Below are 259,964 nucleotides of genomic sequence, written 5' to 3' on the forward strand. Positions count from 1 at the left end.
GGGCGCCTGTAGTCCCAGCTACTCGGGAGGCTGAGGCAGGAGAATCGCGTAAGCCCAAGAGTTAGAGGTTGCTGTGAGCTGTGTGATGTCATGGCACTCTACCTACCCGAGGGCGGTACAGTGAGACTCTGTCTCTACAAAAAAAAAAAAAATCAGTTCCCACATCTCCTGGGCAATTTACAGTGAAACACTCTTGAGAACTTACCTTAGTAGATGCCATTGTTTTTATTGCTCCCATTTTGTGGATTTGGATGCTGAAGCCAGTTGAATTACTGTCATCTTGCCTCAAATGAAATAGCTGGCAAATGGTCTGATGATTCTACCATCTCAGGCTGCTGGTGAAATGAGACACTTCCTTAAAAGAGGACTGTCCAAGGCCCTCCTGCATGGTGGCTCACTCTGGATTCAAGACCAGGCTGAGCCAGAGTGAGACCCCAACTCTAAAAATAGCTGGCTGAGGCAAGGGGATCACTTGAGTCCAAGAGTTTGAGGTGCCGTGAGCTATGATGCTATAGCACTTTACTGAAGGCAACAAAGTGAGACTCTGTTTAAAAAAAAAGAGGACTGTCCAGGTGGGTGCAGTGTCTTACGCCTGTAATCCTAGCACTTGGGGAGGCTCAGGTGGGCAGATTGATTGAGCTCAAGAGTTTGAGACCAGCCTGAGCAAATGTGAGACCCTGTCTCTACTAAAAATAGAAAAACTAGCCTGGGGTGGCGCCTGTGGCTCAAGGAGTAGGGCGCCAGTCCCATATGCCGGAGGTGGTGGGTTCAAACCCAGCCCCAGCCAAAAAAAAAAAAGAAAAACTAGCCTGGTGTGGTGGCATACATCTATAGTCCCAGCTCCTGGAGAAGCTGAGGCAAGAGGATTGCTTGAGCCCAAGAGTTTGAGGTTGCTATGAACTGGACCACCACTGCACTCAGGCTGTGTGTGGTGGCTCATGTCTGTAATTCTAGCACTCTGGGAGGCCAAGGAGGGTGGATTGCTTGAGTTCACAAGTTTGAGACTACCCTGTGCAAGAGCAAGACCCCATCTTACTAAAAATAGAAAAACCGAGGCAAGAGGATTGCTTGAGCCCAAGAGTTGGAGGTTGCTATGACACCACTTTACCAGGGCACTTTTTTTTTAAAAAAAAGTGAGGTGACTTAAAAAAAGACCGTGAGTCTAGAGGTTAAGACAGGCTAGCCATCAGACAACTATAATGCAACTAGCAAAATGCAGGCCCTAAAACATGGTCACATTTGTCCCAATGTGTCAGAAAAATGTTTGAACATACAAAATGTTGAAAGAACTGCACTATGAACACCCACATGCCCTAGATTATTCTACCATTATTAACATTTTGCTGTATTTGCTTTATTACATATTCATCTATTCATCAATCCCCATAACATTTTTGTTTTAAAAAAAAAGTAATTTTTAACTTTTCTTTTTTATGCTCTTTTGCATTTTGTACTAATTTAAACAGATTACTGTCAGTTTTTATTTTAAAAAACATGAAACAAATGCATTATTAAAACAGAAGATAGGGCTGGGCGAGGTGGCTCATGCCTGTCTTCCAAGCCCTCTGGAAGGCTAAGGTGGGTGGGTTACTTCAGCTCTGTAGTTTGAGACCAACCTGAGCCAGAGCGAGACCTCGCCTCTAAAAATAGCTGGGCGTTGTGGCAGGTGCCTGTAGTCCCAGCTGCTTGGGAGGCTGAGGCAGAAGGATTGCTTGAGCCCAAGAGTTGGAGGTTGCTGTGAGCTATGATGCCACGACACTCAACCCCAGGGCAACTGAGAATCTGCAAAAAAACCTCCCCAAAAAACACAGAAGATAACTTGCTAAAAAACATTTGGTATCAGAAAACCCTCCATAGACGTTAGGGACAGCAGAATTTATGCTCCTGTGTGAACACCATCCTTTCCTACCTCTGGGTTTCTCAGAGCTGGAACAGTGCCCATTTCAACATAGATGTTTGATAACTATTTGTGGAGTGAATTAATTATTTTAATTATGTTTATTTCTCAAGATTAAGAAAAACATGAGGAGCCATTGGCTCAAATCCCCAGGGGGATTCGGTTTGTGTGTCTTTCCCAGAAGATGTAGCCGCCCTTCCCACCAGGGGAGAGGGGCCTGAAGTAGGCTCACTTGCCATGTGGTGTTCCCACTGCCATGCAGGTGGGCCCACCTACCACTCTCCAGGGCCACAAGGCCAGCACCCAGTGGGGTCTAGGGAATCTCCCTCCACATTCCTCACGTGCCTGGCATACTTCAGCCATTTGTTTTTGATCAGACTAAATGGCAAGTCAGCAGCATTGGTAGTTTTTCAGGAAACCAGGATAAATATTGTTATTTATTCTATCTACAATTGGCAATTAAGTTTGCTTTCAGGCACTAGGATGGAATTTAAAACACTCAGTTAAGTAAACCAAACTAATCAGAGGCAGCCTGTTTTTGTCTTCAAAACATTCTTTAAAAAAAAAAAAAATGCTGCACAGCAGAGTAAAGACATTCTGGAACACTCTCCCTGTCCGTGTTCCCTCATACTCACCTCATCGTGATTTGTGATTTGTTCTGTGTGTGTGTGTTGAAAGGACCTCAGAGATCTGTCCGCCACTGTCTCCTGTCTAAATCATGGTTTAATTTGGGCAGGTTACTGGATCTCTCAGGACCACAGTTCTTCACCTGTTGAAATGAGGAAAGTGGTGGCCTAGGAGGGCCACCTGTCAAAGGCTGTGATTCTACCTCTTGGGCCAGGCAGCTCCCAGGGCATGCCTTGAAAGAGAGAAAGCTGTGGGCGAGGAGAAGATGACAAGTGAGTTACTTGGAAGCAGTGATGATTCTCATTCCTCTGACTCACTGTGCACCCTTGGGCAAACCCTTTTCTCCATTCTAAACCTGTCTCCCCATTTGTAAAGGGATTTAAGATGGAATCTAGATACAGAGCACATGTAGTAAGAATAAGATGGAGTCAGCCGGCCTAGGGCTATGTTAAAGTATTAGGTGTATAGCAAGGGACCTCTAAGACTCTCTTAGGGACAAAGTGGCTGCCTTGTCTTGGTGCTACCTCAAGCAATTGCCCTACCTGGGTAGGACAAGGGCAGGCCCCATCCGGTGCTGCTGCACCTTAATCCTATCCTGAGGAACTGCCACATCTGGGAGATGGAGGGACACCCCACAGGGCAGGCAGCCTCCCCAGTTACTGGGACAACAGACATCCCCACCCCTGGTCCCGCACATGATGCCTGGCTAGTTTTTCTATTTTTAGTAGAGACTAGGTTTCACTCTTTCTCAGGCTGGTCTCAAACTCCTAAGATCAAGAAAGCCACTGGTCTTGGCTTCCCAGACTGCTAGGATTATGGGTGTGAGCCACCACCCTGGCAGGCACAACAGGATTTGAAAAGTGACCTAGAAAATCAAAGGCTAATTGTCATGTCATTAACTATCCATCAAAGTGGTTCCATGGTGATGTCTGAATGACAAGGGAGACCTAATCCACAGTGTTAAACAGATCCCAGACCATAACCAAGGCCTTTCTGGTTGCAACAAGGGAGCCCATTCATCATTTATGGCAAACGTATCTTGCTCTGTAAATCCATATCTTGCTTTTGCTCTGTAAACCTATCTTTCTCTTCCTCAGTAAACTTTGTTTCGTACTTGCCTTGCTTTTGGGGGATTTGCGCATTCTTCAGCCAAGAGCACACCAACAACACACATAACAAAAGTATCTGGAACACCTGAATTGTTTAACTGTGAATTGTAGGCAAAGCAAAAGTGTTAGTAGGCTGAGAGAGGTACCTCTGAAAAAGAAGCCTGCATGTGTTAACAGTGATAATCTCTGAGTGTCTGAGTTTAGGGTGATGTTTACTTTTCTCTTTACCCTATTCTATATTGGTTCAAGTGTTTATAATTAACAAATTGTGATAAATACAGTAGAACCTCCTTAAGTTGACCTAATTTTCATAGACTGGACATGCACACATGTACGTATCAGTACAGTAGGCCTGGTTTGTTATATTGACCACCTCCATATGACCAGTTTGCTACAGTCCTTTGGGTGGTCAACTTAGAGAGGTTCTGCTATATAATGGTTAAAAAGCTCTTTGTAAAAAAAAAGTAAGCAGCACGCTGCTTGAGCCTATGAATTTGAGGACAGCCTGGGAAACATAGAAGACCCCCCCTTTTTTTCTTTTAGAGACAGAGTCTTGTTCTTTCACGCCAGCTAGAGTGTAGTGGTATCATCATAGCTGATAGCAACCTCAAACTCTTGAGCTCAAACAATTCTCCTGCCTCAGCCTTCTGAGTAGCTGGACCACAGGTGCCTGCCACCATGGCCAGCTAATTTCTTTCTTTTTTTTTTTTTCTTTTGGCCGGGGCTGGGTTTGAACCCGCCACCTCCGGCATATGGGACCGGCGCCCTACTCCTTGAGCCACAGGCGCCACCCAATTTCTTTCTTTTTGTTGTTCTTGTTGAGATAGGGCCTCACTCTTGCTCTTTAAAAATTTTTTAAAATTTTTGGTCATGGGCTGAAGTGATCTTCACACCTTATCCTTCTGGAGTGCTAGGATTATAGGTGTGAGGGATCGCATCCAACCAAAACCCTATCTTTTTTGAAAAAAAGAAAAGAAAAGATATCTGCATGTGTGTGTGTGTGTTTGAGACAGGGCCTTACTCTGTTGCACAGGCTGGCGTTAAATTTTGTTAACTGTCTCTATGTTGTCCTTTGTAGCAATCATCACACCCACCCAGAATTGGATCCAGAATCACCTATTACACTTAGTTGTTTTTTTAATTAATTAATTAGATTTTTCTTTTTTTAGAGACAGAGTTCTCACTTTGTCCCCCTCAGTAGAGGGCTGTGGGCATCACAGCTCACAGCAACCTCCAGCTTTTGGGCTTAGGCAATTCTCTTGCCTCAGCTTCCTGAGTAGCTGGGACCATAGGCACCTGCCACAATGCCCGGCTATTTTTTGTTGCAGTTTGGCCATGGTGGGGCTTGAACCTGCCACCCTCGGTATATGGGGCCGGCACCCTACTCACTGAGCCATAGGTGCTGCCCTAGATTTATTTATTTATTTATTTATTTGAGACAGAGTCTCACTTGGTTGCCCTGGGTAGAGTGCCCCGATGTCACAGCTCAAGGAACTTCAAATTCTTGGGCTTAAGCAATTATCTGCCTGGCTATTTTTTGGTTGTAGTTGTCATTGTTGTTTGGCAGACCCGGGCTGGATTCGAACCCAGTGTATGTGGCTGGAGCCCTAGCTGCTGAGCTACAGGTGCCGAGCCTAATTAGATTTGTTTTGAGATAGAGTCACACTCTGGCACAGAGTAGAGTTCTCTGGTGTCATAGCTCACAGCGACTTCAAGCTCTTAGGTTCAAGTGATCATCTTGCCTCAGTTTTTCTTTTTTTTCTTTGTAGAGACAGAGTCTCACTGTACCGCCCTCAGGTAGAGTGCCGTGGCGTCACACGGCTCACAGCAACCTCTAACTCTTGGGCTTACGCGATTCTCTTGCCTCAGCCTTCCGAGCAGCTGGGACTACAGGCACACCACAACGCCCGGCTATTTTTTTTTTTTTGTTGTTGTTGCAGTTTGGCTGGGGCTGGGTTTGAACCCGCCACCCTTGGCATATGGGGCCGGTGCCCTACTCACTGAGCCACAGGCGCTGCCCCTTGCCTCAGTTTTTCTATTAGTAGAAACAGGTTCTCGATATTGCTCAAGTTGGTTTCGAACTCCTGAGCTCAAGCAATCCACCTGCCTTGACCTCCCAGAGTTCTGGGATTACAGGCTGAGCCACCGAGCCCGCCCCTTGTCTTTTTAATTTAATTTAATTTAAAATTTTAAAGACAGGGTCACATTCTATTATCCCGGGTAGAGTGCAGGGGCTTAATCATATCTCACAGCAACCACTAACTCCTGGTCTCAAGTGATCCTCCTGATACAGACTCCCAGGCAGCTGGGACTACAGGTGCGTGATACTACGCCCAGCTGATTTTTTATAATTTTTGTAGAGATGAGGTGGGGAGGGTTGCTCTTGCTTAGGCTGGTCTCTGAACTTCTAATCTCAAATGATCCTCCCACCTCCGCCTCCCAAACTGCTAGGATTTCGAGGTGTGAGCCACCACCACTGGCCTGTCTTGTCTTCTTCTATTTCTTTGACATTTCCTCAGCTTTTCTTGGAAGGGCAGAAACCAGTTATTTTGTACCTAAGTATGTCTCTTAGCCTTAGCTTGGGTTTCTCTGCTTTTCCTCGGGATTGATTTTATGCATTGTTGACAGACGGTGACGCTGTGTCCTTCAGAAGGCGTTGTGCAATGGATGTGTGTCCTGTCACTGATGTTAGCTGGATCTCAAAGTTAAGCTGCCTTCCGCAGAGTTTGTCTACGATGGAGTTACTATTTCTCTTTTTTTGATTATCACAGTAATTTGAGGATATGTATGTGGAAGCCTTTCAATTTCACGGGACACAGAAAGGGAGTCTTTTCCTTTCAGGAAACGGGTGCCTATTTCTCGCCGCCCAGTTCCAGCCGCGCCCTGGCTCGCAGCCTCGGGAAGGGCCGGGCCGCGGGCCGGCGCAGTGCACCCGGGGAGTCGTAGTCCCCGCGGCGCGGGCGGCGAGAAAGAGCCAGAAGCGGAAAAGGGAGGGCGAGCCAGGCGGTGGCGGCGCCGCGACGCGGGGCGCGCTGGGACCGGTAGTCCGCGAGCGCGCCCCCCCGCGGCCCGCGCCGGGCACTGGACTACCACACCCGACAGGCCGCGCGCGCGGGCGGTGCCGGCCCGCCCGGGCCTCCGACAAATCAAATGCGAGGAAAGAAACTGCCGGCTTTCAAAATCCTCCTCCTCCGCCATCATCCGCCGCCGTGCGGAGAGCAGGTGGTGGCAGAGACGCGGTGACGAGCAGCCCCGGCAGGGCGGGTAGACTGGAGGGCCGGGCGTCGGGGCCGCTGGACCTGGAGGTGGCGACCCCGACCTGACCTGACCCGGACCCTAAATTGCTCCCCGCCCGGCCGAGCAGACGCGCGCGCTCGGGTCGCCCCACGCGGCGGTGCCGCCTATTCACGGTAGGGTCAGGGTCCTTCTCGCTTCCCCTGTCATCCTGTCCTCTGGGATGGGGGTGGGGGCGCGGAGCGGCTCTGCACCTGGACCAGGAAGGTGTGCGCCCCCTCGGCCTTCTCCGTTGCGCCTCGGACGGCCGAGCTCAGCGGGGGTGTTGGAGTAAGTGGGGGCGCTGAGCGGCGGTGGCCCCTTCCACAAGTGGGGAAACTGAGGCCTGGAGAAGGCGTCTGACTCGCCAGGGCCGCCCAGCCCGAAGCTGCCAGCAGTGGCGTCTCGTGTTAGCGTCGGTGTCAGCTGGAGGCAGTGCGAGTCCGCCGGGCAGCCCGGATGGGGCTCCCGCGCTGCCGGCTTGTCAATGACCGCTTGCGTTCGCGTGTTGCCGCGGTCCGCCGCCTCCCAATAGGCCCCCGCCCGCGGGGGAACCAGGCCCGCGTCGCTGTTCCTGGGATCGGTGTGAGTCAGCGCTGACTCTGTGCACGAGCGTGGATGTGCACCTTAGGGAGCCTCCGAGGTTGCTGCGGAGAAGGGAGGGGACGTTTCCATATTAACCGTTTGTCTTTAGACAAATCAACTCCTATCTCTGTGCTCCATTTTCTTAGTCTTTAAAGTAGCCAGGTGTTGGGGAGTGCATGTGCATCCAGGGCTGGGGCATGGGACCCCTTCCAGCTGAGAAGTTCTCTGTCCCTAGTCCATACCCACCACCACTATTGTAGCCTCAAATCATGCCATCCCAGCACTGCAAGAGGTAGTGGGGTAAACCTCTGGTGAGGTTTTATTCAGTTTCATCCCATCATTGTGTTGAGCACCTTCTTCACATGCCAAGCCCTATGTAGATAGAGTGATTCTGTCAAAACATGTAGGTCAGATCATGCCTCTTTGCTAGAAACTCTCCAGTGGTCACTTGGAGTGAAAGCCACAGTACTTCAAATGGCCTTTGTGAATTGGGCCCCTCTTTAACTCTCTTTTTTCTTCTCCTACCTCAATTTTTCTTCCCTGTCTGGGCTCCAGCCTCGTTTCCCCCACAAGAGCCTTTGCATTTGCTGTTCCCTTTGCAGGAACACTGTTCCCCCAGATGTCTGCAAGGCCAATCCCTCATACCCTTCAGGTCTTTATTTAATTATTCTTCTAAGCATTCCACTTTAAATTGCAGCCTCCTCCCGAAAGAAAACTGCTGACCCCCTTCTCTAGTCTTATCACTAACATACGAAATATCTTGTTTATAAAACAGGCTTCAGGAGGGCAGGATTTTTGTTTTCTTTACTGCTGTACTTCTGTCTAGCACATAGAATTACCCAATAAATGTGTTGTCACATGAATGAGTGGAGGCCTCAATAATAATTCATGCTTATTGATAAACAGATATAGACAAACCAGGGTGATAAGGGATAAAATGAGAAGGGATGGGAAACTGGCTGTTTGAGTCCAGAGGAAGCCTGGGAGGTGTGAGAGGATGAGGGGGCCTACCCTGCCACAACTGTGTCCTCAGGTGAGGAGGTTGGAGGCAGTACATTCTGTTTGTCCCCCCATACTACTTTTCCTTGGTTTCCCTTTATTCCCTTCCCTTCCCCCAAGGGGAGATGGAGTTACCCATTCTGTCAGCCTGCTCAGCCCCAGGCTGGAAGCTCTTTTTTCTCCTCAACTTTGTCCCTGGCCTATTGTGATGATGGCTGTTGTGATGTAGATGCCTTTGGTCTCCTAGGAACTCTGAGGGCCACCATGGCCTGCTCAGTCTCCTGGCCAGGGTTAAAATCAGAAGTGAGGTGGGCTGACCCCTGTGCCCCACCCCTAGAGTCATGCCAGAGTGGATGGTGGGGCATTCCTTGGGATGGATGACCTGGATCCCATAGCCATCTATGTCCTGTTTGAGGAGTGGGAACCTCAAACAGAGAGTAGCCAAGATGATCAGACAGGTGTGTTCTTGGGGCAGACTCTTGGTAGCCATTGGTTTAGGATTTGACTGCCATTCATGGGGCAATCTGGAAAATGGGCGATTCACATGGTTTTGCTGGGTGTTCCGGCTGGGGCCGTTTGGTAGAGGGGGATTTATAGCGAGGAGGTAAATCTTCCCAGGCTAAAACCTGATTTTTCTGCTCTTTTACTTTCTCTTCCACCTTTCTAGAATTGTTCTTTCCCTAATGCTATTTGCATTTCTCCCAGTGGTTTAGATCTTAGCATCTTCATAGCAGGAGAGGGAGTCAGGCCCCTGACAATAGCTGGCATCCTACCCTGCCTTCACCACCAGGGCCCCCAGGAGAGTCCTCTTTCTTTCTTTCTTTCTTTTTTTTGACAGTCTGGAGCTGTCGCCTTGCCGTGTGACTGCTCACAGCAACCTCAAACTCTTGGGCTTAAGCGATCCTCTTGCCTCAGCCTACCAAGTAGCTGGGACTACAGGCACCTGCCACAACGCCCAGCAATTTTTTGGTTATAGTTGTCATTGTTGTTTGGTGGGCCTGGGCTGGATTCGAACCTGCCAGCTCTGGTGTATGTGGCTGGTGCCTTAGCTGCTTGACCTACAGGCGTGGAGCCTAGAGATTCCTCTTTCTTTTTTTTTTTTTTTTTTGTAGAGACAGAGTCTCACTTTTTATGGCCCTCGGTAGAGTGCCGTGGCCTCACACAGCTCACAGCAACCTCCAACTCCTGGGCTTAAGCGATTCTCTTGCCTCAGCCTCCCGAGTAGCTGGGACCACAGGCGCCCGCCACAACACCCGGCTATTTTTTGGTTGCAGTTCGGCCGGGGCTGGGTTTGAACCCGCCACCCTCGGTATATGGGGCCGGCGCCTTACCGACTGAGCTACAGGCGCCGCCCGAGATTCCTCTTTCTTAATAAAGCTTTAGCCTCCTCAGTTTGCAGATCTCCAGGGGAGCCCACCGTTGTGACCAACATGGCCTCTGAAGACATTGCCAAGTTGGCAGAGACACTGGCCAAAACCCAGGTGGCTGGGGGACAACTGAGTTTCAAGGGCAAGAGCCTCAAACTCAACACTGCAGAAGATGGTGAGTTCTTGTAGAGGGCAAGGAAGGGAGTGCAGTGAACACTCAATAGTTGTTAGGCTCTTTTAGCTACGTTGTTTCCATTATATTAGCAGATCTGAGAGGTATCACTGGGCCTATTCTAACAGTGAGGCTAAAAGATCATTCACCCAGAAGCACATGCAGGCTCCCCTGCTGCTCCTTGGGTCTGCAGTGGGCATCCCTTTGTGTAGGATGCCTTTATCTCTCAGAAGAAGGGGAGGTAATGAGGAGCCACAGTTAGCAGCAGACTCAGGGGTCTAGCCCCTGACTTCTGACTTCAGACCTGGTGTACCCTCCCTTTACCTCCATCATCCCAGGTGAGTCGGGGAATATTTGCTGCTGCCTCCAGTGCTGAGGCCCTTGTGGAGCTGTGGTAAAGCAGCAATCGGGGGCCCTCCTGGGAGGTGCTGGTTCATGCAACCAGATGCCCCTGGGAGAGGGACGGATGTGCCTGTGTGTGTACAGGCACAAGGACCACCAAGAACTAGGGACCAGAAAACAGACCCTGTCTTTTCATGCCTGGCCAATGGTCAGCTGGCACTGAGCAATCCGGAATCCTCCAGCATCTAAGAGTTCAGGTACTTACATCAGTCCTCAGGGTTGTGGCCCAACAAGGGAAACTGGTCTGGACTTGCCTGGTTGTCACTTTGTGTAGACAGCCTTGCTCCCTTTGCCCAAATCAGAGATTGCTGAGTCCTATGTTGCTGGGAATGTGGTGATAGACAGTCCTAAGATCTCTGCAGGGCCCGAAGATATATAAAGGTCCTCAGTGTGCTTTTACCTCTTGATCCTCACATCATTCTTGTGGGTGGGAATGTTATTGTTTTATAAATGAGGAAAATAGACTTAAGAGACTTAAGTAATTTGCCCAAAGCCACACATCTGGTAAGTAGCAGAGCTGGAATTTTTTTTTCTTGGAGACAGTGTCTCGCTCTGTTGCCCTGGGTAGAGTGCTGTGGCATCAGCCTAGCTCATAGCAACCTCAGGCTCCTGGGCTCAAGGGATCGTCCTGCCTCAGCCTCCTGAGTAGCTCGAACTACAGGTGCTGGCCATAACACCTGGCTAGTTTTTCTTTTCTTTTTTTTTTTTTTTTTTTTGGAGACAGAGTCTCACTATGTCGCCCTAGGCAGAGTGCCGTGGAATCACAGCTCACAGTAACCTCAAACTCTTGGGCTTAAGCGATTCTCTTGCCTCAGCCTCCCAAGTAGCCACCACTATAGGCATCCGCCACAACACCCAGCAATTTTTTTCATTGTTGTTATCACTGTTGTTTAGCAGGCCCAGGTCGGCCCAGGCTCAAACCCTGCAGCCTTGTGCATGTGGCTGGCGCCCTAACCACTGAGCTACAGGCACTGAGCCTAGTTTTTCTATTTTTAATGGAGACATGGTCTTCCTCTTGCTCAGGCTGGTCTTGAACTCATGAACTTAGGCAGTCCACCTGCCTAGGCCTCTTAGAGTGTAAGGATTACAGGTGTGAGCCACCGTGCCTGGCTCCTTTTTCTTTTTCTTTTCTTTTTTTTTTTTTTGTAGAGACAGTCTCACTTTATGGCCCTCGGTAGAGTGCTGTGGCATCACACAGCTCACAGCAGCCTCCAACTCCTGGGCTTAAGCGATTCTCTTGCCTCAGCCTCCTGAGTAGCTGGGACTACAGGCGCCCGCCACAACACCCAGCTATTTTTTTTGTTGCAGTTCGGCCGGGGCTGGGTTTGAACCTGCCACCCTCGGTATATGGGGCCGGCGCCTTACTGACTGAGCCACAAGTGCGCCCAACCTGTCTCCTTTTTCTTTTTCTGTTTTTTTTTTTTTTTTCTGAGACAGCCTCATTTTGTTGCCCTTGGTAGAGTGTTGTGATATCATATAGCTCACAGCAACCTCAAAATCCTGGGCTTAAGTGATTCTCTTGCCTCAGCCTCCCCAGTTGCTGGGACTGTAGGCGCCAGGTACAACGCCTAGCTATTTTTAGAGATAGGGTCTCGCTTCTTGCTCAGGCTGGTCTTGAACCCGTGAGCTCAAGCCATCCACATGCCTCGGCCTCCCAGAGTGCTAGCATTACAAGTGTGAGCCACCATACCCGGCCCCTCCTTTTTGTTTTTGTTTTTGTTTTAACCTACATTGGATACTCCTAATCAAATACAGGTGCCCATTGGTAAGAACTTCTGAGTTAATAAAAAAAATTTTTTTAAACCCCCAAAGTGAAATATACATGCTTTGTTTTAGCACTCATTACAGAGGAATTGTTTGCGTAGCTCTGTCCCCTTCTCGACTGTGAGCCATTCTGTCTCCTGTGTATGCCACAGCTCAGCACGGGGTAGGTGCACTGTATGTAACTGTTGAGTGGCATGGTGGTTGCTAAGTTCTCTCCTGCCTTAGCTGTTTATGGCTCCAAAAGTTTAAGGTTCTTTTCATCCCTGGCAGCTAAAGATGTGATTAAAGAGATTGAAGACTTTGATGGCTTAGAGGCTCTACGTCTGGAGGGCAACACAGTGGGCGTCGAAGCAGCCAGGGTCATTGCCAAGGCCTTAGAGAAGAAGTCGGAGTTGAAGGTGAGATCTGCAGGGGGTGCAAGCCCAGGCTGGTTTGGACAAGCTTCTCCTGACACCACCACACCCCCAACCTGTGTCCAAACCTTCAAGGTGCCTCTGTGCTAGGGTTACAAGCATAAGCCTCTATGCCAGCCCCTGATACTTTTCTTTAAATCAGCTAACTTTTTAAGTGATTTCAAAGCAAACATTACTTCTATAAATGGAAAACTGCCCTCCCTTACAATAAGGGAAATAAAATAGTGTTACTGAGTTCTAATTTGATGCCGTTGCCGCTTTAAAGGCTCTGAGTCTGAGGCCTGCTCTTCCTTTGTTAAAAAGGCAAATGGGCTGGAGGTAGAGAGGTGGGCAAGCCCCTCAGCCTCAGACTGGCCATCTGCTAAAGGTGGTCAGAGTGATTGAAAGACACCTGAAAAAGAATAATGTCCCTGATGCTGAAACCCATGTTGGTTTTGGTTTCTTTAGTTTTTATTTTGTTTTTGTTTGCTTGTTTGTTTTGAGACAATCTTACTCTGTCACTCTGAAATGCTGTGATTTCAGAGCTCACAACAACTACAAACTCTTGGGCTCAAGCCATTCCCTTGTCTCAGCCCTGAGTAGCTGGGACTAAAGGTGCCCAGCTAGTTTTCCTATTTTTTTTTTAGTAGAGACGGGCTGGTCAGACTGGTCTCCTGAGCTCAGGCAGTCCACCTGCCTCGGCTTCCCAGAGTGCTGGGATTACAGGTGTGAGCTATCATACCTGGCCCAATTTTTATTTTGTTTTAGAGACAGGGTCTTGTTCTGTTGCCCAGGATGAAGTGGCATTAATGCTGGGCTCACGTGATCCTCCCACCTTAGCGTCCTGAGTAGCTGGGACTACAGTCTCTGCCACTGCGCCTGACCAGCTGGCATGTCATTTACTTTCTTGTTCTTCTGTCACCCCAAATGACATCACGTGTCCATCCAAAAGATTCGGCAGATAGAGATTTTCCTAGCACTACTGTTTAGCCCCTCGTGGCTCTTGGGGACAGCTTGACTTGAGGAAGGGCCTCCAGGTCCTCTAGCAGCTTCAGTCAGAATGGGTCTAGCTTTTTGCTGACAAGGCCCGAATTGAGGGGCCCGTCTCCGGCTAACCCTTCTCTCCCTCCTTCTGCTGCAGCGGTGCCACTGGAGTGACATGTTCACGGGGAGGCTGCGCTCCGAGATCCCAGCAGCTCTGGTAAGTGAACAAGCTGCTTGCCCCCTCCAGGCACAGGGAGCCCTTTGCAATTCCTACGACCTTTTCTCACACCTTGTTCTTTCTAGATACTCAGGTAACCCTGTGGGTGACTGAGATGCTGCAGTGGAAGCCAGGGAAGCCTGGCATGTGCCCTGCATCACGCCAGGGGATGTGGGTGGGAGCACAGAGATAACAGGGAGGGGGCACCAGGGTGAGGACTTGGATTGGGGGACGGAGAGCCAAGGCAAGGACCCTGGGGTTTGGCTAGCTGTGGATTTCACCCCCAACATGGCTTGATTGCTCTTGCTTTCCTGGTGCCACATCCCTGCCCCCTGCAGTCCTGTTCCTCATGACCTCCCATCTGTACAGCCTGCGTGGCCATCCCTATTCTTCTTTGGCCCTTTTCTTTCTCTATACTATTCTTTTTGCTTTGGTTCTTTTTTTTTTTGTAGAGACAGAGTTTCACTTTATTGCCCTCAGTAGAGTGCCGTGGCGTCACACAGCTCACAGCAACCTCCAACTCCTGGGCTTAGGCGATTCTCCTGCCTCAGCCTCCCGAGCAGCTGGGACTACAGGCGCCCGCCACAACGCCCAGCTATTTTTTTTGTTGCAGTTTGGCCGGGGCTGGGTTTGAACCCGCCACCCTCACTGAGCCACAGGCGCCACCCTTTGCTTTGGTTCTCGTCACAGTGGTTTTCCTCTCTCTCCATGTCCCATTCCCCCCTCCTGGGGCTCAGACTTGCTTGGGTCACGTTCCTACCCTGAGTGCACGTGTGCATGTACATGTGTGGAGGGGGCATCGCACAGAACAGAACACAGTTTGGGACTCCAGGGAAGGGGGCAGGCTGGCAAGAGGCAGCCTCTCAGTACCTCCTGGCCCAGGGCCTGGCATCTGTGTGATGCTTAGTGTGCTTGCTCACCAATGTCATCGCATCCCTCACCTTAGCCATGCTGGGCTCCATCTCAGGCCTTCATTCTTCTGGCCAGCATGGAGGTCTGGGGTTGTCTATGCACCAGCCTCACTTGTAAAGAGCTTCATGCAGCAGACACCTCGGGGTCATCGGCTGTGAGGTCCACACTGGTCCTAAGAGAGGCTCCCTGTCAGGGACTGAGAAAGCCCTTGGAGGACTTGGTGGAGTTAGTGCCAGCTTGGAAGGGCAGGCCATTCCACCTGAGGCTACAGTTTAGAGTGTGGGTTAAGTAAAATTCACCTGAGTGGTTGTGAGTAAAAGATTCCCAGTTGGAGAAAAGTATAAAGAACACTCCCCTTTGCATATTTCTGTGGGACTTTCACAGAAATATGCATTTAATTTATTTATAAATTAATTTATTTAATTAAATTTTAGCGTTTAATGTCCTCGAGCCTTGAGGAGGTATCCTTATCTCTGTATTCTTAGCATGAGAATGAATCATTAGAGGGGGGGTAAGAACTTGAGGTCAGCAGATGGTGTGAAATATGGGAAAGGTGGAGGGGTCCACAACAGGTGAACAGCTTTGGGTGCTGGAACCTGGTCTGGGCCAGGTGGCACAGGGTGCGGTGGGAGAACAGTACACATTGCCTTGGTGACCGTTCTGTGCCCTGGGTGGGGTGGGGTGCGGTGGTGGGCACAGTATCTCCCCTCCTGTATTCCTATGTCCAGGAACCACCTGCCTAGCCCTGTTTCTGTTCCCAGTCTCTGGCAGAGCTTCTTTCCTCTACCCATTTCTCTTGGTGGGGGGTCAGAAGGCCTAAGTCTCTGCAGCCCTCCTGCCATATCTGATCCATAGCTGTGGACATGGCCACCTCCATCCTCTGAGTCACCACAGAGAGCTCTGCAGGCGTTTGTGGTGCCCCACCCCACACATACCCAGGACCCCCAGCTTCTGCACGTTACCCCTCTGACCAGGCTCAGTTTATTCTCCTGTACCTGTCACAGCACCAGCTGGGAGGCCTCTTCCCCGTTGCCTGTGTTGCTACCTCACATGGCCCGCAGCCTTCTCCAAGCCTGTGTTCTCACGTTCGGCTTTACAGTCAGTTCCTAGCCCAGTGGTTAAGGTTCTTGGCTGAGCTGATGCTTCACTTGCCTTCTAGCCTCAGCCTCTTCTGGAGTCCTTCCCTGCTTGTCCCCAGGCACACAGTCTGCTATGTCAAGCTTATGTCTCTCTGCTCATTGTTTTCAGTTCAGCTGCCTGGAATCTTTTTAGGTTGACTGGCTGATTCTCATCCAGACTGAACTCAGTTGCCACTTCCTACAGGGAGTCTTCCCAGTCCAGCCCAGTGGGCACGTATAAGCCCCACTCCCTGGCTGAGAGTGGAGCCTCTGCAGGATTTCTAGTCTTGGGTGTATAATATGGAAAACGCTACACTGAAATGGTCTGTCTGTGCCAGTTCCCCACTAGCCTGGTGGCTTCTGAAGGCAGAGCTGGGCCTGGTACAGAAACAGCAGCTGCCGGTTATCTGTGGATCTGACATGAGCTCTGTCTATGCCTAGATCTCTCTAGGGGAGGGACTCATCACAGCAGGAGCCCAGTTGGTGGAGCTGGACCTGAGTGACAATGCGTTTGGGCCTGATGGTGTGCAAGGCTTCGAGGCCCTGCTCAAGAGCTCAGCCTGCTTCACCCTGCATGAGCTCAAGCTCAACAACTGCGGCATGGGCATCGGCGGTGGCAAGGTGAGTGCAGTGGCCCTCTCTGCCCTCCCTGTTGAGTCCCCAGCTACATCCACATCATTTGAAGCATGTGTTCTAGCCCAACTATCACCATCTGGGATGGTTGGCCCATCATTTTCAAAAGAGAAAGGCCTCAAAGGCAGCAGCTGTGGCCAGTGGGAGAAGAGTCCATGGGGGTGGGGTTGCTAAGCAACCATCCCACGTCCTTGTGTTGGCTTGGCAACGTGGAGGCGGTGCTGCTGCGTACCTGCTCCAGCCTGCTGGCTCTGCAGAACACAGGGCTCAGGGCATCCTACACCTATTGTCCCTCGCAGCAGCTGGCAGGGCCAGGGGGAGGCCTGGCACACAGGCAGAGGAGGCAGCCCCAAAAGGGAGGGGAGGCACAGTCGGACCTCACCATTATTCCTGGACAGGTTCTTGCCTGGGGTGCTGTCCCTGTCCTGCTAGTAAGTCAGGCTGGTCAGTGAAGGAGGGAGCTTCTTTGCTTTTCAGAACCTGGCACTGAGGGACACTTGCCCTGGTCTGTCTCATCCTAAGTCGGTCCTGACTCTTGAGCCCCAGGGCTGAGAAACACTGGACTGCACCCTTCCCTCTATACAGTCTCACCAAGGGGAGGAGGGGAGTAGCAAGTGGGGCATCTTTCTGGAGATGTGTCATATGCATGGCCTTAAGTACTCCACTACTTTAATTTCATTTTCCCACCACACTGAAAGGTAGGTGGTGCCTTCCTCCCCTTCCGCGTGAGTAAACTTGGTCTTAGATGGAGTTGGGTGGATCACAGAGCTAGCATGGGACAGGATGGTTCTGAGCCAGAGGGTGCGAGCAGGGACAGTCAAATTGGGCAGTAAGCTGTCCCTGTGTTCAGATGCATAAAAATGTTAGCATTAGTGCAGAAACTAGGCACAGCCAGCTTAGAGTAGAAGGGAGGTGCCGGGAGAGCCGGAGATGCCTCCCATGGCCTCACCTCTGCCATCTAGTGGTGCCAGGAACCAGCTTAGTGAGCTGCCCCAGCCAGCCGGTGTTGGGCTGGCCTGTCCCATACTTGCAGTGAGATGACGTGGGGAGTCCAAGTTTGGAAGCCCACAGCTACGGTGCCTCCCTGGCAGACCTGCTCACCCAGAGTTTGCCTTTTCAGGCCCTGCTGCCTCTTCACCCCTGATGGGGTTGGACCTAAGGGTTCCTTACTGACCCACACCTCTTAGACACCCCAGGTACCAGGGTCTGGGTATGCGACCAAGGCCTGCAGGTGCTCTGGAACATATTCCTTCCAGGCAGTGTGTATTAAGCGTGGTCTACGTGCCATGCACCATGGGAATAGAAGGAGCGAGGGGATCCAGAGGGAATGGAATGTGGCCCTGTGCTTGGGAACTCTCCAGACCTGGAATCTCCTCCACATTGGACTCCTACCACAGTCAAGGCCCTCACTGCAGGGGCTTCAGAGAGAAGCTGGGGAGAGTGGGAGAGAACTAGCACAGTTGGTTGCCCCTCTGAGAAAATTCCTCAGAGGCTGGTTTACAGCAGAACATTGAAGCCTTTACCTTGAGCACACGTGTGACCCACGGTTGCCACCACTGTGGAGCTGGGTGGGTCTTACCCTGATCTGAGTCTTCCTTGAGGCCAGCTGTGAATACTCTCAGGCCCTTATGCCATGAGTCAGATCAACTCACCTGCCATTCACATTTCTGCTGAGCATCTGCTGTGTGACTTGGGCTGATTTACTCTCAACATCCTTGTTTGTAAAGTAAGGATGACACCCCTTAGTCTGGTTTTGATGCTGGCACCCAGTGGGTGCTCTTTAAATGCTATTTCTCGCCTACATGCACTAGCTTGTAAGTCCTTTATGTCACGTTTACTGTGGGCTGATTCCCACTGACCAGTCAGCATTTTTAAATGCCTATTTGGGGTAACCAGGGTACGAGTTACCTCTTGCACCAGACCAAGGCCAGGCCAATCTGGGTTTAGGTTTTTACACCCAGCAGGTGAGCCCTGCTGTGCCCAGGCACCGGTGTGTAGCGGATGGGTGCCCTGGGGCTGCAGTCTCAGTGTCCACTTCCCTTGGATGTTGTGGAGTGTGGAGGAGAAGCTGGAAGATGTAGTTTCTTTCTTTTTCTTTCCTTTCTTTTTTTTTTTTGAGATAGAGTCTCACTGTATCACCCGTAGTAGAGTGCTATGACATCACAGCTCACAGAAACCTCAAACTCTTGGGCTTAAGCGAGTCTCTTCCCTCAGCCTCCCAAGTAGCTGGGACCACAGGTGCACTCCACAATGCCTGGCTATTTTTTGTTGTTGTTGCAGTTGTTGTTTAGCTGGCCTGGGCCAGGTTGAGCCTGCCAGCCTCAGTGCATGTGGCTGGCACTGTAACCACTATGCTACGGGCGCCAAGCCTAGCAGGGAGCTTTTGACAGTGCAGTGAGCTGAGCAGGGAACTCTCCACTTTACCTGGCTTCATGTCCAGTCAGTATGGAGTCTCCCTGCTCTTGGTCCTCCCCACAGGCAGTGTGACACACAGAGAAAGTGCTAGATATAAAAGCCTTTTGTAACGTATTTGGCACATGTAAGGTGTGACCTTAGTGCTGTTAGCGGTTCTGTAACCCCACATCCTGCACCGGGGAGTGGCGTGGAATGTTGATCAGTTCAAAGGCAGTGGCTGCCCTGCCCATGGCCTGGACCCCTCATCCTTTCCCCATAGATCCTGGCTGCAGCTCTGATCGAGTGTTACCGGAAATCCAGTGCCCAAGGTAAGCCACTGACCCTGAAGGTCTTTGTGGCTGGCAGAAATCGGCTGGAAAACGATGGAGCCACTGCCTTGGCAGAAGCTTTTGGGGTAAGTGGTTTCTGTCCATCCTGCCCCACCAGGCCCTGAGGCACACTTGGCTTAAGGCACCGACAGCAGTCCTTAGCCAAGTGCTCCGGGGAGAGTTGCATCCCCCCTGAGCCTGTTGGTTCATTCAAAGTAGGCCTGAGTTCCCATCATGCAACTGCCTTGAGGCTTTGGCAGGGCAGGTCGCTCTGATCAGTTGGGGCTGTGTGCCCAGCGCACAGGAGGTGGGGTGAGAGGGTGGGAGTGCTCAGGGCAGCTGGGCACAGCCCCTGGTGTGGGCATGGAGAAGGAACATTTCACACCTCTGGAGACAGGGAGCCAGGATGGAGCATCCTCAGGCCCAAACAAGGTTCTCTCAGATGACCTCATCTCCTGCCCCCATGTCATTCATTCATCCCTCTAGGACACTGCTGAGTCCCCGAAGATGAGTGCCAGGAGAAGGCCACACTTTTCCCTCATGAGACTGGGAACTTTGGGGTCTGGCATCCTCTTAATTTAAGTGTTTTCTTCAGCAATAAGCATTGATGCAGCCCTGACTGCTCAACCCAGAGCTGCGCCCTGCGTTCCTGTGTGTGGAGCGGCTGCAAAACTGCCTTTGCAGGCACTTCCTTCACTGCAGTGGGGACTGGATATAGCAGATGTCTGCCTTGTGCCTCACTGGCCCCTTGCCTGTGGGGCAGTTCCTGCTGTCTGGGAGATAGAGGGGGCCGGTTGCTCTCCTTGGATCCCCTCTTCTCTTGGCCTGCTGGCCCCAGTACACTGGTCATGTTCCAGTGTGAGGTTTCCTCTGGGTGCTTCAAATGGGGTTCTTAACCTGGGGTCTATGGGATTCCTCAGTCTGTGCATAAAATTTAGGGGGTCTGTGAACATGGATGGGGAAAATTGCATATTGTTATCCCTGAGGTAGCTAAAATACATGGTGTGACCTTCGATTGTGAGTGTAGACAATGAACCTCAGCAGCATTAGAAATCCCATAGCCGGGCGTTGTGTTGGGCGCCTGTAGTCCCAGCTGCTCGGGAGGCTGAGGCAAGAGAATCGCGTAAGCCTAAGAGCTGGAGGTTGCTGTGAGTCCTGTGACGTCATGGCACTCTACTGAGGGCGGTACAGTGAGACTCTGTCTCTACAAAAAAAAAAAAAAGAAAAAGAAATCCCTGCGACTTTGTCACCAGTGGCAGATGATATCTGCCCTCTGATTTACAGCAAGGTATACTTGTTGCAGATTACAGATACAATAGCCAGGGGCAGGGCGAATTCAAACCCAGCCCCGGCCAGCTAAAACAACAATAACAACTGCAACAACAACAACAAAAAAAACTGACCCATAACCTGCCTGGGTTGTCCTTCTTGTATTATCTTTAACCTCTCCCATCCCCAACGCTGTGCAGAGCACCCGGGGACAGCAGAAGGCACCTAGGCCGGGCTTATCACCCAGGTAGCAGTGGAGCCTGGGATGCGTCCTCTCTTTGAGAGCTCAGGCTGGTGCCGACAAGAACATGCTTCCATACTCCAAGATGAGGGTCACTGTGATAAGGAGGGACTGGGTGCTGTGAGGTTGTACAGAGGACCTCCTGCAGCCATGCCCGAGAGCGTGCTGGGAGGTGCATGCCGAGGCACCGCAGACAAGCCCCTCCCTGTGCTGAATGGCAGCCATTCCCCGTGTGCGCTGTGTGGCATTGCTGTCCTGCCTGCTGGAGGTCAACTGGTACTCGGGGCCATGTCTGTCCTTTCTCCCTCCTGCCCATGCAGATCATCGGGACTCTGGAGGAGGTCCACATGCCACAGAATGGGATTAATCACCCTGGTGTCACTGCCCTGGCCCAGGCTTTTGCCATCAACCCCTTGCTGCGAGTTATCAACCTGAATGACAACACCTTCACTGAGAAGGGTGCGGTGGCCATGGCAGAGGTGAGGGGAATGTGGTGGGGCTGCACCAGGACACCCGTAGGCAGCGTCTGGGTGCTCTGCCCGCCTGGTATGTGTCCCAGGATCCAGCTCATTTGAACATGTCCTGTCCAGGGTCCCATGTCATGAGGTAATGTGTGCCCTTCTTTTTTTTTTTTTTTTTTGTAGAGACAGAGTCTCACTTTATGGCCCTCGGTAGAGTGCCGTGGCCTCACACAGCTCACAGCAACCTCCAACTCCTGGGCTTAAGCGATTCTCTCGCCTCAGCCTCCCGAGTAGCTGGGACTACAGGTGCCCGCCACAACGCCCGGCTATTTTTTTTTTGGTTGCAGTTTGGCCGGGGTCGAGTTTGAACCCGCCACCCTCGGCATATGGGGCCGGCGCCCTACAGACTGAGCCACAGGTGCCGCCCCATGTGTGCCCTTCTTAAGTGACAGAGTGTTCATGCTGCCTTTATCCTGAGATGCCTCTCCTGGATGCATGTCGCCCCTCGTGCTTGGTGCTGGTTTTCATCTCAGGCTGCACGGGAGAAGGCTGCTCCTCCGTCTGTTTTCCTCATGGATTTGCTCAGCAGCAGTGTTTTGTTTATCTACTTTTTCTAGATATGGAGTCTCACTATGTTGTCTAGGTTGGTCTTGAACTCTTGGCCTCAAACAGTCCTTTTGCCTTAGCCTCCCTAGTAGCTGGACTAAGGTGGGAACCACTGCCTGGCCCAGGAGCTGTGTTTTGAGGCCCAGTGTCCAGTTGGTAGCAAGCACAGACCCACCGAGTTGCCAAAGACTCTGCCTAGCACATTGGGAGGCTGAGGCAAGAGGATAACTTGAACCCAAGAGTTTGAGGTTGCTGTGAGCTATGATGATGCCACAGCATTCTACCTAGGGTGACAGAGTGAGGCTCTGTTTCAAAGTATACAAACAAAAAAACTCTGCCTCTGAGGAGACCCTAATTCAAGAAGGGAAGGAAGCCACTGATCAGTGACGGAGCACTGAACGCAGTGGCTGCTGTGCCGCTGTGTTCTGGGGCAACGTGGCCCAACAGAAGGCTGGTCCTGCCACTGTAGGTGTTAGCAGAGGTGGGTGTAGGTTCTTAGAAGGGGTCACATTTTGGCTAAGTTGTACAGACAAGTGGATTTTGTGTACAAAGAGCGTTGGGGTGTTTTGGGTGAAGTGGTTAATGGTAGGTGGGGGACTCAGAGACTTGGGACAGGAGCTTTGCTTGGTTGGTCCTTGTTCGACAGGACCAGGGTTCAGGGTGTGTTCAGTGGTTGAAGGAGAGGAAGAGGGAGGCGAGGCTAACTCCTTGAGACATGCTCTCACGAGTAATTGGGAGCCTGGGGGTGTGAAACAGCGTGTGCTAGGACTAGATTTGCACTTTAGGAAGTGTTCTGGCTGTAATGTGAGGAATCAGATCAGCTGGAGGGAGTTTAGCTGGGGGTCTAGATAGCTGAGGTGACAGGGTAGCTGAGCAGGGGAGGAGGGCTACAGAAGAGGACTGTGTGGAGGGACTGGTATGGGTGTGATGTTGCCAGGGCCCCCAGGACCTGCTGGGGTGAGGCCTGCGCCCTCACTCTGGACCCTTGCTTCCTCTTTGCAGACCCTGAAGACCTTGAGGCAGGTGGAGGTGATCAATTTTGGGGACTGCCTGGTGCGCTCCAAGGGTGCCGTTGCCATTGCAGATGCCATCCGTGGGGGCCTACCCAAGCTGAAGGTACCAGCCTGGATGCCTGACTCCCTCCTTCTGGGGTCTAGGCTTTTCCTTCTGTGGTTACTGCTCATGGGTGGTGGGGTTTGGGGGAGGCCGGGGTCTACACCCCAGCTCTACCACTTTGCACCTGAGATTTCCCTGCCATCCACGGTTTCTTTGTAAAATGGAAGGCTGTGGTGAATGTTATTAAGGTGTAGTTTAAGTGAACAGAAAGAGAGGTGTTCATTATTAAAGGGGATGTACTCAGCCCATCATCGGTTGCGTGCTGTTGTATTTATTGTTGGAGTTACTCATCTGGAGGACAGAGCTTGCCTCATTCTCACTTGGGAAGCCCTTGCTTGAGAGTAGGTCGGACCTGCTCTCCTGGCCTGGGTGTCTGCCCACCTCCCCACTTCTTCTTGCTTTTAGGAGCTGAACCTGTCATTCTGTGAGATCAAGAGGGATGCTGCACTGGCGGTTGCTGAGGCCATGGCAGACAAGACCAAGCTGGAGAAGCTGGACCTCAACGGTAGTCAGGGCGGTGTGGCCCCAGCACAGATCTGCTGGACTGGCCCTGCCACCCTGTCCTGACTGCTCTGCCCTCCCCTCGAGTAGGCAACACCCTTGGAGAAGAAGGCTGTGAGCAGCTTCAGGAGGTGCTGGATGGTTTCCACATGGCCAAGGTGCTGGCATCCCTCAGGTAGGGAACTCCAGGTGGCAAGGCCCAAGGGGAAAGGGCAGGCCATCCTTCATCTGTTTCTACATTGGTTTATTCAAGAACGTTGCTTGAGCTCCTGTAGTGTTCCAGGACTGTCCTAGACATTAGGACTATAAGGATAAGACAGTTGAGGATTCTGGCCCATGGGAATAAGGCAGATTAATTAAGTTGTTATTTGTTCAACAAGGGGCGCACAGGAGACTGCACTGTGGCCGCCCTCTAGAGCAGGTGAGTCGGGGAGGCCGCTGGAGGGGAGATGCTAGATCTGATCCTGGGGTGGTGAGGGCTGCAAGTACAGGGGACGGTGAGCACAGGGAGGGTGGGGGTCAGAGACGCAGGCACCTAGAAGAGGATGTTCTTAAGACTGTTCTTAAGAATCTAACTGTTGGCTGGTATCCGTAGCTCAGTGGATAGGGTACTGGCCACATATACCCAGGCTGGCTGGTTTGAACCCAGCCCCAGCCAGCTGGAAAACAATCTGCAACAAAAAAATAGCCGGGTGTTGTGGTAGACGCCTGTAGTCCCAGCTACTCCGGAGGCTGAGGCAAGAGAATTGCTCAAGCCCAAGAGTTTGAGGTTGCTGGGCGGCGCCTGTGGCTCAGTCGGTAAGGCGCCGGCCCCATATACTGAGGGTGGCGGGTTCAAACCCGGCCTCGGCCAAACTGCAACCAAAAAATAGCCGGGCGTTGTGGCGGGCACCTGTAGTCCCAGCTGCTCGGGAGGCTGAGGCAAGAGAATCGCTTACGCCCAGGAGTTGGAGGTTGCTGTGAGCTGTGTGAGGCCACGGCACTCTACCGAGGGCCATAAAGTGAGACTGTCTCTACAAAAAAAAAAAAAAATAACAATGTTAGAAAAAAAGAGTTTGAGGTTGCTGTGAGCTGTGATGCCCTGGCACTCTGCTGAGGGGAACAAAGTGAGACTCAGTCTCAAAAAAAAAAAAAAAAAGGGTGGCGCTTGTGGTTCAGTGAGTAGAGCACTGGCCCCATATACCGAGGGTGGCGGGTTCAAACCTGGCCCCTGCCAAACTGCAACAAAAAAATAGCCGGGCGTTGTGGCAAGAGAATCGCCTAAGCCCAAGAGCTGGAGGTTGCTGTGAGCTGTGATGCCACGCACTGTACTGTGGGCGATAAAGTGAGACCCTGTCTCCAAAAAAAAAAAAAGAATCTGATGGTTGGTTGGGCACCATGGCTCAGCCTATAATCCTATCACTCTTGGAGGCTGAGGTGGGAGGATTGCTTAAGCTCAGGAGTTTGAGACCAGCCTGAGTAAGAGAGAGATTCTGTGTCTACTAAAAATAGAAAAACTAGCTGAGTGTTGTAGTGGATGCCCGTAGTCCCCGCTACTCAGGAGGCTGAGGCAAGAGAATCACTTAAGCCCAAGAGTTTGAAGTTGTAAGCTATGAGGCCACGGCACTGTAGCCTGGGTGACAGTGAGACTCTATCTCAAAGATAAAGAGTCTGACTCCTAGGAAGGAAGAGATAGTTGCAGAGAATATGGATTGCAAGGTTTGCAAAGCCTGTTAGAGGTAGGGGAGCTATCATCACCTTCTGGATCAGTTGGTTTGGGCCTCCAGCACCTGGCTGCCTCTGTCCTTCTGATCACCAAGTCTTCATTCCTGTCAGATGCCTGGTCACACCTCCTAATGCCCAGCCCTGTCCTGCTGCTAGGAACTGAGGGCTCAAAGGGCCATGGACCAAGGAAATGGGGACCCCTTACTCCACCATCTGCCGCACCTGTAGCTCCCTGTGGTCAGCAGGTTATGGTGGCCCTGCCCTGGCATCTCAACCTGGGCAGCACTCCTGAGAGCTCTCTAGAGGGCTTTCTTCCTTTTCTCTGCCTCCTCTGGGATTGGGGCAGCCTGTGGAACAGGACAAGATTTGATTTTTCTGTGTCCATATCATGGGCTTCTCTGGGTGACAACAAGTGGGGGACGTGTTCCCTGGGAGCAGGGGCTACTCCGAGTCTCCCCCCACCCTGGCTGGGGTCACCAGGCTTACAAAGCCAGGCCTCTAGCCAGTGGCTGCAGGTGGGGAAGGTCTGCTTTAGCCAGCTTCCCTCTGCAGTGATGATGAGGACGAGGATGAAGAGGAAGCAGAGGAGGAAGAGGAAGGAGATGAAGAGGAGGAGGAGGAGGAAGAAGAGGAGGAGGAGGAGGAGGAGGAAGAACCACAGCAGAGAGGGCAGGGAGAGGAGTCAACCACACCCTCAAGGAAGATTCTGGACCCTAACAGCGGGGTGAGTGCCTGGCCATCTGCCAGCGTCACAGCCCTGGTCCCCTGATTGGATCTGGAGGCATCTTCATGGGGAGCTGGTCCACCTGGGTATAGCAGCTGCAGATGGTCTTTGATTGTAGGTTGTTAAGTAAAAAGCAAATCACCCCAAGGCAGTGATGCTCACCCAGTGTAGATATGTGTGTGTTCGGTTGTAAATTGTGAGATGGTTATAACCCTGTGTGCATGTATCTTAAAACATATGTAAATATTTCTAGGGTGGCGCCTGTGGCTCAGTGAGTAGGGCGCTGGCCCCATATACCGAGGGTGGCGGGTTCAAACCCGGCCCCGGCTAAACTGCAACCAAAAAATAGCCGGACGTTGTGGCGGGCGCCTGTAGTCCCAGCTGCTCGGGAGGCTGAGGCAGGAGAATCGCTGAAGCCCAAGAGCTAGAGGTTGCTGTGAGTCCTGTGACATCATGGCACTCTACTGAAGGCGGTAAAGTGAGACTCTGTCTCTACAAAAAAATAAAAAATAAAAAAATATTTCTAAAATAATTGAGTAAAAAATAGCCAAAATTGAAATTCTGAATGTTTTATCTACCCACAAGGGGATTATCTTGCTGACCCTTGGAGACAGCCCCCCATTCCTGAGACTGTGGCTAGGACTATGGTGTTCCTTGCCTGGCCAGGGGCTGGTGGCGTCAGGCTGCCACGCCTCCCATTCATTCCCTCTCAGGTTCCTAAATATAGCTCCAGGAGAACTTGGGTTTGGACGAGGGTCCCCACACTCTTCTCTGGTTTATGGAGCAGTTAAACAAATTGATCAATGTCTCAGCACCTCAGAGGCTCGCGAGTAGCACTCACCTCTGTGTGGTGGGTACACCTTAGGCACGCGTGTCTCTCGGGTCATTCCTGGGGCAATGGGGCGTCACGTGTCATGGCCAAGATCTACCTGGCCATAATGAGTCCCCCACCCCAGAATCTCCTGGACCAGGAGCAGCACATGAGGGTGACCCAAAGAGATGGAGAACTGAGGCTGAGTGGAAGAGAGAATTCTAGACTCTGATCCTGGGCTGAACATGTTGGGTGTGGGATGGACATAGCCAGGCCAAGGGGTCTGAGGTCTGGAATTGTACAAAGCTCCTGTGCTACCCTTCTCAGGAGCCAGCTCCTGTGCTGACCTCCCCACCTCCTGCAGACGTCTCTACCTTCCTGGCCTTCCCCTCCCCAGAGAAGCTGCTACGCCTTGGGCCCAAGAGCTCCACATTGATAGCCCAGCAGGTAAGAGCAGCACTTCCTGGCTCCCCCCCTAGATCACTAGAGAAGAGGGTGACCTGAACTCAGGATTGGGAGGTGACACTGGCAGCTGGGGTCAGGTTGGCTCAGCCTGCCTCAGTGTTGTTTTTTAACATAAACCCACAAACGAGGGTTGCCAACATCTGGGGGTTGTGGAGGTCTGCGCCCCAGTGGGAGCATGCATGGCTTCCAGGCAGCCTGGCCACTTCCCGTGAGGACAGGGTCAGAGAATTCTCTCAAGACTCTAGCCTGTGCATGCCCACTGCTTGCTTTTCTCTGTATGTTCTGTCCACCTAGCTGCTTCTAGAACAACTCTGCTGACCAGAGCCCTTGTAAAGGTCACCCGCTTATTACTGGAAGGCTACCCTCTCCCCAGCCTCACTTGTTTGGTTCTTTCATACAGAGGTGATTATCAAGTGCCTGCTTTCTGCCAGCACCTGTACTTGGCAACCTGAAATGTAGACCCCATTAGTCTTATAGATGACAAAATGGAGGCTCAGGTGACTCTCAAGATTCAGCTTGGCATTTGGGCTGATTTTCTTACGTCATTATAGTTCACAGCGACCTCAAACTCCTAGGTTCAAGCAGTCCTCTGCCTCAGCTTCCTGAGTAGCTGGGACTAGAGACACCCACCACCATGCCCAATTTGTTTTATTATTATTATTTTTTTTTTTTGTAGAGACAGGGTCTCACTTTATGGCCCTCGGTAGAGTGCCGTGGCCTCACACAGCTCACAGCAACCTCCAACTCTTGGGCTTAAGCAATTCTCAGCCTCCCAAGCAGCTGGGACTACAGGCGCCCGCCACAACGCCCGGCTATTTTTTGGTTGCAGTTTGGCCGGGGCCGGGTCTGAACCCGTCACCCTCGGTATATGGGGCCGGTGCCTTACTGACTGAGCCACAGGCGCCACCCTGTTTTATTATTTTTTTGTAGAGATGAGGTCTCACTATATTTCCCAGGATGGTCTTGAACTCCTGGCCTCTGCAAGCGCAGTGACTCACACCTATAATCCCAGCACTCAGGAAGGCCAAGTGGGGTGGATTGCCTGAGCTCACAGGTTTGAGACCAACCTGAGCCACAGCAAGACCCTATCTCTAAAAATAGCTGAACGTTATAGTAGGTGCCTATAGTCCCAACTGCCTGGGAGGCTGAGGCAAGAGAATTGCTTGAGCTGAAGAGTTTGAGGTTGCTGTGACCTGTGATGCCACGGCACTCAACAAAGTCAGACTCTGTCTCAAAAAAGAACTCCTGGCCTCAAGTGATCCTCCTTACCTGTATTTTAACTTGATAAATGAGATTATATGAGCCTTTTTGTGTCCTCCTATTTCCATTTAACACTGTTCATCATTTGCCTGAGTCAGTAAAACTCTTCTCATGCTCTTGTTCCAATGAGTGGATATGGCACTTAAAATGCCCACAGTTTCTGGGCATTGACTTTTTTCTCCACTTTACCCTGTCGTCCATGAAGTTGAGGTATTCCTTGCGTATGAATACTGTGTGTGTTCTGGATTTTTCTTCACATTATGGGATGTGCACCATGGTGTCCCAGGGAAGATTTTCACTACTCCTTTATCCTGCCATGCTCCCAGACCCAACCCAGCTTTTAGGGGACAGCATGGAGTAAGGTGGGGCCCATCCTCACATGTCATGGGCCCAAAGCCTCTTCTGTCTCACTGTGTGCCGAAACCCTGGGGCTCTGGCCTCTTGTAACCCACTCTTGTCTCATATCCTTAGACTGACACATCTGACCCAGAAAAGGTGGTCTCTGCCTTCCTAAAGGTGTCATCTGTGTTCAAGGACGAAGCCACAGTGAGGACGGCAGTGCAGGATGCAGTCGGTAACGTAGGCTAGTTGGGGCACGCCCCCTAGACGCTAGAAATACACGTGGTGCTTTCTCCTGGACTGGTGCTCAATGGGTGGCATCAAAGCAGGAAGTGGGGGACAGTTAAATGGGAAGCAAGACTAGGAATGGGGGTCTCCCTTGAAAGCCTACCTGTGGCACCTGCAGGAATGGGTTGCCTGAGTTCCTTTTCTCAGAACAGCCTAGCACAATCTGTTCAGGTCCCCTCAACTCCCTAAGTTACCTGAAACCTCCCCAGTGCTGGTCTGCCTTACCATGTCTCAGTCTGCTGTGTGAGGTGGGCACAGTGGGTGTCATCCCTACGCCCATTTTATATGTTAGGCCTGGATGGAGAAGGGCCAGAGTGTCAGAGCCAGTAAATGGACTGAGTCCATCCCCTGGTGCCCTCCCACGTTCACTCTGTACTCAGGGCAGGATGGCAGGAGGGAAGGAGGCTCTGAAGGCCCCATGGCCCAGGCTGGCATCCGGCCCCACTGCTGTCTCTGCCCTGCAGATGCCCTGATGAAGAAGGCCTTCAGCTCACCCTCCTTCAACTCCAACGCCTTCCTTACCAGGCTCCTCGTGCACATGGGTCTGCTCAAGGTGAGACCAGAGGGGTTGCAGGCCCAGGAGGGCTACAGGCAGGAGTGTACCAGACGTTGCTTCAGGCATATGGCCAACACCTCCCTACTCAGGTCTCAATCCCATCACTCCCCTGTGTCCCTTAGGCCTGAGTCTGCCCCAGCTGTCTTGATCTTCTTGATAGGATCTCAGCTGGACCTCAGTCATGGGGCACCGTCAGCAGAGTCTAGATAGTGGAGATCTAGAGCCCCCAGGTGACCTGGAAGCTCACCCGCCTTTTGCTGTGTTCCCCTCATAGAGTGAAGACAAGATCAAGGCCATCGCCAACCTGTATGGCCCCCTGATGGTGCTGAACCATATGGTGCAGCAGGACTACTTTCCCAAGGCCCTTGCACCCCTGCTGCTGGCGTTCATGACCAAGTGAGTGTGGCTTTGTCATTTCACCCAGGCGGCCCTCTCAGGCTTCCAGTTGGCCGAAGCTTCCCTGGCAAGGTCAGGGAGTCCTGGCCCAGCCAAGCTGGTTGCCTCCACTCAGGCTTGTGGCAACCCTCGCGCTTCCTGGGCTGCCAGCATCCTAATTTGTGTCTTACCACCCTTGTAAGCCTTCTGCCCTTTGCCCCGCTGAGAATGGTGGGGCTTAGGGACAAAGCCTTTTCCTGTGGAGAGAGGAGACATGAAATGGCCTCCACTTCCCAGATGAGGAAGCTGGCACCCAGGTTGGTTAAGCATTAGCCCAGGTCACACACTAGCAAAGGGCCAGGCCAGTGTCCAAACCCAAGTCTGCTAGTGAAGATTCTGTGCCCGGCAGTGTTTCTGGGAGCAATTCTGTGTTCATGCCCACAGCAGCCCAGATTAAAAGGGCCTGGTCATGGCTTGGCACCCGTGGCTCAAGCGGCTAAGGCGCCAGCCACATAACACTTGAGCTGGCAGGTTCAAATCCAGCCCAGGCCCGCCAAACAACAATGATGGCTGCAACCAAAAATAGCCAGGCATTGTGGTGGGTGCCTGTAACCCCAGCTACTTGGGAGGCTGAGGCAAGCGAATCGCTGGAGCCCAAGTGTTTGAGGTTGCTGTGAGCTGTGATGTCACGGTACTCTACCCAGGGTGATAGCTTGAGACTCTGTCTCAAAAAAAAAAAGCGGGGGGGTGGGGGGGCGGGCATGGTGGCTCACGCCTGTAATCCCAGCACTGTGGGAGGCTGAGGAGGGAGAATCGCTTGAGCTCAGGAGTTCGTGACTCGCCTAAGCAACAGTGAGACCCCGACTCATGAAAAAAATGGAAAAACCCAGCTGGGCACCATGGGCGCCCGTAACCCCAGCAGCTTCCGGAGGCTGAGGCAGCAGGGTGCCTGCAGCCCGAGTCTGAGGTTGTGGTGAGCTACCCACTGCACTCTGCCCACTGCACTCTGCTCAGGGGTATAGGGTGGGACCCTGTCTCAACAACAACAAAAAAAAAGCGGGGGAGCCCTGGTCACACCGTGCTCTGCAGCCCCAAGGGTATCTCCTGGGGAGGACACACTCTACAAGGGGCACTGGACAGTCCTGGCACATTGGTGGGCAGTGGGCTTAGGCGATTCTCTTGCCTCAGCCTCCCGAGTAGCTGGGACTATAGGCACCCACCTCAACACTCGGCTATTTTTTTTGTTGCAGTTTGGCCAGGGATGGGTTTAAACCTGCCACCCTTGGTATATGGGGCCGGTGTTCTACCCACTGAGCCACAAGCGCCGCCCTATGTGCCACATTTGCTTGACCAGGGGTTAGGCCATATTGTCTCTAGTTGGTTGGGTCACCCATAGTGAACCTAGTGCCTTTTGGGGAGTGGGACAGGTACAGGAACAAGGAAGTCCCCATAGCACATGAGCTCAAAGCTAGCTAGCTGCCGCAGGGCACTTGGAACCATAGTGGGTGTCATGCATAGGCCCTCAGTGCTAGCCCTGGCTGTGCTCCACCCCGTGGGGGTCTTGATGCAGTTTGTTCCTCTGCAATGAGACTCATCTTGATGGCAGCAGTGGCCAGCCCTTTCCTTATAACCGAGATGGGATTATAATGGCCCAGTCTTACATGTCTGCTACTAGCCACTGAGGACTCCCTAGCCCCGTGTCTGGTGGAAGATCCCTTGAAAGGTGTCCCGTAGAGAGCAGAGGCCCCGGATTCTGGCTGGGCCACTGGCATTCTGGGCATCTCTGGGCTGTGTGGCCTTGGGGACACCCTACCTCCCAGCCTCATGCACACCCTACCCCCCACTGTGTAAAAGGCAGGGGTCTAATGTCTCTTTTGCTGTCATTGTGAAAGTTAAGAAAATTGAATCCAGGGCGGCGCCTGTGGCTCAAGGAGTAGGGCGCCGGTCCCATATGCCAGAGGTGGCGGGTTCAAACCCAGCCCCGGCCAAAAAAAAAAAAACCAAAAAAAAAAAAAAAAGAAAATTGAATCCAGCACAGAAAAGGCCCCACCATTGGAAAACAGGCCCTGCTAGAGCCTGAGCTTACAGGGGCTAAGAGATGTCTCTTCCACTTACTGACCCTTCTTTCCCCACAGGCCCAACGGCGCCCTGGAATCCTGTTCCTTTGCCCGCCACAATCTGCTGCAGACGCTGTACAAGGTCTAAATTTGAAGCTTTTCCCCATCCCCTGGGGCACAAATGGGATGAACTGAGCTGCGGCCCACGTCCTTCTGTTGGACAGGACTCTGGCCAGAGGCAGGGAGAGTCTTTGTCTCGAGTGTCTTGTTGGTCTCCTGAGTATATGTGTTGGTGTGGTTCATGTGCTTCCTGTCAGGATTTGGGTTTTTAATGTCTCCCTGCTGGCCTGACCCTGGTCTGCTGCAGGGAGTTGGCCTTGGGGGAAAGGGCTGTGAGCTGCTCTGCCATTAAAACTCGCCACCATCTGAGAGCGCTCCGCTGATCTCTGCCCCTGAACGCCCCTGGCCACACTAGGGCCTGAGGAGTTGTCCACGTACTGTCCCCTCCCGCTGTGTTGTGGGTGGGCTGCTTCCGGTCACTAAGACCTGGTCCCAGTGACTGCCATCCCGACAGCTGCTCAGCCTGAGGAGCAGAGATTGCCCTGGGTGGGTTGTGGGGCTGTCAGCAGACGGCAGGCCCCTGGCCCCTGCACTGTATGGACAGGCAGTCGTCACATCCAGGAGCATGAGTTGCCTGGACAGTGTTGGCTCCCAGACCCAGCAAGGGGCCCTCCTTGCTGCTGAGGAGATTGTCTGCGACTGGCCTTGGGCCCAGCTGGAAGGGACACCTTGGCAGCCCAAACCTGTTCACCAGCCTGGGGAGGGAGGGGCTGGGCCCCTGATGCCGGAGCTGCATCTTACGGCTGCTCTCAAAGGACCCTCTGGGGTATGGGAAAGGTGGGGACTAAAGGGCAGGAGATGCCCCGTGACTGCCCTGTGCTTTCCCCTTTGTGCTCTGTGTGTGTCTGGGCTGTGCCCGGGGGGGTTCACAAATAAAGTCATGTGTGGCAGCAGCGACTGAGCAGCTTTCACCTGAAGCAGGACATTCTTGGCCTGTGACGCACAGAGCCCTAGATGGGCCTGTGTCACCACCTGGGCAGGCCTCTCCTCTGCCTCTATGGGTGTGCCATTATATGATATAATTCTATATAAGGTAGGTGGTGACACCTGGGAGTAGGGATGGATGGGACTGGAGGTCTCCAGTCCAGGCCTCTCCACCTGCCTGACCACATCTCTCCCATTACCCCACCTTTTGGCCACAGCTCCTCTGTGTTCCTGTGTTGCTCCTTCATGGACCCAGATGGGCTGGATACTGTTCAGGTTTTGTCTCAGGCCATGCTGGCTGCAGTCAGGAGGCCTTGGGCTTGGCTGGCAAGGTTACTTCACAGAGTTGAGCCTGGCTGGGAAACCACCACAGGATGTCTTGCTACAAGGCACCTCCCAAGGGGTCCTTCACTGTCACCACACCAAATGTAAAGGTAGCCAGCAGACCCTCCTTGCTGCTACCCAACACAGCATGAATACTTGGAGCCCGTGTTCCCACCCTTTTGTGATTAAAAATTCAAAGTAGGGGCAGCACCTGTGGCTCAGTTAGTAGGGTGCCGGCCCCATATACTGAGGGTGGTGGGTTCAAACCCAGCCCTGGCCAAACTACAACAAAAAAATAGACAGGCATTGTGGCAGACGCCTGTAGTCCCAGCTACTTGGGAGGCTGAGGCAAGAGAATCGCCTAAGCCCAGGAGTTGGAGGTTGCTGTGAGCTGTGTGAAGCCACGGCACTGTACCGAGGGCAACAAAGTCAGACTCTGTCTCTACAAAGAAAAAAAACCCCTCAAACTAGGAATAGAAGAATTTACATCAAAATAATAAAGTTCATATATGAAAAGCCCACAGCTAACATCATACTCAGTAGTGATAAAGCTTTTCCTCTAAGATTGGGAGCAAGGCAAGGATTCCTACTCTAACCACTTCTACTCAACATAGTACTAGAATTCCCAGCCAGAGCACTTAGTTAAGAAAAAAGAAAGAAAAGGCATTCAAATTAGGAAAAAGTAAAATCGTCCTTAAGATTTTTTTCTCTTGGGCGGCGCCTGTGGCTCAGTCGGTGGGGCGCCGGCCCCATATACCGAGGGTGGCGGGTTCTAAACCCGGCCCCGGCCAAACTGCAACCAAAAAATAGCCGGGCGTTGTGGCGGGCGTCTGTGGTCCCAGCTACTCGGGAGGCTGAGGCAAGAGAATCGCGTAAGCCCAAGAGTTAGAGGTTGCTGTGAGCCGTGTGACGCCACGGCACTCTACCCGAGGGCGGTACAGTGAGACTCTGTCTCTACAAAAAAAAAAAAAAAAAGATTTTTTTCTCTTTTTGAGACAAAGTCTTGCCTTGCTGCCCCCAGTAGACTGCCCAGGCATCATAGATCGCAGCAACCTCCAATTCTTGGACTCAAGCGATTCTCTTGCCTCAGGCTCCTGGCTAGCTGGTACTATAGGTGCCTGGCTATTTTTTTTTTTTTTTTTTTTAAGAGATGGGGTCTTGGAAGGTGCTGTGGCTCAAAGAAGTAGGGCACCAGCCCCATATGCTGGAGATGGTGGGTTCAAACCCAGCCCCGGCCAAAAACTGCAAAAAAAAAAAAGAAAGAGATGGGGGTCTTGCTCTTGCTCAGGCTCGTCTCGAACCTCTGAGTTCAGGCAATCCACCTGCCTCGACCTCTCAGAGTGCTAGGATTACAGGCATTGAGCCACTGTGTCCAGCTTAAGATTTTTTTTTTTTTTTTTTGTAGAGACAGTCTCACTTTACCACCTTCGGTAGAGTGTCATGATGTCACAGGACTCACAGCAACCTCTAGCTCTTGGGCTTCTGCAATTCTCATGCCTCAGCCTCCCAAGCAGCTGGGACTACAGGTGCTCGCCACAACGCCCGGGTATTTTTTGGTTGCAGTTCAGCCGGGGCTGTGTTTGAACCCACCACCCTCGGTATATGGGGCCGGTGCCCTACTCACTGAGCCACAGGCGCCACCCAAGATTTTTTTTATAGGATTCCACTTAAAAAACAATCACAGCATTACTTTTTTTGTTTTGTTTTGAGACAGAGCCTCAAGCTGTCACCCTGGGTAGAGTGCCATGGCATCACAGCTCACAGCAACCTCCAACTCCTGGGCTCAAGTGATTCTCCTGACTCCACCTCCTAAGTAGCTGGGATTACAGGCGCCTGCCACAACAGCCGGCTATTTTCTTGGTTGCAGCCATTGTTGTTTGGTGGGCCCAGGATAAGATTTGAACCTGCTAGCTCAGGTGTGTGTGGCTGGCGCCTTAGTCACTTGAGCCACAGGTGCCAAGCCAGAATTACCTTTTGACCCAGCAATTACACTTCAGGTATATACCCCAAAGAACAAAAAGAGACATACCTCCACCAATGTTCCAGCATTGTTCTCAATAGAACAGTAGGCAAAAGGGGGAAATAACACAGTGTTCATCAACAGATGCATGGCTTAAATATGGCAGTATGTACAATGGAATATTATGTCATAGAAAGGAATGAAGTTCCAATGTATGCTACAACATGGATGAATCTTTTTCTTTTTTTTTTTGTGGTTTTTGGCCAGGGCTGGGTTTGAACCCACCACCTCCAGGATATGGGACCGCGCCCTACTCCTTGAGCCACAGGCGCCGCCCTATGTGGATAAATCTTGAAACCATGAAATAAGCCAGACACAAAAGGACAACCATGATTCCATTTAGATGAAGTATCTAGAACAAGCAAATTTACAATGACAGAAAGCAGGGGTTACCGGGGCTGGGGAGGGTAGATGGGGAGTAATTATATAACAGATAACAGGCTACCAGGAGCTGGGGTGCGTAGATGGGGAGTAATCATATAACGGACACCAGGCTACCAGGAGCTGGGGTAGGTAGATGGGGAGTAATCATATAACAGACACCAGGCTACCAGGAGCTGGGGAGGGTAGATGGGGAGTAATATAACAGACATCAGGCTACCAGGGGCTGGGGAGGTTGGATGGGGAGTAATCATATAACGGACACCAGGCTACCAGGAGCTGGGGAGGGTAGATGGGGAGTAATCATATAACGGACACCAGGCTACCAGGAGCTGGGGAGGGTAGATGGGGAGGAATCATATAACGGACACCAGGCTACCAGGAGCTGGGGAGGTTGGATGGGGAGTAATCATATAACGGACACCAGGCTACCAGGAGCTGGGGAGGTTGGATGGGGAGTAATCATATAACGGACACCAGGCTACCAGGGGCTGGGGAGGGTAGATGGGGAGTAATCATATAACGGACACCAGGCTACCAGGGGCTGGGGAGGGTAGATGGGGAGTAATCATGTAACAGACACCAGGCTACCAGGAGCTGGGGAGGGTAGATGGGGAGTAATCATGTAACGGACACCAGGCTACCAGGGGCTGGGGAGGGTAGATGGGGAGTAATCATATAACGGACACCAGGCTACCAGGAGCTGGGGTAGGTAGATGGGGAGCAATCATATAACAGACACCAGGCTACCAGGAACTGGGGAGGGTAGATGGGGAGTAATATAACAGACATCAGGCTACCAGGGGCTGGGGAGGTTGGATGGGGAGTAATCATATAACGGACACCAGGCTACCAGGAGCTGGGGAGGGTAGATGGGGAGTAATCATATAACGGACACCAGGCTACCAGGAGCTGGGGAGGGTAGATGGGGAGTAATCATATAACGGACACCAGGCTACCAGGAGCTGGGGAGGGTAGATGGGGAGTAATCATATAACGGACACCAGGCTACCAGGAGCTGGGGAGGTTGGATGGGGAGTAATCATATAACGGACACCAGGCTACCAGGAGCTGGGGAGGTTGGATGGGGAGTAATCATATAACGGACACCAGGCTACCAGGGGCTGGGGAGGGTAGATGGGGAGTAATCATATAACGGACACCAGGCTACCAGGGGCTGGGGAGGGTAGATGGGGAGTAATCATATAACGGACACCAGGCTACCAGGGGCTGGGGAGGGTAGATGGGGAGTAATCATATAACGGACACCAGGCTACCAGGGGCTGGGGAGGGTAGATGGGGAGTAATCATATAACGGACACCAGGCTACCAGGGGCTGGGGAGGGTAGATGGGGAGTAATCATATAACGGACACCAGGCTACCAGGGGCTGGGGAGGGTAGATGGGGAGTAATCATATAACGGACACCAGGCTACCAGGGGCTGGGGAGGGTAGATGGGGAGTAATCATATAACGGACACCAGGCTACCAGGGGCTGGGGAGGGTAGATGGGGAGTAATCATATAACGGACACCAGGCTACCAGGGGCTGGGGAGGGTAGATGGGGAGTAATCATATAACGGACACCAGGCTACCAGGGGCTGGGGAGGGTAGATGGGGAGTAATCATATAACGGACACCAGGCTACCAGGGGCTGGGGAGGGTAGATGGGGAGTAATCATATAACGGACACCAGGCTACCAGGGGCTGGGGAGGGTAGATGGGGAGTAATCATATAACGGACACCAGGCTACCAGGGGCTGGGGAGGGTAGATGGGGAGTAATCATATAACGGACACCAGGCTACCAGGGGCTGGGGAGGTTGGATGGGGAGTAATCATATAACGGACACCAGGCTACCAGGGGCTGGGGAGGGTAGATGGGGAGTAATCATATAACGGACACCAGGCTACCAGGGGCTGGGGAGGGTAGATGGGGAGTAATCATATAACGGACACCAGGCTACCAGGGGCTGGGGAGGGTAGATGGGGAGTAATCATATAACGGACACCAGGCTACCAGGGGCTGGGGAGGGTAGATGGGGAGTAATCATATAACGGACACCAGGCTACCAGGGGCTGGGGAGGGTAGATGGGGAGTAATCATATAACGGACACCAGGCTACCAGGGGCTGGGGAGGGTAGATGGGGAGTAATCATATAACGGACACCAGGCTACCAGGGGCTGGGGAGGTTGGATGGGGAGTAATCATATAACGGACACCAGGCTACCAGGGTCTGGGGAGGGTAGATGGGGAGTAATCATATAACGGACACCAGGCTACCAGGGGCTGGGGAGGGTAGATGGGGAGTAACTATATAACAAATACAGAACTTCTCTTTGGGATGATGAAAAATTTCTGAAAATGTATGGCAGTAATGGTTGCCTAGTATTGTGAATGTACTTACCACTGAATCGTTGACTTAAAAATGATTAAAATGATTAATTTTACATATAGTTACCACAGGTTAAAAAAAAACATAAATTGGCTTGGCACTCATAGCACAGTGGTTATTAGCACACCAGCCACATGCACCCAGCCCACGTCTGCTAAACAACAACAAATGCAGCAAAAGAAACAAACAAAATAGCTGGGTGTTGTGGTGGGCACCTGTAGTCCCAGCTACTTGGGAGGCTGAAGCAAGGGAATTGCTTAAGCCCAAGAGTTTGAGGTTTCTGTGAGCTGTGATGCCATAGCACTCTACCCAGGCGACATAATGAGTATGTCAAAAAAAAAATTCATAAATTAAAAAAGCAAAATTATAGGGCGGCGCCTGTGGCTCAAAGAAGTAGGGCGCCAGCCCCATATGCCGGAGGTGGTGGGTTCAAACCCAGCCCCAGCCAAAAACTAAAAAAAAAAAAAAATCACACAAGGCAAAATTATAGAGTTTTAAGGAGATAATAAAGGTGAATATGGCATTAAAGAGAAGAGAAATTAATTAGGCTATATTTTAACCTCCTTTGTCTTTGCTGTTATTGTGATATAATGGATACTTTGCAGCTATGCTGTTCTGATATCAAAAGTCATTAAGGGCGGGCGGCACCCGTAGCTCAGTGGGTAGGGCACTGGCTACATACACCCAGGCTGGTGGGTTCGAACCCGGCCTGGACCTGCTAAACAACTGCAACAACACAAAAAATAGTCAGGTGTTGGGGCAGGTGCCTGTAGTCCCAGCTACTCGGGAGGATGAGGCAAGAGAATCACTTAAGCCCAAGAGTTTGAGGTTTCTGTGAGCTGTGGCGCACTCTATTGAGGGCGACAGGGATACTCTGTTTCTTAAAAAAAAAAAAAAGCTCATTAAGGGAGTAAAAGGGCAAGTCACAGGAGGAAAATAATTGTGATACATATTTATAAAATTCACATCCAGGTACATGGTTTCCTTTTTTTTTTTCTTTTTGAGATAGGCTCATTACGTCACCTGTGGTAGAGTGCTATGGCATCACAGCTCATAGCAACCTTAAACTTTTGGGCTTAAGCAATTCACTTGCTTCAGCCTCCCGAGTCTGGGACTACAGGCACCCCCCAATACAACACCCGGCTATTTTTTGTTGCAGTTATCGTTGTTTAGCTGGCCTGGGCCGGGTTCGAACCCGCCACCCTTGGTGTAGTTGGCTGGCGCCGTAACCACTGTGCCAAGGGCGCTGAGCCCAGATACATAGTTTCTACAAATTGATAAAAGACAATGGGAAAATGAACCAAAAGCTTGAATGGGCAATTCACAGAAAGCATAAGAGAGGTATTAGTCTCCAGAGAAACATTAAAGTCACACCATGACACCTTTATACCCTCACTAGAATGGTGAAAATATAGACAATACCAAGCTTGGTGAGGGCGTGGAGCAACTGGAACTCTGAGAGCTGGTGATAGCGCGCTTTGGTACAACCACGTTGAGCCACTGGCAGTATCTACTGAAGCTAAAAAAAAAAGGGTCCCCTAAGACCAGCACTTCCACTCCCAGAAATACCACAACAGAAACGGCCACATATATTTATATTAAGCAGTACTTTTCATGATACCCCACACTGGAAACAATCCGAATGTCCAATGGCAGTGGAATCAGTAAATATGGTACGGTACCTTGAGGTGCCAAAATGTCAGGAATGGTCTGCCAAGAGGGAGGAGTGTTCAGCATTGATGTTTGAACAAGCCAGGAGATGACGACGATGAAAAGCGCCTGACCTTAAGGTGTATTTCACTTCCCTACCAACAATACAGCTGATGGTCCCACCTCTGCCCATGAGCTTTTGTGGTATATTTATAGAAAAGCCATCTGAGGGAGGGAGGGTGGTTTATTTTTTTGTTTGTTTATTTTTATTTATTTTTTTGCAGTTTTTGGCCAGGGCTGGATTTGAACCCACCACCTCCAGCATATGGGGCCAGTGCCCTACTCCTTTGAGCCACAGGCACCGCCCTTTTTTGTTGTTTGCTTTTGAGACAGTCTTGCACCCAGGCTAGAGTGCAGTGTTGTGATGATAACTCACTGCAGCTTCTAACTCCAGGGCCCAAGAGATCTAGAAATCCTCCCAGCTCAGCCTCTGAGTCACCAAGAGCAAAGGTGTGCACTACCACACCCACCTAATAAACAAATTCAAACAATCCAGACAGACAGATGAATCTCAGTAGTGAAGTTGAGTAGCAAAAAAGCCTGACGTTGGGCGGCGCCTGTGGCTCAAAGGAGTAGGGTGCCGGCCCCATATACCAGAGGTGGTGGGTTCAAACCCAGCCCTAGCAAAAAAGAAAAAAACAAAAACCTGATATTGGCGGCACCCGTAGCTCATTGGGGAGGGCACTGGCCACATACACTGAGGCTGGCGGGTTCAAGCCCGGCACCAGCCAGCTAAAGCAACAATGACAAGTGCAAGAAAATGTAGCTAGGTGTTGTGGTGGCCAGCTACTTGGGAGGCTGAGGTAAATGAATCGCTTAAGCCCAAGAGTTTGAGGTTGCTGTGAGCTGTGACGCTATGGCACTCTACTGAGGGTGACATAGTGAGACTCTGTTTTGGAAAAAAAAAGCCTGCCGGGCGGCGCCGGCCCCATATACCGAGGGTGGCGGGTTCAAACCTGGCCCCGGCCAAACTGCAACCAAAAAATAACCGGGCGTTGTGGCGGGCTCCTGTAGTCCCAGCTACTTGGGAGGCTGAGGCAAGAGAATCACTTAAGCCCAGGAGTTGGAGGTTGCTGTGAGCTGTGTGATGCCACGGCACTCTACCGAGGGCCATAAAGTGAGACTCTGTCTCTACAAAAAAAAAAAAAAGCCTGCCATAAAAGAGCACACTGATTCCATTGATGTGGAATTTGCAGAGTGAGATAAAGCATGCGTAGAGGTCTGTGTGTGGTGTGACATTATTTCCGGGTTTTAAAAGGACAACTGAATAATGAAGCAACTCCATTAGAAACACAGGATCTAAAAAATTACAGGATAAATAAATGTTTGCTGGTCTGGCTGCACAAGTTTTTTTTTTTTTTTTTGAGACTACAGGCACCCACCACAATGCCCAGCTTTTTTTTTGTTGTTGTTGCAGTTGTCATTGTTTAGCAGGCCTGGGCCGGATTCAAACCCGCCTGCCTCGGTGTACGTGGCCAGCGTCCTACTCACTGTAGTTCTTTTTTTTTTTTAAATACACATGTCCCTGAAAAGGTATATTGGTATATTTGGATATTCTTTACATCATAATAACAGAAAACTAGAGGGTGCTTACTTCAGCAGTACATCCATTATAATTAGAACCATACAGAGATGAACATGGCCCCTGTGCAAGGGTAACACAAATTCAATTGTTCCATATTTTTTACTACTCAGACATAAAGAGAAATGAATTCATGTCTTTTGTAGCAATTTGGATAGAACTGGAGACCATTATCCTAAATGAAGTATCTCAAGAATGGAAAAACAAACACCATGTGCTCTTTAATAATTTAGAACTAATCAATGGGCACACATGGGCAGAGAGAGAAGTAAAAATCATTGGAAATCAGCCAGGTGTGGCGGCTCACACCTGTAATCCCAGCACTCTGGGAGGCTGAGGCAGGATTACCTGAGCTCAGGTGTTCAAGACTAGCCTGAGCAAGAGTAAAACCCCGTCTCTACTAATAGAAAAATTGATGGGGGTATGATGGTGAGCACCTATAATCCCAGCTGCTTGGGAGGCTGAGGCAGGAGGATTGCTTGAGTCCAGGAGTTTGTGGTTGCTGTGAGCTGGGCTGACACCATGGCACTCTAGTTTGGGTGACAAAGCGAGACTGTCCAAGAAAAAAAAAAAGACACTGGGGCAGCGCCTGTGGCTCAGTGAGTAGGGTGCTGGCCCCATGTACCGAGGGTGGTGGGTTCGAGCCCAGCCCCAGCCAAACTGCAATAACAACAACAAAAAATAGCCAGGTGCTGTGGCGGGCGCCTGTAGCCCCAGTCAGGGCTGAGGCAAGAGAATCACCTAAGCCCAAGAGCTGGAGGTTGCTGTGACCTGTGATGCCATATTACTCTACGGAGGGCAACAAAATGAGACTGTCTCAAAAAAAAAAAAAAAAAAAAAGAGAGAGAAACACTGGAAACCAAGAATGAGGGAGAGACAGAGGAGCAAAAAAACTACTTAACAGGTACAATGAACACTATTCAGGCAATAGGCACACTAACAGGCTTGACTTAAGCATTATAAAAGCTAGTGATGTCACCAAAACATTTGTATCCACTTAATATTTTAAAATTTATATCCGGGCATTGTGCTGGGCACCTGGGAGGCTGAGGCAGGAGAATTACTTGAGCCCAAGAGTTTGAGGTGGTTGTTACCTGTGATGCCACGGCACTCTACTGAGGTCGACATAGTGAAACTCTGTCTCAAAAAAAATAATAATAATAATTAAATTAAATTAAAAAACCTGGCGTGGGAGGTGGTGACTCACACCTGTAATTCTAGCACTCTGGGAGGCCAAAGCAGGTGGATTGCTTGAGCTCAAGCGTTCCAGACCAGACTGAGCAGGATTGAGATCCCCGTTTCTACTAAAAATAGAAAATCTAGCCAGGTGTTGTTGGTACCTGTTGTCTCAGCTACTTGGGAGGCTGAGGCAAAAGGATTGCTTGAACCCAAAAGTCTGAGGTTGCTGTGAGCTATGATGATGCCATGACACTCAACCCTAAGGCAACAAAGTGAGACTCTTAAAACAAACAAAAAAAGAAAAAACTGGAGGTAACTAAAATGTCCAAGATAAATAAATAAATAAATCAGATGAAATAGAATATCAGGCAACAATGGAATACTATACAATAATCAAAATGAATGAGCATGAAGCCAAGGTGCAATGGCTCATGCCTATACATGCAGTGCTTTGAGAGACCAAGGCAGGAGAGTCACTGAGCCCAGGAGTTGGAAGCCGCAGTGAGCTCTGATCACACCACTACACTCTGGCCTAGGCAACAGAGCAAGATCTCATCTCAAAAAAAATTATATGTGTGTGTATATACACAATAAGTATGACTCTGGCTCGGCGCCTGTGGCTCAAGCAGCTAAGGCTCTAGCCACATACACTTGAGCAGGCAGGTTCATATCCAGCCCGGGCCCACCAAACAACAATGACAGCTGCAACCAAAAAAATAGCCAGGCATTGTGGCGGGTGCCTGTAGTCCCAGCTACTTGGGAGGCAGAGGCAGGAGACTCGCTTGAGCCCAGGAGTTGGAGGTTGATGTGAGCTGTGATGCCACAGGACTCTACCCAGGGCGACAGCTTGAGGCTCTGCCTCAAAAAAAAAAAAAAAAAAAGAATAAGTATGATTCAGAGGCATCAACTTGGATAACTCCTAATAATGAGATGTTGAGTGAAAAAAGTGAATTTTCAGAACAATGTATGCACAGTATTAAATAACGTGTGTAAACACCTAAGCACAATTAAAGGGGGAAGAGTTAACTTTCTTGAGCACCATGTGCTGGATGCTGACCTTAACACCCACAACAACCCTAAGGACTAGTTCATACATACGTGTTTTTCAGAGACCAGGAAACCAAGGCTCTGCCCAGGGGAGTCCAGAGGACCCCAGGGCTGCTGACACACAACCTGGCCCTGGGACTCTGGCCTGAGCTGCAGCCCTGGCCAGGTGCCGGGCAGGAGGCCCTGTAACTCCAGCCTGGCCTGCCCCTCCTTCACCTCCACTGGGAAGCCCCAGTCAGCTGCCGACAATGCCTCCCATTCAGCCCTGTCCCAGCTGCCAGGCCTGCTGGCCCGGGAGCCGGGCCTCCCACAGGCAACCGGGAGGGGACTGGCCTTTCCCTGTGCTGCGCCTGCAGGCTGGACTGGCAGCTCCAGGCGGCATGGAGGGGTGAGTCTTTGGGCCCTGAGGGTACAAAGGGGGTTCACATGAGCTAAGTGGTCTCAGGCAAGTCTCTGGGCCTCTGAGAGGATGGCAGATGGGAGTTCTGGAAGCTTCCTGGGCCTCAGATTCTCCCAGGGCCTTCCAAGGGCCTTCCAAGTTGGGTTCTGGGAAGACAGTATTTGTGAAAGAGGCTTCCCCTGTGCATTAGTCCTTCGGGGCTTATCTGAGAGCCCAGTGGCAGCCCTCTGAGCCCTGCATGCGGACAAGGGATCAGTCCCCATGGGTCCCCTCATTGCCCTGCCAAGAGCCATAGCCTTCACCACCAGCCATGGAGAAGCCATGGACCCTGGCACCTACAGGAGATTCAAAAAGGTGAACGGTAACAATTCTGAGAGCAGAGAGGGGGAGGGCTAGGGCTGGAGCTCTGCCCAGGGATCAGGAGAGGATGCTCAGAGGCCATGCAGGACACAGGCTGAGAAGAAAATGATGAGGTGGGCAAATTAGTGACACAGGTAGTTAGGAAGAACTCTGGGTCTGTGCAATGACACCATAGCTGTTCCAGGTGTGCTTGTAGTGAGAGAGCCAAGGGGGTGACACTGGAGAATTTAAGCAGATTCCAGTTGAGTAATCAAAAGTCAGAACTTTCCATCAAAGGCAGTGGGGAAATGCTGAAGGGCTTTCAGCTGGGGATGTCAGGGTCCCATCTGTGTTTTGGTGTGTTCCCTTTGGTGGCTGGGTGGGAAGAGGAGCGTAGGAAAGGCTAGGAGGGCCTCAGTAGCAGCAATTGCCTATAAAGAGCAATGGGAAGTAGCTGCAGTTGTGAGGTGAGGGGATCTGATTTGGGGGGTGAAAGGAGGGATGGGAGGATGGATGGAGGATGGGTGGGTGGGTAGATGGCTGATGGGAGGATGGATGGAGAATGGAGGATAGGAGGGTAGATGGAGGATGGATGGATGGATGGTGGATAGGCAGGAGGATGGGAGGATGGACGTGAGGATGGATGGATGGAGGGGAGGATGGAAGGATGGGTGGATAGATGGGAGGAAGGACGGATGGATGGATGGATGAATGGATGGGAGTATGGGGGAATAGATGGGAGGATGTACGTATGTATGGATGGATGTATCTATGGATGTATGGATAGATGGGAGTATGGGTGGATAGATGGGAGGATAGATGAATGGATAGATGGGAGTATGAGTAGATATATGGGAGGATAGATGGGAGGATGGATGGTTGGAGGGGAGGATGGATGGGTGGGAGGACGGATGGGAGTATGGGTGGATAGATGGGAGGATGGATGGATGGATGGAGGGGAGGATGGATGGATGAAAGTATGGGTGGATAGATGGGAGGATGGAGGGATTGGAGGATGGATGGAGGGATGGGAGGATGGATGGATGCATGGATGGATGGATGGATGGAGGGGAGGATGGATGGAGGGGAAAATGGATGATTGGATGGATGGATGGGAGGTTGGGTAGATGGATGGGAGGATGGATGGATGGGTGGACAGATGGGAGGATGGGTGCATGGGAGGGTAGAAAGGAGGGTGGATGGGAAGATGGGAAGATGGATGGATGGGTGGGTGAGTGGGTAGGTGGATGGATATACTTTCCGCAAAGGACAGCCCCAAACCCATACCCTCAGCTCTCCCCATCCCAATCCAGGCTAGCTGGGTGGTACTAAAGTAAAGGGAAGACAAACAGGAAATAAACACGGAAGAAAAAAGAGGACACAGCTGCCTACTCACCATGCAGTGTGGCTTTGATTGGACTTTAAGGGTCACTCAAGTACCTCAGACCCTACAACACCTGGACCTGCCAGTCTTGCTTGCAGCTCAGGCCAGTCCTGGGCATTTTCTTCCTGCTGCCAGCTGCTTTCTCAAGGTGGACACCATTATGCTCCCTGCCACCTGGGAGCTGGCAGTGTATCTGATGACAGCCTGCTTCCACACCTCCCCCTGGACCAGAGGCCTCACCACAGTCTGGGTACATTCAACAAGTCCTCACTGAGAGGACTAGACACTCTGTCCCCAGTCATGGGATCCAGCAACCCACCAATATTTTTTTTCTTTCAATATTTTTTCTGGATAAACTTTTAGGCAAATAGGTCTCTTCTCCGAGCCTTGGTTTCCTGCAGAGTAAAATAGGACTAAAAGGCTCAGTGCCTGTAGCACAGTGGGTATGGCACCAGCCACATACATCAAGGCTGCCAGGTTCAAACCCAGCCCGGGACAGTTAAATAATGACAACTGCAACAAAAAAAGTAGCCGGGCGTTGTGGTAAGTGCCTGTAATCCCAGCTACTTGGGAAGCTGAGGCAAGAGAATCGCTTAAGCCCACGAGTTTGAGGTTGCTGTGAGCTGTGATGCCACAGCACTCTACCAATGGCAACACAGTGAGACTCTTATCTAAAAAAAAGGGGGGGGCGGTGCCTGTGGCTCAAGGAGTAGGGTGCTGGCCCCATATACCGGAAATGGTGGGTTAAAACCCAGCCCCAGCCAAAAACTGAAAAATATATATAATTTATTTATATATAATTTATATAATAATATAAAATATATATATTTTTTAATTTATAAAGTATATATATACATATATATATATAAAGGGAGGTGCCTGTGGCTCAAGAAGTAGGGCACCGGCCCCATATATCAGGGGTGGCGGGTTCAAGCCCGGCCCGGCCAAAAAAAAAGCTGCAAAAAAAAATAAAAGGACTAAAAGCAGAAACTCTACTGTCGGGGTGGGAGTGAGGCTCAGGGAAATGGCACTTTCCTGAGCCCAAAGAATGAAGGCTCTGAAGGGTTCTGGTGGGACCCAGGGAGGGACAGCATGTGGACCCTGTGCACAACCAACCCTCTATTCCTCTCCTAGGCCCCAGAGCTCCACCTGTGTCTCCTGGGTGCTGCTGCTGCTTCTGCTGTTACGGCTGGGCCCAGATTGGTGGGCAGCTGCCCAGCGCTGCCCACACACCTGCATCTGTGACAACTTCAGGCGGCACGTTGCCTGCCGCCACCAGAACCTCACTGAGGTGCCAAACGGCATCCCTGAGGTCAGCAGGGTGGGAACATGGGCGCAGGGTGGCAGTAAGGTGGTCAGGGTAGGGGCCCATGGAAAGAGCCTGGGTGGGTCACCACTAGCTCTGCCATGCCTGGCTGCTACTTCTCCTCTCCAAGACTCAGTCTATACCACTGTAAAATGGGAACAATATTTACCAATAATAGGAGATAATCTATTTAAAATCCTTACAGTGCAACTAGAATAAGCAGGTGACCCATAGATAGCTATAGATAAATATTGGCGAGACACAGTGGCTCATGCCTGTATTCCTAGCACTTGGGAGGCCAAGGCAGGTGGATTGCCTGAGTTCACAGGTTCAAGACCAGCCTAAGCCAAAGCAAAACCTCGTCTCTAAAAATAGCTGGGCACTGTGGCAGGTGCCTGTAGTCCTAGCTACTTGGGAAGCTGAGACAAGAGAATCACTTGAGCCCAGGAGTTTGAGGTTGCTGTGAGCTATGACGCCATGACACACTACCCAAGGTGACAAAGTGAGAGTCAAAGTAAATAAATAAATCCTAAACAGATCAGGGTCATGAAAAAAAAATATTGCATTTGTTATAGCCCCACAGGCCGGGTGTGGTGGCTCATGCCTGTAATCCCAGCACTCTGGGAGGCAAGATGGCGGATTGCTTGAGCCCAAGAGTTTAAGGCCAGCCTGAGCAAGACTGAGACCCCATCTCTACTAAAAATAGGAAAATTAGCCAGCCACTGTGGCAGGCACCTGTAGTCTCAGCTACTTGGGAGGCTGAGGCAGGAGGATGGCTTGAGCCCAGGAGTTTGAGGTTGCTCTGAGCTATAATGCTACAGCACTCTACCAAGGGTGACAAAACAAGACTATCTCAAAACCAAAAACTAAAACAAACAAAAACTCAGGATGCAGCAGGGGAACATATGGTCTCTGTCCTGTGGAGTCGGGAGTGAGGAGGAGGGAGAAAGAAAAGAGGCAGTGACAATATAGAGGGAAAATGCCCCAGTGGGCGATGCCCCAGCGACAGAGGAGGAAGGCTTTCTGGAGGCGGCGTCAGGGACCAGGATTATGAGAGAAAGGGTAAGGCAAGGGGAGAGGGGAAAGTTCCAGATGTGGCAGCAGCTCACTACGCCTCTGCCTCGCTGTCCCCTCCGCTCCCAGCTGACGCAGAGGCTAGACCTGCAGGGCAACATGCTGAGGGCGCTCCCGCCAGCTGCCTTCCAGGCCCTGCCCCACCTCACACACCTGGACCTGCGGCACTGTCAGGTGGAGCTGGTAGCCGAGGGCGCCTTCCGTGGCCTGGGACGCCTGCTTCTCCTCAACCTTGCGTCCAACCGCCTGCGCGAGCTGCCCCAGGAGGCGCTGGCCGGGCTAGGCTCTCTGCGGCGGCTGGAACTTGAGCAGAATTTGCTGGAGGAACTGCGGCCGGGGGCGTTCGGGGCGCTCGGCGCCCTGGCTACGCTGAACCTGGCCCACAACGCCCTGGTCTACCTGCCCGCCATGGCCTTCCAGGGGCTGCTGCGCACCCGCTGGCTGCGGCTGTCTCACAACGCGCTCAGCGTGCTGGCCCCTGAGGCCCTGGCCGGCCTGCCTGCCCTGCGACGGCTCAGCCTGCAGCACAACGAGCTCCAGGCCCTGCCCGGGCCTGCCCTGTCCCAGGCCCGCGGCCTGGCCCGTCTCGAGCTGGGTCACAACCCGCTCACCTACGTGGGCGAGGAGGACGGGCTGGCGTTGCCCGGGCTGCGGGAGTTGCTGCTGGACCACGGGGCCCTGCAGGCGCTGGATTCCAGGGCCTTCGCCCGCTGCCCGCGTCTGCACACCCTGGACCTCCGAGGGAACCAGTTGGAGACGCTGCCCCCGCTGCAGGGCCCGGGCCAGCTGCGCCGGCTGCGGTTGCAGGCGAACCCGCTGTGGTGCGGCTGCCAGGCGCGGCCGCTGCTCGAGTGGCTGGCGCGAGCACGCGTGCGCTCGGACGGCGCGTGCAGGGGCCCGAAGCGCCTGCGAGGCGAGGCCCTGGACGCCCTGCGGCCCTCGGACCTGCGCTGCCCCGGGGACGCGGCGGCGGCGGCGGAGGAGGAGGAGCTGGCTGCGGTCCGGCCCCGCGCCCCTCCGCGCGCCTCCGACGGAGAGGACGGTGCGGCCGGTCCCTGCCCTCGCGCCTGCGCCTGCGCCCCCGAGTCCAGGCACAGCAGCTGTGAGGGCCGCGGGCTGCAGGCGGTGCCCCACGGCTTTCCCAACGACACTCAGCTCCTGGACCTGAGGCGGAACCAGTTCCCCACGGTGCCCCGAGCGGCCTTCCCGGGCCTGGGCCACCTGGTGTCGCTGCACCTCCAACACTGCAGCATCTTGAATCTGGAGGCGGGCGCCTTGGCGGGACTGGGCCATCTGGTCTACCTCTACCTCTCTGACAACCAGCTCTCAGCTCTTAGCGCTGCGGCCCTCGAAGGGGCCCCACGTCTTGGCTACCTGTACCTGGAGCGCAACCGCTTCCGGCAGCTGCCAGGGGCTGCACTGCGCGCCCTACCCAGCCTTTTCTCCCTGCACCTGCAGGACAACGCTGTGGACTGCCTGGCACCTGGGGACCTGGCGGGGACACAGGTCTTGCGCTGGCTCTACCTGAGTGGAAATCGTATCACTCAAGTGTCCCCAGGGGCGCTGGGCCCAGCTCAAGAGCTAGAGAAGTTGCACCTTGACAGGAACCAGCTGCGAGAGGTGCCCACTGGGGCCTTGGAGGGGCTGCCTGCTCTCCTGGAGCTGGAGCTGTCGGGGAACCCACTCAGAACCCTGCGAGATGGGGCCTTCTGGCCTGTGGGCAGGTCACTACAGCACCTCTTCCTGAACAGCAGTGGCCTGGAGCAGGTGGGCACTGGGTGTGTAGGGGGGTGGGGGAGGCAGGGCCAGGCCATGCACCACTCACTTAGCAATGGGTGGTCTTAGGCACCCATTAGTAGAGATCGCCAGTGTGGGTGATAGGCAGGACAGAATCCAGTGCCACACAACTAGAGGCCAGCCCACAGAGAGCATTGTTGGAGTATGGAGAAGGGAGGAATTTGGGGCCATAGGGCTACTTACTGTTTGTACACACTGAGAGTCCCCAGGAGGTTTGACCATTATGAGGTGGGGATGGGTGGGGGTTGGGCCATGAACTGGGCTTCCTGGTGACTTGAACAGAGCAAACACTTTGACATTAGAACAACTGGAGTTTCTACCACCCAGCATTGCACTTTCTACCTGACTACCTAGGGCTCTCCAACTCCCCGTGTTGGGGGGAGGATGGGACTCACCCTGACCTGGGGGTGTGAAGAGCCTGCCAGGAGCTCACATCGGGGCCTGGCACCTCCTGGCAGATTTCTTCTGGGGCCTTCTCAGGCCTGGGCCCAGGGCTCCAGAGCCTGCACCTGCAAAAGAACCAGCTTCGTGTCCTGCCCGCCCTGCCTGGTCTCAACCGGCTTGAGCTCATCGACCTCAGTGGCAATCCCTTCCACTGTAACTGCCAGCTGCTCCCGCTGCACAGGTGGGCATCTGGACTCCCGGAGACCCACCAGCTGCTCTCAGTCAAACACCTGCCATCCCCCTGGGGGCACCATGTCTGTGCCTAGCCAAGCAGCTTGTGGGGCAGGGGAGAGTCCTGGTAAGAATGATCCCTTTCCAAGGTCAGCTACCCTTCCTGTTGGGGTGGACTTCTCTGAGCCTGGAGTCCATCCCCATAAAGTAGGAAAGATACCACCGGCCTAGTGGGCTGGAACTAACAAGACAGGCGTGGCCACTTTACATAATTACCAAAAAAAGCAACAAGAAGTCTGGAGAAGCCCAAGTCCCACAGACCTGGGCTCCAGTCCTGGCTCTGTGATTTTACCAAGTAACTTGAGGAAGCAGCATGACCGCTCTGTGGCCATCTGGAAAAAGGGGACAGTAGTGTCTATCCTTTGGTGGTGGTTGTAAGAATTAGATTTAGTCAGCCTATAGGAATTGATGTGAACAATATCTGGTATATCTAAACCTTCTGTAATTGTTTGTTACTGTGTTACTGTTATTATCCCCTTTTTACAGAGAAGGGATCTGAGGCTTGAAGTGGCCTGTAGGTCACATAACTGGTGAGCTACGAGTCAGGATTCTTTGCGCGGAGCCTGCTCTCACCCACTGGGCCTCTGTATCCCCAAATTCCTGATGACCCCCTTAATCGCCTCAGGAAAGTTCTCAGCCAGTAGTCAGCACAGTGTCTTCCCAAGATCTCTTTTCTCTTTAGGTGGCTCGCTGGGCTGAACCTACAGGTAGGGGCCACCTGTGCCACCCCTCCTACTGCCCGGGGCCAGAGGGTGAAGGCTGCAGCTGCTGTCTTTGAAGCCTGCCCAGGCTGGGCTGCCAGGAAGGCCAAGCGGATACCAGCCTCCAGGCCCAGCTCCAGGAGATCCTCCATCAAGGGAGGACAGCAGGGATCAGATAAGGTTGGCCATGGGGCAAGACCTCAGTGGGAGGGCCAGGTCTCAAAACCCTTGGGTAGCACAGATCCTGATGCATGTAGTTCCATAGCTGGGCAACAACCTGGTTTCATGTGTTCCATAATAGAACCCCTCCACTGGGCCCAGTAAGTTTCTAAGGAAATGACTATGTGCTTCTTTTTTTTTTTTTGAGGCAGAGTTTTGCTTTGTCACCCAGGCTGGAATGCAGTGGCATCATCCTAGCTCACTGTAGCCTTGAATTCCTGGGCTCAAAGTGATCTCCCCACCTTGGTCTCCCAAAGTGCTGGCATTATAGCTGTGAGCCACTGAGCCTGACTGACCATGTGTTATTTCAGTGGGCCAGTGGCCTTTTCTGTGAGCCACAGCATACTGGTCCCAGTGTGTCCCTAAAGTCAACCCTGCGGTTATCTCCTAGATCACTGTTGACTCAATCATTTCCCACCCCATCTCAGGGCCTCCCTCATCCCTGCAGTGCAGGTATGTTGTTGGCTCTGCCTCTCCCCTTCCCGCCCCTCCCTCCACTGCCTGGTCACCCACAGGGTGGGACCCACATGACATTACATTCACTATCCTGACATTCAACGTTGGCTTGAACACTCAGTTGTAGCAGACTCTTACGGCACATCAGAGAAGGGTGAGCAGGGTAGGGACACTCTTGCATGTGGGAATCACTGCTGTTAAGGTTGCTGGGTTCTGAAGAGGAGACGGGATCCTCAGAGGGAAAGTGAAAATAGAGAAAGTGGGGAGTAGGAAGATGGGGAGAGGACTCTGCCTCCCCTGACGTGCATTTTAAAGATCCCCCCCCCCACCAAGGGGGATTTGATCACATTTGTATTAGTTCTCCAGGGTTGCCACAACAAAGTGCCAGAAGGCCAGGTGTCAGTGGCTGTGCTCTCTACAGCCTGCAGTGGAAGGAGGCTTCCTTGCCTCTCTCAGCTTCTGGTGGCTCCAGACATCCCTTGATTTCTGGTAGCATAATCCCAAGCTCTGCCTCTATTTTTGCATGGTGTCACTTATGTTGTCTACCCTGTATAATGTCTTTGCCCAAATGCCCCCCCACCTTTTTTTTGAGACAGTCTCACTATGTCACCCTTGGTACGGAGCTGTGACATCACAGCAACCTCAAACTCTTGGACTTAAGCAATTCTCTCTCTCCTTTTTTGAGACAGAGCCTCAAGCTGTCACCCTGGGTAGAGGGCCCCGGGTTGTGGCATCACAGCTCACAGCAACCTGCAACTCCTGGGCTTAAGCGATTCTCTTGCCTCAGCCTCCCAAGTAGCTGGGACTACAAGCACCCTGCTATTTTTTTGGTTATAGTTGTCATTGTTGTTTGGCAGGCCTGGGCTGGATTCGAACCCACCAGCTCTGGTGTATGTGGCTGACACCTTAGCCGCTTGAGCTATAGGCATGGAGCCTTAAGAGATTCTCTTGCCTCAGCCTCCCAAGTATCTGGGACTACAGGCGTCCACCACAATGCCCGGCTATTTTTGTTGTTGTTTAGCAGGCCCAGGCCGGATTCAAACCCACCAGCCCCTGGGTTTGTGCATGTGGCCCGCGCCCTAACCACTGAGCTACAGGTGCCAAGTCAAATGTCCCCCTTTTTATAAGGATACCAGTCATACTGGATTGGGGCCCAACCTTGTGAGCTCCTTTCAACTTCATTACCTCTTTGAAGTTGCAGGTTGCTGTGAAGACCCTATTTCCAAGTAAGATCATAGCTGAGGTTCCAGAGGTTAGGACTCCACATCTTTTTTTCCAGGAGAGACACAATTCAACCCATATCAGTAGTTTGTCCCTGCATCAGCCCTGGGGGAAGATCATGTGGATGCCGAGCTGGGCTTAGGTGGAGAAGCTCAGATGAATCCACTTCCAGGTCAGGGCTATAGTTAAAAGGGGAAGACACCCCCAGCCCTGCTCCTGTACACAGTAGGATGGCTTCAGAGGGAATTGGACCTCTCAGACCATTTGATCCGGCTACCCTTCCTGACATGCTAAGATCCCCTCAGAGCCAGCCCTGGGGTTCTAGGTTATTGGATGAAGGTGGTAGTTACCTCCCAGAAATACAAAGGAATTGAAGGCTAAGGGTCCTCATCTTTTTTTTTTTTTTTTGAGACAGAGTCTCAAGCTGTCTCCCTGGGTAGCATGCTCTGGCATCATAGCTCATAGAAACCTCAAACTCTTAGGCCCAAGCAATCTTCTTGCCTCGATTTTTCTATTTTTTTTTTTGGGGGGGGGAAGGGTTTGTTCTTTTTAGAGACAGTCTCACTCTGTCACCCTTGGTAGAGTGCTGTGGCATCACAGCTCACAGCAACTTCCAGCTCTTGGGTTTAGGTGATTCTCTTACCTCAGCCTCCCGAGTAGTTGGGACTACAAGCACCTGCCACAACGCCTGGCTATTTTTTGTTGCAGTTTGGCCAGGGCCGTGTTTGAACTCGCCACCCTTGGTATATGGGGCCGGCACCCTACCTACTAAACCACAGGCGCCACCCTCAGTTTTTCTATTTTTAGTAGAGATGAGGTCTCTATTTTGCTCAGGCTAGTCTTAAACTTGGGAGCTCAAGCGATCCACTAGCCTCAGCCTCCCAGAGTGCTAGGATTATAGACATGAGCCACCATGCCCAGCCAGGGTCCTTACCTTGAGGACCTCATGCTTGCAGACTGTTCCAGGAGATGAGGCCCGACATCTAGCCTGGTGTCAAGCATGTGGAAGATGCTCAGTGAGGCTGAATGACTGAGCACTGGTGGTAAGGAGTCGGCGTGGGCGTGACCTGCTGTTGTCCTTCCATTCTTCTCTGGGCCTTCCTTCCTCCCTTCTAGAGGAGGGGTCAATGTGTACCTCACAAGTAACTGAGGATGAAGTGAGCAATGTAGACATGGAATTAATCTGGTGCCTGGTGGTCAAGCCTTCCGTCATGAGTTCCTTAGAGCAGGGACCCAGACTGCAAAGGATGAGGGGAGCAGGGCACTTGCTCAAGTGTGGATTTGCTCTGATTTGCATCAGGAACACACACCGGCAAGCAGGGCGTGGGGAGGGTTTTGTAGTACAATGTCTCCCAGCCAGTTGCCTCACTGCTGGGAGGCTCCCTGAATTCTATCAAAGGGCAAATTGGGGCACGAAGCTCGTTCTCTGCCTTAAGTAGATATTTCCAAGAGGTCAATGTTTCCATTTGTGACAAGTCAAAGTGGACTTTAGGCGCCAGCCATAGTCCTATACGTGCTTCCATCTCACAAATGCTCATTAAGGCCAACTTTGTGTCAGGCCTGTGTTGGGCATTAGGGACAGGTAGGATGCAGGCTCTGCCTTTGGGGAACTGTCTTAGGAAGGAGAATGTGAATAAGGGCAATGCAACGTGGGTAAGGAGATGGTTGCTCAAGGGCTAATGACCCAAGACTTTTTTGACACAAAGTCTCACTTTGTGTCCCTCAGTAGTGTCTTGGCATCATAGCTCACAGCAACCTCAAACTCCTGGGCTCAAGCGATTCTTGCCTCAGCCTCCCTAGTAGCTGGAACTACAGGCGCCTGCCACAACACCCGGCTATTTTTTTTGTTGTTGCAGTTGTCATCATTTAGCTGGCCTAGGCCAAAACAGAGATCTGGCAGCTGGACTTTAAGTAAGGAATTTCATTTCTCGTAGCAGCAGCCTGGGGAGGCCAGTGCAGGGCTGGACCAGCAGCCAAACATGTCCTCCAGTTCTGCCATCCTCCTCCTGGAGCTTTTGTCCTCGTGGCACCTCTGGGGATAACTTCTTTGTTCAATTAGGAAGGAAAGACCAAAATGGCATACAAACCCTGTTCTTCCAGATCTTCAGTTGGAACTGGATCCCTTAACTGTCAGGGCATCTGAGACAATGAACTGTCTTTAGCTAGGCTCCAGGAGCTTAGCAGAACCGAAGTGCCCACCCTGGCTCCTGTCTTCCCCCAGTGTCCTCCCCCTCGGGGGCTGATGCAACTGACCTGCCATCCTTGAGTCTCAGAGCTGAGGGATATGTGTGATGGCAGAGGACAAGGCCCTTCTGAACTGATACCTGCCCGGCTCCTATTTACCTTTTGAGGAAATTGGTTTATAGTCCAGGCGTCTTCAAACTTTTTAAACAGGGGGCCAGTTCACTGTCCCTCAGACCGTTGGAGGGCCAGACTATAGTTTAAAAAAAAAAAAACTATGAACAAATTCCTATGTACACTGCACATATCTTATTTTGAAGTAAAAAAACAAAGCAGGAACAAATACAATCATAGTGCCACATGTGGCCCACGGGCCGCAGTTTGAGGACTCCTGGTTTATACCAACAGGCCACTTTCTAACCCTGTTTCTGCCTGTGTGTGGACACTTCTCGTGCCTTTGCTAAAGGCAGAGATAGAATCAAGTTCTCTCTGAACCTGTCCTGACACACTTGGGGCCATGACAGTTGCAGACCTGTCTCCCTACCTCAGCAACTAGCCCAAACAGCCTGGGTCCTGAGCAAACTTAGCACATCTCAACAAGCAGGAGAAGCGGGTGGCCCGACAGCCCAGCACACAGGCCACACAAGGCCTGGAGCAACAGCAGGCCTGGACAGCAGGTGGGCACTGCTGCAGCCCTTATGGACAGACACAGGGACTCAACCCAGCACCATGCTGCTCTTACCTGCAAATCTAGGCAAAAAGGGCCTGATGTGGTCTGCCTCTACCTCAGGCTCTAGGAAGAGTTTACTAATGAGATGGGGTAGGCTCGGCATCTGTAGCTCAGCGGTTAGGGTGCCAGCTACATGCACCAGCTGGGCTCCAGGGCTGGTGGGTTTGAACCCTGCCCTAGCCTGCTAAACAAAAAAATAGCCAGGCATTGTAGCGGGCGCCTGTAGTCCCAGCTACTTGGGAGGCTGAGGCAAGAGAATCACTTAACCCCAAGAGTTGAGGTTCTGTGAGCTGTCTGAGACCCTGTCTCACAAAAAAAGAAAAAAAAAAAAAAAAAAAAGAGATGTGGTAGATCCCAGAGAAGAGAGCTTCAAGGAAGAGTGGGAAAAATAAAGTATTGAGATTTGGGCAGATACTACGTGAACTTCTAGAACACAGTTTCAGAAAGGAATGGGGAGAAACAAAATACAGAAATACAGTAAGGACTCAACAAGGTCTTAGAAGTGAGCCAGAGAGTGTACAGTTAACCCCTCTCCCCTTCTCTCTCTCCCTCCCTCTCAGGGTTGCTGGCAGAAGTGGGCAACAGTCTTTTTTTTTTTTTTTTGAGACAGAGTCTCACTCTGTTGCCCTGGGTAGAGTGCTATGGTGTCATAGCTCACAGCAACTTCAAACTCTTAGGCTTAAACAGTTCTCTTACCTCAGCTTCCCAAGTAGCTGTGACTACAGGTGTACCCAACCACACCCAGCTGATTTTTCTGTTTTTAGTAGACACAGGGTTCTTGCTCTTCCTCAGGCTGGTCTCAAACTCCTGAGCTCAAGGGATCTTCCCACCTTGGCCTCCCAAAGTGCTGGGATTACAGCCACCTTGCCTGGCTTAAAAAGTCCCCTTTAGGAGGCAGTGCCTGGGGCTCAGAGGAGTAGGCGCCAGCCCCATATGCCGGAGGTGGCGGGTTCAAACCCAGCCCCAGACAAAAACTACAAAAAACAAAAAATTGGGGGCGGCACCTGTGGCTCAAGGAGTAGGGCGCTGGTCCCATATGCCAGAGGTGGCAGGTTCAAACCTAGCCCTGGCCAAAAAAAACACACACACACACAAAAAAGTCCCCTTTAGGGCAATAGCCAGCACAGCTGACCATGTCCTCTGTCAGAGCCTCATGCCTCTCTGTCAGAGCCATGCTTGACCCTGGTTATCCAGAAGAGTAACAATGACAGGTCTAACCAAGCTATAAGGACTAAGCTCATCTCCCCATCCTGCTACTGTGGCAGTAAATAACCTGTCTTACCATCTTCCACAAGAGTCAGCCCCACGGGGCACCAGGTCCCCATAGGCCTCCTGCCACTATTCCTTTTAGGAAATGGGAGTCAGGGTTCATGCCAACAGAGAAAATAGGCCAAGGCCCCTCACAAGTCACCCAAACCCACATCCCGATCACCGTTTCTCAGCTGCGTGCCAAAGCTGGGTTCCTGCAGGGCTCCATGTCCCTACGGTGCTAGGAGGAGCAGAGCGCCAACCCAGGAGGCAGAGAGGCATATGGTCTGATTAGTTTTTTAGGCAGAGGCTGCTACCCTTAATACTATTCATGGTGAACCAGCGTACATTCTCCTGCTCAGAGAGCTGCTCCAGAACTTTATTTACATGACTCACTTGGGCAAACACAGGGTTCACTGTCTTGTCTTCCAGTGTAACTGGGTGGCCCACTCCTAGCAGTTGAGGGGTATGGGTACAGGATGCTCCTGGGGGGGGGGGGGAGAGCAAGGAGTCCGGACAGAGAACGTTCCAGCTTCGGGAGCCCAGGCTAGAGAGGGGGTCATTCATAGATGAATTTGGGGCCCCCAGGTCACGTAGACCTTGCCAAGAAGGCAGAGGCAGGACGCAGTTAAAGAAGCCCCAGGCTGGTCCTTCCATGCCCAGCCTTCACAGCACCAGGCAGAAATTACACACAAAGGTTCAGTCTCCAAACTAAAGTGGGTAGAGTGGTAGTGGCCACAGAGATGCCCCAGACCTCCCCTCTGCTCCATAGCATGGGACTGGCTTCCAGCGAGGGGCCTGCTGGCAGCAGAAGGCTCACTTGTCTGTCTCCTGCTTGATGTTCTCTACAAAGACAGGCAGCTCTGGACTTGGAGTCTTGTCTGGCGAGGCCACATCTAGCTGGTCTTCCTTCACTTGCACAGCAATGACTGGAGAGGGAGGGGGGTGGGAGGGCAGCACGGAGAACACAGTGAGCAAGCCTGTAACTCCGGGAGAGGTGGGCGTGGGACCTGGGAGAGGGATCTGGCTCCTTACAGATGGGGGCCCTAGGGACAATCTTTAACTGCCTGCTTGCTTCTGAAGGGCAGCAGTAGCAAAGGCCCAGAGCCTCAGGACACCCCAACCAGGCAGACTGTGCCAGAGACACTGACCAGCAGAAGGGGTGGGGTAGAGATGGAGGAGGAAGAAAAGGCTATGGCACCTTGCTGGAGAGTTGGGGGTGGGTGTCTGGCAAGCTCTCCAGGCCCAGTGGTTCAGGACTGCTTGGTGCCCAGAAAATTCCCAACAAACTTGACTATTCTTTTGTGCCCAGGTCAGGAAGAAGAGGGGCCGCCTCTGAGCACAAAGCAGGCTGGTCCTGCCTCAACCCAGCCCGGTGGCTCTTACTCTCGTCTGAAATGGGCTCTGAGATCTTCCCCGCAGCCTTCAGGTCATCCTCCAGCAGGGGCTTCTTGGACCCCTGTCTGAGGAGCCTCGTCTTGGTCGGAGGGATTCTTTTCCCTTTGAATAAAAGTGGATTCAAACTGAGCATTAAAGTTGTACCTATGTGAGACCTTCAGGCTAGGTCTCATCCAGCAGTCAGGTAGTATGGCAGAGGAGAAAGTACCCTGGGGGAAAGAAGGTCGCACTCCAACTCTGACAATACCCCTTACTGGCTGTGCGCCCCTGTGCCCCGAGGTTCTCTCTAACAGGGATGAATAACACCACATCCCTTGAGAACCAAACTCAGAGCAAGTGTGGTTGTTAGTTTCCCTTTTCAATCTTTGATTTCTTCCCATAACATGCAACTTTCCTGGCCCTGATGTTCTGAACAGCACAGGCCCTGTGCCCACCTGACAAACCTACTCTCTCTCTTAATCCTGCCCAGAGACCTAGTCCCTGTTTCTGCTTTGTCCTGTTTTAGGATATCTCCTTCCTTGCATGGAACCATGTGGTAGAGACCACCTTGCCATCACTGGACTGTAGTCTAGAAACCAGATTTGTCCCCTCTCCCTCTTCCACCTGCTGCCCTCGAGCTGAGTCCACACGGGGCTCAGGATCAGTTAAGAGTGAGGCCCAAATACCACATGGAGTCAGCCACTCAGCAGCCGGCCTTGGCTTCCACCTTCAAGCAGGTCACAAGGAAGAATGAAGGCCTTATAAAGACACCTTCTATTTCTTCCTGTGCCTTTTCCTTTAGAAGCTAGTGACTTAGTAGCTGCAGAATGCCAAAGAGGCCAGGCCATTTTCTGACCCTGTGGCAGCAGGGATAGGGATCCCCCAACCTTACTCTCTTTCAAACATGATCTCATCTGTCTTTCTCAGCATCCTGACCACTGCTCTGGATCCCCAAAGACACAGGGTGAATGGCCTGTGGGACCAAAGGGCAGGGCAGAAGAGACAGGGCAGGCCTGTGAAGAGAGCTAGCTATATTGGTGGGACAGCACTTTGGGAGCATGCTCCTGCCTCTGCTCCTAGGTCCCACAAAAGCCTGGCCAATTTGGACCATCACTTACTTTTCTTCCCAAACTGTTTCTTTTTCTTCTTTGTGGCCTCTTTTGCCTTCAGAGGTGTGACTGGTTCTGTTGGTGAAAGATGGGGTGAAAGAGTTGAGAAGGGTCTGGAAGGACACAGGGTACAGGTGCACCCCAAGACCCTTCCCACCCTTACACAGGTCACCCGAGAAGGGAGCCAAAGCTGGGCAATGAGAACAGTGTGGTACCGGGGAGAGGAGCTGGAAATAACTGTCCCTTCTACCCACCCTTGTTGCCAGGGCTGCTCAGAGGGACCTGGGTAGTTTACCTGGGTGCACAAGGGCACGAGCCTATGACAGAGTGGGCAAGATGAAGGAAGGAACTCTGCAGGCCAGAGGGAGAGGGAGACAGAGAAGTCAGGGCAGGGAGGCAGGGCACACTCCTTACACAGAGTGGCCCAAGAGGCTTCTTGATTTCATGCCAAAGAAGTAAAGTGGGCACAGCGGAGGGGGCAGGAAGGAAGAAAGAAGAGGAAAGTCAAGAGCCCCTGAAGGCAGACAGCGCCCAGACCTGCGGCCACAGGTGGCTGGAGCTGGTAGCCAGTAAGCTCACACCAGCCGACGGGGTAGATGTCCGGGGACTCGCAGTCTACCCACTGGTCATACTCGCTGTCCCAGCCATCAAAGTGGATGCTGAGGAGCCGATGCACCACCCGTTTCACTGTGGCCACACAGATAAGCCGGGGCTCCATCAGGTCCACAGCCTCCAGCTTCATGCCCACCTTGAAGCCGTGGTTTGGGCAGTCCTGGGTGGGGGAAGAAGGAAGTTGCCAAGCCATCCAGCTCTGACCCAGCAGGCTCACCTGGACCTGGGGGTGGAGTCGGGGAGCTGGCACTAGAATGCCTGCTGGGGCAGCTTCCTCTGGACAACAGCCCATGGCACCTCTTTCCCAAGTATGAGCCCCTCTACGAAAAAGGGTCTAAGTGCCTGTCACAGCGTGGGACTTATTCCCTGGAAGAGCTGATGTCACCGCGGAAACTCAAGAGAAAGGGCTGGAATTGCTCCCACTGACAGCAGTGGGTAGGGCCAGTCCTGAGGCACTGCAGGCCCCTTGTTCTACCCTTGGTCTCCTCACCATGTTGAAGAGCCTTGATGGGGCAGCTTTTGACTTTGTCTTCTCCAGGTAGTTCTCCCAGTTGAAAGTCTGTGTCTCGTACCCTGGAGGAGCAGAAAGCTCAGATGTGTAGGGAGAGGAGGGAAAGTGATAAGCAAGTTGCAGGGGAGGAACACACTGCTGAAGGGGTGCAGCTTGGCCAAGGCTCAGCCTCCCAGCAGCATTCTTCCCTCCTCTCTAGGCTGGTACCTGGCTTGGGGACCACAGTCCTGTTGTAGAGGTTGTTCACTGCCCAAAGGGACAAGTGGAAATTCTGCTCACCAACCACACAGCAACCATGGGGCTAAGTCAGCCTACGCACTGTCAGGCCACCGTGGTGGCCCTGAGTGGCTCTGTCACGTCTCCTATACATCCAGAAAATTCACACCCCACACGTCTGGCTTGACCAGGAATCCTGGCCTGTGGCCTCATCTGCCCCTTCTAACCGCGAAGCCAGCATGTGATGGCCTGTTTTACCTTTTGGGGGTGTGAGCTCAATGTCATTCTTTTGGCAGAAAGTGGCTGGGAAGATAGCGTGGGAGGAGGCATGGTAGCAGAACCAGTCTGAGCCGTCTGTGGAGGAACCCCCATCCACACAGATCATCAGGTAGCCATCCAGGAGAACCTAGGGAGGGGTGGGGCATACAGAATGGTGTGTCGTGAACTGCACCCACCCAGGGTAAGGTGGCTACAGTGGGGACAGAAGGCAGATGGATCTAGTGGGTCTGGAGCCCGCCTGCCCAACACACCCTGAGCTTCTCGACAGGGGGCTGCACTCTGGTTATGCACGCTTGTGAGAGTATTTATCTTTCCCGTTAGACAGCAAATGAGGAGCCAGTAGGGACTGTGTCTGTCCTATCACCTCTGTTCTGAGGGGTGACCACACACCTGGCATGGAGCAAACGTGCTGAAGGGACAGATCAGCACTGTCTTCTAGGAGGACCAAGAGTAGTTGTGTACTACTCAGGCTGTGTTAAAATGAAGGAGGTATGGAGCAAACTGAGCCTAGCGGGGCATCTTGGTGGCTAGGCCAGCACTCAGAAGACATGGCACATGGCAGTCAGGCTCCTAGTGAGGTGACTGTGGAACTTATACGTGACATAGGACCAGGCTCAGGCGTTCAACAGGCACCCCTCCAGAGTGCCTCAGACTCTGACACAAAAGCAGATTCTAAGCAAGGAGTAAGGCCCCTCCTCACAAAAATCAAGAAGGAGGGATGGATGAACTGCAGTCCCAACAACAAATACCCTGTTTCCCCAAAAATAAGACATCCTCTGAAAATAAGACCTACTTACAGGAAAGATAAGATGTCCCCTGAAAATAAGACCTAGTGCATCTTTGGGAGCACACCTTAAAATAAGATGCTGTCTTATTTTTGGGAAACAGGGTAGTAGAGATCTGCACCACCTCGGTCCCCTGAGGGCCAACCCCAGGCTCACCTTGCAGATGGTTGCCACACAGATATTGCCCAGATTCAGTGGGTCAATGGCCTCCAGCTTCATTCCCTCCTCAAACCAACCACCTTCTGTGTAGACAGCCCGTACCTGGAAGGAATCGGGCAGCTGGGGAATCACTGCGTAGGAAGGAAATGGGGAGGGAAAGGGGCGGTCCCAGGGAAGACCAGGAATGGGTCCTCAGACCTGGAATGGACCTCTGGCCAAGGGGAAAAGAGCCCAAGGGCTGCACCTCACCTTCTTGAACAGGTAAGGAACAGCATCACAGTAGATTTTCCGGAAGGTGGGATGATGGGCCATGTCACTTCGCCTCTCTTTTTTTGAGGAGTTATCAGAGAGAGTGAGGAAGAGAAGGGAGTTGAAGGCAGCTGACAGGGCCATCTCCGCACCTCCCCTGTGCACATGGGGCTGCTGTGCAGATGCTCTTGGCTGTGTCTCAGCACCCACAGTATTGCCACCCCAGACCAGGAGACAGATGGATCTAGCCCAGAAAATATCAAGAGTCTCCACAGACTATTCAACCTGGAGCCCCAGACTCTTCCCATATGACATGGGAGGGGATCTGGTTCAAACTTTTTTTGGAGACACAATCTCACTTTGTTGCTCTGTATAGTGCTGTGGGTTCAGCCTACCTGACAGTAACCTCAAACTCCTGGGCTCAGTCAATCCTCCTGCCTCAGCCTCCCTAGTAGCTGGGACTACAAGTGCCCACCAAAATGCCAGGCTAATTTTCCTATTTTTAGTAAAGACAGGGTCTCACTCTTGCTCAGGCCAGTTTTGGATTCCTGAGCTCAAGGGATCCTTCTGCCTTGGCCTCCCAGAGTGCTGGGATTACAGGTAAGAGCCACCTCCTGGGCTTGGGTTCAACTCTTGACTGTACCACTCACAAATTGAGCTACATGACCTCGGTTGCTCAACCTCTCTGGAGCTTACCACTGTCACTTGCAGGGTGCACACATAACCTACTCTCCCAGCACTATCATGAAGTATGGGGAAGGTATTCCCACCCAATCCTTAGGAAGCAAAGCCTGAGGCCACTGCTCACCTGACATCTTAATGCCATGGCCGACGCGACGTGACCATCCTACTGGGTGGATCAGGGGGCTCCACATGTGGCACCAGAAGTCATCATCACTGTCACCATCCTCATAAAGGAGCCTCAGGCGACCCCCAATTACTGTGTCCACCACAGCCATGCGGGTCCGTGACACTTGGGACTTGTCCACTACCTCCAGCCGCATGCCCTGCCGAAAGGGGTACTTCATGCTCTCCACCATCTGCAACAACATCAGAACACAGGCCTGCTGTGCCATGAGGCTCTCTCACTACCTACCTCCTGTTCTGTCTCTTCTTTTTTGAGTCTTACTTGTTGCCCTCAGAGTGCCATAACATCACAGCTCACAGCAACCTCAAACTCTTGGGCTCAAGTGATTCTCTTAGTCTCAGCCTCCCGAGTAGCTGGGACTACAGGCACCTGCCACAATGCCCGGCTATGACTTTATTTTGGGGGAGGGGGGAGAATCTCACTCTTTTGTACCAGGCTAGAATACTGTGGTGTCATGGCCCACAGCAACCTCAAACTCCTGAGCTAAAGCAATCCTCCTGCCTCAGCCTCCTGAGCAGCTGGGACTATAGACCTCCACCATAACACCTGGCTAATTTTTCCATTTATTATTTATTTATTTATTTATTTAAGACAGAGTCTTATTTTGTTGCTCTCGATAGAGTACCATGGCATCATAACTCACGACAACCTCAAAGCCTTGGACTCAAGTGATTCTCTTGCCTCAGCCTAAGTAGCTGGGACTATAGGTGCCTGCCACTGTGCCTGGCTATTTTTTAGAGACGAGGTCTCACTCTAGCTCAGGCTGGTCTCGAATCTGTGAACTCAGGCAATCCATCTGACTCGGCCTCCCAGAGTGCTAGGATTACAGGCATGAGCCACCGCACCCAGCCAAATTTTTCTATTTTTAGTAGAGACAGAGTCTCACTCTTGCTCAGGCTGGTCTTGAACTCCTGAACTCAAGCAATGTCCACCTGCCTCCACCTCCAGCATGCCAGGCATGAACCACCATGCCCAGCCCATATATGACTTTTATTTTATTTTATTTTTTTTACAATTGTTTGTTTTTTTTTTTTTTGTAGAGACAGAGTCTCACTTTATGGCCGTTGGTAGAGTGCCGTGGCCTCACACAGCTCACAGCAACCTCCAACTCCTGGGCTTAAGCGATTCTCTTGCCTCAGCCTCCCGAGTAGCTGGGACTACAGGCGCCCGCCACAATGCCCGGCTATTTTTTGGTTGCGGTTTGGCCGGGGCTGGGCTTGAACCCGCCACCCTCGGTATATGGGGCCGGCGCCTTACTGACTGAGCCATAGGCGCCCCCATATATGACTTTTTAATTTAAAGAACTAGTTTTCTTTTAAACCCAACTCTTACAGGACTAAGTAGTGTTTTTTTTTTTCTTTTTCTGAGACAGAGTCTCACTTTGTTGCCCTTGGTAGAGTGCCGTGGCATCACAGCTCACAGCAACCTCCAACTCTTGGGCTTAAGTGATTATCTTGCCTCAGCCTCCCGGGTAGCTGGGATTACAGGTGCCTGCCACAACACCCAGCTTTTTTGTTGTTGTTGTTGTTGTTTTTGCTGCAGTTTGGCTGGGCTGGGTTTGAACCTGCCACCCTGGGTATATGGCGCTGCCCCCCTTTTTTTGGAGACAGAGCCTCAAGCTGTCACCCTGGATAGAGTGCCATGGCATCACAGCTCACAGCAACCTCCAACTCCTGGGCTCAAGTGATTCTCCTGCCTCCACCTCCTAAGGAGCTGGGACTACAAGTACCTGCCACAACGCCTGTCTATTTTGTGGTTGCAGCCATCATTGTTGTTTGGCGAGCCCAGGCTGGATTCGAACCCACCAGCTCAGGTGTATGTGGCTGGTGCCTTAGCCGCTCGATGAAGTCTTGCTGTTACTCAGGCTGGTCTAAAATCTATGAGCTCAGGCAATCCACCTGCCTTGGCCTCCCAGAGTGCTAGGATAATAGGCATGAGCCACTGCACTGAGCCAGTTTTTCTATCTCTTCAAGGAGCATAGGGGACAGGGAAGGTGGAGTGGAGTCATCCCATACCAAGCCTATGGCTCCCAAGTGTCCCACTTCTCATTACCAAAATGCCAGCAAGGCACGACATTGCAAAATGCAAACCCACTGTAGACCAAGGAAACTCGTAATCCAGAGAGGTCAGGCAACTTGCCCAAAGTCACACAGACTCATCCGTGCCAGTGTTAGGCTTCAAACCTAGAGTTCAGCCTGTGCTCTTCAGACTCTGAGCTCTGATCCCTGGGCACCTCGCACTCTCTTCCACCTCCCAGACCTCTTCTGACGGCACACCCAAGACTCATGACAGAGAACCAAGTCCGCCTGTATCTCCATGTCTAGTTCTAGCTCTGACCCTGATAGGCTGTGGCTCTGAAATGGTTTCAGCAACAATCAGTGTCCCCTCTGACCCAACAACAGATAATGGCCAAAATGCCCACAAGCTGTTCTTCAGTCCTCCACTGTCCTTCACAGTGGTGAGGAGATTCTTTTTGTTCCCTGTGACTCCAGAGCTATCCTGCCTGAGGCAGGGAACAGGCAAGGTGTAGGCCTCTTCCAGCTTCAGGGCGACCCACAGTGCTATTTCCAAACACACCAGGAGGGGGAGTGTCTCAGAGGTTACTGAGCAACCAGGAGGAAAAGCTAGCACAGGAACCTTACACAGACAGACCCTTCACCCAGCTAAAGGCTGGAATATATCCTGAGGCTGACCCTGTCCTGCCACAGCAGCTCATACAGGAGCTCAGGTGGACCTCTGGACCATCTCTCTGCCCCATTCCCTTCCTCTCTAGCCAACATGGTGCAGCCCACAACCCGACAACTCTTAATTGCCCTTATTTGTTTGGGATAAGTAAGGGCAGAAGCTAGGATTGATTCGTTTCTACATTCTCAGCTCTGGGCACAGAACTAGGCGCAGAGTTAATGCCCAGTTAATGGTTTTGCTTTAGTGAATCAATGCACGCACATACCCCTGACCTTGACTGATGGATCATCTGATCATTCAAAACATTTTGCTGAGCATGTACCATATTGCAGGGATCAAGGGGCCATGTCGGGAATGGAGCTTTCTCTATAAACTCACCTCTTCTCTCCTCCCCGCCCCCAATTTTCAGAGTGGGCCAGAAGTCAGCAACTGAGTGCTTCCCACAGGAAAGGCCTTATCTGAGCTGTGGTCTCCACGTCAACAAGTCCTTTCTCAAGGCAGTGACTGCACACAGAGCAGCTCCGCAACAGGACTGTCTGGAACCTGCACTCATGACTGGCCTCCACAGTCTCATCTTCTTGCCCCAATCCAGCACGCACTGTAAGACTGGACACGTAAGAGCTCGTACTTGCTGGCTGGCTCACACAGATCCCAGCGCTCTGCCCAGAACCATGCTTTTTAAGCAGGGTCTCAAACTTTTTAAACAGGGGGCCAGTTCACTGTCCCTCAGACCATTGGAGGGCCGGACTATAGTTAAAAAAAAAAAACAAAAAACTATGAACAAATTCCTATGCACACTGCACATATCTTATTATTATTTTTGTTGTTTTTTGGCCGGGGCTAGGTTTGAACCCGCCACCTCCGGCATATGGGACGGGCACCCTACTCCTTGAGCCACAGGTGCCACCCGCACGTATCTTATTTTGAAGCAAAAAAACAAAACAGGAACAAATACAATCACACCATCGCGTGTTGCCCACGGTGCCGGGCTGTAGTTTGAGGACCCCTGCTAAGGTAAAGGAAATACAGAGGCTACCCTGTTGCCTCTAGTGATCTGTACCACCCACAATCATCTGCCTCATCCTAAAACAAGGGCTGGCTGAGAAAGAGTGAACAATCACCTCTGATCACGTGTCAACTGTTCCAGGCACTATGGAAATATAGGAGAGGATGCTTATTTTATTGGAGTAAAAATATGGAGACTATTAAGAGTTAACACATAGGTAATTTGCAAACTAGTAGTCTCTATCAGGTTTGAATAAGGGAGAAATAATTTCTATTTAGGAGGGAAAAGTCAGGAATACTTCAAGATTCTCTGAACCATTCCTTGCCAAAGGCCAACTCTCCACCAGCGAAGGTCTAATGCACCTTTGCATCTGGTACCCAGTCCCCTGGGTCAGGTTTGGTCTTTATTTTCTACTATTGGGGCTTTACACACTCCCCATATCCTATAGATCCAAGTAAAATTTTCTCTATGAAGCCTCCCTTGATACCTGCTCCTCCTCCTGAGGGTAGTTCCATTGGGTGTCCTAACAGCACTTGTACTGAATTACCTGCCACCACTGTGAGGTGTGCCATGAAAACATCACCTGTGAGCACTTGGTTCAGGAGAACCTCAGATGCAGCCCACGTACCTATATATGGGAGCCCCACAGTGAGAGGTCTGGCACAGAGAGGTCTGGTAGGAGAGAGTCTTCACGGTATAACCTTGTGATCCTTTGACTTTTACCATAAAAAGTCATTATTTACCATATGACTTTTTTTTTTTTTTTTGTAGAGACAGAGTCTCACTCTTGTTACCCTTGGTAGAGTGTGGTGGCGTCACACAGCTCACAGCAACCTCCAACTCCTGAGCTTAGGCAATTCTCTTGCCTCAGCCTCCCAAGTAGCTGGGACTACAGGCACCTGCCACAATGCCCGGCTATGACTTTATTTTGGGGGAAGGGGGAGAATCTCACTCTCTTGCACCAGGCTAGAATACTGAGGTGTCATGGCCCACAGCAACCTCAAACTCCTGAGCTAAAGCAATCCTCCTGCCTCAGCCTCCTGAGCAGCTGGGACTATAGACCTCCACCCATAACACCTGGCTAATTTTTCCATTTATTATTTATTTATTTAAGACAGAGTCTTACTTTGTTGCTCTCGATAGAGTGCCATGGCATCATAGCTCATGACATCCTCAAAGTCTTGGACTCAAGCAATTCTCTTGCCTCAGTCTAAGTAGCTGGGACTATAGGTGCCTGCCACTGTGCCTGGCTATTTTTTAGAGACGAGGTCTCACTCTAGCTCAGGCTGGTCTCGAATCTGTGAACTCAGGCAATCCACCTGACTCGGCCTCCCAGAGTGCTAGGATTACAGGCATGAGCCACCGCACCCAGCCAAATTTTTCTATTTTTAGTAGAGACAGGGTCTCACTCTTGCTCAGGCTGGTCTTGAACTCCTGAACTCAAGCAATGTCCACCTGACTCCACCTCCAGCATGCCAGGCATGAACCACCATGCCCAGCCCATATATGACTTTTTAATTTAAAGAACTAGTTTTCTTTTAAATCCAACTCTCACAGGACTAAGTAGTTTTTTTTTTTTTCTTTTTTTGAGACAGAGTCTCACTTTGTTGCCCTTGGTAGAGTGCCGTGGCATCACAGCTCACAGCAACCTCCAACTCTTGGGCTTAAGCGATTATCTTGCCTCAGCTCCCCGAGTAGCTGGGATTACAGGTGCCTGCCACAACACCCGGCTATTTTTTGTTGTTGTTGTTGCTGCAGTTTGGCCGGGCCGGGTTTGAACCTGCCACCCTCGGTATATGGCGCTGCCCCCATTTTTTCTGGAGACAGAGCCTCAAGCTGTCACCCTGGGTAGAGTGCCATGGCATCACAGCTCACAGCAACCTCCAACTCCTGGGCTCAAGCGATTCTCCTGCCTCCACCTCCTAAGTAGCTGGGACTACAGGTACCTGCCACAACGCCTGTCTATTTTGTGGTTGCAGCCGTCATTGTTGTTTGGCGGGCCCAGGCTGGATTCGAACCCACCAGCTCAGGTGTATGTGGCTGGCGCCTTAGCTGCTCGAGCCACAGGCGCCGAGCCGACTAAGTAGTTGTTTAAAAGAAAATTAAATGCCACACAGATGTTTCCCTCGTTCGAAACCAAGGCTGTCTTATAAATTATTTATGTGCATTTCCTTTGACAGACAGGGGACTCCTAGATGGCAGGGTCTGTCTTCTTTGTATGACCACAGTGCCTTGTATATAACAAGTACTTAATAAACTCTATTTAGAGAACAATCCTAAAACACACTATGAGCAAAAGTGAGGACCTAGAAGAGCAAAAGACAGACTGTAAGGTGATCAGTGCAGCTGGAGCAAAGGGTTTGGGTGGTAGGCGGCTGGTGGAGGACAGATGGCAGCAGCCCTGGCCAGGGTTTGACCCCTTCCTTGAGAAATATGGAGCCACTGACGATCATCAACAAGGGAGTCTTAGGCAGAATACTCCAATGAATAGCATGCAGGATGGATACACCCAGTAGAGGGGAGGGAGGAGACCAGTTAGAGGAGACCCAAAGGGTTCGCTGACAGACCTTGATATGAAAATCCACAGGAAGTGTCCTGGAGCCCACCAACCGCTTCATGAGGTAGCTCTTCCAGTCAGTGAACTTGGCATGGATAGCTGCAGAGACAGCAGCAGAATCCTGGTCATACAGACTGATCCACTGTCCGACAGGGGTGCCACAGCTGACCCAGTGATCAGCACAGGGGTCTGAACAATTTATTTCGGCCTCCTCAGGCCAGTAATGACTTCATCTTATAAAAACAAGCACCACAACGTGGATCTGCCCTGGGGCCTCTGCAATAGGGAGGGGAGGGAGGAAAGGGGCAAGTGGGTTCTATTGTCACAAGGCAGAGGGCCCCACAGGAATCAGGGCAGGGAACATTCTCAACTTACTCCGAGGGGGCACTAGGATCTTGCTGTTAATGGCACACCAGCCAATGGGATGGACATCGACGGTCCCTAGGTTGCACCAGAAGTCATGGTTGGCATCATTTTCAAAGCCTTCATACCGGAGCAGCACCCGATACCCTGAAAGGAAGGCAAAGGGCACCTGTGAGGGAGGGTGGGACGAGGAAAGTTATTTATTTTTTTTTTTTTTGGAGACAGAGTCTCACTATGTCACCCTTGGTAGAGTGCTGTGGCATCATAGCTCACAGCAACCTCAAACTCTTGGGCTCAAGTGATTCTCTTGCCTCAGCCTCCCAAATAGCTGGGACTACAGGCAACCACCACAACCCCTGGTTATTTTTTGGCTGTAGTTGTCATTGTTGCTTAGCAGGCCCAGGCTGGGTTCGAACCCACCACCCTAGGTGTATATGGCCGGCACCCTGCCAACTGAGCTACAGAGTGCTGCATTTTTTTTTGTTTTTTGTTTTTTTTGAGACAGAGTCTCAAGCTGTGGCCCTGGGTAGAATACCGTGGCGTCATAACTCACAGCAACCTCCAACTCAGGTTCAAGTGAACCTCTTGCCTCAGTTTTTCTATTTTTAGTAGATATGGGGTCTTAATTTTGCTCAGGTTGGTCTCAAACTTGTAAGCTCAAGCAATCCACCTGCCTCAGCCTCCCAGAATGTTAGCATTACACGTGTGAGCCACCATGCCCAGCCTATGAAGCCCATTTCTGCCTACAACACTGCTCGAACTCCAGACACATTCCTGACCCCACCTTGGCCAGAAGAATACCCACCTGCTGTCTGAATGACAGAGGCGATCCAGTACACGCGGCTGGGGAGCACAGCATCACTGTTGAGCACCTCCACCTTCATCCCTTTCATCACATCCTCCCATTGGTCATAGAGCGGGACCTGTGTGGCAAAGAGCATTCAAGAGGGACAGCGTCTGCCTGGGCTGGCAGGAGACAGTGCCTGCCTCACAGCCCAACTCACCAAGTCCTTCTCTGTACCTCAACTTTCCACATCACCCCTGGTGTGCAGAGAGGCAGGCACAGTACCAGGGATGAGGACAAGGCCTGCTATCCTTGAAGAGCTGAGCCAGGGAGTGGGAGTGGAGAGGCAAGGCAATGGCTGAAAAACCAGACAGACCTGAGTTCTAATCTTTACAGGACTAGCTCCTAACTCTATCAGCCTCATTACACCTTTGTCCCTGTGCCAGTCCATGCAATAGTAACATTCTCTAGCACTTTTCACATGCCACGTACTGTTCTAAGCACAAATATTATCTCCTTCGATTGTCACTTAAACTCGGGTATGAGTATCATGACTCCTGGTTTACAGAGTTATCCATTTGCACATTCTCCTAGGCAGACACCTATCTGTGTCTTCTTATTAAAAAGCCCCATGATAGCACTGGACTGCTTCTGGTTGCCCTCTCAATATTTAATTCTTACTTTGCTGCCAATGCCTATAGTATCTTGATTCTCCTTTAGGGAAATTCACCTTTTCTCATTCCCAGCCTTGGCTTAAGCCAGTTAGGGTATCCCATCCCACCTCCCTGGTCAAAGAGATTCTCCCTGGAAATAGTTGGCTGCACTAGTTACACAGGGGGAGATGTTTTACAGAGCATATTGAGTCATGTGTATTAGACAGACGTATGATATAAACCCCCTGAAGTGAAAATGATGAGACTACAAGGGAATTCTGGGCAAAAAAAGAGGTTTTCACCAGCAGGAAAGATGTGTCCTTTCATTAGCAACTCAGAGAGAGGAAAAGAGTGAGCTGAGTCAAGAAGCAACCTGTCCTTTAGCAGGGCACTCCCCGGAGTTCAGTAGCAGTTCAGAAAGGAGGTCAGGAAGTAGGCTCACTTGAAGCTCTCAAGACTAACTCTTTTCCCAGATCTCCTTGGGTTTAGGACATTGCTTTGAAAGACAAAACACAAGCACTGCTATTGGCTTCACACAGGCTACAGCTGCTGAATATTAAGTTCTTACACTCAGGCCCAGCCTGCCAAGGCCTCTCACCCTTCTTCCTGGCTTTACAACAATAGGCGTCAGGGAGCCCTTTGTAGAAGTGGGCTCCAAGGTATCTGCGTTTGCCACCTGGATACTAAAGGCCCCACAGCAGTACAGAAGCACCACACCTCCCATGAGAAAACACTACAAATTGGGGAGAGAAGGGTTTTGTTGTTTTTTGAGACACAGTCTCACTATGTCGCCCTTGGTAGAGTGCCGAGGCGTCACAGCTCACAGCAACCTCAAACCCTTGGGCTTAAACGATTCTCTTGCCTCAGCCTCCCAAGTAGCTGGGACTATAGGCGTCTGCCACAATGCCTGGCTAGTTTTGTTGTTGTTTAGCAGGCCCAGGCTGGGTTCAAACCCACCAGCTCTGGTGTATGTGGCTAGAGCCCTAGCCGCTGAGCTACAGGCGCCATGCTAAGAGAAGGGTTTCAGAGTTGGAAACTGTTAGCAATGGCACAAAATTCCTCATGTGAATAAACTCTGAGGCACCTCACAGCGGGTATAGTTGGACACAGCACTAGAAGCCCTCAGTAAGTATTTGCAGGATTTTTCAAAAGGTGGGCATAAAGGTAAAGATGGAACAAGTGGCAAAGCTGGGCTTCTCCCACCCAGACTCACCACTGCTGTCTCCCTGGTGCCACTGCCCAGCCTAGAACCACCCCGGTGGAGCAGGTAGGGGAGCACCGAGGCCAGTAGCCCCCCGTGGCTCGCAGGCCTCCCTCCCTCAGCTCCAGGACACTCACGTGTTTAAAACAGCTGACAGGAGCAGCCTTGTAACTGTGGTCCTTCAGGAACTTCCCCCAGTCAAAACCTAAGACCAGAGCTGCAGAGCAGAAGGAGGAAGGTTCGAAACTGGCAGCAGCCACTTGGGAACCCAGATCCTGAGGACCTGTAGGTCTGCAGAGGTAGGGCCCTGCTCCTCCCCAACAGCCCGCAAGCTCCCTTATCTGTGCCCACTCCTGTCTCACCAGTGGCCATCAGGAAAAGTGAGAGCCAAATCTAAAGGCCAAGACTCTCAGGAGTAGAGGAACATTCAAAGGGAAAATTCTCACCCTTCTTTCCCCAAAGAGGAAAATTCAAAGTCCGTGGGCTTAAATTCCTCAGACCTCCCCCAACCTCTGATGGCCATGCCCATTCTAAATGAGCACACACCTACACCTGCTGAGTTCAATTTCAGTCAGTAGATGAGACCAACTTTAGCAGAGTTGCTGTTTGCCTACATTTAATTTGCTTAGAAATTGTTACACACTCAGAAAAAGAGAGGGAAAGGTGACTTCCTTATCTACCATTCCCCTTCAAACCAGACCTGGGCTTCACTGCCCCCAGAGACACAGAAGCCAGAGGGATAAATACACAGAGAAGCTAATTAATTCTTGCCTTTTGAATTATCAAGGGTAGGGATTCTGGCAATTTAAGGCTGATCTAAAGGATTTTCTGGGGTAATGTCCACAATTCTCAACAGGTGAGGATGCTGTAATACACAGAGCCTGGGTCAGACCCTCCTGGCTGGCCACCATCCCTGGTTCTCCCAGTGAAGTCCACCCCAGAGCTGTCTCTCACCCCAGCCCTAGCACCAGTCCTCAGCTGTCTTACCATCTTGTCCTGTTGGCGTCCCATCTGCTAACTGTCCTGTCCCTTGTGAGTGGAGGAAGGCTCCAATTTTGGCAGACCAGGCTGCCTTGTGCAGAACTTTGGCTTTCTTCGTAGGCGGCTTCCCCTGGAGGGAAGAAGAAAGAATGTGTGTGGCCTGGTGGCTAAGAACATGGCTCTGGATTCGGACTGCCAATGTTGAAATTCTGGTCTTGGTCTAGTTACTTAACCTCTTTTAGGCTTGAGTTTCTTCATTTATAGAATGGTGACAATAATAATGCTCAGTTCAGAGGGTGACTGCAGGGAAGGAAGGAAAGGTCAGAGGTTGCACAGCAGGGAGAAACACAGTCTGTCTTTTAAGCTTTTGCTCCTACAAAATTTAAGTCTCAAGCAGCACCTGTGGCTCAAGTAGGGCACCGACCCCATATACTAGGGGTGGTGGGTTCAACTCCAGCCCTGGCAAAAAAACTGCAAAAAAAAAAAAAATGTAAGTCTCACATGTCCTTCCTCCAGTGCTCCTGCAGATCCACAGCAAAGAATGGGGTTCAGAGGGAGCCAGAAACTATAAAAGGGGAAGCAACATTTTGTACATACGTGAATGTTCTGTAGAGAGGACCATGGCTTTTTTTTTTTTGTAGAGACAGAGTCTCACTGTACCGCCCTCGGGTAGAGTGCCGTGGCGTCACACGGCTCACAGCAACCTCTAACTCTTGGGCTTACCGATTCTCTTGCCTCAGCCTCCCGAGCAGCTGGGACTACAGGCGCGTGCCACAACATCCAGCTATTTTTCTGTTGCAGTTTGGCTAGGGCTGGGTCCTAACCCACCACCTCGGCATATGGGGCTGGCGCCCTACTCACTGAGCCACAGGCGCCGCCCAGGACCATGGCTTTTATCAGGGAAAGGCCACTGATCCAGTTTGTGTCTGTAGCTTACGCACTGATCAGGAAGGCCAGGAATTTACTAAAACGATCAGTGAAGTAGAAATCTGGGTTTAGGGCGATGCCTGTGGCTCAGTGAGTAGGGTGCCGGCCCCATATACCGAGGGTGGCGGGTTCAAACCTGGCCCCAGCCAAACTGCAACAACAAAAATAGCCGGGCATTGTGGCGGGTGCCTGTGGTCCCAGCTGCTCGGGAGGCTGAGGCAAGAGAATTGGCTAAGCCCAAGAGCTGGAGGTTGCTGTGAGCTGTGACACCACGGCATTCTGGAGGGCGACAAAGTAAGACTCTGTCTCCAAAAATAAATATATAAATAAATAAAAAGAAAAAGAAATTTGGGTTTAAGTCCCAGACAGACCTAGGATCAAATCCTAGTTCTACAATTTTTTTTTTTTTTTTTGGAGACAGTTTCACTGTGTCACCCTCAGTAGAGTGCCATGGTGTCACAGCTCACTATGTTGCCCTGGGTAGAGTGCCATGGCGTCACAGCTCACAGCAACCTCAAGCCCTCTTGGGCTTAAGAAATACTCTTGCCTCAGCAAGAGTATTGCCTGGCTATTTTATTGTTGTAGTTATCATTGATTGTGTAGCAGGGCCAGACCATGTTGGAACCTGCCAGCCCTAGTGTATGTGGCTGGTGCCCTAGCCACTGCGCTATGGGCACTAGCCTACAATTTTTAGTTGTATACTTTTAAGTAAGTTACTAAAACTTTGAGTCTTTAAAATAGGATTTTTTTGGCTGGGAACGATGGCTCACACCTATCATTCTAGCACTCTGGGAGGCCTAGGCAGGTGGATCGCCTAAGCTCAGGAGTTCAAGACCAGCCTGAGCAAGAGGGAGACCCCATCTCTAAAAAGAAAAAAAAAAATAGCTGGGCATTTGTAGTTCCAGCCACCCAGGAGGCTGAGGCAAGGGAATCACTTGAGCCCAAGCGTTGAGGTTGCTATGAACTGTGATGCCCCGGCACTCCACCCAGAGCAACAGCTTGAGACTCTGTCTCAAAAAAAATGGGTGGCACCTGTAGCTCAAGTGGCTAGGGCACCAGCCACATAACACCAGAGCTGGCAGGTTCGAATCTGGCCTGGCCTGTCAAACAATGACGTCTACACCAAAAAAAAAAAAATAGCCAGGCACTGTGGCGGGCGCCTGTAGTCCTAGCTACTTGGGAGGCTGAGGCAAGAGAATTGCCTAAGCCCAGGAGTTTGAGGTTGCTGTGAGCTGTGACGCCATGGCACTCTACCGAGGGCTATAGCTTGAGGCTCTATCTCAAAAAAAAAATTAAAATTAAAGTGGGAGGTGAAGACCAAGGGTGTCAGACTTCCCTAGGTTCTTATTTAAAGCTTACGCTATATATCAGATTCTGGGGGATGTATGTAGCTTCAGAGATCTATAATTCAACAAGGTCCATCAGTGGATTCCTCTGCTCTCTGAAATTTGAAAGCACAATAAATACCAGGAAACGGGTAGCACCTGTGGCTCAATGAATAGGGTGCCAGCCCCATATACTGAGGGTGGCAGGTTCAAACCCAGCCTGCCAAACTGCAACAACAACAAAAATTAGCCGGGCATTGTGGCGGGTGCCTGTAGTCCCAGCTACTTTGGAGGCTGAGGCAAGAGAATCGCCTAAGCCTAAGAGCTGGAGGTTGCTGTAAGCTGTGATGCCATGGCACTCTACCAAGGGCGACAAAATGAGACTCTGTCTTTAACAACAACAACAAAAAAAAAATACCAGGAAACTTACAACCTCAGATGGCCAAAATCAAGGAGCGCACCAAGCCCTCTTGGCCCTTGCCTTCAGTCAGTTGGTGGTTCCTATCTCAGCACCTAGAGACCTGGGGAAGACCCAAGCAGCTACATCTCACCTGTAATCTAGCCAAGATACTGGCTTTCTTAGAGTTGGAGGAGTAGCTCCGGGAGCAGGACACACTGCAAAACCTCTTGGTCTTGGAGAAGAAGGCTTCCCTTGTGCCCACAATGCCACACATCTCACAGACAGCTAGGAAGAGAACTTAGCACATGAGTCATCCAATATAGTCTCTTTGAACCAAACTAAATGATGGGTCCTTCAAAATCTGGGACATTGCACTGAGCAGGTGAGCCCAGCCCCCACTAAGGCTGATAGAACTGGAACAAGAGCAGCAGGAGAAGGTACTGGTGTGGACAGCTGACTCTACTGCTTGGCCTCCCTTGGCTCTATGTGCTGAGGAAAACCCACAACTATGACTAGGGAGACAGGCGAGCATTGGAAAGTTTGTCAGAAGAAAGTGAGAAGAAATTTATAGAAAGAAGACGTGCCAAAGTCTCTTCACCTGTGTGGCTCTTTTCTCATCTATGTAGAAAGGAAACTGAACTAGATCAGTTTTTCAATCCTGACTTCACATTAGAATCATGTGGGGAGGCTCGGCACCTGAGCTGGCAGGTTCGAATCCAGCCCAGGCCCACCAAACAACAATGACGGCTGCAACCAAAAAATAGCCGGGCGTTGTGGTGGGCTATTCTAAGAGAAGGCTTGGAAGAAAATAGAAGACAGATGTGCTCGCTTCGGCAGCACATATACTAAAATTGGAACGATACAGAGAAGATTAGCATGGCCCCTGCGCAAGGATGACACGCAAATTCGTGAAGCGTTCCATATTTAAAAAAAAAAAAAATAGAAGACAGAAAGATAAAAGGGAGAGAGGAAAAGAGGACAAGATCAATAGAAAGGTCAGATTCAACTGCAAATAGTTATTACATTACTCTTCCAAAGAGTTTAGGATCCAAGGAATGGCAGCTTCTCCTCACCAGGCCCACACACTAGAGGGCCTGATACAGGGGTCTAGAAGCTGTCAAAGCATTATATTTCTTTTTTTTTTTGCAGCTTTTGGCCAGGGCTGGGTTTGAACCCACCACCTCCGGCATATGGGGCCAGCGCCCTACTCCTTTGAACCACAGGCGCCACCCAGCATTATATTTCTGAAGCAAATTGGCTTCCAGTTGATCCATGGGGATTCTTATCTGCCCACCCTCATCCCAATCCTCCTACCCAGGGTCTTTATTCTATATCCCCTTCCCCTGCACCACTTCCAAACTATAAGCTATTTTTGGACCCTTCTTAGAAAGTAACCACAACCCTTTAGCTTTCCTATCTTTTCCTAGTGTTTTCTTTTCTTTTGTTTTGTGTATGTTATTTATTTATTTATTTTTATTTATTTTTTTTTTGTAGAGACAGAGTCTCACCTTATCGCCCTTGGTAGAGTGCCATGGCGTCACACAGCTCACAGCAACCTCCAAATCCTTGGGCTTAGGCGATTCTCTTGCCTCAGCCTCCCGAGTAGCTGGGACTACAGGTGCCCGCCACAACGCCCGGCTATTTTTTTGTTGCAGTTTGGCCGGGGCTGGGCTTGAACCCGCCACCCTCGGCATATGGGGCCGGCGCCCTACCAGCTGAGCCACAGGCGCCACCTGTTATTTATTTTTTGAGACAGAGTCTGGTTCTATTACCCAGGCAGGAAGGCAGTGGTGCAATCATAGTTAACTGCAGCCTCATACTCTTGGGCTCAAGTGATCCTCCTGCTTCAGCTTCCCAAGTAGCTGGGACTACCGGCATGTGCCACTATTCCCAGTTAGGTTTCCTATCTCCTCAACATCCTGGCTACTCACACAAATATAAAAGCAACATCATGTTACAACTAAAATGTGCTATTTTAGTTATATGAAAGAATGAATGAAATCAGATTGCAGCAGAGGAAATAATGCTGTGGCTACTTGGGGTGCTTCTGTCTCCTTTATAGGTCATTAGACATCTGATCCCTTAGAAACCAAAGCAGTCTTTCACATCTTGATGGCTCTGCCCATATGGCCTATATCCATCCCCCTCTTCCTCCATAACCTCCCGACCCTTCTCCATCTTCAGGGGACATTCTAAAAGTACCTGGCTCAGAACCACTGCCATCCAAGGAGCGAGGAGTCCCAGGACTGAGCAAATGCAGGGGGGAGGTAGGCAGCTCCCCAGCTTCTCGATCCTCATTTTCTGCTTCACTTGACTCCTCCAGGTAGGAGCTGCTCTCACTGCCCACACTGCTGTTATAACTCCGGAAACTATCATAGCCACCAAACAGCTCCAAGTCATCATCCTCCTCTTCTTCCTCCATTGGTTCTGAAGAGCGAGTCTCCTAGAAAGATGATACAAAGCAGACCAAAGGAATCATAATTGGCTGTCGTGTATGGGGAGAGAAGCTGGAGATGTGCCATCAGCTCCCTCACACTTTGGGGACCCTTCCAAATACCCCTTTGCAAATACAGGATCATTAGTTTTTTGTTTTTTTGATCAGAGTCTCACTTTGTCACCCTCAGTAAAATGAAGTGGCATGATAGCTCACAGAAACCTCAGACTCTTGGGCTCAAGCGATTCTCTTGCCTCAACCTCACAAGTAGCTGGAACTACAGGCAACCGCCACAACGCCTGGCTATTTTTAGAGACAAGGTCTCGCTCTGGCTCAGGCTGGTCTCAAACCTGTGAGCTCAGGCAATCCACCTGCCTCGGCCTCTCAAGTGCTAGGATTACAGGCGTGAGCCACCACACCCGGCCCATTTGTTTTGTCTATACAAAACTATATATTCTCCACCACACCTCAAAAGAAGAGCTTAACAAGATGGAAAGTATGTGTTAGGAGTTCACAAGACTCCTATGTAGATTTACAAATGATTATATATATACATATATTTTATTTATTTTTTTTTTTGTAGAGACAGAGTCTCACTTTATTGCCCTCAGTAGAGTGCCGTGGTGTCATACAACTCACAGCAACCTCCAACTCCTGGGCTTAGGCGATTATTTTGCCTCAGCCTCTCGAGTAGCTGGGAGTACAGGCGCCCGTCACAACGCCCGGCTATTTTTTTGTTGCAGTTTGGCTGGGGCTGGGTTTGAACCCACCACCCTCGGTACATGGGGCCGGCGCCCTACCCACTGAGCCACAGGTGCCGCCCCAAAATGATTATATTTTAACATAATTCAAATAGGATATTCTACAATAATGTAAAATATCATAAGTTACCTCACAAAGACTTTTTGGGGTAGCAGACACATAGCAGGAACTCATTCTTCCCCGTTCGGTATATCAAAATATCAAAATAGGGCGGTGCCTGTGGCTCAGTCGGTAAGGCGCCGGCCCCATATACCGAGGGTGGCGGGTTCAAACCCGGCCCCGGCCAAACTGCAACCAAAAAATAGCCGGGCGTTGTGGCGGGTGCCTGTGGTCCCAGCTACTCGGGAGGCTGAGGCAAGAGAATCGCTTAAGCCCAGGAGTTGGAGGTTGCTGTGAGCTGTGTGAGGCCACGGCACTCTACCTGAGGGCGGTACAGTGAGACTCTGTCTCTACAAAAAAAAAAAATAAAAAAAAATAAAAAATAAAAAAAAAAAATATCAAAATAATCTGTATATCAAAATATCAAAATAATATATCAAAATAATCTCAACTCAAAGACAGTTTAAGTCAGAAAAACTAATTTGGGACCTTGACTACCCCAGGGAAGATTTGAGAGGCAGATGACACACAGATAGCCATGGCATCGTGGTAGGTACCACAACTTTGGATTCAGCTCTGATCCTAACTAACTATGGGCCCTTGAGCAAGTAATTTAACCACTGTGGGCTTTAATTTTCTCCTCTACAAGAAAAATATTTGGCTCATAGGATATAAGATGCAAATGAGACACTGTATATGAATCTACCCAGCATGTAATAGAAAAGGTGTGAAGCAAGGTGAAGGGTTTGGGCTCTGGGCCAGGACTCAAATAGCATCTCTAGTGCTTACTAGCTGTATGACCTGCAGTGAGTCAAGGTCTTAGTGCTTCTGTCCCCATATCTATAAAATTAGGATAATACCACCTATTTCATAGGATTTAAAGGACCAGTAAGAGATAATACAGGTAAAGCACTTAGAATAGTGACTTGCACATAGAAAGTGCTCAATAAATGCTGACAATTTTTACTAATTGAAAGCATAGGGGCCAAGCACAGTGGCTAAGCACAGTGGCTCACACTTGTAATCCTAGCAACTTGGGAGGCTGAGGCAGGATTACTTGAGCTCAGGGGTTTGAGACGAGCCTGAGCAAGAGCAAGACCCTGTCTCTACAAAAGATAGAAAACTTAGGCCAGACGTGGTGGCTCATGCCTATAATCCTAGGACTCTGGGAGACCAAGGCAGGTGGATTGCTTGAGCTCATGGCTTTGAGACCAGCCTGAGCAAAAATCGAGAGCCTGCCTCTACTAAAAATAGAAAAACTGAGAGGGAAGAGGATGGCTTGAGCCCAAGAGTTGGAGGTTGCTGTGAGCTATGATGCCACAGCACTCTTCCCAGGGTGACAGCTTGAGACTGTGTCTCAAGAAAAAAAAAGATAGAAAACTTAGCCAAGGCTCGGTGCCTGTGGGCTCAAGTGGCTAAGGCGCCAGCCACATACACCTGAGCTGGTGGGTTTGAATCCAGCCTGGGCCCGCCAACCAACAATGATGGCTGTAACCAAAAAATAGCCAGGCGTTGTGGCGGGCACCTGTAGTCCCACCTACTTGGGAGGCGGAGACAGGAGACTCTCTTGAGCCCAGGAATTTGAGGTTGCTGTGAGCTATGATGCCATAGCTCTCTAACCAGGGCAATAGCTTGAGGCTCTGTCTCAAAAAAAAAAAAAAGAAAAAGAAAAGAAAACTTAGCCGGGTGTGGTGACATGTGCCTGTAGCCTCAGGTACCTGAGGTTGAGGCAGGAAGATTGTTTTAGTGCAGGAGTTTGAGGTTGCAGTGAGCTATGATGACACCACTACACTTTAGCCAGGACAACAGGAAGACTGTTTAAAAAAAAAAAAAAGGAAAGGAAAGAAGGAAGGAAGGGAGAGAAAATGAAGGAAGGAAAAGAAAAGAAAAAAAGGAAAGAAAGGAAAGGAAGAACTCTTAGATATGCCTGTGCTTGAATAGGCTCTACCACTTATTAAATGTGGGATTTTTATGCAAGATATTTAACCTTGCTGCCTTCAGTTTATTTATCAATACAAGGGAGATAATAAACAACCTTCTTCAGAGGATTGTTAGGACGTTTCCCTAAGATACACAAAGGCTTGTTCTATTTCCAGCAGTTAGGAGCAGCTCTAAAAGTGTATTATTCTACATAATATTCTTTTCCTTTTCCCTTGTAAAGTTCTTGAGCTGTTCCACTTTATTTGTAACCACACATGCAAATATGCTAGAAAGGAAACCAAGTTCAAATGTAAGGTACCCTTTCTGGGCTAGGTGCTGGGCACCTGTAGTACCAGTTCCTAGGGAGACCGAGTTGGGAGGATCCCTTGAGCCCAGAAGGTGGAGGCTCCAGTGAGCTATGATAGCGCCGGTGAATAGACTCTACACTCCAGCCTGGGCAACACAGTGAGGGCCTATCTCTACAAACAAAAAAGTAGATATAAGCTGCCCAGAAGCCAAATGATTAAAGGGTGAGTAGGTTTTAGAGACTGACAGAAGTAGTCTAGGTCACAGTCTTCACTTTCCAGCTGTGTTAACTTTTCGGGGACTTGCACCACCTCTCTAGGCCTCAGCTGCTTTAACCATAAAGATGAAACAATAACACAGGATTGCTGTGAGTGTGCTGCACGTGAACGTCCCAGGCACGGAGTAATGTTCACTAAACTCTAATCTCTCTTCATTTCCCTAATGTGACAGGCTCCCCACGCCCTAAAGAACCCGACCACGAGACAAGGAGGACAAAGAAAACTCAGGAGCGCTCAGATTCTCAACCCGGTTCCCCTTTCCCCAAGCCTGGGAGGTTGTTCCTTCCTGAACCCTTCGCCAAACGTGGGCCCCAACAGTAGGGGAGCAAATCGCTTCTAGCCATCGCTCAGTTTATACATCCTTCCACCCTCCACCCGTCGCTAAAATCCCCAAAGAAGGGTCTACCGAGCGAAGCTCTGGAGTTCCTTTTCCCAGTCGAGCTAAGTTCTCTCCCTCTCACCTCAATACCCCGAGGATTCTCCATGAGACCAACTCAGTTCTTCCAACCGTCACCAGGTGCTGGAAGCCATATTGGCCTCGCTACTCTACGGAACGCGCTCATTGGCCGCCTCCCTGAGCTATGGGCCAATCACGCTGCAGGAAAAAGCAAAAGCCGGTTCCGCGCCCACCTGCCCCCTCCGCCCGCCTGCTGGCGGCTGTGGGACTTGTAGTTCTCCAGTAGGTGCCGGGAGGGGCGTTACCATAGCGACGTGGAAATTCCCGGGGGGCTGGCCCTGGCAAGACTTGTGTTGAATGTTCTTGTTCTTTTTCTTTCTTTTTTTTTTTTAGACGGAGTCTCATTATGTCACCCTCGGTAGAGCGCTGTGACGTCACAGCTCACAGCAACCTCAAACTCTTGGGAGGCTGAGGCAAGATAATCGCTTATGCCAAAGAGTTTGAGGTTGCTGTGAGCTATGACGCTACAGCACTCTACTGAGGGCGACATAATGAGACTCTGAAAGAAAGAAAGAAAGAAGGAGGGAGGGAGGGAGGCAGTAATTGAGAATGAGGAAGGGAGCTCCTGAAGAGAGAATGGGGAAACACCTAGATTTGCAGAAGGGAAGGCATTGAGAAGGAGGTGTTGGGGAACATGGTTTCAGGGAGAGGCCCAGAATTTAGAGAATGAAGTAGAGAATAGGCTCAGTGAACAGAAGAATGTATTAGAGAACTTTTGGAGGTTTCAAACAGGGGAATGCATTGATTTGGTATATGTATTAAAAGATCATTCTTTGGCTGCTATGTGGAGAATGGGTTGGAGGTGGGTCAAGAGATGAAGCAGGGAGGGCCGGGTGTGATGGCTTATGCCTGTAATCCCAGCACTCCGGGAGGCTGAGATAGGTGGATTGCTTGAGCTCAGGGGTTGGAGACCAACCTGAGGGAGAGTGAGCCCCTGTCTCTAAAAATAGCCAGGTGTTGTGGCAGGCTCCTGTAGTTCCAGAGGCTGAGGCAAGAGCATGACTTGAGCCCAAGAGTTGGAGGTTGCTGTGAACTATAATGCCACAGCGTTCTACCAAAAGCAACAAAGTAAGACTCTGTCCCCACTCCACCCCCCAAAAAAGTCTCAGCGCCTGTAGCTAAGTGAGTAGGGCATCAGCCACATACACCAAAGGTGGTGGGTTTGAGCCCGGCCTAGGCCTGCTAAACAACAATGACAATGGCAACCAAAAAGTAGCCCTGCATTGTGGCAGGTGCCTGTAGTCCCAGCTACTTGGGAGGCTGAGGCAAGAGAATTGCGTAAGCCCAAGAGTTTGAGGTTGCTGTGAGCTGTGATGCCATGGTGCTCTACCGAGGGTGACATAGTGAGAGTCTGTCTCAAAAAAAAAAAAAAAAAGAGAGATGAAGTAGGGAGACCAGTTACAAATTTCTTGTAATGGTCCAGGTGAACAATGATAGTGGCTTAGAGGATATACAGAAAAGTGGAAGTATTTGAGAATTATATGGGAGGCAGGAACTAATTGTATGGGGTGGGTTTGCAAGAGGAAGGAATCCAGAATGCCTCTGAGGCAAACCTCAGATGAGTGGATGGTGGCCCCATGTTCAGTAATGGTGAATACTGTCAAGGGAATGAAGTGGCTGAACAGAGGGAATGAGGAGTTCTGCTTAGTCATAGGTGCCTGTGAGACAGTGGAAAAGAGGACAAAACGGGCAATTGGAGCTAAGAGGAGAGACCTAAACTGGAGATCTGAGTCCTGAAATTGTTGGCATTGTCCCTTTAAGATTGGGGGACAGGGGTGGCGCCTGTGACTCAAAGGGGTAGGGCGCGGCGCCAGCCCCATATGCCAGAGGTGGGTTCAAACCCAGCCCCTGCCAAAAAAAAAAAAAAAAATTGGGTGACAGTCCCTAAATCCATCTTCTCTGTGATGTGTTAGTTTTTGCATCTCAGTAGAGTATTGCCAGCAGTACGAGGAAGTAGAAACCTGAGCTGCCAGTTTCATAGCAGGGGAAAGACTTTGGGTGGGGTAAGAAGCAGAGTGGGAACTCTGGTGATAGCAACCAGGAGCAGTTAGCTGAAGTTGAAATGACCGTTAATTAGGAATTGGATTGAAACATCTTATTAAACACAGGTTGCTAAGCAACACTGGCCGCCCCGGAACAGTGTGGCTGTACCTTTTGCTTTAGAGCTCCTGGGCCTGGGTCTCATGCTACATTGAGGGTACACACGGACATCATTCATTCCTCCCTTTTCAGGTTCTCCCCTGTATGAGTCACTGTCCCTCTCTCTGATCACTGATTTCTCACTCTCTCCTGGGTCATTCCCAGTAGCCTCACGAACATGTTCTGTCTCTTTGCTATGAGAATAGATCCCTTGAACTTACCTACTCTATCCCCCTGCTATGGTGTTATGTCACCCGCACAACTTTTTTTTTTTTTTTTTAGAGACAGAGTCTCACTCTTACTTTGTCACCCTCGGTAGAGTGCCGTGGCATCACAGCTCACAACAATTGGGCGATTCTCTTGCCTCAGCCTCCCAAGTAGCTAGGACTACAGGTGCCCATCCCAATGCCTGGCTTTTTTTTTTTTTTATTGCAGTTTGGCCAGGGGCGGAGCAGTTCGAACCATCACCTTTAGTATATGGGTCCTGGCACCCTACTCACTGACCCACAGGCACCGCCCCCCAAACTTCTTGTCTACACAAACTGCCTCCACTGCTGCCTCTCCTCCCTTCTCCATCTGTCCCCACATTCTATTGAAACTGCTTTGGTCAAGTTCATTATAGCTTCTCTGATATTGGGCCATGCGGCTTCTCTTCTCTCAGCAGCATTTTACTTAACTGACAGTTCCATCTTCCTTGAGATATTGTCCTTTTTTAGGATTCTTCTTGGTTTCTCTATCTCTCTGACCAATCCTCTCTCTTTATAGGCTGGTGGGTCCTCCTCCACTTGAACTTGATGTATTGGCATTCTCCAAGTCTCTGTCCTGGGCTCTCTTATTTTCTCTTTATTTTTCACCTTAAATGATATCTTTCCTTCTCAGTGCTGTAAATGTATTTATATGCCTCAAATTCACACCTCCAGCCTGTTTGTCCTTTGAGCTCCAGACTCATGTATCCATTTGTCTAGGTGACAACTTGACATTGGATTATGACCCCTACACAGAATACTTACCCAAACCCATTTCTCTGGTAGTTCCCACACTCAGGACCCAGCGCTACCCATCATGAGGAACCTTCCTCATTTCTCCCTGTCCCTCACTGTTCAATCCATCAACAAACCACTTTAATTTCCCCAAATCTACCTCAGGCATTTCCACTTCTTTCTATCCCTACTGCCACCATTTAAATTCAGCTCACCATCATCCCAACTCTGAATCCCAAGATGCTTCCTAGCTGGGCTCCCCTCCTATCCTAGCCTCTATACACTCAGCTATGTTTTTTAAAATACTAGTGGACGGACTAACTTACTTGTATCAATTTTGCTCAGGCTAGGGTCTCTTTCCCTCATCACCTGCTTCTGTCTCACCTTTCCCCAATTATTTAATAAGACCCCTGGGGAGGGGGCGAGGTGACCCAAGTGGAGATTGGAGGGTTATTCCTTCAGTTATTCATTCAGATAACCTACTGCGTGCCCACTGTGCTCGGGCATCGTGGTTCACAACAGTGAACGCCAATACTGCACAGTCCCTGCCCTCATGGAGCTTGCCGTTCCAACCGGATCCAGCAGCGCAGACAACTGGCGGTCTCGGAACTGTCCGCTTGGGCGCAGCCTGCCCCGCACCTCTGTCCAGGCCTCAGTGCGCCGCCTCTGCGAAATGGGCTGATAGTGCCGCACAGAGCCACCTAGAGCTCGCGTGGGGGTGCTGGGGACAGGACAAGCGGCCAAGTGGTGGCACCCTCCCGGCCCGGGCGGGGCCGGGTGGTCACGTGGCCAGGCTGGCGCGCGCGGGACCCCAGCGCCAACCGCCGGCCACCCCGCCCCCCGCGGCTGGTCCAGGCACGCGGCAGGGGCGGCGCCCTCGGGGCGGGAAGGCTGCGGCGCCCTGCCCGTGCAAGCGCAGCCGGAGCGGGAGGAGCGCGGCGCGGGCTCGCCCGGACTGCTGGACAGCTGGGTCCAGCCTGGGGGGTCAGTGACGGCCGTGGAGGAGGGAGGCGCTGGGGGACGCAGGGGACACCGAGTCCCTGGCGGGCTGCTGAGCTGCGGGCTGGTAGAGTTGGGTCTCCCGCCCTGGGGTTGCGAGACCCTCCCGTGTAGTGGTCACACCTAGGTAAGGGGGCTGCGCTCGGCCAGAGCAGTTAGCACAACGCCTGGCACAGAGCGAACCCTCGAGTGTCCCGGGCTGGATTGCACCGGTGCAGGACAAAACGGGAGAGGGAGTGACAGGTAACTGGGCTGGTGGAGGATAACTGCCATTATTAAGCACCTCCGCCGGCCAGGTGCGGTTACCATCTCTTCATTCCCCAGGTGGCCTCCAAGGCACACAGGGGACCAGCATCTCTCCTGGCAGTGTGTAATAATTAAGAAGCAGAGGTGGGAGACGAACCTGGGACGTTAGCCTTTGGCCCACCTTATTAGCCTGAGGGCAAAAGGTACTTGAACCAGTCTTTGAAAATAGGGCAGTTTGATGGGTGGACCTAACTGAGCCCCTCAATAGCTAACAAGGCCCTGAGAAGACATTTGATCTTTAGAGGCCAAACTTTTCCTCCGTGAAAGTGGCGGGACCTACACACATAATAACTAGTATATAGGTAGTACTTTGCAATTTGTAAAGTGCTTTCAATTAAGATGTCATAGATAGGGCAGCTCCTGTGGCTCAACGGAGTAGGGCGCTGGCCCCATATGCCGGAGGTGGCGGGTTCAAACCCAGCCCTGGCCAAAAACTGTAAAAAAAAAAAAAAAAAAAAAAAAGATGTCATAGATAATTCCCAACAATGAATTCACCAAGTGAGAGTTTTTATTTGCTGCCTTTTAGGGAAGAGGGAATTGTGTCCTTGAGAGGTCTGTTAGATCAGGGAGCAGTGACAAAGCCTCACTGTAGAGTAAATCAGATGTGTTGGATACCAAATTGCCTTGGATGAGTATAAAGCTCCCAACTGAAACATGGCTGTGATTTCATCATCTGAGCTTCTCTGCTCCTAGTTTCACAGATCCAGTGGTCCTGCACGTTCCTTCCCAACTACCAACAACTGTAGCTCAACAATGTACAGCACTATGGCACTACGCTTTTAATGATTCTTTTTGTTTGCTTATTTTTTCTGTTGTTGTTGAGACGCAGTCTCACTATGTTGCCCTGGGCAGAGTACTGTGGCCTCACGGCTCACAGCAACCTCAAACTCTTGGGCTTAAGCCTTAGCCTCCCAAGTAGCTGGGACTACAGGTGCCTGCCACAGCGCCCAGCTATTTCTTTGTTGCCGTTGTTTATCTGGCCCTGGCCGGGTTCGAACTTGCCACCCTTGGTGCACGTGGCTGGCGCCGCAACCACTGTGCTACGGGCGCCAAGGGTTTAATGATTCTTTTTAAAGTGTTTCTTATGGGTTTAGGCTAAGCCAACCATGGAGTCCTTTAGGCAGAGTCAAAACAGGGGTCGTTGGGTGGGGTTAAATGAATTCTGAAAATTCCAACTGAGTGTTTAAGGTTTTCTGAGTGACGCTTGTTTTGAGGGTATTGGTGATAATAACTCTTTGTCCTTCCTATTAACAGGTCTACCTCCTAGCAAATTATTGAAGGAACATGAGAAAAGTAAGTAGGGATTTTGAAGTATCAGTTAAAAGAACCAAAACTGTTTATTTATAAAATAACGGCAGTTAATTTGGTGATGTCATTTCTGGATGTGTAGTTAATTGACAAGTGCTTATCAAACGACCACTTTTAAGGAATGTTATTAATACATGCAGAGAGGCCTACACAGGTGGCAGTCTGTCACCACAAACATTGACAAATATACCAAGAACTGCTTTTTTTAAAATTTCCAGTCCCTATAGGACTGTGAAAGGGAAGAGGAACCAGCTGTCACACTGATGTCTGATGTGTGCCAGGTGGAATACATGTTTTCATTATATTATTGCCTTCTTTATCCTCATTACAAACTTAACAGGCAGGAGTTCTTACCCTTTTTAGAAAGGAAGAGACTGGGTGACACCTGTGGCTCAAAGTAGTAGGGCACCAGCCCCCTATGCTGGAGGTGGTGGGTTCAAACCCAGCCCCAGCCCAAAACTGCAAAAAAAAAAAAAAAAAGTAAATAAAAAAATAGGAAGAGACTGAAACTCAGGAGGTAAACTAGCTCTGTAGATGCCAGTAAAACATAGGCTTTTCACTGTTTTCACATTGTTGATGCAAGTTCATAATCAACAAATACTTAACAAACACCTACTTGTGCCTTTTGATTTTGGATACTTTTAAAAATTCTCATGATAGGGTGCGGCGCCTGTGGCTCAAGGAGTAGGGCGCCGGTCCCATATGCCGGAGGTGGCGAGTTCAAACCCAGCCCTGGCCAAAAACCAAAAAAAAAAAAAAAATTCTCATGATAGGGCAGTGCCTGTGCCTCAAAGGAGTAGGGCACCAGCCCCATATACTGGAGGTGGTGGGTTCAAACTCGATCTCAGCCAAAAACTGTCGGAAAAAAAAATCTCATGATCACCCACCATGCCTTTTGCTCATTTCAGTAGCTCACCTTGAAATCAATTAGCAAACATTTATTTATTTAATTAATTTTTTGAGACATCAAGTTTCAAGCTGTCACCCTGGGTAGAGTGCCTTGGCGTCACAGCTTACAGCAACCTCAAACTCTCGGGCTTAAGCAAGTCTCTTGCCTCAGCCTCCCAAGTAGCTAGAACTACACGCACCCACCACAATGCCCAGCTATTTTTTTGTTGTAGTTGTTTGGCAGGCCTGGGATGGATTTGAACCTGCCAGCTCTGGTGTATATGGCTGGTGCCCTAGCCACTGAGGGACAGGTGCCAAGCCCATTTAGGTCTTTAATCTCAACAGTGTTGGTCTTGAGGTTTTCAGTGCATCAAAGTCTTTTGTATTTCTTTTGTTAAATATATTCTTTATTTTTTTCTTTTTTGGAGACAGAGTCTCATTATGTTGCCTTCGGTAGAGTGTCGTGGCATCACAGCTCACAGCAACCTCCAACTCTTGGGCTCAAGCAATTCTCTAGCTTCAGCTTCCAAAGTAGTAGCTGGGACTACAGGTGCCCACCACAATGCCAGCTATTGTTAAACTTATTCTTAAGACATTTTATTCTGGGCGGCACCTGTGGCTCAGTGAGTAGGACACTGGCCCCATATGCCAAGGGTGGCGGGTTCAAACCCAGCCCTGGCCAAACTGCAACAAAAAAATAGCCGGGTGTTGTGGTGGGCGCCTGTAGTCCCAGCTGCTTGGGAGGCTGAGGCAAGAGAAATCGCGTAAGCCCAAGAGTTAGAGGTTGCTGTGAGCCGTGTGACGCCACGGCACTCTACCGAGGGCGGTACAGTGAGACTCTGTCTCTACAAAAAAAAAAAAAAGACATTTTATTCTTTTTTATGCTGGCGCCCTGGGTTTAATCTTCCTTAAACAGGGTGACTTCATCATGAACGTTAACACTGCAGGAAATGTCTGGAGGTCGGTTTCTCTGGTTGTAAAATGAGAAGCCCAGGGAGCTTACTTTTAAGAGTTCCTTAGTTGTTCCTTCTTTTAGTTTGTACTTTGAACTTGCTTGAAACAGGGCCCTGTGTTATATGAATTAGTTACTTTGCATCCATTACTAGGGCTTCTCTATAGTAAAGGAGATAAAGGTCACAGAGAGAGAGGGCTTTGGAGTCCAGCAGACCTTTGTGCTGGTAAGCCTGTTACTGTGTGATCTTGAACTAAGTTATTTCTCCTGAGCTTTTCATTTGTTCAGTGGGGCTGTTAGTGAGGATTCAATAAGCCAAGTAAATGAGAGCCCCTGGATGACCGCTAGTCTGCACAGGGGCCACTTCCTACAGCCACGTGTTCTAACAGCTCAGTTGGAGACTTGTGGCTTCCTCTTTTCATTATGAACATTTAGAAAAAACACAAACATTGAAACCACTTTTTGTATTCCCAACTCTGGATCAATGTTACTGTCTCCCTCTCTAGCACTACTTCTAATCTGGTCAAGGGCAGCTTTTTTTCTTCTACATTTAAAGATTTCTGTTCCCACTTCCTGCCTGCAGCACCGCAGAGAGAACGTGTTGGTTTAACAAGTCAACCCATCTGCTAAGCCACACAGCAATGAAACTGGAAACTTACTTAGAAATGGGGTAGAGTTTCACATGTAGCTGTCCCAAGGTCCTCTGGTACTTCACTCTTCTGGACAATTTCCTGCTCAGTCCTCTGCTTTCCTGTTCATTTCCCCTTGCAGATCTAGGTTCAACTTCCATCCTATCCTCTCCAGAAAAGGTTTCGATCCCCATCAGCTAGAAGGCTTTCCCCCTAGTTTTCCCCCTTGTGTTCCTTGCTGACATAACTGCACTTTATTTCAGCTGTTATACATTTCTGTAAAGCTGTAACAAAAGACCTGCCCATTTGATGCCAAAGCAGCAGCACTCTCATTTTCCAACTCGTTTATAGCCAATGTCTTGTTCAGTTGGAGGGCAAAGGACTGAGTCTCCATTCTTTTTTTCTTTTGTGGTTTTTGGCCAGGGCTGGGTTTGAACCCGCCACCTCCGGCATATGGGACCATCACCCTACTCCTTGAGCCACAGGCACCACCCCATTCTTTGTTTTTTTTTTTAAAGACAGGGTCTCACTTCGTCACCCTCAGTGGAGTGCTGTCCCATCACAGCTCACAGCAACCTCCGGTTCTTGTGCAATTCTCTTGCCTTAGCCTCCCGAGTAGCTGGGACTACAGGCACTGGCCTCAATGCCCAGCTTTTTTTTGTTGCAGTTTGGCTGGGGCCAGGTTCGAGCCTGCCACCTTCAGTATATGGGTCCAGCACCCTACTCACTAAGCCACAGGCACTGCCTCCACTGCTGGACTCACAGCAGTCTCAGCCCTACTAGTCTTATTTACCCATTTCATTTCCTTCAACCTGACTTCTTGGTGGGCAGTTAGCAGAAATAATGTAATGCTGCTCTACCTTTCAGACTGTTTGAAGTCCTTGTTCTCATTCCTCTAGGAGGGTGATTACACCTTGAGGTCATCCTTAGGGGACCACAGAAAGGCCTCTATCAAGGTGTCAAATAGGTAGTAACACTGGAGTCTTTACGTTCAGCTGGTAGTACTTTGTTTCCCCTGAACTTTGAACAAATGTACCAAAATTTGTTAATTATATGTAATAGCTAAAGAGCCTATAAACTAACACTCTCACTCTTCCCTCTGAATCCTAAGCATCAGGCACCTAAACTGGCATATTTAAAAATCAAGAAGTGAAACAGGGTAGCTGGGCGTTGTGGTGGGCGCCTATAGTCCCAGCTACTCGGGAGGCTGAGGCAAGAGAATCACCTAAACCCAGGAGTTGGAGGTTGCTGTGAGCTGACGCCATTAGCACTCTATTGAGGGTGATAAAGTGAGACTCCTGTCTCAAAAAAAAAAAAAAAAAAAAAAGTGAAACAGGGCAGGCAGTGTGGTTCATGCCTGAAATTCCAGCACTTGGGAGGCAAAGGTGGGTGGACTGCCTGAGCTCACAGGTTGGATACCAGCCTAAGCCAGAAATCCTGTCTCACTAAAAATAGCTGGGCATTGTGGTGGATGCCTGTAGTCTCAGCTAAGGCAAGAGAATCGCTTAAGCCCAAGAATTTGAGGTTGCTGTGAGCTATAACGCCATTGCATTCCTCTGAGAATGACAAAGTAAGATTCTGTCCAAAAAAAAAGAAAAAGGAAAAAAAAGTGGAACAAAGTCAGGGTGTCTGTCTCACACAGTTTATTTAACAATAGGTAATAAGAAATCAAATTTAACAGTCTATACAGTGATCCAAAGTTCATATTTATAAGTAATCAACTTTAATTGCATGATTTACAACAGTTGAGGGTTTTTGCTTTCTATTTTCAAGTTTTATGGAAAGTTGTGTGTGTGGATGGGGGCAGGGCAAGGAGGAAGAAAGCAAGCAAAGAAACCCCAGGGGCATTTTGCATGTTAAAATCATCCCACCGGAATCGTTTCTTACCCTCTTTTTAATTTTTTTCCTTTGTCAGATGTAAAAATAACAAAAAAAAATTCTTTCAAGAAACAGAAACCACAATATATAATACACCAATTTGGCAGCTGCCCCTGTATATTTTTTGAAAAAGTCATTTTTCTTTCTACATGTACAAATTATTTTAATACTTGAGTTTTACGCTCAGACTTACAGAATAGAAAATTTTCTGGAGCACAAAAGTTGACTTGAGGGGAGGAAAGGGGAATTTTTTTTTAAACATTTTTAAAAGAATGCGCATCTTTGCACCCAGAGAAAAAAAAACTGGTTATTTTAATATATATTTATATAGAATGTAATTTTAAAGTAACATTAACCCCGTTTGTCCTCTGGTTTTAGAAATGTTCTTTTTTAACTCTTTCATAAAGTGAGGAAAATAGGGAAAAATGTCAACCATCTGCACCAGTAAATAATAACTATTAATATTACATATTTTCATTAATTAAAAAAAATAATAAAACCTATTGGAGGTGCAAGGCAGGAGCATATGGTTGGCGTCACAGGCCTCAGCCTCCTCCCAGTGCACACTTGAACCACACACACAAGGGAAAAAAGGCTGGGGTAACCAGCCATAACAAAAATATATTCTTTGTATTCTATCATCCCTCAGGTTCATCTTGCATGTCTGCTTTAAAACACAAATGGCTACTGCACAGTTCTTATGTGTTCCAAGGAAAATTGTCTTTTAGGCTAAGAAAGATTCAAAAAAATTGTTTTCAATACAAAAAGTCTTAAGAGAAAATAATTTCTTTGCTCCCAAAATACTACAAGGTGTCTCTAGTGTATGTCTAGTGTACTCTGTGAGAGGTTTGAATTCAAGTCAGAGTTATCGGTGCTGAGTCCCAGGTCCGTGGCGTTTGCACCATGGAGGTTTGCCATGCCTGGATTGCTAGCAAGCTGAGAAAGCATTGAATTCTGGTCCGGGCTGGCAAAATGCCCTTGTTCCATGGGGTTGGCCTGGGCAGCCACCAGTCCAGGATGAGGGGAACTTGTCTGTGGGGAAACATGGTGTGGAGAAGGCTGAGGCTGCATCCTTGGGGAAGGGCTGGAGTGGGGGGGCTGGGACTGCGGCCGTGGAGAGGGGACAGGCTGGGGAGAGCGTACTTGATTGGAGAGAGAATTCGGGATCTGTTGGCCTTGTAGGTGTGGGGACTGGGCCTGATTTGGGAGCATGTGCTGTTGGGGGCTCATGGGGTTGGGCTGGGCAGGGGACCCCATCTGTTGCTGAAGGAGTCGCTGCTGATAGGCCTGTAGACTGGCACCTGCCTCTGCTCCTAAGGCCTGAGGGAGCTGTCCCATCTGTCCCATATTCCCTTGCTGCATTTGCTGCATGTGATGCTGCATCCGTTGCTGCTGCTGCTGCTGCTGCGGGGGATAGCCAACTCCCTGGGGTTGCTGGAACTGAGTATGGTTGGCCATTCCAGGGCCTATTCCCGGCCCCGCCCCCTGTTGCTGCTGCTGTTGCATCATCTGCTGTCTTCTCAAAATGTCTCGGAACTGTGAAGGCATGGTGTTATGATTCATGTTCATCTGCTGAGCCTGGGGGCTCATCCCTCCCATGGGTGGCTGGAGTTGCTGCTGTGGTGGCTGCTGGGGCAGGCCAGCCCTTTGCACACCTGCCTGCATGGGATTCATGTTCTGCATGGCTGGATTGGAGTGGACCCCCTGCTGACCTGGCATGGTAGGTGGCTGCAGCCCTGGCTGCCCCTGGGGCATGCCAGGCTGTCCAGGGAGGGGCTGTGAATTAGAATTGGCATACTTGGCAGCCCGCTGCTTGATGAATGCGGCCAACAGCTGGGGGTTGGCGTGAAGGATACTAAGCACCTGTTGCTGCTGTAGGGGAGAGCTGGGAGACCTGAGAGTCCGCAAAAGGTTTTGTAAGGCTTGTTGAGACACAGTGCCTGGTTTGAGTGGGCTCACACCTACCTGGCCCAGTCCTGGTTGTGGAGCTATGTTCAAGGGCTGACCATGCTGGGCCACTGACATCATGGCTGGCCTTGGCATCCCAGACTGTAATTGCTGGGGCTGAGGCAATGCTCCTTGGGCCCAGGGTGGCTGTTGCTGTATCCCTGTGGGCCCCATCCCTGGATCCAAATGTCCACCGGGACCTCTGGCCATAGGAGGTGGGTTCATACCCATGGGAGCCATGGGAGTCATCTGGGGCATCTGGTGCTGCATTGGCCTTTGAAAAATTTGCACATGGGCCATCTGACGCTGCGTCTCAGCTGCCCTCTGAATCTGCATTGCCATTTCCACTGCTGCAGGTGGGGGCCCAGGAAGGGGTGGCTGAGCAGTCTGAGGAGGGGTTGGAGGGGTCACCTGGCCAGCTGCCTTACCCTGGGATACCGGGCCTGCAGCCTGAGTTCTGGGCAAGTAGGGCGGCATGCTATTGGGAGGTGTGGGCTGAGGCTGAGAGGTCGGCTGGGGCTGGGGCGTCTGAGGGGTGGCTGGCTGTTGGCCAGTTGGTGTTGTTGGAGTGGCAGGAGTTGGGGAGGGCAGGCCCTGCTGCTGTCCCACCACACCAGTCCGCTGCATGCTGGCCATCCTCCTGCGGAGCATCTGGGCTTGCTGTAGCCGGTGCTGCAGCTGCTGCTGCCGGAGCTTCTGCTTGATGTTTAGGCAGAATGGCACAGGGCACTTGTTCTCCTGGCAGTGCTTGGCATGGTAGCAGCACAGGGCAATGAGCTGCTTGCAGATGGGGCACCCACCATTGGTTTTCCGTTTGCAACCCTTGGTATGCTGCACAACCCGTTTCATCTTCTGGCAGGAGGGCAGGGAGCAATTGGCATTCCGGCACTGGCAGGCATGGACCAGAGACTGGATGCAGCGCTGGATGCTCAGGCGGCGAGAGTCTCCTGGGCTCTGGGTGGCAGCGGCCTGCTGATTGTTACTCTCATCATCTAAGCCAAGCCCCAGTTTCTCCATTTTGTGGTCATGGTTTTTAGTGTTATAGCAGGTAATACACAAGTCATAATCCTGGGGAAAAAAACACAGGCAAGGTAAACTCTCCAAGATCTAAGTCACTCAAAAGCATTTTGGATATCCTGCTTAGGCTACAATAGCCTCTTCAGGTCTGTCATTCAAACATGAGGGCTGGATCTGCTGCCCTGGCCTATGTAACAAGCAGCTGCAGCACCCCTCAGACCACCAGAACCCTGCCCAGCCTGCCTCCTCCTACTCTCTGGCACCTACCTCACACACAGTGCAGTGCCAGCGTGTCTCCACATGGTGCTTGCACTCATTGCAGGTGTAGACAAAGCGGTCCTGGCTCTGTGTGTGCAGTTCCACCAGCATGCACATGGTGGACCACTGGGCTCTTCGAAGTGAAGAGAACTCCAGGTGCTTATCCCTTGCAAGGGTGAGAAATGCATCCCGACCATCCATCAGATCACAGGGGATGAGAGGGTCAGGATCAACAATAGGAGGCAGGGAGTTGGCAGCAGGGCCAGCAATGAGGCGGATCACAAAGAAAACCTGCAAAACAGACAGTCTCACTGACTCTAGTTCACCGGCATAGAAGACAGATCAGTCAGATTCACATCCTGTGATTTTTCCCTACCTCATTCAACAATTCCTTCAAAACGAGAATGGTCTAGTTCAGGGTATATGCACACTGGGTGTTTTGCTTAGAGGGGCCTACAATTTGATGCAGTCTATGGTAACCAAATCTAATTAAAAAGAAACCAACTAGGGGTGGCGCCTGTGGGCTCAAAGGAGTAGGGCGCTGGCCCCATATGCTGGAGGTGGCGCGTTCAAACCGAGCCCTGGCCAAAAACTGCAAACAAAAACAAAAACAAACAAAAAACCCCCAACAAAGCAACTGAATAGAGACACACATTCTACAAAACAACTGGCCTGGGTTTGTCAACAAAAATGCCCATGAAAATAAAGCCAGGAACTGATCAAGAGGAAAGGAACCTAAGGAGACATAGCAATTTAACATGACCCATAATCCTTGATGGGAACATAAGGACCAATCTTAGATGGCAGCTTAGATTAAGGCTAAATTTCCTTATTCTTTAAAGAAGGCAAATGGGAAAATAAAAGAAAGGCCTGGCATGGTGTCTCATGCCTATAATCCTAGCACTCTGAGAGTGCCAAGGTAGGTGAATTGCCTGTGCTCATGAGCTTGAGACCAGCCTGATAAAAAGTTGAGACCCTATCTCTACTAAAAATAGAAAAAACTAGTTAGGTGTTGTGGTGGGCACCTGCAAGTCCCAGTTACTGGGGAGGCTGGAGCAAGAGAATCACTTGAGCCCAAGAGTTTGAGGTTGCTATGATTTATGATGCCATAGCACTCTACCCAGGGTGACAGCTTAAGACTCTGCCTCAAAGAAAAGAAAAAGATAAAAATAAAGGGAAAGGCTGACTTGGTGCCTGTGGCTCAGTGGTTAGGGTGCTGGCCACATACATGGGGGCTGGCAGGTTCAAACCTGGCCCAGGGCAGCTAAACAACGACAACTACAACAAAAAGGTAGCTGGGCGTTGTGGTGGGCAGCTGTAGTCCCAGCTGCTTGGGAGGCTGAGGCAAGAGTATCACTTAAGCATAAGACTTTGAGGTTGCTGTGAGCTGTGATGCCATGGCATGCTACCCAAGGCAACTTAATGAGATTCTGTCTCAAAAAAACCCAAAAAACAAAAAAGGAAAGTTTAAATTTTCTGAGTCTAAAACTGTAGAGTGGTTATGCAGAGGATGTCTTCTCAGAAGGTACTGGCTAAGGCAGTAGAGGATGTCTTATATCCCAGCAATATGGGAGGCTGACGCAGAAGGATCACTTGAGCCCAGCAGTTGGAGGCTGCAATGAGCTATGACTGCACCACTGCACTACAGCCTGGGCAATAGCAAATGATGGGGACAACAGCAAGGGGCTGCTCTCTGTAGACTTCCCAGGGTGGTAGGGATAAAAGCAAAAATCTACTTCGTTTTTATTGCTGAAGCAATAAAATTTTTATTCACTTGAAGTTCGAAAACTCACAATAGCCATCAATTTAAATTACCACAGTAAGAAGCTGTATTATGTATGTAATTGAAATTAATTATGTAACTAATAAGCTCTTTTAAGTAAACTACAAAATATCACCTCAAGAAATCAGGAACTTCTAAGAAACTTCTGTGCTGTCTATTATAGTCTACGTATTTTCAGAGACTGACAGTCTATGCAAACTGGCAGTAACACTCACAAAGTACTTGGGAGGCAACATCTGCTACTTTTGTGGCCCTGTGGCCTATACAGACAACGCCATACCCACGTACAGTATGTCCACAACTGAAGTCCAACTCATGACAGTAGAACCTCTGCAAGTTGACCACCCAAGGGACTGTGACAAACTGGTCTACATAAGGAACTAGGCCTGCTGTACTCAGATGTACATGTGGTACATGGCTGGTCTATGAAAATTAGGTAAACTTAGGGAGGTAGTCAACTATGGAGGTTCTACTGTATTCTGAAGGCCTTTTTCACTGACTCTGTTGTGCTAGAAATTTGTTGCATTAAATATAGCTTGAAACAGCTTATGACTATTAATTGTTAATAATTATTACTTAGGTGAGGCCCTCCCCACTAGATCTCAGGTATTCTTCCATTTCATTAGCATGGCTGAGGTAATACCAAGGCATCTATTATTTAGGTTACCTCGCTGACTTTATCAGCACCTTAGGCCTAAAGAAAAAAAGGGCAAGGTTGGGTAGAGTAGGTATGGGAAAATACCTATAGAGGTCTAGCACCATCATAAAAATAGAGAGATGTTACTATTTCTCTTCAAAAGACACTGCTTAAACAAATTTGGTTGTAATTCTATACCTAAAATCAAGCCTTCAGTTCCCTCTCCACATAATTGCCACTTCCCATAAAGTACCTTATTATATGTTATATTCCTGACAACATGAATTACACATTAAGTCTTCTGGCTTTCCTTATCTTACCAATTATGATGTTGAAGGGAAAAAAAAAAGCCACTTGCAGTTGTTTTCCCAACAACATAATTAACGGAAAATCCAAAGTTTTAACTAAGAAGGGGTTGTAAATGCATATATGAAAATCTGACTATTCTACAATCACTGTTAATGTTTTTTTTCTTTTCTTTTTGAGACAGAGTCTCACTATGTTGCCCTCGGTAGAGGGGCATGGCATCACAGCTCACAGCAACCTCAAACTCTTGGGTTTAAGTGATTCTCTTGCCTTAGCCTCCCAAGTAGCTGGGACTACAGGCGCCCACTGCAATGCCTGGCTATTTTTCTGTTGCAGTTGTCATTGTTGTTTAGTTGGCCCAGGCCGGGTTGGAACCCGCCAGCCTCGGTTGTATGTGGCTGGCGCCGAAACCACTGTATTACGGGCACCGAGCCTCCATCAACATTTTTTATTCATTTCTTTTCCAAAGTGCCATTATGACAAATTAAAACAGCCAATGGAAGAAGCGTGACTGAGTAATAAAACAACAGAAAGTAAAAAAGCCAATCTCCTGAAAAAAATGGACAAAAGTTACAGGGTTAAAGTATGTTTATACTTTAGTCTCACTCTGTCACTCAAGCTGAAGTGCAGTGGCAATCACAGCTTATTGTAGCCTTGAACTCCCAGTCTCAAGCAATCCTCCCGCCTCGGCCTCTTGAAGTGCTAGGACTACACTGTATATAGCCCCTAACACCACCTAGATCGCTAACATAGCTGTACAGCTGAAGGAAAACAAGTAGTTCTTACTCTACCACCAACTTCTAATTACCTCTTTTCTTCCTAATCACCCCTCAAATAATTTCTTCCTTCTAAATCTCAAACAATCTGGTGCTCACACATTATAAATGCCAGCTTGGGTAGGCAGTTTTTCAGAAATGCTACCTTGTTTGCTTCCTAACTGCTGGTACATCTTACCTCTTTATGCTTCTCCATGGTGGCATACAGTTTCTGTGACAGGTCATTGGACACATTGGGCATCCCAGGCTTCTTCTTATTGCCTCTACTCAGACTGCTCTTATTTTTGCTGGTTTTCTTATTATTCTTCTTTTTAGCATTCTTGCTGTCTCCCTTTGTCACCTACAGGGTAGCACAAAGGAGATAAAAAAAGTATTAAGTTTTTGTTAAGAAGTGACTTGGAAATAATACTGGAAAATTGTCTCATGCTGTCACCCTGAGTAGAATGCAGTGACATCATAGCTCACAGCAATCTCAAACTCTTGGGCTTGAACAATCCTATTGCCTCAGCTACCCAAGTAGCTGGGACTACAGGCGCCCACCACAACACCCAGCTAGTTTTTCTGCTTTTAGTGGAGACAGGATCTCACTCTTGCTCAGGCTGGTAATGAACTCCTAGGCTTGAGCAATCTACCTGTCTCAAGTCTACCAGAGTGTTAGGATTACTGGCATAAGCCACCATGCCAGGCCTTTAATCATAAATCCTATGTTCATTATCTTCTTTCACTACTTGCTCACTTCATGTAGCCTCTCTCCTTTTCAAATTGTTATTTATAATAAACTAATATTTACAACATATTTGACCTAATTTTCTCACAGTGAAGAAGCCTTTTCGTTAAGACAATGACAGCTGGCTGTGGAGTTTATAGTCCTTGCTGATGGGGCATTCCCCAAGAGATTTGGAACTAGGGAACAAAAGGAGTGGGTGGCAGGAGAATAGTCAAGAGTGTAGAGAAGTGTGGAGCCAAAAGACTTTGGCTTTATCTTCTTCTACTCATATTCTAAAATTTTAGAAGCCCTTTAAAACCTCCCCCCCAAAACCCACATCCTATTCTGGAAACTATCCCATCAATAAATTTAAACAAGGGTTTAAAGAATTTGTAAACAGACTATTTTAAAGTGGCATTAAATAAGTCCAATTCAACGGAGCTAATTCTAGATATGCTATAGAGAAATGACTAAGCCAGGTTCTATATGGGAACACAGGCTGGTTTTGGACAACTAAGAACAATTTTTATATTTAAAAAGGATAGTTGGGCTTGGTACCCATAGCACAGTGGTTATGGTGCCAGCCACATACACCAAAGGTGGTGGGTTCAAACCCAGCCCGGGCCAGCTAAACAACTGCAACAACAAAAAATAGCCGGATGTTGTTGTGGGTGCTGTAGTCCCAGCTACCTGGGAGGCTGAGGCAAGAGAATTGCTTAACCCCAAAAGTTGGAGGTTGCTGAGAATTGTGACGCCACAGCACTCAACCAAGGATAGACTCAGTCTCAAAGAAAAAAAAAATAAAAAGGATAGTTGTTAGGTGGGGCACAGTGGTTGGCCCGTAGTCCTAGCACTGAGGGAGGCTGAGATTTGGCCTGGGTGGACTGCTTGAGCTCAGGAGTTTGAAACCAGCCTAAGTAAGAGACCCCATCTCCACCATAAACAGAAAATTTAACCAGGCGTTTTGGCTTTTGCCTGTAGTTCCAGCTATTTGGGAGGCTGAGGCAAAAGGATGGTTTAAGCCCAGGAGACTGAGGTTGTGAGCTATGAAGCCATGGCACTCCACTGAGGGTGACAAAATTAAGACTCTTGTCTCAAAAAAAAAAAAAAAAAAAAAGTGCCCTTTTTAGAGACAGAGTCTCACTGTACCACCCTCGGGTAGAGTGCCATGACGTCACACGGCTCACAGCAACCTCTAACTCTTGGGCTTACGCGATTCTCCTGCCTCAGCCTCTGGAGCAGCTGGGACTACAGGCGCCTGCCACAACGCCCGGCTATTTTTTGGTTGCAGTTTGGCCGGGGCTGGGTTTGAAGCCGCCACCCTCGGCATATGGGGCCGGCGCCCTACTCACTGAGCCACAGGCGCCGCCCATGCACTTTTTTTTTTTTAAAGGGGGGGGGGCGGGAAAAAAGAGACTATGGCAGAGAAGATATGTGGTCCACAAGGCCTATAATATTCATAATCTAGTCTTTATGCAGGTAATTTTTCTATTAGTTTATAAGGATTTCTTTTATCAGTTTGCATTATTCAGAGTCTGAAATAACATTTTAAAAGGTGAGTCTCATGCTCAAAGGTTTAAAACTACTAAAATAGAATTCTGGTACCTTTTCTTTTTGGAGGCAGAGTCTCACTGTGTTGCCCTCGGTAGAGTCCTGTGGCATCACAGCAACCTCAAACTCTTGGGCTCAAGCGATTCTCCTGCCTCAGCCTCCTAAGTAGCTGGGACTACAGGTGCCTGCCACAATGCCCAGCTATTTTTGGTTGCAGTTGTAATTATTGTTTAGCAGGCTAGGGTCAGGCTCGAACCCACCAGCCTTTGTGTATGTGGCCTGCGCCCTACTCACTGAGCTACGGGTGCCAAGCCCTTGGTACCTTTTCTAAGCCAACATTTTTTGCCCAATTTAAAGAGCTGTTTCCTACCTGAGAGCTTTAGAATTAAAAAACATTTAAGCTCACTTCAGGATTATATAATTAGAATTAAGGTATAAATTGTCCTTACATCTGTGCTTTCATTGCTGGTGTTTTCCTCTCGCTTCCTTTCTTCCTCTTCCTGTTCCAGTTCTTTAATGCTTTCTTCCAAAACATTGGGCCAGAAATCACCCTCAAAGTAAGGCAATTCCTTTGCACTTGTTAATCGATCTTCAGTAGCTTGCTTAAAAATATCCTGTAAAATATCCATATACAAATAAAATTTCTATTATTTTCTAAAAGTTTTGATTATACAAAAGCAGTCATAGCTAACTGACACAAGAAACATAAAAGATTAAAATGTCTTCTGAAATTTGGCAGAGATTTTATATATAAGCCACATGCCAGGGAGGTATACAGTGTCATAAACAGTGTAAGGGCTGCTGGTGAGTACAGTGGTGCCTATAAATAATTGACCACAACCAGTTACAGATTTCTTTGTTCCTTCTCCATTCCCACTGCTTCACTTGACTAGCTTTAAAAAAAAAAAAAAAAGAAAAACAAACCAATACCAACAAAACAGCACCCCCTCACCCAAAAAAAAAAAAAAAAAAAATAGTGGAAAAGGTTAGGAAGATAGCATTTTCAGTTTTCTCTTTCCTCTGCCTATGAAGCTGAAGATTATCAGCCTTTACATAACCAAGTGGCAAATTATCCTGTCCGGATCAGTCAGAGGGTTTTGGAATCATCAGTCTCAGTATAGCCTTTACCACCCATCACAGAATAACATGCGATACAAGGCACGTCCTCCTTGCATGCATTATTGGAATTTTAGCAGCTTGAACTGAGAGTTGAAAATAGGCAACTAAAATTACAAATACTGAAAACCATAATCTGTCATAGAATGATTTGCTAGGAAAATATCCAGTCTATGTTTATAGTTCAAGTCTATAACATCAGATAGTCCATACTCATAAATGTTTAAAATAACATGGCTATTAAAACAAAAAACATGGCTATTAAGAATACATTCTTGGGCAGCGCCTGTGGCTCAAAGGGGTAGACGCTGGTCCCATATGCTGGAGGTGGTGGGTTTGAACCCCGGCCATAAAAAATACATTCTTAATGGGTTAAATGTTTAAAACAGATTTCTTCAAAAAGAAATTAAATCTTCCAGTTTTATTTAAAGAAACTGGGAATATATAAAATAAAAACACTTATCAATTTAGCATAATTTTATGGATTACATGGGAGAGGCAGCACAGACAGAATACAGACAGCACCAAGATTAGTACATCTCTAGATCCCTCCATACTTCAGCTGACCTTATAATCATGGACAATGCGCTCTGACACAGCCTTGTCAAGCATCTTTTTGTACCACTCCTGCAGTCGCTTAGGCTTGGGAATCTTCTGGTCAGGAGGATGGCAGTGGAAGATATAGTCATCTCCCTCACTTGGTGGGCATGCCCAAATATGCCCTGTTGTGTACCTGAACATCACACAGAAGAAGAAACACGCAACAGAAATGATCATCCATTTTAGACAGAATGCTGCACTTTAAATAATAAGGTGGAGCCAATATAGAAACCAACGATTCCTCCCAAAATGACACAAAATGTTTAATCCAGCATCGTATCAAAATTATGAGGCCAACTGACACAAGAAACATGAAAGATTAAAATCTCTGAAAGCTGGCAGAGATTTTATACTTAAGCCACATGCTAGGGAGGTGTTTAGCATGACCCACAAAACTAATAATGCATCTCACATTCCCTGCTTTTTTTTTGGAGGCCACAGAGGAGTGCTGGTAACTTTAGTTATAGAGAGAATGACTTAGCCCTGAATCCCAAGATTCTGAATTTGGGTTTTAGGGTTGAATTAAGATTCTGATATAATGGAAAATGAACCTACTTGAACAAGAGACCTCAACGAAAGGAAAATTATTAAGAATAATAACCTATAAGATACAGTAGTTAATATTCTCAAGGACATGTCTCTAGAGCTTAGTTGTTTTTGGTCTCAGTACCCAGGTATAAAAGGATCAAATACACAAAGATTCTGCCCACAAATCAGTAACCGAACTTCAAATCAATGTAGCCAATGGCTTAACTCAAACAAACACTCATGTGGGAAATGAGGAACTAGGGCTAAAACATTCACTCCCCCCTCCCCTCACTGATAAAATTTACTTCAAAGGGTACCAGCAAAATTGAAGTTTATGAAACTCAAGATTGGGGGAAGAGCAAAAAATTACATGTTTGCATAGTTTAACAACAGCACACTAATTATTTTAAAAACATTACCAATATGCTTACCCTAATTTCTTGACATATTCTAAATATCCAATTAGAATTTCATGATAAACCGCAGTCCTCAGGCATTTAGGACGGAAGAAATGAACACTATCAAGGTAAGATATATATACTCTCCTATACATCAAATAGGAAGGAAAAAAACAAGTCACACAATGAATTCCTATACCATTATGGCTAAAATACCTTCCTGCTCTCCTGTGTTCTTTGCCTTCACTGTCATTTGTAATGCTTCCCACAGTCAGGTAAGTTTACTGTGAACCCCATTGGGAAGTTTAGTGAATCTGTGACTTTGTTCTTTTTACATATGAGACAAAGTCCTGCTCTGTTGCTGGGCTAGAGTACAGTGGCATCATCATTTTAACTCACTGTAGCCTCCAACACATTGGACTCAAGCTATCCTCCTGCCTCACTTTCCTGAGGAACTAGGATAACAGGTGTATTTACCATATCTGCCTAATTTTCAAACCTTTTGTAGAGACAACAGAATCTCACTAACGACTTTGAAGTTGGTCCTAAACTCCTGGCCTCAGTTGATCCTCTCACCTCAGTTTCCCAAAGTGCTAGGATTATAGGAATGAACCACTGTGCCCCCTACTTCCTCATTTTCTTTTTAGTACCTAACAGTAACTGGCACATACTACATCAGGAATGTTGATCCCAATATATTCTGGGTACCATAATTGTGGCCGTTGTACTATTTTTGGAAATAAGAAATTCTAAACTGTACATTACACATTACCCCCATTTATATGACATTCTTTTTTTTTTTGTAGAGACAGAGTCTCACTTTATGGCCCTCGGTAGAGTGCCATGGCATCACACAGCTCACAGCAACCTCCAACTCCTGGGCTTAAGCGATTCTCCTGCCTCAGCCTCCCGAGTAGCTGGGACTACAGGCGCCCGCCACAATGCCCGGCTATTTTTTGGTTGCAGTTCAGCCGGGGCCGGGTTTGAACCCGCCACACTCGGTATATGGGGCTGGCGCCTTACCGACTGACCCACAGGTGCCGCCCTATATGACATTCTTTTACATAACTTTCAGAGGGGTACTTAATCTAGATGTAACCATTATTTTATGAAGAGTATTCAGTTTGATTTTCATTGCCAATCTCAGGCTACTATGTATCCTTTTATTAACTATGACCACAGAAGAGCAGCACTGTTTTGTCTGTTTGGGGGTTGGAATTTCAATTTGGTTTACTTTAATATTATTACTTTTTAACTTATTACAACCTGAATACCCCCACCCCATGCCTCAGGAGCAGGCCACAGTATGTGAGTCATACCTCTGGTTGGGTGGAGGGCAGTCAGAGCCATACTCCTGAACATGCATGCCAAAAAAGCACAAGTCAACACCATCAATCTCTTCGAAGGCGAAGAGGGCTTTGGTTCGGTATGGAAAGGATTCTGCCATTTCTCCACTGTCTACAAACCTAGACAATTCAGATTTGGAGGACAACAACATAACTCATTCAGATTGGAATCATTAATGGTACTAGCCAACTGTAAGTAAATGAGAGAAAAAAGGAGAAATGACAAGATACCTTGCTTTCATGCCTGGTTTGACTTCCACAGTTTTGTCAGATGCATGAACTACCCTAACAGTGACCTCTCCTGACTCAGGGTGATTCTGTCGCCTCAGAAAGTCATTTACACGATTTTCCAAAAAGGTGCCCAGCCTGGTAGATGGCAATCCTAGGAATGTAAAAGTTAAAAGTTACTAACATGCAAATTTATTACTGTCAGTCTTAAAGGTTTAATCTCAAATCTCATTTGCGCTTTTGTTCAATGTAAATACAATAATTTCGTGGAAGTTTTAAAAACTTAGCAAGGTAGTCAATTACTTTATTTATCAATTAAAAGATGGGGTTCAGCCAGGCACGGTGGCTCACGCCTGTAATCCCAGCACTGTGGGAGGCTGAGGAGGGAGAATTGCTTGAGCTCAGGAGTTCAAGACTCGCCTGAGCGACAGTGAGACCCCGACTCATGAAAAAAAAAAAAAAAAAAAGAAGATGGGGTTTCACTCTGTTGCCCAGACTGGAGTGTAGTGGCACGATCCAAGCTCAGTGTAGCCATGAAGTCCCATCCTCAAGTAATCCCCTTGCCTCACTCTCCCGAGCTTCTAGAATTACAGGTGTGAACCACCATACCTTGCTATTTTTTTTTTTTTTTTTTTGAGACAGAGCCTCAAGCTGTCGCCCTGGGTGGAGTGCCGTGGCATCACAGCTCACAGCAAGCTCCAACTCTTGGGATCAAGTGAGTCTCTTGCCTCCGCCTCCCAAGTAGCTGGACTACAGGTGCCTGCCATAACGCATGGCTATTTTTTGGTTGTAGCCGTCGTTGTTTGGCAGGCCTGGGCTGGATTCGAACCCACCAGCACAGGTGTATGCGGCTGGCGCCTTAGCTGCTTGAGCCACAGGCGCCGAGCCCACACCTCGCTATTTTTGGCCAGGGCTGGGCTTGAACCCACCACTTTCGGCATATGGGGCCAGCACCCTATTCCTTTGAGCCACAGGTGCCGCCCACACCTTGCTATTTTTAATAGAAAACATTCTGCCTGTTTCCATGATCATACTACCATATTTAGATGAAATTGAGAAGATTAGCATGGTCCCTGCACTTGTATGATAATGCAAATCTTCTCTGTATCATTTGAATTTTTGTACATGTGCTGTTAAAACAGGCATAATACTCAATATCTAAATATCTCTCCCCCCCCATGTTTTTTTTTTTTTGAGACAGTCTTACTTGGTTAACCCTTGGTAGAGTTCCGTGGCATCATGGCTCACAGCAACCTCAAACTCTTGGGTTCAAGTGGTCTTCTTGCTTCAGCCTCCCAAGTAGCTGGGACTATAGGCACCTGCCACAATGCCCGGCTATTTTTTAAGAGACGGAGTCTCACTCTGGCTGAGGCTGGTCTAAAACCTGTGAGCTCAGGCAATCCACCCACCTGGACCTCCCAAGTGCTGGGATTATAGGTGTGAGCAACCGTGCCCGGCCTTTCCCCCAAATTTTTATTATGAAAATTTCCAATTTTCAGAATAGTTCAAAATATGGAACAATTAATATCATATATTTTGCCTAAATTGCAATTTTGAGGACCATTACAGAAAGCACAGCAATCAGTAGTTTAGAAGGATATGTACTACAAAAGTAAACAAAATACTACATTGAAATTATTAGTGTCAATTAGTCACATGATATGATTTTTGATACCCTTTTCCAATAGTGGAAAAGATCAGGAAGGGCAAAAAGGTTCAAACTAAATTGAGGGAATCACTCATAGGATAGCAATTTCCGGCTATTTCAACATCTGGCCCCCATAAGGAATATGCCCCAAATATCCACCAAATAAGGAAAAATACAGGGAAAGCACATGTATCGTGTACATTTTACAAAACTTTTATTTTTCTTAGGTCTAATGAATTTCACACCAAAAACTTAATATGATAGCCCAACTTAAAGTAGACTATAAAAATACTTTATTTTTACTCATTAAAAACAAAGGAATTCTTTTTGGATGGGTTGTTATCGCCAGTGGACTTCAGAGAAGTTTTGCCAAGATCTTCCTGTAAAAATGGAACTTACTTTTAGCAGAAAACTTATTTTCTTTCCTAGTCCGTGCAGTTTTCTTTAAGCAGCCATCACAGACAAATCTAAAATGCAAACCAAGACAACTTTGTTTATATACATTAGAGAAATCTTTAAAATAATTAATGTATGTAACAAAATCTATTATGTGAATAAACTTAAAATTCAAAAAAATCTGATAGAAAATTTTCTACCTTTCTAATAGTTATAACTGGCACGTGAAGAGCTTTTATAAATCAAGAAAAAAGATAAACATAACAAAAATAGGCAATGAACATGAAGAAATGTAAAGGGCATATAAATTGAATATGAAAAGTTAATCCAGGATTACAATATAAGACAGGAAGTTTTTTGGCTTAATCGTACTGGCGAAAGTTACCCATCAGTACTGGGGGTTATGTGTTACTACTAGTTGGAGTAAGTATGCATTTTGAAAGCAAAACCAGTCAACTTAAAATGTCTATTCTCATTGCTCCTGCAATTACATATGATGTGTGTAGTTTCTTTCTTTCCTTTTTTTTTTGAGATAGAGTCTCACTTTGCTGCCCTGGTAGAATGCGTGGCATGATAGTTTACAGCAACCTCAAACTCCTGGGCTCAAGAGATTCACTTGCCTCAACCTCCCAAGTAGCTGGGAATACAGGTGCCCACCCCAATGCTTGGCTATTTTTAGAGACAAGGTCTTGCTCTGGCTTAGGCTGGCCTCGAATCTGTGAGCTCAGGCAATCTGCCCACCTTGGCCTCTCAGAGTACTAAGATTACAGGTGTGCCTGGCCTCACTTGCAAAAACTTAATACCACATAAATGTTCCTCAACATTTAAATAATTCAGTGGGTCAAAATAAATTAGAAAATACTACAAAGAACTGAAGCAAATCAATAAGAGCAAACAACCCTATTAATCATTGGGCCAGAGATATGAACACAACCTTTTCCCAAGAAGACAAAAGAATGGCCAATACACATGAAAAAATACTCATCATCCCTGATCATCACAGAAATGCAAATCAAAACCAGTTTGAGGTATCACATAACCCCAGTGAGAATGGCCCACATTACAGGTCCCAAAGCAGCAAATGCTGACATGGGTGTGGGGAGATTACATACTAGTACAGCTTTTTTGGAAAGAAGTATGAAGAATTCTCAATGAACTAAAGTAGACCTTCAACTTGATCCCATAATCCAATTACTAGGTCTCTAACCAGAAGGAAAAAAAAATTACTACAAGGACATTTGCACTCAAATGTTTATAGCATGTCAATTCACAATTGTAAGGATGCGGAAACAATTCAAGTGCCCATAAATGCATCAGGAGATTAAAAACTGTGTTATAGTATAGGGAGGTTGCCTGTGGCTCAGTGGGTAGGGCACCGGCCCCATATACCAAGAGTGCCAGTTTGAACCCAGGCCCGGCCAAACTGCAACAAAAAATAGCTGGGCATTGTGGTGGTGCCTATAGTCCCAGCTACATGGGAGGCTAAAGCAAGAAAATCGCCTAAGCCCAAGGGCTGAAGATTGCTGTGAGCTGTGACGCCAGAGCACTCTACCGAGGGCGATAAAGTGAGACTGTCTCTAAAGAAAACAAACAAAAAGAAAACTGTGTTATATGTATATCATGGAATACTATTCAGCCATAAAAAGATGGAGTCTTTACATCTTAACCTAGATGGAGTCGAAGAACATTCTCCTTTATTACTATAAGAATGGGAAAGCAAGTATCTAATGTACTCAATCACTATGAAACCAGTAGATGAACAACTACACACCCACACAAGAGACAAACACAATTAAATTTAAGTAGAGGAGAGGGGAATCGGTTACCTAACAGGCACAAGGTAAGGGTATATGGCACACCTTCTGGGTGAAGGGTTCAACTACAATTTGGACTTTACCAAACAAATGCAAACAATGTAATCTATACCCTCATATAAATAAGAGACAGACATTTGATGCCCAGATCCCTTCTTCCTTTGGAACAGAACTAGGATCAGCCTCCTTCTTGGGAAACAAAGAAGTAGACTCCCTGACACGCGGTGGTCAATTATACTTTTTAACTATAGCTGCGTGATGTATCATCACCATGCTCACCAACAGAGATTTAAATCTAACACCTGGGTAATCACATAGTGCTCTGTTCCTAATGTGATATTTGTCAGGTAGGAACAGAGGGGCATGCCCCCTAGTATCCATACCTTCTAATTTTCCTACTACACTATAACACTCAATCTGGCAAAATCGAATATATCTAACATTTGCTAGTTTCCAAATACCTTATCAAAGCATTTACTTTTGATGTATAATAACCACAATATACATTTAATAAACCCCAACAGAATAAAATACGTTTATATGGATATAAAGCATACAAATAACAGAAAAATGTATTTTTACTTTTGGATTCTAGGCTGTTTAATGTATTAAAACTGTATTATAGGGTGGCACCTGTGGCTCAGTGAGTAGGGCACCGGCCCCATATACCGAGGGTGGCAGGTTCAAACCTGGCCCCGGCCAACCTGCAACAAAAAAATAGCCGGGGGTTGTGGCAGGCGCCAGCAGTGCCAGGTACTTGGGAGGCTGAGGCAAGAGACTTGCCTAAGCCCAAGAGCTAGTGGTTGCTGTGAGCTGTGACGTCACCGCACTCCACAGAGGCTAACAAAAGACTGTCTCTAAAAAAAAAAAAACTGTATTGTAATTATCTTTTCCTAATATAAGGAAAAAATTTTAAAGATGGTAACTAACTTCGAAGATATACAGATATTGAAAAGAAGAAAAAACTTATTAGAAGAGCATTTCCAGAGAAAATATTGAAATAAGGCCTACCCAGTTGGCCAGATGATCTCATGATGAAGTACACAGATCTGATGCATCTTTCTTCCACATTCTATACATTCAACAAACCTGGAAATGAAGAGCCAATTCTGAGATTAGTCCCAAAATCTTAACCAAATTAAAACTTCCATATTTCCTAGGATTTCTGACAATTCAAAAGACAGCCAAAGTCTGGACGTCCAAGTAATTGAAAAGATAGCTCTAACAAGGTTTTTATTCTTAAATCGCTCCTTACTGTAAAAGGTAGAGCAAATTTCAAAAGTCATTAAGTTCAGTAAATAAATGTGACAATAGAAGGGAAAGATCACTGGGTGTTGAAACTTCCAAATTAGTCTGATACCACCCCATTTTGGGAATGCCTGCATGCTCTGAAAGGTCTCACCACCAACTAGGGGATTATGAATTACGAACTGAAAACGCCGAGGGTAATAGGGATAAGGATTCACAGCACTGAGCAGACTATACAACATCAAAGCATCAAGTCAATTCAGTGAAATGTAAATGAATACTAACTGTAATGTAGACTAACAGCCTTAGTACTTGAATACATTTTTTTTTTGTAGAGACAGAGTCTCACTGTACTGCCCTCGGGTAGAGTGCCGTGGCGTCACACGGCTCACAGCAACCTCTTAACTCTTGGGCTTACGCGATTCTCTTGCCTCAGCCTCCCCAGCAGCTGGGACTACAGGCGCCCGCCACAACGCCTGGCTATTTTTTTTGTTGCAGTTTGGCCGGGGCTGGGTTTGAACCCGCCACCCTTGGCATATGGGGCCGGCACCCTACTCACTGAGCCACAGATGCCGCCCGTACTTGAATACATTTTTATTATCTGTTGGATGCATGTTATGTTGACTGAGCCCAAGAATACACAATCACCTAACTGGTCATGGAAACCAAGAGAATGAAAAGGGGGAAAAAAAAAAAGTCTAGGGAAGCACCTGTGGCTCAGTGGGTAGGGTGCTGGCACCATATACTGGGGGTGGCGCATTCAAACCCGGCCCCTGCCAAACTGCAACAAAAAATAGCGGGTGTTGTGGCGGGTGCCTGTAGTCCCAGCTACTCGGGAGGCTGAGGCAGGAGAATCGCCTAAGCCCAGGAGTTGGAGGTTGCTGTGAGTTGTGTCACCACAGCACTCCACTGAGGACGACAGGTTGAGACTCTGTCTCAAAAAAAAAAAAAAAAAAAAAGTCTAAATGTGCCAAGTGTTTGAGGGGAACTACTTACAGTTCTGGATCCAGTGTGTCATTTTTTCTCTTGGAAAATTGTTCTTTATTTATTGTACTAAGGAGAGAAGAGGGACATAATGAGAAAAGTTATAAAAACGAGCACTAACTGCTGTTCTAACCAAAGGGTACAACAAATCTTACACTAAAAATGGATAATTTAGATCCTGTAAGATTATGCATTTAGCAGTTACATTCCTGACTCACGAAAACGTATGTTTATGTAAGGGAATGTTCTGTAAGACTTAATAAATTTCCACCTATAGGAATTTAGGAACGAAGGAAGAACTAGCAACATTAGTTTTTACTTCTTTTTCTTTTAAATATTGCCTACTACTGTCAGTATTAGTTATACTCTTTTAAGGTATAATGCTCCTAGACTAAGCTACAAAGGATAGTGTGTACGTTTACGGGGAAGTAAATGACTATTTAAGAATACTTGGGGGCGGGGTGTTGGGTGGGGTCTTTCCCAGTTGCCCATGCTAGAATGTAGGGTGTAATCATAGCTCACTTCACAGTCTCCAAACTCTTTGGCTCAGGTGATTCTCCTGCCTCAGCCTCCCAAGTATTACAGGTGCTACAATGTTCAGTTAAGCTACAGGCACCTGCCACCACATCTGGCTAATTTTCTTTCCTTTCTTTTTGAGACTGAGTCTCAAGCTGTCGCCCTCAGTAGAGTGCAATGACGTCACAGCTCACAGCAACTTCAAACTCAAACTTAAGTGATTCTCCTGCCTTAGCCTCCCAAGTAGCTGGGACTATAGCTGCCACCACAGCACCTGGCTATTTATTATTATTATTTTTCTGTAGTTGTGATTGTTGTTTAGCAGGCCTGGGCCGGGTTCGAACCTGCCAGCCACGGTGTATGTGGCCAGCACTCTAATCACTGAGCTACAGGTGCTGAGCCAACACACCTGGCTAATTTTTTTGTTTGCTTTTTGTAGTGAGAGCCTCACTACGTTGCCCAGGCTTGTAGTCAACTCTTGGCCTCAAGCAAGCTTCTAGCTTCTACCTTCCCAAATGCTGAGATTACAGACATGAGCCACTATACCCAACTAAAAATTTAAGAATACTTTTTCATTTTTTTTTAAATTTATTATTTTTTTTTTATTGTTAAATCATAGCTGTGTACATTTGTGCAATTAAGGGGTACAATGTGCTGGTTTCATATACAATTTGAAATATTCTCATCAAACTGTTCAACGTAGCCTTCATGGCATTTTCTTAGTTATTGTATGTAGACATTTGTATTCTGCATTTAGTAGGTTTCACCTGTACCCATTCTAAGATGCACCGTAGGTGTGGCCCCACCCATTACCTTCCCTCCACCCTGACTCCCTCCCACCCCCTCCCCTCCTTAGCCCTTTCCCCATATTCTTGTGCTATAGTTGGGTTATAGCCTTCACACGAAAGCTATAAATTAGCTTCATAGTAGGGCTTAAGAATACTTTTTCAGGAGAATTTTCTTGTCAAGCTAATTTCAACACTTTTTTAATTAAAAATTTTTTTTTAAGGCTTGGAGCCTGTAGCTCAGCAGCTAGGGCGCCAGCTATGTACACTGGAGCGGGCCGGTTCGAATCCAGCCCAGGTCAGCCAAACAACAATGACAACTACAAGCAAAAAATAGCTGGGCACTGTGGCGGGTGCCTATAGTCACAGCTACTTGGGAGGCTGAGGCAAGAGAATCGCTTAAACTCAAGAGTTTAGGTTACTGTGAGCTATTTGACGCCACAGCACTCTACCGAGGGTGACATAGTGAGAGACTGTCTCAAAACAAAACAAAACAGGATCTCCCTCTGTCACTCAGGGGCAAATGTAGTAACATCATCACAGCTCACCAAAGCCTCAAAAGCTTAGGCTCAGCCTCCAGAGTAGCTAGGACTACAGGCACAGGCCACTATGCTCAGTTAAGAAAATCTCAACATTAATTAACACATGTTTCAGGGCAATTTTTTAGCTTCCCATATTGAAATCTAGCATACCACAGTGCTCATAGCTTCATTACATAAGGAATTTAACAGTATTACCATTCTGTATCCTAAAGTTAAAGTTAGGGATCCCAATTATCACTGTAGTTATTCCTCCTTACCAAAGTGAGCACCATGTCTGAGGTCAGGCATGGTGGCTCATGCCTGTAAACAAACCCAGCACCTTGGGAGGCTGAGGCAGATCACTTGAGGCTAGAAGTTCAAAGAGGCCATCTCCACATGTGAATCTGTTCCCTACGCTAGTTTTTGTCTAGAGCAGTGATTTTCAACTGGTGTACCATGGAAATTTTTAAAGATCATTAATTATTATTATTATTTTTTTTTTTGGTGGTTTCTGGCCGAGGCTGGGTTTGAACCCACCACCTCCAGCATATGGGACTGGCGCCCTATCCCTTTGAGCCACAGGCGCCGCCCCATTAATTATTTTTAAAAGAGTTTCAAAGCACAGTAAGGATATTCTCTTTTTACTTCTTCTTCTTTTTTTTTTTTTTTTGATCCACATAATTTAAGTGTGTCATAGAAGTTTAACTATAGGTTCAAGTGTGCTGTGAGATTAAAAAGGTTGAAAAAACAGTGCTCTGGAAAGTCATTCATCCATGTTAACAGCATTTTCCTGAATGACCTCAGGGCTTACTACTCAAAGTAGGATCTGAAGACCAGGTACACAGAAGGTGGACCTGGGAGCTGACTAGTAATCCAGACCCTCAGGTTGACATAAAGACCCACAGCATCAAGAGGGGATTATACTCTTCAGAATCAGGAATATACAGCTCTAAGGTTTACACTCAGCATGTCACCCCAGAACTCCTGGATCAGGGAAACCTATACTCAAGTTAACCGCCTTGGTTTAGCCAAGGGTCAAAATATCTCAATGCTCAAGAACTCCTAATTTGTATTCTCCTAAGCAAATACCATCTCAGATTGTATTTCCATAGTGACTGAAAGGGAAAGTGCAACTCGACAACTCAATTTGGATAAATTAACCAGTTTTCCTGAGAGGCACAGGTATCTTTTTACTAGTAACATGACAACTCCATAGTTTTGTGGAATGTCTTGAACAGCTTTCATTTAATATAGGTAAATATGAACCTGCAAGAATACTAAAATTACATGTAACAGTTCTTTCTTCTTAATTCAACAGTCTAAATTTAAATTATAGTGTGTGGCTATACTACTACTATTAGGCCAATTAGGCTATAGGCTAAGTTTGTGAGAGGGCAAAGTCCATCCAAATCTCTTAAACCTCTCCATGTTGTTAGATTTTATTCACTAGTATAGAAATTTAGGTCTTCTGTTAACAAACTGTAAGAGAAGGGTCTAAGTTCAATTATCATTATTGCTTCAATTCTCCTCAAACTCAAAACAATGAAGTTCTCTTGCATTACTAACCTTCCAACTATTAGAAGAAAAACCGATTGTTTTACATTTTAATTATTCCTTTATTATTATTTTTAGAGATAAGAGTCTTGCTCTGCCACCAGGTTAGAGGATAGCAGCCTGATCGTAGCTTACTTTCACCAAGAACTCCTGGGCTCCAGTGATCTGACTCAGCCCCATGAATAATTGGGACTATAGGCATATGCCACAAATTTTTAAATTTTTTGTATAGATGAATTCTTGCTATGTTGTCCAGGCTGATCAAACTCCTGGCCTCAAGTGCTCCTTTAGCCTCTGCCTCACAATTTCAGGTGTGAACCACCGCTCTCTTTACAGAATAAATACTTTCAGTACATCTAAGGTAAGTGCTGAGTAACAGTATTTTCTGCTATGATGGATACGTTCTCTGTGCTGACTACTAGCCACAGATGGCTACTGAATACTTGAAATGTGAGCGGTACAACTGAGAAACAATTTTTAATTTTCTTTACCTTTACTTGTATTTAAACAGTCATCTGAGGGTAATGGCTATCATACTGGACAACATAGCTCCAGACCATTTAGAAAGAAGCCTGAGCACGATCACAACAACTAACAGAAATAACATCACACTTTTCAATACAACGTAGCTACTTACGTCTGAGGCTGGGAAGGGTCATCCCCCAGAGAAACGCTCTCCCCTTGGATCTCATTGAAACACTTCTCACAGAAATGATACCTGTCGGCAAGAAGGCCATACTGGGGTGAACTGCTCCGTTCACACAACACAGCCCAAGCCAAGCAACGAAGCCACCAATCACAGCAGGCCAAGGAGGGGGACAGGAGCAGAGAGCAGGTCATCAACGGCGACAAGGACATTCAATGATGCAGATTTATGGGCCCCACAGTTTGTTTTTTTGTTTTGTTTTGTTTTGTTTTTGCAATCAAAGCCAAGTGCAGACAACGACAAGCATGAGGGAGAAAAAAAAAACACAAAACAAACGAAGAAATGAGGGATTGCAGGACAACAAAAAACATAAAAGCAAGACAGAACAACACAAAGCAGAAAGCCAAGGCAAAGCACAGATTAGCATTAATATCTCAAATGGGATCACAAGCAGCAAATGATTACAGCAAATAAAAACAGAAGTTTCACTTACACAGACCCACACCCTTTCATTTCAGTAATTAATGCTATTTGATATAAATAACCAAAAGGAAGAAGGAGAATAAATATACCAAGGAGAGAACCGCTGCTCCCACCATTATATAAACATAACAGTCATACTTCTTCCCACTTGCAAAAAAAAAAAAAAAATCCACAAACTGGGGATTGAAAAATTGAAAATTTCTTTTTGATCTCAAAGAAGCTATGAGTATAAAAAAATTTCTCACTGAACAGCCTGCACAATCTAACATTGACTATAGCCATCTAGCAACACATTTCAAAGGCAGTGGTGTGTGCAGGAAAATGATTAAATGTATCTTGGTACAAAGATGAACAAATAACTGTAGAAAGCTGTTAAAAATCCAAAAATGGTATAAATGTTGAGGGTGTAACACAAGAAAAGATTCATGCCAGTTGTTCCTTGCTTTTTGAAGCATAAAGTGCTTATAACAACTTCAGTCCCACTTTTCCTACTTTTAATAAGGAAAATACTGGAGTTTTACTCACTGTAACACCAAAACATTAGGCCTACAAAGCCTAAGGAGTGCACGTAACTTTTTGTAAATGAAACAAAAAGTTTAAGTGACTTTTTCAAAGCTAGAAACGCATCTGTACAACACAAGTTCAGCAATAACATAGGCTTGGTATTATCAAACAAGTAAAAGGAATGAATGAACTGCCCAGCCTTGTTATTTCTATGTCAGAGCCCCAAATGCCACAGGCAGGCTATAATGTAGGCCAATTCCTGAATACAGGAGACAAATCGGTTAAGATAGATTAGCAACGTGGATACAGCTACTGGTGGGGCACAAGACAAAATGCAGACTAGGCTGGGTGCGGTGGCTCACATCTGTAATCCCAGCACTCTGAGAGGCCACAGAGGGGGACTGCCCGAGTCCATGGGTTTGAGACCAGCCTGAGCAAGAGCAACACCCCATCACTAGAAATAGCTGGGCGTTTTGATGGGTGCCTGTAGTCCCAGGTATGTAGGAGGCTGAGTCAAGAGGATCACTTGAGGCCAATAGTCCGAGGTTGCTGTGAGCTATGACACCACAGCACTCTATAAGGGCGGCAAAGTGAGAACTCTGTCTCAAAAAATAAATAAATAAAAGGCAGAAATACCTGGTTTATTAGGTACTGTCACATGCAAGTCTTCAGATGCAGACCTATTTGGTAGGTTTTCCTTTTAATTTATATATTAGAGAAAAAGCAAATATTACGGAATCCTGCTTTTCACATATTTCAAGAATCACAATTTAGGGAGAGTCCACACGCACAAAAGAAAACGTTTCCAAAAAGCAATCTAAAAGACACTACACTTAAATATTTTGGGGAAAGTTTAATCTCGTCAGTTTTGCTTGGTCTGTGGTGAGCACTAAAAGCCCAGTAGAAAAAGTAGAGCCTGGAATATACTATCATCTATAACACCAACTCACACAACTTTTCAAGACTTTGGGCTTGGGCGCCTCCCTAATAAAAATAAGACCCCAGACAACTGAGGCAACGCTAAGTTTGCTACAGAATTTCATAATTGTGCAAACAAAGACAGAAGGCCAAGCATAGACCTTGTGCTGTACAGCTGTTTCTAACCAAGTTACACATGAACCATGACTGTTCATGTGCTGGACTATCTTCATGCACTCCCTGGAAACGTGGACATACAGCCATGGTCCACACGCTGTGGGACTTACCTGTTCTGGTAACTGTAATAAGTGGCATCACGAGGGATAGTGCATAACTGCTTGCCATAGCAACACAGTGTCTGTGGAGAGAACTCCAACTGCAAAAGAAACAATTTGTTAGGACAGAGGCATCAAGGACAAGCTAGTACAGTCACACTGGCAAAGCATGAATAAAGTCAGTGATATCTTAGTTCTTATTTATGTTAACCAAAATGGGCTATTTCAGTTTTCAAAAAAAATTCTACGTTTACTCCACTGTCATCACCTAGACGTAGGCTTAGTAGTCATATTCTTCTATCACTTTACCAAAGAACCCAATAGGAAATGTGGACCTCAAGAATATGTGAATTGGGGCTCGGGACCTGCAGCTCAAGTGGCTAAGGTGCCAGCCACGTACACCTGAGCTGGTGGGTTTGCATATAGCCCAGGCCCGCCAAACAACAATGATGGCTGCAACCAAAAAATAGCCAGGCATTGTGGCGGGCACCTGTAGTCCCAACTACTTGGGAGGCAGAGGCAGGAGAATCGCTTGAGCCCAGGAGTTGGAGGTTGCTGTGAGCTGTGATGCCACGGCATTCTACACAGGGTGACAGCTTGAGGTTCTGTCTCAAAAAAAACAAAAAAACAAAAAACAAAAAAACCCCCAAAGAATGTGAATTGGGGTTCAGTGCCTATAGCTCGGTGGCTAGGGCCACCAGCCACATACACCCAGCCTGGGCCTGCCAAACAAGACAACTACAACCAAAAAATAGCCGGGGATTGTGGCTGGCGCCTGTAGCTACTTGGGAAGATGAGGAAAGAGAATCGCTTAAGTCCAAGAGTTTGAGGTTGCTGTGAGCTGTGACACCACAGCACTCTACCAAGGGTGACATAGTGAAACTGTCTCAAAAACAAAACAAAACAAATTGGTATGCACACAAAACTAGTAAATGCTAAGCAATGTGCACCCACAGGTGATCATCATAAAGCCCCAAATCTATGAGCTTGGAGTCTAATGATTCATTATTCTAACTAGTCAAGTTTTCCATAAAGTTCAGGTGTGCAAAGAAAAAATACTTTATAGAAAGCCAATTCCATATGAACAGATGTTACTGTGGTATGGGCAAGTAAGCCTAAGCAATGCATTAAGAAAAAGGTCATGTTAATGCCCAAAGCAGGACATTCTCTTATGCTAGTCACCAGTATATTTTAGGTATTGTAAGAAAGCAAAGGCAAGTATGAAAACCATTTCTTACCTTTCTGCCACAACAATATCCAAGACTTTGCATGACTGGATCAATTTCTTGTTCAAAGACCTCAGATAGCTTGGAACAGTATTTGTATACCCGCGATGTTTTCCGATTATATAACCAGGCATTGTTGAACATAAGCCAAATGTCATCCACGTACTGCCAGGGCTCCTGATACTGTCCGGTGTCTAATTTCCTCTTGATGGTAGAAAGATCCATGGGGCTCTTCACAATATCAAAATAATCCTAGAAGGATTAGTGACACTAAACAACATCGCCGAAGTCTCAATATACTTACGGCAGATGGATTATCTTCCTATTTATCATTCATTTTCAAGGTAATGTTGAATTTTTGACCTATTTTTATTCCTAGAGCTGAATATGCCCATTACCTCTTTTTAAATCATTAATCTACAAAGATACTAAGCTGCTCAGAGGGCTGAGAAAACAGCTACTTGTACTTTTCCCAGAGAGCAGGTTTACAGAAGCAACTCCAGATGCTTTACCGCAGTGTTATGAGAGATCAATAAAGTCAAAGAGACTTAAAATTGTTATACCAGAAGACCCTACAAATGAGGAAACTGAGCCCAGAAAACTTCAGTGTTACATCTAAGAACACAAATACAGGAAAAATAAATTCCTATGGGATTTTTGCTCTCATCCAATAATAGTTTAAGACCCGCAAATAAAGTCTGCTAGCAGCTTGGGGTATAAAGGTGACTTTTAAGACAAAGCTAACCTGGGTCCATCTTTCTGTCATGATCTACTGCTCTTCAAATAATAAACCATATAATCTAGCAATTCCACTGTAAGTGTATACCACAGATGAACAAAAACATATATTCCCACAAAAACTTATACACCAGTGTTCACAACAGCAGTGTATTAATCAAAAAGTGGAAACGCAAGTATATATGAATGGGTAAAAAAACGTGATATATCCATATAATGGAATATTATTCAGCCATAAAAAGGAACACAGTATTGATTCATGCCATAACACGAACATGAATAAACATTCTGCTAAAGTGAAAGAAACCAGTCACAAGGGGACCGGGCACGTGGCTCATTTCTGGGCACGTGGCTCATTTCTGTATTCCTAGCACTCTGGGAGGCTGAGGCAGGTGGATTGTTGGAGCTCAAGGAGTTTGAGACTAGTATAAGCAAGGAGACCCCCTCTCTACTAAAAACAGGAAAACTAGCTAAGTGATCTGGCAGGCACCTGCAGTCCCACCTACTTGGGAGGCCAAGGCAAGACGATCTCTTAAGCCCAAGAGACTGAGGTTGCTGTGAGTTATGATGCCACAGCACCCTACAAAGGGTGGAGTCTCAAACAACAACAACAACACAAAACAACAAAAAAAACCCCAACAAAACCAAGAACCACCACCAAAAAGAATCACTTATTGTCATGTTTCCATTTAATGAAATTTCAGAATAAACAAATCCAGAGACAGAAGGCAGACTGGTGACTGCCTACGACTGAGGTGCAATGGGAGGAAAAGATGAATGTAATGGATGTAAGGTTTGTCTTTTGGGATAATGAAAATGAAATAAAAACTGTGGTGATGGTTGGACAACTCTGAATATACTAAAAACTACTGAATTGTACACATTAAATGAATGATTTGCATTATCTCACAATTAGGCTATAGCAAATTAAAAACAAAAAATCAGAAGTACCATCACATACTTACAGGGATTTGTAGAAAGTGAGGGTCCACAGGTTGACGAAAGGGAATGGATTCTGGGTCTTGGCGATAAAGTGCCTCCAATGTTGGCATCAGTGCCTGTCGTAATTCTTCTGGTTTGAAAACTTTAAGAAGAGTACATTTGAAATTAAGAGAAATTCAAGTTAAAGCTCTAAAATCATCTCAAGAATTATAGAACACAAAATTGATTGTATTGTCCACAGGGACATGTAACTAATGCCTCATTTTATGATTCTAAGTCCTGCTCTGGTTCAGGTAGTATCTAAAAATCAGAATGGGCTTGGTGCCCATAGCTCAGTGAGTAGGGCACTGGCCACCTACACCAAGCTGGTGGGTTCAAGCCTGGTCTGGGCCTGCTAAACAGTAACTGCAATAAAAAAAAATAGTTAGGCATTGTGGCAGGTGCCCATAGTCCCAGCTACTTGGGAGGCTGAGGCAAAAGAATCGCTTAAGCCGAAGAGTTTGGGTTTGCTGTGAGCGTGACGCCAGGACACTCTACTGAGGGCGACATAGTGAGACTCTGTCTCTAAAACAAACAAAAATCAGAATGTAGGCCGGGCACAGTAGCTCACGCCTGTAATCCCAGCACTCTGGGAGGCTGAGGGGGATGGATTGCCTGAGCTCACAAGTTTTAGACCAGCCTGAGCAAGAGCGAGACCCTATCTTTACTAAAATTAGAGAAACTGAGGGAAAAGGCTCCCTTGGGCCCAAGAGTTAGAGGTTGTGAGCACTCAACCAGGGTGACAGCTTGAGACTGTCTCAACAAAACAAAACAAAAAGGATGTATTGTCTGTCACCTTTAAATACCCTTTATGACTGACTAATTTTTCAGTTACAAGTTCAGTTAAGATAGACTCGGGCAAGTAGAAACAGAATCTACAGCCCTCTATTATATAAATTTATGAAGAGAGGTCCCATAGTAAACAATGCAAAAGATACTGGTGGTAAGAGAGCAATACTATCAAGCAAGAAAAGAAGTCCTCCTTCCCAACACTGACATTTAGCAAGTCAGAAGTGAGACCTTGGCACTACACAAAGGAATCAGAAGCACTGAAGGGAAAAGTCTCACATCAAAATGCTTGATAGAGCTGAAGAGCTATTATTATAATGGCCAATATTAGAACAAAGGACGCATCTGATCAAATTTAGTTCATTAAATTAAGTGTTCTCTGTGATGCTTTCTAAAAGCCAGCAAAGATTTCCTGTCATATCTCTAAAATTTGAGTAATCATTCAAGAAACTAGTGATTTAAGGGATAATTCTGAGCTTTAAAAAAGTCTGAGTAAGGGCCTTGTTATTTCTGAATTGGCGAACTAATTTTATCTTCAAGAGTGCTATTTAATTTTTCTTCATCTTGCTCTGTTACCTGGAGCTACAGTGTCATGGCCTCAGGCCAGTTTACCGCAACCTCAACCCCCTGGGGCTCAAGCAATTCTCCTGCCTCAGCCTCACCAATAGTCGGGATTATAGGCACATCACCACACCTGGCTAATTTTTGTATTTTTACTGGAGAAAGGAATCTTGGTTCTTGCTCTGGCTAGTCTCGAACTCCCAGAGGGCTAGGATTACAGGTGTGAGCCATGGTGCCTAGCCCAGAAGGGTTTACCTAGTTGTGAGATGTTTTAAAAAGATTCTTAACAGTGATTAGGTCTGTTACAGCCTACATTGAAATTAACACCCCAATATGTACAAACATTATTTTTAAGTGATTTTTTCAACTCCCAATTTTTTAACATATTATATTAATGAAACAATTTAATACACATCATCTCCAAGAGCCAGCAGACTACTCTTGACATAATTCCTACTCATGCCATATCCAATACTCATGCCATATCCAAGTGTCATAGAGCCATAGAAATTCTGATGTCAAAATAGTGAATTACTGTCTGTGGGATTCTCAGAGCAGAATACTCCACCCAGCAGCACTGGGTGTCCTGCCTGACCAACTCAATTTCAGCAGAGACTGTTTCAGCCTGCCTAGATTGCATCTCAGCCCAAGCACTGACCCGCCGAGTAACCTGAGGTAAGTTACTTTACTTTCTGAGTAATAACCTCAAACAGCTGTGAAGTCATTAAAAGAGACAATGCAGGGGCTTGGCACACAAGAGGTGAATGATAAATGTTATTGTTATTCTTTCCTGCATTTTAATTAAGGCTATCACTTAACAATGTCTCTCTTGTGAAAGAAATAATTTTTATTTTATTTTGTATTTCTTTAAAAATAGAAACTGGAGGAAGCAGCGCTTGTGGCTCAATGGAGTAGGGCACCGGCCCCATTTGCTGGAGGTGGTGGGTTCAAACCCAGCCCTGGCCAAAAACTGCAAAAAAAAAAAAAAAAGCAGCTGTAATACATAGCAACAAAATCATAGGATACTGCAGCCTCAAACTCCAGGGGTTCAAATGATCCTCCGGCTTCAGCCTCTCTAGTAGCTGAATTACAAGTACATTCCACCATGCCTGGCTAACTAAAATAAGACTTTCAAAGTGCTGGGATTATAGAGGCGTGCCATTGCACTTGCCAAGAAATCATTTTTAGGGGGTGATAACCATTGAGCCCCGACGAAATGACAGTGGTTACAGCAAGAGAATATACCTAAGGAGGCTGGGTGTGGTAGATTGCCTGAGCTCAAAGGTTTGAGACCAGCCTGAGCCAGAGTGAGATACCGCCTCTAAAAATAGCTGGGTGGGGGCGGTGCCTGTGGCTCAGTGGGTAGGGTGCTGGCACCATATACTGAGGGTGGCGAGTTCAAACCCAGCCCTGGCTAAACTGCAACAAAAAACAGCCGGGCATTGTGGTGGGAGCCTGTAGTCCCAGCTACTCAGGAGGCTGAGGCAAGAGAATCGCCTAAGACCAGGAGTTGGCAGTTACAATGAGCTGTGTGAGGCCATGGCACTCCAAAAAGGGTGATAAAGTGAGACTCTGTCTCTACAAAAATAAATAAATAAATAAATAAAAAGTAGCTGAGTGTTGTGGCAGGTGCCTGTAGTCTCAGCTACTCGGGAGACTGAGACAAGAGAATCACTTGAGCCCAAGAGTTAGAGGTTGCTGTGAGCCATGATGCCATGGCACTCAGACCGAGGGCAACAAAGTGAGACTCTGTGTCAAACAAACAACAAATAAATAAATAAAAATAAAACCCAACATGCCTAAGGAAAGAAAAATTCTTTCTCAGTAGTAATAATGCAGAGAATAGCCATGGTTCAAAGTTTAATGAAATCACATGAATGGCAATTTCTGAGGCCCGAGGGGCCTGATACCAAATCTATTCTGGTTCCGTTGTTTTCATCACTATGTCCAGGAACAAAGAGCCTAAGAGACTTACTCTTTTTCTTTGACTGTCCTGGAGCTGGAGAAGACTGAGTAGCTGAAGTACTTGGCTGATCTTCCTCCTCTTTCATTTCAGTTTTTAATTCTGCCCCCCTTTCTTCTGTTTCTGCAGGTTCTACTTTACAATCTTCGGCTTTAGTCTAAAAGAAAAGGTAGAAATATCCAATTGGAAATCAATAAATCATTATGTTACTTAGTCTCCCCTGTAGACACAGTAACAAGACCTAAATAAATTATCAGAATACTTTCTTGCAATACTGACTCTTTTATACATTAGGTTTCTAGATTGAGGTCCTACGAAATCGCAGCAGTTTAACTGCTGTACTCTCACCTCTGGAATATCTTCTGACTGACTATCTGTTGGTTCTGGTGGATCCACTTCCATTTTAGGCTCCATTTTTACTTCCTGCAAAGGCTGCTTCTCAGGAATGGTCTGCGAATTTACCTCTGCGCTACTAGTAGATGGAGGGTTTGATACCTGTCCTTCAATGCTTACAGCTGGCTGGGAAAGCTAGGCAGAAAAGGGAAGAAAACACACAGTGAGCTTTGCCAATTGTAGAATCAGACTAAGTTACTCAACAGGATGGCAGTTAACCAGTTGGATAGTACCATTATATCCATTTATGGTGCTTCACTTGATAATGTCAATTTGACCTACTTTATGCTTAAGAGGAGGAAATTAAGGAATTACAAAGACTAGCTAATTGGATGCATTAAAATCGCTAGCAAATGTTTCTTTGTTGACTATGATTCTCTTGTAGTGAGTGGTGGGGATTTTAAAGATGACTGCTTCCCCAGCCCTGGCCAAAAAAAAAAAAGAAAAGAAAAGAAAAAAATAAATAAATAAAGATGACTGCTTCAGAGAAGTTCACATTTAATTTTTTTTTGTGAGACAAAGTCTCACTTTGTCACCCTTGGTAGAGTGCTATGGCATCATAGCTCACAGCAACATCAAACTCTTGGGCTTAAGCAATTCTCTTTTAAGCCTCTTCTCACTTAAGCCTCTGCCTCCTGAGCAGCTGGGACTACTATAGGCGCCTGCCACAATGCCTGGCTATTTTTAGAGATGAGAGGTCTCACTCTGGTTCAGGCTGGTCTCGAACTCCTGAGCTCACGCACCCACCTTGGCCTCCCAGAGTGTTGGGATTACAGGCGTGAGCCACTCTGCCCGGTGGGGAAGTTTGCATTTGCAAAGGCATGAATGAAAGCAAATAAGGAAGATTAGCTATATCTTTGTTGTTTGTTTTTAATTTCTTAATCAGGTAAAGTTTTAAATGTGCAGAAAAAGAGGAAAAAAACTGGAAACTCCAGGGCCACTTTGAATTATCACATTTTAACAGGATATCTGGCAAACCCTATTTTTTTTTTTTTTTTTGAGACAGTGTCTCACTTCATTGCCCTGGGTACAGTGCCATGGCATCATAACTCACAACAACCTCAAAGTCTTGAGCTCAAGTAGTACTTTCGCCTCAGCCTCCTGTGTACTTGGGAATATAGACAGGCGTCACCACGCCTGACTAGTTTTTCTATTTTTAGCAGAGATGGAGTCTTGCTCTTGCTCAGGCTGATCTCAAACTTCTGAGCTCAAGTAATCCACCAGCCTCAGCCTCCCAGAGTGCTGGAATTACACATGTGAGCCATCACACCTGGTGTGAAATGCTTCTGCCTAAATCCTAATCTCTACTTACCGGAGTTGCAGGCTGTGGAGGCAGCAGTGGTGCTGTTGGGGTAGGCACAGAGGCTGTTGTACTCTGCTGTGAGCGAGGTTGCTGCTGAGGCTGGTCAGTTGAAGGAGCAGAAGGAAGGGAAGGCTGCACTTGAGGGGGAAGTTGTGTCGGTGGTGGTGTAGGTGTCTGCCTTGGAGGGGGATGAAGAGCCTGGGACTGTGACCCTGATGGCAAGGCTGGAGGAGTAGGAACAGGGGCTGGAATTGCTGTTGCTGGTGGCTGCTGAGACCCAATGCTTGGTGGAGTGTGGTGAGGGGTAGGCGTACGACTGGGTACGGGAGAAGGTGAATTCTGATGCAGAGCTGGTTGAGGGAGAGGAGGACAGTGAATGTGGCTCCCTTGAGACCCTGGAGGCATTATAGGAGAGTTCACTGGGCAGGAAGAGCTGGACATTTGTGCCTATCAAAATAAAAAATGTAACAATGTGGTAATTTAAAATAGAACTGAAGAAATATTTACACAGGCAGGTTATATGCACTGAGGACACAAACTGTATCAAGACATGTTAAAAATCCCATGGGGGGCGGCGATTTTGGACAATACAAACAATATAGAACATAAGTAAACAGACTCTAAACCACTCAGGAGAATGGCAATGGCCAGTGCAGAAGCTTGGGACAATGAAGTATGGAGTGCTCTAGGGCCTTGCTGAGCTCTCTTCAGCCAGAGTTCCTCCTTGTAGAATTCTCACTAACATTTTTTTTTTTTTTTTTTTTGTAGAGACAGAGTCTCACTTTATGGCCCTCGGTAGAGTGCCATGGCATCATACAGCTCACAGCAACCTCCATCTCCTGGGCTTAAGCGATTCTCTTGCCTCGGCCTCCCGAGTAGCTGGGACTATAGGCACCCGCCACAACACCCGGCTGTTTTTTTGTTGTTGTTGCAGTTCGGCCGGGGCCGGGATTGAACCCGCCACCCTGGGTAACCCTACCAACTGAGCCACAGGCGCTGCCCCTCACTAACATTTTTTAAAAATCTTGAGATATAGTCTCACTTTGTCACCCTTGGTGCTGTGGCATCATAGCTCACAGCAATTTCCATCTCCTGAGCTCAAGTGATGCTCTTGCCTCAGCTTCTCTAGTAGCTGGGACTACAGGCACCTGCCATGCCTGGCTTTTTTTCCCTTTTGGCAGGCCCAGGCTGGGTTCAAAACCACCAGCCTTGGAGCATGTGGCCGGTGTCCTAACCCACTGAGCAACAGGTGCTCCAAAACATTTTATTTTTAAAGGGATTTGCTAGTTTAAAGAAAGTTTAAATCATCAATTTCAATTATTTCCTAATCTGTAATAATTAAAACCATTGCTATGTCATAGAATAATCTCATGTTCAGAATACTAGAAGTTTGCTTCCAGTATTTGCTGCCATCCTCCCCCATAAAAACTTAGATCAAGACAAGTTTCAAGAAACAAGTAAGTAAAAAAAATTTACTCATTGAGACATACTTGAGACACTGGAGCTTGACCACTGGATGGAGCCAAAGGCATATTTGTTACATTCATCCCCTGTGATGAGAATGGAGGCTGGGTAAGGAACTGGCTCTGATTGGAAGGCTGCTGCATACGAGGCCCATAGCCCATAGGCTGCAAAAAAAAACCAGAAAGCACCAAACTGTTTCATTAGTTATTCTATTGCGACTGAAATTATCCACTACTTTGGGCCTGCTGTCAGGCTTACTGAGCAGAAAAGGACCAGAGACAAGAGAATAGGTAAAGGAGGAGGGTAGCAGAAAGTGGTAGAACAACTTACTCTCTCTCACACCAAGGTTAGGTGGAATAGGGACAAATACACATTCTAGACAAATATGCCTAGAACACTGACAAGGAAGAGAGATAACTGTTTCTTTGCATACTTCTTAAGAGAGGAGAGTGGCTAATGAAATCATGAGCTACAAACTCTAAGACTCCATAATGGGGGAAAAAAATCAGTAAAAGTGGTTTTATAAGTTGTGGCTGAATTAGAATTCACGATCCACCAATGTTATAGAATTATGACATTTAAGTTCCCTACACCTAAAATTACCCTATACAAATCCAGGCATTTAAGAAAGGATGGAAAACTAGAGTACCAAAGGCCAAAAACATTCTAAGAATAGTATGTTTTCTAGATTAAAAGGTAGAATAAGAATCCTTGTTAAAAGTGGCAGACTGGAGAGACGTAATGTAATGCTGAAGAAGCTCTAAAAGGCTCAAGAATTGAAGGCACCAGCTAATTTTTTTTTTTTTTTGTAGAGACAGAGTCTCATCCTATGGCTCTTGGTAGAGTGCCGTGGCCTCACACAGCTCACAGCAACCTCCAACTCCTGGGCTTAGGCGATTCTCTTGCCTCAGCCTCCCGAGTAGCTGGGACTACAGACGCCCGCCACAACGCCCGGCCATTTTTTGGTTGCAGTCTGGCCAGGGCTGGGCTTGAACCCACCACCCTCGGTATATGGGGCCAGTACCCTACCAACTGAGCCACAGGCGCTGCCCAGGCACCAGCTAATTTTAAAAGACAAGAAGTGGATTGAAGCCAATGTAGAAGGCTGAATGGCTGGATAAGAATTTGCATTAGGATGGCCAGGCATGGGGGCTCATGCCTATAATCCCACTACTCTGAGAGGCTGAGGTGGGAGGATCACTTGAGGCCAAGAGTTCGAGCTCAGCCTAAGCAGAAGTGAGACCTCCGTCTCTACTAAAAATAGAAAAACTAGGCTCAGCGCCTGTAGCTCAGTGAGTAGGGTGCCAGACACATACATCAAAGCTGGCGGGTTTGAACTTGGCCCAGGACTGCTAAACAATGACAACAGAAAGAAGAAGAAGAAAAAAATAAAACATATCCAGGCATTGTGGTGGGCACCTATAGTCCCAGTTACTTGGGAGGCTGAGGTAAGAGAATTACTTAACCTCAAGAATTTGAGGTTGCTGTGAGCTGTGAATTCACATCACTCTACAGAGGGTAAAATAATGAGACTGTCCCAAAAAAGAAAAAAGAAAATCTAGGCTCAGCGTTTGTTGCTCAGTGGTTAGAATGCCAGCCACAAACACCAGGTCTGGCAGGTTCAAACCCAGCCTGGGCCTGCTAAACAACGAAACTAAAACAAGAAAATAGCCAGGACTTGATGTTTGTAGCTCTGCGGCTTAGGGCACCAGCTACATACATCAGAGCAGGCAGGTTTGAACCCAGCCCGGGCCTACCAAACAACAATGAAAATTACAACAACAAAAAAAACAGCTGGGAATTGTGGCAGGCACCTGTAGTCTCAGCTATTTGAGAGGCTGAGGCAAGAGAATCGCTTAAGCCCAAGAGTTTAAGCATGCTGTGAGATGTGATGCCACAGCACTCTACCAAGGGAAATATAGTGAGACTCTCGCCTCAAAAAAAAGAAAGAAAGAAAAAAAACTAACCAGACCTAGGGGTGGATGCTTGTAGTCCCGGGTACTTGGGAGGCTGAGGCAAGAGAATCACTTGAGCCCAGAAATTTGAGGTTTCAGTGAGCTATAACGATGCCACTGCACTCTACCCAAGGCAACAGAAAGAGACTATCTCAACAACAACAACAAAAAGTATGCATAAGGTCCAGTGTGGCACCTAACTTTGCTTGTGGCTCAAAGGAGTAAGGCGCTGGTCCCACATGCTGGAGGTGGCAGGTTAAAACCCAGCCCCAGCCAAAAACTGCAAAAAAAAAAAAACAAAAAAAACTTTGCCTAAAGAGTGGCAAGATGCTCATTCCCTCTTCTCTAAGCTCCAAACCAGGCAACTGCCCCTCCATCACCCTTGAAAAAGACAGGGGGTGGTGCCTGTGGCTCAAAGGAGTAGGGCGCCAGCCCCATTTGCCGGAGGTGGTGGGTTCAAACCCAGCCCTGGCCAAAAACTGCAAAAAAAAAGAAAAAGACAGATGGTTTCCTGCCTGGACAGGGAAAGATAGGCATCAGGGAAGAGAGATGACTGTGAAAAAGTGTGGAAGACACTAAACATTGAGACTCCAGGACAGTGAGCTGGCTGCTTTCTGTCAGCTTTCTACGAGATCTAAACACAATTGAATTGCAGTGTAAGAACAAGGACTTATGCCTTGTTTAAGGGTGAGAATTTTTGTTTATGAATTAAAAGCAAACAAGCAAAAGGACTTTTTAAATGTGTGGTCCAAAAACATTACCCAAAGAAGATAAACTGACCGGGTTGAGAGCTCCAGGCTGAGCCAACTGTCCATGGTGCTGAAGAGGAGAGGTTTGCCGGGGTCCTAGAGGCGGCTGGGACATGCTCATCTGGCTGAATTGATTCAAACCTATAAATTCAAGCAAAATAATAGACCTGAACACCTTTGTGAAACTGGAGGTTATCAGAGTTCTGATATCTGATTATATATCATTTTATCGGGATGAATAAAGGAACCTGCTTTCAACCTCATAACTATAAATGAACCTGATTAATTCACAGCAGCTGCAGATGGGCATATGAACTAACATGATTTCTGAACTGAATTTTACACCCTACAGCAATGCACACCAACATTTACTGTCATCTGTCCCCGGACCTGCCAGTCAACCTACTCTTTATCCTTCATGGGGTTCAACTCTAAGAGATTTTCTAACTTCCAAGTGGATAATTATAACACTTGCTAATGGCCTGAAATAGGAATCAAGGTATTAACTATTATCTTTAGCACACCAAGAATTCTGCTATTTAATAAAAATGACCATGAATTTAACAGTTTACCAGGTTGTGGAGTTATCCGAGGAATCATCTGGTTTGGTACATTGCCACGGATCATTGCTGGGTCAGGCAGAGGACCATCTGGAGGAAAAAAAAAAAAAAGAAAACAAAAGAAAAAAAGGAAGGAAGGAAGGAAGGAAGGAAGGAAGGAAGGAAGGAAAAAACAAAAAGAAATGGTTAAAAAAATATTTGTATACCATCTGCCCCCTCCTGACCTTAAAAACCCACAAAGTATCTTTAATAATTATCATGAATTCAGGGCTTGGCGCCCATAGCACAGTGGTTACGGCACCGTAGGTGGCGGGTTCAAACCCGACCCTGGTGAGCTAAATAATGACAACTACAACAACAACAAAAAATAGCTGGACATTGTGGTGGGTGCCTGTAGTCCCAGCTACTTGGTGGGCTGAGGCAAGAGAATCACTTAAGCCCAAGAGTTTGAGGTTGCTGTGAGCTGTGATGCCACGGCTCTCTACCAAGCTCGACAAAGTGAGACTATCTCAAAAAAAAAAAAAAAAAAAAAAAAAAAAACTTAAATTCAGGCCAGGTGTAGTGGCTAACACCTGTAATTCTAGCACTGAAGGAGGCTGAAGTGGGAGGATCCCTTGAGCTCAGGAGTTCAAGACCAGCCTGAGCAAAAGCGAGACCCCATCTCTACTAATTATTGAAAAATGAACGAGGTATCATGGTGGGCACATATAGTCCCAGCTATTTCGGAGGCAGGGGCAGGAGACTGCCTGAAGCCAGGAGTTTAGGAGGTTGCTATGATCTAGCTAGAGTAGTAGTTCTCAACCGTGACCCCTTTAGGGGTCGAACCACCCTTTCACAGGGGTCACCTAAATACAGCCTGCATATCAGATATTTACATTATGATTCATAACAATAGCAAAATTAACAGTTATGAAGTAGCAATGAAAACAATTTTATGGTTGGGGGGTGTTACCACAACATGAAGAACTGTATTAAAGGTTCATGGAAATAGGAAGGTTGAGAATCACGGATGTAGGGTGAGGCCATGGCACTCTAGCCTGGGAAACAGAGTAAGACTCTCTTAAAAAACAACAACAACAACAAAATACACTCTTAAAACTTGAAGAATTTACTTTGAATTTCAAAACATTAAATAAAGCTCTGAGCTAGAAATGCTTTTCTGGAATAGAAGAAATGCCTCCAAATGGTTTTAGTTTTATTCCTTTATAAACCAAGATGCTTTCAATGTTGATAGTAAAGTAATAGCTTTTTATAAAAATGAAGCTATTAGGCTGGGTGTGATGGCTCACACCTGGAATCCTAGCACTCTGGGAGGCTGAGTTGGGTCATTGGCCTGATCTCACAAGTTTAAGGCCAGCCTGAGCAAGAGTGAGACTCTGTCTTTAAAAATGGCTGGGCATTGTGGTAGGTGCCTGTAGGCCCAGCTACTCAGGAGGCTGAGGCAGAGAGAATCACTTTAGCCCTGGAGTTCGAGGTTGCTGTGAGCTATGATGCCATGGGCCCTCTACCTAGAATGATAAAGTGAGACTCTGAAAGAAAAAAGAAAAGAAGGGCAGCGCCTGTGGCTCAGTCAGTAGGGCGCTGGCCCCATATACCGAGGGTGGCGGGTTCAAACCCAGCCCCAGCCAAACTGCAACAAAAAAACAGCCGGGCGTTGTGGTGGGCGCCTGTAGTCCCAGCTACTCGGGAGGCTGAGGCAGGAGAATTGCCTAAGCCCAGGATTTGGAGGTTGCTGTGAGCTGGGTGACGCCACGGCACTCTACCGAGGGCGATACAGTGAAACTCTGTCTCTACAGAAAAAAAAAAAGAAAGCTGCTGGTTTGGTGCCTGTAGCTCAGAGGCTAGGGCGCCAGCCATATACATTGGAGCTGGCAGGTTCAAACCCAGCCAGGGCCTGTTAAACAACAATGACAACTATAACAACAAAATAGCCAGGCATTGTGGCGGACACCTGGAGTCCCAGCTACCTGGGAGGCTGAGGCAAGAGAATCGCTTAAGCCCAAGAGTTGGAGGTTGCTGTGAGCTGTGACGCCATGGCACTCTACCGAGGGCGACGTAACAACACTATCTTTAAAAAAACAAACAAACAAACAAAAAAGCAACAGTCTGAACCTTTGCTTGTTGTGGAACAGAATACCTGTACAAATAATCACTATGGATTTTGTCCAGTGGTTACTAAATTTGATTATGTACCCCAATAATACATGATTTTGTGCACACAAAGCCACTGTTAACACTGAACTTAAATAATATGCACATTATAACTATACCATGTTATCTCTTAAACAAAAGCTCCCAAGGGCTGCATATTCAAGCCTCAAGGACAATCGTGGGAAACCCTGCTCTAAGGAGATACCCACCACTTTTCTTTTTCTTTTTTGAGACAATCTCATTCTGTTACCCGTAAGGACAGTGAGGTGGTGTCATAGCTCACAGCAACCTGACACTCTTGTGCTCAAGACATTGTCCTGCCTCAGTTTTTCTATTTTCAGTAAAGATGGGGGTCTCGCTATTGCTCAGGCTGTTCTCAAACTCCTGAGCTCAAGCAATCCACCTGTCTCAGCCACCTACATCTAGAGTGCAAGGATTACAGGTGAGAGCCACCACTTTAGTCAATTTTCAACTTTAGTAAGTGGGCAAAAGTGACAGAGAAATGCTGAACACTTATTTATGTAACTTTTTTATGTAACTCCACAAGATTTATCAAAGTACATGTGTAATTCATGTTCATTATTTAAAAAATTAGAAAACATAAAGGAAAAATGAGTCATAATCTAATGAATGACTCAGCAATAAACCTCTATGGTTCTTTTTTTTTTTTTTTTTTTTTTGAGGCAGTCTCACTTTGTCACCCTGGGTAGAGTGCCGTGACATTACAGCTCACAGCAATCTCAAACTCCTGGACTCAAGCGCCCGCCATGACACCCCGTATTGGTTCAGGCTGGTCTCAAAACTGTGAGCTCAGGCAATCCACCCATCTCGGCCTCCCAGAGTGCTATGATTGATTAAAGGCATGAGCCACCACACCTTGCCTCTACAAACAGTTTTAATTTCCTTTCACACATATATATTCACACATACTTTAATATAGACCAATGTTTTCACCTAATATATAAGGAACATTCTTCTCCTGTGAACAATATAAATAGGTGTTGCAAACTAAGCAGCAGCAAGGGCCTTGCAGTATCAAGTGAAATGGTTTTAGGTATCCCCCAAAAGAGGGAGTGGCTGAGGACTGGGTGAAGTGGAGAGAAAGCGTAATTCCTCTAAAAGTCAGCCACTACTCCAGTTGCAGACAATGGTGTCCTCATGGAAGAGAAGGTCAAACATGCTAAATCCTTCTTTTTTGTTTTTTGAGACAAAGTTTCACTCTGTTCCTCAGGCTAGCGTGCCATGGCCTCAGCCTAGCCCAAAACAACCTAAAATTCTTGGGATGAAGTGATCCTCCTGCCTGAGTAGCTGGGACTACAGGTCTCCGCCATGACATCTGGCCAATTTTTAGTTTTAGTAAAGACGAGGGGGTCTCATTATGTATCAGGCTGCTTTCAAACTCCTGACCTCAGGTGATCCTCCCCACCCTCAGCCTCCCTGAGAGCTAGGATTACAGGCTGAGCCACTGCCAGCCTGGTCTGATCCTTCTATGTTTAAAAAGAAGTCAGAAATGCAGATTTTTATGCAAAATCTGATTTTTAAATGAGACCAATCATATGAAAATCAAAGTGAAAACATAATCCTATTGCGTACATTTGCCCTAAGCACTTTTGTTTACAACTATGATGTGTATGACAGATTTGACTGACTGCAAGGTAAGAACGTATCACAGAGTCTATTGTCGGTCCATGACGCTGCTGATCTTAAATTGCCATTATAAGGATTCGATGAACACATGCAGGAACACTTTCCTAACACTTAAATGAATACTCATTAATGCAAACTAGGTGCACAGATCAATCAAAACACCTTTACACACAAAGTATCCCCCAAACCAATTTTAACATGTTAGTATTTATTTCTTCCAGAATCTTTTTCTGGGCATATATCATAGTCATAAAAAATTAGATTGCAATACATATAGCAGTAAATCAGATTGTAATACATACAGTTGTCTGTTATTTATCCTTCAAGTTAGTATGTTTACAAAAAGTTAAGAGGGAAAAACCAGCTATGTCTTCTTTTATTGAGACAGTCTCATTTTGTTGCCCCCAACAGAGTGCCATGGCCTCACAGTTCATAGCAATCTCAAACTCTTGGGCTCAAGCAAATTTCTTTCCTCAGCCTCCCAAGTAGCTGGGACTATAGGCACCTGCCACAACACCTGACTATTATTAGAGACAGGGATCTCACTCTAGCTCAGGCTGGTCTCAAACTTGTGAGCTTAGGTAACCCATCCACCTTGGCCTTCCAGAGTGCTAGGATTATAGGCGTGAGCCACCATACCTGGCCTACCGGACTACTTTTAACATAACATTAGAACATAAATATCTCATAGACACTAGACATAGCTCACATTTCACCTAGAAATTGAGTAAATTCTATCAAAAACAAGTATCTAAAATATGTCCACTTGTTTCTGTATCTTCAGTTAACATCCAAGTACGACCATATCACGCATGTACTACAGTCTCCCTAACCCTAATCTTGACTTTCTCATTGCTGAACACTTATTCTCCCACCTACACAAGAAGTACACATACTTTCTCTTGTAAATGCTCCTCCATTATACTGCCTCTTGTACCAGAAATGTTGCTCTTCCCAATTCTTTCCACATCATACCCTAATTAGTAATAGTGTATCTGGCAAGCTGCATTTAGGAAATCAGGGTGCTAAAGGCTGCAACCAATGGTTCTCTACTTTATGACTTCAAGGACAGGAAACGCCTCAGTTCACCTATAACTCACTGAAAGAATAAGAGCTGTTGGGCAGCGCCTGTGGCTCAGTTGGTAGGGCGCCGGTCCCATATACGGAGAGTGACAGGTTCAAACCCGGCCCCAGCCAAACTGCAACAAAAAAATAGCTGGGCATTGTGGCGGGTGCCTGTGGTCCCAGCTACTCGGGAGGCTGAGGCAAGAGAATCGCCTAAGCCCAAGAACTGGAGGTTGCTGTGAGCTGTGACGCCACAGCACTCTACCCAGGGTGATAAAGTGAGACTCTGTCTCTACAAAAAAAAAAAAAAAAAGAATAAGAGCTGCTCTACCTGTTAGCTCAGTTGGCAGTTATAGGTAGTCAGCATTCCCTGACTCAAACATAGGTTTCCCCTATTATACTCTTTCTCAGAGCATTTAAACAGCCTGTGTAACTGGTTACTACTCTGTGACCAACTCACTATTTCACTGCTTAGAACCTAGTAACAAGTCAATATATGAAGGCAATGTACAGGGTCAGGTAGAAGTAATGCCCCCTTTTGTGCTTCTGTTACATTACAGAATTATATCCTTATGATTTTGTAATAAAAGATTGATATAGATTACTAGCTCATAAAAAGGGAGGGTTATTTCTGCCATGGTTTGTAATCTGCATGTAATTCTGTAACACAACAATATCACATTCAAACATAAAAGGGTGTTATTTTTTCTTGACCCTGCCTGTATAATAGTAGTCTTGGGGCCAGGTGTCATGGCTCACACCTGGAATCCCAGCACATGGGAAGGCTAATACAGGAGGATGCTTGAGCTGGGAGTTTGAGACCTGCCTAAGCAATAGAAAGAGACTGTGTTTCTACAAAAAAAAAAAAAAAAAAAAAACAAACAGAAAAAAAGAAAAACTAGCCGGGTGTGGTGATACACATCTGGAGTCCCAGCTACTCTGGAAACTTAGGCAGGATGTTGAAGTTGCAGTGAGCTATGGTTGACACTACTGCACTTTAGCTTGGGTAACAGAGCCAATACCCTTTCTCTTGGGGGGGGGGGGGGGCGGCAAGGAGATTCTTGGCTATTGGACTGATTCATCAGGTTGACAGTGATGCTGTAACCAAAAACCGACGCTGATGAGATGTAATTTTAAAGATGCTTATAAAGAAAGAAGCCATCTTAGTTCTTAGCCTTGATGCTGTGTCAAGAAGAAAGTGTGCTGACAGAAACATGGCACGTGTGTTCAGGAAGTATGTAAGCCTTTATGGGGTCAGTGAAACTGGTCGATGTACAAACATCTATTACTCGTTGCTTAGCACAGACAACAAGACAGTCTTGGAAAAAGACAAGGAGAATCTGTAGGCTATCATTTTCTAGGTATCAATATTAGAAAAGTGTGTCTTGGGTTAGAAATTTTTTTTTGAGACAGAGTCTCACTACATCACCCTTGGTAGAGTATTGTGGCATCACAGCTCAGAGCAACCTCAAACTCCTGGGCTTAAGTGATTCTCCTGCCACATCCTTCCAAATACTTGGGACTACAGGCACCTACCACAATGCCCGGCTAGTCCAGCTATTTTTATTGTTGTTGTTGTTGTTGCAGTTGTCATTGTTCAGCTGGCCTGGGCCGGCTTCGAACCCAACAGCCTTGGTGTATGTGACCAGAGCCCTATCAACTGAGCCACAGGTGCCGCCCATGTCTAGAAATTTTAAATATACTGTTCAGCTATTGTTTTTTACTAGTTGATGAATTATTTTCATTGCACAGGCAAAAAAGGCTCCTCGTAAATTCTACAATAGTTATACAAGCTTATACAAATTAATGACTTTGGTTAGAAACCACTTTATCATCGATTTTTTCCCCAACAAAAATACAACAAAAAGCACTTACTAGAAGTCATTCCTGATTGTGGCTGTCCCATGTTAGGTCCTGCATTCATGGAAACTGGTACCATGCCTGTAGCATTAGGTAGCATATTCTGTTTCTGTAGTCTAGTTCTTCGTTTTTCTTCTAGTTCTTTCTGGATCTTATAGATCTTTTCAGCTAGAAGATGGTAGTATTCCGCCTTTTTGAATATTTGAAGTAAAATAAGAGAGATTAATAAAAAAGAGGCACTGATACTGCGTTAACAGTAAAAGCGAACTAAGAACAGACTTAAGTTCCATTTAATATGCTACATTTCGAAGTAGTGCCAATTTACAAAGGACAATTCAGATGATGTAGAGAAACTGAAATATTGCTTGAGATGAAAATTATCAACTAGCTGCTTCATCTAGCGAAAACAGCAGAGTAGCAGATAAACCACTTTTTAGGTTGAGAGAAGGACAAAAACCAAAAAAGTACGAGTGCATTGTATGAAGAAGAAAAACAAAATTCTTGATGATACATATTTAAAAAGATTGCCTTATTATCTTGACTGTGCTCCGTAGCAATAAGATGAGATAGCTAAAGGTAGAACCCTCCTCTGAAGCACAATACTGCTTGTATATGTTACAGAAGAAGAGTACTAAATAACCAGAACAGTTCTATCAATCAATAGAAAATAGGAAAGAAATTAACAGATGCTTACTCGATTATTTGCAGATTCATACATGTCCCCTTCGACTTTCCGAGCATATGCAACCAGGTTTTCCATTCGTCTATCTTTTAAAGCAGCAGGATCCGGAGTAGGAAATATGGCTTGAACACTAGAAACAGAAAATTCTACCTCTGTAATACCATGCCAGCTTTTCTTTCATGTTACAGAAATATACAAAACCTTAGAATTTTTCCTGATTATTATTTTCCTACTTTTCATACTACAAATACATAGAGGAAAAGAAAAAATAGTAAGAGGGTGATAGATGCTTCAAATCGAATACCTACTGAAATAAAATTCTTTTTGTCATAAAGGGTTTTCATGATGAAAATGTAGTAACAATACTCTCTCGTCCCTGTCACTCTCAACGTAGAACAAAAAATTTTCTGTGCTACATTTAAAGAGAAAAAGACTGATTTTTTGGTCATAGTACAAGGACCAAAAGCCTTCAGACCTGTCCACTCTATTTATGCAGCTTATGAAAATAAGGCCTGGGTGGCACCTGTGGCTCAAGGAGTAGGGTGCCGGGTCCCATATGCTGGAGGTGGTGGGTTCAAACCCAGCCCCGGCCAAAAACCACAAAAAAAAAAAAAAAAAAAAAAGAAAAGAAGGCCTAAGGTCTCAGCACCCATACCTCAGTGTTTAGGGCGCCGGCCACATGCACTGGGGCTGGTGGGTACGAACCCAGCCAGGGCCTGCTAAACAACGACAACATCACCAAAAAAATAGCTGGATGTTCTGGCAGGTGCGCCTGGAGTCTCAGCTACTTGGGAGGCTGAGGCAAGAGAATTGATTAAGCCCAAGAGTTGGAGGTTACTATGAGGTGTGACGCCATGGCACTCTACCGAGGGTAACAAAGACTGTTCTCCCCACTCCCACCCCCCAAAAAACATAAAAGGAAAGAAAAGAAGGCTTAACAACCACTGCAAAATTGTAGAAGATTGGAAACTTATAATGGAGGAACAGAAAAGTTTTTTTTTTTTTTTTTTTTGATTTTTTTATTTTATTTTTTGTAGAGACAGAGTCTCACTTTATGGCCCTCGGTAGAGTGCCGTGGCCTCACACAGCTCACAGCAACCTCCAACTCCTGGGCTTAAGCGATTCTCTTGCCTCAGCCTCCCGAGTAGCTGGCACTACAGGCACCCGCCACAACGCCCGGCTATTTTTTGGTTGCAGTTTGGCCGGGGCCGGGTTTGAACCCGCCACCCTCGGTATATGGGGCCGGCGCCCTACCGACTGAGCCACAGGCGCCACCCAGAACAGAAAAGTTTTAAACATTAAATTGGGGGCAGCACCTGTGGCTCAAGGAGTAGGGCGCCGGCCCCATATACCAGATGTAGTGGGTTAAAACCCGGCCCCGGCCAAAAAAAACTGCAAAATAAACAAATACAATAAAATAAAATAAAAATTGGCTAGACACGATGGCTCCTGCCTGTAGTCCCCTTAGCTACTTCAGAGGCTGAAGCAGGAGGACCACTTGAAGCTATGAGTTTGAGGTTGCTGTGGGCTATGATGTCATGGTAATTTAGTCTGGTAAACAGAGTGAGACTCTGTCTCCAAGAAATAAAATAAAATAAAATAAAAAGGTTTTCTTTCTTTTTTTTTTTAATAGAGATAGTCTTATTTTGTCACTCTTGGTAGAGTGCCTTAGTGTCATAACTCACAGCAATCTCCAGCTCTTTGGCTTAGGGGATTCTCTTGCCTCAGCCTCCTGAGTAGCTAGGACTACAGGCGCCCGCCGCGATGCGCAGCTATTTTTTTTGTTGTTGTTGTAGTTTGGCTGGGGCCAGGTTCGAACCTGCCACCCTCAGGATATCAGGCTGGCGCCCTACTCACTGAGCCACAGGCACCACCCAATAAAAAGTTTTTCACACTATCAGAATTCCCTTTAAAATGTTTGCCACGGTATTTAAGATCAACAAGAAATGAGACCACGTGATGTGGGCCAGTAACAAACATTTGGTTCAGGGTGGCGCCTGTGGCTCAAAGGGATAGGGCGCTAATCCCATATGCTGGAGGTGGTGGGTTCAAACCCAGCCTCGGCCAAAAACCACCAAAAAAAAAAAAAAAAAAATTGGGCAGCGCCTGTGGCTCAGTCCGTAAGGCGCTGGCCCCATATACCGAGGGTGGCGGGTTCAAACCAGGCCCCGGCTGAACTGCAATAGCTGGGCGTTGTGGTGGGCGCCTGTAGTCCCAGCTACTTGGGAGGCTGAGGCAAGAGAATCGCTTAAGCCCAGGAGTTGGAGGTTGCTGTGAGCTGTGTGATGCCATGGCACTCTACCGAGGGCCATAAAGTGAGACTCTGTCTCTACAAAAAAAAAAAAATTTGGTTCAGAATAATCCTCCTTAAATTATTTTAGAGTTTGGGTTCATTTCCATCGATACTTGTATGTTTCGTTTGCCACAGAACCCCTAGGAGTGAACAGACAGTACTGAGCTGCATGTAGGCATACAACAAGTATTTGTGGACCACTGACAGGCAACAAAAAAGTCACGCCAAGAATTTTTAGTGCGACTACACTTTATGAATTACTGAAAACCAAAAAGAAAAAAATCACTATAATCAACAACTGATTTTTAGCCACTGTTCTTGGTTTTGTTTTTTTTTAAATTTGGTCACTGTCTGTTCAGTTAGTTGTATGGTACTTGATCAAACCAGATTCAGAAGATACTAATAGAATTTTGTTTTTTCCTTTTTTGAGATGGGATCTCACCACTACTCAGGCTGGTGTTTAATGCCTGGCGTCAAGTGTTCTTCCTGCCTAAGCCTCCCAAAGTGCTAGGATTACAGGTGTTAGCCATCTTGCCTGGCCTATATATAGAGGTTTAGAATATTTGAGTTAGTAGAAAATTCATAAGCATATAATACACTTTTAATGTCATGATAAATAATTTGAAATAATCTATCATTTTTGTCCATTATATAAAAGTTCCTAAAATAATGAAGTTAACAACTTAGTTATTCCTTATTAGTTCATTTCATTAACAGTCATATACCAATGGAATGGAGAAGGGTTAGGGACCCTTTGTTTTTTTACATGTCCCTGACCCCTGCCATTGGTATTCGACTGTTTATCATGGCATTCCTTATCTAATTCCAATTATTATTAGCACTATTGCTAAAGAATTATATAGGACATATCCATTAACTGATTAAAAAAAAAATATATCCCTAAATGAAACTCTGGCAAACTATACAACCAGATCCCATGGTTCCAGTCAATAAAAAGAAAAAGACAAGAGTAATCGAAATTCTGTTATTTACTGGAGTTAACAGCTTTCTCCTAAGAATTGAAACTGCTTATTCCAAGAAAAAATGCTGCATGGTGTTTGCAGAATAAACTCTTATCAACAAGGTCTAAGCTCTCTACCTTTATGAACATGGGCACAATACATTTAACCACTCTGTATGCCTCTCCCACCTTCTGACGAGAATTTTTTAAGATTAAATAAAATGGAGTTTAAGAGAGAGAATCTTGTACATATCAACTATACAACAAATGGGACCGAAGATATTTCATAAAATGCTATGTGCACTTATGGAGGAACAGAAGACCACAGAGAGACCACTCCACCAGATTCAATTTGGCAGTATACTAAACAGGTTTACCAAGAATAACAGAAAAGGGTGTGAATGTTGCCATATTATAATGCCCTAAAGCCTGATTTTTCTTACGGAATTATGAGTTAATGATTTTTAGGGGTGGTGCCTGTGGCTCAGTGAGTAGAGTGCTGGCCCACATACCAGAGGTGGCAGGTTCAAACCCGGGCCTGACCAAACCACAAGAAAAAATGGCCAGGTGTTGTGGTGGGCACCTGTGGTCTCAGCTACTCAGGAGGGAATCCCCTAAGCCCAGGAGTTGGAGGTTGCTTGTGAGCTGTGACGCCAATAAATAAATAAATAAAACCTTAAAAAAAAATTTTTTTTTTAGTTAATATGTTAATAACGAGGCAGAATAGTTCAATTCACATACTGCTAAAACTGAAAGACTGCTTTTAAAAATGACGATAACAAAGCTGAGGTGGGTAGATTGCCCAAAGTCACACTTTGGGACCAGCCTACGCAAGTGTGAGACCCCGTCTCCAAAACATAACCGGGAATTGTGGCAGGCACCTGTAGTCCCAGCTCCACAGGAGGCTGAGGAAAGAGGACTGCTTGAGCCCAAGACTTTGGAGGTTGCTGTGAGCTATGATGCCACAGAACTCCACCAAGGGCGACAAAGTGAGACTCTGTCTCAAATAAATAAATAAAAAATGATGGTAAGGAGAAAAATTGAGAAGTAGAAAACTAGTGCCTATAGTGCCAGCAACATACACTGGAGCTGGCAGGTTCAAATCTGCCAAACAATGACAGCTACAAGCAGAAGATAGCCAGGTGTTGTGGTGGGCACCTGTAGTCCCAGCTACTCGGGAGGCTGAGGCAAGAGAATCGCTTAAGCCCAAAAGTTTGAGGTTGCTATGAGCTGTGACGCCACAGCACTCTACTCAGGGTGAAAGCTTGAGATTCTGTTTCAAAAAGAAACAAAGAAAGTAGAAAACAGAATTAAGATGCAAGAATCAACAGCAACAGCCAGGCTATACAAGAACAACATTCCTCTGTGCTTAAAAGCCCAGCAGACTGGCCGGGCACGGAGACTCACCCCTGTAATATCAGAATTTTGGGAGGCTGAGGCAAGAGGATCACTAGAGCCCAGGAGTCTGAGGTTGCTGTGTGCTATGACACCACAGTACTCTACGTAGGGAAACAAAGTGAGACTCCGAAGAACTAAAATACGAAGAAAAAAAAAAAAAATCCTCCCCACCAGCAGACTGAAAGCATATCAACAAGACATCTCTTGACGAATGAGACACATCTACAAATTACTTACAGTTTGTGAACAAGATGATTTCGAAGATCCTGAGTAATATCTTCATGCCACTGTTTCCGAATTCCAGTACTGGATGGTTGAGCTGCAGTTGGCATAGGACCCAGGGAGGTGACACTGGCATTTTCATTCATCATTGGGCTTTAAAAAGGAGTCATCAAATAGTCAAGAAGGATCACAGAAAGATGATCTCATTTAATTAGAAATGACAATGATTAGCGCAATAGGTTTAATACCATATGAGAACTCTATCTGCATCAAGGAGTTGGGGTGCATGTGTGTGACTGTATTTCTTTTATGTGCAGAGTATGTGTATATATCTATGTGAGGAAAAAATAATTACATTTCTTTGGAGTAGAGGACAAGGTGTTATATTTAGAAAACTAAATCTTGTGGCTGGGCATGGTGAGTCATAGCTGTAATCCTAGCACTTGGGGAGGCCAAGGCCAAGGCTGGTGGATAGCTTGAGCTCACAGTTTGAGACCAGTCTGAGCAAAAAGTGAAATCCTGTCTCTACTGAAAAAAAAAAAAAAAAAAAAGAAAAACTCAGGCAAGAGGATCGCTTGAGCCCCAATTGGAGGTTGCTGTGAGCTATGACATAATAGCACTCTACACAGGCAATAGCTTGAGACTCTGTCTCAAACAAAAACAAGGAAGAAACCTAATTCTTGGCCAGGCACGGTGGCTCATAGGTTCAAGACCAGCCTAAGCCAGAGCGAGACCCCCGTATCTAAAAATAGCTGTAGCTCGGCGCCTATAGCACAGTAGTTACGGCACCAGCCACATACACCAAAGTTGGCGGGTTCTAACCTGGCCTGGGCCAGCTAAACAACGACAACGGCAACAACAAAAAAAAAAATAGCTGTGCACTGTGGCGGGTACCTGTAGTCCCAGCTACTTGGGAGGCTGAAGCAAGAGAATTGCTTGGGCCCAAAAGTTTGGAGACTGCTGTGAGCTGTGTTGCCAGGGCTGAGGGCAATGTAGTGAGACTCTGTCTCAAAAAAATTAAAAAATAAAAATAAAAATAGCTGGGCATTGTGACAGGTACCTGGAGTCCCAATTACTTGGGAGGCTGAGGGAAGAAAATCCCTTGAGCCCAAGAGTTGGAGGTTTCTGTGAGCTAAGATACCACAGCATTCTACTGAGGGTGACAAAGTAAGACTCTGTCTCAAAAAAAAAAAAAACTAGGGCGGCGCCTGTGGCTCAGTGAGTAGGATGCCGGCCCCATATGCCAAGGGTGGTGGGTTCAAACCCAGCCCCGGCCAAACTGCAACAAAAAAAATAGCCGGATGTTGTGGCGGGCACCTGTAGTCCCAGCTGCTCGGGAGGCTGAGGCAAGAGAATCACATAAGCCCAAGAGCTGGAGGTTGCTGTGAGCCGTGTGACGCCACAGTACTCTACCGAGGGCAGTAAAGTGAGACTCTGTCTCTACAAAAAAAAAAAAAAAAAAAAACTAAATCTTGCGTTATTAGACTAAGCTGTCACTTGTGACACAGCTTATCTCAGGGAGTCCCTTGGGTAATGAACTAATTCTTTTTTTTTTTTTTTTTGTAGAGACAGAGTCTCACTTTTTTTATGGCCCTCTGTAGAGTGCCGTGGCCTCACACAGCTCACAGCAACCTCCAACTCCTGGGCTTAAGCGATTCTCTTGCCTCAGCCTCCCGAGTAGCTGGGACTACAGGCGCCCACCACAACGCCCAGCTATTTTTTTTTTTTTGGTTGCAGTTTGGCCGGGGCCGGGTTTGAACCCACCACCCTCGGTATATGGGGCCAGCGCCTTACCGACTGAGCCACAGGCGCCGCCCCATGAACTAATTCTTATTACTGGGGTAGATCAAACTCATTTTTTTATGCAGCTACAAACTTGAAATTTTCTACTGTACTTGGGAAGATATAGGCTATCCTCGATGATTGATAGTTTCTAATAAGGCTGTAGAAAGAAAAATGGATTCAAACATCCTACTGTCTCCATTCACCAAAGGAAACTAAATTAAAAACTCAATTCTTAACAAGTATATGAAATGTAACACAGGGTGTAAACCAAGACAAAACTTACTTTTGAGAATTTATGGCTGAATGCAACATTGAGTCAGAAAGAAGATTTGATGCTTGAACCCCTACACCTCCATTCACTCCCATAGGACTAGAACCTAAGGCAAAAATGAAAAAACAAAAGACAGAAATAAATAAAATAGCCACATTATAAACTTGATAATCAAAGTCAAGAGTCAAACCACAAATCAGAAAAAAATATTAGTAGCAATATAGTAAACAATTATTGATAATATAATTAGCAACACATAAAGGCTAATACATCAAGTACCCTTGCAAACAAAGTAAGAAAGACAAATAATGCAATACAGAAGTAACAAGCTATTCAAAAGAAAAGATATACAAGCTAGATGCAGTAGCTTCTGCCTATAATCACGGTATGTTGGGAGGGCAATGTGAGTTCTGAAGTTCAAGATAAGCCTGGGCAACACAGCAACCAATCTGTACAAAAAAACCCCAATACCAACAACAAAAAAAACCTTAAGAAGGGCGGCGCCTGTGGCTCAGCAGGTAGGGCGCCGGTCCCATATGCCAGAGGTGGTGGGTTCAAACCCAGCCCCGGCCAAAAAAAAAAAACCACAAAAAAAAAAAAAAAACCTTAAGAAAACAACAGGGCATGGTGGTATGTTATGGCTACTTGAGAGGTGGGGGTAGGAGGATCTCTTGAACCTAGGTAGAAGTTAGAGTGAGCTATGATGATGCCAGTGCATAGTGGAACAAGACCCTGTTTTTTAAAAATACAAAGGAAAAGCTAGGTGTGGTGGCTCAGGCATTCATCCTAGCAGTCTGGGAGGTCAAGGTGAGTGGACTGCTTGAGCTCAGGAGTTCGAAACCAGCCTAAGTCAGAGCAAAACCCCATTTCTAAAAATAGCTGGGCATTATGGTGGGTGCCTATCATCCCAGCTACTAGGAGACTGAGGCAAGAGAATCACTTGAGTCCAGTGTTTGAAGTCAATGTGAGCTGTGCCATCACGGAGGTGACAAAGTGGGATTCTGTCTCAAAACAACAACAACAACAACAAAAAAAAAAAAAAACGGGAAAAGAGGCTCAGTGCCTGTGGCTCAAGCGGCTAGGGCACCAGCTACATACACTGGAACTGGCAGGTTAGAATCCAGCCCGGACCTGCCAAATAAAAATAATAATTACAACCAAAAAAAAAAAAAAAAAAAGTAAAAATAAAAAAACAGCTGGGCATTGTGGCGGGCGCCTGTAATCTCTCTGTGGGAGGCTAAGGCAAGGGGATCCCTTAATTAAGCCCAAGAGTCTGAGGTTGCTGTGAGCTGTGATGCTGAGCACTCTACCAAGGGCGACATAGTGAGATTTTTCTCAAAAAAAAAAAAAAAAAGGAAAAAAACACAGCATTTTAAAAACGCAAATATGCTAATTGCGCTTTTAAAATAATGTATTTTACATGTATGAAAATGTCAAAACTTTTAAGAACAAATTCTTAAACCGAGTGCTGAAAAGAGTATGACGAAATAAACATTTTCAATCAAGGGTGGCACCTGTGGCTCAGTCAGTAAGGTGCCAGCCCCATAAACCGAGGTTGCTGGGTTCAAACCCAGCCCCAGCCGAACTGCAACAAAGAAATAGCCGGGCGTTGTGGCGGGCGACTGTAGCCCCAATTACTTGGGAGGCTGAGGCAAGCAAATCGCTTAAGCCCAGGAGTTGGAGGTTGCTGTGAGCTGTGTGATGCCACAGCACTCTACTGAGGACCATAAAACATAAAGTGAGACTCTGTCTCTACAAAAAAAAAAAAAAAAGTTTTCAATCAAAATGTGGATGTGTAAACTAAAACTCTTGCAAGTGGTATTAGGCAAATGCTAGCATGTAAAAATATACATGCCTGGGCTCGGCTCCTGTGGCTCAAGCGGCTAAGGCGCCAGCCACACATACCTGAACTGGCGGGTTCAAATCCAGCCCGGGCCCGCCAAACAACAATGAAGGCTCCAACCAAAAAATAGCCCGGCATTGTGCCAGGCACCTGTAGTCGCAGCTACTTGGGAGGCGGAGGCAGGAGACTTGACTGAGCCCAGGAGATGGAGGTTGCTGGGAGCTGTGATGCCACAGCACTCTACCCAGGGTGACAGCTTGAGACAGTCTCACTTGGCCCTCCTTGGCAGTGTGCTGTGGTATCACAGCTCACAGCATCCTCCAAGTCTTGGGCTCAAGGGCTCCCCTTGCCTTAGCCTCCCACAGAGTTGGTATTACAGGTGCCTGCCACAACACCCAGCTATGTTTTTTTTTTTTTTAGAAGACAAGGTCTTCTCTCTTGCTCCGGCCTGGTCTCAAACTCCTGAGCTCAAGCAATCCACCTGCCTCAACCTCCCACAGTGGTGGGATTACAGGTGTGAGCCACCGCATACACACACACACACTTTTTTTTGGTTTTTGGCCGGGGCTAGGTTTGAACCTGCCACCTCCGGCATATGGGACCGGTGCCCTACTCCTTGAGCCACAGGTGCTGCCCCACACATGTATTTTTATACGCAGAATTTACACTTTTGATAACCTGTTCTACCCTAGATGTATGGAAAGAAAGAAATACAATGATGCCAAAAGAAGCAAAAAACACTTCTAGAACCAAAATTGTTTACAACATTATAGATATTTTCGTAAGTGCAGGAAATTTATGTAAAGATATAGGAGCCTAAGTACAGTGACCTTTAGGGAGGGAATGAGAATTAGTGTTTAAAGAAAACACTTTTAGGCTCAGTGCTATAGCTCAAGTGGCTAAGGAACCAGCCACATACACCAGAGCTGGGGGGTTCGAATCTGGCCTGGGCCTGCCAAACAATGACAACTACAACCAAAAAATAGCCGGGTGTTGTGGCGGGCACTGTAGCCCAGCTACTTGAGAGGCTGAGGTAAGAGAATCGTTTAAGCCCGAGTTAGAGGTTGCTGTGAGCCATGACGCCGCAACACTACCCAGGGCAATAGCTTAAGGCTCTGTCTCAGTGAGTTATCATCACAACACTGCACTCTAGCCTGGGTGCAAGACTGTCTCAAAAACAAACAACAAAAAAGGGCAGTGCCTGTGGCTCAAAGGAGTAGGGTGCTGGCCCCATACGCTGGAGGTGGTGGGTTCAAACCCAGCCCTGGCCCAAAACAGCAAAAATAAAATAAAATTAAATTAAATTAAAAATTAAAAAAAAAAAAGAATGTGGTGATTGAAGACTTATGGTAGATGTTCTGATTTGAGGCACTCCATTTCTCTATCAGGCAGGAAGGATGTGTCAAGTTTGGCATACCCATCGATGATAGTAACTACCATGGCTTCTAGTGGTTTGTGGCCAATCCTTAGATGAGTGGCCTCCTGGCCAGGTGCCTGCAGTTTTGTATTGTTGGAGCATTTGCTGTATACCTGGGGGGTTGAAGCTTTCTATAGAAATTATGATTCTATGAAGAATTTTGAGGAGAAAAGGAAGGCTGGTATCTTTTTTCTTTTTTTAATTGCGACAGTCTCACTTTGTGCCCCTGGTAGAGTGCCGTGGCGTCACAGGTAGGAACCTCAAACTCTTGGGCTCAAGCGATTCTTTTGCCTCAGTCTCCCAAGTAGGGGATGACAGGCGCCCACCACAACACCTAGCTGTTCTTCTGGTTGCAGTTGCCATTGTTGTTTTAGCTGGCCCAGGCAAGGTTCACACCCACCAGCCTGGGTGTATGCAGCCAGCACCCTACCCACTGAGCTACGGGCGCCACCCAGGAAGGCTGGTATCTTTCAGAGTGCAAAGTGGTTTAAGAGTATAAATAATTTCTTTGGGTTGATTTACATATTAGTTTGTCACTGGCCTGTGGTCCTGAGCCATGAATGACTGCTGAGGAACAGTGTCTTTTGATAAATAACCCACCAAAAGAACTCCTATTTTGTTAATTGCTGACCAGCTTGAGCCAGAGTAAGATCCTGTCTCTAAGAACAGCTAGGAGTTGTGGCGGGTACATGTAGTCCCAGCTACTTGGAAGGCTGAGGCAACAGAATCGCTTGACCCAAGAGTATGAGGTTCCTGTGAGCTATAATGCCTCAGCACTCTACTGAGGGTGACAAAAATCAAGGAAAAAAAAAAAATCAAAACAAAAATAACAAGGATTGCCCTCCATAAAATAGCACAGCACACAGAACCGATAATTTTTTTTCTTTCAGTTTTTGGCTGGGGCTGGGTTTGAATCTGCCACCTCCAGCATATGGGGCTGGCACCCTACTTCTTTGAGCCACAGGCGCCGCCCAATTTTTATTTTTATTTTATTTATGTTTTTTTTTTTGAGACAGAGTCTCACTTTGTCGCTCTCAGTAGATTGCCATAGCGTCACTGCTCACAGCAATCTCCAGCTCTTGGGCTTGGGTGATTCTCTTGCCTCAGCCTCCCGAGTCTAGGACTATATAACGCCCGGCTACTTTTTGTTGCAGTTTGGCCGGGACTGGGTTCAAATCCATCACCTTTGGGTATATGGGGCTAGTGCCCTACTCACTGAGCCACAGGCACCACCCAGAATAATTTTAAAAAAGGTTTGATATTAAAGGAAGAACACTTCATAAGTAGGCTTCTGTTTGTGTCTGATGAGCAAAAAGAATGAGGGTAAATAGCCGGGCGTTGTGGCGGGCACCTATAGTCTCAGCTACTCGGGAGGCTGAGGCAGGAGAATCGCCTAGGCCCAGGAGTTGGAGGTTGCTGTGAGCTGTGTGACGCCACGGCACTCTACCGAGGGCGATAAAGTGAAACTCTGTCTCTACAAAAAAAGAAAAAAAGAAAGAATGAGGGTATTTAGAGGTTAGAAATCAGAGCGTAGGGTGGCACCTGTGGCTTAGTGAGTAGAGCGCCTGTGGCTCCATATACCAAGGGTGGCAGGTTTGAACCCAGCCCTGGCCAAACTGCAACAAAAAATAGCTAGGCATTGTGGAAAGCACCCGTAGTCCCAGCAACTGGGGAGGCTGAAGCAAGAGAATCGGGTAAGCCCCAAGAGCTGGAGGTTGCTGTGAGCTGCGACGCCACAGTACTCTACCCAGATTAACAAAATGAGTCTCTGTCTTAAAAAAAAAAAAGAAAGAAAACAGAGCATATACACTTTCATTCTGATTTCAAAACTGGACATGAAGATGACATCAAAAGCAACAAAAAATTCATGCAGTTTCTACAGGTACCATAATGATAATTATAGCTATTAACTGAAGAACAAGAAATAAATGGAAGGAAACTTGATTAATCTTAACTGCTTTCTAAAGCAAAGAAAAAGACATTGAGAAAGGGAGAAAAAGAAATACCAAAAAATTATCATGCAAATAACTTTGATGAGGGTGTATAGACAAAAGTACTATATAAGATGAGCACAGTAGAACAGCTATATTAATTAACACAGAAATTTGAAAAATGATAGGAAATAATTACAAAAGGTGAAATTCCAGATCAGAGATAGAAAACTGCATTACATGAACATCCTAAAACTCAAGGAAACAGGCCACATTCTGTCTAATATGGAAAGGGAGAGAAGAAACTAATGCTAATTCGTGTTTTTCTTTTTCCTTTTTTTGAGAGACAGACTTACATTGTTGCCCAATTTTTTTGTTATTGTTGTCACTGTTGTTTAGCAGGTCCTGGCCGGGTTCGAACCCACCAGTCCTGGTGCATGTGGTTAGTGCTCCTAACCAGTGAGTTACAGACACCAGGCCATGTTATCTGGTTTAAAATAATAGGGGGGTGGGGGTGGAGGGGTGGGCGGGGGAGATGAAAAAGAAAAAATAATGGCAAAGTAGTTAGAAACCTTAATGTCCATCTGTAAAAAATTATTCCATAAAGTGAAATATGATACAACCATTTTAAAGGATACATTGAGTACTGAATAGGGGAGAGATATATACACAAGCATTAAAAATAGTTTGTCAGGGAATAATACGTGGGATCCCATCTCGGTAAATTTAAAATTAACTTCACATGTGCAAAAAAAATCAAGGAGACATGATTGCAAGAGGGACTTTACCTAACAATTGCAATCAGTGTAACCTGGCTTATTGTACCCTCAATGAATCCCCAACAACAACAAAAAAAAATCAAGGAGAATGAACCAGTGGCAAATACCTCTGTTAGATAAGTATGAGGCTTTTATAATTTTTAAAAATAATTACTCCAAAACATTAAACATGTACTGTGCAAGAAAAAAGAAAAAGAATGTAACAAATTAAGGAGTTAATTCTGTACAGATAGAATGGTCCGCACACAGATAACCAATACCACGTTACCAGGACAACACAAACTTTTTTTTTTTTTTTTTGTGCAGAGACAGAGTTCTCATTTTACCGCCCTCAGTAGAGGGCCATGACGTCACACGGCTCACAGAAACCTCCAGCTTTTGGGTTTACACGATTCTCTTGTCTCAGCCTCCCGAGCAGCTGGGACTACAGGCGCCCGCCACAACGCCCGGCTATTTTATTTTTTTGCAGCTTTTGGCCAGGGCTGGGTTTGAACCTGCAACCTCAGGCATATGGGCCGGCGCCCTACTTCTTTGAGCCACAGGCACCTCCCTCGGCTATTTTTTTTTGGTTGCAGTTTGGCCGAGGCCAGATTTGAACCTGCTACCCTCGGTATATGGGGCCAGCGCCCTACTCACTGAGCCACAGGCACCACCCAGGACGACACAAACTTACTCATGTTGCTCATGGGCCGCATGCCTTGGGAAGACTGTCCAGACTGCTGATTCTGCGGGTTCTTCGCTTGCACCTGGGGCTGTGTCGGCATCTGATTTACTTGATAGGGTAGTCCAAGAGCTGCATAGGCTCTCTCTATGGAGCTAGGATCAATCTGACTGACAGTGCTCAGGCTGGGGGTAGACTGCTGACCCACTCCTAGAGAGCTAGGATTTCCAAGTCCAACGGGTGCTCCAGTCAAAATTGCTAGAAAACACAAAGATATGGTATCACAACATTAAAAGTGGCAAGAAAGGCTGGGCACAGTGGTTCATGCCTGTAATTCTAGTGCTCTGTGAGGCGGAGGCGGGTGGATTTGCTTGAGCTCACAAGTTCTGGACTAGCCTGAGCAAAAGAGAGACCACATCTCTACTAAAAACAGAAAAACTGAGGCAAGAGGATCGCTCAAGCCCGAGTTCGAGGTTGCTATGACCTATGATGCCACGGCACTCTACTCAGAGCAACAGCTTGAGACTCTGCCATTAAAAAAAAAAAAAGTTAAAAGTGGCAAGAAAACAGACTAATATATAGTAAATTTCATAAAATATAAAATTATTACATGCTACAAAATGTCTCTCATTTCCCATTATTTCCTTGAAAAAAATATCTAGATACAGAACTGATTGTTCAACGGAGATCAGATTGTTAGTATGAAAAGGCTTTTGATCTTTAATAGCAAACAGGCTTCCCACAGTCTATATCAATCTTTTCTACCAACAGCCTATAAATGCGTTAGAGCCAAATACTAACACCAGGCAACAACATTTCTGCCAATCTGACAGGAGAGAAATGGTACCTTCTTTCATTTCTTAATTTAATACTAAACTCTACTGGATTTTATCCCCTCTAGTGAATTGTCTATTTTTATTCTCAGTTTTCCACTGAATTATGATTTCTTCATAAATTTATAAAATTCCATATTCACATACATTTACTTCTCAAATTTGTCTTTCAACACCAAGGTATTTTGTTGCTAAAGAGATAAGGAAGCTGCACTTCAAAAATGCAATCTTTTAACCTCTCATGACTCGTATTTTTGTTTTTTTCTCAAGACTGGACCTCACTCTATTGCCTGGGCTACAGTGCAGTAGTATCATCATAGCTCACTGTAGCCTTGAACTCTTAGGCCTAATCAAGTGGTCCTCTTGCCTCAACATCCCACATAGCTGGATTATAGGTATTATGTGTACCTGGCTAATTTATAACTGTTTTGTAGGTATAAGGATCTTGTTACATTGCCCAGGCTGATCTTGTGAGTCTGAAGAGATCATCCTTCCTCTGCTGGGAGTACAGGCACAAGCCACTAAACCTGGTCTAAAATTGGGTCTGTTATAAGAAAAGCTCTTCCCTATCACAAGATTATAAAAATAATCTAAAATTTTTCTATATGAATAATTTCAAATCATTGGGATATGTGGGTCACAGGTATAAAAAAAACAACTTGCCCAATTACAAAGGAGTATTCTTTAAAATTCGCGTGTTAATAAATTCTCCTGTTGCTGTTTTCATAAAGAGTATCATGAATTCCTGGATCTAAATTTATCTGCTGAACAGGTCAACTGTACGCACTAATGTGAGGTTAACAGAAAGCGGAAAAATACCATTTTTTTGAAATGGTAGGATCAGACCAACTACTCACAGGAATCTCACATTATGGGTAAGGACTCTAAATCCTATCAAATCACACAAGTGAGATTCTAAGAATACTTTTATTATAAACTCTCAAAATACTTCATTACTTACACTGCTGATTTCTCTTATCCCCAGCATTTTTGAGGGGTAGACATACAGGACAATCATGCCTTGTACAGTTCTTCCAGTGTGAAATGATTTGTCGAGAAGATGCACAGTGTGCCACTAGAGAGAAGAAAAATTTTTTTCCCTAGAGGTTATTTTTTCATTTTAACAGAAGCTAATGAATAACCTAACAAGTCCCACAAATACATTAACTCATTTCATCTTCATAACAACACGATAGGTTAAGATCCTATTAAAAGAGAATTTACAGTTGAGAAAACAGGCAAAAACGGTCATTTACACAAAGTCAGAGCACCCAAACTGAGATTCAAACTCAAGTAGTCTGGCTCTAGAGCTCTCATTTTCACCACCATTCTGTACAACCTACTTTTTCTAAGTAAAGATACCAAACCAATATAATGATACACATGCCTATGAAAACGGTTTTTAATGACTACATATGCCAATTACAATAGATTAGGTAAAACTGGCTGCAGGAAAGTATATTAAACTGAATATATGCCCACATGACAATTAACAAACCCTCAATAGTATCTGAGGTATGTTACACTGGGGCAAATCAAAGTCTATGAGAATCACAGCAACATGGAAGTTTAAAATTTCTTCTACCGGCGGCGCCCACTGCTCTGTATGTAGGGTGCTGGCCACATACAACCAGAATGGCAGGTTCAAACCTGGCCTGGGCCAGCTAAACAACAACGACAACAACAACAACAACAACAACAACAACAACAACAACAAAATAGCCAGGCGCCTGTAGTCCCAGCTTCCTGGGAGGCTGAGGCAAGAGAATTGCTTAAGCCCAAGAGTTTAGGTTGCTGTGAGCTGTGATGCCACAGCACTCTACCCAGGGCGACACAGAGAGACTCTGTCTCAAATAATAATAATAATAATAATAATAATAAAATAAAATTTCTTCTACCAATAATCATACGTCCTTACTCACAAAATAACCGAATTTTTATTATTTCCTAAAATAAAGATATACTGTCAGTAAAGGAGCCTCAAAACAGATTGATTTATAGCAGTTTTGTAATTGCCAAAAATTGGACGTAGTCAACATGTTCTTTACCAAATGAGTGGATAAACTGGAAGTATATCAAGACACAGGAATGCTTATTTTTCCTTATATTTCAATTTATTTTTTCCAGAGCCCAGAGGGTGTGGCCTGGAAAAGGCAGCCTGTTTGTGCCTGGAAATAGGGGTCTGATTTCTAAGCTCACCAGGGCCTAGAGAATGGGGGAATCCTTTATCAGTAGGGACTCACTTCCAACTCTCTTTGGAAGTGCCCTAAGCTTTCTCTTTGGTTCTTCCCAAATAAAATTTGTCACCTGAAAAAAGAAAAAAAATTATTTTTTCCAGATAAGGTCTTGCTCTGTTGCTCAGGCTACACTGGCATGATCACAGTATACTGCAACCTCCAACTCCTGCGCTCAAGCGATCCTCTTGCCTTAGCCTCCCAAGCAGCTGAGATTACAGGCATGAGCCTGGCTAATCCTTTTACTTTGGTAGAGATAAGGTCTCATTATGTTGCTCAGGCTGGTCTCAAACTCCTGGCTTCAAGTGATCCTTCCTTCTTGGCTTCCCAAAGTGCTAGGATCACAGGTGTGAACCAATGCACCCATCCTGTAACTTTTTAAAAAGCATTATTGAAGTGTAAAACTGTACTTGTTGAATATGTACATCCTGATGAACTTGGACATATGTGTACTCCTATAATGCTGTCACCACAGTCAAGGTACTAAGCATATCTCTACCACCTCAAAATGGACTCAATCACAGTTTTTCTCTTCTCCCTGAATGTAAATATAGTGTTAATTGCTAAGCACAGTAATCCCATGAGCACACTCACCTTGGCAGGATTTGCCTGACTGGCAGTGTGTCATGTGGTTTAGGACATTCTTCATTGTGCGACAGTGGGGAAGGTTGCATTGCCTGACTTCTCCATTAGCCTGCTCCCGACGCTGGCACTTGTGAGCATGTAACAGGAGAACAAGCTGTTGTTGGATGAGCTTGCGCTTCTCTGGATCAGCAGTGTGTGCCCCAGAACCCATCCCTTGGGCAACTGGAGTCACCAGGCCTGGCTGCTGGACCTGGGGGGTTGCTTGCTGGCCCTAAGGGATATAACAATAAAGATACATTTAATAGTATGTGTCCACAGTGTGCGATCTTTGAATAAACAGGGTCCTGGATATTTTCTTTTTTTTTTTTTTTTTTGGATATTTTCAATGAAAAGCTTTATGGTTGATTTACAGGTCAGCCTCCTCCCCTCCCCCCTTTTTGATTCTGTAACCCAGGCTACAGTTCAACTCACAGCAACTTCAAACTCTTTGGCTCAAGCAATCCTCTTGACTCAGCCTCCCAAATAGCCGGGACTTTAGGTACCCACAACAACACCCACCTAATTTTTCTATTTTTAGTGGAGACAGGGTCTCACTCTTACTCACGCTGGTCTCAATCTCTTGAGCTCAAGAAATCCTCCTGCCTTAGCTTCCCAGAGTACTAAGAATATAGGCATGAGCCACCATGCCCAGCCTCAGACTCCATTTTTTGACACAGACGACTCAAATATAAACGCTGGCTCCTACCCTCAAGCTCAATTTAGGGCACTAGCTATATACACCCAGGTTGGTAGGTTAGAATCCAGTACGGGCCAGCTAAATAATAATGGAAACTCCAACAAAAAAATACCCGAGTGTTGTGGTGGGCACGTGTAGTCCAAGCAACTTGGGAGGCTAAGGCAAGAGAATCACTTAAGGCTATGAGTTTGAGGTTGCTGTGAGATGTGACACCACGGCACACTACTGAGGGCAACAAAATGAGACACTGTCTCAAAAAAAAAAAAAAAAAAAAAAAAGAGAAGCTCAATTTAGTAAGAAATCAAATTACAACATTAGCAAGCAATATAATCAAAGTACATAAAATATACAAAGAGCAAAAGCAAAAAGGAGGACATGGCAAACTCCAGGAGGGAAAAAGAAGGAGTCTGATGTTAAGAGCATGTCCAAAGCCCTCTGGGAGGCGGGGGGCAGGAAGATTGCATGGGGGTAAGAGTTTGAGTAAGAGCGAGACCCTGTCTCTACTAAACAGACAAATTAGCCAGGTGTTGTGTCAGATGCCTGTAGTCCCAGCACTTGGGAGGCTAAAGAAGGAGAACTGCTTGAGCCTAGCAGTCTGAAGTTGCAGTGACACCACCACTGAATTCTAGCTGGATTGACAGCTGTCTCAAGACCAAAACCCAAACAAACAAAAAACCCCCAACAACAAACCAAACCAAACCAAAACACCCCAAAACACCATATCCGAGTTAGGTTTTAAAGAACCGTGAAGAGCTTTTTGGTAAACTTAGTAGGAGTCTTTCACATGGCAGAAAATTATGTTTTATAAACTCTAGGTGAAATTTAGTTTTTCCTATAAAAAATCCAAACATTTCTGAAGACAGAGATGCCATATTTTATTCATCTTTTTATCTGAGTATCTGAAATACAGGCATTTATTAAACATATGATACAAAGTCGAAAATTAAAATATCTGAGAGGGAAATCAAATTATTGTAGGACAGTATTTCTTTTTTTTTTTCGTGGAGAAAGAGTTTTCGTGGTGTCATAGCTCACAGCAACCTCAAACTCTTGGGCTTGAGCGATCCTCGTGCCTTAGCCTCCCTAGTAGCTGAGACTACAGGCAGCCACCACAATGCCTGGTTATTTTTAGAGACGTGGGTCTCACTTTCGCTCACTGAAAAGGACAATTTTTACCAAGGTGAATACAGACGACTCATGAATACAGCAGACTATGCAACACGTTTACAATAAACAGTTATATATATATGTACATACACACACATATACGTATTATTTCAGTTTAATGTGAGGGTACAAACTAGGTTATGGTATTTGCATTTGTTAGGTAGAGTCCCTCTTGTACTTCTGTCCCACACCCAAAAGATGTGCCATATACACTTATATTGTGCCCATTACATAGAAGCACACCAAGTTTTACTTTATTGTTATTTTTTTGAGACAGAGTTTCAAGCTATTGCCCTGGGTAGACTGCCATGGCGTCACAGTTCACAGCAACCTCCAACTCTCGGGCTTAAGCGATTCTCTTGCCTCAGACTCCCAAGTAGCTGTGACTATAGGCACCCGCCACAATGCCCAGCAATTTTTTGGTTACAGTTTCATTGCTGTTTGACAGGCCTGGGCTGGATTCGATCCTGCCAGCTCTGATGTATGTGGCTGGCACCCTAGCTGCTTGAGCTACAAGCGCTGAGCCACCATGTTTTACTTAAAAAAAAAAAAAATAATAATAATAACATTATTATAATCTATGGACAATTTCTTGTAACACAATCAGTTTAAAACAATATGAAATTTTTGAGAGAGAAGTTACTTCTGTACAAGTGAACCAAACAAAATCAAATAGATATGGTCACTGAGAGTTGGGATCCTTCGACAAAGAGTCCTTCCCAAGAGTAGAAAGGTTCTAGTTTCCTATCCTATAGAAATGCTCATAAGACAAAGCTGCTGAACAGTAGGTCCCTAAAACTTCACTGTAGCAACCTACTTGCTTCTGTTTTGATCAGTACTCTTATCAATAACCATAAGGAACTTAAAAAATACCATGTGAAACCGAAAGGAGGCACAAGCCTCCTTGCTCACTGGGGTCATCCATTATATATCAATTTAAGTTCCCAGTGTATATAACAGAAGGTATGATAGCTTAACAATCGTTTTGTCGAAATTTCAGTTTGAAAGCAAGTTGATAATGGATCAGTACTCACCATGTTGGGCATTCCTCCACCAGGAACTGCCTTTTTGTCCATTGCAAATGGAGATAAGTTATTTGGTAGTACAGTCTTTGACTGAATTTGGAGACCAAGGCCACTAGCTCCAATCTGCTGTCCAGAATTCTGGGTATATGGTGAACCATAAGGACTAGGATTATTCATCATTCCCATCTGAGGGCAAGAAACAAAACAAAAATTAAATGTTAGTCCCAGTTTCAGTCCCTTTACCATTTCACTTTTTATATTTTCGTTTTTTTTTTTTTTTTTTTTTTGAGATTAAGAGTCTCACTCCCTCACACTGGGTAGAGTGCCATGGCATCGTATCTCACAACCTCTAACTCTTGGGCTCAAGTGATTCTGTTACCTCAGTCTTCCCAGTAGCTGAGACTACACACCACTCCAGCTAACTTTCTTTCTACTTTTAGTGGAGCTGGAGTCTGACTCTTATTCAGGCTGGTCTTGAACTCCTGAGCTCAAGTAATCTATCTGCCTCACCCTCCCAGAGGACTATTTTAATTTTCAAATACAAATGTAAAAGAAATTTTCTGCTTAGAGAGAACATATTGTATGCTAATAAAAATACATTTTCAAAAAGTCTAAGATCGAAATTCAGAGATCTCGAGTACAGTAAATTTATAGTTATTTCTTTTTTCCTGAAACAGAATCTCAAGCTATGGCTCTGGGTAGAGTGCTGTATCATCACAGTTCACAGCAACCTCTAAACCTTGGGCTCAAGGGATCCTCTTGTCTCAAGTTTTTCTATTTTTAGTAGAGACAAGGTCTCACTTTTGCTCAGGCTGGTCTCAAACTCATGAGCTCAAGCAATCCATCCACCTTGGCCTCCCAAAGTACTAGGATTACAGTCATAAGCCTCCATGCCTGGCCTATAATAACTTTTGAAAATATTTGAGAGAAAGGTGTTTTAGATTTTAAACACTTTTAAAGCTGAATGTGGTGGCTGACACCACAGCAGGGCACAGCACTCTATCATGGGCAACAGGGTAAGATTCTCTTTCAAAAAAGAAAAACATAAATAAAAGACCAGACAAGAAAAAAATACTTTAAAGAGCCTTCATTTAACTATAGCTGCTGGGCCAGGGTTGCCATTCATCACCATTAAAAACCACACATGATGCTATGTTTGTTATGCACTTTCATTTAATGTACAAACTATGGCTAATTCAATTAAAATTAATAAGCCTCCTGGCCCTTAAATATATAATAGTTTGACACATCAAAGCATTCAAATGCTTATTCCAGCATTTTGTTTATATAAAAACAAAGAAAACTGGTGTCTTAAGGATATGTCCTTTTTAATTTATGGACACTGATAAGGGTAAGGGTATTTCTAAACCCTTCTGGTTGTGATTTTTTTTTTTTTTTTTTTTGAGACAGAGCCTCAAGCTGTCACCCTGGGTAGAGTGCCGTGGCGTCACAGCTCAAAGCAACATCCAACTCTTGGGTTTAAGCGATTCTCTTGCCTCAGCCTCCCAAGTAGCTGGGGCTACAGGCACCTGTCACAAAGCCCAGCTATTTTTCGATTATAGTTGTCATTGTTGTTTGGCAGGCCCAGGCTGGATTCAAAGCCGCCAGCTCTGGTGTATGTGGCTGGTGCCTTAGCTGCTTGAGCTATAAGCACAGAGCCCTGGTTGTTAATTCTTTAAACAGAATGTGTAAGACATCAGGTTCCTTACCATTCCTTGCTGTCTTAATTTGGCTGCTCTATTCAGTAAGTTACCTACCTGGAGCTTTAAATGATTTGACTTTGCAATTTTTTTGCCATATTTTATTCATCTTTTTATCTGAGTATCTGAAATACAGGCATTTATTGAACATACGAAGTTGAAAATTTAAATATCTGAGAGGGAAATCAAATTATTATAGGACAGTATTTCTTTTTTTTGTGGAGACGGAGTTTTACTGGTGTCATAGCTCACAGCAACCTCAAACTCTTGGGCTTGAGCAATCCTCATGCCTTAGCCTCCCTAGTAGCTGGGACTACAGGCAGCCACAATGCCTGGCTATTTTTAGAGACGTGGATCTTACTTTCTATCACAGAACCTGCATGACAGGCAAGAAAAGTCCATGAGGGCTCAGTGGCTAAGTCGCCAGCCACATACACCAGAGCTGACGGGTTCGAATCCAGCCCGGGCCTGCCAAACAACAATGACAAATCCAACAACAACAACAAAAATAGCCAGGCATTGTGGTGGGCACCTGTAGTCCCAGCTACTCAGGAGGCTGAGGCAAGATAATCACTTAAGCCCAAGAGCTGGAGGTTGTTGTGAGCTGTGACGCCACAGCACTCTACCCAGCGTGACAGTGAGACGCTTCTCAATAAAAATAAAAAAAAAGTAAAAGTTGGGCAGCGCCTGTGGCTCAGTGGGTAGGGCACTGGCCCCATACACCGAAGGTGGCGGGTTCGAACACAGCCCCTGCCAACCTGTAACAACAACCACCACCACCAATAAAAGTAAAAGTCCAAGAGACAATAAATTATGCTTTTAAGAGTCCATTATATGAGTAAATAGAATGCTGGAATTGGTAAGCTGACTTTATGTCTCTTGCTAATAAACATGTTTTTATACAAATACATCCCAATACAATATGGTCTTTCGCGATTATTTACAGGACGTGCTTGCCCAGACCAACTGAATTTCAACTAGTTCCTGACATCACTTGTTCCCTCAATCAAGATGCATTACCTAGAAACTCCAATCTCACTCTATGACAGACTACAATCTCAAACGCACAAACTGCACTACTAATCAGCTAAAAGTAATTAAGTCCTGATACTCTGATCACCCTGATCAACAACAAACTATCCCCTAGCTTTTGTTTTTCCATACCCCTCAGAGTTCTGCTGCTAGAGTTAACCTCTTCATCACTACCTGTTCTATTTCTTGAACTCCTTTCTCTACTCCTCCACTAAATATAAGAGGAAGGGAAGAAGGGGGCGGTGCCTGTGGCTCAAAGGAGTAGGGCGCTGGCCCCATATGCTGGAGGTGTTCGGTTCAAACCCAGCCCTGGCCAGAAAAACTGCAAAAATAAATAAATAAATAAGTGGAAGGGAAGATATTGTACTTAATTTTTCTGCTACACCATAGTTATTTGATCTTATCTCTTGCTCTATAGCTAAGATAAACAACTACCAGATGAACAACTACCCACCACCATAGTTAGGCAGCTAACCTTAAAATGTAGAGGACAAGAAAGTCACACACAGTTCTAGGCAGTTAAAAGGAAAAGGGTCCACAGGGGACATTTTTTTCTTTCTTTTTTTAAGACAGAATTTTATTTTGTCACCTTCGGCAGAGTGCCATGGTGTCATAGCTCACAGCAACCTCAACCTCTTGGACTCAAGCAATTCTCTTGTCTCAGCCTTCTGAGTAGCTGGAACTACAGGTGCCCACCACAATGCCCAGCTATTTTTAGAGACAGGGTCTTGCTCTTGTTCAGACTGGTCTGCAACTCCTGAGCCCTGGCAATCCACCCACCTCAGCCTCCCAGAGTGAGCCAGGCATGAGTGATGGTACCCAGCCTTTACTATTTTCTTTTTTTTTTTTTGAAACAGAGTCTCAAGCTATTGCCCTGAGTAGAGTTCCGTGGCACCACAGCTCACAGCAACCTCAAACTCTTGGGCTCAAGTGATTCTCTTGCCCCAACCTCCCAAGTAGCTGGGACTACAGGCGCCTGTCACAACGCCCGGCTATTTTCTGGTTGTAGTTGTCATTGTTGTTTGGCAGGCCCAGGCTGGATTCAAACCGGCCAGCTCTGGTGTATGTGGCTGGCACCTTAACTGCTTGAGCTACAGGCATCACCAACTTTTTTTCTTTTTAAAAAAAATCTGACTAGGGCACCGCCTGTGGCTCAGTCGGTAGAGCACCGGCCCCATATACCAAGGGTGACGGGTTCAGACCCAGCCCCGGCCAAACTGCAACCAAAAAATGGCCGGGCGTTGTGGCGGGCGCCTGTAGTCCCAGCTACTCGGGAGGCTGAGGCAGGAGAATCGCTTAAGCCCAGGGGTTGGAGGTTGCTGTGAGCTGTGTGAGGCCACGGCACTCTACCGAGGGCCATAAAGTGAGACTCTGTCTCTACAAAAAAAAAAAAAAAAAAAAAAAAATCTGACTAGTTTCCTCTAACAGAAGAAGAGAACATAGGAACAGAAAAAAACATGACAGGGACAAATACAGACAAATAGGAATAATAAAAAGCAGAGTTCAAAACAATGAACTTAACGTTTTTTTTTTTTGGTGGTTTTTGGCCAGGGCTGGGTTTGAACCCGCCACCTCTGGCATATGGGACCAGCGCCCTACTCCTTGAGCCACAGGCGCCACCCGAATTTAACATTTTAAGAACATTTAACACAGCAACTAAAATCCTTACAGGTCTTATTAAGACTCACTAGCACCACACTAACATAAGTCAACAGTTTTTGTGTGACTTATAATTCAACAAATAAAAACAAAATTAAATGACATTCAGGTATTACCTACTACTTATTAGATTCAATAAATGTCCATGTTACCTATCCATATTCATGCTATAAGTCAGGTACTATTTAGGCACTGGGGAAATCAATGGAATAAATAAAGACAACCAGGGACCCCTCAAACCCACACCATATCCTAAACATCACACTCTTTCCCATTACTCTTTTACGACACTGCCTTTTAGAGCCCATTTCTCTTATAATGATTCTCCACACCTAAAATCACATCCAAACATGGACACCAAACCATCCCACGAAAATCCACCAAAATACGGCATTTCAAATACATCAAGCAAATTATCTAACACAGCTATGTAAGTGGTTGAGCCCATTTTGAACCCAGACAGTATAGCTCCAGGGCCCAAACCATTAACTAAGACGCTTTGATTAGTTACTTTCATTCCCTCCTTTATGTACAAAGGAGGCAATCAGGGAAAGAATTTTCAAAACTTTGTCACTGGCATTTTTGTAAGTGCAAACATATTTGCCTTGTGAAATTATCTGAGTGAAATGATTTACTGAGAAGATTCCCAACATACGACTAAAGAGAAGACTGGTACAGTCCAAATACAACTCAGTATGTTTCAAAATTTGTGCACTATTCTGCCTTTCATTGCACCTTCCCGAAATAGAAAAAACAGTAAGACACAAAACATTCTGTATCATTATTTTATGATGACTCTAAAAACAAAGATGAGGGTAAAAGTATCATCCCAGCTTCTTCACATAAGCTACCCTTCCTTAGTCAGACTTTGGAAGACTGCTATAATTGATAATGTCAGAACCTGTCTGCATACCCTACATCACAGCTCACACATGGAAAGAACTGCACAAAACCTGATATCATTTGCTAGGAGGATTCAAGTCGTGACATCTCGTTGAAAACTTCCTTAACCTTTACTCCTGATTCTTAAGTACTACCACAACTCTTACCAGGAGTTTAGGAAGAATAATGAGTGTAATTAACCCTATAAGATCATTTTAGGAAATAGTGGCAGGACAACTTATGGCCAACAATTTGAACACCTTGACGTAATTTATTTGAATCTTCACTAGGAAATATAGAAAAGACTTCTCTGCCACAAAGAAAAATTAAGTTGTTTCATCAAGACACTTACTTGTATCGGTGGGCATTTCATACCCTGATAACTTTAAATTTTATTAAACACAGAGGGCTCTTACGCATCAGGCACTGATATAAGTGCTTTTACAATTACCAATAACGTGAGATCCACTTAAAATAAGGAAATAACCTCCTCCTGGTTGTATGTTCTCCACAAGGCCTTTCGTCTATTTTAAAACAAATTTTGTGTGATCCTTCCCCCTTTTGCATTTTGTTGTGTAATAGCAATTTAAGTAAATAAACTTCAAAATTGGCTCGGAGCCTGTAGCTCAGCAGCTAGGGAGCCAGCCACATAACACCAGAACTGGCGGGTCTGAACCCAGCCAGGGCCTGCCAAACAACAATGACAACTACAACCAAAAAACAGCTAGGCATTGTGGTGGGCGCCTGCAGTCCCAGCTACTTGGGAGGCTGACACAAGACAATCACTTAAGCCTAAGAGTTGGAGGTTGCTGTGAGCTGTAACATCAGGGCACACTACCAAGGGTAACATAGTGTGAGTCTATCTTAAAAACAAACAAACAAACAAAAAAAAACACTTGAGAACTGTTTAAAAATAAGGAAATAAAACATCACCAATAATAAAATTTTAGTAATTGAATTCTATCCTTGTGTTAAAATATAAGGTCCAGAAGGACAGGGATTTCTCCCCTCCACACCGATACATACTTAGTACTGGAAACAAGGCTGGTGCAAGAACTTTCATTCATAACTAGAACAAGCCTTATGTCCAACCTAGGCATTCTCTCAATGAGCCTTTCCTTACTTTCTTTTCCTTTACAGCACTTACCTATCATACTCTAAATGTATCTTATGCGCACACTATAAAGTTACATGAAGTTCATCCACTGCTTTATGTCCACCACCAAAGCTAAGAATCAGTATGTACTTTTTCTTGGAGACAGGGTCTGATTTTGTCACCCTTGGTAGAGTGCTGTGGCGTCACAGGTCATAGTGACCTCAAACTCTTGGGCTTAAGCAACTCTCTTGCCTCACCCTCCCAAGTAGCTGGGACTACAGGTATCCGCCACAACACACAGCTATTTTTTAGAGATGAGGCCTCACTCTGGCAATCCATCTGCCTTGGCCTCCCAGAGTGCTAGGATAACAGACGTGAGCCACTGTGCCTGGCCCAATATGTACTTTTATCAAGCAGTCAAGGTTTACTGTCATCCCTCTTCTTCCCACTAAAATATAAACATGGTTGGGCCAAGGACTTTATCTCTTCACAGCTATGTTTCAGCACCAAGAATGACTGTGAATAGTAATTTACCTTCTTGGTTCTAGTTCTTAACTCAGGTAGTTGAAGTAAATGAAATGACACTGACACAGCAATGTAGAAGTACCAGAAAAGGAAAATCTACAGAGCAGAGATGCTGAACGGAATCTCCTAAGTTGTCAATATTCTTTATTACTATATAGCAAAAAAATACTTGAGGGCTTTTGTATACCTACATGTGACATTAGTCTCTCCACCCACTATTTTTCCTGATGTCTTAAATTCATACTTGAATTCTCTCTCCCCATCAAGGAACACAGAAGTCCCATTGCCTGTTAAAATCACTCCTTTACTAGAGAAAACTTGTTCCTGACTACTTGCAAAATAGAATAATTTTATTTTATTTATTTTGAGACAGATTTTCACTTTGTTGCCCTGGGTAGAGTGCCTTGGCATCAGAGCTCACAGAACCTCAAACTCTTGGCCCAAGAAATCCTGCTGCCTCAGCCTTCCAAGTAGCTGTTGAGTGCCTGGCCAGTTTTTCTATTTTTAGTAGAGATGGGGGTCTCATTTTACTCAGGCTGATCTTGAACTATTAAGCTAAGGCGATCCACCCACCTCAGTTTCACAGAGTGCTAAGATTAAAGGGGTGAGCCACTGCACCCTGCCAGACTATTTTAAGGAAAATGTAAAGGCTGGGCCTGGTGGCTGATGTCTATAATCCCAGCACTCTAGGAGGCCGATCGAGAGGAAGATCGAAACCCCTGTCTCTAAAAGTAGCAGGGTGTTGTGGCAGGCATCTGTAATCCCAGTTACTTGGGAGTCTGGGGCAAGAGGATTGCTTGAGCCCAAGAGTTTGAGGTTGCTGTGAGCCTGATGCCAGAATACCCTACCCAGGGTGACAAAGCCAAACTCTGTCTCTCCAAAAAAAAACAAAACAAAACAACAAAAAAAACCACACACATATATGAAGAGAAAAGAGGAAGAAGCACCAAAGCATGTTGGACTTTTATCTTAACTATGTATACAGAACACACACTTAAAAAATTTTTTAAATTTTTAGGAAGATATTTAACAGTACCTACTTTATAAAATTAAGAAAGTGGGCTTTTTAGGGCGGCGCCTGTGGCTCAGTGAGTAGGGCGCCGGCCCCATATGCCGAGGGTGGTGGGTTCAAACCCGGCCCCGGCCAAACTGCAACAAAAAAAATAGCTAGGCGTCTGTAGTCCCAGCTGCTTGGGAGGCTGAGGCAAGAGAACCGTGTAAGCCCAAGAGTTAGAGGTTGCTGTGAGCCGTGTGATGCCATGGCACTCTACCCGAGGGCGATACAGTGAGACTCTGTCTCTACAAAAAAAAAGAAAGTGGGCTTTTTAAAAAAGAGCCTTTCAAATAATGATCAAAATCTGGTTAATGAAAACATCTAGAATATTAGGTTGAGGTATCACAGTAAACAAACCCATCTTAATTTCCATCAATAAAGAAAAAAGACATTTAATAAAATTCTTAGAATAAATACCTCTTTAAAACTAGGGACATTTCAGGCTTGGTGCCTTTTGCTCAGTGGTTAGGGCACTGGCCACATACACCTGGGCGTGCTAAACAAGGACAACTGCAACAAAAAAATAGCTGGGCTTTGTGGTGAGCGCCTGTAGTCCCAGCTACTTGGGAGGCTGAGGCAAGACAATTGCATAAGCCCCAGTGTTTCCGGTTGCTGTGACACCACGGGGCACTCTACCAAGGGCGACATTACGAAACTCTGTCTCAAAAACAAATAAAAAAAACAAAAAAGGGACATTTCAAGTAGTAGGAACAAATGATGTCTCTATATGAAGATAGTGACATGTAATGCCAGCTATCTCAATGAGGCTACAGGGCTAAAATGGACTTGGAAATGAGATGAAAATATACTCATACTCATGCCAGAGAAAACAGGAATTAGCTGGCAATCATGTGAAAACAAATTATGAAGGTATAGAATACCAGACATCAACATTTTACTTAAATTTAATAAAAACACTTCTTAGAACTTTTGACAGCACAGTAGATCCTTGGCAGGTAAAGTGGGAAATGCTACACAACATAAGATTAAACACAAGCAGTTAAGTATACATGAGTAACTGACCTCAAGCCCTCCCATCCTTGAAACACTCCAATGTGTATTGACTATGCACACAAACCAAAACTGCACCACTTACCTTAAGAGGCTGAGGGCCTCTTAATCCTGTTTGTCCTCCCATCTGTGGAGAGCCCTGCTGCAGTGGCTCAGTCATTAAGTTACCAGCATTTCCCATGCCTGGGTTTGGATACTGCATATTCGGTCGCCCCCGGCCTGCTCCAATTGAACCGTTCATGACTTGATTCGGCATTATCCCTTGTCCATTGCCTGCAGCCAACATTCCAGGATTTATGCCAACATTCATCCCTGTGTTCATTCCCATGGCAGGCTGATTAACTGGACTGTTCATCATACCTGTTGAGGACTGCGTGGGACCCGGATTTGGTCCACTAGTGCCCATTCCCATGTTGGGAGAAGTCAAACCTGCCTGTGCCATTGGGCTTTTGACCATGCTATTTATTAAACTTAATCCAGGACTGTTCTGTTGGGCCTGACTGGCCATGACTTGACCTGGACCACCAACACCCATATTGAGGTTAGGGGAACTACCAGACCGTAGTAATTCTGACAGCTGTTTATGTTTAGAGGCTGCATCTTGTACCATGCCAAGACTTGTCTGAAGCTGACTAATATCACCACCATTCGTTAGTCCCAATTCTGAAGAGTTGATTAATTCATCTGGTAAGTCGTGCTCCAAGTCAAACAGAGAGCCAAAATCTAGAAGCAAAGAGGAAAGATAAAGGTTAAAGTGTGACAGAACCAAAATCAGAAACTGTTCTATATTTTGTTACAGATAAGCATCAAGTATCACTTCCAAATCTCACTCCATGGGATGCTATTTATTATATGTACTGCAGTTTTTGATGCTATACAAAAAATTTTGTTATATGCATTTTAAAAAGTGAGGGGATATGTAGTGATACCAACAAGTTTAAACACTTTAAAAATTGTACGTAAAATAAAACCAAAGTCAAAAAGGATGAAATGTTAACACAATACCCATTACATGAAGTGCTCAAAGTTTGTATTGCTAGTCATGAAAAAAAGATAGCAATTAAGTTATTTTCCAGAATTCCTTAAAAACATTAAAATAACTTATCTAGACACAAACTAAATTAAGAATGAAAACAAAGGGCAGCGCCTGCGGCACAGTGAGTAGAACGCCAGCCCCACATACCGAGGGTGGCGGGTTCAAGACTGGCCTCGGCCAAACTGCAACAAAAAATAGCCCAGTGCTGTGCTAGGCGCCTGTGGTCCCAGCTACTCATGAGGCTCAGGCAGGAGAATCGCCTAAGCCCAAGAGCTGGAGGTTGCTGTGAGCTCTGACGCCATGGCACTCTACCGAGGGCGACAAAATGAAACTCTAAAAAAAATGAAAACAAGATTTAAAATATTAATACATTAAAAAGGACAACTGATACAAAAGACCCATTTTTTTACCTATCTGTAGACTGGATGTCCACCATTTTTCACCAAGCTCCTATCACAACACCTGATACAAAGTAGATCCTTAACAGGCTGAGTTAATTTTTTTTCACATGACCTATGGTCTGCCTAAGTTTTCCTTAACTAAAATCTAGCCAAAATAAGGCACAAAACCATGCTTCTGACTCCTACAACGTACAAACTATCCCGACAATAGCAGGGATGCAAATTATAGACTACTGCAGGGTTTTCTTGACCTTGGCACTATAAACATTTTAGGCTGTTATGGAGGGAAAGGGATTGTCTTGAGCTTTGTAATATATTCAGAAGAACCTGTGCTATTTGATATTAGCAGTACCCATACCTCAATTGTCACAACCAAAAATGTCACCAGATGGGCAGTACAACTTATGATATTAAAAAAAAAAAAGGCTTTGTGCCCACAGCACACTGGTTATGGCGCCGGCCACAAGCACTGAAGGTGGCAGGTTCAAACCCTGCCCAGGCCTGCTAAACAACAATGACAACTGCAACAAAAATATAGCTGACCATTGTGGCGGATGCCTGTCGTCCCAGCTACTTGGGAGGCTGAGGCAAGAGAATTGCTTGAGCCCAGGAGTTTGAGGTTGCTGTGACCTATGACGCCAGGGCACTGTACCGAGGGTGACACAGTGAGACACGGTCTCAAAAAAACAAAAAAGAATAAAAAACTAAATACCAATTAAATAAAAGAGAACCAGGAAATAATTAATTTAGAACTGAGTATGGGTGACATTAAGAAATTATTAACTTTTTGACGTGGCACCACTAGCTCGGGCCTGCCAAACAAAAATGACAGCTGCAACCAAAAAATAGCCAGGCACTGTGGCAGGCGCCTGTAGTCCTAGCTACTTGGGAGGCTGAGGCAAGAGAATCGCTTAAGCCCAAGAGTTTGAGGTTGCTGTGAGCTGTGATGTCACAGCACTCTACTAAGGGCGACATAGTGAGACTGTCTCTCAAACAAAAAAAGAAAGAAGAAAGAACTTATTGGTTTGGAGCCTGTAGCTCAGTGGCTAGGGCAACAGCCACATACACCAGACCTGGCGGGTTTGAACCCAGCCTCGGCCTGTCAAACAACAACTAAACCGAAACATAGCTGGGCATTGTGGTGTGCGCCTATAGTTCCAGCTACTTGGGAGGCTGAGGCAAGAGAATCGCTTGAGCCCAAGAGTTGGAGGTGGTTGTGAGCTGTGATGCCACAGCACTCTACCAAGGGTAACACTGTCTCCAAAAAAAGAAACAGAAAGAAATAAACAAAAGAAATTAGTAATTTTGAGTTCAACAACAGCATAGCATACTAACGATTTTAAAATAAATCCTTCAACAGGGTGTGGTAGCTCACACCTATAATCTTAATTCTCTGGGAGGGTGAGGTGGAAGGATCACTTGAGCTCAGGAGTTCAAAACGAGCCAGACCAAGAGCAAGACCCTGTCTCTATCAAATATAGGAAAATTAGCCAAGCTTTGTGGCAGGTATGGTCCCAGCTACTTGGGAGGCTGAGGCAGGAGTTTCAGGTTGCTATGAGCTACGCTGAGGCCACAGCACTCTAGCCCAGGTGACACACTTAAGACCCTGTCCCAAAAATAAACAAATCTTTTTAAACTCAGAGATACATATGTAAATATATATGTAAATATTTCTGGTGAAATGTGGTTGGAATTTGCTTGAAAATACTCCAGCAACAAAAAGGTAGAGGGAAACAATGGTGCAAAAGACTAGTTAACTTGAAGCTGAGTAATGAGGCACATGAACGTTCTTTATACTATTCTATTAAATTGAGGTTTCCCACTTATAAAAGTTTAAGAGGAGGAGACATGGGAAATCTGAATATTATAATCCTATTACTATTAGAAGAAAATAAATTCTTATTTAATCTTTCCACAAGGAAAGCATCACATTCAAATTTCTTTACAGACATGTCCTACGCCAAACTTAAAGAAAAAAAGACAATCCAATCTACACACAGACACTTCTAGAATAAAGAATAAATATTCTAACTATACATGAAGAAACGCAAACCACACGCCGATCTTCTTTAATAAGAATTTTTACAAGAGCAAACCAAATGCGTTGCTGTCTTTAAAATGTAGTATCATGATCATGTTGGGATAATCCAAGAATCCAGGGGATATGAAAACATATATAAATTATCATTCAATATAGAAACAAAGGAAAAAGTAAGATTCATCTCAATGACCACAAGAAAATCACTGGAAAAAATACAACGCCCTATGGGGCAAGACATGATTGCAGGAGGGACTTTGCCTAACAATTGCAATCAGTGTAACCTGGCTTATTGTACCCTCAATGAATCCCCAACAATAAAAAAAAAAAAAAATACAACGCCCAATCACAATTTAAAACAAAACAGGTCAGGCATAGTGGCTTTCACCTGTAATCCCAGCACTCTGGGAAGCCAAGTCAGAGGATTACAGGCAATACTGGAGTTCAAGATCAGCTTGGACAACAAGCAAGACCCCATCCCTACCAAAATAACCCACCTAATGAGATGTGGTGGCTTGAACTAGTATTCCCAGCTACTGGGGCGGTTGAGGTAGGAGGATCATTTAAGCCCAGGAGGTTAAAGCTGCAGAGAGCTGGTCCAGGTAACAGAGCAAGACCCTCTTCAAGATGCTGTCTCAAAAACAACACAACACTATAGTCATCTAAAAACTGAAGAGGCTTGGAGCCTGTAGCTCAAGAGGCTAAAGCACCAGCCACATACACCAGAGCTGGAGGATTCAAATCCAGCCCAGGCCTGCCAAACGACAACTACAACCAAAAAATAGCCAAGTGTTGTGGCAGGCGCCTGTGGTCCCAGCTACTTGGGAGGCCGAGGCAAGAGAATTGCTTAAGCTCAAGAGTTGGAGGTTGCTGTGAGCTGTGATGCTACAGCACTCTACCCAGGGTGACAACTTGAGGCTATTTCAAAAATATATATATATTATATTGAAGGGAGCTTCTTTATACTGACGTTTCTTCCAAAACCTAAAAACTGACAAATATAAATAATGTACCATTAACAGTAGTCCCTTCAGAATCAGAAAAAGACAAAGATACTCCACTTCTAGTCAACATTGCACTGGAGCAACTCAAGCAATCTACTAGTAAAATTATAAATAAAACAAAAAAAGGGAAAGAATGAAAACTTATTGTCTGCAGATGTAACTGTAAACACAGAAAATCCAAAGCAAATATATCAAAACATCACTGCACCCCATAAATATATACAATTATCATTTGTCAATTAAAGAAAAAAGAAAATGCTAAACAAATAATTGGAAATAGAGTTTAGTAAGGTGACTGGATAAATATCAAAATAAATCAAACTATGTCACCAGCAACATATGCTAAAAAATGATTTTTTTTTTTTTTTTTTTGAGACAGAGTCTCACCATGTTGCCCTGGGTCGAGTGCCATGGCGTCACAGCTCACAGCAACCTCAAACTCTTGGGCTTAAGTGATTCTCTTGCCTCAGCCTCCCAGGTAGCTGGGACTACAGGCACCTACCACAATACCCCGCTATTTTTTTTTGCTTGTAGTTGTCATTGTTGTTTAGCGGGCCCAGGCCAGGCTCAAATCTGCCAGCCTGGGTGTATGAGGCCAACGCCCTACTCACTGAGCTACGGGCACCACCAGAAATGACTTTTAAATACAATTTACAGTAACACTGGGAAAAGAGAAAAAACTGAATGTATAAGACACCTGTAAATTACAAAAGTAAAGACTACCAACTTAAATAAGAGTATCACAAACACCTGCATAGAAATCCTACATATTAAAGACATCATTTCTTCCCCGATATTGATCTACAGATTTGATGCAGTGTCATTCAAAACTCCTAACAGTTCTTCAGGGAACCAGACAAGATGAAACAACCTTGTTTCCACTTCTGCGTTACCTACTTCGTAAGTAATTTGTGAAGATTAAATGAGTTAATACATACCAAGCATTAGAACTACATCTGGCACATATTTAATACTATAAAGGCCATGCGCGGTGGCTTATACCTGTAATCCTAAGCACTCTGGGAGGCCAAGGTGGATGGACCGCTTGAGCTCAGGAGCAAGTCCAGCCTGAGCAAAAGCGAGACCCCATCTCTACTAAAAAATAGAAGAATGAGCTGAGTGTTGTGGCTGCCTACAGTCTCAGCTACCTGAAAGGCTGGGCAAGAGGATTGCTTGAGCACAAGAGTCTGGGGTTGCTGTGAGGTCTGACGTCATGGCACTCTATCCAAGGTAGCAGAGAGACACTTGGTCTCAAAAACAAACAATATAAACATGTCATCTATTATTATTCAAGGGACTCTTTACACCATTAGGAGACACGCTGGTGTATAACACTGAGCGCAAACATTTACTAGCCACTTTCGAGGTGTTCGGATGCTGTCCTTGGAACCTCATCTATTGTTCTTTTTTTTTTTTTTGTAGAGACAGAGTCTCACTTTATGGCCCTCGGTAGAGTGCTGTGGCCTCACACAGCTCACAGCAACCTCCAACTCCTGGGCTTAAGCGATTCTCTTGCCTCAGCCTCCCAAGTAGCTGGGACTACAGGCGCCCGCCACAATGCCCGGCTATTTTTTGGTTGGAGTTTGGCCGGGGCCGGGTTTGAACCCGCCACCCTCGGTATATGGGGCCAGTGCCTTACTGACTGAGCCACAGGCGCTGCCCACCTCATCTATTATTCTAAATCTTCTCAACAATCTCTGAAGTAGATAGAAACCACATGTATAGAATTCACTGAGTAGTAATCAGTTTCAGTAATATGAAGTCTTACTTAGAGGACTTCTAAGGCACAGGATGAGGACTTTATTCTGTACTACAGCCAATCTATTGTACTTGGTTGCTATTTTATGTTTATGCAAACATTTAATACCACATTACACAGGTTGGCTCCATTGTGAAGCGGAGAAAAAAATATTTACACTGCTGGACCGTGAAAATAAAGGTTAGGTTTGTCCTTTTTAAGTAAACCTGAACTTAATTTCAAGGGACCTAACTGTAGCTACGAGTATGAGATCCACACTGAAGTTTTCCCAATATTCCTGTTTCCCAGGATGGCTCACTTTTGCCACGACCTCAACTTTGCACATCTTTCGTATCTTCTGTTAGAGCTAAATATTTGTATGTACTTTACTTCTGCACCAAATTTTAAAAATATGAAGGATAAGGAAACAATTTAACAGATACTTGTATTTGTATCTGTCAAAGCACCTAGCACAGGCGGTACTTGTGGCTCAAAGGTATAGGGCGCTGGCCCCATATGCCGGAGGTAGGGGGTTCAAACCTAGCCCGGGCCAAAAACGGCAAAAAAAAAAAAAAAAAAAAGACCTAGCACATTCTTGGATAAGTAATATTAGGTAAGAGGTAATATTTGCTAATACTAACAAAATAATAGTTAGTATTAAATACAGGTAAATGTTCCCAGAAGTTCTATAATTGCACTCTATAATTATTTATATCTAGCTGGGTGCAATGGCTCAGGCCTGTAATCCCAGCACATTGGGAGGCCAAGGTGGGAGGAACGCCTGAACTCAGGATTTTTTTTTTTTTTTTTTAGACAGAGCTTCAAGCTGTCACCCTGGGTAAAGTGCCATGGCATCACAGCTCATAGCAACCTCCAACTCCTGGGCTCAAGTGATTCTCCTGCCTCCGCCTCCCAAGTAGCTGGAATTACAGGCACTTGCCACAACGCCCGGCTTCTTTTGGTTGCAGCCATCATTGTTGTTTGGGGGACACAAGCTGGATTCGAACCCGCCAGCTCAGGTGTATGTGGCTAGTGCCTTAGCTGCTTGAGCCACAGACGAACTCACAAGTTTGAGAACAGCCTGAGCTAGAGCCTATCTCTAAAAATAGCTGGGCATTGTGGCGGATGCCCATAGTCCCAGCTACTCCAGAGGGTGAGGCAAGAGAATCACTTGAGCCCAAGAGTTATAGGTTGCTGTGCTATGACGCCAAGACACTACTTTTTTTTTTTTTTTTTTAATATATTAGCCATTTAATTAGGTTCTCTTTAAGAAATTTGAAACACCATTTTATGAGGGTAAGCTCCATTTATTTGTCAGGGCAGACACGCATCGCAGGTACCCTTGGAGCTGAGGAATAGCCTTGATCTTCGGTAAAATTTGCGAGTTCACAGCTTTTTGATTAAGCTTGCACTGTTATCGCATATTTCTTTTTCTGTGGTAAAGATCTCACCTTACTGGTGTCTGGGCTTCCGGAGCTCCTTCTTGAAATAACCATCAGTAAGATGCTTCAGGATTTTAATATTACAGATGTCAATTTTTGTGGTGGTGGCGATGACAAATTTCTTGTGTGTCCTTCGTAGAGGAACTCTACTGAAGGACAAAGGTCAAGTCACAAGTAGCAAGCCACCGCCAAGTTGCTTTAGGAAAACCACTCTCTTGCCTCTGTGGCATCCAGTGAAGATAATTAGAATGGTCTCAGGTGTGATGCTAGATTGCAGTTTTCTCACATGCTAACTGAATGGTTTTTTGCCATGGCTCAATAGCTTTCGAGGCACATCTTCAGTGGGATAGTATCTAGGCATTTTGCGAAGTTTAACAACCCGAGTACCACCATTCTTGTCCCCACCAACTGGTTTTGTAACAGTGGCAAGGACCTTTGCCTTCTTTTTCTTTTCAATCTTGGATTTAGCTGCTGAGTATTTCCTCTTATACATAGCCTTTCTCAAATACATGGCAGATCGAGAATATCTGCCTGTTCCTCTGACAAGAACAGGATTTCGGCTGCAGTGGGGCTTCCCCTTCTTGGCCTTAGGCCTCTTCTTTTTATTAACAGGTTTCTTCTCTTTAGAAACCGGCTTCTCAACTTTTTCACCCGCCATCTTGCAAGACGGGAAAGACCAAGACACTAGTTTCTACCAGGGCAACAAAGTCAGACTCTGTCTCAAAATAAATAAATAATAAAAGGTTTGGCACCACAGCTCAGCAGTTAGGGCAGGGGCCACATGCACTGGGTCTAGAGTATTCAAACTCTGCCTGGGCCTGCTAAACAACAGTGGTAACGACAAAATAGCCAGGTGTTGTGGTGAGCCTCTGTAGTCCCAGCTTCTTAGGAGGCTGAGGCAAGAGAATTGCTTAAGTCCAAGAGTTTGAGGTTGCCATGAGCTGTGAAACCATAGGACCCTACCAAATACAACATATAAGACTATGTTTCAAAAACAAAACCAAATTTGGACTGAACATGTGGAAAACTTGCATTGAGTCAAAACATTTTCTTTTTTTTCTTTCTTTTCTTTTTTTTTAAGAGTCAGAATCTCATCTTGTCGCCCTCGGTAGAGTGCGGTAGTGTCACAACTCACAGCAACCTCCAACTCTTGGGCTTAGACGATTCTTTTGCCTCAGCCTCCAGAGTAGCTGGGACTACAGGCACCCGCCACAACGCCCAACTATGTTTTTGTTGCAGTTTGGCCAGGGCTAGGTTCAAAACTGCCACCCTCGGTATATGGGGCTGGCGCCCTACCCACTCAGTGACAGGTGCTGCCCCAACACATCCTTTCATTGTTACATACTTGTTATGCAGATTACCCTTGGTGTTTTCTGTATTGCTGTGGTCCTCACAGCAGATGAGGATCCTTATAAAATGAACTCATGTCACTTAATCTTCCCCAAAATCAAAAAACAAACACAATTCTACAATACATGAGAAATGAATGAAACAACTATTACCCACCATGAAATATAAAACTAACCTTCAAAATTGGGACAATTAACAATATAATCCCAAACACTACAGCTTTCTGTGAGCATAAATCAATTTTTTACAGTTATTTAAGTATGACACAAAATTTAAGTTGAAATTAAAATAATTTTGAATCAAGATATAATTCTATGGCCAGGTGCCATGGCTTAGGCATTATAATTCTAGCACTCTGGGAGGCTGAGGTGGGTGGAATGCTTGAGCTCAATAATTTAAGACCAGCCTGAGCAAGTGTGCGACTCCATCTCCACTAAAAAGATACAAACTAGCCAAGCATAGTGGTGCACATCTGTAGTCCCAGGTACTCCAGAGGATGAGGCAAGATAATTGCTCAAACCAAGAGTTTGAGGTTCCTGTGAGATATGATGCCAAGGCAAACCAGTGTGACTGAGTGAGACTCTGTCTCAAAAAAAAAAAAAAAAAAAAATCAACTCAGCTCCTATTCTATGCTTAACTTGTGTTCATTATGCAAAATACCAATATTTATTATTCTAAAACCAGTCAATTCAAATGTATCCACGCAAAAGACAGAATTCATCCATTCCTTCTCCCCACTTCAGCTAGCCTTCTTTGTGGCACTAAAATGCTTTCAGAAAGAATGGACGTTCCAGATCTCAAAACCTTTATTTCTTTCATCTAACTCAACCGGGCACTGTGGCAGTCACCTATAGTCCCAGCTACTTGGGAGGCTGGGGCAAGAGAATTACTTAAACCCATGAGTTTGAGGTTGCTATAAGCTATAACGCCACATAGCACTCTACCAAGGATGACAAAGTAAGACCGTGTCAAAGAAAAAGAAAAAGAAAAAGGAAAATCAAATCTACCACATTAAGTAATTCTGGTAAATATTTAGCTAAATATTCAAACTACCAATCTCAGATCTCTATTTCTTAGTGGTTTAGGACACTTTCTTACTCTTACACTGGGTTAAAAACCAAAAATTTCAGAACACTGTAGTCTTTAAAATGAGGCAATTTTGCAAATTTCACAAATTTATCAGGGTAAAACAACTTTTCCTAACCTCCATTCCGTATTTTGCTTAAAAAATGTATTAGTACTTCACAGATGAAGCAGAATTACTCTTATACGAACAACGCACTTAGCAAGGAAAGAAAGATGCACAAACACATCAAACTACATAATTTGAAGGAACACCAAAAATATTAAACTGAGGGCAGAGCCTGTGGCTCAGCAAGTAGGACACTGGCCCCATACACCAAGGGTGGTGGGTTCAAACCCGGACCTGGCCAAACTGCAACAAAAAATAGCTGGATGTTGTGGCGGGCGCCTGTGGTCCCAGCTACTCAGGAAGCTGAGGCAGGAAGATCGCCTGAGCCCAAGAGCTGGAGGTTGCTCTGAGCTGTGACGTTACAGCACTCTACATAGGGTGACAAAGTAAAACTGTCTCTAAAAAAAAAAAAAAAAAATTAAAATGAAATATCCAGGCTGCAGGGACAGTTAAGATTACTTCTATTTCTAAAACAACTGGGAAAAATATGTGAGCTTTATACCAATTTGGATCAAAGGTGGCAATCAATTATATAGACTCATATAGCTAAGCACACGGGCAGCTATCAAAATCTGAAATCCAAAACAAAGGGCAAAAGTACAAACAAATTTCAAAATATACACTCTCAACACCTCCTGCAACCAGAACATAAAAAGGTATAACTATACTTTGAGAAGAGATTAACTTGAAATTTGTTCTGAGTTTTTTTTTAACTAACACCATGCTCATGGAATATCATGAAGTTTATATCCTTAAGCCCCAATACATTTAAAGTGTCAAATACGAAACAGAGATGAGTGTGTAACTATCAATAATGTGACCTGCAGCTTAAATTTTACCTTGACTATCTGCCTTGCTTTTTATCAATTTATTTAGTGACACTTATTACGAAAATATCTACAAGATGCAGACACTATTGTTCGTTAAAATCTGACCTTAAGAATCAACTCAATGACATCATATTAAACCTCAGCTGCAAGCTATCACTGAACGTTTCTTGGTTTTCTTTTTTTTTTTTTTTTTTGTAGAGATAAGAGTCTCACTGTACTGCCCTCAGGTAAAGTGCTGTGGCGTCACACGGCTCACAGCAACCTCTAACTCTTGGGCTTACGCGATTCTCTTGCCTCAGCCTCCCAAGCAGCTGGGACTACAGGCACCCGCCACAACGCCCAGCTATTTTTTGTTGCAGTTTGGCTGGGGCTGGGTTTGAACCCGCCACCCTCGGCATATGGGACCGGCGCCCTACTCACTGAGCCACAGGCGCCGCCCTGTTTCTTGGTTTTCAACAAACTTCAGGGTTGTCTTTTCTTTTCTTTTTTTTTTTTTTTTTTGGAGACACAGTCTCACTTTGTCTCCCTCAGTAGAGTGCTGAAAAATCATAGCTCATAGCAACCTCAGATTCCTGGACTCAAATGGTTCTCTTGCCTCAGCCTCTCAAGTAGCTGGGATTACAGGCGTCTGCCACAATATCTAGCTATTTTTAGAGGTGGGAGTGTCACTCTAGCTCAGGCTGGTCTTCCAACTTGTGAGCTCAGGTGATCTGACCGCCTTGAGCAGTGCTGGGATTATAGGTGTGAGCCACTGGTTCTTTTTTTTTTTTTTTGAGACAGTCTCACTATATCGCCCTTGGTGGTGCTGTGGCATCACAGGTTATAGCAACCTCAAACTCTTGGGCTTAAGTGATTCTTTTGCCTCAGCCTCCCAATAGCTGTGACTATGAGCTCCCGCCACAGCGCACAGCTATTTTCTCGTTGCAGTTGTCACTGTTGTTTACCAGCCCTGGGTTGGGATGGAACCTGCCAGCCTCGGTGCAAGTAGCTGGCATCATAACCACTGTACTATAGGGCGCCGAGCCAGAGCCACTGGTTTTCTACAAGGGAATACCTATAAAGGATCGTAGATGGAGGTGCTACTGTCTTTTTTTTTTGAGACAGAGTCTCACTTTGTCACCCTTGGTAGAGTGCCGTGGTGTCACAGCTCACAGCAACCTCAAATTCTTGGGCGTAAGCAATTCTCTTGCCTCAGCCTCCCAAGTAGCTGGGACTACAGCGCCCACCACAACGCCCAGCTAATTTTTTGTTTTGTTTCCGGCAGGCCAAGGCTGGGTTTGAACCCACCAGCCCTGGTGCATGTGTCTACTGCCCTACTGACTGAGCTATGGGCACTTTTTTTTTCTGAGACAGAGTCTCACTTTATTGTTCTTGGTAGATTACCATGGCATCACAGCTCACAGCAACCTCCAACTCTTGGCCTTAGGCGATCCTCTTGCTTCAGCCTCCTGAGTAGCTGGGACTACAGGCACCCGCAGTTACAATGCCCGGCTAATTTTTTGTTGCAGTTTGGCTGGGGCCAGGTTCGAACCTGCCACCCTTGGTATATGGGGCTGGTGCCCTACTGACTGAGCCACAGGTGCCCCGCCCCACTGTCTCTTTTTTCAAAAGTCTCCTGAGCTGTGCTTGATGGCTTGCACCTGTAATCCTAGCACTCTAGGAGGCCAAGGCAGGTGGATTGCTCAGGCTCAGGACTTCAAGACCAGTCTGAGCAAGAGTGAGACCCTGTCTTTACTAAAAATAGAAAAATTATAGCCGGGCATTGTGGCGGGTGCCTGTAGTCCCAGCTACTCGGGAGGCTGAGGCAAGAGAATCGCTTAAGCCCAGGAGTTGGGGGTTGCTGTGAGCTGTTTGAGGCCACGGCACTCTACCGAGGGCCAGAAAGTGAGACTCTGTCTCTACAAAAAAAAAAAAAAAGAAAAATTAGCCAAGTATGATAGCATGCTCCTGTAGTCCCACCAGCTACTTGGGAGGCTGAGGTAAAAGGATTACTGGATTACCTGAGCCCAGGAGTTGTAGGTTGATAGCTGGCCATGGCACTCTATCCTCAGGACAACAGTTATACTCAGTTTCCAAAAAATTTATGACAACCGGTAAACAAAACATGGATCTTTAGTATATTGGAATTACCAAAATGAATGAACACTCCCAAGGTAAATGATAAACTAATCTCAAAAGGAGGTAAATAACATACGCGGTCTTCCTGACATTAGGTTTTCTCTACTGCTGATCCTATCCATTGTCACCAGAAGTAGTCTTTCCCCAATCACATCACTCTTAGTGCGTAAAATTTTTACTCTGATGGCAAGATAACTGGCAAATTTCTTACCTTACCCCAACATCTTTTTCCATCTGTCTCCCAGGAAAATACCGCACTACACAGCCTGTGGTCCAGCCACATCAGAACTACTTATATTTGTTACACCTGAAATACTCTTCTCTGCTTTCCTCATTTCTTTCTTTCCTTTTTTTTTTTTTAGAGACAGTCTCATTTTGTTGCCCTCAGTAGAGTGCCATAGCATCACATTTCACAGCAACCTCCACCTCTCGGGCTTAGGCAATTCTCTTGCCTCAGCCTCCCAAGTAGCTGGGACTACAGGTGCCTGCCACAAGGCCTGGCTATATTTTTGTTGCAATTTGGGCAGGGCTGGGTTCGAACCTGCCACCCCTCGGTATATGGGGCGGATGCCCTACTCACTGAGCCACAGGCGCTGCCCCCGCTTTCCTTATTTCTAAGATAAATTACTTTCAGCTCCACCAGCCCTGTTAAAATCTGTTATTTTTGGCTCGGCGCCTGTAGCTCAAGTGGCTAAGGCGCCAGCCACAGAGCTGGCGGGTTTGAATCCAGCTCAAGCCTGCCAAACAATAACAACTAGAACCAAAAAATAGCCAGGTGTTGTAGCAGGTGCCTGTAGTCCCAGCTAGTTGGGAGGCTGAGGCAAGAGAATTGCTTAAGCCCAAGAGTTAGAGGTTGCTGTCAGCTGTGATGCCACAGCACTCTACCCAGGCTGACAGCCTTGGGACTCTGTCTCCAAAAAAAAAGAAATATTCCCTAATCTCTGCCTTTACCCAAAATATTTTTCCTTTTCTTTTTTACTTATCACTATACTAATGAGGACTCCAAAGTATTTTTTAAAAATTATCCCAGAGATGGGCAGTGCCTATGGCTTAAAGGAGTAGGGCACCAGCCCCACATGTGGGAGGTGGCGGTTCAAACCCAGCCCTGGCCAAAAACAGAAAAAAAAAAAAAAAAATTACCCCAGAGCATACATAACCTATGAAACACTGTGGGTCACTTAAGGTGTTGAGAGCAGAAACCACTCTTATTTTTCTTTACATTCCAAATGCTTAAGACTTAGTACATAGTCGATATCTACTGGCTGAAATGAGATACAGGCAAACGAAATGAAAAAAGTGACTACTCAGCTCACCACCTGTGGCACAGTGGTCACAGCACGGGCCACATACACCGAGGGTGGCAGGTTCAAACCTGCCCGCTAAACAATGACAACTGCAACAACAACAACAAAAAAAAAAAAAAGAAAGAAAGAAAAAAGTGGGACGGCACCTGTGGCTCAGTGAGCAGGGCGCTGGCCCCATATACCGAGGGTGGCGGGTTCAAAGCCGGCCCAGGCCAAATTGCAACAAAAAAATAGCCGGGCGTTGTGGCGGGCGCCTGTAGTCCCAGCTACTCGGTAGGCTGAGGCAGGAGAATCGCCTAGGCCCAGGAGTTGGAGGTTACTGTGAGCTATGTGACGCTACGGCACTCTACCGAGGGTGATAACGTGAAACTCTGTCTCTACAAAAAAAAAAAGAAAGAAAAAAGTGACTAAGGGACTACTCAAATTCAAGAGAACTATACAACTTCAAAACACCATCCCACCCTGGACACAAATACTTCTCTATGTTCTCTTCAACTTAGCAAACTGTCACCCATCCCACTGGCCCAAAGTTGAGCACTATCCTTGATTCTCCCATCTCATTACCTACCATCTAATCATTCAATCACAAACTTTTGTCAACCACCTATCTTCCTTCAAATCTTTTCTTCCATCTTCTGTGCACTTACAATTACACTTGGAGACTGGTTCCAGGATCATCCTTGGATACCAAAATCCAAGGATGCTCTCAAGTCCCTGATATAAAATGGTATGGATATTTGCATATAACGTACACAAATCCTCCAGTATACATTAAATCTTCTCTAGATTTACTATACCTAATACAACATAAGTGCTGGCCAGGCGCAGTGGCTTATACCTGTAATCCTAGCACTCTGGGAGGCCAAGGCGGGTGGACTGCCTGAGCTCAAAAGTTTGAGATCAGCCTGAGCCAGAGTGAGACCCCATCTTTAAAAAATAGCCGGGCATGGGTAGCACCTGTGGCTCAGTCGGTAAGGCGCCGGCCCCATATACCGAGGGTGGCGTGTTCAAACCCGGCCCTGGCCAAACTGCAACCAAAAAATAGCCAGGCGTTGTGGCGGGCACCTGTAGTCCCAGTTACTCGGGAGGCTGAGGCAAGAGAATCGCTTAAGCCCAGGAGTTGGAGGTTGCTATGAGCTGTGTGAGGCCACGGCACTCTACCGAGGGCCATAAAGTGAGACTCTGTCTCTACAAAAAAAAGAAAAAAAAAAAAAATAGCCGGGCATTGTAGAGGGCACCTGTAGTCCCAGATTGGGAGGCTGAGGCACAAGAATTGCTTAAGCCCAAGACTTTGAGGTTGCTGTGAACAGTGATGCCATAGCACTCTACCGAGGGCAACATAGTGAGATTCTATCTTTAAAAAAAAAAAAGAAAAGAAAAAACTCCTGAAGGAGGCTCAGTGTCTGTAGCTCAGCAGCTAGGGTGTTAGCCACATACACCAGAGCTGGCAGGTTTGAATCCAGCCTGGGCCTGCCAAACAAAAAACAACAACTGCAACCTAATAATAGCTGGGCACTGTGGCGGGTGTCTGTAGTCCCAGTTACTTAGGAGGCTGAAGCAAGAGAATCTCTTAAGCCCAAGAGTTTGAGGTTGCTGTGTACTATGACGCCACAGCACTCTACCGAGGGTAACAAACTGAGACTGTCTCAAAAATAAATAAATAAATAAAACTTCAGAAGGAAACTACCATCTATTATGGGAGGTAAAAGCATCTGAAAAGTTCAATGTTTCAAAATTTTACATTGGGGCGGCGCCTGTGGCTCAATGAGTAGGGCGCCGGCCCCATATACCAAGGGTGGTGGTTCAAACCCAGCCCCAGCCGAACTGCAACAAAAAGTAGCCGGGCGTTGTGGCAGGCGCCTGTAGTCCCAGCTGCTCAGGAGGCTAAGGCAAGAGAATCACATAGGGCAGTAAAGTGAGACTCTGTCTCTACAAAAAAATAAAATAAAATAAAATTTTAACATTGATATAATTTGTTTCACTTGTCCATTAATTTCATTGATGTTTGCCATACTCAAAACACAACTTTAGAAATCCTCAAAGGAGAAAACTCTAAAATCTGGACAAACACACAAAAGCAGCATATTTTTCCTTAATAGTTGGTTGTAAGAACTGGCAGAATCATAGCTGGTTGTTGTGGCGGGCGCCTGTAGTCCCAGCTACTCAGAAGGCTGAGGCAAAAGAATCGCCTAAGCCCAGAAGTTGGAGGTTGCTGTGAGCTGTGTGACGCCACAGCACTCTACACTGAGGGTGATAAAGTGAGACTCTGTCTCTACAAAAAAAAAAAAAAAAAAAAGAATTGGCAGAATGGCTATGTTGTTTTTGTAAATATACCAGGAAGAAGTATTTTACACTCCCACTTGTATCTGCAACATTCTTCCTACTCTTTTTTCCCTTTCCTATTTGCCAGTAATGTCCCCACAACTACAAATACCACTTTGCACTAATTTTCAACAGTTTCAATTTTTGCCTTTGTATGTAATAAATGAAAGAAGGGGCAGAAAAGCAAAGTAAAACAAAAACCAAAAATGCCAAAAAGTAACAGTCAGAAACCGCCTCCTCTCCCCCTAACATCCATTCGCTGGACATGCCAGTACCATCCATTCACTGGACATGCCAATCTACCTTGCAATAGAACATGAACTCCCTCCAGACAGGGGCAACTATACTGTAATACATACAAGATTTGCAACTGAACAAAAAATCATTTTATCTATCAACCACAGACAACTTTCTTGAAGTTCTGTAAATGAACTCACAAGCCCTTGAGAATAATTGCCAAAAGTTTAGGTACTTTAATAAAATATTTTGCAATTCCACACTGAAGTCAGCACTACCTCTCAAGATCAAGGAGCTGTTATCTCAAAGACTGCCAAAAGCAGACTCGATGCCTGAAGCTGCAACTAGGGCGTCAGCCACGTACATTGGCGCTGGCAGGTTCAAACCCGGTGCGGTCCAGCTATACAACAATGGCAACTGCAACAAAAAAACAGCCGAACACTGTGGTGGGCACCTGTCATCCCAGCGCCAGCCTACTTAGGAGGCTGAGGCGAGAATTGCTAGAGCCCAAGAGTTTGAGGTTGCTGTGAGCTGTGATGCCATGGCACTCTACCCAAGGTGACACAGTGGGACTCTGTCTCAAAAAAAAAAAAAGAAGACTGCAAAAGCAAAACTCTAATGTAAAGATTCATGCCTAAAAAAACAAAACATAATATCACAGTATTAAGAGCTGAAAAAGAACTGGTCATCACCAAAATGCTCTGGTTAGAATAAAAAATCACTTACATACAATGGTATTGTAAGAAAGTAAAACTGATCCTTAACCACTTCTCTTGACTGTGTACATTAATCTAGTGGTTAAAATGCAGATATATTTTCTATACTATCTGCCCTGGGACTCTGAAACAAACAAACAAAAAAACAAAAAACATAGGGCCACTGTACCAAGACCAGAAGGATTTTTTTTTCTACTTACTTATGCCAGATCCTAAAACTGCCACCCACCTTTCCAGAGTCTGCTCTTTACATTAAGAGTTTACGAAACAGGAACAAAATATGTTACTGAGTAATGAAGGCAACAGATCAGCCTTATTACTTCCATCACTCAAATCAACAGAAAAGGGCTCATCTGAAACTAACTTTCTTCTGGTCAATAATTTTGCCAAAACAATTTTACAAATGAATTTTATAATCTTGTTTAGTGGAAAAAGAGGTAAACCAAAAGCCATTTATCAAATGATTTCCCCTCCGACCATATCCAACTAAATACAATTTTCAATGCATCAAATGCAAATTTTAAAACAGGAACATAAAGATGCAAAGGCTAAAAATAATTCTTTTCCTCTCTTTCTCAACATGCATTAGCATGCCAACCCACTGATTTCAGCTTTATTTCTATAAAGCAGACACACTAAAACACTCTTGATAGGTATACTTACACTAGAAATTTAGCAGCCTGTATCACTTTCTAAAAAAGTTTCGGGGGTGCGCCTGTGGCTCTGTGAGTAGGGCGCTGGCCCCATATACCGAGGGTGGCAGGTTCATACCCTGCCCTGGCCAAACTGCAACAACAACAAAAAAAAATAGCTGGGTGTTGTGGCAGGCACCTGTAATCCCAGCTATTCAGGAGGCTGAGGCAAGCAAATCGCTTAAGCCCAAGAGCTGGAGGTTGCTGTGAGCTGTGATGCCACAGTACTCTAACAAGGGAAACAAAGTGAAAATCTATCTCAAAAAAAAAAAAAAAAAAAAAAGTTTCTGGAGTCTCCAACTTTGGGCTCATTTCGACCAGTTCTAGATAAAAATCCTAATGAAATCTACCAAGGAATAACTTCCTTTCACATTTATAAGCTATCCAAGGAACAACTCAAAAATTAATAGGTAAAAGTTTTAAGCCTGAAAATTTAAGTTTTGGCTTGGTGCATGTAGCACAGTGGTTACGGTGCCAGCCACACACACTGAAGGTGGTGGATTGGAATTGGCCCCGGTCAGCTAAACAACAATGACAACTGCAAACAAAATAAAAAAAGCATTTTGAAAATTGAAGTTTTAAAAAGGGAAGTGCCTCAATTAAAAGCTGCCTGCAAACTTATATTACACACTGCTGAACGCAAAAAAAATTAGAGGATACAATGGTGCCCAATTTTTTTAAGTTCACAAAAGGCGAGTATTTTTTTTTAATACTCATTTCTTCTTCAAAAACCTCAGAATGGTTACAATTAAAAATTGTACACCAGGCTCAGCGCCTGTAGCTCAAGTGGCTAAGGCACCAGCCACAAACACCAGAGCTCGTGGGTTCAAATCCAGCCCGGGCTGCCAAACAACAATGACAACTATAACCAAAAATAGCTGGGCGTTGTGGCAGGGGCCTGTAATCCCAGCTACTTGGGAGGCTGAGGCAAGAGGATTGCTTGAACTTGGCCGAAAGTTTGAGGTTGCTGTAAGCAGTGACGCCATGGCACTCTACCCAGAGCGACAGCTTGAGACTGTCTCAAAAAAATAAAAATAAAAATAAAGGACAGTGCCTATGGCTCAGTGAGTAGGGCACAGGCCCCATATACCAAGGGTGGTGGGTTCAAACCCGGCCCCAGCCAAATTGCATCAACAACAAAAAAAGCCGGGCGTTGTGGCAAGCGCCTGTAGTCCCAGGTACTTGGAAGGCTGAGGCAAGAGAATTGCCCAAGCCCGAAAGCTGGAGATTGCTGTGAGCTGTGACGCACAGCACTCTACCAAGGGCAATAAAGGGAGACTCTGTCTGAAAAAATGAATAAGTAAAAAATAATAAAAATTGGGCAGCGTCTGTGGCTCAAAGGAGTAGGGCGCCGGCCCCGTATCCAAAGGTGGCCCGAAGGTGGTGGGTTCAAACCTGGCCCTGGCCAAAAACTGCCCCTTCCCCCCGACCAAAAGTTATAAAAAAAATTAATAAGAAAAATTGTACACCAAAGAATTCCTGAAGTAGAATCTTGATGGAGGTGGGGGATCAATTCTAAATACTAAAGTTAGAGAATTATCTAATAGTAAAATAAACTCTTAGGTAGTACCACAAGTTAATATATTAATCCCAACATGGAGAATTTTTCCTAAATTATAAAATCCTACTTGATACATTCAGGATTCATAATTATTTAAAGATATTTAAAGTAGCAAAACAGTATGGGCATATTAAAGTACACAGATCAGATACAGAGAATGAAATAGTGTACCTGAACAAAGTGTTTGGACGTTTTTTACTCAAATCAGAACTGGTCAAAGTATCTAAGAGAATTTTCCTACAATATTCCAAAACACTGGTTAGCTCAAATGTAAAATCTACTACCACACTACACACAAACTAAAGAAACAGCACAAAAATCTATAGCATTATGTGTCTAAAGATCATCTAAAAATTCCTTTTTGAATCACACTTAAGTGCAAAGAAATACATTAATGTATGAATTTTGAAGAAAAAGCTAAAAAAAAAATCCCTTAAGACTATACAGAAACTTCAAGGGATACAGAATTTTGGTTCATGCAAAAACAATGTTACAAGCCTTTGGTATAGGAACTTTGCAAGACTCCTACTTCTCAATTTTTGCAGGTTAACTTAAACTTCTAACATCTTTAATACAAAAGCAAAGAATTTAAATCATTTGCTTTATACCCTCATTTTCATCCTCTGAAATGAAGCCTACTTAGAAAATGCTCTAGAAGTTCTCTACAAACTCAAAGGGTACATTTAACTCCATTATGCACTTTCACTGGCAGATGGAGGGATGACGTTGAGCCTGTTGTCGGGGAGTTAAAGAGATGCTCCGTAGTAAAGGGGGAACATCTTGGGGACTGTCAGATGGCCAGCTATTCTTCTTCCCATTATCCTAGCATCTCATACAACTAGGATAGCAAAAAGGTCGGTAGCCATTAAGATAACACCATTAAACTTAACGGAAGGAGAGGGAAAAAAGGAATGATGGAATAAGTCACTTCAATTTCTACTGACAAAGAGGCTAGTTCAACAATTTAAGAATGTGTGGAACTCTTTAAGTGAAATCTTAAGATATAAATCGTAAGTATAAAAAAACAAAACCACACACAAACACAGAACCTTATGCACATTTTAAACTTCTGTACAATCAGTTCATCATTGGGACTCTTTCGACTTCTAACTTTGATTTCCACAAAAGGTCTATCTTTGTTCCTTCCCCCCAAACGAGAGACAACAAACTGCAAAGAAAATGTCTCTGCTCTCCCAACCTGAAAAACTAGAGTTTCAGACATTTTAGTCTCTCACTAAAAAACTGGGAGATGTAAAATGAACTGCGCTCCATATTGATTCTTAAAGCAAATAAGAGGAAAAAAAAAAAGCTAACAATGGTAGGTAAAAGAAAATTGTTAAACTTCACAGAACCCGAAAATCCTGGATCTCAAACCCAAATAAAAATCAAAATTTTTTTAACACCCTATTCCTCAACAGAAATCTTGTGCAAAGAAGAGAAAATCCTGAAAAAGTGAAAAGTGGATGAAACAAAGTGCATTAAAAAGAAAAAATTCAAAATTCCTCCTTTACTCACAAAAATACCCTAAAATCGTACAAAAACCCTTACACACAAATGCATTGGCATTTCCCAAATTAAACTGCATGGGAGCAACAATGAAGGCCATTTCTATACAGTACCCACTTAACGAGCTCTAATTCCAGAACACACATCGATATGACACCGTGTTGCAATCAATGTATTAGGGAGGCAAAGAAAATGGTTGGGCTACTGGACGTCTTCGACCGGCTCATTCAAACACCTTTAAAATTAATTAAGAGGCAGAGAAATAGTAAGAGAGAAAGGAAATAAAATATGGAAGAATACTGTGCAACGAGTAGAATGGATTAAGGGGAATGTGGAAGGTAGGGGCTCCCGAAACTAACCTGTGCCATCACTGGCCGATGCCGAAAGGGCCGGAGATGAGAGTTTAGGCCGCTTGGCTGAAGGCGGCCCCGGTTCCACCACATTCTCGGCCATTTTTAATTCTTTCGGAGATACAAGCGAGGAAAACGAGAATCCTCAGGAAATCTCTTCTTCGGCCTGGGGTCCCCGCCCCACTCCCAGGGGTGGGCTTGGGGACTCCGCCGGCACCAAAGGGGGTAGGGGGAAGTTCCTTTTTCTCTTCGCCGGGTCCCGGTGGCTGGAGAGGGATGCGGACTCGATAGAAAAGGTAGGGGCAAGTGCGAGGGGCCGGGCCTGGGCGCAAGCCCAGAGGAGGGCACAAGAACACAAATCCGTCGAGCGCGTCCGCTGCGGCGAATTCCCGAGAACTCGCAGCTCTAGAGGCGCAGTCCCCGGCCCGCCACGGCCGGCGCCTGCCCAGCCGAGGTCTCTCGGAGCTCCGCCGCCATCAGCCTCTTCCTCCTCGGCGCTGTCCTCCTCCTTCTCATCGCCACAAGGAGGCGGGGGCGAAAAGGGGGGAGAGGAGGAGGCGACGAGAGACACTCACCTCCTCCCGGTGCCCCCTCCCGGGCCTGCGCCCCCACCCTCCGAACCCTCCTCCTGCCGCCGCGCTCAGCGCCGCCGCACCGGCCCCTAATGGCCGCAAAGCGCTCACCCGAGCGGAGAGCCAGGCTGGCGCCGCCGCCTCACATCGCGCGGCGGCCGACTGAGGCGCGGCGGACGCCGACCGCGGAACTTGCCGACCAAAAAGGCCGAGGGGGCCGGGCCGAACAGCGCCACCCGCCCGCGCCGACGCCGAGCCCACCGAGGAGGCCCCGCTCCGGCGGCGGCGCAGGCGGCCTCTTCTCGCGCCGCGCTCTCCTCCTTCGCCCTCCTCTCCCGCGGAAAATAAATAAATACGGCCGCCGCTACGGCCCCCACCCCCGGCGGCCAGGTGCTGGGAGCACCCGCCCCCCCGGGGCTCCGCTCGGGGCCGCCTTCGGCGGCTGGCAAAGGCGCTGCGGGGCGCGGGGTTATGTAATGGTCCCCCCTAGGCGTCGACGCCGGCCTGGCTCCCGAGCCGCGGTGGGGGTGTGTGCGGACGGGAGGGGGCTGGGGGTCGCCTTAGCCCCTGCGCCCCGGGCCCCCTGCCACTGTCTCAGCCCCTGCCGCCTCTCTCCGACCCGGCTTCCCTCCGCACTCTCTCGCTCCCGTAGTTCGCACTCAGCCCAGCGTCCCGCTTGCCCACTCTCGCCCGCTCCCTCTCGCCCTCTCCCCCCCAGCCTAGCACACAAACAAGATGGCGGCTGTTGTTTCTTCCCTCTGCCGAACCCTCCTTACAGGCTAGCGGTAGCAGCGGCGGCCGGAAATGAGCCAAGGGGGGAGTGAAAAAAAGGGGAGGGGTTGGGCCTCCGGAGAGTGGGGGTGAGAGGGCGGGGCCTAGGCCGGAGCCGCTCACACAATGGGGGAAGAGGGGCCGGGGGCGGGACTAGTTCCAATCACGGGACCCGCCCAAGGCCCCAACGCGGTTGGCGCTTCCGCAAACTCCCCCGGCGTCACCCAGTGGCTCACTTTAAAGGGGAGGACTTTAAGGAGAGATTCGGGGCGGAGGTGGGTGGGACTTGGAATCTATTTTCAGTCGGTGGACACTTACAGAGGAAGGTGGCTGGCCTGGGTCTCTGCGTAGGGGACTTGTGAGAACCGAGGTGACGGAACTCAGGAGCTTGCCCCGAGTAAGGTGCCCAATCAACTAGACACCGCACAGGTGGCCGAATGGGCCCGTAGGTCCTGCTCCCCAGGCCCTCCGGCGGCTGGTCCTCCAAACCCGTGTTGAATCCACCAGGCAGGGTGTCCCCTGTTCCGGCCCTGGAATCCAGTGCTTCCTCACTCTTCATCGCCTTTCTTAAGGGAGTGGTTCACATTAAAAAATCACGTTGATTGCGAGTTGTTTACATTTTCTCTGAATTTTCGAATTTTTTTGACAAGCATATTAGAAAAAAAATCAGCAATGACATGTTTTAGGACAAAAACCAAATTCATTTCTTGCCCACCGTAGGTCCACATTGCCCCTACCAGGTAGCTGTCTCACCCAAGGAGCCTGGAAATATTTTTCTGAAGACACCTGGGACCTGAAGACGTTTTTGTATAGGTTTTTTTTTTTTCACCCACTGCCAATAGATGAACTTAATCAAAGACTACATTTAGGTGCTTTAAAGATACTGTAATTACGAAAAAAAAAAAAAGATACCGTAATTACGGAAAAAAGCCAAAAACGTAAGACGTGTATGCTAACGGTAATGTAAGATGCAAAAATGTAATGATGGGGGAAATGCTGAGATTGAGGCCCAGAGCATAGGACGACATAGCCCTCAGTGGAGGGCTGAGATAGCTTTTACGGTCGTACTGATTACAGAAATCCTCTGTGTTTGGCCTTGGGTAGTTGCCTCAGTCTCTGAAGTAGCTGGAACTACAGGCACAGGCCACAACACTCGGCTAAATTTTTCTACTTTTAGTACAGATGGGATTTTGCTCTTGCTCTCGCTCAATCCTGAGCTCAAGCATTCCACCCATCTTGGTCTCCCAGCGCCTGACCCTCTTATTTCTTTTTTTTTTTGCGGTTTTTGGCTGGGTCTAGGTTTGAACCCACCACCTCCAGTATATGGGGCTAGCATCCTATTCCTTGAGCCACAGGCACTGCCCCTGACCCTCTTATTTCATATCTCATCTTCCTTAGTTGGAGTTTGCATATTGTGGGTTTACTTTGTTTTTGTTATTGTTTGTTTCCTAAATGAATGATGGGGAGAATAAATAACTTAAGAACCTGGGAGTGAAGTTCCTAACAAGAGGCAGTTCTGGTTCCCACAAGGGTGAATTCTGTGTTGTTCAGGCCCACTTCACTCAAACTGCATAGAAAAGCAAGCAAATAAGGCTCAGCACCTGTGACTCAAGTGGGTAAGGCGTCAGCCACATACACCAGAGAGGGCAGGTTCAAATCCAGCTCGGGCCGCCAAACAATGATGGCTGCAACCAAAAAATAGCCAGGCGTTGTGGCAGATGCCTGTAGTCCCAGCTGCTTTGGAGGTGGAAACAGGAGAATCACTTGAGCCCACAAGTTGGAGGTTGCTGTGAGCTGTTCTGCCATGGCACTCTACCCAGGGCAACAGCTTGAGGCTCTGTCTCAAAAAAGAAAGAAAGAAAGAAAGAAAGAAAAGCAAGCAAACTGAATAGGACAGAACCTCTTTTTTTTTTTTTTTTTTTTCTTAGAGACAGAGTCTTACTTTATCGACCTCACTAGAGTGCCCTGGTGTCACAGCTCACAGCAACCTCCAACTCCTGGGCTTAGGTGATTTTCTTGCCTCAGCCTCCTAAGTAGCTGGGACTATAGGTGCCTGCCACGACACCCGGCTATTTTTTGTTGCAGTTTGGCAGGGGCCGGGTTTGAACCCACCACCCTCGGTATATGGGGCCGGCATCCTACTCATTGAACCACAGGCACCGCCCTAAACTATCTTCCAAATCAAATGGATTTTGAACCATGTGGAAGAATTGCCTACTATTCCCAAAAATTAAGTTAAAAAGGCCTCCTGTTAAGTGTGGCCTCCTACCATGCATTTCCAAAGCCCTTGTCATTAAGAGAAAAATGGTTTGTATCCTTGGGCTGCTCCTGCAAGTGTCAACATGGACAGGGTGTGGAAGTGGCCATAAATCCACAACAAGGAATTACTGATTTCTATACTCTTCCAAAGTGTTGTCAATGTTTGCAGAAACATATTTTAATTTATATCACATTTAATAAAAAAGTATTCTTGAGGCTTGGCGCCTGTGGCTCAAGCAGCTAAGGTGCCAGCCACATACACCTGAGCTGGTGGGTTTGAATCCAGCCCGAGCCTGCCAAACAACAATGATGGCTGCAACCAAAAAATAGCCGGGTGTTGTGGCGGGCACCTGTAGTCCCAGCTATTTGGGAGGCAGAGGCAGAAGAATCACTTGAGCCCAGGAGTTGGAGGTTGCTGTGAGCTGTGATGCCACAGCACTCTACCCAGGGTGACAGCTTGAGGCTCTGTCTCAAAAAAAAGTGTTCTTGAAAGAAAACATTAAAAGCCAATATTGGCAAGGATGTGGAGAAGTGGGGCTTTCCTACACTGTTAATAGGAATAGAACATGGTATAAACTCTTAGGTTCATATTAAACTTTGGGTTGTTTTTTTTTTTTTTTAGAATAAGATTTATTTTTTATTTTTATTTTTTTTTGTAGAGACAGAGTCTCACTTTATGGCCCTCGGTAGAGTGCCGTGGCATCACACAGCTCACAGCAACCTCCAACTCCTGGGCTTAAGCGATTCTCTTGCCTCAGCCTCCCTAGTAGCTGGGACTACAGGCACCTGCCACAACGCCCAGCTATTTGGGTTTTTTTTTTTAGATCAGGTCTTGCCCTGTCTCTGGGCTACAGTGCAATGGTGTCATCATAGCTCACCACGACCTCAAACTCAGACTTAAATAATCCTCCTGCCTTAGTCTCTCAAGTAGCTGGGACTACAAGCACCACCATGCCCAGCTGATATTTCTGGTTTTTGTAGAAATGGAGTCTAGCTATGTTGCTCAGGCTGGTCTCCAACTGCTTAGCTCTCTACAAAAAATGGAGAAATCAATCATTGTGGTAGTGTCTACAGTCCCAGCTACCTGAGAGGCTGAGCCAGGGGGATTGCTGGACCCAGGAGTTTGAACTTGCAGTGAGCTATGATGAACACCACTGCCCAGGAAACATACCAAGAAACTTGTTTCCAAAACAAGTTAAGATTTTAGCTCGGCACCTGTAGCTCAGTGGCTAGAGTGTCAGCCACATACACCTGAGCTGGTGGATTTGAACCCAGCCTGGGCCTGCCAAACAACTGACAACTACAACCAAAAAATAGCCGGGTGTTGTGGTGGGGGCCTGTAGTCCAAGCTACTGGGGAGGCTGAGACAAGAGAATCGCTTAAGTCCAGAGTTTGAGGTTGCTGAGAGCTATGACGCCATAGCACTCTACCCAAGGTGACATAGTGAGACTGTCTCAAAAAGAAAAAACAAAAGTTAAGTTTTTTTTTTTTTTAGACAGACCCTCAAGCTGTCACCCTAAGTAGAATGCCATGGCATCACAGCTCACAGCAACCTCCAGCTCCTGGGCTCAAGTGATTCTCCTGCTTCCGCCTCCCAAGTAGCTGGGACTATAGGTGCCCACCACAACGCCTGGCTATTTTTTGGTTGTAGCCATCATTGTTGTTCAGCAGGCCCAGGCTGGATTCGAACCTGCCAGCTCTGGTGTATGTGGCTGGTGCCTTAGCCGCTTGAGCCACAGGCGCCGAGCCAAGATTTTTTTATGTGTATTTTATACTAAAATCTAAACTTTTTAAATGATTAAAATGGGAGCAGTGGGCAGCACATGTGGCTCAGTGAGTAGGGCACTGGCCCCATATACCGAGGTTGGTGGGTTTGAACCTAGCCCTGGCCAAACTGCAACAAAAAAATAGCAGGGCATTGTAGCAGGTGCTCGTAGTCCCAGCCACTCGGGAGGCTGAGGCAAGAGAATCGTTTAAGCCCAAGTGCTGGAGGTTGCTGTGAGCTGTGACGCCACGGTACTCTACTACTCTACTGAGGCCAATAAAGTGAGACTCTGTCTCTAAAAAAAAATAAATAATAAAATAAATGATTAAAATTGTAAATTAGATGTTATATCTATTTTTTTTTTTTTTTTTTTTTTGGCTGGGGCTGGGTTTGAACCCACCACCTCCAGCATATGGGACCGGTGCCCTACTCCTTGAGCCACAGGCACCGCCGATGTTATATCTATTTTACCACAATATATAAAAACTATGGAAGCAGCCTTATAATGATGAGATATTTAAAAAGAAGTAGATAAGGGTGGTGCCTGTGGCTCACTGAGTATGGCGCCGGCCCCATATACCGAGGGTAGCGGGTTCAAACCCGGCCTCGGCCAAACTGCAACCAAAAAATAGCCGGGCATTGTGGCGGGCGCCTGTAGTCCCAGCTGCTCAGGAGGCTGAGACAAGAAAATCTCGTAAGCCCAAAAAAGCTGGAGGTTGCTGTGAGCTGTGTGACGTCATGGCACTCTACTGAGGGCGGTAAAGTGAGACTCTGTCTCTACAAAAAAAAAAGAAGTAGATAAGCTGGGTGCACTGGCTCATGCCTGTAATCCTAGCACTCTGGGAGACCAAGGCAGGTGGACTGCTTGAGCTCGGGAGTTCACGACCAGCCTGAGCAAGAGTGAGACCCCGTCTCCACTAAAAATAGAAAAACTAGCCAGGCTCATGCCGGGTACCCTTAGTTCCAGCTATTCAAGAAGCTGAGGCAAGAGACTCACTTGAGCTATGCTACCATGGCACTCTACCCAGAGTAAGACTTTGTCTCAAAATAATAATAATAAGTAGATAAAAGGCTCAGCGCCTGTGGCTCAAGCGGCTAAGGAGCCAGCCACATACACCTGAGCTGGCAGGTTCGAATCCAGCCCGGGCCCACCAAACAACAATGATGGCTGCAACCAAAAAATAGCCGGACATTATGGTGGGCGCCTGTAGTCCCAGCTGCTTGGGAGGCTGAGGCAGGAGAATCGCTTGAGCCCAGGAGCTGTAGGTTACTGTGAGCTATGGAGCCATGGCACTCTACCCAGGGCGACAGCTTGAGGCTCTGTCTCAGAAAAAAGAATTTTAAAAAGTAGATAAAAAATAAGAAAAGAAGAGGAAAAACAAAGCAAAACAAAAAAATGAGTAGATAGCTATATACTACTATAGGAAGATGCCCACATATTCCTAAGGACAAAAAGGAAATTGTAGAGCCAAGTGCAGTGGCTCGAGCCTATGGTCACAGCTATTTGAGAGGAGGATTGCTTGAGCCCAGGTGTTGAAGGCCAGCCTAAGAAACAATGAGAAATATCCATCTCAAAAAAAAAAAAAAGGAAATTGTGGAGTAGCAGGGAATCCCTCTGAGTCCTGATTACCTACTCCTTGCCCTTCCCTGCCTCTAGTTTGTTTGTTTTTAGAGACAGAGTCTCACTTTATCGGCCTCAGTAGAGTGCAGTGGCATCACAGCTCACAGCAACCTCCAGCTCCTGGGTTTAGGCAATTCTCTTGCCTTAGCCTCCCCAGTAGCTGGGACTACAGGCTCCTGCCACAATGCCCGGCTATTTTTTTGTTGTTGCAGTTTGGCTGGGGCTGGGTTTGAACCCGCCACCCTCAGTATATGGGGTTGGCGCCCTGCTCACTGAGCCACAGATGCCGCCCACATTCATTCCTTTTTATACAAAAGGAATCCCCCCTGAGTCCTGATTACCGACTCCTCCTTGCCCTCCCCTGGCAAGCACCTTGTACCTCTGAATCACCCACACTGCACACTGTGTTATAGTTGCCTGAGTTCTTTTTGGCCTTTCCTGTGACAGCAAGGGAAGGTGACTATGTTGTCCGTCTCTCTCTCTCAGCTCCTAATTCAAGACTGATGCATAATAAGGTCTCCACTCAAACTTCTTGAACCAATGAATGTGTGCCATTAATTTATGAAGCTGGTCTGGGTTGGCGGATCCCCCTGCCCTAACCTTATCTGTTTTACTACAGCTGCAAGAACTTTCTGGCCCTCAAAAGGACAGGGTGTACTTTACCTGTCCATCAGGGTGACAGTTAACCTCTCTCTCTTCCAGAATCTCAGCTATCTTGACCTGGATTCTTTGTAATTACACCAGAAGAAGAAGTATTTGTACTCATTAATGATGTGGGAAACTGGAGCTGTAAAGCAAGTGAAATGTCCTTCAGGGGACCACAAAATGAGCCAAGGGAAGGGTTGACCTCAGGTCTTCCAATATCATATCCAAGCTCCTTTCTACTTACTCCTCACTACTTCCCTCAGACTAGAGGCAGGTCCTAGACTTCCTCAATACTGGGATCTCATATGGCAACTTGACAAGATTCATGGCCAATGAATGTTTATTGAATGAACAAAGACAAGCAGGACATTCTGTACATAAACTCTCTCTCTCTCTCTCATACACACACACACACACACACACACACACACAGCCTTTTCCATAAAATTAGAACACCGAGTGCTATACCCTCAAAAACAGCCACAGAGCTTGGACCTCTCCACATCATTAGGCATGATGACCCACCATCATGGGTCAGCAGGACCAAAGTAACCAAGGAACTCATGCTTTTTTGACCCTAAACATACCTTTACCAAGCATCTCCTCTGTGCCCAGCACAGCTGGGTACTATGATTCAAAGATGGAGAAGACACTAATCCCGTCCTCTTGGAACACAATCTGTTTGGAGGGAAACTCATGGAGATAGTTACTGTCCAGAGTAATGAGGCTCCCCAAGACAAACTATGATGGATAATTCGTGAGCAGAAGCACCTGTTACATTGACCCCTGAATACTGCTTACCAAGGCTGGAGCATATGCTAATAGGGGTGCCCAAGCAGGAGAGGATACTGAAAAGACAGGCCTAGCCAGACCACAAAGAACTATGTGTGCCATGAAGGAAGTTTGGGTCCTACATTTTGTTTGGATATGTGGTCATAAATTAATCTATAAATTACTATATTTGTACAGTAATTTGGTGGAATATTAAAATATGTTTAAAGTGGCTTGGCACCTGTGGCTCAAGCGGCTAAGGCACCAGCCACATATGCCTGAGCTGGTGGGTTCGAATGCAGCCTGGGCCTGCCAAACAACAATGACGGCTGCAACAAAAAAATAGCCAGGCTTTGTGGTGGGCGCTTGTACCTACTTGGGAGGCGGAGGCAGGAGAATCATTTGAGCCTAGGAGTTGGAGGTTGCTGTGAGCTGTGATGCCACAGCACTCTACCCAGGGTGACAGGGTGAGGCTCTGTCTCAAAAAACAAACAAAAAAAAAAAACCTTAGTAGGCTTGGCACCTGTAGTTCAAGCAGCTAGGGCACCAGCCAAATACACGAGAGCTGGCGGGTTTGAATCCAGCCTGAGCCTGCCAAACAACAATGACAACTATAACCAAAAACTGGCTGGGCATTGTGGCAGGTGCCCGTACCCCAGCTACTCAGAAGTCTGAGGCAAGAGAATCACTTAAGTCCAAGAGCTGGAGGTTGCTGTGAGCTTGACGCCACGGCATTCTACCAAGGGCGACAAAGTGAAACTCTGTCTCTAAAATAAATAAATAAATAAAATATGTTTAAAATATCGTAAATTAGGCTGCGCAAGGTAGCTCATGCCTGTAATCCTAGCACTCTGGGAGACTGAGGTGGGTAAATTGCCAGAGCTCATGGGTTGGAGACCAGCCTGAGCAAGAGCAACACCCTGTCTCTAAAAAATAGCCCGGTATAGTGGTGGGCACTTGTAGTCCCAGCTAGGCGGGAGGCTGAGGCAAGAGGATCACTTGAGCCCAAGAATTTGAGGTTGCTATGAGCTCTGACTCTACAGGGCAACAGAGGGAGACTTTGTCTCAAAAAAAAAAAAAAAGAAAGAAAGAAAGAAAAGAAAAACCACGATCTAGTATTTGGTCCTTTATATTCTAAAAGGAAGTTTCAGAGAAGGGCAAAATATGCAAATAAGATTTTTTTCTTCATGTCTTGTACCCCCTGTGTTGATGCTGTGTGTGGTAACTGCAGCCACAATGTGTGGACCTATCAGACTGTGACTCTACCTAAAGGATCTCAAAATAGCTCTGCTCTGGCAAGCAGGCGTCTGCTTTATTCGGCAGTAGCTCATTCTTTACTATTGTTGCTATGTGACAAACTATTGGCTCTCACTGTTAATCTCAGCCTTCCTGAGAAGGAGTGTGAGCAGAAGGCTTTGAGAGAATAAAATGTAACAAACGTGTCCTGAGCATTTCTTAGGTACCCCCATGATAATTTGCCCTGAAGATACAAATACCTCGTTCAGGTCAATGAACATTTATTGAGTAACACTTACCTGGATGCCAGGCACTGTGCTGGCCTCCAGGGATGCAAAGATAAATAAAATTCACATGGTTTCTGACCTCAGTTGCTCACTGTCTAGTGGAAGAGAGACTCATAAATCGGAAACCTCAATCGAATATACTGGATGTAATGATAGAGACGTAGGTGCTCTGTAGACATTCATACAGGGTGCTTCAGATGAATTCAGGTTTGAACATGGTGATGTGCCCTGGGACACCAATATGGAGATCACCTATGCATAGCTGGATATAAAGACTCATAGGGAATTTAAACTCTGTCTATATCCTTGAGGATCTTGTTATCTGGAGAAGGTGATGGAAGCCTAAATACAATAAATCGAATATAATACTCTGTAGTGAATTTTAACACAGAGGTTCAAAGATTATGGTATAACTCCTCTGGCCTGCAAATTTTTTTTTTTTTTTTTTGTAGAGACAGAGTCTCACTGTACCGCCCTCGGGTAGAGTGCCATGGTGTCACACGGCTCACAGCAACCTCTAACTCTTGGGCTTATGCGATTCTCTTGCCTCAGCCTCCTGAGCAGCTGGGACTACAGAAGCCCGCCACAACGCCCAGCTATTTTTTTGTTGCAGTTTGTCCGGGGCTGGGTTTGAACCCGCCACCCTCAGCATATGGGGCCGGCGCCCTACTCACTGAGCCACAGGTGCCGCCCTGGCCTGCAAATTTTTGACACATTCCTTTAGGAAATAGCCTGGGAGCTGAGTCTTTTTTTTTTTTTTTTTAGAGACAGAATCTCACTTTGTCACCCTTGGTAGAATGCCGTGGCATCACAGCTCACAGCAACCTCCAGCTCTTGGGTTTAGGTGATTCTCTTACCTCAGCCTCCCGAGTAGCTGGGACTACTGGCGCCTGCCACAACACCCAACTATTTTTTGTTGCAGTTTGGCCGGTGCCGGGTTTGAACCCACCATCCTTGGTATATGGGGCCGGCACCTTACTCACTGAGCCACAGGCGCCGCCCTGGGGAGCTGAGTCTTAAATGATTTTAGAGCAGCTTTCCTGGTTAACAAGGAGACACCTACTTGAAATAATCGGCTCCTTGACTCAGTCACCCAGGCACAGGTAGGAGAACATGTCCAAGTCTGACACAAAGCCAACACCTAGACAGTGGGCACTGGTGATGTACCTTACTAGGGAGCTGAATATATAGCATCGCCTGTGACAGAAGATGTTTGGGGGTGTTGAGGTGACTCAGAAGAAAACAAAACTGGAAACTTTGCTCCAACCTGATAAACATCTCACTTTGCATGGTCTGCCAAGACCATAGGACTTCAGGTGCAGGGAGACACAAGAGCAGTACGTGCCTTGCCTGCCTTCCTGGAGCCTCACTGAAAGTTGATCTTTGTACTAGAGGCAGTCTCAGGTTACAACTGAGATTGGTGCTATAGGTTTGTTTGTAAGTTGAATTTGTGTCTAAGTTAGAACAGGTACATTTACCTATCACCTATAAAAGCCTCCATTTGCAAGTGAAAGTTGTACGTAAGTAGGATTGTTTGTAACTCAGGGATTGCCTTTATTTCTTTGATTCTTCTTGTAAGTGTAATCCAAATAAGACCTATTTAATTCAAGTCCTAATTAATATTCTCACCCATTCTTTTTTTTTTTTTTTTTTTTTTTGAGACAGAGCCTCATTCTGTCACCCCGGGTGACCGAGTGCCATGGCATTATAGCTCACAGCAACCTCAAACTCTTGGGCTCAAGTGATCTTCCTGCCTTAAGCCTCTCAAGTAGCTGAGACTACAGGCACCCACCACAACACCCACTAGTTTTCCTATTTTTGGTAGAGATGGGGTCTCGCTCTTGCTCAGGCTGTTCTCAAACTCCTGAGCTCAAGCAATCCACCTGCCTCAGCCTCCCAGAGTGCTGGGATTACAGGTATAAGCCACTTTGGCCTCTCATCTGTTCTTGAACCTCAGTAAAATTCTGTGCTTTGACCCAGTTCAGCTTTCTAAATAAGGGGAAAAGACTCTTGAAGGGCCTGATGAAATCACTGTGGCTGCTGTTAAGTATGTAGAAGACTTGGTAAGAGATTCCTGAAGTCAATTTATTTATTAAAAATTTATCGAAGACTGGGTGTGGTGGCTCACCTCTGTAATCCTAGGACGTTTGGAGGCCAAAGCAGGAGGATTGCTTAAGACCAGGTGTTTGAGAACAGTCTGAGTAAAAGCAAGACCCTGTCTCTATTAAAAATAGAAAAATTAGGGCAGCGCCTGTGGCTCAGTGAGCAGGGAACCGGCCCCATATACCGATGGTGGTGGGATCAGACCCAGCCCCGGCCAAACTGCAACAAAAAATATAGCTGGGCGTTGTGGCAGGCACCTGTAGCCCCAGCTACTGGGGAGGCTGAGGCAAGAGAATCACCTAAACCCAGGAGTTGGAGGTTGCTGTGAGCTGTGATTACATGGCACTCTACCAAGAGTGATAAAATGGGACTCTGTCTCAAAAAAAAAAAAAAAATAGAAAAATTAGCTGGGTCAGCCGGGCACAGTGGTTCACACCTGTAATCCTAACACTCTTGGAGGCCGAGGCAGGTGGATTGCTTGAGCTCACAAGTTCGAGACCAGCCTGAGCAAAAATCGAGACCTCATTTCTACTAAAAATAGAAAAACTGGGGCGGCGCCTGTGGCTCAGTGAGTAGGGCGCCGGCCCCATATGCCGAGGGTGGCGGGTTCAGGCCCAGCCCCGGCCAAACTGCAACAAAAAAATAGCCAGGCGTTGTGGCCGGCGCCTGTAGTCCCAGCTACTCGGGAGGCTGAGGCAAGAGAATCGCGTAAGCCCAGGAGTTGGAGGTTGCTGTGAGCTATGTGACGCCACAGCACTCTACTCAAGGGCGGTACAGTGAGACTCTGTCTCTACAAAAAATAAAAATAAAAAAAAAAAATAGAAAACTGATGCATTGGTGCCTGTAGCACAGTGGTTATGGCACCAGCCACACACACCGAGACTGGCTGGTTTGAACCCAGCCTGGGCCAGCTAAACAACAATAATAACTGCAATAACAACAACAAAAGATAGCTGGGCATTGTGAGGCTTTGAGGCTCTGTCTCAAAAAATAAAACAAAATAAAATGTGAGGGTACAAATGTTTAGGTTACATTATCTTCAGTTCTACGGTGAAGTTCAAGTTGTAGTTGAGCCCTTAACCCAGGGTTATTTTATTTATTTATTTGTTTTATTATTATTATTATTTTTTTTTTTGTAGAGACAGAGTCTTACTTTATCACCCTGGGTAGAGTGCTGTGGCATCACAGCTCACAGCAACCTCCAGCTCTTGGGCTTAGGCGATTCTTCTTGCCTCAGCCTCCCCAGTAGCTGGGACTACAGGCACCCACCACAACGCCCAGCTGTTTTTTTGTTGTTGTTGTTGCAGTTTTGCCAAGGCCAGGTTTGAACCTGCCACCCTCGGTATATGGGGCTGGCGTCCTACCCACTTAGCCACAAGCGTCGCCTTATTTATTTATTTTTTTGAGACAGAGTCTCACTCTGTTGCCCTAGCTAGAGTGTCATGGCCTCAGCCTAGCTCACAGCAACCTCAAACTCCTAGGCTTAAGCAGTCCTCCTGCCTCAGAGTCCCAAGTAACTGTGATGCCCACCATGACACCAGGCTAATTTTTTCTATTTTTAGTAGAAATGAGCTCTTGCTCTTGCTCAGGCTTGTCTCAAACTCCTTAGCTCAAGAGATCCACCTGCCTTGGCCCCCCAAACTACTGAGATTACAGGCATGAGCCACTGCACCCAGCCTATTTATTTATTTTAAATCAAGACAGGGTTTCTCTTACGTTGTCCAGGTTGCCGACTCCTGGGCTCAAGCAGTCCTTTCACCTCAGCCTCCCAAACAGGTGGGAGTACAGGCTCACATCACCAATCTCAGCTTTTTATTTATTTTTATAGAGATAAGGTCTCCTTATGTTGCCCAGGCAGGCGTGATCATAGCACACTGTGGCCCTGAACTCCTGGGCTCAAGCTGTCTCCCTGTATCAACCTCCCTTTATTTATTTATTTTTTTTACGTTTTTTTTTTTTGTAGAGACAGAGTCTCACTTTATGGCCCTCGGTAGAGTGCCGTGGCCTCACACAGCTCACAGCAACCTCCAACTCCTGGGCTTAGGCGATTCTCCTGCCTCAGCCTCCCGAGTAGCTGGGACTACAGGGGCCCGCCACAACGCCCGGCTATTTTTTTGTTGCAGTTTGGCAGGGGCTGGGTTTGAACCCGCCACCCTCAGCATATGGGGCCGGCGCCCTGCTCACTGATCCACAGGCGCCGCCCCTCCCTTTATTTATTTATTTATTTTTATTTTTTATTTTGGTAGAGACAGAGTCTCACTTTATTGCCCTCGGTAGAATGCGTGGCATCACACAGCTCACAGCAAACTTCAACTCCTCTGCTTAGGCAATTCTCTTGCCTCAGCCTCCCGAGTAGCTGGGACTACAGGTGCCCACCACAACACCCAGCTATTTTTTTGTTGCAGTTTGGCTGGGGCCAGGTTTGAACCTGCCACCCTCGGTATATGGGGTTGGCGCCCTATTTACTGAGCCACAGGCGCTGCCCCAACCTCCCTTTATTTTTATTTTTTAATTGTGGAATGATACATCATTGTCTTGGCCTGTTCCCGATGCTGTGACAAAATACCTTAGACTGGGTAATTTATAAACAACAGAAAGTCTCATGGTTCTGAAGGCTGGAGTCCAAGATCAAGGCACTAGCATTCAGTGTCTGGTGGGGGCCTTTTTGCAGCATTGGGGCAGTGGGGCAAGAAGGGCTGACAACTCCCTCACACTTCTTTATAAATTCATTAATCCCTTGTGTACGTGAGCCATGCAAATTAGTGTTCAGAGTACAAGTGCTTCTAGTAGGAAAAGGATGGAAACTGGGATTCATGAAGTCAATTATTTGACTTGAGTGTCTACAGTAATGTAGATAAACTGTGGTTTATTAATACAATAGAAGCCACACAGCAATAAATAAACAAGTCACTGCTTTATGCATAACATGGCTGGATTGCATGAAAAAAGACTTGAGCTAAATCAGTAAGTCACAAAAGAAGAGTACGATTTCTTTTTCGTAAAGATCAAAATCAGGTGAAAGTATTAATAAGCTACCGTACAGTGTCTCGGATTATGTGCTTTGGAGGAAACACTATATTAACAAGGCACGGCCTGCTGCTCCCATGACTTGATCCCCTCCCAGGTCCCATCTCCTCATACCATCACCTTGGTGATCAGGTTCCATCATGTGAATTTTGGAGGGATATACACATTACAATCAGGGCAATCACACACTGAAGAGTATAGAAAACACGTAAGTACAACTTAAAGACAAAGCCAATGTTTGTGTAACTATTATTCAGGCCATGAAATAAAATATAGCCAATGTCTTAGCAGCCCAGCCGCAGCAGTATGGCCTCACCTGTCACAAAGCCCTTGCTTCTCTGAAGATGTAACCACCGCACTGAGTCCAGCCACTATCATTCCCCTGCCTTGTGAGTGGAGTATTGCCTCCTACGCACATGTCCTCGGATACTGTACAGTCGCTAAGTTGCACCTCGTTTTGACCTTTGTAAACTGGAATCATGCCCTTCTTTTGTGACTTGCTGATTTAGCTCAAGATTCTTTTTAAGCAATCCAGCCATGCTGACGGGTGGATCTGTGACCTGATCATTTCATTATTGTGCAGTTCCTACTGTATTAACAAACACAATTTATTTTTCCACTTTACTATATAGATAGATATTTGAGGTTTTCTATTTTTTTCTATTAGAAACAGTTCTGCTCTGAACACTAATTTACATAATTTCGGTACACGTGGGCAAGGCTTCCACAAAGAGTGTGTATATAAGGACTGGAATTGCTGGGATAAACAGTGTGCACATCAGTTTTTCTTTTTTTCCTTTTTTCTTTTTTTGGTAGAGACAGAGTCTCACTTTATCACCCTTGGTAGAGTGCCATGGCGCCACACAGCTCACAGCAACTTCCCAACCCCTGGGCCTAGGCAATTCTCTTGCCTCAGCCTCACAAGTAGCTGGGGCTACAGGTGCCCGACACAACAGCCAGCTAAGCACATCAGTTCTTCTATAAAATGCCAGGCCAGCGTGGCGCTTATGGCTCAGTGAGTAGGGCGCCAGCCCCATACACCGAGGGTGGCGGGTTCAAACCTGACCCTGGCCAAACTGCAACAAAAAAATAGCCAGGCGTTGGGCGGCGCCTGTGGCTCAGTCGGTAGGGCGCCGGCCCCATGTACTGAGGGTGGCGGTTTCAAACCCGGCCCCAGCTGAACTGCAACCAAAAAATAGCCAGGCGTTGGGCGGCGCCTGTGGCTCAGTCGGTAGGGCGCCGGCCCCATGTACTGAGGGTGGCGGTTTCAAACCCGGCCCCAGCTGAACTGCAACCAAAAAATAGCTGGGCGTTGTGGTGGGCAACTGTAGTCCCAGCTACTCGGGAGGCTGAGGCAAGAGAATCGCTTAAGCCCAGGAGTTGGAGGTTGCTGTGAGCTGTGTGATGCCACGGCACTCTGGCACTCTACCGAGGGCCATAAAGTGAGACTCTGTCTCTACAAAAAAAAAAAAAAATAGCCGAGCATTGTGGCGGGTACCTGTGGTCCCAGCTACTCAGGAGGCTGAGGCAAGAGAATCACCTAAGCCCAAGAGCTGGAGGTTGCTGTGAGCTGTGATGCCACAGTACTCTACTGAGGGTGACAAAGTGAGACTCTGTCTCAAAAAATAAATAAATAAAATAAAATGCCAGGCCAGCCAGGTGCGGTGTCTCATGCCTATAATCCTAGCACTCTGGGAGGCCCAGGTGGGTGAATTGCCTGAGCTCATAGGTTAGAGACCAATCTGAGCTAGAGTGAGACCCCGCCTCCAAAAAATACCTGGGCATTGTGGTGTGCCCCTGTAATCCCAGCTACTTGGGAGGATGAGGCAAGAGAATCGCTTTAACCTAGGAGTCTGAAGTTGCTGTGAGTTATATGCCATGGCACTCTATCGGGAGCAACAAGGTGAGACTCTGTCTCAAGAAAAAAAAAAAAAAGCCAGGCTGGACATGGTGGCTCACAGCTATAACCCTAGCACTCTGAGAGGCTGAGGTGGGTGGATTGCTTGAGCTCAGGAGTTGGAGACTAGCCTGAACAAGAATGAGACCCCATCTTTACTAAAAATAGAAAAATTAGCCAGGCATTGTGGTGGACACCTATAGTCCCACCTACTTGGGAGGCTGAGGCAGGAGGATCACTCGAGGCCAAGAGTTTGAAGTTGCTGTGAGCTATGATGCCACAGTACTCTACCCAGGGCGACAGAGAAAGTCTGTGTCAAAAAACAAAAAAAGAAGAAGAAAGGAGAGAGAATTTCCAAGGTGTTGGTGATAGTGTAAATAAATAAATAAATAAAACAAGAATTAGACTTAATACCCCTAGATAAAAGAGCCCACGTGGAGAATCCAGAGGGAGTTCTTCAGTTCTTTCCCCCTTCCAGAAGCTCTGGTGCTTTTTACTTCTTCTGTATTCCTTTCAAACTACTAATAAAAGTCCCATCTTAACACTGGAAAAAACAAATAAAAAAACAACAACAAGAATTTGTCCAAGGCTATAGGCAAATAGCAAAACAACAAAAAACATGTTTAAAAGGAAAAAGAGAGAAAGAAAATACACACACACACACACACACACAGAAAGAAAGAAAAGAAAAAAGAGAGAGAGATGATAGAACCATGGTGTTTTTTTTGTTTTTGTTTTTGTTTTTTGGCCAGGGCTGGGTTTGAACCCACCACCTCCGGCATATGGGGCCAGCGCCCTACCCCTTTGAGCCACAGGAGCCACCCAAAGGGTTTTTTTTTTTTTTTTTTGAGACAGAATCTCAATATGTAGCCCTTGGTAGAGTGCCTTGGTGTCACAGCTCACGGCAACCTCAAATTCTTGGACTTAAGAGATTCTCTTGCCTCAACCTCCCAAGGAGCTGGGACTACAGACGCCTGCCAAAATGCCTGGCTTTTTTTTTTTTTTTTTTTTTTTGTAGTTGTCTTTGTTTAGCTGTGCCAGGTTCGAACTTGCCACCCATAGTGTATATGGCTATTGCCATAACCACTGCTATGGGTGCGGAGCCCATGGTGGGTTTTTTTGTCACTATCAGATATGCCAAAGGCCAAAGGGTTGGTAATACTGTGCTGGCAATTATGTGACATACGTAGCACGTCATGGACGGCAGTGTACATTGACCAGCTCAAATGGAGATCAGTCTGGCATATCTATCTAATGCACTGCTAAATACAAGTGCAGTTTCACTCAATCATTTCACTTCTTGGAATTTATCCTATGGATATACTCACTTCTTTTTTTTTTTTTTTTTTTTTTTCTGGCCGGGACTGGGTTTGAACCCGCCACCTCTGGCATATGGGGCCGGCGCCCTACCCACTTGACCACAGGTGCCACCCTTTTTTTTTGACTTTGTTTTTTTTTTTTTTTTTTTGGTTTTTGGCCGGGGCTGGGTTTGAACCCGCCACCTCCGGCATATGGGACCGGCGCCCTACCCCTTGAGCCACAGGTGCCGCCCTGGATATACTCACTTCTATGTGAAATGACAAGTTCAAGGATATTCATAATAATATATATATATATACACACACATTTTTTTTTTTTTTTTTGGTAGAGACAGAGTCTCACTTTATCACCCTCGGGTAGAGTGCCATGGCGTCACACAGCTCACAGCAACCTCTAACTCCTGGGCTTAGGCGATTCTCTTGCCTCAGCCTCCCGAGTAGTTGGGACTACAGGTGCCTGCCACAACGCCCTGCTATTTTTTGTTGCAGTTAGGCCAGGACCGGGTTTGAACCCACCACCCTCGTTATATGAGGCTGGTGCCCTGCCCACTGAGCCACAGGCGCCTCCTCAGAATGATATTGTTTATAGTAAAGACCAAGTGCTGTGCCTCACGCCTATAATCCTAGCATGCTGGGAAACTGAGGCAGGTAGCTTGCTTGAGCTCAGGAGTTTGAGACCAGTCTGAGCAAGAGCCAGACATCGTTTTCTAAAAAAATAGCTGGGGCCAGACGTGGTGGCTCACGCCTATAATCCAGCGCTTGGGAGACTGAGGTGAGTGGATTGCCTGAGCTCACAGTTTTGAGACCAGCCTGAGCCAGAGGGAGACCTTGTCTCTGAAAATAGCCAGGCATTGTGGCAGGCACCTGCAGTCGCAGCTACTTGGGAGGTTGAGCCCAGAGAATTGCTTGAGTACAAGAGTTGGAGGTTGCTGTGATCTATGATGCCATTGCACTCTACCAGGGAAACAAAGTAAGACTGTGTCTCAAAAATATATATATATTGGGGGTGGTGCCTGTGGCTCAAGGAGTAGGGCGCCGGTCCCATATGCCGGAGGTGGCGGGTTCAAACCTAGCTCCAGCCAAAACCCACAAAAAAAAAAAAAAATATATATATATATATATATTATTTACACTAGCAAAAGAGGGAAAACAACTTAAATGCCCAGTAATGGAGACCTGGTTAAATAATTTACGATACATCTTTGCAAAGGAACACTATTGCTGAGTTGTTTTTTAAATCCATTTTATACAGGCTAAAAAGGCAAATGTTCCAAGACACATTGGTAAGTGAGAAAATAGCCAGCTGCAGAATACTGTGTAAAAGGGCAGCGCCTGTGGCTCAAGGGAGTAGGGCGCTGGCCCCATATGCCGGAGGTGGCGGGTTCAAACCCAGCCCTGGCCAAAAACTGCAAAAAAAAAAAAAAGAATACTGTGTAAAATATGTTGCCATACCCACGGGATTTATGCATATATGCTTGTTTGCACAGAGTGTCTTGGAAGGGTCCTCAGGAATATAGGTATGGAGGTATAGTGGCTAGGTGGCTGGGGAATCAGGGTGAAGAAGACTAGTTTTTTTACTACGCATCCCGTCACAGTTTTTGGATTTTCTATGTGTATGTATTATTGTTTTAAAGTACATTAAATGATTTTAAAACATACCATGCTGCTATTATGGGTCAGGCCTGTGCTCAATTCTAGAGGTACAGCAGTGAGCAAAACAGAAACCTTATCTTAGGGAGCTCCAGTCTAGTGATGGGAAACACTCACTGTACTGGGCGTGGCAGTGACGTGTGATGAGTGCTGTGACAGAGCACGCTGACACACAGAGGCACGTGGGAGGAAAGTGACATGTAGCAGCAACATCCAAACATCTCAGAGGTGGACAGACAGCCTTGTGTTTACATGGGAAACAGAAAGAAGAGAGAGGGCAGCACCTTGGCTCAGTGAGTAGGGCACCTACCCCGTATACCAAGGGTGATGGGTTCAAACCCAGCCCTGGACAAACTGCAACAGAAAAACAGCCGGGCATTCTGGCGGGTGCCAGCTACTCGGGAGGCTGAGGCAAGAGAATCGCCTAAGCCCAAGAGCTGGAGGTTGGTGTGAGCTGTGACGCCACAGCACTCTACCAAGGGTGACAAAATGAGACTCTGTCTCTAAAAAAAAGAAAAGAAAAGAAAGGAAAGAAGAAAGAACTAGTACATGGAGCTGGCTTAGGGCCCCAGCAGAGGAGACAGCATTTGTAGAAGACAGCAGAGCTGAAAGAAGGAACTGAAAGAAGCTCAGCTCAGCCGGAAGCTAACTTGAGTCAACTTGATTTTCAGAAAAAGCCACTGCTAGAAAGGGGGAGAAAGGATTGCAAAGGGCAGGAGAAGAGCTGAGAAGATCAGTCAGGAAGCTTCTGCTGTCATCAGACAAGACAGGACAAGAGGTTGGGTTAAGAGGGTGATGGTAGGGACAGAAAAAATGGGACTGATTCAAGAGATCCTGCAAACTGGCTTGGTGCCCATAGCTCAGTGGTTAGGGCACAGGCCACATACACTGGGGCTGGCGGGTTCGAACCCAGCTTGGACCTACTAACCAACAATGACAAAGAGTGGCGCCTGTAGCTCAGTGGGTAGGGCGCTGGCCACATACATCAAGGCTGGCGGGTTCGAACCTGGCCCAGGCCAGCTAAAAACGACGACTGCAACAAAAAAATAGCCGGGCATTGTGGTGGGCGCCTGTAGTCTTAGCTACTCAGGAGGCTGAGGCAAGAGAATAGCTTGAGCTCAAGAGTTTGAGGTTGCTGTGAGCTGTGATGCTATTGCACTCTACTGACATAGTGGGTGACATAGTGAGACTCTGTCTCAAAACAACAACAACAAAAAAAGCTGGGTGTTGTGCTGGGCACCTGTAGTCCCAGGTACTTGGAAGTCTGTGGCAAGAGAATCGCTTAAGCCCAGCAGTTTGGGGTTGCTGTGAGCTGTGACACCACAGCACTATACTGAGGGTGACAAAGTGAGACTCTGCCTCAAAAAAAAAAGTGACCTTCAGTTGTTCAGGTTTGGGCAAATAAATGGTCGATGATGTTACTCACTAAGCGAAAATATGGGGCCAGGCTCAGTGGCTCACGCTTGTAATCCCAGCACTTGGGAGGCTAAGGTGGGTGGATTGCCTGAGCTCACCAGCCTGAGCCAGAGCAAGACCCTGCCTCTAAAAATAGCTGGGCATTGTGACAGTTGTCTGTTGTCCCAGCTACTTGGGAGGCTGAGGCAAAAGGGTCATTTAAGCCCAAGAGTTTGAGGTTGCTGTGAGCTATGACAGAACAGCACTCTACCAAGGGTGACAAAGTGAGACTCTGTCTCAAAAAAAAAAAAAAAAAGACAGAAAATAGGGCGGCACCTGTGGCTCAGTCGGTAGGGCGCCAGCCCCATATGCCGAGAGTGGTGGGTTCAAACCCGGCCCCGGCCAAACTGCAACCAAAAAAATAGCCGGGCATTATGGCAGGCGCCTGTAGTCCCAGCTACTCGGGAGGCTGAGGCAAGAGAATCGCCTAAGCCCAGGAGTTGGAGGTTGCTGTGAGCTGTGTGAGGCCACGGCACTCTACCGAGGGCCATAAAGTGAGACTCTGTCTCTACAAAAAAAAAAAAAAAAAAAAAAAGACAGAAAATATAACAGAGGAAGAAGTTTTTGAGGAGGAAAATTGGCATTTGAATATTTGAGCAGATATACAGAGAGTGCCAAAAACAGGTATACACATTTTAAGAAAAGAAAAAACTGTAGTAAAATTATAGAAAAAACTTGCATACTCAAGCCATGGTCAACTTCTACAATTATAAGAGATACAAGATATGATATGCAAGATAACAAATGTTATCTGCATATACTGAGTATTACAATTTTACTATAATTTTTTTCCTTTGTTAAAATGTGTATACTTTTTTTGGCACCCCTCTCTATTTATATACTCAGAGAAAGTTCTGAGCTAGAAGCAGTGCTTTGGCATTATCACCATATAAACAGTGACTGAAGTCAAAGGAGTAGATGAAATCAAACTGTGACAGACCAAGTAAGAGCAAAGAGAAGCAAATATAGGGTTGTTTGTTTAAAAATTGGGTCTCTGTCATCCCTGCTGGAGTGCAATGGTGCAAGCATATTATCTCACTGCAGCCTTGAACTCCCGGGCTCAATGATCCTCAGCGTCAGCCTCCCAGTTAGCTAGGACTACAGGCATGTGCCACCACACTCAGCTAATTTTTAAATTTTTTTTGTAGAGACAGGGTCTAACTCTGTTGCCCACACTGACAATAGAATTTTTTTTTTTTTTTTAGAGACAGAGTCTCACTTTATGGCCCTCGGTAGAGTGCCATGGCATCACACGGCTCACAGCAACCTCCAACTCCTGGGCTTAGGCGACTCTCCTGCCTCAGCCTCCCAAGTAGCTGGGACTACAGGAGCCCGCCACAACGCCCAGTTATTTTTTGGTTGCAGTTCAGCCGGGGCTGGGTTTGAACCCGCCACCCTCCGTATATGGGGCCGGCGCCTTACCGACTGAGCCACAGGCGCCGCCCTAGAATTTTTTTTTAATGAGCATGTCACATGACCCAATCTTGTTTTAAGGAAGATAATTCCGGCAGCAACACAGAAGCTTGTCCGGCTTGGGAAAATATGCCATAGACACTCTAATACGTGCACTGGTACTTTCATAAGCATCTTCCAAGCATATCCAAACACTCTGTGCCAGAAGCCACTATGCCCAGAGAACACAGAGACAAAGCAGATGCTGTCCTTGTCCTCATGGAACTTTGCGGCCAGGAATAGAGAGCAGGTAGATGGGCAAAGGGGACTGTGGGAGCACGCAGAAGGGGGAGGAGCTCTAATTGAACTCAGGGAGGAGTTTCCTTAATACACGAAATGGCTGGAGGCAAGTCTCCAAGAACAAGCAGTGACAGTTAGATGAGTAGAGGGCAGAGTCCTGGAGGCAGAGGGAGCAGCGTGAATGAAGATGCCGCTCACTGAGAATTTGTAACTGCAAAGGGTTCAGTGAGGCTGGGTAATGAGTGCCATAAGGAAAAGGGAAATGGATAAGGCTGAAGATGTGGTGGGATCCAGAAAAGCTTGTTGTACTTAAATGAGGAATTTAATTTTTTTTTTGAGACAGAGTTTCATTATGTCTCCCACAGTAGAGTGCTAGGGTGTCACAGCTCACAGCAACCTCAAGTTCTCAGGCTTAGGCAAGTCTCTTATTTCAACTCCCAAGTAGCTGGGACTACAGGCACCTGCCACAATGCACAGCTATTTTTTTGTTGCAGTTGTCATTGTTGTCAGCAGGGTTGGGTTGGGTTTGAACCGGCCAGCCACGGTGTATGTGGCTGGCACCCTAACCACTGAGCAAAGGCATTTAAATTGGAAAGAGTGGTGAGACTTTGGAAGTAAGCAGGGAAATAATACAATCAGATTTGCCCTTCAGAAAGATGTGGCAACAATGTGGAGCATGGGCAGGAAGGGGCCAGATGATGAGGAGGATAGCTAGGAGGGGGGTGCAGGGATCTAGACAGAAACGGTAAGGACCTGAACTCAGTTATGTGTTACTGCTCAGCTTTCTCTGTGTCGTAACAAACAACTTTAAAGTCTCTAAAGTCTCATGGCAATTGGCAATCAGTAGATGTTTTCCACTCATGTTCCATGAGGGTTATAGGTTGGCTATTGCTTTGCTGGATTCAGCTTGACTCAGCTGCACATACGTTTTCATTCTGGATCACAGGTTGAGCAACAGCCACCATCTGGGACATGTTGTTGTCATAGTGGAGGCCTAATACAAAAGCACCCCAGTCAAGCCACACTCTTGCATTTCAAGCTCTGCTCAGATGTGACCAAGTTCCCGAGGGCAGCGGGTTTGAACCCAGCCCTGGCCAAACTGCAACAAAAAATAGCAGGGTGTTGTGGCGGGCGCGTGTAGTCCCAACTACTCGGGAGGCTGAGGCAAGAGAATCGCCTAAGCTCAGGAGTTGGAGGTTGCTGTGAGCTGTGATGCCATGGCATTCTACCAAGGGTCATAAAGTGAGACTCTGTCTCCAAAAACAAAATAAATTAATAAAAATAAAATAAAATAAAATAAAATACGTCACATGGCCAGGCGTGGTGGCTCACACCTATAATCCTAGAATTCCAGGAGACAGAAGCAGGAGGATCCCTTGAGCTCCAGAGTTTGAGACCAGCCTGAGCAACAGCGAGACCCCATCTCTACTAAAAATGGAAAAACTAGCTGGGTGCTATGGAGGGCGCCTGTGGTCCCAGCTGCTTGGGAGTCTGAGGCAAGAGGATTGCTCAAGCCCAAGACTTTGAGGTTGCCGTGAGCTATAATGCCACGGCATTCTACCCAGGACAACAAAGTAAGACTCTCTCTCTCAAAAAAAAAGCAACCAAAAATATGTCACATGGTCAACTCCAAAGTCAATAGGCCCAGGAAACATGTTAAGGGTTGAAGAGAATGAATGGGTATTGTGAACATATAAGATGGGCTATGGCAAACTGTCCTTGGGGAAAGTAAGGAGAACATAGGTTAGAATCTTGGGATTTGGTGGCAGATTGGATGTGGGGGATGTGACAAGGATTACCTCAGCTGATTAAACTGAAGATGATACCATTCAACACGGAAAGGGACAAAGGAAGAGGAGACCTGCAGTGGACATTTGTTGGTGCCAGCCTGGGATCTGCCTTCCTGTGAGAACAGGACCCTGGTTTTGCTTTGGGGATCCACTCCTCCGCCACTTTCAGTCCTCATGTTTTGGGTGAAACTTCTTGCATTCCCTATACCAGAGGTGGAGCACATGACCTAGACCTAAGCCAATAAGAACATTCTATACTCTTGAACACAATGATTAGCCCCAAATAGGGTCCTTGATGCACAAATCTGGCCAATCAGAGCCAGGGAGACCCAATTTGTAAGTCTTTAGTTTGGTGACTGAATGAGAACAGTTGGAGTTATGGCAACATGAGGAGAATGGAGTATGGGAATCAGGGAATGGAGTGAACAGGGAGGAGAAAGTGAGACTGGTACCTGTCATTCTGTTGGACTTTGATCAAGTGTATGTGGAACAACCCCAGGAAATATTGATTCTAAGCATCAGGAACCCAAGAGAAAAGGCCAGAGAAAGAGTGGTTCACGTAGGTGAGAATAGTCCAAACAAGAGATGATGAAGGATTAAAATAAATCTGTGACTATGAAAATGGATAGAAATGCTGAATGAGAAATATATTTGTTGGCTCACAGCATCTGAGGGTAAAGATGATGGTACAGTATACATACAGAGCACACACACAAACACATACACATACACAAACATATACAGTTAGTAATATTTGGGGAGATGGTAGCAGCACTGAGATCAAGAGAACAGAAAGTGGGGCATGGGGCGGCGCCTGTGGCTCAGTGAGTAGGGCGCCGGCCCCATATGCTGAGGGTGGCGGGTTCGGACCCAGCCCCGGCCAAAAATTGCAACAGAAAAATAGCCGGGCATTGTGGCGGGTGCCTGTAGTCCCAGCTGCTTGGGAGGCTGAGGCAAGAGAATCGCGTAAGCCCAAGAGTTAGAGGTTGCTGTGAGCTGTGTGACGCCACGGCACTCTACCCGAGGGCGGTACAGTGAGACTCTGTCTCTACAAAAAAAAAAAAAAAGAAAGTGGGGCATGCTTGATGGTTAAAGAGCAGAAGGGAGGCATTTAATTATTTTAATTGGATCATGTTTGGTGGGAAAAAAAATGCTCAGGAGGAAAGCCAATGAATTATGAATTGCTAGGATACAAAGACCAGGGAATCATTGTCATTTCTCCTGGAACAGGGCAAAAATCATCTGAACAGGAGGAATATTTTTCATATGACTGTATAGTGTAGGGTTGGAAGAAAATAGTTCTATGGTGATAAGGTGACTTTGCCCTTTGGTAACTGAGAAGTGAAACGCCTCCAGCTACTGCTGATAGAGCGAGATCAACCTGGAGGAAATGAGATTTTATAGCCCCGTAGGAGGATATGGGCTCCCCAATCCTCCTTGGAAACCAAGTAGATGCCCAAGCAGAAGAAAGCTGCACTGACATCCAACTGGCATGTGATATCAGCAGGGAAATGGGCTGTCCCTACTCTTGGCCCAACAGGGACGGAGAGGCTCCAGGGGCAGAGGCAGGACTCAGCATGCAGAGGGAACTACAGGATGAAGAGAGAGAGAATGTGCAAGGATCCACATGCCAGAAAGGGGGCCTTCAATCCTCCTCAGCCTCACCTACTGGGTCCTCCTTCTCTGCTTTTAAAATGCTGAGCTCAGGGCGGCGCCTGTGGCTCAAGGAGTAGGGCGCCGGTCCCATATGCCAGAGGTGGCGGGTTCAAACCCAGCCCCGGCCAAAAACCAAAAAAAAAAAAAAAAAATGCTGAGCTCAGCTGGGTGAGATGGCTCACCCTTGTAATCCCAACACTCTGGGAGGCCAAGGTGGGTCAATAGCCCAAGCTCAGGAGTTCAAGACCAGCTTAAGCAAGAGTGAGACTCCGTCTCTAAAAATAGCCAGGCGATGTGGCAGGCGCCTGTAGTCCCAGCTAGTAGGGAGGCTGAGGCAAGAGGATTGCTTGAGCCCAGGAGTTTGAGGTTCTGTGACCTGTGATGCCAGGGCATTCTACCAAGGGCAACAAAGTGAGACTCTGTCTCAAAAAAAAAAAAAAAAAGATGGGGGCAGCGCCTGTGGCTCAGTGGGTAAGGTACTGGCCCCATAAACCAAGGGTGGTAGGTTTGAACACAGCCCTGGCCAAACTGCAACAAAAAATAGCTGGGTGTGATGGTGGACACCTGTAGTCCCAGCTACTTGGGAGGTTGAGGCAAGAGAATCGCCTAAGCCCAGAAGTTGGAGGTTGCTGTGAGCTGTGACGTTATGGCACTCTTCTGAGGGCTATAAAGTGAGACTCTGTCTCAAAATAAAATAAAATAAAATAAAATACTGAGCTCCCCCAGGACTTTGTCCTTATCCCATTGATACCACACTCCATCCCTGGACAGCCTCATTCGCAAACATGACACAAAGTGCCATCTCCGCATAGGTCCATTAAATGTTTGTTAAATGACTCAGTGAATAAATGAAACCAAAGTTTCTAAGAAAAGATGATGTTGTGCACTGAATTGTGTCCTCTTCAAATTCATACGTTGAAGTCCCAACTGCCAGTACCTCAGAATGTAACCAATTTTAGAGAGAAGGACTTTAAAGGGCTGATGAAATTAAAATGGGCGGTTAGCGTGGGCCCTGATCCCATATGTTCAGCCGATGTTCTAATGAGAAGAAGAATAGACTCCAGGGATGCACCTACAGGTTCCCAGGGATGGTACAGCCCTCAAGACAGGGAAGCCTGAGAAGGATCATGCACCCATGGAAGCACCTGCCCCACCTGGCTGAATAAGAAGATTCTGGAGTCCTTGAGAAGTATGATGTCAGATTCTATTGTCTCTGCCTCCTATGGGAACAGTGGAAGGTGAGAAGAAAACACTTTCTCTAATACAGGGTTTTGCTTGTCAGAGATTGGTTCCAGAATATAGGCTTAAACTGAGGCTTTTGCACCGGGTAGGGTGACTCGCACCTGTAATCCTAGCACTCTGGGAGGCCAAGGCAGGTGGATTACTTGAGCTCACAAGTTCAAAGACCAGCCTGACCAAGAATGAGATGCCATCTCTGAAAAATAGCCGGGCGTTGTGGAGGGCACCTGTAGTCCCAGCTACTTGGGAGGCTGAGGCAAGAGAATCACTTAAGCCCAAGAGTTTGAGGTTGCTGTGAGCTGTGATGCCACGGCACTCTACCCAGGATGACATAGTGAGACTCTGTCTCAAAAAAAAAAATTAAAAAGGAAATTAAAAAATTAATGAGGGCGGCGCCTGTGGCTCAGTCGGTAAGGCGCCAGCCCCATATACCGAGAGTGGCGGGTTCAAACCCGGCCCCGGCCAAACTGCAACCAAAAAATAGCCGGGTGTTGTGGCGGGCACCTGTAGACCCAGCTACTCGGGAGGCTGAGGCAAGAGAATCGCTGAAGCCCAGGAGTTAGAGGTTGCTGTGAGCTGTGTGATGCCACGGCACTCTACTGAGGGCTATAAAGTGAGACTCTGTCTCTACAAAAAATAAAAAATAAAAATAAATAAATAAATAATAAAAATTAATGAGGCTTGGTGCTTGTGGCTCAAGCGCCAGCCACATACACCTGAGCTGACAGGCTCGAATCCAGCCTGGGCCTGCCAAACAACAATGACAGCTGCAACCAAAAAATAAGGTGTTGTGGTGAGTGCCTATAGCCCCAGCTACTTGGGAGGCAGAGGCAGAAGAATCACTTGAGCCCAGGAGTTGGAGGTTGCTCTGAGCCATGATGCCACGGCACTCTACCCAGAGCGACAGCTTGAGGTTCTGTCTCAAAAAAAAAAAAAAAAATTAACGAAAATACAAGGGACAGGGTGGTGCCTGTGGCCCAGTGAGTAGGATGCCAGCCCCATATGCTGTGGGTGGTGGGTTTGAACCTGGCCCCTGCCAAACTGCAACAAAAAATAGCCGGCATTCTGTAGTCCCTGTACTGTAGTCCCAGCTACTTGGGAGGCTGAGGCAAGAGAATCGCCTTAGCCCAGGAGTTGGAGGTTGCTGTGAACTGTGATGCCACAGCCCTCTACCAAGGGCAATAAAGTGAGAAAATATAAAAATATATACATATGGGGCTTGGTGCCTGTGGCTCAAGTGGCTAAGGCGCCAGCCACATACACCTGAGCTGGTGGATTTGAATCCAACTCGGGCCTGCCAAATAACAATGATGGCTGCAACCAAAAAAATAGCCGGGCGTTGGGGTGGGTACCTTTAGTCCCAGCTACTTGGGAGGTGGAGGCAGGAAAATCGCTTGAGCCCAGGAATTGAAGGTTGCTGTGAGCTGTGATGCCACAGCACTCTACCCAGGGGGACAGGTTTTTCTCAAAAAAAAAAATATATATATATATATGTATGTATGCATACATTTTTTAAGCTGTCCCCCTGGGTAGAGTGCTGTGGCATCACAGCTCATAGCAACCTCCAACTCCTGGGCTCAAGCGATTCTCCTGCCTCCACCTCCCAAGTAGCTGGGACTACAGGCACCATCACCCCAACGCCCTGCTACTTTTTGGTTGCAGCTGTCATTGGTGTTTGGCAGGTCCAGGCTGGATACCAACCCACCAGCTCAGGTGTATGTGGCTGGCACCTTAGCCACTTGAGCCACAGGCGCCGAGCCAACATATATATATATATTTTTTTGAGATGCCCTGCTATTTATAGAGAGGGGTTCTGGCTCTTGCTCAGGCTGGTCTCCAACTCCTGAGCTCAAGCGACCCAGTCTCTATTAAAAATAGAAAAACTACATGGTTGTTGTGGCAGGCGCCTGTAGTCCCCGCTACTTGGGAGGCTGAGGCAGGAGGATTGCTTGAGGTCAGGAATTCAAGACTAGCCTGGGCTAAAGAGCAAGACATGGATGATCATTACAAAAACTGAGAAGAAACTAGCTAGGTGTGGTGGTGCACACCTGTACTCTCAGCTACTCAGGAGGCTAAGGCAGGAAGCGAGCTTCAGCCCTGGGGTTCAAGGCTGCAGTGATTTTTTATGATGATGCCACTACACTCCAACCTGGGTGACAGAGCAAGACCTAACAACAACAACAATGATAATAAAAGAAAAACCTTTGAAGGTTTATACTCTAAGGGTTTGAACTGTATGTTATGTGATTTATAGCTCAACAAAATTGTTTTAAAAAGTCACGGTGAGCTGCTTGGGAGGCTGAGGCAAGAGAATCGCGTAAGCCCAAGAGTTAGAGGTTGCTGTGAGCCGTGTGATGTCATGGCCCTCTACGTGAGGGCCGTACAGTGAGACTCTGTCTCTACAAAGAAAAAAAAAGTCACAGTGACGGGCGGCACCTTTGGCTAAGTGGGTAGAGCATCAGCCCCATATACCAAGAGTGGTGGGTTTGAACCAGCCCTGGTCAAATTGCAACAAAAAAATAGCCAGGCATTGTGGCAGGCGCCTGTAGTCCCAGCTATTGGGAGGCTGAGGCAAGAGAATCGCCTAAGCCCAGGAGTTGGAGGTTACTGTAGGCTGTGACGCCACAGCACTCTACAGAGGGCGATAAAGTGAGACTCTGTCTCAAAAAACAAAAAAAAAAGTCAAGGTGACATTTGAATATGTCCCCCTCAGAGAAGAGGCTGAAGCAGGGACATAATTTGGAAGTAATCAGCCACAGATGTGGATGTGTGCACTCTCAATAGAGACACAGAAGTAATCAGGTTCAGGGTCAAGTCCTGAGGCCTGTCCACAGTGGAGGGAGAGAACAGAGGGGATTCAGGAGAGGAGGCTGAATAGAAGCAGCCATTGGGAAAATTCCCAGAAATGTGGACTAGCTGAGGCCGAGAGAGGAGAGTGTTTGTGGAATGAGGAGGAGGAGTTGAGTATGTCAAAGGCAATGGGGTTGGCAGGAGGGTACACATAGGCTGTCCTGAGCCATTGATAAAATTGAATGGGGGTGCCCTGCTAAAGTTTCCCCCAGCAGCCGGGGCTATAGTTGGGCTGAAGGAGTAGGAAAAAAGCACAGTGTTTGGCATCGAGCACAGCAGAGACAATCTCAACTCTATCCTTCATTGCCTGAGTGAATTTAGAAAAGCAAGGAATGAGCCTCTTCCTCCATTCCCAAATTGAGACAGCCTTTGGGGGTCAGAGAGACTGAATACCATAGCCTTAGCAAATTGCCTGGCACCTAGCACTTTAGTTGTTAAAAGCTCTGGCTCCTTGGGTGGCGCCTGTGGCTCAAAGGGGTAGGGTGCCGGCCCCATATGCTGGAGGTGGTGGGTTTGAGCCCAGCCCTGGCCAAACACTGCAAAAAAAAAAAAATTTAAAAGCTCTGGCTCCAAAGATAGGCAGCTATGTGACCTTTGTCGGTTTCCTCTAACTCTCTGAACCTCCATTTTCAGGAGGTTTAGAGGAATACTGGTAAAATTTAGCCCCCCACTGAGTCAGGTGATACCTTGAAGCCATGGGTCAGCAGTTTCAGCAGCCCATGTGTTCCAGCAGGGCTGGGCCAGGCCTCCTGGCCAACCTCTCACCTCAGCCAGCCTAGCACCAACTGGCCACCCAGGGGAATCAGATTGAGCAGCTAGGCCTCAGCTGGAGGAGGGGAGTGAGTTGTGTTGGAGGCCCTACAGCCTTGGATCCCAGACTGGCAATGTGATCGCCCCCTTGACCCTGAGAGAGAACAACTGCATTGGGGCCGTCCCACAGCCTGCATCCCTTACGTAGGGCCTGCTTAACCTTGAGCAGCTGCTGCATCCACGGCCAACAGCTGGGCCCCACTGGGCCATAAATCAGTGACAACACTAAAGGGTCAGAGTGGTCGGCTGCTCCTCGTGGTGGGGGATGGGAGCTGGAGGAGGAGAAGGCAGGGGACTCAGATACCCCCTCCATAAACCCCACTGATTGCATTCAAGCCAGGGGTGTCTTTGTATTTAGCTTCAAATTTGTACTGGGGCCAAGCGCAGTGGCTGGCTCATGCCTGTAATCCCAGCATTGTGGGAGGCTGAGGAGGGAGAATTGCTTGAGTTCAGGAGTTTGAGACTTGCCTGAGCGAGAGTGAGACCCCGGCTCCTAAAAAAATGGAAAAAAAACCCCAGCCAGGCGCCACGGCGAGTGCCTGTAATCCCAGGGGCTTCCAGAGGCTGAGGCAGCGGGATGCCCACAGCCTGAGTCTGAGGATGCAGTGAGCTATGACGCCATTGCACTCTGCTCAGGGGCATAGGGTGGGACTCTGTCTCAACAATAACAAATCTTTACTGGGCAAAATCTTCCTTTAAGTAACCACAGGTCTATAGACACCAAAACAGAAATAATGTGGACTTATGGGGGAGGCCAAACACATCAACTGACAGGGAAAGTCTGAAATAAAGCCACCTGATCACAAGGACCAGCAAGCCCACTGCCCAGCCCTGTCATGCATCCATCTTGCCTCTGCCCTTGCTTTGAAAACCAGCACAAACAGGAAGTCTCCGACAGATTCCACTAATGCTCAAAACACATGCTGCAGTCCAGCCTGCCCTGCGGGGAGGGGCAAAACACAGCCCGCACCCTCCTAGCCACCGGGCAGAGGCCAGGAAAGTAGAGCCAAGAAATAGCCGGGCGTTGTGGTGGGCGCCTGTAGTCCCAGCTACTTGGGAGGCTGAGTCAAGAGAATCGCTTAAGCCCAGGAGTTGGAGGTTGCTGTGAGCTGTGCGATGCCATGGCACTCTACCGAGGACCATAAAGTAAGACTCTGTCTCTACAAAAAAAAAAAGAAAGTAGAGCCAAGAGAAATAGGAAACACACCCAGAGGGTATGTGAACTACAGGACCACAGAAGGCAGCTGGATTCTTCCCTTATCTGATGAAAGTGAATTCCAGGCAGCTCATCTCCCTGTTCACTGCTCCTGTGCCATTCTTCTGGAAATGTCTGTAATGGCATTTTCCCTTTAATGTATTAATAGGTGGCAGAGAAGAGAACAGAACTAATGATTGTTTTGTCCATTACATTCATAAAGGCAAAAAAAAAAATTGGCAGAGGTATGTATGTGAAAACAAACGTGAGTGTCGGCTGTTTGCTCACAATTGTGAACATGTGTTTACCTCTTGGAAAGACTGGAAAGAGGGCACAAATGCTACCCAAGTTGTTGGGTGTGCTGGGATGAGTTGCTTTTAATTGTCCTTGGAAAATCCAGTATAAGAAGGGTCCGAATAGTGGGGCAGTGGGGGAGGGTGTGGTCCCTGGAAGGTGCTCTGGGCGTTTGGGTGGACTCAGGTGCCAGTTACACGGGCGTGTTCCCGTCACTCAGCAAACTGCACACTTAGGATTTGTGTGCTTTTCTGCGCAATATACTGTAATAAGATGTTTACTTTTCAAAATGTTTGTGAATGATATCTTTTTTGTAAACAATTTTGTATATTTACAAAGGAACTCAAAGAGTGAAGGGGATTTGGGGATCCTAATCCAGTGCCACCACTGTGCTGATGAAGAGTCAGAAAAAGGGCAGGGCTTTGTGTTGTAGGTTTTTTTGTTTGTTTTTAGTTTTTTTGGAACAGAGTCTCACTCAGTCGCTCTGAGGTCAAGTGCCATGGCATCATAGCTCACAGCAACCTCAAACTCTTGGGCTTGAGCAATCCTCTTGCCGCAGCCTCCCTAGTAGCTGGGACTACAGGCGTGCCACAATGCCTGACTTTTTTTTAGAGTCAAGGGTCTTGCCCGGGCTGGTCTTAAACTCCTGAGCTCAAGCAGTCCACCCTCCTTGGCCTCCCAGAGTGCTAGGATTACAGGTATGAGCCACCTCGCCTGGCCGTGGCGGTGCTTTGCACATCTCAAAACTGCTAAGAGATTAAATTTCAAATGTTCTCAGCACAAAAAAAAGAAGTATTCAAGGTGATGGATATGTTCATTAGTTTGATTTAATCATACCACATTGTATACGTAGTACATACAATATCACATCATACCCCATAAATACATACAATTATAATTTGTCAATTTACAATAGCAAGAGAGAGAAAAAGTGAATAACCCAATACCATCACCCACTGAGTCAGAGGCAAAACCAGGACTGAGATCCCAAGCCCTCTCTGCTTCCCTCCCATCATACCAGATGACTTCTGCAAGGTCCAATTAAGAAAGCTTTTACAGGCTGGGCACAGTGCCTCATCCCTGTAATCCTAACACTCTAGAGACCTAGGCAGGTGTGTGGATTGCTTGAGCTCAGAAGTTCAAGACCAGGCTCAGCAAGAGCCAGACCCTGTCTCTACTAAAAATAGAAAAATTAGCTGAGTGTTGTTTGTGGCAGGAGCCTGTACTCCCAGCTACTTGGAAGGCTGAGGCAATAGGATCACTTGAGTTTTGCTGTGAGATATGATGACACCACAGCACTCAACCCCAGGGGGACAGAGTGAGACTCTGTCTCAAAAAAAAAAAAAAAAAAAAGAAAAAGAAAAAAGCTTTTACAGGACCATGATTTTATTAATTTTTAAAGAAAGTCAATTATATTTTTTGCAGTTTTTAAATTAAAAAGATATTATTGGGAAAGGGGGGGGTGGGTAGAGGGAGGGGAATCAGTGGGATCACACCTGTGGTGCATATTACAGGGGTATTTGCGAAACTTGGTAAATGTAGAATATAAATGTTTTGGCACAGTAACTGAGATAACGCCGGAAAGGCTATGTTAACCACTGGGATAAAAATGTGTCAAATGGTTTATGAAGTGAGTGTATGATGCCCCATAATCATATCATTGTATACACTTATGATTTAATAAAAAAATTAAAAAAAAAAAAAAAAAAAAGATATTATTTTATTCAGTTAGTTTTTAAATTAGTAACATGTACAAAAGCCACAAAATTCGAAAGGTACAAAAGGCCCGCATGGTGGCACAAACTTATAGTCCCAGCTACTCAGGAAGGTAAAAGGATGATGATTACCTGAGGCCTGGAGTAAAAGGCTACAATGAGGAATGATCATGTCGCTGCACTCCAGCCTAGATGACAGACCAAGACACTGTCTCAAAAAAAAAAAAGGTAGCTACTCAGGAGGCTGAGGCAAGAGGATCGCTTGGGCCCAAGAGTTTGAGGTCACTGTGAGCCATGATGCCACAGCACTCTACTAGGGGCAACAAAGTGAGACTCTGTCTCAAAAAAAAAAAAAAAAGGTATATAAGAAGCCCCTTTCCCACTATTCCTTAGTGACTCTGCTCCACCCTGAAACCAGAACTGCTGTAAAGGCCTCTGTGTACATTAACATGTGTTCTTACTTACCCAAAGGGAGGCATACTTTACATACTATGCTGCATCTTGCTCCTATTACTTAATGATTTTGAAGCCTGACCATTTTTTAACCCTTGTCCATGCCCTGTTTTTTTCATTTGTTTGTTTGTTTTGAGACAGAGTCTTACTTTATCGCCCCACGTAGAGTGCCATGGCGTCACAGCTCACAGTAACCTCAAACTCTTGGGCTTAAGCGATTCTCTTGCTTCAGCCTCCCAAGTAGCTGGGACTACAGGTGCCCGTCACAATGCCCAGCTATTTCTTTTTTTTCTTTTTTTTTCAGTTTTGGCCGGGGCTGGGTTTGAGCCCGCCACCTCCGGCATATGGGACCAGAGCCCTACCCCTTTGAGCCACAGGCGCCACCTAGGCTATTTTTTTGTTGTTGTAGTTGTCATTGTTGTTTGGCAGGCCTGGGCTGGGTTCAAACCCACCAGCCCCTGTGTATGTGGCTGGCACCATAGCCACTGAGTTACACATGCCAAGTCTGTTTGTTTGTTTTTGAGACAGAGTCTTATTCCATTGCCCTGGGTAGAGGGTTGTGGTGCCATTATAGCTCACAGCAACCTCAAACTCCTGGGCTCAAGCAATCATCCTGACTCAGCCTCCCAAGTAGCTGGAACTATAGGCACCTGCCACAATGCCCAGTTAGTTTTTCTATTTTAGTAGAGATGGGGTCTTGCTCTTGTTCAGGCTGGTCTCAAACTCCTGAGCTCAAGAAATCCACCTGCCTTGGCTTCCCAATAGTGCTAGGATTACAGGTGTGAACCACCATGCTTGGCCAATTTTTCTGGGTTTTGTAGAGGCAGAGTCTTACTATATTGCTTAGGCTAGTCTCAAATCTTAGTCTCAATCTCCTGCCTTGGCCTCCCAAAATGTTAAGATTACAGATATGAGCCATTGTGCCTGGCCTCCTATCCTTTTTAAAGACTACAGAATGGGCTTGGCGCTTGTAGCTCAGCGTCTAGGGCGCCAGGCACATATACTGGAGCTGGTGGGTTCAAATCCAGCCTGGGCCTGCTAAACAACAATGACAACTACAACCAAAAAATAGCCGGGTGCTGTGGCAGGTGCCTGTTGTCCCAGCTACTTGGGAGCCCAGGCAAGAGAATTGGTTAAGCCCAAGAGTTGGAGGTTGCTATGAGCTGTGAAGTGACAGCACTCTACAGAGGGCTGGTTCCAACCTGCCAGTCCTGGTTATGTGGCTGGCGCCCTAACTGCTGAGCTATGGGCTCCAAGCCTATTATCAAAATTTTTCACATATAAATTTTTAAATATTTATTTTGAAAGTATAATTCGTAGAATTTTTGCATAACTAATTAGTAATAGCATCTGACATTTAATGACTACTTCCTGGGTACTAGGCATTATGTTAAATAATCTTAGGGCATATGAAATTTCTAGTTCTGCTTTTTCATAGGACATAGCAAGAGTGGTTTTTCATGTTGCAACATTGTGTTCGTGATTCTCCTTTGCAATGGCTGCTTAGCATTCTGTTGAGCTAGTGAACATGGTATCATGCAATTAGCTGATCTCTAATTGTTAGCCTTCAGTTGCTTCTATTGCCTTATAATTTTTGATTAGTAAACCCTCTGAATCAATGTTAAAAATTAAATTCTTACATTGATGTTATAAATTGCATTTTACTTTAATGTCAAATAAACATCCTTAAAATATTTATAAATGTTCAATCATTGTAATTAAAATTTTTGCCTTATAAAATGGGGGTAAGGGGCGGCGCCTGTGGCTCAGTGAGTAGGGCGCCAGCCCCATATACCTAGGGTGGCAGGTTCAAACCCAGCCCCAGCCAAACTGCAACAATAACAACAAAAATACCTGAGTGTTGTGGCAGGCGCTTGTAGTCCCAGCTGCTCGGGAGGCCAAGGCAAGAGAATCGTGTAAGCCCAGGAGTTAGAGGTTGCTGTGAGCTGTGACGCCATGGCACTCTACCCGAGGGCGGTACAGTGAGACTCTGTCTCTACGAACAAAAATAAAAAAATAAAAAAAAAAACAAAAATAAATAAATAAAAATAAAATGGGGGTGAATGAAATGGCAAAAATAACCAGTGGCCACACACAATCTACCAAGGTTTCTATTTTTTAGAGACAGAGTCTCACTTTCTCGCCCTCAGTAGAGTGCCGTAGCGTCACAGCTCACAGCAACCTCCAACTTCCTGGGCTTAAGAAATTTTCTTCCCTCAGCCTCCCAACTAGCTGGGACTACAGCCCCCGCCACAACTCCTGGCTATTTTTTGTTACAGTTTGGCTGGGGCTGGGTTTGAACCTGCCACCGTTGGTATATGGGGCTGGTGGCCTACCTGCTGAGCCATAGGTCCCTACCAAGGTTTCTTTCTCTCTTTTTTAAATTTTTATTTATTTATTTAGAGACAGAGTCTCACTTTATCACCCTCGGTAGAGTGCTATAACATCACGGCTCACAGCAACCTCCAACTCCTGGGCTTAGGCGATTCTCTCGCCTCAGCTTCCCGAGTAGCTGGGACTACAGGCACCTGCCACAAGGCCCGGCTATTTTTTTGGTGTTGCAGTTTGGCTGGGGCTGGGTTTGAACCCACCACCATCGGTATATGGGGCCGGCGCCCTGCTCACTGAGCCACAGGTGCTGCCCTTCTTTCTCTTCTTTTGACTTAGTGTCTCACTCTGTTGACTAACCTCGAGTGGCATTGGCATCATTATAGCTCACTGAAACTTCAAACTTCTGGGCTCAAACATTCTTCCTGCCTCAGCCTCTCAAATACCTGGAAATAAATACAGGTGCACACCACTACACCTGGCTAATTTTCTTTTTTAAAGTATCTATAGAGATGGAGTCTTACTATGTTGCCCAGGTTAGTACCAAAATCCTGCGCTCAAATGATCTTCCCCCTGCAGCCTCCCAAAATGCTAGGATTACAGGCATAAACCACCATACCCAACCTCAAAGTTTCTTTTTTATTTAGTGGAAACTTCCCCCATGATTTAAAATAATGGATGGAGGGGCGGCGCCTGTGGCTCAGTGAGTAGGGCGCCGGCCCCATATGCCAAGGGTGGCAGGTTCAAACCCAGCCCCGGCCAAACTGCAACAAAAAAATAGCCGGGCGTTGTGGCGGGCGCCTGTAGTCCCAGCTGCTCGGGAGGCTGAGGCAAGAGAATCGCGTAAGCCCAAGAGTTAGAGGTTGCTGTGAGCTGTGTGACGCCACTGCACTCTACCCAAGGGCGGTACAGTGAGACTCTGTCTCTACAAAAAAAAAAAAATAATAATGGATGGAGGCTCGGCGCCTATAGCTCAGTGGCTAGGGGGCCAGCCACATACACAGGAGCTGGTGGGTTCAAATCCAACCTGGGGCAACTACAACCAAAAAATAGCCGGGCATTGTGGTGGTGGCCTGTGGTCCCAGTCTCACATAATGAGACCATCTAAAAAAAAATAATAATAATAAAAATAAAATTATGGATGGAAAATAATATTGCCCTATTTTACTGTAAAAAGGTTTTATTTAATATAAATCTTACTGGTAAGCACTTTTAATGTTTTTTTTTTTTTAGAGACAGAGTCTCACTTTGTCACCCTTGGTAGAGTGCTATGACGTCACAGCTCACAGCAACCTCCAGCTCTTGGGCTTAGGTGATTCTTCTTGCCTCAGCCTCCCAAGTAGCTGGGACTATAGGCACCTACCACAATGCCTGGCTATTTTTTGTTGCAGTTTGGCCGGGGCCGGGTTGGAACTCTACCACCCTCAGCATATGGGGCTGGTGCCCTACCCACTGAGTCACAGGCGCCACCCAGGTAAACACATTTAAAACAAAATCAAAGGCTGAGTGCAGTGGCTTACACCTGTAATTCTAGCACTCTGGGAGACTAAGGTAGGTGGATTGCCTGAACTCAGGAGTGAGCAAAGTGAAACCCCCGTCTCTAAAAACAGGTGGGTATTGTGATTGGTGCCTGTAGTCTCAGCTACTTGGGAAGCTGGGGGAAGACAATGGCTTGAGCCCAAGAGTTTGAGGTTGCAGGAGCTATGACTCCATGGCACTCAACCCCAGGGCAACAGAGTTGAGACTGTCTTAAAAAAAAAAAAGAAAAAAATATCAAGAAACACTTTTTAGTGAGACTTGCTTCTCAACACCAATATAAAAATCAAGTCCAATTTCCCTTCACATTGCATAAAACTGTAATGAAAGTAGTATATTAGCACTATACTACCTTTAGAAGTAGGGTAGAGCTGGACACAGTGATACATGCCTGTAGCCCAGCTAATTAAGAGGCTGAGGTAGAGGATTACCTAAGGCCAGGGTTTTGGGCTGTAATGCTCAATGATCAAGCTGGTGAATGGCCACTGCACTCCAGCCTACGCAACATGATGAGATTTTGTTTTTAAAAAGAAATTGGAGGTGGGGGGCGGAGCCTGTGACTCAATGAGTAGGGCGCCGGCCCCATATACCAAGGGTGGTGGGTGCAAACCTGGCCCCGACGAAACTGCAACAAAAAACAGCCAGGCGTTGTGGCGGGCACCTGTAGTCCCAGCTACTCGGGAGGCAGAGGCAAGAGAATCACCTAAGCCCAAGAGTTGGAGGTTGCTGTGAGCTGTGACTCCATGGCACTCTACCAAGGGTGACAAAGTGAGACTCTGCCTCTAAAAAAAATATATTTTTTTTTTGGCTGGGCATGGTGGCTCACGCCTGTAATCCTAGCGCTCTGGGAAGCTAAGGCAGGTGGATAGCCTCAGCTCATGAGAGCAAAAGCGAGAACCTGTCTCTACTAAAAAATAGAAAAACTGAGGCAAGAAGATCACTTGAGCCCATGAGTTGGAGGTTGCTGTGAGCTATGATGCAACAGCACTCTACCCAGGGTGACAGCTTAAGACTCTGTCTCAAAAGAAAAGAAAAAAGACTTTGTGGGCTGTACAACCTCAAATTTTTAGGCTTGAATGACCCTTTTGCCTCAGTCTCCTGAGTAGCTGGGACTACAGGCACACCTTTACGCCTACCTAGTTTTTCTATTTTTAGAGACAGAGTCTCAGTTTGCTTAGGTTGGTCTCAACTCTTCAGCTCAAGCAATCCAGCCTTGGCCTCCCAGAGTGCTAGAATTACAGACATGAGCCACCACATCCAGCTAAAAAATTAGTTGACAACCTCCTTACATTGACCTAATAATCTTCATAGGCTGCACATACACAAGCCACATGTATTTATCAGTACACTAGGCCTAGTTCCTTGTGTTGACCACCTCTTCATGTTGATCAGTTTGTTATAGTCCCTTGGGTGGTCAACTTACAGAAGTTGTTCTGTATAGCCAACTAATTAAAATTTTTTAAAAGAGAAAAAAAAACCTCTAAAAGCATGGTAGTGAAATTGAAGTGACTGTTATATGTTTGTATATAAAAATGCTAATAAAAATGCTTATTTTCATTTATTTTTCCAAAGTAAAACTACTTTTATTTTATTTTATTTTATTATTTTTTTTTTTTGTAGAGACAGAGTCTCACTTTATGGCCCTCAGTAGAGTGCTATGGCATCACACAGCTCACAGCAACCTCCAACTCCTGGGCTTAAGCGATTCTCTTGCCTCAGCCTCCTGCTGGGAGTACAGGCGCCCGCCACAACACCCAGCTATTTTTTGGTTGCAGTTCAGCCGGGGCCGGGTTTGAACCCACTGCCCTCGGTATATGGGGCCGGCGCCTTACCAACTGAGCCACAGGTGCCGCCCCATCCAGACTTTATTTTTATTTTTATTTTGTAGAGACAGAGTCTCACTTTATGGCCCTCAGTAGAGTGCCGTGGCATCACACAGCTCACAGCAACCTCCAACTCCTGGGCTTAAGCGATTCTCTTGCCTCAGCCTCCCAAGGAGCTGGGACTACAGGCGCCCGCCACAACACCTGGCTATTTTTTTGTTGCAGTTCGGCAGGGGCCGGGTTTGAACCCGCCACCCTTGGTATATGGGCCGGCGCCTTACCGACTGAGCCACAGGCGCCGCCCCAAGTAAAACTACTTTTATATAATGTCAAGTAAAGAAAGAAGAATCTAAAATTACACACACAATGTGACTGCATGATATTAAAAAACTAAACTTGGTGTGCTTTCTTGGGCGGCTCCTGTGGTTCAGTCGGTAAGGCGCCGGCCCCATATACCGAGGGTGGCGGGTTCAAACCCTGCCCCGGCTGAACTGCAACCAAAAAAAAAAATAGCTGGGCGTTGTGGCGGGCGCCTGTAGTCCCAGCTACTCGGGAGGCTGAGGCAAGAGAATCGCTTAAGCCCAGGAGTTGGAGGTTGCTGTGATCTGTGTGATGCCATGGCACTCTACCGAGGGCCATAAAGTGAGACTCTGTCTCTACAAAAAAAAACAAAACTAAACTTGTCGGGCGGCGCCTGTGGCTCAGTGAGTAGGGCGCCGGCCCCATATGCCGAGGGTGGCGGGTTCAAACCCAGCCCCGGCCAAACTGCAACAACAACAAAAAAAAATATCTGGGCATTGTGGCGGGCGCCTGTAGTCCCAGCTGCTCGGGAGGCTGAGGCAAGAGAATCATATAAGCCCAAGAGTTAGAGGTTGCTGTGAGCCGTGTGATGCCACGGCACTCTACCAAGGGCGGTACAGTGAGACTCTGTCTCTACAAAAAAACAAAAAAACTAAACTTGTAATTCTAGCACTCTGGGAGGCCAAGGCAAGAGGATTGCTTGAGCTCAGGAGTTCAAGACCAGCCTGAACAAGAGCAAGACCCCGTCTTTACTACAAATGGAAACATTTTCCAAGAGCAACCAATATTAACTTAGATTAGTAATAAGCTACTATTCATTTTAAGAATGGTTTAAGTTTTATAAATGGTTGAGGCTTTTTTTAATTAAATACTAAATGTATTTAAATGAGAAAGTATTTTTATTTGGATGATACTACATTATCAATGCAAATAAAACAATACTAAGAAATTAAAAATAAAATGGAAAAATTAGCCACACACCATGCCGTGTGCCTATAGTCTCAGGTATTTGGGAGACCGAGGCAAGAGGATTGCTTAATAATTATAAAGGAAATCACACAAATTTAACAGTTGTATGTGTATTTAGTTGTTTTTTTTTTTTTGGCCGGGGCTGGGTTTGAACCCTCCACCTCCGGCATATGGGACCTGCGCCCTACTCCTTGAGCCACAGGCGCCGCCCTGTATTTAGTTTTTTTTTTTTTTTTTTTTTTTTTAAATATGGAACGCTTCACGAATTTGCGTGTCATCCTTGCGCAGGGGCCATGCTAATCTTCTCTGTATCGTTCCAATTTTAGTATATGTGCTGCCGAAGCGAGCACCCTGTATTTAGTTTTAAAATGAAAAAAAAAAACCTAATGGACGGCACCGTGGCTCAGGCAGTAGGGCGCCAGCCCCATATACCGAGGGTGGCGGGTTCAAACCCGGCCCCAGCCAAACTGCAACAAAAAAATAGCTGGGTGTTGTGGCGGGCACCTGTGGTCCTGGCTACTCTGGAGGCTGAGGCAAGAGAATCGCTTAAGCCCAGGAGCTGGGAGGTTGCTGTGAGCTGTGTGATGCCATGGCACTCTACCGAGGGCCATAAAGTGAGACTCTGTCTCTACAAAAAAAAAAAAAAAAAAAAAGAAATTATAACAGCTACTGCATAATGCTCCAATTTGGGGCCCAGAACATTTAGGGAAGAATTTCTGGGTCCACTACGTAAAATGAATGGCTCATCCAAACGGCATCCCTTTGGAATAGCAGAGCCTTAATTGATTGCATTCACCCACATACAACCAATGTCAGAATTCAGACTGGGCAGAATCTTTTTACCTTATCCTAAGAACAGCAGAATTAATGTCACACATGGGCAGGGATGTCTCTGTAAGGAGTTTACCATAGTGGAGATTAAAGTTTTTCAACTCCATGGATAGGCATCAAAATGATAATTAGGGAGATGATGAAGCCCAGTACTACAAAAAAAAAAAAAAAAGAAAAAGATTGTATTGGATGAATTTGTTGTAATTATGGACAGATTGCCCAGGATCTTGTTTTAATTAGAAAGTAGGCAGGTTGGTGTGGTTGTTCATGCCTGTAATACTAGCACTCCGGGAAGCTCAGGCAGGTGGACTGCTTGAGCTCAGGAATTAAGGCCAGCCTGAGCAAGAGTGAGACTCTGTCTCTACTAAAAAAAAAAAAAAGAAAAAAATGGAAAACTAACTGGGTGTTGTGGCAGGCACCTCCTAGCTACTCAGAAGGCTAAGCAGGAGGATCCCTTAAACCCAGGAGTTTTAGGTTGTGAGCTAGGCACTCTAGCCTGGGGCAACAGAGTGAGACACTATCTCAAAATATAAAATAGGCTAGGTGCCTGTAGCTGAAGCGGCTAAGGCTCCAGTCACATACACCAGAGTTGGCAGGTTCAAATCCAGCCCAGGCCTGCCAAACAACAATGACAACTACAACCAAAAAATAACCTCCCAGCTACTTGGGAGGCTGAGGCAAGAGAATTGCTTAAGCCCAAGAGCAGGAGGTTGCTGTGAGCTGTGATGCCACAGCACTCTACTCAGGGTGAGAGCTTAATAATCTAAGTAAGTGAAATTAAATTAAATTAAATATAGGCCAGTGATGAAAGCTATGAGATGAAAAGATGAAAACATTCCAGTGTGTATAACAGAAGGGAGAATTCTGAGGAAGAAAACAGAAAAAACAAACAAAACACAAAAGAATGGGTGTCCTGATCACTGTGACACAGTGAGCCCACCAGGTGATATGACTTGCTTTTGGGGTAAGGAAGGCCCAGCTCTTCCCCATGCACCTGAATGGGTTCACCCAGGTACAGGCACTGGTCCCCAGCACCTTGGGCTGACCTACCCCTCTGAGGAGGGCCCCTTTCAGTCGAGTGGGATTATTTCTTGGCTGTCCTGGTGAATTGATGGTCACTGGTCTCCCCCACTGTCCTTTTCTTTTTTTCTTTTTTTGAGACAGAGTCTCACTATGTCACTCTCAGTAGAGTGCTGTAGCGTCATAGCTCACAGCAACCTCAAACTCTTGGGCTCAGCGATACTCTTGCCTCAGCCTCCCAAGTAGCTGGAACTATAGGCGCCTGCCACAATGCCCGGCTATGTTTTTGTTACAGTTGTCATTGTTGTTTAGCAGACCCGGGGCCAGGTTCGAACCCATCAGCCACTGAGCTACGGACGCCAAGCCAAGCCATTGTCCTTTTATTGAAGGAAGTCACTCAGTTCCTTCCCCGAGGGCTCTTCCTCCAACACCCAGGACTTCAAGTTTTTACTAGATAGACCTGCGACCAGGTTGTAGGTTGAAGCTTTCTCTCTGTTGTTTTATCACTAACAAATTTAGTTGCCAAGGCAACCAAAAAGCAGTTTAGTCTCTTGACTCCCATCTACCTAAGCTGGCTTCAATGGCAGGGGTTTGGGGTTATAATTTGGTGTTTTGTAAATTCTGTACTATTGAATTCCCATCCACCAAAAAAGCACATTGATGTTGCCATTCAGTGGCTGTTGAGATTCACAATTTCCCTTTCTAGGTCCACTTCTTTCTCTTACTTCTTCCTCCCTGCTTATGTTACAAATGCAGAGAGACCATCAGAGAGAAGGACCAGAGAAGGATGAGGAAGGGTATGGGACATCCATGGAGAGTCAGCAGTTGGGAGTGCTTAGGAGTGATCTTTCGTAGCTTGCTGTACAAAGCCCTCCCCTGCTGATGCCACTGGCCCAAGGTCACACAACTTAGATAGCAGAACTAGACACAAGTTCCAGTGTCAGGAGGGAATAGGAAGGCCATTCAACACAACCTCTCCCCCTGGACACACTGTAACCCTCCTCTTCCAACGTTACCCCACAGGTTTCACTGAGAACATTTATTGTTCCTTTTTGTGCCCAAGGCAGAAAATGCACCCAACTGTTACTGTCCTCAAGATGCTCACAACTCGGGGTGGGGGCAGATATCAGATCTGGATACAGAAACCAGCAGATCAAGCAGGGAGGAACAGAGTCAAGGGAGGCACCGCAACCTTGGGGGGGGCACCTTGGAAGCTGCCAGGAGCCGTGTTTGCTGCTGGGAACACACTGAGGAAGGCTGGGCTGGGGCAAAGCTGGAAGACCAGAGTCTGGAAACTCCTGGCTTTGCGAAACTTTGATTTGCTTTTCAACATTAACAAATCGGTAGATTTCACTTAAAACCTGGACTTGTAGGCCAGGTGAGGTGGCTCACAGCTCTAATCCTAGCACTCTGGGAGGCCAAGGAGGGCAGATAGCTTGAGCTCACGAGTTCAAGACCAGCCTGAGCAAAAGCAAGACCCTGTCTCTACTAAAAATAGAAAAACTGAGGCAAGAGGATTGCTTGAGCCCAAGAGCTGGAGGTTGCTATGAGCTATGACGCCATGGCACTCTACTCAGGATGAAAGCTTGAGACTCTGATTCAAAAACAAAAAAACAAAAAACCTGGAACCTTTTGGAAGAACCTGTGGCTTCTACTGAAAAATTGGAAGATCTCGCAACTCAGGGCCCATAATTCCTTGGGAGACCTTCTCTCTGTGCTAAGTAGCAGTGGCTCCCACCAGACATGAGCCATATTCTGCTCCAATAAGCGCCTGTTACTTATTTTGTGCCTGGACCTGGCAGGCATCTATGTGTAGTCTAATGATACGGTCCCCAACCTCCAGGCCATGGATCAGTACTGATCTGTTAAGAACCAGGCTGCACAGCAGGAGGTGATCAGCAAAGGAATCTTCTTCTTTCTTTTTTTATTTTTATTTTTTTGAGACAGTCTCAGTATGTCACCCTTGGTAGAGTGCTGTGACGTCACAGTTCACAGCAACCTTCAACTCTTGGGCTTAAGTGATTCTCTTGCCTCAGCCTCCCAAGTAGTTGGGACTACAGGCACCTGCCACAACGCCCAGCTATTTTTTTGTTGCAGTTGTTTAGCTGGCCCAGGCTGGGTTCAAATCTGCCATCCTTGGTGTATGTGGCCCGTGCCCTGCCTACTGAGCTACAGGTGCCACCAGAAGCTTTTTCTATATTTACAACCATTCCCCATCCATCACATCACCACCTGAGCCCTGCCTCCAGTCAGAGCAGCAGTGACAGCATTATGTTTCTTTCTTTCTTTTTGTTTTGAGACAGAGCCTCAAGCTCTCACCCCGGGTAGAGTGCTGTAGCATCACAGCTCACAGCAATCTCCAACTCCTGGGCTGAAGCGATTCTCCTGCCTCCACCTCCCAAGTAGCTGGGACTACAGGCACCCACCACAATGCCCAGCTATTTTTTGGTTGCAGCCGTCATTGTTGTTTGGCTGGCCCAGGCTGCATTTGAACCTCCCAGCTCAGGTGTATATGGCTGGCGCCTTAGCCGCTTGAGCCACAGGCGCCGAGCCAGCATTAGGTTTCATAGGAGCTCAAATCCTACTGTAAATTGAAACCGGCCTGGACTGGAGGGATCTGGGTTGCTGCTCCTTATGAGGCTCTAATGCCTGATGATCTGAGAAGGAGCTGAGGTGGTGATGCCAGCGCTGGGGAGCACTGTAAACACAGATTATCATTCATAAATAGATTTGACTGAGACCGAAATAAATCAATTGCTTGCAGACTCATATCAAAACCATCTAGTTTCAGAGGCTGGGTGCAGTGGCTCATGCCTGTAATCCCAGCTCTCTGGGAGGTTGAGGTAGGCAGATTGCTTGAGCTCAGGAGTTTGAGACAAGCCTGAGCAAGACTGGTCTCTAAAAGAAAAAATAGCCGGGTATTGTGGCAGGTGCCTGTAATCCCAGCTACTCGGGAGGCTGAGGCAAGAGACAAGAGAATCACTTGAGCCCAAGATTTTGAGGTTGCTGTGATCTATGATGCCATGGCACTCAACCCTAGGGTGACTGAGTGAGACTCTGTCTCAAAAACAAAACAAAACAAAACAGGCTGGGTGTGGTAGTTCATGCCTGTAATCCTAGCACTCTGGGAGGCCGAGGTTGGTGGATAGCTTTAGCTCACAAGTTTGAGACTAGCATGAGCAAAGTGAGACCCTGTCTCTACTAAAAGTAGAAAAACTGAGGCAAGAGGATCGCTTGAGCCAAGAATTGAAGGATGCTGTGAGCTATGATGCTACAGCACTCAATCCATGGTGACAGCTTAAAACTGTCTTTAAAGTGCTCACTTCGGCAGCACATATACTAAAATTGGAACGATACAGTGAAGATTAGCATGGCCCCTGCGCAAGGATGACACGCAAATTCTTGAAGCGTTCCATATTTTTAGTATAATTGTGATGGATGTGTTATTTAGTTCAGTGTAAGCATTTCACATTGCATATCGAAGCAGTACCCTGAACCCCATAAATGAATCAATGTACAAAGTTATGATTTAATAAAAAACAATTAAAAAAAACTGTCTTTAAAAAATAAATTATAAAAACAAATGAACAGGGCGGCGCCTGTGGTTCAGTGAGTAGGGCGCCAGCCCCATATGCCGAGGGTGGCGGGTTCAAACCCAGCCCCGGCCAAACTGCAACCAAAAAATAGCCGGGCGTTGTGGCGGGCGCCTGTAGTCCCAGCTGCTCGGGAGGCTGAGGCAAGAGAATCGCGTAAGCCCAAGAGTTAGAGGTTGCTGTGAGCCGTGTGACGCCACAGCACTCTACCCGAGGGCGGTACAGTGAGACTCTGTCTCTACAAAAAAAAAAAAAAAAAAAAACAAATGAACATATGTCCTTTTAAAAACTGGAGCTGCAGCTCGGCGCCTGTGGCTCAAGCGGCTAAGGTGCCAGCCACATACACCTGAGCTGGCGGGTTTGAATCCATCCCAGGCCTGCCAAACACCAATGATGCTTGCAACCAAGGAATAGCGGGTGTTGTGGCGGGTGCCTGTAGTCCCAGCTACTTGTGAGGCAGAGGCAGGAGAATTGCTTAAGCCCAGGAGTTGGAGGTTGCTGTGAGCTGTGATGCTACAGCACTCTACCCAGGGCAACAGCTTGAGGCTCTGTCTCAAAAAAAAAAAAACAAAAAAAAACTGCTCCTGCTTTTTAACTTTATGGAGTCTTATTTGTGAATAAAGTTTGAACTATTAAAAAAATTAAAAAAAAAATAAACGAACAAATCCATCTAGGTTCAGGAAAATAAGCTCCGGCCTCCCACTGATTCTGCATTATGGCGAGTTGTATAATTATTTCATTATATGTTACATGTAATGATAATAGAGATATAGAGCACAATAAATGTAAAGTACTTGAATCATCCCCAAATCATCCCCTCCACACTACCTGGGCAAAACTGTCTTCCATAAAACTGGTTCCTGGTGCCAAAAAAGTTGGGGACTGCTGATCTAATGGTGAACCTGCCCCTTCAGGATTTTTGTTGCTGTTGCTGTTTGAGACAGAGTTTCACTATGTCACCCTCAGTAGAGTGCTGTGGTGTCACAGCTCACAGCAACCTCAAACTCCTGGGCTTAAGTGATTCTCTTGCCTCAGCCTCTCAGTAGCTGAGACTACAGGTGCTCACCACAATGCCTGACTATTTTTTGTTGCAGTTGTCATTGCTGCCCTGGGATGGATTTGAACTCACCAACCTTGGTGTATGTGGCTGGCACCATAATCACTGTGCTACAGATGCCCAGCCCAGTATTTTTTTTTTTTTTTTTTAGAGACAGAGTTTCACTCTGTCACCCTCCATAGAGTGCCATGGCGTCACACAGCTCACAGCAACCTAGTTCTTGGGCCTAGGCGATTCTCTTGCCTCAGCCTCCCGAGCAGCTGGGACTACAGGTGCCCCCACACACACACACAATGCCCGGCTAGTTTTTGTTGCAGTTTGGCCCAGGGCTGGGTTTGAACCCACCACCCTCAGTATATGGGGCCGGCACTCTACCCACTGAGACACAGGCACCGCCCAAGCCCAGTATTCTTATTTAGAAAGCTTTTAATTCAGTGACATTTTTAGTTTGGTTGGAGAAAGTCTTGCTCCGTCACCCAAGCTAGAGTGCGGTGGTGTCATTCTGGCTCACTGCAACCTCAAATTCCTGGGCTCAAGTGATCTTCCCACCTCAGCCTCCCAGTGAGCTGGGACTACAGGTGCACACCACCAGGCCTGGATAATATTTCTATTTCAGTAGAAATAGGGTCCCACTCTTGTTCAGGCTGGTCTTAAACTCCCAGAGCGCTAGGATTATGGTGTGAGCCACCATGCCTAACCTAATTCAGTGACTTTTAAATTTGATAAGATGAGAAAAAGATATTCTCTCTCAACCTCTCACCTATGGTAAATTAGGATTTTTCAAATTATTCTTGCATACTGGAAAGATTATAACACAACTCCTTCCTACTGTCCTTCCTCCCACTTCCTCCCCACGCTCAATGAAAATCAGTGTCAGAAGCCCCAAACTTACCCCTGCCACACTGTTAGTTCTGAAGTGTGGAAGTTCCACCCACAAAGTTTCCCTGATCCTGCAGGAAAGTGTGTAGACACTTACTCTCATCTCACCCAACAGCAGTCACACCCCCTCCTCTCTGCTCACCACTAGAGTTTGTAACCTAGCAATACAGCATCCATGGGGTAGCAGCCTCTCACCCATTCATTCATCCCTTCAACAGACATTGACTGAGCGGCTCCCACGCCTGGGATAGGCAAGCATTCAAAAAAGATTTGTTGAATGAATGAATGAAGATACACAGGGATGAATGAGTCCTCCAAGGAGGTCATAATCTGAGCAAGGAAAAAGCAGACTGAAAAACAGAGTTGGGATACAAGCCATAATTCATGGATGTACACCTATTAACTTCCATAAAGGAAGCTACTGTTCTGTTTAGAGAAGTCAGGGAAAGGAGAGGGGAGGTTTCAGGTAGGTCTTGAGAAAGAAGTGGGAGTTTGTTACTATAGGAAGAAAGAAGAAAAGCAACAAGGTTCCAGGGCAAAGGACTGTCACAAGCAAAGTCCCTGAGGTCTAGAACTGCCTGGTTTGAGCCACAGGGAAGTTCATATCAATAGAGCGGAAGGTGTACCAGGTTTTCTAAAGTCTATACCCACAAAGGTTCAAGTCAGTTGCAAAGTGTAGACAGCAAAATCAGAGTTCTCTTGAAATGAAGGGCAGACACCCATCCCTGCATGGCCCATCCGGCATGGGGGCAGGATGGCTCTGGTCAGCAGATTGCTGAATAAAGTTGAAGATGGAACAGAGACAGAAGGAAAAGGAAACCAGCACTAACAGGAATGCCACATACCAGGCTCTGCTGAGGTCCAGGAGGCAGCTCCCATCCCTACAACTAGGAGAACACAGGGAAGAGGCTGGGGTTGCAGAAGCTAGAAGCCCAGGCGGGCGGCCCCATGGAGCTAGAACATAGATTTCTGAGGAAGCTGAGTATGACAGACACTGTGTCACCACCCTCATGTCCTCATAGAACTCATCACTCTTGTGCACCACAAGGCTTCTTTCCACATGCACACAAGACTCTCAGGCTAAAGGGAAGGTCTTTCTCTGGCCACAGGGCATGCTCATTCTGACCAAGGGGAGTAAGAAAGTGCCAGTAAGTTAATGTCCCCAGGGGCAGCCCTCAAATGATGAGTGCAGGAGTTAGTGAATAAACACCAAACTTCATTACTCTTAGAGCAGACAATCTTGATGAGCGCTTGCCTGGGCAGAAGCCGAGATGGGGTCCTAGTTGGCACAGTGGTAACTGCTCGTTAATGGGCCTGTACATCAACCTACACATCAGTTTCCTTACAGCTCCTGTCTCACTTTCCCACTCCTCTACTAGAGTAGCTTGGGATCATTTTTGAAATAAAACACCTGCTCTCAAATCCTTGTCTAAGGATCTGTGTTTGATGGAACTTAAAACAGAATGTTATCAGAAGTGGTTCAAGGACGCAAGCTATCAGGATGGGATTTTGGAATCAGATCATTTGCCAGCCAGATGGCAAGACAGAGCCATTACTGATGTTCAGTGGGGTGGGATAACTCACGGCATGGCAATACCAGCACAACCGCCAAGGCTCTCCCCTGTGGTAGATTAGGACGGATGGCCACAGGTGAGAGAAGCACTAGCTCAGGCAATAACTCTGTCACCTGAAGCATATGAGGGTAACAGTTACCATAATGATTGAGCCCAGAAGGGGCTGGATGCCAAGTCTTGTTTCTATAATCCCAGCACTTTGGGAGTCTGAGGGAGGAAGATTGCTTGAGGCCAGGAGTTCCAGGCTGCAGTGAGCTGTGATAGGCAACAGAACAAGACCATGTCTCTAAAAAAAAAAAGGAAAAAAGAGGGGGCGGCGCCTGTGGCTCAGTGAGTAGGGCAGGTTCGAACCCAGCCCCGGCCAAACTGCCACAACAACAACAAAATAGCCAAGCGTTGTGGTGGGCTACTTGGGAGGCTGAGACAACAGTATCGTCTAAGCCCAAGAGCTAGAGGTTGCTGTGAGCTGTGATGTCACAGCATTCTACTGAGGGTGACAAAGTGAGACTCTGTCTCTAATTAAAAAAAAAAAAAAAAAAGGAAGAAAGAGGCCAAGCACAGTCATTCATGCCTGTAATCCTAGCATTCTGGGAAGCTAAGGTGGGTGGATTACTTGAGCTCAGGAGTTCAAGACCAGCCTGAGCAAGAGTGAGACTGTCTCTACTAAAAATAGAAAAAAAAAAGAAAATTAGCCGGGTGTGGTGGTGCATGCCTGTAGTCTCAGCTATTCAAGAGGTTGAGGCAGGAGGATCGCTTGAGCCCAGGAGTTTGAGGTTGCTGTCACCTAGGCTGATGCCACAGCCCTCTAGCCTGGAGCAACAGAGTGAGACTGTTTCAAAAAAGAAAAAGAATACCCAGAAGGAAGAAAATACTAGGCTTGAGTCAGCCAGCCAACTATCAACTCAAAGCATGCTATGAAAGCCAGAAAGCCTCCATGGAGGCATTTAAAGAGGCTTTCATCTCCTGCAGCCAGAGGACCACAAGTACTAACATCAGACTCAAGATTTTAAGAGTAGAAGAGTTAGAAAGGAGGCTTAATTTACAGTCTCAGCAATTCTCCTCTGTTAGAGATCAGAGAGAGAAGCAGGTCTCTGAGTCCTAGCCGAGATATTTGAGTTGATACAAATACTTAAATACCCTGATTCACCTTAACTATCTAGGACAACAGATTGGCCCCTTCCTCTTTACTAGGGAACCCTGCATCACCTGGAGACCCTGTAAAGTCCTTATGAGGACTTATACCTTGCACAATGATACCCGCCCTCCTTGTGATCTGCTCTTTCTTACTTTTCAGGTTTCTAGACCAAAAGCTAGGGGCAGATCTTAGCAAAAGAGCTTCAGAACTTGGCTGATATATTCTAGCAGGAACAAGGAGAACATATCTGAGAATGAATCTTGAGAATGATGGACCAGGGAGTGTGGATTATAAGGCTGGGATGAAGAGTTTATTATTTATTTTTTTTTGTAGAGACAGAGTCTCACTGTACCGCCCTCGGGTAGAGTGCCATGGCATCACACGGCTCACAGCAACCTCTAACTCTTGGGCTTACGCGATTCTCTTGCCTCAGCCTCCGGAGCAGCTGGGACTACAGGCGCCCGCCACAACGCCCGGCTATTTTTCTGTCGCAGTTTGGCCGGGGCTGGGTCTGAACCCGCCACCCTCGGCATATGGGGCCGGCGCCCTACTCACTGAGCCACAGGTGCCGCCCGAAGAGTTTATTAATATGGAGGAATCCACTCATGATCCAAGATCTAATATCCTCGCGATGACTCCTGGAGTCAGTCCTAATATCCTCTGGAATAGCCCCTTAAAGCTTGGAAACAATGATATCCTACAGTAAACGAGGCAGAGATGCTGGGCTTGCCTTGGTGGAGTGTGGAGGAAGGGGTCAAAAGGCCAACACAGCCACATGAGATTGGACTTATGTAGAAACAGAGAAGTTAGTAGCTAACCATGACCTCCAGAAGACATTGTCTTCACTAAAGAAACACAGAGTGCTGAGAAATTCAGTGATACCCATCCTCTGTGGGCCAGGGTTACATAAAAGATGCAACTACAGACCTCTGGGATCACTAGTGCCAATAGGGATGACAGGATTTGGAAATAGCAGGGGCCAGGTAGTAGCACTTAGTCATCAGTGGCAAGGTAGACACAATTACTGTAATGAGGAATAAAATGGTAGGGCACCATCTGTGGCTCAAAGGAGTAGGGCGCCAGCCCCATATGCTGGAGGTGGCCGGTTCAAGCCCAGCCCCGGCCAAAAAAAAAAACACACAAAACTGGAATGGCAATGAAGGGGCCTTTAATACACAGAATTGTGGTAACAGCCTTGGCAGCAGATGTCTGAAAATCTCAATCTCTTACTTACTTGGCAGACATGAGCTGGGTTTTTTTTGTTTTTTGTTTTTGCAGTGTTTGGCTAGGGCTGGGTTTGAACGTGCCACCTCTGGCATATGGGGCTGGTGCCCTACTCCTTTGAGCCACAAGCGCCACCCTCTTTTATTTATTTTTTTTCTTAGAGACAAGAGTCTCACTTTATCGCCCTCAGTAGAATGCTGTGGCATCACAGTTCACAGCAACCTCCAGCTCTTGGGCTTAGGCAATTCTCTTGCCTTTGCCTCCTGATTAGCTGGGATTACAGGCACCTGCCATAACGCCTGGTGATTGGTTGCAGTTTGGCCGGGGCCAGATTCGAACCCTCCACCCTCGGTGTATAAGGCTAGCGCCCTACTCACTGAGCCACAGTGCCGCCCCCAACCCATTCTTTTCTTTATTTTGTTTTCAGTCAGTGTCTCATTCTGTGCCCTGAGCAGAGTGATGTGCCTGTCAGCCTGTCATAGCTCACAGCAACCTCAAATTCCTGAGTTCAAGTGATTCTCCTACGTCAGCCTCCCTGAGTGGCTAGAATTATAGACACTTGCCACATTGCCCTGATAATTTTTTCTATTTTTAGTAGAGATGGGGGTCTCAATCTTGCTCCAGATGGTCTCAAACTCCTGAGCTCAGGCGACCCACCTGCCTTGGACTCCCAGATTGCTAGGATTACAGGCATGAGCCACCACGCAGGCCCAAATGCTTTCTTCTCATTGGCTACCAGAATGGTGGCTCAGAGCAGAGAGCATTCACCAGGGAGGGACTGCAGGCCACACGCACAGCTTACCCCAGGGTCCTAAAGAACCTGCATAGTCCCAAAGAGCCTCAGGCAATTTGACACTGATCCTACCATACAGTACATCACTTTGAAGCTACTGGACTGCTAGAATGTTAGAATTATCTCTAAAGGGCACCACTGCAGTGCCTGGACACTCCAGTTCTCTGTACTGGGTCAGTAACTGCTCACACGCTGTGGTTAATATTTATAAATTCCTTCTTCCACTACTTACTGTTTCACTTCTTTCAATTTCAGCAGGTTAGGGTTTTTTTCACCTGGTAGAGTGATTCAAAAAACTTTATTTCTTCTTTTTTTTTTTTTTGGTAGAGACAGAGTCTCACTGTACCACCCTTGGTAGAGTGCTGTGGCGTCACACGGCTCACAGCAACCTCTAACTCTTGGGCTTACGCGATTCTCTTGCCTCAGCCTCCCGAGCAGCTGGGACTACAGGCGCCCGCCACAACGCCTGGCTATTTTTTTGTTGCAGTTTGGCCCAGGCTGGGTTTGAACCCGCCACCCTCAGCATATGGGGCCGGCGCCCTGAGCCACAGGCACCGCCCTATTTCTTCTTCTTCTTTTTTTTTTTGTTTGTTTGTTTTGTAGAGACAGAGTCTCACTTTATGGCCCTCGGTAGAGTGCTGTGGCCTCACACAGCTCACAGCAACCTCCAACTCCTGGGCTTAAGCGATTCTCTTGCCTCAGCCTCCAGAGTAGCTAGGACTACAGGCGCCCGCCACAACGCCCGGCTATTATTTCTTCTTTTTAATGTAACCCTGTTTATTTAACTTCAAAACATTTCAGCCTTCTAAACATATGAAAAATAACCGAATGTTGCAAATGTACTGGAGTACAGAAGGTTCCATTTTCATTTCTTTCTTTCTCTTTTTTTAGAGACAGAGTCTCACTTTATCACCCTCGGCTGAGGTGTCACAGCTCACAGCAACCTCCAGCTCTTGGGTTTAGGTAGTTCTCTTGCCTCAGCCTCCCGAGTAGTTGGGAGTACAGGCGCCCACCACAACGCCTGGGTATTTTTTCATTGTTCTTGCAGTTGCCATTGTTGTTTAGTTGGCCCAGTGGCGTTCAACTCGGCAGCCTTGGTGCATGTAGCAGACACCACACCGTAACCAATGTACTATGGTCGCCTAGCCTATAGAAGATTCTCGAACTTCAGTGGTGCCTATGGCTCAAGGAGTAGGGCGCCAGTCCCTTATGCTAGAGGTGGTGGGTTCAAACCCCGCCCTGGCCAAAAACCACACACACACACACACACAAAAGGTTCTTGAACTTTCCACTTTGCCAACAATGAAGAATTCTACATTTTGTTTCAAAACAAACAGTTTAAAAATTACCACACTTAATTTATTTGAGAAATTTCTATTGCCTTCATTAGGTTTAATCACAAAATTTGATCACGATAATATTGTAGTCTCAAAGTGCTCTAGAAATTGTCAGTGATTTACATGAAGTGGCCACAGGTGTCTGGAGCACCACGAAACTGTATCAAAGTGCACATATTTCCAAACATTTTTCAAATGAAAAAACACTCTGTGTTCTCCTCAGGCTGTGCATTTTGCTGTTGGCATAACAGGGCATTTAAAATTTTTTCTTTCTTTCTTTTTTTTTTGAGAAAGAGTCTGACTCTGTCACCCTGGGTTGGCGTCATGATAGCTTACAGAAACCTCAAACTCCTAGGCTCAAGTAATCCTCTTGCTTCAGCCTCCCAACCAACTGAGACTACAGGTGCCCACTACAACACTCCTCTAGTTTTTCTATTTAGTAGAGATGGGGTGTTGCTCTTTCTCAGGCTGGTCTCGAACTCATGAGCTCAAGCAATTCACCCACCTCAGCTTCCCAAACTGCTAGGATTACAAGCATGAGCCACTGCCCAGCCTTAAAAAAGTTTATTTCTTAAAGGCCTGAGGTTCCGCGCCTGTGGCTCAAGTGGCTAAGGCACCAGCCACATACACCAGAGCTGGTGGGTTTGAATCCAGCCTGGGCCTGCCAAACAATAACAACTACAACCAAAAAATAGTCGGGCATTGTGGCAGGCGCCTGTAGTCCCAGGCGCCTCCCACTTGGGAGGCTGAGGCAAAAGAATCGCTTAAGCCCAGGAGTTGGAGGTTGCTGTGAGCTGTGATGCCATGGCATTCTACCCAGGGTGACAGCTTGAGGCTCTGTCTCAAAAAAATAAAAATAAAGGCTCTAAATTTTCTGTGGTCCTGCTTTGTCGGGGTTGTTTGAATCTCCCATTAACTTTTTTTTTTTTGAGACAGAGTCTCATTCTGTTGCCTAGGCTAGAGTGCCATGGCATCAGTCTAGCTGACAGCAACCTCAGACTCCAAGGTTCAAGCCTCCACTGCAGTAAATGTCCTTTGGAAAGCATGCAAGTGGAATATAGCTCATACTGTGTCCATCCTGAGGGGCCCATCCACACACCTCTTCCCTGCCTGTTACTCATCTTCCAGTCCTGTTCATTCAAATCTGTTTGCCATTGCCTATAGGTCCAATATTAAGCCATCTGTAAGTCTAGACCAAGTAGATAATTTAACATTCTGCTCCAAATTCTGCTCCTTGGGAGTACTTTTCTTCACTATTGTCTTTCAAGAGCATTTGACTGGGGCTGTCACCTGATGGGGTGACAAGTAAAAGGGTGGAAAGACCTAACCTCTGAATCCACTACTCAGTCACAGGGATACCAGGCTCATGTGATGCAGTAAGACATTCATTATATCATAATAAGGATGCCACCAGCACAATCCAGTATGTGGAAAATTCTAAAGAACTAATGATCCCTACTAAAAAACATTTTTTTTTAAGGAGTAAGAAGAAAATATTTTGGATTCTGGGCAGCACCTGTGGCTCAGTGAGTAGGGCGCCAGCCCCATATACCCAGGGTGGCGGGTTCAAAACTGACCCTGGCCAAACTGCGACAACAAAAATTAGCCAGCCATCGTGGCGGGCACCTGTAGTCCCAGCTACTTGGGAGGCTGAGGCAAGAGAATCTCCTAAGCCCAAGAGGTTGCTGTGAGCTGTGACACCATAGCACTCTACCGAGGGCAACAAAGTGAGACTCTGTCTCTTAAAAAAAAAAAAAAAACCTTACAGAACCTATCTCGTTCATAACCCAGAGACTGCCTGTAACTACTGAAACAAGATTTACTGTATGTTGACAATCACTGAAATTGGATTATGGAAATGGATACATTATATTCTCCTTTTTGTGTAAACTTTAAATTTTCTGTATCAAAAGGCGTGTTCTCTTCATTATTATTATTTTTTTCTTTTTTGAGATGCTCTGTTGACCTACTCTGGTGGCCCTGGGCTACAGTGCAGTGGCACCATCACAGTTCACTGTAACCTCAATCTTCTGGGCTCAAGTGATCCTTCTGCCTCAGCTTCCAGAGTAGCTGAGACTACTACTTCCAGAGTAGCTTACACCACCATGCCTGGCTATTATTTTTTCTTTTCTTTTTTCCCTTTCCTTCCCTTCTTTCTCTTTTTTTTCCCTTTGAGATAGAGTCTCACTTTCTTGCTGTTGTAAGAGTACCATGGCCTCAGCCTAGCTCACAGCAATCTCCAACTCCTGCCCTGAAGGGTTCCTCCTGCTTCAGCCTTCAGAGTAGCCAGAACTACAAGTGCCACCACAATGCTGCCTAATTTTTCTTTCTTTTTTTTTTTTAGAGACAGAGTCTCACTTTATCACCCTTGGTAGAGTGCCATAGCATCACAGCTCACAGCAACCCCCAACTCCTGTGCTTAGGTGATTCTCTTGCCTCAGCCTCCCTACCCCGTTTTCCCGAAAATAAGACATCCTCCGAAAATAAGACCTACTTACAGGAAAGATACGACATCCCCTGAAAATAAGACCTAGCACATCTTTGGGAGCACACCTTAAAATAAGACACTGTCATATTTTCGGGGAAACAGGGTAGTAACTGGAGGCGCCCACTACACCCGGCTATTTTTTTGTTGCAGTTTGGCCTGAGTCGGGTTTGAACCTATCACCTCAGTATATGGGGCTGGCACCCTACTCACTGAGCCACAGGTGCTGCCCAATTTTTCTTTTTTTGCGATTAAAGTGCTTTTATTCATCCAGAGTGCAGATGGGGTGAGATTCCTGACTAGGGAGAAATCCACCCAATTTTTCTAATTTTAATAGAGACAGGCCTCCCTCTTGCTCATGCTGGTCTTGAATTCTTGAGCTCAAGCAATCCACCCAGGGTCTTAGAATTTTAGACTCAAGTCACTGTGCTAGGCCTGCTGTTGGGTTTTGTTTGTTTGTTTGTTTGTTTTGTTTTTGAGACAGAGTCCCACCCTAAGCCCTGAGCAGAGTACAATGGCATCATAGCTCACTGCAACCTCAGACTCGGGCTGTGGGCATCCTGCTGCCTCAGCCTCCAGAATCCGCTGGGATTACAGGCACTTGCCGTGGTGCCCAGCTGGGTTTGTCACTTTTTTTTAGGATTGGGTCATTTTTTTGTTTTTTTTGAGACAGAGTTTTACTTTGTCACCCTCGGTAGAGTGCCATGGCATAATAGCTCACAGCAACCTCAGACTCCTGGGTTCAGCCTCCCAAGTAGCTGGGAATATAGGCTCCCACCACAACACCCAGCTATTTTTAGTGATGGGGGTCTGCTCTGGTTCAGGCTGGTCTTGAACCTGTGAACTCAGGCGATCCACCTGCCTCGGCCTCCCAGAGTGCTAGGACTATAGGCGTGAGCCACTGTGCTCAGCCCAGGCCTGCTGTTGTTCTAATGTGCCTTGACTTCAGGTCCTTTTGGCCTCTTTTCTTTAGTTTCTCTTCACATCAAAATTCTGTCACTTTTCTGAAACTGTTCTTGCCAAGGTCACCAAGGTATCCAGATCACTAAATTTAGCGTTACTCTTTTGCAAGCCTCCTCCTTGACCTCTCTGTGGCATTTCACATTGTTAGTCCCTCTCTCTGGGAGCATGTTCTTTCCTCAGTTTTTGGGAGACAAAGTTGCCTGGTTTCCCTCCAATGTCATTGGCCACTATCTCTACCAACTCCGGTCCCATTATTTTGAACAATCTACATGCTCTTGACCCCCAGATTTATCTATCTTCAGCTCTGCTCTTGTCTTTAAGAATTTTACTTAGTCATCTACTTTTTGTGACATTTCCACTTGGATACTTTAAGGCAGAACAGATGTAACAGAGCCAAACTCTCATGCCCTGAAGCAGCCTCCGATGACCAGCTCCCAGGCCCCCACCCAGCTCCAGCTCCTGCCACATGATGTCCCAGAAAGCAAGGCCACGCATACAGGCATCATTTAAGTCTTTCTACTCCTTTCACTGTAGCTTCCGTCCTTTATCTTCACTTTCACTCCCATCAACATCTTTATCTCCACTCTTAACATTTTTACATACTCAGCTTTTAAAAAGTGTTTTCTGAACAATGAGCCTGGCATCAAAACCTAGCAATTGTTTTAGGGGACCTATGCTGAAATGTGAAGTGATCTCAGGATTTGTTTCACAATAATAGTGAGGGGCTAAGGACAGGGGTGGGAGAGACAAACCCACATTGTCAGGATTTATCCTTCCCTTTAATACCTGGGGACTCAGTTTGCCATCCTGACTTTCGTTTATGCTCAAAATTCTCCATAATGGGTTGGGCGCCTGTGGCTAAGGCATCAGCCACATACACCTGAGCTGGAGGGTTCGAATCCAGCCCGGGCCCGCCAAACAATGAAGGCTGCAACCAAAAAATAGCCTGGGCACTGTGGCCAGCGCCTGTAGTCCCAGCTAGTTGGGAGGCGGAGGCAGGAGAACCGCTTGAGCCCAGGAGTTGGAGGTTGCTGTGAGCTGTGATGCAACGGCACTCTACCCAGGGGGACAGCTTGAGGCTCTGCCTCAAAAAAAAAAAAAAAAAAAATGTATATATATATATATTCTCCATAATTAAACAACAAAAAAAACCCAGATTACGCGCTGATTTTATGGACAGAAACTCTTTCAGCTCCGGTTTCCGCGACATGCCAACAGTGCCACTTTAGAGAGCTTACTGTTATTAACAATTAGTGGGGCCTGACGGCTAATTTTCTACCAGCTCCGCCAGGACAAAGGCCTAGTGTGTCTTTGGTTGCCTTCACGACTGCAGGCCCGGAGCCGGCGCCCAGGCCGCCTCCGCGGAAGCTGGAAGAGAAGCGGCGTCCGCCGCCGCAGCTCCGCCCCGCCCCGCCCAGGGGCCCCGCACGTGCGGACCGGGGACGCCGCCGCGCCCTCCCCGCCCCCACCGCGGCACGTGACCCGCCGCCCGTGCGCGTGATCCTGCTGTGGCCGCCGGACCTCGCCGAGAATCCGGGGAGGTTCAGGGTCGAGGTCCAACTAAGCCCTAAAGTTTGGGTGGGCCCTCAGGTGGGGGATCTGGAGATCGGGCCAGGAGGAAGGTTAGCGAGAAGAGAGCGGGAGGCAGAGAACGCCCGCCCAGTCCCTGGGCTTGGGACGGCGACTCGGGCCGGGAAGTTGGGCCGAAAGAGGGTGCGAGCCCAGGTGCAGTATCTGGGTGTGGCCGGACGGAGCCAGCCCGGAATGGCCCGATCTTCCTCCTGTGCGGAAGTCGAAGCTGTCCGGGACCCCGGGCTGGGAGACCTGCACCTCGTTGCCTGCGAGCGGCTTCCTTTGTGTCTCCCAGGCTGGGGGAGAAAGAAAACCACTTGCGTTTGGCTTTCGCGTTCGATTTCCCTTTTCAAGTTCGCGCGCCCCTCCTCCACCGCGCTGGTCCCAGGATCTGTCCCCTTCTCCATCAGGCAGTGGGCGGGCACGCGCCCTGGGTGTTCCGAGAAAAGACTTTGGTTTTAAAACCTACGCGTCGCCCGGCGGGGTGGCTAGCGCCTGTAATCACAGCACTCGAGAGGCGGAGGCGGGTGGATCGCCTGAGCTCACGGGTTCCAGACCAGCCTGAGCCAGAGCGAGACCCCGTCTCTAAAAGTAGCCGGTGTTGTGGTGGGCACCTGTAGTCCCAGCTACTCGGGAGGCTGAGGCAAGAGAATCGCTTGAGTGCAAGAGTTGGAGGTTGCTGTGAGCTGTGACGGTACAGCACTCTACTGGGCGACAAAGTGAGAAAGTGAGACTCTGTCTCTAAAAAATAAAACACGCGTCCCCAGCCGGGCTTCGGGAACATGCAGTTTACGGTCCCCTTTACGTGCCGCCTCCAGAAATGGCGCCATGTCCCGACTGGGACCAAGTCACCATCTGGAGACGGTGTGACCGTTGGGGCCGACTGGAAAACGAGGAGGACAGAAATGTGCGTTGGGCTCAGAGCAGCCCACGCAGCTGGCTGCGGAGAGGGAGGGCGAGGGGTTGAGGCCGAAGGTGGCTGCTGCCAGAAGCAAAGCGGGAGGCTGGAGCGAGGAGATTAAAATCTTTCGCTGCTTCCAACTAGATTGACGAACATCCCCCATAGCCCATGAAGGTGCAGGGACAGGGTATGCAGGAGACCGCTTGAGGGACAGGCAGCGTTTCCACACAGGAACCGTGACCTCAACAATTCGCCTCTCTGAGCCTGGGTTTTCTGGTCTGTATAATGGGAATAGCGGTTTTATTATTTTTTTAACTAATTATTTTTAGGATGTAAAAGTATAAAATTTGTCTTAGAAGGAGCGAGGGAAAGAGAGGAACAGCAGTTTTAGATAATGCACGTGTGCCTGGCAGTCGTGTTACTCACCAAAGGAACAGCCTGGGCCTCTTTGTTCCTGGTGGGCAACGCACATCCTAGCTGATGAGCTGTGATACACCTGAGGAGGGGACAAACCCAGTCCCTCTGGGTTCACTACTTCCTTCCATCAAATGTTCTGAAGCTCCTGGCACAGGCTGCAGAGATGAAGGTACAGGCTTGGCCTGGTAAAGCCAATAAATGAAACAACTATTTCCTTTGGGCCAGGTGTCACAGAAGAGGGCCCTGGGCTCAATGCCTGTAGCTCAAGCGGCTAAGATGCCAGCCACATACACCAGAGCTGGTGGGTTCCAATCCAACCTGGGCCTACCAAACAACAATGACAACTACAAACAAAAAATAGCCAGGCGTTGTGGCAGGTGCCTGCGGTCCCAGCTACTTGGGAGGCTGAGGCAAGAGACTCAATCAAGGGCAGGAGTTGGAGGTTGCTGTGAGCTGTGACAGCACAGCACTCTACCCAGAGCTTAAGGTTCTGTATCAAAAAAAAAAAAAGGGCCCTGGGAGAGGCCAGAGGCCAACCTGCTTTGTCCTGCCCCAGGCTCTGCCAGGATTTCTGGGAGTATTTGCTCCCTTAACATGTTTTTTTAAAAAAAAAGGCCCAGTGTGGGTGGCGCCTGTGGCTCAAAGGAGTAAGGCACTGGCCCCATATGCCAGAGGTGGCGGGTTCAAACCCAGCCCCGGCCAAAAACTGCTAAAAAAAAAAACCCCAAAACAGGCAGCGCCTGTGGCTCAAGGAGTAGGGCGCCGGCCCCATATGCCGGAGGTGGCGGGTTCAAACTCAGCCCTGGCCAAAAACTGCAAAAAAAACCCCCAAAACAAATAAAAAAATGCCCAGTGCCAGCTCAGCACCTGTAGCTCAGTGGCTAGGGTGCCAGCCACATAACCCAGGGGGATTCGAATCCGGCCCCGGCCCTCCCAAACAAAAAATAGCGGTCACCTTTAGTCCCAGCTACTTGGGAGGCTGAGGCAAGAGAATCACTTAAGCCCAAGAGTCAGAGGTTGCTGTGAGTGGTGACGCCACAGCACACTACTGAGGCCAACATAGTGAGACTATGTCTCAAAAAAAAAAAAAAAAAGGTTCAGTGCCTCTTTGCTGTTGGTACTCCTCCCAGATAATGGTAAAACTCGCATTATGGATGGTGAGAAGCCAGCTCCTGACTCTTTAGAAGATACTTTTTACTTGACACCTTTGAATTGAGGGAACTCCCTTTCTCCCCCAACTTACTTTTTTTTTTTGCAGTTTTTTGGCTGGGGCTGGGTTTGAACTCACCACCCTCGGAATATGGGGCTGGCGCCCTACTCCTTGAGCCACAGGTGCTACCCTCTCTATTAAGTCCTGCAGTGCTTAGTATTTGATGCCCTCGTCTTCCCTCAGTCAATTTCAACACTGTGTGGTTTAGTGGGTCCAGTCCAGGGCCTGTCCCCCAGCTGTGGGGAGGAAACAGGATGTTCATCAAGGGAAATAGTTGTTTCATTTACTGGCTTTACCAGGCCAAGCCTGTACCTTCATCTCTGCAGCCTGTGCCAGCAGCTTCAGAACTGAAAGGATGAAGTCAATATAGCTGGGTGTTGTGGTGGTCACCTATAATCCCAGCTACTTGGGAGGCTAGAGCAAGAGGATTGCTTGGGCCCAAGAGTTTGAAGTTGCTGTGAGCTCTGATGGCACAGCACTCTACCAAGGGCAACATAGTTAGACCCTGTCTCAAAAAAAAAAAAGGGGGGGGAAAGAAAAAAAGAATGAAGTTGTCTTTTGTCCCTCCCTGAGTAACCCCAGAGCCATAATTAATTAATTAATAACCTCAGATGCCATTTACTGAGTGTCTGCTTTGCCAGGAAACATGCCAGGTGCTGAATTCATCCTTCCTCTATAGCAGTGGTTCTCAACCTTCCTAATACCATAATGTATTTTCATTGTTACAAAGGGGTTGAGAACCGCTGCTCTATAGAGAGGAGGGTGTAGCGAGAGAGGGCAGAGATAGATCATCCAGGCAGCGGCTTTTCTGACCTGCCCTGCTGGCACACACGACCTGGTGGGGTATTTTCAGTGCTTCCCTCACACATTCCAGAGTCAGCTCAGGGGCCTGGGCTATCACTCAGTTCAGCCACAGCCCAGTCCAAAGGAATCCATCCTTAACTGTCCCTCAGATCCCTCCAGGTTTCACCTTTTGTCCCCAGATCACCCCACAGAGCCCCACCTCAACTGCCAGGACTCCCTTTTTAATTCATCTCAACCCTGAATCTAACTAAAAAAAAAAAAAAAATTCATCCTCAAAATCCCTAGAGGTCTTGTCCTCAGGGTATAAGGTTTAAGAAAAAGACAAAGTGTGGGGGAGGGGGGTGGCAGGTTCAAGCCTGGCCAAAAAAACTGCAAACAAAACAAAACAGTGGGGCTGTTTGTTTGAAGGGGGGAGAAAAAGACAAAGAATGTCTGGGCGTGGTGGTCACGCCTATAACCCTAGCACTCAGGGAGGTCAAGGCGGTGGATTGCCCTGAGCTGAAAGGCTGGAGACCAGCCTGAGCCAGAGTGAGACCCTGTCTCTACAAAGAAATAGCTACTCTGGGGCAGCGCCTGTGGCTCAGTGAGTAGGGCGCCGGCCCCATATGCCGAAGGTGGTGGGTTCAAACCCAGCCCCGGCCAAACTGCAACAAAAAAATAGCCGGGTGCTGTGGCGGGTGCCTGTAGTCCCAGCTACTCGGGAGGCTGAGGCAAGAGAATCGCTTAAGCCCAGGAGCTGGAGGTTGCTGTGAGCTGTGTGATGCCACGGCACTCTACCGAGGGCCATAAAGTGAGACTCTGTCTCTACAAAAAAAAAAAAAAAAAAGAAATAGCTACTCTGGAGGCTGAGGCAAGAGAATCGCTTAAGCCCAAGAATTGGAGGTTGCTGTGAGCTATGATGTCATAGTACTTTACCGAGGGCCACAAAGTGAGACTCTGTTTCAATTTAAAAAATAAAAGGGTGGCGCCTGTGGCTCAGTGAATAGGGCGCTGGCCCCATATACCAAGGGTGGCGGGTTCAAACCCAGCCCCCGCTGAACTGCAACCAAAAAATAGCCGGGCGTTGTGGCAGGCACCTGTAATCCCAGCTGCTCGGGAGGCTGAGGCAGGAGAATTGCAGAAGCCCAAGAGCTAGAGGTTGCTGTGAGTCCTGTGACATCATGGCACTCTACTGAAGGCTGTAAAGTGAGACTCTGTCTCTACAAAAAAAAAAAAAATTATTATAATAATAATAAATAAATAAAAGAAAAAGACAGACTGAAGCCAGCTTACGTCTATAACCCTAGTACTCTGGGAGGCCAAGATGAGAGGATAACTTGAGCTCAGGAGTTTAAGACAAGCCTGAGTAAGAGTGAGAGCTTGTGTCTTCTAAAAATAGAAAAAATTAGCTAGCATTAGGGTTGTAGTCCCAGCTACTCTGGAGGCTGAGGCAAGAGGATTGCTTTAGCTAAGGAGATTGAGGTTGCTGTGAGCTAGGCTGATGCCATGGCACCCCACCCAGGCTAACAGTGTAAGATTCTGTCTTGGAAAAAACCCTGAGGGCATGCCCTTTGCCCTCTGCAAAAAGCCCTGCTTTTGAAAGGCTTACTAGGCCCTGGGCCACATTTTTAGCCTTTTCTCCACCCACCTTACTTTATGTTTTAAGGTGCAGCAAAACCTATAAAGTTTCTCACTTCCTTGTCTTATAACATCTGTGCCATCCACCTGGGATGCCCACTGTCTCCCCCGGTAGGGCTGTGTGGCTTGGACAGTGACAGATCATAGTTTCCTGTGTGCTTTTCTGGCAAGGACTATGAGCTCCTTGATTGCCTGTCTGTCTTACTGTGCTTGGATTCCCTGATGTCCAGGCCAGCATACCTGGAGTGAGTAAATGAATGGATGAAAGGGTAAATGAATGAAAGGGTTGCAGATTTGGACCAGCTTTTCCTGTCCCCAAGGGCTCCAGTGAGTTTCCAACACACATCTCAGGCAAAGAATCATAATCCCCACTCTGCAACAGCAGAGACCAAGGGCAGGTGGCTGTGCTGGCCATGAGAGGTCCGGGAAGTCTCTGGCCTTGCCAGGAGGAGCTGCTAAAGTCTGTGTAGGAAGTTCCAGCTTCCTCTCCCTTATTTCAGACCATCTCTCTTAACTGCCCAGAAAATTATCCTGTATCATCTCATGGAGGCTTTGCTGTGTGAGGACACCTGTAGGTTTCCTGTCAATCTTTTCTACAGAGGACAGGAGAAGGCTGAGGAGCTTTGATATTGGCTAACTAGGCAGGGCATGGTGGTTCACACTTGTAATCCTAGTACTCAGGGAGGCCACGGCAGGCAGACTGCCTGAGCTCAGGAGTTCAAGACCAGACTAGCAAGAATGAGACCTCATCTCTACTAAAAATTAGGAAAAAACTAGCTGAATGTGGTAGCACGTGCCTGTAGTCCCAGCTACTTGAGAGGCTGAGGCAGGAGGATCACTTGAGCCCAGGAGATTGAGGTTGCTGTGAGCTGTGAGGCCACAGTACTCTACCCAGGGCAACAGAGTGAGATCTGTCTCAAAAGAGAAAAAAAGTATATTGGCTAACTTTCATCACATGCCAAGTATGCACTGAAGGCTCACCATTGATAATCTCATTTAATCCTCACGTTCCTGTTTTTATATTTGAGGAAAATGAGGCACAGAGAAGTTCAGTAACTTGGGAATACAGAAAATGTTAGGAAGTGTCAAACTGAGTGGAGGTTGTCTTACTCACCTGTGGTTTGACTTTAGTGTACATAGGTGGGCCTTCTTTTAGCTCAGTCTATAGGCGCTGGGGTCCCTGATGATAAACTGTCCCTTTTAGTATGGTTTAAAAAGAGTTTGAGGGAAAAAAAAAAAAAGCCTGAGGGAACCTGTGGCCTTGTTATTACCATGGCAACAGTGAGTTTGCCACCTATACACACACGGGCATGAGTGATTTGGGCTTCCCCAAAGTGGCCTCACCTGCTGGGGCTCCAGGACGGGATGTGAGACTGGCTAAGGCAGGCAGGCCCAGGGGTCCTCCAGATTCATGCCTCTGGCCCAGGCCCCTGTTACCTTCAGGCTCAAGCAACCTGTGAAATGCAAAGCAGGCCAACCAGTGCTAATTGCTCTTCTAAGGAAAAACTTTCAGTGGTTCCAAGTAATCCAAGTAATCTACCATGCTTGCCCCTTTGGGACAAAGAGTATACACTGACCATGATGGACTTTTTTCCTCATTCAAAACAAATGTCTAAATTCTAGCTCTATAAATCCTCTCCCTCACCACCACCCCTGACTCAGCACAGACCTACTTTCATTTTTCCACTGTAATAACTTCCTTATCTTGCTCCCACCACCAGCGTCCATTCGCTCAACAATGTTTCTTCTATCTCTGGTTTTTGGCCAGGCGTGGGCTAGAAGCTGGGGACTGAACAAGGCGTCAGAGAGATTGTGCCCTGCCTCCCGGGCCGGGGGTCTAGCAGGCTACACACACCAAAAAAGCAACTGTCAAAAATCAAGGAAGTTGGCCAGGCATGGTGGCTCATGCTTATAATCCTAGCACTCTGGGAGGCCTAGGCAGGAGGATTGCTTGAACTGAGGAGTTCCAGACCAGCCCAAGCCAAGCGAGACTCTCTACTAAAAATAGAAAAACTAGGGCGGCGCCTGTGGCTCAAAGTGGTAGGGCGCCAGTCCCATATGCCGGAGGTGGTGGGTTCAAACCCAGCCCGGCCAAAACCCACAAAAAAATAGAAAAACTAGCCAGGGCTAGTTGCACATGCTTATAGTGCTGGCTACTTGGGAGGCTGAGGCAAGAAGATTGCTTGAGCCCAAGAGATTGAGGTTGCTGTGAGCTAGAACACCATGACACTCTACTCAGGTTGACAAAGTGATACTTCCTCTCAAGAAAAAGAAAAAAGGGCGGCACCTGTGGCTCAGTGGGTAGGGCGCCAGTCCCATATACCAAGGGTGGCGGGTTCAAACCCAGCCCTGGCCACATTGCAACAAAAAAAATAGCTGGGTGTTGTGGTGGGTGCCTGTAGTCCCAGCTACTCGGGAGGCTGAGGCAAGAGAATCGCCTAAGCCCAGGAGTTGGAGGTTGCTGTGAGCTGTGACACCACAGCACTCTACTGAGAGTGAAAAAGTGAGACTCTGTAAAAAATAATGATAATGAAATGTCAAGGCATTAAAATGCTAGAGATAGGGTGGCGCCTGTGGCTCAGTGAGTGGGGTGCCGGCCCCATATGCCGAGGGTGGCGGGTTCAAACCCAGCCCCTGCCAAACTGCAACAGAAAAATAGCCGGGCGTTGTGGCGGGCGCCTGTAGTCCCAGCTGCTCGGGAGGCTGAGGCGGGAGAATAGTGTAAGCCCAAGAGTTAGAGGTTGCTGTGAGCCGTGTGACGCCATGGCACTCTACCCGAGGGCGGTACAGTGAGACTCTGTCTCTACAAAAAAAAAAAAAAAAATGCTAGAGATAATTTAATGGAAATTAGAAAGTTGGATGGCTTGGGCAAGCTAAACAACGGGCATTGTGGTGGACCCTGTAGTCCCAGCTACTTGGGAGGCTGAGGCAAGAGAATTGCTTAAGCCCAAGAGTTGGAGGTTGCTGTGAGCTCAAGAGCGACATAGTAAGACTCTGTCTCGGGCGGCGCCTGTGGCTCAGTGAGCAGGGTACCGGCCCCATATACCGAGAGTGGCCGGTTCAAACCCAGCCCCGGCCAAACTGCAACAAAAAAAAATAGCCGGGCGTTATGGTGGGCGCCTGTAGTCCCAGCTACTCGCGGGGCTGAGGCAGGAGAATTGCCTAAGCCCAGGAGTTGGAGGTTGCTGTGAGCTGTGTGACGCCACGGCACTCTACCAAGGGCAATAAAGTAAAACTCTGTCTCTACAAAAAAAAAAAAGACTCTGTCTCAAAAAAACAAAGTTGGAAACAAATCTGGTCCTGCATTGAAATGTTATAATCATAGTATCTTTTTTTATTTTTTGGTAGAGACAGTCTCACTTTATTGCCCTGGGTAGACTGCATCACACAGCTCACAGCAATCTCCAACTCTTGGGCTTAGGCAATTCTCTTGCCTCAGGCTCCTGAGTAGCTGGGACCACAGGGACCCGCCACAGCGCCTGGGTATTTTTTTGTTGCAGTTTGGCCGGGGCCAGGTTTGAACCCACCACCCTCAGTATATGGGGCTGGTGCCCTACTCACTGAGCCACAGGCATCACCCTATGCTCAAGTCATTTGTACAGATAAAATTATGTATTTGTGTATATCACCTGGGAATATCTCCTGTATACCTTAATACTTTTTTTTTGTAGAGACAGAGTCTCACTGTACCGCCCTCAGGTAGAGTGCCATGGGTCACACGACTCACAGCAACCTCTAACTCTTGGGCTTACACGATTCTCTTGCCTCAGCCTCTCAAGCAGCTGGGACTACAGGTGCCCACCACAACACCCGGCTATTTTTTGTTGCAGTTTGGCCGGGGCTGGGCTTGAACCCGCCACCCTCGGCATATGGGGCCAGCGCCCTACTCACTGAGCCACAGGCACCACCCAATACTTTTTATTTATTTATTTTGGAGGCAAGATCTTACTCTATTTTCCAGGCTAGAATGCAGTGACATCATCATAGTTCACTACAGCTTCCGACTCCAGGGCTCAAGTGATCCTCCTGCCTCAGCCTCTCAGTAAGTTTAGGCATTAGGGCTGTTTTGATGTGAAAGTATCTTGGAAACAGATGGAAGTTTATAATCCACTCTTTTCTTTCTTTCTTTTTTTTTTTTTTTTGTAGAGACAGAGTCTCACTTTATGGCCCTCTGTAGAGTGCCGTGTCCTCACCCAGCTCACAGCAACCTCCAACTCCTGGGCTTAAGCGATTCTCTTGCCTCAGCCTCCCGAGTAGCTGGGACTACAGGCGCCCGCCACAACGCCCAGCTATTTTTTGGTTGCAGTTTGGCCGGGGCCGGGTTTGAACCCGCCACCCTCGGTATATGGGGCCGGTGCCCTACCGACTGAGCCACAGGCACCGCCCCACTCTTTTCTTTCTTTTTTTTTTTTGGCCAGGGCTGAGTTTGAACCCACCCCCTCCGGCATATGGGACCGGCGCCCTACTCCTTGAGCCACAGGCACCACCCTTTTTTTTTTTTTTTTTTTTTTTGAGACAGAGTTTCCTTCTGTTGCCCAGGCTAGAGTGCTATGGTATCAGCCTATCTCACGGCAACCTCAATACTCCTGGGTTTAAGCAATCCTCCTGCCTCAGGCTACCAAGTAGCTGAGACACCTGGCTAATTTCTCTATTATTTTAGTAGAGGAGTCTTACTCTTGCTCTGGCTGGTCCTGAACTCCTGAGCTCAAGTGATCCTCCCACCTTGGCCTCCCAGGGTGCTGGGATTATAGGTGTGAACCTCAGTGCCTGGCCTATAATTCACTCTTTTTTTTTTTTTTTTTTTTAAGGTTTTCAATATGTTTTATTTTAAACTCAATATGAAATTATTCCTTGAAGAATCTAAACAGCATACATTTTAACAACAATCTATTAAAAAACAATTTATTTGACAGTCTTCGATACTGATTTTCTTAGATGAATGCAAAAAAATTTTACCATTCTGCATGTATTTTTCATCACAAATAATGATAGATTTGCTGAACTTCTTTTCCTCAGTCTACAAGGATGTGTTGTTTTTTTTTTAACTGTTACAGTTAATTGCATTTAGAGAAAATCTCAGGTTAATCTGAGTGAGGAGAAGAATTTAAGAACTGAAGGATAAAGACACACTTATAAAAAGGTAAAGATATAAAAACAAATCAAAAATCCTGCCAGGTCGACTCATTGCCTCCTTAGCATCCTGCCAATGGCACCTGAGAAACGGCCTCTTCGCCTTCCAGCCATGTTCTTAGGTGGGGGCGTCCCCAC

At 46.8% G+C, this 259,964-nt stretch overlaps 4 protein-coding genes, 3 non-coding genes and 2 pseudogenes across 15 annotated transcripts; 5 read left to right on the forward strand and 4 right to left on the reverse strand.

Annotated features, from left to right (window-relative positions):
- Window positions 1-6,816: 6,816 nt before the first annotated feature.
- On the forward strand, window positions 6,817-32,960 carry RANGAP1 (Ran GTPase activating protein 1). 3 transcript variants are annotated; one of them, XM_053582454.1, is made up of 16 exons: window positions 6,817-7,043; window positions 9,883-10,032; window positions 12,466-12,593; window positions 13,729-13,788; window positions 16,260-16,439; window positions 19,126-19,260; window positions 21,005-21,163; window positions 22,754-22,867; window positions 23,273-23,372; window positions 23,459-23,543; window positions 25,625-25,796; window positions 26,935-27,054; window positions 28,804-28,906; window positions 29,424-29,512; window positions 29,790-29,911; window positions 32,026-32,960. In XM_053582454.1, the coding sequence occupies exons 2-16, from the start codon at window positions 9,921-9,923 to the stop codon at window positions 32,093-32,095; spliced, it is 1,749 nt and encodes a 582-aa protein (XP_053438429.1). In that variant the 5' UTR covers window positions 6,817-7,043; window positions 9,883-9,920; the 3' UTR covers window positions 32,096-32,960. The 3 variants fall into 3 exon arrangements, with proteins under 3 accessions (XP_053438429.1, XP_053438430.1, XP_053438431.1); XM_053582455.1 differs by having other exon boundaries at window positions 9,890-10,032; XM_053582456.1 differs by lacking the exon at window positions 6,817-7,043 and adding an exon at window positions 12,268-12,358 and having other exon boundaries at window positions 9,893-10,032.
- Window positions 32,961-41,408: 8,448 nt separating this feature from the next.
- LOC128582803 (uncharacterized) lies at window positions 41,409-41,507 on the forward strand (annotated as a pseudogene).
- Window positions 41,508-43,912: 2,405 nt separating this feature from the next.
- CHADL (chondroadherin like) lies at window positions 43,913-58,885 on the forward strand. Of its 3 annotated transcripts, none has more exons than XM_053584996.1 (6): window positions 43,913-44,018; window positions 46,888-47,065; window positions 48,203-49,900; window positions 50,389-50,555; window positions 51,288-51,486; window positions 58,674-58,885. In XM_053584996.1, the coding sequence occupies exons 1-6, from the start codon at window positions 44,011-44,013 to the stop codon at window positions 58,698-58,700; spliced, it is 2,277 nt and encodes a 758-aa protein (XP_053440971.1). In that variant the 5' UTR covers window positions 43,913-44,010; the 3' UTR covers window positions 58,701-58,885. The 3 variants fall into 3 exon arrangements, 2 of the variants coding, with proteins under 2 accessions (XP_053440971.1, XP_053440969.1); XM_053584994.1 differs by lacking the exon at window positions 58,674-58,885 and adding an exon at window positions 54,159-54,246; XR_008378909.1 differs by lacking the exon at window positions 50,389-50,555.
- On the reverse strand, window positions 57,088-82,848 carry L3MBTL2 (L3MBTL histone methyl-lysine binding protein 2). 3 transcript variants are annotated; one of them, XM_053584997.1, is made up of 17 exons: window positions 79,734-79,804; window positions 78,611-78,851; window positions 76,560-76,693; window positions 73,763-73,886; window positions 72,913-72,992; window positions 70,943-71,060; window positions 70,150-70,284; window positions 69,785-69,873; window positions 63,467-63,698; window positions 62,659-62,735; window positions 62,407-62,511; window positions 61,445-61,592; window positions 60,950-61,032; window positions 60,385-60,619; window positions 59,857-59,922; window positions 58,748-58,861; window positions 57,089-58,290 (listed from the first exon to the last, which is right to left on the reverse strand). In XM_053584997.1, the coding sequence occupies exons 1-17, from the start codon at window positions 79,776-79,778 to the stop codon at window positions 58,178-58,180; spliced, it is 2,139 nt and encodes a 712-aa protein (XP_053440972.1). In that variant the 5' UTR covers window positions 79,779-79,804; the 3' UTR covers window positions 57,089-58,177. The 3 variants fall into 3 exon arrangements, with proteins under 3 accessions (XP_053440974.1, XP_053440972.1, XP_053440973.1); XM_053584998.1 differs by lacking the exon at window positions 79,734-79,804 and adding an exon at window positions 82,669-82,848 and having other exon boundaries at window positions 57,090-58,290; XM_053584999.1 differs by lacking the exon at window positions 76,560-76,693 and having other exon boundaries at window positions 57,088-58,290.
- LOC128582676 (U6 spliceosomal RNA) lies at window positions 77,230-77,336 on the forward strand. Its single transcript, XR_008379123.1, has one exon. It is a non-coding gene; the product is annotated as a U6 spliceosomal RNA (small nuclear RNA).
- A 9,643-nt stretch (window positions 82,849-92,491) lies between the features above and the next one.
- Window positions 92,492-190,669, reverse strand: EP300 (E1A binding protein p300). Of its 3 annotated transcripts, none has more exons than XM_053583552.1 (31): window positions 189,266-190,669; window positions 167,505-168,142; window positions 158,470-158,646; window positions 155,542-155,803; window positions 153,675-153,788; window positions 151,893-152,138; window positions 145,262-145,355; window positions 143,209-143,346; window positions 138,332-138,449; window positions 137,653-137,827; window positions 130,927-131,004; window positions 130,386-130,495; window positions 127,677-127,814; window positions 126,196-126,633; window positions 124,839-125,018; window positions 124,503-124,647; window positions 121,162-121,280; window positions 119,471-119,689; window positions 118,245-118,333; window positions 116,044-116,124; window positions 112,043-112,099; window positions 110,810-110,887; window positions 107,988-108,055; window positions 105,944-106,094; window positions 105,686-105,832; window positions 104,400-104,513; window positions 103,408-103,573; window positions 102,174-102,338; window positions 99,646-99,807; window positions 95,975-96,256; window positions 92,492-95,758 (listed from the first exon to the last, which is right to left on the reverse strand). In XM_053583552.1, exons 1-31 carry the CDS (start codon window positions 189,357-189,359, stop codon window positions 93,560-93,562), a joined length of 7,242 nt encoding a protein of 2,413 aa, XP_053439527.1. In that variant the 5' UTR covers window positions 189,360-190,669; the 3' UTR covers window positions 92,492-93,559. The 3 variants fall into 3 exon arrangements, with proteins under 3 accessions (XP_053439527.1, XP_053439526.1, XP_053439528.1); XM_053583551.1 differs by having other exon boundaries at window positions 119,471-119,710; XM_053583553.1 differs by lacking the exon at window positions 153,675-153,788 and having other exon boundaries at window positions 119,471-119,710.
- On the reverse strand, window positions 174,744-176,169 carry LOC128581165 (60S ribosomal protein L6-like; annotated as a pseudogene).
- Window positions 190,670-231,527: 40,858 nt separating the features above from the next.
- On the reverse strand, window positions 231,528-231,634 carry LOC128582673 (U6 spliceosomal RNA). Its single transcript, XR_008379120.1, has one exon. It is a non-coding gene; the product is annotated as a U6 spliceosomal RNA (small nuclear RNA).
- A 4,816-nt stretch (window positions 231,635-236,450) lies between these two features.
- LOC128582686 (U6 spliceosomal RNA) lies at window positions 236,451-236,557 on the forward strand. Its single transcript, XR_008379133.1, has one exon. It is a non-coding gene; the product is annotated as a U6 spliceosomal RNA (small nuclear RNA).
- Window positions 236,558-259,964: the final 23,407 nt, after the last annotated feature.

Source organism: Nycticebus coucang, chromosome 3 (genome assembly GCF_027406575.1).
Source record: "Nycticebus coucang isolate mNycCou1 chromosome 3, mNycCou1.pri, whole genome shotgun sequence".
NCBI classification, from domain to species: domain Eukaryota; kingdom Metazoa; phylum Chordata; class Mammalia; order Primates; family Lorisidae; genus Nycticebus; species Nycticebus coucang.

Bases quoted from the DNA above. Each gene is read 5' to 3' on its own strand.
- EP300 (XM_053583551.1), bottom strand. From the start codon at position 189,359: ATGGCCGAGAATGTGGTGGAACCGGGGCCGCCTTCAGCCAAGCGGCCT. The intron at 153,789-155,541 runs GTGAGTGTGCTC...TCTTCTCTCTAG, and splicing joins GTCAGGCAAATCCTGCCAAG to TGGCACACTGTGCATCTTCT. The intron at 112,100-116,043 runs GTAAGTAGCTAC...TTCTCTCCTTAG, and splicing joins GACCCTTCCCAGCCTCAGAC to TACAATAAATAAAGAACAAT.
- CHADL (XM_053584994.1), top strand. The intron at 49,901-50,388 runs GTGGGCACTGGG...ACCTCCTGGCAG, and splicing joins ACAGCAGTGGCCTGGAGCAG to ATTTCTTCTGGGGCCTTCTC. The intron at 50,556-51,287 runs GTGGGCATCTGG...TTTTCTCTTTAG, and splicing joins CAGCTGCTCCCGCTGCACAG to GTGGCTCGCTGGGCTGAACC.
- RANGAP1 (XM_053582454.1), top strand. From the start codon at position 9,921: ATGGCCTCTGAAGACATTGCCAAGTTGGCAGAGACACTGGCCAAAACC. The intron at 22,868-23,272 runs GTACCAGCCTGG...TCTTGCTTTTAG, and splicing joins GGGGCCTACCCAAGCTGAAG to GAGCTGAACCTGTCATTCTG. The intron at 23,373-23,458 runs GTAGTCAGGGCG...CCCCTCGAGTAG, and splicing joins GGAGAAGCTGGACCTCAACG to GCAACACCCTTGGAGAAGAA.
- L3MBTL2 (XM_053584997.1), bottom strand. From the start codon at position 79,778: ATGAGTTCCTGCTATGTGTCTGCTACCCCAAAAAGTCTTTGTGAG. The intron at 78,852-79,733 runs GTAACTTATGAT...TCATCTTTCTAG, and splicing joins CCCCAAAAAGTCTTTGTGAG to GAGACTCGCTCTTCAGAACC. The intron at 60,620-60,949 runs GTGAGGAGACCA...TCCCCCACCCAG, and splicing joins CATCAAGGCTCTTCAACATG to GACTGCCCAAACCACGGCTT.